This window comes from Lissotriton helveticus (genome assembly GCF_964261635.1).
Source record: "Lissotriton helveticus chromosome 1_1 unlocalized genomic scaffold, aLisHel1.1 SUPER_1_unloc_21, whole genome shotgun sequence".
Taxonomy (NCBI): domain Eukaryota; kingdom Metazoa; phylum Chordata; class Amphibia; order Caudata; family Salamandridae; genus Lissotriton; species Lissotriton helveticus.
In genome coordinates, this window is record NW_027611661.1 from 1,936,692 (window position 1) to 2,225,049 (window position 288,358).

At 45.9% G+C, this 288,358-nt stretch overlaps 1 protein-coding gene across 1 annotated transcript; it reads left to right on the forward strand.

Annotated features, from left to right (window-relative positions):
- Window positions 1-67,432: 67,432 nt before the first annotated feature.
- Window positions 67,433-224,627, forward strand: LOC144805746 (uncharacterized). The gene is made up of 4 exons (XM_078672230.1): window positions 67,433-68,363; window positions 127,542-127,552; window positions 209,752-210,884; window positions 223,265-224,627. The coding sequence occupies exons 1-4, from the start codon at window positions 67,433-67,435 to the stop codon at window positions 224,625-224,627; spliced, it is 3,438 nt and encodes a 1,145-aa protein (XP_078528356.1).
- The last annotated feature ends 63,731 nt before the right edge of the window (window positions 224,628-288,358 follow it).

Genomic DNA, 288,358 nt, shown 5'->3' on the forward strand with positions numbered 1-288,358 from the left:
TTCATTGAGTCAGGATCCACTAGGAGGACCTCTTATTGAAAATGAAGCTGCCACTGCTATGAATAAGGTGGAAAGAGCCATGGCACATGCTCAAGAGGATGCGGTTAACTTAGAAGAGTTGGAAAGGCAACTCAACGTTGAGCAGAGGAAAATATATGACGAAGTTACCATGCAAATTGATCATGGATTAAGTCATGATAAGAAAGAGTGCTCATGTACGTCGTTGAAGCCTGTCCGACTGTACGTGAGTGGAGAAGCGGGAACTGGAAAAAGTTTCCTCATTAAAGCAATTTCATGCTATTTGCAGGAAAGGACAGAGTCATCACTGTCTTGTGTTGTCACTGCTCCAACTGGACTGGCAGCACATAATATTAAAGGGATTACTTTACATCGTTTACTGATGCTGCCAGTGGAGCATGACAACAAATTAGAATATCACAAGCTATCTGGAGATGCTTGTTTTGAAGTTTCAAGAATCTTGAGGAAAATGAAACTTCTTATCATTGACGAAGTAAGCATGGTTTCCAATGTCATGCTTGCCTTTGTGCATTTGAGGATGCAAGAAGTTCTCAAAACAGAGTATGATGTGTTATTCGGTGGCAAACACATCATTGTTTTTGGAGATCTTCTGCAGCTGACACCAGTGAAAGGGCAACCTGTGTTCAAAATGCTCACGCATGAAGATACCAGGAAGTGCCTAGGCAGCATTGGCAACGTCAATATATGGTTAAACTTCAATTATGCTGAACTGCATGAAAATATGCGTCAGGCAAAGGATGAAGTTTACAAGACTATTCTACAAGATGTTAGAATTGGAAAAGTGACCGAGCATGGGAAAGAAGCTTTACATGCACGATTACTGTCAAATTTATATCCAGAACAAGATGTTGTGCCTGAGAATATTTTTCAGAAAATTACTGATAAGAAATCTGGAATATGTTTGATGCCAACTCTTGCAGAATGTGCAAAATTTAACAACAAAATGTTGCATTTAGAAAAGCAAGAGATTGTGAAAGTGGAAGCTATTGATAGAGTAGAGCATATGGGATCAACAATTATTTTGTCTGAGAATCTGAAAACAAAATTGGATTCATTAGAGAAGAGTATATCTAAAACTGCAGGTTTTGAAAAGACTCTGAATGTGTGCTTGAACTGCCGTATAATTTTAAGAAGGAATTTACATGTTGAAAGAGGTCTGGTAAATGGATCAATGGGTAATGTTGTTGATTTTGTGAAATACAGAAATAGAGATGGAATTGAATTTTTAAAAATTAAATTTGATGGCATTGAGGAAGTACAGCTAATTGCTCGTTGTTCTGCTAGATTTTTGCTTGTAAAAGACTTATATGTTCGCCGTAAGCAGTTCCCTGTTTGCTTGGCATATGCGGTGACAATTCATAAATCGCAAGGTTTAAGTGTAGACACTGCATTGGTGAATATTGGCAGTTCTGTGTTCAAGGAGGGTATGGCATATGTGGCATTGTCACGAGTTAGAACTTTATCGGGATTGTACTTGATTGACTGTGATGTCAGAAACATTTGTGCAGATCTAGATTGTGTTAAGGAATACAATAGGTTAAGAAGAGAGTATGCGCCACATTTGCCTCAGTTTCCTTTGTTTGAGAAACGTCTGGTAGGCCGGAAACGAAGAAATGAGAACAATACTGGGCAGGTTGTAGCAAAAAGAAAAAAAGTGAATGAACCTAAAATTACAAGCAGAAACAAAGAGGATTCTGTTGAAGATGTTGTTGGTTTTCAGTTTGAAAACAGTTCTGGTGTCAACTGCTATGCTAATGTAGTAATGAATGTTTTGTTTTCTCTAAAAAATGTAAAAGAAGAGATTGTGGTCAATTCTGATCAAAGATTTTGCAGTTTGTTAAATTCTGTGTTAGAGAAATGTACCACTGATAGAAGAAACATAGAAAGTGTGTCTGAAATTAGAAATCTGTTAGATAGATGTTCAGGCCAAACACAATTCTCTCAAAATATTCAGCAAGATTGTCAGGAGTTTTTAATGTATATGCTTCATGTATTACATGCTGAAGGTGTAGATGTAGATCAGCTGTTTGGGCTTTCTTATCAATGGCAGCATGACTGCGAGAACTGTATGGTATCAAGTACTACTAGTGTAGACTCAGAAAGATTTGTATATTTAACTTTGCCAGACAGTAAATCAGTCTCCTTTAATAAGCTAGTAAAAGCTGCTAATCACAACATGGAGTGTAGCCAATGTAAATCTGAAATGATGTCCACATTATTTATACGAACATATGGCCAGTACATCATTTTAATGTTCCAACGATGTAGGCCTGATGGAACAAAATTGACAACTTTAATAAAAAATTTTGTAGCTTCGCAGTTGTCAATATCAGGAAGGACTTTTGTAACTACAGCAATTATATATCATGACGGCCCTTCAATATCATCAGGACATTACACAGCTTATTTAAAGTCTAGAAATGGCTGGTCATTCTGTAATGATTCTGTTGTAATTTTCAAAAAAAAATTGCCGTATGACCTTAAAAACTCTTACCTGGTGTTTTTAAAACCAAAATTTTAGGAAAATAATCTCGGGATATGATCTGTGGAATTTCAAGAAGTTCTAATGGCTCCTACACAATTTGGCCTTGAGGATAAGTGTAGTTCAGAGACATAACTTCTAATCATAGGATTGGACATCATGGACATGTATGTGCAGTTTAAATGAGTTCAGAAAAACTGTTTCTTTTCATAAGCTAATTAAAGCAGCCAATCAAAACATGGAGTAGAGGGAATGTAAGTCTGCAATGCTGTCTACTGTTTTACATTACTTTGTGATTAAAAGTGATGTAGAGAATTAAATAATTGTAGTACTCATAGAGGTAGTGTAAGTCTGCTTCATATTAAGCAGTATCAGTGTCATACGAAATGTAGAACATGACTGAGCAAGAAGGGGAAGATATTACTATTCCAGGATTGTGAAAATGATCTTCAACATTTTAATTCTGAAAGTTGCGGGAATGCCAAATGATGGGATTGGTTAACAAGAAATCCAAGAGTTATACATGGCTCTGACAAAATTTGGCCTTGTGGAATCTTGTGGTAGAGAGCAAGAAGTCATTTATTGTATGTAACATGTTTTTAAAAACGATGGAGATTTTCTTTCAGAAACTGGTGGGCTGAAAGTAATAACAGCACAAAAGAGTATAAGCTATTCATAGGACATCCTTGGACGTCATGGAAAGTAAGTTAACTTTAAGGAGTTCTGATTTTTGATTTCTGATCTTGTATGGGTTTTTTAAACACAATCATTTTGATTGTGTTTTTTTTTCCCCGCTGTTACATGATGAATACCTTCAAGTCACTGTTTTTAGTGAATTTTGATACATTCTGAGAACAGCAAAAATAAACCATTTAACATGTATAATTAATTCTGTAATGTTTCCATTTATGATGTATATGTAGAACTGTGTAGAAGGCATGGAGAAGGTGAGGCTTCTGTAAGTGTCAAAGTTGTTGCATGCAGTGCTGCACTTCTGCGTATTCTTTGATATGCTAGACTACATCTGCACAATGAGATACCTAAGCAAAGGAAACAGAAGTGATGTGATTGTGAAATGAGCAAAATAAATTGCATGTATTTCAATTACATCACCTGTGTTTCCTATCATTACGAATCACATTGTGCAGATCAAGTTTAGGTCTGTCCAGGGAAACATAGGAGGTTTGGACTTTGTTGAAGATTGCAGTGGACATGACTCACTTCATTGGTAGACCTTCACATGTATTATGTCTTCTATTCTCTTCAACAACTTGAAATTTCATCTGCAACCCTGAGTAGGCCTCACCTGAAACAAAACTCTGGATAGTAGACATCTTATTGGCATCCTGAAGCAATTATTTTAAATTTTAGTGTCTTGCGACACTTTTCTGAGACAACAGCAATGCAAAAGATGCACCATGTTTTAAGATAGGCCTCACTTCATCTGCATCAAGATAGTGTTACTTTAAAATGTATATCTTTAGGACTGTGTAGCTTCTGTAAGTGTCAAAGTTATTGAAAAACTGTTTGTCCTTCAATCTTTGCCCTTGTCTTTTGTAATTTTTCAATACATGTTTTTATATTTTTCAAATGTTTGTTCTCTCTTTCACAGATTGAAAGTATAAAAATAAAAAGTGAGGAATTTAACGACAATTATAAGGTAAGTATTTTGTACTCTTTTCGTTACATTTCTATCACATTGAACTACTATTAGTTCCACTGCTTCATTTCTTTAATCCTCAGTTTCCTGCCTTTGCTACTTCCCTCATTCCTTTCTCTATTACCTACTTACTCAACTCCTTCCACTTTTTTTCTCAGTCCCTCTCTTTTCATAGTTCCTCACTCTTGTTCACTCACTCCGTCTCTATTACTCTTAGTGTCTTTGACTGATCACTGTATCACTATTTGTTCATAATGCTTTCTCTGTGTAGTTGAAGCACACTAAGGGGCATATTATGAATGCAGCCAATAAAATTATTGCTCTTTTTATTGGCAGAAAACTGGTGCAAAAGCGGCTTTAGCGGCAGTTTTCTGCCGCAAAAGCAGCTTTAGCGACACATTTCTGCCTATAAAAGCTGCAAAACTTTTATTGCCTATGTTGATAATATGCCCCTATGTTATTTACATTAGGGCTATATTGTCCAGTATAACAATCAAAATTGCTCTCCAAAGACACCAGGCAAAGCAGACGCTCCCTCAAACAGATCACCAAGCGCAATTTACCCTACTTACAATCTAGCCTGTTCTCTGTCGAGACTTTAGCAATCTTTAGAGCACAAGATAAGATTTTTTTACATGGAAGAGCCATACGTATTGCAATTCTACTTAAGAAACAAGCATTGGCATAGACAATAGGTCTCGCCTTTGGGACCTTATACGTGTTTAGCCATGCAACAGTTGATGTTGCTGCACCAAGGATATTATGCTGCATAACTAAAGACTTAGAAGGTCCAAAAGTCGATACCTATTGGCTATGCCAATGCTTGTTTTTCTTTCACTTCGTTATCTATTTTGTTTTTCACAATTATACCATCTTCTGTCTGTTCTTTGGTAAATAGATCTATTAAATAGTATCTCTTCTTTACTACCTATAGCTGTCTTTCTTGAAACATCACTCTCTGTTTACTTTCCTTATACTTACTCTTTTTTTTTAAAAAGTTTTTTTTTTGGTTAGCTCCCGGTACGCGTACCGGGAAGCTAAACCGGAAGCGAACCAAAAGAAATAGAGCTTGCCAGAGTGCTAAACATTCTAGCAATTTTTTTGGAAAGGGAAGGTAGTTCTGAAAAAAACTTTTTTTTTTATATTTTTGTTGTTTTATATTTTTTTTGTATTTTTTGAACATTTTTTGTTTTTTTTGTATTTTTTGAACGATTTTATATTTTTTTTGGGTTTTTTTGGGGGGGGGAACAACAAAAAACAGGCGTTGAAAAGGGCTCAACAGGAGCAAAAAAAAAATTACTGGGGGCGGTTAGGGCAATTATGATTGTCATAAGCCAGGTTGATGGCATTAATACTCATGTTACCACATGATATCAACGCACCACAGTGCATACAAGTATGTTTCATGTGCCCAAAATTCTCTTGGATGTTTGGCACAGTTTCCCGTGCCTCTGCTGGTGTCAATGATATTGACGATGTTGACCTGGCCACAGGAGTTGCTGTTGGGTTTTGTTCCATATCCCGTATTTCCGCCCGGCTGTAATTAAGTGGATGCTTCCTGGTCATGTGCCGATGCATGGTATAGTTCCCATAGCTATACTTTTTATCAGTCCCTCTTGATAATTTCTCTTTGCAGATGAGGCAGGTCACATACCTCGCATTCACTTTCTTTTGCCCTGGAGGGATTGAATAAAACTGCCAGATGAAACTGGCTTTCCTATGGGAAACCCGGGGCACCTCTTCCAAGAACTGTGGTTCTTCTCCCTCCTCTTCCTCCATTTCTTCCTCTTCCTCCTCAGTGTTGGTCATCACCTGGGGAGGTGGTCCTCTCTTCCCATGAGGAGGTGGAGGTGGTGGTGGGGGTCCACCAGCTGAAGCAACTACTGAAGCCATTTCTGATATACTAATGAAGGTCTTCCTCTCACAATGATGAAAGTCAGAGTGAGGAAAGAAGGAGGGGTTTTCATCATTTGGGAAAAACAATACTTCTCAACCAATGAAAAGTGTTATTTTTAGGTCACCTGACCTAGCCTTCCATAATTATGAAACTAAAAGTGAAATGAACCAATGAAAAGCTTTATTAACAAGTCACATGACTCTAACTTTCATGTTACGCGCTGCGGAACGCTCCCCGGTTAGCTTCCGGTTCGCTGCGCTTCGCGCCTCGGTCCGCGCCCGGGGACACTTCCGGGTGCGCTAACGCAGTACGTCACAAGACGCATTTCGCGGCAACGCGATACGTCGCGCTTTCGCGCCGCGGATCGCTTCCGGGGAGTTGCGTTTCGCGCCTCGGTCCGCGCCCCGGGGCACTTCCGGGTGCGCTAACGCAGTTCGTCATAAGACGCATTACGCGGCAACGCGATACCGTAACTATGTTGATTTGTTACCGGTTCGCGGACCGGATCGCGGAATCGAATTGAGCTAACGGGAAGCTTCCCGGTTCGCGGACCGGGAGCGAAACAAAAAAAATATTTTAAAAAAATTATTAATAAACATATAAAATATATTTTTGGATTTAAAGAAGAATACATTTTACAGCTGTAGATATTAGCTTTTAAAAAACCAATGAAATTCACTGAAAAAACCATAGGTTATAGACCATATATAGTTAGGAATTAGCATTTACAAAACCTTGAAAATTCACTGAAAAAACCATAGGTTATAGACCATATATAGTTAGGAATTAGCATTTAAAAAACCTTATTTTACTCACACAAAACCATTGAAATTCCATATATAGTTAGTTGCACTAACTATATATCGCGCACCCGCAATCCACTGCTGATCATGTCACATATTACATCATTCATGACATGGTCAGTGACATCACTGATGACATCACTGATGACATCTCAAATGACATCACTGATGACATCACTGATGACATCTCAAATGACATCACTGATTACATCACTGATGACAACATCCAGTGACTGTATGTTTCTGTAAAGTTAAAATATGTCTTACATATTGAAGAATGAGTGGATGTAGAAGTGTCTGAACAAAGGATTTAGTAGGTGCGTGACTGACTGTATGAGTGAGTGATTAAATGTGTCTCACTGAGTGCATGGGTTAGTGACTAAACTGTCTTAATTTGTGCATCATTATGTCTGTTGTTCTGTAAACTGCTGCATGTGTTGATCAGTAGCTATATGATTAACTATATGGGTTATTGATTGGTTGCCCAAGTATTTGTATGGGAGACTGAGAGTGTGTATGGGTGGCTGGGAGGTGTATGACTCTCTGCATAGATGTATGGGTTCAAAAGTGCATGTGGAAACAGCTGTATGGGCGGTTGACTGTGTGCATGACTGTATTGGTGAGTGAATAGATATCTCAGTGCTACATGTCAAAGTAAGTACATATGTAAAATACAGTACATGTGAGAGTTGACATATATAAATAACTGTGCATAAGAGCCAGTGAATGTGTGAGTGGCTGTATGGATCATTGTGAACTTGTATCCAGGATTGTATAAGTGAGTAAATATGTTTTAGTATATGTTTGAATAAGTAAGGTGTGTTTAACTGTATAGTTAAGGAAATGGAGGTGTGATTGATTGTTTGCATGACTGACTGGGTGTGTGAGTAACTCCATGGATGAGTGGCAGTGTGTGAGTGTCTGTATACACTGAGTGTATCTAAGGTTATATTAGAGTCTGAAGAGGTTCATCGTATTATCACATGAATGATGTCATCAGTGATGTAATCAGTAATGTCAAATGAGATGTCATCAGTGATGTAATCAGTGATGTCATTTGAGATGTCATCAGTGATGTCATCAGTGATGTCATTTGAGATGTCATCAGTGATGTCATCAGTGATGTCACTGACCATGTCATGAATGATGTAATATGTGACATGATCAGCAGTGGATTGCGGGTGCGCGATATATAGTTAGTGCAACTAACTATATATGGAATTTCAATGGTTTTGTGTGAGTAAAATAAGGTTTTTTAAATGCTAATTCCTAACTATATATGGTCTATAACCTATGGTTTTTTCAGTGAATTTTCAAGGTTTTGTAAATGCTAATTCCTAACTATATATGGTCTATAACCTATGGTTTTTTCAGTGAATATATATATATATATATATATATATATATATATATATATATATATATATATATAGGGCAATTTCCTGTCCTTCCAAGTAGTATCAAAGTCCATTTAATAGCTAAGGCTTCTTTTTCCACTGTAGCATTGTTCTTTTCTTGGGGAAATAGCATGCAGCCATATATAGGATGGGGTTTTCCTCTCCTCTTTCATCTTTTTGGGACAGTGTTGTACCTAAGCTGACTCCCAAAGCTTCTGTTTTGGGAATAAAAGGTTTTGTAAAATCGTGACTGCGAAGGATGGGTTCTGAGATGAGAATGTTTTGTAAGGTATAGAAATTCAATAGCACCGCTTAGGAGGGATGACGTAACCTTAATTCTGCTTCTTTATTCTTTTTTAGACGATCTGTTAGGGCAGAGCTTTCCAAAGTGTGTGTCGCCCCCATGTGTGGGTGTGTCGCGCGACGATGACGTGTCGTCACTCACATATTAGGGCAAATGCTTGCATTCAGTGACACAGTACAGTACAGCGACGTACGCAGAGGAAGGAGAAGCTGAGCGTGCGGCCTTGTTCCCTTTCCGACGCAGAGACCACGGAGCCGCCTCTGCTCTCCAGGCGCTCGGTAAGCCAATTCTTCGAAATTTGAAAACTCTGTGTAGGCCGCACGAGGAGTGCATTTACAAGTGGGTCGCATTTCAACAACCCTGTAATTACCGGTTGGTTTAAAGACCAAACTACCCCTCCCCAAGCCCCAACCCCCTCCAGTGTAGCTTTCAGCAGGTCAAAGCTGCTTGGCTCCTGGGTATCAGATTTGAACGGGTGTGATAAATACCATCTATCCATCAGGTAGGGTTGCTTCCCGACAAGTATTTTACCATTCTGGCTAGTATAGAAAAAGAAACTCGAGATAACCATCAAAATCAGGTCCCTTGTCTGCCTGAAAAAGTCCGAAAGGAAGTGGTAGGCTGCAGGGAAATAGGGCATGCAATCATGGCAAGGTCGGTGAGTGTAAATAAAAACGTGTGATCCTGGGCTTATTTTTCCCTCTGCTGCATGTGCCAAAGAAGAGCAGAAGCACTGTTTCCTACATCTGTGCCTTGCAAGGAGCAGGAGCAGGGGGGATTGCGCTATGTCTGTGCAGAAGTGGTTTGTTTGGGGTACATGCTATGCTTTCGTGTGTGAGTGTGCGGTTCTTTGAGCAGTGTGTATGTCTGAGTGCAGGGGTACTGGGTTCAGGGGCAGCAGGTCCCTTGTCTGCTTGAAAAAGTCCGAAAGGAAGAGGTAGGACGGTGAGTGAAAATAAAAACGTGACCACTGCATACATGATTTGAAACACTTGGAGGTATGGGGTCCCCTCACAAGCCTAAGAGACCTTCTATATTTTATAAAACATAGTTCCTCACTAGGGGGTGTGGCATACAAGGGACTATGGGACCTGTTCCCACCATCATTATAATATGATTTCCCCTTTTGTGTTTTATGGAATTGTAACAATGCTGCTTGTATTATTTTTAATCATATCCCTGCTTATGCTCGCAAAAATACTGCATCTTAGAGCACGTTGTTAAAATAAACATTTTAAACTTTACTGTGTCTTTTTTTTACCCATGTTGTGGACTGGTATGAGAATAACAACAAAAGAGTGTTCTTGATTCCCACCATTCCTGAGAGTAACCTAAGTCGCATGTTCTGGGTTGTCTAATCTTTCGTTACTTTGCTGTAGGACGAAGAGCTAAACACTGATGCTAGTCGGTTAGGGGTTCTAGGTACTGAGGTGAGTTTTTTGGTACACCACAATTCACTGAGGTCCTGGGTCTCTGTGCACAGTTCTGTGTTTGAGCAGAATCCCTGCAACAGGAGTGAGAAGGATAGTGGAGGGATAGAAGGGGAAGAAAGGTTTGCATTCATTTAGCGCCTGTTACCCCTGATGGGTGTTGAAGCGCTTTTCTGGCGACTAGCACGCTATTCTGGAACCCATAAAGGATTAGTGTTGAAAATTAGTATAGTGAAATATGAAGTAATTTGAGTGGTGCATACATTATTCAGTTATTTGGATAGAGGAGGGTAGGTGGGGGGATAGAAGAGGGAAAGAGGTTTGAATTTATATAGCGTTTGCTACCCCTAATGGGGTTTTAAAGCGCTTTTTTGGCGAGTAGCACACTACTCTGGAACCCATAACGATTAGCATTGAATTAGTATGGTGAAACATGAAATTAATTTGAGTGGTGGATATGTCAGTCATTTATTTGGATAGAGAAGGGTAGGCAGTGGGATAGAAGAGGGAAAGAGGTTTGTATTTATATAGCGCTTCCTACCCCTAATGGGGTTTTAAAGCGCTTTTTTGGCGAGTAGCACACTACTCTAGAACCCATAAAGATTAGCATTGAATTAGTATGGTGAAACATGAAATTAATTTGAGTGGTGGATATGTCAGTCATTTATTTGGATAGAGAAGGGTAGGTAGCGGGATAGAAGAGGGAAAGAGGTTTGTATTTATATAGCGCTTGCTACCCCTAATGGGGTTTTAAAGCGCTTTTTTGGCGAGTAGCACACTACTCTAGAACCCATAAGGATTAGCATTGAATTAGTATGGTGAAACATGAAATTAATTTGAGTGGTGGATATGTCAGTCATTTATTTGGATAGAGAAGGGTAGGCAGCGGGATAGAAGAGGGAAAGAGTTTTGTATTTATATAGCGCTTGCTACCCCTGATGGGGTTTTGAAGTGCTTTTTTGGTGAGTAGGATGCTACTCCGGAACCCATAAGGATTAGTGTTGAATTAGTATGGTGAAACAGGAAATTAATTTGAGTGGTGGCTATGTTAGTCAGTTATTTGGATTGAGAAGGGTTGGGGAGGAGTAGAAAAGGAAAAAAAGGTTTGCATTTATATAGCGTGTCTAACCCTGATGGGGTGTTGAAACGCTTCATTGGTAAGTAGCACGCTACTCAGGAACCCATAAAGGATTAGTGGTGAATTAGTATAGTGGAATATGGAATTTGAGAAGTGAACATGTTAGTCTGTTATTTTGGTTGAAAAGGATAGTGGTGGGATAGTCAAGGATTTCTTTTTTAGATCATAGCAGTAGGAGGGGGATTTTGGATGAGTAAAAGGGTTTTGGAGGGGAAGAGTCAGAGGGAAGAGTTTAGAAAGGTTTGCTTTGGGGATCGGTATAGTAAAAGATGTCAGATGATGCAGGGAGGGGTAGAGTAGGAGAGAGTCTAGAAAGGGTTATATTGGGGATCATAGTAGTGGTATGGGGTTTGGTATAAACGAGAGAGTGAATGTAGAGGATATATTGATAGCCGTATAGGGTGAGAGATAGGGTAGCACATTGGAAATAGTAGTCGAGATGAGACAGATAGTTGGGCTAGAAGATATATTAAGAGAGGTATAGGCTGAGAAATAGGGTAGTGCATTGGAAATACTAAATTAGAAGAAAGTGATAAAAGTATAGCTCCATAAGTACATTGACAGTATATAGATGCATAATGGAGGTAAGTATATACAGATTAAAGATATTGATAGAGGTACATGATGAGAAATAGCGTAATACACTGGATATGCTTTTTCAGGAGAAAAGTAAATAACACACAGATCCAAGAACATGGAAGGTACATAGATGCACAATGGAAGCAAGTACATGTAGACCAAAGATCATTTTTACATTTCTTTATTAACAACATAATTATTGTACATGTTCATACAAAGCAATACACAAAGATAGGTACATATCTATGGTGAAATAAATGCTTATTTACAGTGAGATATGCTGTAAATGCCTGTTTGTGTATGGTGCTTTTGTGGGGAAGAGCCAATTCTTGAGTAGTTTTCTGAAGATACGGTGGTTGTCAGTGGATCTTATGTTGGGGGGTAAAGAGTTCCATAGTTTGGCTGCTTGAACAGAGAAGGTTGTGCCACCAATGTTTTTTTCTGGTATCTTAAGATTTTGAGGCAAGATGCCCCTTTAGAGCAGAGGTTCCTTTGTTGAATGTGTTTGGTGATTTTATTTCTGATGAAGAGCTGTCCCATTCAATGTAGTGCTTTGTGGGTGATACAAAGTAGCTTGAATGTGGATCTTCTGGCAACCGGTTACCAATGCTGGGCTTTCAAGGCAGGTGAGATGTGGTCTCCCGGTTTGATATGCAAGAGTAGTCTGGCAGCCGAGTTCTGAATCCGTTGTAGTCTTTCATGGTCGTTAAATGTGATCCGTGGTAGAGGCTATTGGAGTAATCGAGTTTGGACAGAACAAGGGAGATCGTAGCTTGGACTTTGTGTGGAAATCCCAAATGAGGGAAAATGTGTTGCAGTGTTGTTATAGTGACAAAGCTTGATCTTGCTAGTTTATCCACTTGGGCATTCTTTGATAGCTTGGAGTCCATGGTCATTCCGAGGTTTCTAACTTCCTTCGATACTTTAGGCGGTGATCCCAGTTCATCAGGCCAGGTGGCAAGCGGGTCATAATGTTTCCAATCGCCACATTTGCGTATTTCCATTTTGGAAGCATTCAATTTGAGATGGCTCCAAGTCATCCACTGATCCACAGCTCTGAGACAACTGAAAATTGGGGATTTTCCAATGTCTTTGGGGTGTTCCAGTTGGAGTATTTGTGTGTCGTCGGCATAGTTATAGCACGTGAGGTGAAATTGAATGATCAGTACCGGTAATGACTTCATGTAGATGTTGCAAAGCACAAATGCTGATTGTCCCCAGGTAGGCAAGCGTAGCCTGCCAGTCCTCCTTTACGCGGACGACGCAGTCCTTGGGCAAGGACAACTAGGGGCCTACAACTTCTTCTTAATTCTTTTGCCCTTTTTATGAAGGACTTGAACCTTTCATTAAATCATTGCAATTTGTTCATTTTTGCAGGTGGGACTTCGTAAAGCTAAGCAGTTCACCTTTCGTCAATACCGAAGACCAATGTTTTCTCCTATTTAGGAGTTGTGTAACGATTCCTTGAGTTGGTGCCCTTTGCTGACTTGCAAGAAAGTGGAATTAAGTGAAAGCTTTTGCAGCTGTTCTTAACTTTGCCAGCAGAGTGGAAGGGAAGGCAATAGGGGCTCTTTTGAAGATATATGAAGCCAAATATATCTCAAAGGTTAGTTATGGGAGTGAGATATGCAGTGACTTTGGGGTAGGGGCAGTGCAAAGTGCTGAAAACTCTTTCCTGCGACGTGCCCTTTCTGTCCCACAAAGCAACCCATTTAACCCATTTTATGTCGTGCACGAAGAGTTGGGGATTTCCTTCCTCTCAGATGTACTGGCTTTCCGTCCCCTGTCTTTGTGGCTTAATATTTGGGCTTATTAATCCCTCCCATGCTCATGACAAGCTCAGCTCGTCATGAGCCACGGTTTCAGTGTGTTCATGACGAGCTGAGCTCGTCACGGCCGTTAGAATGCTCACACGCGGGGATTATTCCCCTGCTGTGCTGAGCGTTCTATTGAAACGGGCGTGGCCGTGACAAGCTCAGCTCGTACACAAGAACCGTGGCTTATGACGAGCTGAGCTCGTCATGTGCACTGGGGCACTGTGCGCGACCCTCCACTCCCCCAGCACAGCAGGGGAATATGCCCCGCAGCCAAGGGGTTAAGAAAATACACCTACAAAGATGTCCTACGGGAATGACTTTCACTTGACCATGTCTCAAGCATCCGATGGCACCAGCATATAAGAGTTGGTCTCTCCAGGGTAGGTAGAAACTATTTGCTAAACCTGAGTGCATATGTAAGAGGGACCTTTCTCTGGTCAAAGAGTGTTTTTTAAGAATGAGCTGCTGTGACAGAGAGGGAAATGAGCTGTGTAAGCCTAGTGTGCGTATGTACATCGTGTTAAAACTGTACCATCCAGCGAACCTTATCTTCTAGGGCTTAAAAGCATCCATGATCGTTTTCTATTGACCCGGTTTTGGCTCAGCCTCTTCCATTACCTCATGGCACACCCTCGTAGCTTCCACAGAGGCCTGTGCCTCATGCCCTGTGGCTGCAACGGTGAGTCTCCTCAGGACATGATGTACTTTATAATGTTTTGTAGTTTTTATGCTGTCCCTAGAAAGTTATTTATTATTCCCATTCTCAAAAAAGCGGGTTTTAGGAGGGTGATACCAGCTCTTCTAATGACACTGTTTTGCATACACTTAACTTTGTACGGGTCGCTGTTAGACTCAGGTCAAGCTGCGATTAACTTCTGTACTGTAATTCATGAATTTTTATCTTGTGTTCTGACTAACTTGGACATATTATATTTTTTCAATCCGTAACTTGGAAAATGTTTTATCATTTTATGTACGACTTTTATGGTTTTCTTTTATAAAACCGAATAAAGTTTGTTGATAATAATCACTAGGGGATTCATTTACAGGGTAGCATGGTATCCCTCACAATAACTCAAGGAGTCACAGTCCACACAATGTACATGCGTTGTGCCCCCTACTTTCAACTTTACATATATCCCCAATCACCTGCCCAAACCTCTCCCTCCTGATGCCAATGTGGTACCCTGTCAACCCACAGACCATATTTTTGGCCCTTTTGAGAGTGCCCCTACAATAAAAATGCTGCAGTTGTAAATACAAATCAACTACCATTTGTTGCGTTTGAAACATTTTATTGAATAATAAAACCTAATAAACATGAGCTGATTATTAAAGCAAAACAAAACATCAGTTGCCATACACGTAAGAGACAAAAGTAGTACATAAAAATCAACAAACTGTAACACAGCAAAGTTATGTAGAGCACAATTCCTAATTTCGGGCAATCTTTAAAGCTCAACAATAGAAACGTTCATAAAGAACAGGAAAGGAAACAAAGAAGGTGGGATACAGTGATTTCATTAATGTAATGCTTCCTACATATAGAAAAACAAATACTATTATTTACCTTAAGCAATAAAGTCCGCTCATTAAAATACTAAGAGAAATATATTGAACAATGAACATTTCATGTGCAATTAGAATTCTATTTGAATATTTTAACCTCCTCAGCATTATTTGACTCATGATTACAACCCAAAATGCTTTCTGGAAAGGAACCGCCTCATAGGGTTCAAAATCATAACTTTTGCAACAATAGGATTCAAATGATAAACTTAAATTTCATTTCAATTTATTGATTTAGGCCTTTTTGCAGATCAACAATTTTTTAGATATATACAAAATCCACACGTTTTTGCAAAATTGTCACCTAAACTTTAATTCAATCCACTTTCTGATTCAACACTTCTCATTCCAGCAAGCATCACAGGACAACTTGTTGTTATCTTCCTAATTAGTGATAATGTTTCAGATGATTTTGAGGGAGGAGATTATCCCGGTCTGGCTAAAACTGTTTAATGGGATCTTAGAAGGTACATCTCCCCTGCCTGATTCTTGGAGTGATGCAGTTATTGCACTGATTTTAAAGCCAGGGAAGAACCCAACTCAATGTCAGTCATACCGCCCAGTTTCTTTGCCAAATGTTGACTATAAAGTCTTTGCTGGAATTCTGAATGCCCGGCTTAGCAAAGTTGTTGGGCCAATAATTCACACGGATCAAAAAGGTTTCATGCCAGGCCGGCAGATGTCCAATTTAATACATACCTTAATTGGGTCGATTGACTTGGCTTCGTCGCAGGGTCTCCCGCTATCAATCATTACTGTTGATGCAGCCAATGCCTTTGACCGGGTGAAATGGCACCTTCTGGATAGGGTTCTTAAGGGCTTTGGTTTTGCTGATAGTTTTAGGGAAGTGTTGAAAAAAATATATAAATCCCCTCAGGCCCAGATTCTGGTTAATGGCAATCTCTCCCCGGTAGTTAAGATAGGGCATGGGACTAGGCAGGGCTGCCCGCTTTCCCCCCATCTTTTTTGATTTATATATAGAGCCGCTAGCTCAGAGTATAAGGTTGAAACAGAAGATTGTCCCTTTTTAAATAAACGGGTTTGTACGAAAGTTAGCTCTGTATGCTGATGACCTGATTCTGCTATCATCCAATGTCAGCACTACACTTTCAGAGCTTAAAGCTGAAACCCAAACTTATGGAAGCCTGTCAGGTAATGAGATAAACAATGAGAAAACCGAGGTTATGGCCTGGAACATAACGGATCAGGAGGGGAATTTTGCTAAAGAACTTAGATACTTAGGAGTTATAATATCTTAGGACCCCGCCCTAATCCCCAAGATTAATCTAGATAGAGTTTCAAAAATTTAAGACATTATTATTGTGATTTTTTGGCCAATTATTTGATTTTTGCAAGCACTAACACTTCTCTGTGTAAAGTAAAGACCTTGAGAGTTTTGTAACTCTCAGATACTCAAATTGTGGATTCTGTTGCAATGAAAACTATTTCCAGGCCTGAAATCTCTTTGGAGGTTGCATGTGGGCAGCCTAAGTTATCCTGCAAGAGTTACTTGATGAATCCTATTGCAACTAAAATATGTGCTCTCTTATATAAAGTCAGGTTGTTAGAAGCTTTTTCTGCAACTCAAGATACGACTTACTTTTCACCTCATGTTGATGCATTTCTCATGTTTAGTGAGATCTCCTTTCTGAGTAAAACGTTTCTGGCTTTCTCCACCTGTATAAGGCTTTAGTACAGTGTGAAGTCTCCAATGTGAAATGACATTGTATTCAAGACTAAACCTTATCTGACATTCAGAACACACATAAGGCTTTTTTCTCCCGTGTGAGTTCGCTCATGACAAGTGAGAAGTAATTTGTAACCAAAACTTTGCTTGCATTTTGAGCACTCATAAGGTTTTTCCCCAGAGTGGGACCTCTCATGAAGCATAACACTGTCTTTCAGATTCAAGCTTTTATGGCATAAGGATTTTCTCCAGTGTGGAGTTTCTCATGGTGAGATAGCGTTTTTCTCAGCAGTTTGTCTGGCATAGAACACTCATGAGGTTTTTCATCAGTATGGAGTCGCTTATTGTGAGAAAGCGCCATTTTTCTTGCATTGGTATGCCCCCACTTTTTGCTGAATTGCTGATGTGCTTTGCCTGAGTGTGCCCTGGACTCCTGCCAATCAGGTGTCCCGGGCCTGTGTTCCTTCCCTAAAACTGAAACATTTCTGGCATTCAGAGCACTGATATGGTTTTTCCCCAGTGTGGATTCTTATATGATGAGTGAGACTCTTTTTGTAAATGAAAGATTTCTGGCATTCAGAGCACTGATAAGGTTTTTCCCCAGTGTGGGTTCTTATATGCTGAATGAGACTTGTTTTATGAATGAAACATATCTGGCATTCAGAGCACTAATAAGGTTTTTCCCCAGTGTGGGTTCTTATATGCTGAATGAGACTTGTTTTATGAATGAAACATATCTGGCATTCAGAGCACTGATAAGCTTTTTCCCCAGAGTGGGTTCTTATATGATGATTGAGACTGTTTTTATGACTGAAACATATCTGGCACTCAGAGCACTGATAAGGTTTTTCCCCAGTGTGGGTTCTTATATGATGATTGAGACTGTTTTTAAGACTGAAACATTTGTGGCATTCAGTGCACTGATAAGGTTTTTCCCCAGTGTGGATTATTGCATGTTGAGAAAGACTTTGTTTGTATCTGAAACATTGCTGGCATTCAGAGCACTGATAAGGTTTTTCCCCAGTGTGGATCATTGCATCTTGAGAAAGACTTTGTTTGTCTCTGAAACATTTCTGGCATTCAGAGCACTGATAAGGTTTTTCCCCAGTGTGGGTTATTGCATGTCGAGAAAGACTGTCTTTGTAACAAAACCTTGCCTGGCATTCAGAGCACTGATATGGTTTTTCCCCAGTGTGGATTCTTCTATGCTGAGTGAGATTGTATTTGTAAATGAAAGATTTCTGGCATTCAGAGCACTGATAAGGTTTTTCCCCATTGTGGGTTCTTCTATGCTCAGTGAGATTGTTTTTGCAAATGAAAGATTTCTGGCATTCAGAGCACTGATAAGGTTTTTCCCCAGTGTGGGTTCTTATATGCTGAGTGAGGTTTTTTTTTGTAATGAAACATATCTGGCATTCAGAGCACTTATAAGGTTTTTCCCCAGTGTGGGTTCTTATATGATGATTGAGATGGTTTTTTTGACTGAAACATTTCTGGCATTCAGCGCACTGATAAGGTTTTTCCCCAGAGTGGACTTTCATATGTTCAGTGAAATGAGATTTACGGCTGAAACTTTTTGGGCATTCAGCGCACTTATAAGGTTTTTCCAAAGAGTGGGTTAATGCATGTCGATAAAGACTCGGTTTGATACTAAACCTTTTCTGGCATTCAGAGCACTGATAAGGTTTTTCTCCAGTGTGGATTCTCATATGCTCAGTGAGATAAGATTTACGCCTGAAACTTTTTTTGCATACTTTGCACGGAGAGTGGTTTCCCCCAGTGTGGATTCTCATATGATCAGTGAGATAAGATTTACGCTTGAAACTTTTTTGGCATACATTGCACTGAGAGTGGTTTCCCCCAGTATGCATTCTGTCAAATTCTGTGAGATACGATTTATGGCTGTATCTTTTTTGGCACAAGCAACTTTTTTCCCCAACTTCGGTTATTTTGCCTCGATTGAGGCGGGTTTGAACACTGAATTTGCTCTCAGTCCGTGTTTTTATAAGGTGTATTCCTAGAGTTAATATCTCTACATTTAGTTTTCTCTTGCTTATATACCACGGTAAGAGTGAACCTGATTTTAGAGTCAGGCTTGTTTAGATAATGTTCAGCATTTATCTCTAAAAGAAATTGTGTGTAATCTTTTTAACACTTGAATTGAGCAAACACCTGTTGAAATTGTTCTAGCAGATAATACTCTTTAGGTAATAGCCTCTCTGGCAGCAAATTATTCTGTGACTGAAGTTTTTCTCCAATCTATTTATATAGGTTCTTTGCAATGCAGTAATAAGGTGTTGGTCTGAAATTTAATGACTGAACTGATAAGTACCTTTTTGCACTGATGTAAAGGCAGTAACTGAGAGAGTTAGAATGTGCACAGTACTATTGTGGCTCACCAGTCGCAGAACATCAGTTCCTTTTACCCTTTCTATGTTTGGTGTAAGGTTAAGGTTTGTAGTTCTGAAGACGAGGATTTATTTACATTACCTATAGCGCAACGGTGCTCATGTAATCCATTTTTATATTTAACAGTTTTACATATCACTCATGCACAACAAATAATGTTGAGGCGATTTACATAGAATTACAGAACAGTACACAATAAAAAGGAAACATTCTGAGATGGTCATGAACACAATACAGTGGTGAATTTTTAAGGTTTTCGCAAGAGTGAGCAGAGTGGGTCGAGGTGATATATCTCGAGGCAGATAGTCTCAAACTTGCGTAACTGGTTAAAAACGGTTGTTGAAAAAGGTGATTTTCCAATCTTTAGCTTGTTAACGTGTCAGCTTCGGAGTCTTCTTTCAGCGTCTTTTCTTTGATGGTATGCAGAAGATACCTTTTGTTATAACTTTCTTTTATGCAGTGTGTGCTTCCTCTCTGGAATTACATGATGCTTTAGATGAACGTTATTCTGTCATGCTGAGGCAATTTGTCTTTCTGATAATATTTCAGATGAGGATGCTGAAGTGGTCTGTGTGCACAGATATGGCTTTGCTCTGGGTTAATGAAATACAAAATCAGAGACTTCACTTACAGGTATTGTACTTTCCTCGCTGGATTTCCTTCAGTTTTTCAAAATAATCCTTCTTATGGCACTGACATTCAGTTGCTTAGTGCTAAATCTTGCTTTCTTCGTCCGTAATTTCAATTACCTATAGTATTAAAATTAAATAGTTAATACATGTACATTTCCAAAAATATAATTTACAAGCCAAATCAATGCAGAATTTTGAAAATGTTGAGCTGTTTTTCAGACACAGCAGAGTGTAGAATGGTAGCATGAGAGTACTTGGATGTAGGAGTGTAGAATTTTCAACATTTTATTAAGCTCACAAAGGATACATGTACCCTATGGACTTGTAACATTGAATCCCAAAGGCAGATATTAAAGTCATATGGACTGGCACCAAACAGATATTTAACAAAGAATACTATTAATTAATTTGTAATGTAGATTTCTGGGACAGGAATTACTCGTCCACAGACAACAGGTGTTTTCCCCTGCCCTGAGTGACCACCTACTTGTATCTGTCATCCTGACTTGAGTTTTGGCCTCTGCCGCAAGCAAATCTATTGTGTGCAGCGAGGACTATGCCTAGACCAATCCCTCAACTATGGTCCAGAGTATGAATCAAGGGCAATGAAATTAAGGCATACTTTCATGTGTTCATTTTATTCCACCTGATTATCAGTTGCTAGGTTTTTCTGCACCTGGACTTACTGGGTGCTTTTCTGCACAATTTTTTTCCAGACAGAAAAATTAGATTGCAAAGACGCATAAGACTCTGGGTGCAGCAGAAGCAGCCAAGACTTATGCTGTCGTTTTTACAAACTGGGGGAAACACGCAATTCTTCCCTCTGTTGGTGTTCAAAGTCGTTGTTGGCCTGTGATTCGGCATTGAGTACAGAGCGTACCGAGTAGAGCTGAGGGGCCGAGCAGGAGTTGATGAGCAAGCGGAGCCTGGGACGACTGCCCGGGATTGTTTTGTGACCAGTTCCCGCTCCCGAAAGTTTCTCCCGCTTCACCCACGTCCTGTTATACGGGCGCTTTAAGTTCTACAGATCTGCTGTGGGGGCAGGAACGGCCGCTGCCAGCGCCGCGGTGCTAAGGCGCTGCTAGTGCTGCTCGTGCGGCGGCCGCTGCAGGGGTCAAAGGAACCTTGGCCTGTGGTGCTGCTGGTGCGGCGGCTGCAGCAGGGCACAGAGGAGAACAGAGGAGCACAGAGGGCACAGAGGAGCCTTTGCCTGCCATCTGATTTTACGTATTTACTAAGCATTGAGCAGAGCAGAGCTGAGCCGAGGAGTTGAGGGAAGTGCCTACATTTGCCGTCTGTAGTGGGACTGGCTCTGGATCCTGCTCTTACTCCTAAACGATTGCCAGCATTCTCCCTTGTACTCTTGTCAGCGATGAATAGCAACGAACAAGCAATGAACAGTGAGTGGTGAGTGACAAGTGGCAAGATGGTATGTGGCGGGTAGCTAAGGTTGATCGGTCAGTAAGTCGCTGAGCCATTGAAGTCTGTAATAAGTCTGCAATACAAAATCTGAGAAATTATGCAAAGGGGAAAGTGACAATAGACTTTGACCCTCTTGAAGCACCCCTCGACCCCTGAATTACTCTGGATGCCTAGACTACAGCCCTACCCGGAGCCCGGATATTAATGAACCGGCTAATTAATTAATTAATTAAGTAACCAGCAGTACTGGCGGATTCTGTACCGAGGTGTGCTTTGGGGGTGTTTTCCCTTGGAGTTATTTGGTGGTGTTTTTGTCCTATCAAAGCACCCTTTGGTCTTGTCACTGGCCCCTTTGATTCTCTGAAAGAAGCAAGACTTCTTCACCTTAGAGGGTGTATTATGAGGATAGGAAAGGAGCGGCCACCTTTCCCTCCTATCAAAAGTAAAAGAAAAATACAACAAACACTAATACTAGATACGTTTAAAATAAAACAGGCAGGTGACATATAGTCCTTTAAATCATCTAAGGTTCATACATTTAGTATACTGGAAAATTCGCTGTCAAAGTTTGATTTTATGAAAGATCCAACTGGTGCTATGCTAACATTGCTAACCAACCCAAGTGATTTTCAAATTCCAATTAAGCCACTGAGTAAAACAAATATTATATCCCCTAAGCAAGGAGTAAGTGAACCAGGCCACCCTAAGTCTGAAGCTGAAGTCGAACGAATGTCAAATTCAACTAAGGACCAAGTCAACCACTGGGGTCAAATAAAAGATCTAGAGATGTTAACTATTCCACTTACTGGTCGTTCACAATAAGAGGACGCAAAATGCACGAATCTAACAATGGGAGATACTCAGCACTTACTACAAACTAGGCAGCCAAGGCCAATAGAAGTGCAAGTAAAAATCAGAAAAGCTAACGGGATAGGGGAACCATCTAATTTGGGCCAAATAAATCAACGAGAGCAAGAAGCTCCAAATTAACTAAATGGTGGGGTGAAAATCATAAGGGAAGCCAATACCTCACTGAAATCAGATCTTACTCTGTCTAAAATAAATTCAGCTAAAAAACAGGACCAGCTGAAATGTAATCAAAATGATGCATCTCAAATTAATAAGGACGAATACAACAGCAACCCAGAAACTCTGCAGCGCTGGAGTACTCCGTATCAAAAAGACGTTTTAAATAGTAGTCCACAATTCATTAATTCTTGTGAAGAGGGACATGATTTTCAAGGACCACAAAAAGAGGAGTATAAGGACTTATCATTCATAAATGGGCAACCCCATAGCCCAGGTACTCAGGTACCAGGAAGTGGGAACGCGGGAGCAATGTGGGATTTATTCTTCAAAACCTCGCAATTAACTCTGGAAGCTTTAACATATCAGTCCAACAAAAAGGAGGTCCAAATAGATCTCGAGCGCTATGGCATCCTCTGTTATCAGAATTGAGCAGAAGATAACAACGCAAAATAATCTAATAGTAAGGGTGCAATCTCAGCCAATATCTACGTATGCAGAGTGTAGTTGTGCCCCACTAACTAAAAAACTAGCTACCATTCCGGATATTTTAAAAACAATAATTGACGATGTAAAAGGGAATTTTCCTAATGTGGGAATTCAACCCATCAAGACTGACTGCTCCGCTAAAGATACAATAAAATGTAAAGACAATATTGTTGTTGTTAAAGAAAAAATAGATGATAAAACAAAAGATCAAGAAGTGATAAACCTATGCTCGACACAATCAACAATGACAGACGCAGCTCCGAAAGTTCATCTATCAAAAAGAGAAACGACAAAACAACAGTAGCAAGAAATAAAGTTTTTGAAAGTATAAAAAATACAAATGCATCAGATATAGTGAGATTGAACACTGGAAACAACCATGACCAAATATCATATAGTGAACAACAAAACCCTTTTAGTTATGAAAAATAAATGCCTAAACAATCAAGCTGATAGTATAAAAATGATAGAGAATGGGAAAATTCAGTCCTTAGAAATGCTGCAAGTGGAGGAAATTAATAAACAGGTGGAAAATAAGCCATCACAATTGGAAACAAATAGAGCAAAGAGGGAGAGTATCAGAGGGGATGAAACGAATAGAGATTTGTTGAAAACCTGGATGGATATTAAATTACCACAAGATCTGGGAACCGAAACGAAGCAGTTACATAAACATCGACAATCATTGTCTCAAACTGTTAGTAATCATAATGGAAGGTTAACTGAGCATGCTCAAGGTGAAAATAGCCCGCAACAAATAAAATAAAATAACCCAGATCAAAAAGAAGGAGTGGTGCAGGTAATTTTTACGCCGGAATATAAATCTAGGAGTAATAATGATATCTTGACTCGTGGGAACATATTAAAATAAATTGTGTAGACATGGATGCTGCAATGATTGCAGAACGGGCTGTGTACCAGAACAGAAGATGTCCTAAGAAATGGAAAAGGGTATGGGGGGCATGGAATAAATATAGAGGAGACATTTGTGACCCACCTTCTGATGCAGACGACACTGGCTCTGATACCGAATAGTGCGGCTCCACCCAGGGTGTACTCCGCAGCCCTTGATTTGCCATGTATAATGTTCAGCTCTTGTGTTAATGATGTAATTACGAGGATTTCTGGTCCCAAACTCAAATGCATACTATATTTTATATTTCTGAGAGGCATTGTATCGCACTGGTTTAAAAATGCTAATAAAAATGTTTAAAAAAAAAAATAATACATTGTGTAATGCAGTACCCTCATTAAAGAAAATTAAATGTACCAACATAGAATCAATTGAATTCCTCACAATCAAGAATAATAATCGCGAATCGACATTAGTAATTTAGACATCATCTACAGCCGCCAGCCTTATTATGCAAGAACATAATCTCTCTCAGGACTGGGGAATAAAAATAACAACTCCCCTGCAACCTTCCTATCCCAGCCCTTTTGTTTCATCAAAATTACAAAATCATAACCAAATGAGAACCAATAATAAGAAATACTCCATATTAAAAACCCCATAGGTATGAGAAGTGGAGAAGTGTGGCTCAGGGGTTAGAGGCGGCAGACCCGGAAGCTGAGATCGGTCCTGGACCAGGGTTCAATTCCCCGCCTCGGCGGGTCTTGGGCTCAAAAATTCCACGGACTCGATAATTCTCGCTCCGGTGCCTACTCGACTCATGGGTTCACACTCTGCGACTCTGGGCAATAGCTTGCTTAATCTCCACTACGGCCCCTCGCGGCGGGATGCCTGGTTTTCACCTTGTGGATACCCTGCCGGGGTTATCTCACAGGGGAATACCAGGACGGGTTCCCTAAGCAAGCGCTTAGATACCGTGTCGGTGATTTGTGCTATATAAATACATGTACATTTACATTTACATTTACATGACCAACGGGCATCTTTTAAAATCATTAGAGGTAAAAATAGGAGACCTATTATTTGACACTGTCAAATTAGGTTGGCTATCAGCAGCCCTCCATAATGTCAGGCAGGATTGACATCTACAATCTGAAGTTCCTTTAAGGGGGCCAACAATTATGAATGAAAGGGTCAGATTATGTTTGTGGAATATAAATGGGGTTCCAGCAAAGATTCAGAATAACGAACCAGCTACTCTGTGCTGTTTTCAAATCATTTGTTTACAAGAGACTTGGGCTTTAGTTCCTTTTAGATTGGAAGAGTATAGGGTTATTACTCATTAGCTAAGAGAACAAGTAACTATGGCAGACCTTGTGGGGGTTTGGCTATTTTTATATCAACTGAGCTAAAAATGGAAAGTGAAATGGACGTCCCAAGTCAAAAGGATTATCTAACTGTCAAAATAAGATACAAGAAAAAAATTATAATTAAATCTCTTGTAGTAATCAACGTATATAATTATGAAGAACAATGGCGACCAATTTGATACATTTGATAATTATGATATTGCAGCAACTGGACAATGGTACCCAACCTGAGATTATTATTACCGGTGTTTATAACATGAATATGCTATGGTCTTACGATAGAAATGTTGAAAAACAACGGCAAAATTACTTATGGTCAATTCCAAGTCTTTCATCAACAATGGGCATGAGGGAACATAAGAATGAAAACATCGAAACATCGGCAAGAATTAGAAATAACCATAATTAGAATTAGAAACCATAGGTCTAAGAGTGATAAATGGGCGATTTCCTCAATATTCGCCACCCGCATGGACTTTTCAAGCAGGGGATCATAGGTCTAGAATAGATTATCATCCTGTACATGCATTGGGGTGATTGGAGTGACAGAACTGCACCTATACTATATTAATGATACTCCTAAATGCCCCTAGAGGGGAAGAGGGTATCAGAACCGGACGCACCTGTCTGCAGCACATGGTAGTCTGGCATGCCTGCACTATCTTTTCACCCAGACTGTCTATAATGTTGATTTTAGTGCCACTACACACATAGCAGGGGGAATCTCAGACCATTCGCTGGTGGAGGTGCAACTCGATGGTCCGGTTGTGGACTTCATGCTACCCCCAAGGGTTGATCCATGATATTTATAAGACAAGACGTTCAAAGCTCGTATGAGAGATAGAGCAGAATTCTATTTTAAGGAGAACGGGCGGCCTGTTGAATCAGCTTGCGTGCTATGGGATGAATTCAAGGCAGGGAATGTGCTTCCTGGAGGCACGCTTGGCAAGTGGGGAATCAGTTTCTCTCCCATTACACCATCAACTGAAGCAGCACACATTAAGAGCACTAATGGAAAATAGCGTGCACTCATGCGCTGGCTACCGAGCATTGTCTCTATGATGTCAGTGATAAAGCCAATGAGTTGCTTACATGGCTAGAGAGACAAGACAAAGGACGGAACTGGATCCTTGAGGACACTGACAACAAGGGGATGGAAATACTGGGAGAGGCTTCCTGAAAGACCTGACCCTGCCAATGCTAACGAATGAGGACCGAGACGCACTAGACCAAGACCTGACAGAGCAGGTCATGGTTGAGGGGGTCTCCTTGCAGAGGCTGGAGGTAACATCGAGGAATCCAGACGAGGTCAGCTCATGGTGGACGCTCGCTCTAGACTGATTGGGAGCGATCCTCTAGAAAGGAGCTAATCCTGCCAAGGGCTGAGCCTTGAATGCCGGCCTCCTTGACACGGTCCACCAAGATCCCATTGTCGACCATGTCAACAGCGACGAGACATCCAACAGCACCAGGGCGTGAGGAGTATCCATGTCAGCCTTCTCTCGCAGGGAGTCTAATACCGCCATTATTACGGTCTCCGTTGAGTGGGCAGGCCGAATACCAGCTTGGTGTTGGATTGTTCAATAAAATTAGACAGGCACTACACCACATGAGCCTCCAGTACCTTTGCCAGGTACGAGAGCAAGGAGACTGGGCGGTAATTCAACAGGATCTGGGGTCTGCCCCTGATTTCTTCAGAAGGGGAACCACAATTGTCTCTTTAAAGGCCTTAGGGACACAGCCCTAGAATAGGGACTCATTCAGAAGAGAGCGGGCTGGACCCGGGAGGCCGGTGAAGGCTTCTTTTAGGACGTGTGGTGGGCAGCAGTCCGTAGGGGATCCAGATTTTACTTTAGACAAAAGGTCCTGGAACACTTGTGTACAGTAGTTCTCTTCTGGTGCAGATCAGTAGTGCCCGGCTCTTCTTAGGTCGTCAGGAACTGAAATTCAGGGACTGGGGATGCCACCTTAAAACTAGATTTAAGGCCGTTACAAGGGAGTGACAGTTAGTGTCCAATGGACCCTTTGCCTGGGGTGTCTATGCCCTCTAACATGCTCTCCTTCTGTGAGAGGAGGACACAGTCCTAGCCCTAACTGGTTAAGTCCCATCATCTTTAAGATGGTGGGCACTGAAAAGTGTACTTAACCTAGCCTCCTGCACCCGAGGGGTGGAGTTGGCAGAGGGGGGCACATCTCCTCTCCTATCAAAGGTTACCCACCTGTCCTGCCGCCAAAAAGGGAGTGAGGACAGGATGGAAGCCAGATCCTTCGAACAGGAGAGGCTGGGGTTGCATTACAAAGGAGGCAAAACCTTTGAAGCTCCCCACCACGAAGGCTCTTTCTGTCCAGGGGAAGACGTGAACACCTCCACCTAGGAAAGGAATTGTTCTCAGTCTCAGAGTGCACAGGCACTCTCCCCTGAGGTCAGAACACACTCTGATGGTAGCAGGCTGGCTCAGGCCAGCCAATGACCACACTAAGGATTGGTAGGTTTCACGGTACCCCCCAAGGGGCACTTTGTGTGCAATCTATGTATATAAAAACAAAAGTATGTCTGTCTGTCTGTCTGTTTGTCCTTTATGCATTACTACACCATTCATCCGATCGCCATGATACTTTGGGAAGTTGTTGAGTACACTCCTGTGAAGGTTTCTAGCATAAAACATTTTTAAATATAGGCCCCCCCAGGGCCCTCATAAACTTTTAAATATCGGCCCCCCAGGGCCCTCATAATCTTTCGAATACTGAATTTTTCCATTTACGGAATACCAGGCGAAGCGACAACGTATAAGTCCATCGATCCTGTGATTAATCAAGACGAAGTTGTCAATTACCCAACGGAATTCTTGAATTCTCTGGATTTGCCAGGTATGCCACTGCACATTTTAACATTAGAAATTGGCGTGCCGATCATTCTTCTCCGAAACATCAATCCACCACGACTTTGCATTGGTACAAGACTTTCGGTGAAAAAGATGATGAATAATGTCATCGAAGCTACAATTTTTAATGGGAAATTCAAGGGGGAAGATGTACTGTTGCCATGTATTCCAATGATCCCAACAGATATGCCTTTTGAATTCAAACGTTTACAGTTTCTGGTGCGACTCTCTTTTGCAATGACAATCAACAAAATACAAGGACAATCGCTGCAAGTGTGTGGACTAGATTTGGAGAATCCGTGCTTCTCACATGGACAACTGTATGTGGCCAGCTCACGAGTCGGAAAACCTTGTGATTTATTCGTGTACGCCCCATACGGAAAAATAAAAACTTTTGTGTATCCACAAGCACTCGAATAAATAAATAGAATTAAAGCGACACTTTGAAATGTTTTCCATATTAAAATTAAAAAGTTTTAAAAAAAAGACACAATGTAAATTGAATGTTATCATAACGAGTTTCCTTGAATGTCCTTTCATCTGAGATCGCAGCAACGCGTGACGGGTAAGCTAGTTTTTAATAAAATCAACACTGGAATCAGTGCAGGTTTATTATGTTGAAATGCTTGGTGCAAAACATCACATATTTCAGTGAAGCCATCATGGAGCTGCAAACTCATACTGACAAGTGTCCAGCCTATGTACTTACTATGACTTCCCTGGCCCTTAAGTGGCTTACATCTTTCCAAGAGGATCGCACTCAAGCTGTACGCTTTGCTCAATTCTCTATCTCTAAAGTCAAATTGACTTGTGGGCTGCCGTAGGGTTCCTCCCTGTCACCGCACCTTTTCAATCTGTATCTGTATCCTCTAATTCAATCCTTAGGCTAAAGAAAGGTATGCACTTTCAACATTGACAATGACAATCATCAACTGATCTTGGAAATCGACAAGCCTGCAGCCTCCGTTAGTAACTTTCAAACTACCATGTGACATATTGGTAGCTGGATGAACAGTAACCACCTGCATTTAAACCCAGACAAAACTGGCCCTGGAACGCTAATGTTTGTCCGACTGAGTTGGGAAACCCACCCCTACCATCTAGATCAACTAAAAGCCTTGGCATCACAATTGACTGCGTTCGATCTGTGAAATCCCAGATTGGGACGGTGGTCTCTACCTGCTTTTTTTCCGCTCCGGAAGATCAGGAAGATGAACATAAGTTACTTACCTGTAAACTGTGGTTCTCCAGTATTGGCATCTTTTATAGATTCACATGCTTGAATCATTCCCCGTCGTCGAAGTGGGAGTCCCACGGTACATAGAATAAATAGCAATATAGCAATAGCATAGCGAAAGCATAGCTGAAAGAGCAATAGGAAGTATTGTAACATAGAAGTTAACAGGAAAAAACTTTTCACTTTAATAACTTGTCCAAGTCCTTAGATATGGTCCAAACTCCAGCCAATCAGGCGACAGCACCCTCTGGAACCTTCTCCTCAGAGGCTCAGGCTCTCCGATTTTTTAGCACAAGTGTGGCATAAGAGCCAAGGAGAAATGGGGAGCCTCTGAGCGGAGGAGGGTGGATCGCATGTGAATCTATGAAAGATACCAATACTGGACAGCCACAGTTTTCAGGTAAGTAACTTATGTTCTTCTCCAGTATTGGGGTATCTTTCATAGATTCGCATGCTTGGATCAGAGTAGATAGCAGTAATTCGAGAATTGTCCATTAGTAAACCATAAGTAAATCGTAAACAGAGTACGAGAGAATACATATACGTATATTGCAATATAGCAGTAAACATGGGCACATCTGCAAAAGCAGAAATATATACATACATACAATGTGTGCAGGAGGAGGTAAGAAACAGAGGCTCACCTTACTTAAAAAGATTACGTAGCACCGCTCGCCCCACAGCAGTGTCAGCATTGTTGGCAGCTTCCAGACAGTAGTGCTTGGTCGCAGCTCTGCAAATCTGAGGAAGAGGCACACCACCAAAGAGAGAAGTAGAAGAGGAGACTGCGCTAGTAGAGTGTGCTTTAATCGTTGCAGGAAGTGTCTTGCCTGCTTGCTGATTGCAAAAGGAAATTGCTCTAGATATCCAACGTGCAAGAGTCTGTTTAGCAACTGGGGGTTCTTTACGCATCCTGCCGTAGGCTATGAAGAGCTGATCAGTTTTACGGATACTGGTTGTTCTTTGCAAATAAAATGTCAAACATCTCTTAACATCTAGAGAATGTAAAGTCTTTTCTGCTGGCAACTGTGGATTAGTGGAAAAGTCTTTAAGATGACCGGCTCATTCAGGTGGAAATCAGATGGAACTTTAGGAATTAAGACCGGATTAATGCTGAGCACCACAGCGTCTTTGGTGAATTGAAGAAAAGGTGGTTTGATAGTAAAAGTCTGTATCTCGCTGACTCGAAGTAAGAGCTAAAAGCAGTGATGTCTTCCAGGAGATGAATTTAAGATCAGCACTACGAATGGGCTCAAATTGGGACTTCATGAGTTGTGCCAACACAATGTTCAGATGCCAAGGAGGAGGCGGGTGTCGAATTAGAGGGAACATCTGAAATAAGCCTTTGAAAAATTGTTGAATAATTCTTGAAGAATAAAGAGAATTGGAGCCATCCTGCCGGAATCTGTAGATTGTGGCCAGAAAAACCTTCAGGGTAGAGTGAGAGAGGCTGGATTTTTCTAATTGTACGAAAAAAGGCAGAAGCTGCTCTGGCGTAGAGTGAACAGGGTGAACATTTATTTTATAATTATTTGTAAAGCGCAACTGACCCCCTACGGGTAACCAGGCCCTGTGATACAGGCGACTAGCTTAGGGCCGAGAGACAGTGTCCCCTGCCTGGAAGGAGTTAGCAGGATGCCAAGGAGCATACCCGAGGGTAGAGCCAGGTTTTTAACCTTTTTCTAAACTGCAGGATGTTGTCCATTTATCTTGTATCAAATGGAAGAGTATTCCAAAGGCAGGACGCTGCCGCACCGAAGGCCCTACCTCCTGATTTGACTTTCCTAACTCTAGGCACCCTCACCAGATTAGCCGATGAGGAGCGCAGTGCTCGTGGAGGGACATCCCATGTCAGTTTCTCCTGCAGAGATTTGGGCCCTTGACCATGTAGAGCCTTAAATACTATACATAGTGCCTTGAATCGTATCATCTGCGAGACTGGCAGCCAGTGTAAATCTGAGAGTGCCCGGGAGGTGGAGGAGCGGCGTGGTTGCACTAGTACCAGTTTGGCCACCATGGACTGTACTCTCTGCAATCTCTCAATCAGATATTGTGGGGATTCTAGTAACAGGGCAATACAATAGTCCAGCTGACTGAGGATGGTGCTCCGGACTATCAGCGCTCTGTTCTGTTAAGAGAACATCGGAAGGATTTTCCGAAATGCTCTGATCAGAGTAAAACAACTTCCAGCTGTTTTGTTGACAGTTTTCTAATATCAATTTGTTGTCAACCATGACTCCCAGAATTCGTACCACGCTACTGGGAGCCATTGGAGTAGCAGGGGATGTTTGCCAAAACTCAAGCGGAAGTTTAGGAGAGATTATACCTACTGCACAGTGTAGAATCTCTGTCTTCTAAGAGTTAAACTGAAGAATTTGAATTTGAAGCTTCACACCAAAGATAGAACCATTTCCACTTGAGGTTGTAAGTTTTGATAGTGGAGGGTGCTCTAGCGTTAGTGAGGACCTCCCTGCAGTCCAGAGGAATAATCAAATTAGCAAACTCATAGTGCTCAGGCGCCAGTTGGATTCAGGTGGCAGATCAGGCCGTGGTTTATAGAAAGAAGATTCGAAATTGGACGCAGCCAAATTGGATTGCACTCCGACAGAAGGAGGAGCTCCGTAAACCAGAACTGGCGAGGCCATCTGGAGGCTATGAGAAGAATGCCGCAGGGTTATTTCCGCATTTTCCAAAATACCCTTGGGACTAGAGGAATCGGTGGAAAAGCGTAAGCATATATTTTTGACCAGTTCATCAAAAACGCATTCTCGCACGATTATGAGTGAGGAAGCCAACTTTCATAGAACGGCCTTTGCGGTTCAGGTTGGTTGCGAATAAATCCAGATTGGGGTGTCCACAAAGCTGAAAGATGCGGTCCAGCGTCGGCTGATGAAGTTCCCACTAGTGGTTTGACGAGACCGACCTGCTCAGGGAATCCACTAGAAGGTTGGACACCCCCGGAACATGGACTTCTGTTAAAGTGATCTGATGTTGAATCACCCAATCCCAAATTTGCTGAACTTGTAGGGATAGCAAAGTGAATCTCGTGCCCCCTTGTTTGGTCACATAATGCATGCTTGTTGTGTTGTCCATTCGGATCAACACTGAAGCTCCTTGAATGAGGGTGCAAAAGGACTTCAGAGCCGGGAATATCGCCAGTAATTCCAAAAGGTTTATATGCCAAGTTCATAGGTGGGTGTCCCATTTCCCCTTGACTGTGAGGGCTTGAAGATGCGCTACCCACCATTCGAGGGAGGCATCTGTCGTGAGGATGAAACTTGGAGTGTCCACTACAAATGAACTGCTGAGATGTTTGGTATGCGAGTCCACCATAGCAATGCTCTTTGTATCAGAGACGTGATGTTGATGACATCGTCGCAGGACCCTGAGACTTGTTGCAATTGGTTGTCAAGTTCCTCCAGTCGGGGTCCCATTTTGAGGCGACAGTTGGGAATTAGGGGAATACAGGAAGACAGCATCCCCAGAAGCAATTTGAACTGTCGAACAGAAACATACTTTTATGTGCGCAGGAGTGTTGCCAGTTTGGAAATCCGCTGTTGTCTTTCGTTTGAGACAAAAGCCCTTGTTTGCTGTGTGTCTATGATGGCCCCCAAGAAGGTCCTCACTTGAGAGGGGGTGAACTGAGACTTCGCCAGATTGATGGAAAGACACAGAGACAGGCATGATTGAGTGTGTCTGCTTGCGACTGCGAACGACTGTGCCTTTATAAGGCATTCGTCGAGGTAGCAAAATATTTGGACACCAGCTTGACCAAGATTTGCTGCCACCGGTGCCAAGACCTTAGTGAACATTCGGGTGCAGAGCGAAGGCCAGTTGGAAGGACTTGGAATTGGAAATCTCTGCCAGCCACTCTGAAGCGCAGGATTTTTCTGTGTCTGGGTAGAATAGGGACATGAAAATAGGCATCTTGAAGGTCCAGTGTTGGCTTGTAATCCCCTTGAGACAGTAATTGAAGCACTTCTTGGAGAGACAACATCCGGAAAGTTTGCTTCTTGAGAATCTTTTTGAGGGAACGAAGGTCCAGAATGGGGCGCCACTCCCCCGATTTTTCCTTGATTTGGAAGAATCTTGAATAGAAGCCTGCATCCCTTTGAAGATTCGGTACACTTTGATCGCTCCTTTCCTTAACATGAGATTGATTTAGCATACAAGTTCCTTCAGACGGGCAGGAGGAGGACGTCTGGGGGGAGAATTTGGAGGGAATTTCACAAATTCCAGAGTGTAGTCTGTGGACACTATGTCCAAAACCCATCGATCTGTAGTTATTGCGGACCAATTGGAGAAGAAATGGGAGATCCTCCAAGTTTGGTCGGATTGATGGGAAAAGCGGTTGACAGTTGGCACTGCTTTTTTGTGGAATCTCTACTTCAGCAGGAGGATTTTCCTCTGTACTGCTTGTAAGAGGCAGACTCCGGCTGTCGAAACAACTGCTGTTGCAGGGAGGAGGAATAACGCGGTTGGCCCGGATAGGGATGGTACTTCTGGTATTGGTTGTAACATCCCCGAAAGGAAGAGGAGGAGCCAGGACCCCTCGCACCCCTAAAGGGCTTCATTTTAAACTGTACAGTAGACACCACACACTACACACGGACTGATACATTATAATTTTCTGCGAAGAACCTACTTAACGCCACAAGACCTTTATCGAATGGTCGTGTCTTGCCCAGATATATGGCTGCGCTGCAACACTGTGGGGGCTGATTTCTTACATTAACCATGGCCCTGCGATGCAATACACTCCTTCTGGCAACAAGCTGTCGAAGAAATGGTGCATGCCACACAACTAAGTATTGATCTGACACCCAAATGCTGCTTATTAAGCCTCTTTAGATGCCAGAAGGGCGCAAGATAACCTATAAATTTGGTCAGTCGCCTATGGTACTGGTATGACGTAAAAATGCAATCACATGGCTGTCCCAGCATGCCCCAACGATTGCGCTCTGGCATAGAGATGCGCTCGACTGGGCCCTAGCTGAGGAGACACATATGCGCCTTAGCAGAAAGGATGACATATTTAAGGATACACTAAACACTTGCCGTGCTCATACAGATAACTCCTAGCTCCTGCTTCCCGAGTGACAACAGACACAGACTCTGGCTCTGAAACTGATGAGGCAGAACACTACGACACTGGGGATGAGCAGGGAGGTATCTCCACATGATAATTATAAGGTACGTTCCCAATTAGGGGAATGGGACACATTGATCACCTGGAGAATGGGAAAGCAGATTAGTGCATGTGTAATTATTGACTGCTTCTTGATTAACCTACTTACGTAGAACATATTGGTATGATATGTCTCTGTATACTCTGACTGCCAGGTTGTATGTTGACAAAATTAAAATAAAGTTCTAAAAAAATATATATATAACAAAGCCATTACATTGTGGGTGGTAGAGGGTAGTGAACCGGTAATTCACGCCACACTCCTTCGACATGTGCTTCAAGTAGCCAGACATGAAGTTGGTACCTCTGTATGACACCACCTCCCTAGGGAAGCCCACCTTGGTAAAGATGCTAATGAGGGCCCTAGCCACTGCAGGGGCAGTGGTAGTCCTGAGGGGAATAGCCTCAGAATACCTGGAGGCATGATCTACTACCAGCAGAACTGTTCCCTGATGCTGTAGGGGGTCAAGGGACCAACAATGTCAATCATTGTCAATCATTGCCCTTTCAAAGGGAACACCAACAACTGGAAGCGGGATTAAGGGGGCCTTTGGGTGCCCACCTGTCGTGCCACTGGCTTGACAGATGGGACAAGAGTTACAAATCTCCTTCACCTTCTGGTGCATCCCTGGGCTTTAGTTCTGGTCTGGTCAAGGTGTCCAGCTACGGGGATGTCATAACCAGGTCCTCTAGGAAAGATACAAACAAGTTTTCCCCACTGAAGGGAAGATGGCTTAACAAGAGCTTCTGAGAGTTACTTACCTGATCTTAAAGCAGATGTGGCTGCACAGACGCCAAGCAATACGTCATATACAACTCTGACCCGAAGTTCTATCATGGAAAGCCGAGAAGCACAGTCCGTTTGTTCATAATCTCAAAGAGTCTGGACAGAATAAGTTGTATATGTGGCTGCTTATAATGCACAAATAGAGGCGCAGGAACTCCCCAAAAGCCCGAGGCTCTACCACTCTCCTAGTGGCACTAGGTTTGGGGTCTTTGGCCTCAGTGTAAAGGATTTCCTCCTCCCAATACGTCCTGTGGGCACCACTGCCATCACCTCCTTCCTGTGCTGCAGCTTGCCGTCACAGGTTTTCAAGAGTGGGACAGGTTTTCTGTCCCTGGCACAGATCTTCCCTAGAGGGTCGCCCCAGGGACAAAAGCTCATTCTGGTAAAACTTCAGCTCCAGAGGCTGAGTTGTCTCTGGGTGACCCTTCTTCCTCCTGAGGAGAACGGTCTGGTGTCTGACTAGAAGCTGGTTCTCCAGTTTTCCTGCCTTTTCTCATGGAGGACTGGGGGAGGACTGGAGGACTGGGTCATTATTCCAGACTTTAGCACCTCTTTTACAACCAGGCTCTGCTCTGTGCTATGGTTTTCACACACACACCCAGTGTGAGGTTCCAAGCGTTTCTGCATGGATCCTCAGTTCTGCCTCAGCCAAGGCTAAGGGTTCCAAATCATTGCCAAGAAAACAATCAACTAGTATGGATGAAGAGACTGCTACCTCTTCGTTGCCAGCAACTTCTCCCAAATCAAAAGACACCCTCGCCTGCGGGATGGGTTTTTGTCACATTTTCAGCATTGATGACTGGAAAGGTCCTTCCAGGCAGATACTGTTCCAAGGAAACTATCTGCTCAGTCACCATGGTGATGCTGGCACCAGTGTCTCTCAAGGCCTCCACCCTAACCCCATGTGCATGTTAGTGGGCCAGGCACCTAAGGTGGCTATGGCTAAGGAGATACCTGACTACACGCAGAGGTACACGGAAAGCCTGACCAACGGATCTCTGTGTATTGCATATTGAATGACTGAATATTCAGTAGAGCAGCAGCAGCATTTTTAATTTCTAGTTAGGGGGCACTGTATGGATGACTACTATCTCTGCAGTGGATATTTTAAAAACTTGAATCAAATGTGAGACAGTGTTTTGGGGAATTGAATCACTGTAACTTACTTTTAAAAATCGGCGCTTTCTCTCCCCGGTCCACCGCAGCTTGTGCTGATTGTGTGGAGGGAGGCTACAAGCGCGACACACGGGGAGCGAATTTGACACACTTCCGGGGGCACATCATTGGAGGCCATCTTTGGGCGAGGTGACGGTCTAGTCTTTTGGGCTAGGACCATATTCCTCCCCTCCACCCTATATCAAACACTGAGGACGTGGGCGCCAAAGGGAAGCCCGTCCGCGCCACGACCGAGCCCAGGGCCGGGGACCCTGTCCCTCCAGTTCTAACCACACGGCTCACGAGGGAATTTATAATGTCACTTAATACTGGCCCAAATACAAACACATGCACCCAGACTTTGACCATGGCAAATTGGATGGGACCTGTGAGCTGTAAACACTGTAGGGAAAGGTTCGGGTTTTGCGAAAAAGCAAAAGAAAATAGTTGGTCAAAAGATCTGCGAGGTGGACTCATCAATGTAAGATCAATGAGCAAACATGCGCTGCATATCTATGACCTTATAACTGAAGAGGATTGTTACATCCTGATCATCTCATTCCCTGCTGCTCAGCCTGTGTGTGTGTGATGTCATTGGAATGTTACTGTGTGCATGGTTTGAATGTGAGAGCAGTTTGATTGAGAGGGCTGAGCAGCTGGATGCTGCTCCCGGTGGGGCCTGATTCCTTACTCCTTTTTATCTACCTTTTACTTAATTAAACTAATAAATACCAACCTAAGAATATCAACGTCTACTGGATCTTCTTACCATACAAAATACATTTTATACATTGCAACAATGGCGACGATTACAGAAGAAACTACGCGTGAATACACAGAAAAAGGAAATGAAATAAACTACCTGAACTTCATACCAACCAATTGATTGCCCCACCGGTGTCAACATCATCTGACAGCCAAAAGTAAGTAAAATAAAAGTTGGTATGAACGTGAAACAAACTGAAGTAATCCAAAAGTTTGGATGTTTAAAATTACCACCTGCAATATTGGATTTGATCTTGAACGAACTAATTTACAAATGCTTAGATAAATTCTACTATTTCTAACACTTCAAGGAAAGGACAAGGAGGAGCACACCTCAACCGGAGATAAATGTCAAGTCCCGGTATGAAATGAACTTTAAGAATGGAAAAGTGTGCCTTAAAGTGATGTTAGTTATAGTAACAAGGAACAGTTACCGTTTTAGAACAATTTGGTTGAACTTCATATTCAAAATGGAGATAATTATATTATCATATTCAGAGTGGCATATTGGACAAAACGTTTTAATTTCTAACAGAGACATATGTGAGAAAATGTAACATCAACAAAAGATCGTACAGTTTTAATTTGAATAAATGACAATTGCGGTATTTCAAAATTCAATGAGCGACACTATTGAGGAAAGAAAGATGTATTGTTAACTCATTGCCTGCGGGTGTGATGTGCAAGCAGCGAGCAGTGTTTGAAGAGGAAGGTGTACAGACGCGCTCAACTTAGCGAAGCATTACATGTGGGGCTCTAACACTCACCGTCCGTTTGGGAGTGTGATGTGCAAGCAGCGAACAGCGTTTGGAAAGGAAAGTGTGCCGACACGCTCAACTTAGCGGAGCATTACATGTGGGGCTCTAACACTCACCGTCCGTTTGGGAGTGACAGTTGAACTGTCAATTGAACAGCAGACATCCTCGCCTTTCCCATGCTTCAAGCTTAATGATGACGTCTTCTGAGAGCTCCGAGGAGATGGCGATGTGAAACTCTCCTCGCGCTCTGTTTCTGACGTCAGCAGATGAGTCACCGCTGATGAGTCACCGCATCTATTGAAGCGCATTTCCGCCATGAACCAACGGGCGAAAACGAAACAGACACCATGATCTTTACTAAATTATTTTCTTCATCGTGTCACAGCGACTGGCACGCTATATTGTTTTTAAACCAGCAAGTACCTGAGATGTTTTCAATTATAATTCAAGAAACAAGGTACTGTTTTCTATTCAAGCCTCACAATTCACAACTTCTGATATGACAACGGTGACTACTTTTATTATTTTAGTTTCTTAATTTTATCAGTCGCTACATAATATATGTTTTGATGTACATATTGTGTTCTGAATGATTTATGGAACTGTTATCTGCTGAAATTGATGAATTAATTTATATGTGTTCTGAGTGATTTTCCTGTTACTGTTATTGCAGGGACTGTTATGTCCTGAAATTTATGAATTAATTTATTTACACTTTGCTCTAAAGGTCGATTTTAAAGGTCAAGTTTTGATATGCTGAGTTCTAGCAATGTTTGAATTTATTTATGGAAATGAACCACATTTGTGCTCAATTAATTTGAGGTGTTCATTAAGTGTTGAGATTTATTATGCTGAATTTTGATGAACCACTTATTTAACAGTGCTCTATTTTAGATAGAGGAGTTCACATTTACTGCGAAGAGTCTACATTTATTACTTGAACTTTGAGGAGTTCACATTTTACTGCGAAGAGCCTACAGTCTACATTTATTGCTTGAACTTTGAGGAGTTCAATGTTAGTGTGTAATTTCTTGAACTTTAAGAAGTTCAATACTAGTCTGTAATTTTGAATTTGTAGTTTACATATTCAGCGGAGCCACATACGTGCTCATGGTTTGAGGCGCTCCTGTATTTACTGAAGTTTACATATCCAGTTAGAATTATATGATACATATGTTGCGGAGCCACATACGTGCTCATAGTTTGAGGTGCTCCATTTCTTAGTGATCAAATTATATGAGGCTATAGAATCCTCAGTTATGTTTATTCTCGTTTTTATTATTGAACCACGCAAGTGCTCTTTTCAATAAGAGGTGTTCAATTACAGAGAGTTGTTAGGAAACCATATACCCATGCATTAGGTGTTATGCGTAATTTTCATTATACTTTATATAAAAGTGTTTGAATAGCGTGATAACTCCTACGTCCTAAAAAAGTTATTCTATAGGGACGCCACCTTGTTTAGTTTGTTTCACTTTTATTGCTATTCATGATAGTCTGGCCAACTACCGTGATTAGTGATAATTTGGGTTTTTAATTGAAATGAGGGATGGTTGTATATGAATACTCTCTAGTTTTATGCGAGAAGATATTATTTCTATATTCATCTTTCATGATGATATATTTCTATTTCATGATATTATTTATAGTTAGTCAATTTCAATGTTGATTACTCAATTCATGAAATAATTTCACAGTTATTCAATTCTATGTACTGCTAATTAGTAATCCTGATTTTACCACCATCAGGACATATTGTAATTAATTTCACTATCTCTCTTTGATTCTCATTGTTTTAAAAGAGGGAGATGTGTTACATCCTGATCATCTCATTCCCTGCTGCTCAGCCTGTGTGTGTGTGATGTCATTGGAATGTTACTGTGTGCATGGTTTGAATGTGAGAGCAGTTTGATTGAGAGGGCTGAGCAGCTGGATGCTGCTCCCGGTGGGGCCTGATTCCTTACTCCTTTTTATCTACCTTTTACTTAATTAAACTAATAAATACCAACCTAAGAATATCAACGTCTACTGGATCTTCTTACCATACAAAATCTGCGATCAAGATCTGCGAGGTGGACTCATCAATGTAAGATCAATGAGCAAACATGCGCTGCATATCTATGACCTTATAACTGAAGAGGATCTAGATTGTCTCTTTATAACTGAGACATGGCTGACACCAGAGAGTAATCCGGATGGCGTAAATACTCTTCCCCCTGGCTACCTTATTTTGAGGGAAGATAGACCAAACCAAAGGGGAGGGGGCCTTGCCATCATCTATCGGGATACCCTCCAGTGTCAAACCTTTGACATCTTAGACCTCAAAGGAGCAGTGAGCATGGGTTTCTCAATAAAGGCCCATGACTCATTTACCTTTGCCGGATCATTAATGTATCGACCACCAGGGAAGAATAAGGAGTTTCTGGAGAGTATTGGGGAAGTGCTTAGCAATCTAGTTCTTAGGTATGCGAACTTCACGCTCTTAGGGGACTTGAATGTACACCTGGACTCCCCTACAGACCCAGCGGCAATCTGCCTTAAGGACACAATGAGTGTATTGGGGCTAACTCAACTTACAACAGACACCACACATAAGGCAGGTCATATACTTGACTGCATCTGTTCCAACCTGGGTACTCTTAATGTGAAAAGGCCCCAAACACAAACATGGACAGATCAAAATGTTATCCCTTTTGAACTCCCAGTCAGGGTAGGCCCGGCGGCAAAGAATACAGGAAATGCGAAAGGGCTACCTCAAGGAAGGCCCTGTTGGAAGAACATTATAGGTCATCCAGAGTTCTTGAATGTAGCTCTAGAGAAGAGACCTATCCTGACAAGAGACCTGATTAGAAATAGCCAGCTATTTGGGGAATGGATAAATGTACTCAGTTCAGAGACAGGCCCCACTACCCTTAGGACAGTCCCCAGAAAGCAGGCGCAGAACAAGAGGACATCTGCACCTTGGTTCTCAACGACCCTAAAAGAAGAACAGGGGAAAGTGAGGGCTCTAGAACGGAGATGGCGCCGGAACTATGAGAGTAATGACCTCAACACGTATAAAGAGGCGCGTCGATAGTATCACTCCATGATAAAAATGGTGAAAATCGACTATTACACGAGAGCTATAAATAATAGTAACAACAAACAAAAATACATTTTTAAGACAGTCAGTGCATTTATGAACCCTAAAACCATGCAGAAAGACATTCCCCATTCCCAAAGTCTTTGCAACACGATAGCTGATTACTTCGATGAAAAGATCCAGATCCTCACCAAAGATTTTCCTCCCTTGCCGGTACAATATGAAATAGGCGGCATTAGGACAGATACAGGCCACGCCAGCATGACTATGTTCTCGCCGATTAGCCTAGAGGAAAGTCGGAAAACAATATTGGCTATCAAATCAGGCTGGATCAGAATTTTTTTTAGTAAACAGGCGACAGGTGATCATGTTAGGTCATTTTAGATCGGAGGAAAAGCGGCTTACATCAGGGGTACCGCAGGGCTCTTGTCTGAGTCCTACGCTCTTTAATGTATATATGGCCCCCCTGATTGCACTAATAGCATCCTTCAAGATTAACACCATTTCGTATGCGGATGACAGGCAGCTCATCCTGGTGTTAGATGACACTAGAGAGGCTGAAATGAATTTGAAAAACTGCCTCAAAGCCACCTTTGAATGGATGAGGAATAACCATGTAGGGTGCAATTCAGGCAAAACTGAAATCGTGCCATATGGACAAAACAACCTTTTTAGCCCCACCCAATGGTGGCCAGAAGATGCATCCGTCCCCCCAAATACCATTAAGACAGTCAGAAACCTTGGGATTAAATTCGACGCCACTCTATCTTTTAAACACCAAGCTTTGGCCGTGGCGGAAGCCTGTTTCAGCATCATTAAGGGCCTGAGAAACATTTTCGATCTGTTACCACTCTCAGCTCGGAAAATGGTGGCAGTAGTGCTAACAACATCGCGACTTGATTACTGCAACAGCCTATATACAGGGACAAACAGGATGGTCGGTTATAAATTACAGATGGTCCAGCATGCGGCTGCCAGATTGGTGCTGAGATGGCGTAAGAGAACATCTGCCACAGCAGCAATGGATGTCCTCCATTGGCTACCAATACATAAGAGGGTGCTTTTTAAAGTTCTTTTAATTACGTTCAGGGCCTACCACTCAAGAGGGCCCAGCTACATCCAGTCGATGTTTGAGCGTTATAAACCCTCACAAAATCTGAGATCCTGAAACGCCAATCTCTTTACCATCTCCACTTTTAGGCTAAAAACTAGGGGAGGAAAGGCACTGGCGGTCTTGGGCTCTAAGGCTTGGAATTAATTACCCCTGCCTCTTCGCCAAACAACCTCAGAAGTAGTCTTCAGAAAATCGTTAAAAACCTGGATATATAGCCTACCTGACACGCTATGCAAGAGTTTAATATGAAGCGACAAGATCCACCTGAGATATAGCTGACCTAGAGCCATTTTACCCCTGCCGGGTTTCTCGAAGCGCCAAGATGCACCTTGGAGTGATAGTCGCGCTATATAAAAAAACCCTTACGTTACGTTACGTTACAGCGTAGGGGACGTCCGAGGGCAGGATATTGCTTCAGGATATTAGTTGGCTGGTCGTAGCAAGCTGCGACCGCCAAGCTCGTCAGTTAGGCCACGCCCCCTTTTTAATGAGTTTTAGTAAAATAATTTTACCTTAATTGGGGCAGTGGAGGGTTTTAGAAGTGCATGCGTTTTATGATGGATTTTAGCGTATTTAATGATGTGTACTTTGTGTGTGTGGTTGTGGTTGTGTGTGTGTGTGTGTGGTTGTGTGTATCTGGTTGTGTGCGTGGTTGTGTGTGTGGTTGTGTGTGTGTGGTTGTATATGTGATTGAGTGTTTGTGTGTGTGGTTGTGTGTGTTGTGTTTGTGGTTGAGTGTGTGGTTGTGTGTGTGTGGTTGTGTGTGTGATTGTGTGTGTGCTTGTGGTTGTGTGTGTGTGTGTGTGGTTGTGTGTGTGTGTGTGGTTGTGTTGTGTTTGTGTGTGTGGTTGCGTGTGGTGTGTGTGTGGTTGCGTGTGTGGTTGTGTGTGTGGTTGAGTATGTGGTTGAGTGTGTGGTTGTGCGTGTGGTTGTGTGTGTGTGGTTATGTGTGTGGTTGGTTGTGTGAGATTGGATGTGTGTGTGGTTGTGTGTGTGATTGGTTGTGTGTGTGGTTGGTTGTGTGTGTGGTTGGTTGTGTGTGTGGTTGGTTGTGTGTGTGGTTGTGTGTGTGGTTGTGTGCGTTTGTATGTGTGGTTGTGTGTGTTGTGTTTATGTGTGTGTTTGTGTGTGTGTGTGTGGTTGTGGTGTGGTTGTGGGTGTGTGGGTGTGTGCGCGGTTGTGGTTGTGGTTGTGTGTGTGGTTGTGTGTTTGTATGTGTGGTTGTGTGTGTAGTTGTGTGTGTTGTGTTTATGTGTGTGTTTGTGTCTGTGTGTGATTGTGGTGTGGTTGTGTGTGTGTGGTTGTGTGTGTGTGTTCGGTTGTGGCTGTTGTGTGCATGGTTGTGTGTGTGGTTATGCGTGTGTTTGTGTGTGTGTGTGGTTGTGTGTGTGTGGTTGTGTGTGTGTGGTTGTGTGTGTGGCTGTGTGTTGTTGTGGGTGTGGTTGTGTGTGTGGTTGTGTGTGGTTGTGTGTGTGTGTGGTGGTGTGTGTGTGGTTGTGTGTGTCCGTGTGTGTGGTTGTGTGTATTGTGTGTATGTGTGGTTATGGGTGTGTGGTTGTGTGTGTGAGTTTGTGTGGTTGTGTGTGTGTTGTATGTGTGTGTTGTATGTGTAGTTGTGTGTGTGTGGTTGTGTGTGTGACAGTAATACTTAAAAGCATCTCAAAATAAAGGAACACAAACATCAAGTTTGTGAAAAGAGAAAGCATGTAAGTCAAAGGGCGCAGCAAAGGATTACCACAAAAACATGTTCTTTGATGTTTGATGTTCTGTGAACGAGAACATCAAAGGGGTGCCGTGAAAGTGATTGCGGGCGAAAGTGAGAGTTATCGCGGGCGCTTAATGAGCATAACGAGGTTTGGCATATGGCGCCTCTGTTCCTAAGGACGCGCCCGCGCACTGTAGCTCTAGGCTGGTCATGGTAGCATATTTTGAGCCCTCACTAAAAGTCTCGCCAGACCAGCACATACGCTGGGTCAGGCGAGACCTAAAAACTAAACAAAAAGCAACAAAACTAGAAAATGCATTTCCAAATGCTGCAAAAGAGAAACAGTTAAAAAATGAAAAATATTAAACGTTGTTGGTACCTTAGTATTGTGCTTACTTCTGGGCTTCACTCCATCTGCAGCAATAACGCTCTGAAAGGAGAAATTACTGCCGTGAGTCTCAAGAGTCTTCAGTGTTAATGGTCACAGTCATGAAACGCCAATCTCTTTACCATCTCCACTTTTAGGCTAAAAACTAGGGGAGGAAAGGCACTGGCGGTCTTGGGCTCTAAGGCTTGGAATTAATTACCCCTGCCTCTTCGCCAAACAACCTCAGAAGTAGTCTTCAGAAAATCGTTAAAAACCTGGATATATAGCCTACCTGACACGCTATGCAAGAGTTTAATATGAAGCGACAAGATCCACCTGAGATATAGCTGACCTAGAGCCATTTTACCCCTGCCGGGTTTCTCGAAGCGCCAAGATGCACCTTGGAGTGATAGTCGCGCTATATAAAAAAACCCTTACGTTACGTTACGTTACAGCGTAGGGGACGTCCGAGGGCAGGATATTGCTTCAGGATATTAGTTGGCTGGTCGGAGCTTTAGCAAGCTGCGACCGCCAAGCTCGTCAGTTAGGCCACGCCCCCTTTTTAATGAGTTTTAGTAAAATAATTTTACCTTAATTGGGGCAGTGGAGGGTTTTAGAAGTGCATGCGTTTTATGATGGATTTTAGCGTATTTAATGATGTGTACTTTGTGTGTGTGGTTGTGTGTGTGTGTGTGTGGTTGTGTGTATCTGGTTGTGTGCGTGGTTGTGTGTGTGGTTGTGTGTGTGTGGTTGTATATGTGATTGAGTGTTTGTGTGTGTGGTTGTGTGTGTTGTGTTTGTGGTTGAGTGTGTGGTTGTGTATGTGTGGTTGTGTGTGTTGTGTTTATGTGTGTGTTTGTGTGTGTGTGTGTGGTTGTGGTGTGGTTGTGGGTGTGTGGGTGTGTGCGCGGTTGTGGTTGTGGTTGTGTGTGTGGTTGTGTGTTTGTATGTGTGGTTGTGTGTGTAGTTGTGTGTGTTGTGTTTATGTGTGTGTTTGTGTCTGTGTGTGATTGTGGTGTGGTTGTGTGTGTGTGGTTGTGTGTGTGAGTTCGGTTGTGGCTGTTGTGTGCGTGGTTGTGTGTGTGGTTATGCGTGTGTTTGTGTGTGTGTGTGGTTGTGTGTGTGTGGTTGTGTGTGTGTGGTTGTGTGTGTGGCTGTGTGTGGTTGTGGGTGTGGTTGTGTGTGTGGTTGTGTGTGGTTGTGTGTGTGTGTGGTGGTGTGTGTGTGGTTGTGTGTGTCCGTGTGTGTGGTTGTGTGTATTGTGTGTATGTGTGGTTGTGGGTGTGTGGTTGTGTGTGTGAGTTTGTGTGGTTGTGTGTGTGTTGTATGTGTGTGTTGTATGTGTAGTTGTGTGTGTGTGGTTGTGTGTGTGACAGTAATACTTAAAAGCATCTCAAAATAAAGGAACACAAACATCAAGTTTGTGAAAAGAGAAAGCATGTAAGTCAAAGGGCGCAGCAAAGGATTACCACAAAAACATGTTCTTTGATGTTTGATGTTCTGTGAACGAGAACATCAAAGGGGTGCCGTGAAAGTGATTGCGGGCGAAAGTGAGAGTTATCGCGGGCGCTTAATGAGCATAACGAGGTTTGGCATATGGCGCCTCTGTTCCTAAGGACGCGCCCGCGCACTGTAGCTCTAGGCTGGTCATGGTAGCATTTTTTGAGCCCTCACTAAAAGTCTCGCCAGACCAGCACATACGCTGGGTCAGGCGAGACCTAAAAACTAAACAAAAAGCAACAAAACTAGAAAATGCATTTCCAAATGCTGCAAAAGAGAAACAGTTAAAAAATGAAAAATATTAAACGTTGTTGGTACCTTAGTATTGTGCTTACTTCTGGGCTTCACTCCATCTGCAGCAATAACGCTCTGAAAGGAGAAATTACTGCCGTGAGTCTCAAGAGTCTTCAGTGTTAATGGTCACAGTCATGAAGACTGGTGTCGGAAGATAACTTTCTCTTATTTGTCTTTATAGTTCCACCAGTCACGCCATCGCTTTTAGCAGACACGCTACTGTTAGCATCATCACAACTTCAGACAGACCATCAATTCGGATATCATCACTCAAATTGGGTGAATATTTAACAAGTACGGTCTCGGCTTACCAAATAGAACAAAATAATCGGGTATCATAACCAAACCCATAGCCACAGTTAGCTCTGCCGCCACTTGAGCACACCCAAATACCTCAGCACTTAAGCACCAGTCCCAGGGGAGACCATCTGTGATGTCCTTGTTAACTTGCACCACTCCTGGGTCAGCACAAGCAGCATCATGGGCAGCATCTAATACCACTACCACAAACATTCATGAACATCCAAATCCTCGTCACCCAAACTACCCAAAAATGGCTTTCTAGATAAGCAACCAGCCCTGTAGTTTCTGTCTCTGTGTACTAATTTGATGCCAAAGTTGTAATTTTAAAAACAGACTTAGCAATCTTACAGGGGCCTTACTGACAACATTAAGGGTTCAAACCAAAGGGCTGTGGTCTGTGAACTTTAAAAGATGAATGCCCCCATATCTTTTCTGGACAATAAAAACTGGTGAAACCATTCGAAGGAATTGGTGACATCATAAATCCAGAGCGCAGTAAGCTCACTCCACTCCCTCTGGGTCGTTGGGTGCTGATTTTGGAGCGGGCAGGCCCGTCCGGCATCTCGGACCCTCCGAGTGGAAATCCTTAAGATGGCGGCAGCAGCCGCACGGAGTCCCAATCCTTTGCCAATCCACTGTCCGTGACCGGCCCCGCTTTCCTGTGGTGGGAGCTCCCTGTGTGGCGGGCTCCCCCCCGTCCTGATCGAATCGCCGCTTCCCCTGCGTGACCAACAGGCACCGAGTCTGCTGCCCTATACAGCGGGATGAGGCGGTGGAGGACTGGCGCTGTCGTCCTGGGCTGGCTGGCTCTCCCGAGGTGGAGCCAAGGTGTTTGCGACACCGCGGCTCCGCGAGGTGTTTCAGTGCTCGCTGGCCCACACTCAGGAGTTGCACCGTCGGGTAGAGGACGCTAGAAACAGGTCCCGACACAACAACCTCCGCCTGGTGGGCTTCCCGGAGGGAGTGGGGCAGGGTCGTGAAATGAGGTTTAATTACATGCTTGAGCATAATTCGTGAAGGAATCTAGTTATAACTGTATGCTCCTTTTCAGAATTTGACAATCCTAGTCAGGATAAGGCACAAGCAAACCCCAAATTAAACTTTGGTTTACCCCCTTGTAGCTTGGCACAGAGCAGTCGGGCTTAATTTAGAGGCACTGTGTGAATATTTGTGCAACACTTCAAACAGTAAAACAGCGTAAACAGCACACAAAATCAACACCAGGTTAGAAAAATAGAGCTTAGTTTAATTAACAAATCGAAACCCAAAAGACAAAAATCCAATAAGTAGGACCGGAGATATGAATTTTTAAAGAATAAACTTCTATATAGCACCTAAAAATATAAAGCGCCAACCAAGGCAATCTGGTCATGCTGAACCAGGTCAAAGTCAAAAGTTCAAGCTGATCGTGATGGAAGGTGAATTAGGAAGAGCCCCAGATTATTCCCGCTGAAGGTTTACCGTCTCAAGTTTTGAGCCAAGAGCCCCGTTCGCATTGGAGAGGGTCGCTGGGAGTAAGGAGAGTGTCGATGGCGGTGGTGGACATGGCACGAAGAGCAGGCCGAGTGTTGCAGACGGTCGGGCTGGAGCTTTGTGTTGGTGGTCATCCACATCGATTGATGCTTGCTGTGCAAGGAGATAAGCGACAGGGGCTCGCGCTGAAGTTCCGTGCGAGCAGTGGGATTCAGATGGGAACAGGCTAATTTGCAGTTTTGAAGAGTTCAAAAGCTTGATTTAGGAGCCCATTGAACCACATCAAGGGTCTAGGGCCTGAGAAGAACCATTTGAGAGCAAGGAATGCACTGAAGACTGGTCCAGGAGCTGCTTGGGAGCTTGTTTTGGCCCTCAGGCTCAGATCAGGAGGCCAAAAGACTAGCCATCTGAGTCACTCTGGGGTCCCGGGTTCAAGATAGAGTTGCAGGCCTAGATATTCTTCCCCAGACAAGTGTGCAGCAGCCCAGTACAGTAGGGCGCAGTTCCTCATAGAGCAGCAGTCCAGCAAAGTGGCACTCCTTGTAGCGACACAGTAGTCCTTCTTCCTGGCAGTGTCCACAGATCCAGAAGTGTACTGAAGTGCTGGTGTCCAATGTCTTTCTTTCATGTGCCTTTGAAGTGGGCAGAAACATCTAGAGGCATACCTTTGAAGTGTACAGATGCCCTACCTTCCGTGCCCTTGTTCCGGACTAACTATAGTGGGTGTGCAGTTCTTTGTGTTGAGACACTACAGAGCCTATTCAGGCCCTCCCTCCTATCTTCGAACATGGCGGTTCGCTGCATCTCGTAATCTCCTCTGGAAGAGCACGAGGCCCACCATCTTGCAGAGTTGGCCTCAAGCGTTTTTAACGAATTTCCAGATTTGCGCAATATTTGCAGTACCGCTCAAAGTCTCATCTCCAAGGATACGTTAACTAGAAGCTTAAGACCAGAGTGGAGTGACCGTCCCTGTGCGACTTTACCTCGTTAAAACTGTGTAACTGTACGATCAGCACAGCGCACGGTCATCTAACCAGTGCAACACCTTCTACGCTCATTGTCCTCATATAAGTGACACTTTTGAGGTAGTAAAATCGGGTTCAGTGTTACTGTTATATCTGCAGTCCACTATTTGAAATTGATACACTAACAAATACAGAAAGAGTTGTGGCCCTCCTGATGAAGGCACTCACAGTGTCGAAACGCACGTTGAGAACATTCATCTTCTAGCCACCTCATACTATTTGTCTTTGTAAGACTGTTACAAATTATGTTTATGTATATGTATTAATGTGCTTTTCCAATTTTAGACCAAATTTTGGCTCTGTCATATCACATAACAATTGAATTGTCCTAAATCATGATGCACCCCAATTTTGCTTCGTCTTTTCCGTGTGAATTTTTAAAAAAAATGAATAAAATAAATGTCCTATATGTTTTAATGTAGTTATATTACTTCCACAATGAGTTCCTGTTATCGTGTTGTCTGTGTTGATGAGTTATTGAATTACAGGGGGTTCTTGTTAGTTGCACTACCTCCCTCCTATTCTGCCAGTGATGTCTTGTAAAGTGGCAGGCTTGAGATATGTTTAAAGGGCTCCTTAACTGGGTGGCACAAGAAGTGACAAAGATCACTAGAGAACTCCTTGCTGCGTTTTTGCTCTGACCGCCGCACGCAGTACGACACAGGAGGCGCGAGGAGCACCGCGAGCAGCAGGAGGACGCCGAAAACTGCTCGCAACGGCCCGCGCCAGAGAGTGCCTGACAAATTCCATCACTGCTCCCGCTCCTACCTGCTGTACGGGGTGCGCCCTTCTTTCCCAGGTACTTGTTTGAAGCTGTATAGCGTTGCATCGCATCATCCGCCCGCCCAGCTCCCTTCGGCACATCCCTGCTCACTCCCCCTCCCCAGTCGGAGAAGGGCACAGAGTGCCCCAGCCGTGGGAGACGTGGGCCGGGACTCAGTACTTGGGTCCGGAGGCCGCCGAGTGCAGCGTGGCCCAGTGGGAAGGTGAGAGGATCCACTAGAGCACCTAGAGGCAACCCTCAGAGTAGCAGGTGATTGCGATTGTAATTACTATCGGACAACAGACAGTTTGACAGCTTTGCAGACTGCCACCAGATCATTTGATTAACAGGGCCTCATCAGGGCTTTTATCAGAGCACTCATTAGGGACCCTAAGGCAAAGAGAACAGTGAACAGTGAAGAGAATCAACATACTTCGAGTGCACTGGGCAAACCTTTGGAGATCCTTCTTATCGGCCCAGACTCAGTCCCAGATCCAGGCCCGCAACTTAAGGGATACTCACCCCGCCCAGTCTGGTCTGATCTGGTCTTCAGGACAACAGTTACTGAGGCAGTGGGAGGCTGCGGGGCGGCTGCTCACAGGTTGAACTAAATCAGCCCTCCACCGCAGAGCCCAGTGTAAGGACCAACTATGCGGACCAGAAACTCAAACCTGGTCCAGCACCAGGACAACCACCATCCCCATAAAACTGCAAGGCGGCAAAAGTCCAAGATATTGCATCCCCTAGGTAGAGGATGCTCCAACCCCGGATTATTTCCAAGGAAGGGGCCAGGGACGGACGAATCAATAACAGCAACCACAATACCAACAACAACTGCAACCCCATCGGAAAAGACCACACACGCAGGCCACATTACGACAAATGGCAATGACAACAGCATCAGAAAGACCATGACCAAAACCAATGGTAACAGCGACATAAGAGCGTATCTCTACTATACAACTCTAGAAGACAAATTCGGGGAATTTGACAAAGTACTCCACACACCTCATGCAGAAAATACTGTCAGACCGTTGGGAGGCAGTTGCAAAAACACAGACAAGAGCCCAGGACCTCAACCAGCAGTGCCACTTTCTCCAAAAATAACCATTATTACGGGAAAAGGAGCCCCGGAAACCATAGCGGATTCAAGATCACCTAGTTTTAATAATTTAGCACTTCAAATTTTAGGGACTGCAAAAATAGACCATACAAATGAGGAAGCTAGTTTTCTCATTGCAAACGAACAACAGTTAACCCTGAGACCACTTCCTATTTACCTTTAAATTCCTGCACTTCCCAAATAGACTAAAGCGCTAATAATCAATCACACAGACAACAGCGGAGAACTTTTTAACCAACCAAATTCACCACTCGGTCTCTCAATCCCAGAACCGATCAAGGGCTCTTCTTCAGAACCAAGCAACAACAAAAGCACATATAGAACCTCTTTAAGGATCCAAATGGAGCTTCATGAATCTTCTTCTGCCCCCGACAAGACCACAAGCCATTAAGTCTCTCCCAAACAGAGCCCTAATCCTTCAAACTGACAAAAACATCAAAGACAAACAGATACGTGCCAATACATAGGTGAAGAGACCAAATGTTTCCATACAGACCATGCTAGCACTACCTCCTATTAAAGGACACCACCGATGTGGAAATTGCATATCAAGCTTGGGTACCATCGAAGGAAATAAATTTGAATACAGAGGTAAAAGTATCATCCATGAAGAATTCACAAATTGCAATACTACCAACATAATATATTGTGTAATATGCCCATGCCAGCTTGCAAATGTAGGTAAAACAACTCAGGCAGTAAAAAAGAGGATCACTCAACACAGATCAAGAATTAAATGCAAAGTCCAGAATGCACCCATGGTACGACATTGCGAAGAAATAAAGACATGGGACACAAGACATAAAAGGGAAAGTCCTAAAACATGTAAAAGGATGCTGCACTGATTCCATACTATCGCGCTTCGAAGCAAAAACTATCCTACGTCTGGGCACCACCGACAATGGACTCAATGAGAAGAGCGAAATAATTCATTGCATATAGCCAACTACATAACACACAGCACAATATGCAGTAACATACGAACTGATAGTTTTTCACTAGGTCCTGGTGAATTGCCACTGATCCTCCAGACTATGAGGCATCAAACAAGTCGACCCCTTAAGAGTAGAGCGCAGTTATCACGAACTATTAATTCAGATAGTCGCCACTCTTCCTTTTAACCAGGTGGGGAGCCAACCTGAATAAAAGTCAGTCTTTGGACTACCCAACCTGTTTTAATCACTTTCCATTACACCTCATCTACTCTTTATATGTCCCTTACCTCCACTGCACCACATGGCATAGAACAAAAGATCTCTACCAAAGAGCCCCGCTTTGGGGTCCCGTCAGGTCTTGCAGCGCCGACCCAACGAGGAGCAGGCCCAAATGATGAAGCATGGCACCTAGCTGGCTGGGTGTGTGAGGGCCCTAGTTCCGAAAGGAGGAATTCCCCTCCCGACGATTATTTTAGGACTGCCATTTCTCTTTGTGACAATACACATTGTTGACCTCTCTTTACTTCTCTTGATCCACCTAATCAATCATTCATTCACTTGTAAAGCGCACGAGATACATAGCAGACGGTAAATATCACGCCCATGGAGCGTGGAAGCGGGGCTTACGCGCCGTGCAGCGGGGCCTTGTTTATGGTTCTCACGGGCTGGATGTGGCAGAACGGCCGGAGTGCGCGAGGCCTAAACAAACACAATGAATCAGACACCAGGATCACCTGGGACCACAAACCACCCACGGGGACGGGATTATATGGAACTGTTTGACTATGGCGATGGCAGGGTCTCTCTTTTGTTCTTCATGAATAACAACAACAAAAAATAATTTTAAAACATAAAAGCCAATAAAATTATTTAAACCTCACACATATGGCTGGGCGCTTTGAGGTCTCCTCCCTTCTCCTTGTTCACCGCTCAGTGGGGGCTGCAGGGCCTGGGGAGGGGGAGGGGGCGCACCGGGGGCTGTGAGAAGGGAGCCGGTATGTTATTCCCCCTCCGAGTGACGCGCGCGCTCACGCAGTTGCACGAGCCACCATCGCGCGTGCGAGCAAAACATGGCGTCTAAGACCGCGCGTCACAGCTGCGCATGTGCGGGGGAAGACACTACTCTCTATGGCCGAGTTAGGACTTTGCACGGAGTTCACACTGTGAACTGCGCTGGACAGAGGACGCTCAGCCTCACTGCGCCTGCGCACAGGCGAGATATTTTCCCACATTGAAATACATCTCACCCTGTGCTGTGGCGGGAGGCAGCTGTTGCATCTCATTCATTCTTGTCCCTGCGAGACCCCCGTCCCACCTGTACTGCAGTGAGCTGTGGCCCCTTCCTGCGCTCCGTGCTGCCGGGGCCTTGAAGTGCCCCGACTTCCGGAGTTGGATTGCCTTAACAGCAGTGTCTGTACCCAGCGCATGCGCAGTTGTTCATCCATAAGGCCGTCTTTCACCGCGTCCCGCTGTAGGAGGCAGTGTCTGCCCGGGCGCATGCGCAGTTGTTCATCCATGAGGCCGTCTTTCACCGCGTCCCGCTGTAGGAGGCAGTGTCTGCCCGGGCGCATGCGCAGTTGTTCATCCATAAGGCCGTCTTTCACCGCGTCCCGCTGTAGGAGGCAGTGTCTGTCTCCGGCGCATGCGCAGTTGTCCTTGATCAGGCCTCCTCAGCACCCCAGGTGAGAGATGGGCTCACAGTTTTTTTTTAATTGTTTTTTTGCAGAGCTTTATATTGTATTGTAATTATATTGCAGATGCCACCCGTTCACGGGTTCAATGAGTGGCACAGGGGTCGCTTCTAACTCTCCACTTGTTGTAAACTGTATCCTTTGTGCTGTGTCAGCCTTCCAGAAGCTTCCACTCCCGTGGATGCTTTATCTGTCACCTTTAATATAGCGCTGCATGAAATAATAATGATTCTAATGCGCTAAACAATCTGACATCTCATCAAGCTTTGGATACATTAAATACAATCAATACAATCCCTGCAAACTGCCAAAGCGCAGCTCAAGGGCTGAGTCTGAGGCTCTCTGGAGACACCGCTCGGTGCTGACTGACCAAGGGGAGGGCTGGAGGTTGGACCATTGCATGCGATGACCTCTGCTCAAACCAGACCTGGATGCCTGCAGGGCTAGAGAGCACGGCTAGAGAGCATGGCTAGAGTGCACCGTGCATGGCTAGAGAGCACGGCTAGAGAGCATGGCTAGAGTGCACAGTGCATGGCTACAGTGCACCGTGCATGGCTAGAGTGCACAGTGCACGGCTAGAGTGCACAGTGCATGGCTTGAGTGCACCGTGCATGGCTTGAGTGCAAAGTGCAGCATGGCTAGAGTGCACAGTGCATGGCTTGAGTGCACCGTGCATGGCTTGAGTGCAAAGTGCAGCATGGCTAGAGTGCACAGTGCATGGCTTGAGTGCACAGTGCATGGCTTGAGTGCAAAGTGCAGCATGGCTAGAGTGCACAGTGCATGGCTAGAGTGCACAGTGCACGGCTTGAGTGCAAAATGCATGGCTTGAGTGCACAGTGCACGGCTAGAGTGCACAGTGCATGGCTTGAGTGCACAGTGCACGGCTAGAGTGCACAGTGCATGGCTAGAGTGCACAGTGCATGGCTTGAGTGCACCGTGCATGGCTTGAGTGCAAATTGCTGCATGGCTAGAGTGCACAGTGCACGGCTAGAGTGCATGACTAGAGTGCACAGTGCATGGCTTGAGTGCACAGTGCATGGCTTGAGTGCACCGTGCATGGCTTGAGTGCAAAGTGCAGCATGGCTAGAGTGCACAGTGCACGGCTAGAGAGCATGACTAGAGTGCACCGTGCATGGCTAGAGTGCACAGTGCATGGCTAGAGTGCACCGTGCATGGCTAGAGTGCACAGTGCACGGCTAGAGTGTACAGTGCACGGCTAGAGTGCACAGTGCACGGCTTGAGTGCACAGTGCACGGCTAGAGTGCACAGTGCACGGCTAGAGTGCACAGTGCATGGCTAGAGTGCACAGTGCATGGCTAGAGTGCACAGTGCATGTCTTGAGTGCACCGTGCATGGCTTGAGTGCAAAGTGCAGCATGGCTTGAGTGCAAAGTGCAGCATGGCTAGAGTGCACAGTGCACGGCTAGAGAGCATGGCTAGGGTGCACCGTGCACGGCTAGAGTGAACAGTGCATGGCTAGAGTGCACCGTGCATGGCTAGAGTGCACAATGCACGGCTAGAGTGCACAGTGCATGGCTTGAGTGCACAGTGCATGGCTAGAGTGCACAGTGCATGGCTTGAGTGCAAAGTGCATGGCTAGAGTGCACAGTGCACGGCTAGAGTGCACAGTGCATGGCTTGAGTGCACCGTGCATGGCTTGAGTGCAAAGTGCAGCATGGCTAGAGTGCACAGTGCATGGCTTGAGTGCACCGTGCATGGCTTGAGTGCAAAGTGCAGCATGGCTAGAGTGCACAGTGCATGGCTTGAGTGCACAGTGCATGGCTTGAGTGCAAAGTGCAGCATGGCTAGAGTGCACAGTGCATGGCTAGAGTGCACAGTGCACGGCTTGAGTGCAAAATGCATGGCTTGAGTGCACAGTGCACGGCTAGAGTGCACAGTGCATGGCTTGAGTGCACAGTGCACGGCTAGAGTGCACAGTGCATGGCTAGAGTGCACAGTGCATGGCTTGAGTGCACCGTGCATGGCTTGAGTGCAAATTGCTGCATGGCTAGAGTGCACAGTGCACGGCTAGAGTGCATGACTAGAGTGCACAGTGCATGGCTTGAGTGCACAGTGCATGGCTTGAGTGCACCGTGCATGGCTTGAGTGCAAAGTGCAGCATGGCTAGAGTGCACAGTGCACGGCTAGAGAGCATGACTAGAGTGCACCGTGCATGGCTAGAGTGCACAGTGCATGGCTAGAGTGCACCGTGCATGGCTAGAGTGCACAGTGCACGGCTAGAGTGTACAGTGCACGGCTAGAGTGCACAGTGCACGGCTTGAGTGCACAGTGCACGGCTAGAGTGCACAGTGCACGGCTAGAGTGCACAGTGCATGGCTAGAGTGCACAGTGCATGGCTAGAGTGCACAGTGCATGTCTTGAGTGCACCGTGCATGGCTTGAGTGCAAAGTGCAGCATGGCTTGAGTGCAAAGTGCAGCATGGCTAGAGTGCACAGTGCACGGCTAGAGAGCATGGCTAGGGTGCACCGTGCACGGCTAGAGTGAACAGTGCATGGCTAGAGTGCACCGTGCATGGCTAGAGTGCACAATGCACGGCTAGAGTGCACAGTGCATGGCTTGAGTGCACAGTGCATGGCTAGAGTGCACAGTGCATGGCTTGAGTGCAAAGTGCATGGCTAGAGTGCACAGTGCATGGCTAGAGTGCACCGTGCATGGCTAGAGTGCACCGTGCATGGCTAGAGTGCACCGTGCATGGCTAGAGTGCACATTGCATGGCTAGAGTGCACCGTGCATGGCTAGAGTGCACAGTGCATGGCTAGAGTGCACAGTGCATGGCTAGAGTGCACAGTGCATGGCTTGAGTGCAAAGAGCATGGCTAGAGTGCACAGTGCATAGCTTGAGTGCAAAGTGCATGGCTAGAGTGCACAGTGCATGGCTAGAGTGCACAGTGCATGGCTAGAGTGCACAGCAAACAGTTGTACAATGGCAACGGCAGGAGGTGAAAAACATGGCCAAGCTAAGGGGAAAATGAGCAAGATGGGACATGGCAGGCAGACAAAGAAAGCAAGGAGAAGGTGTACCCGCGCTTCACTTTTGATGTTAAAAAGTAAAGCGCGGGTGCCGCGATTATAGCAAAAGTAAAGAATAAGATGTTTTTTTCTGTTTCTTTACTTTTGCGATAATCGCGGCACGAGCGCATTACTTTTAACATAAAAAGTAAAGCGCGCGTGCCGCGATAGTCTGTCAGATATCAAATTGGACCATTTCGAAGCATTTTAACATATGTTGAATCGACTATTGTTGTGACCATTTTTTGTTAAAAAAATATGTTTTGTATGTTTTACCCCCTTCTCCCCACCTCCCGGTAGACGTTCCCGCCCCCAGACCCTGCAAATCTCAAATTTAGCTAAACAATTATATTTTTCTCACAGTTCTGTGTGGGTACACCATGCTGGCACAAATTTCCTACCACCCGACATTCCTCTCGGTATCCCAATAAAAATTATGCTTCACTTGTTTGGGTGGCCAAGGGTCTGCGACTGGGAAAGGCCAAAAACGTATAGACTGAGGAAATAGCACAGCAAGCTCTAAGCACCCTATTTTTTTTTACATTTTTTTAGGCTATTCTGCATTGGACACCCAAACAAGTGAGGTGTCATTTTTATTTTTTAAGGGGCACGCTGGGTGGTAGGAAATTTGTGCCGGCATGGTGACCTCATAAAAGAAATGTGAAGATAATATAATTTTGATTAGCAAAATTTGAGGTTTGTAGGGGATTCTTGGTAAGAAAACATTGGGAAATCCACACAAGCCACACCTCCCTGGACTCTCCCAGGTGTCTATTTTTTAGAAATGTCTGGGTTTGGTAGGTTTCTCTAGATGGCTGCCAAACCTGTGACCAAAAGCACAGGTGACTCCCTCGCAAAACCATATCTTTTTGTGATCAATAATTTTGAAGTCTCCACAGTACGTTTTGGGCAATTTCCTGTTGCTATGTTTCCCTTCGTGCCGGCTGAACTAGGGTCTAAAATCCACAGGTAGGCACGTTGCGAAAGAAGGGTCCATTTTCCTTGTAAAAAATTATGTGACCACATTTCTTTTATTTTGGACCATTTCCTGTTGCGGGCTCTAAACCTACCCACATAAGTGGGGTACCAATTTTATCGAAACACTTGGTGGAATGCTGGGAGGTTGGAAGTTTGTGACTCCCCACAGATTCCAGAACTTTCCATCACAGAAATGTGAGGGAAATGTTTTTTGTTGTACAAAGTTTGAGGTTTGCAAGGGATTCTGGGTAACAGAACCTGGTGATAGCCTCACAAGTCACCCCATCCTGGATTCCCATGGGTGTCTAGTTTTCAAAAAATATCCATGTTGCATTTTGACCCATTTCCTGTCACAGGCTATAGGCCTACTCACACAAGTGAGGTACCGTTTTTATCGGTAGACTTAGTGGAACCCAGAATAATAGAACAAGTGTTATTAGCAGCTGTTTTTCTAGGCATTTCTGCCTTCGAAAATATAACACAGTGGGTAAAAAAGACATTTTGAAAAATGCCCCCTAATTCATATGTGGCATTGCTACATACAGTTTCAGAGATGTGCAAATAACCACTGCTTCAAAACTCCTTATCTTGTTCCCAATATGAGAAATATCTACGTTTCTTTGATACCTATTTTTCTCTCTTTATATTTTACCAAATGAATTGCTGTCTCCCCGGTACCCAATGAATGACCATTGCAAGGTGCAGCTCATTTATTGGCTCTGGGTATCTCGGGTTCTTGGTGGACCTACAAGCCCGATATATCCCCGCTAACAGAAGGGTCCTGCGAATATAACGGTAAATTGCTTAAAAAAAATCTAAGATAGTTAGAAGAAGTTACAGGTGAAAATGTAGGCACAAATGGCTGTTGTTTTGAACTCATTTTCAATATATTTTATTTCAACTGTTACTTTCTATAGGAAAAGCTTGAAGGATCTACACAATTCACCCCTTGCTAAATTCAGAATTAAGTCTTTTTTCATAAATCTATAGCTTTCCGGGATCCATTATTGGTTTTACACCCATTTCTACCACTAACTGGAAGGAGGTTGAAAGCACAAAAAATAGAAAAAATAGGCTATTTCCCAGTAAAATGCCAAAACAGTGTAGGAAATGTTGGTGTCCTGACGAAAGTCTGCCAGTTCCTGAAAGCTGGGAAGATGGTGATTTTATCACCACAGACCCTTCATTGAAACCATTTGCAGGGAAAAAACTGACGCTGTCTAATGCCGCACTTTTTTCCCATTAAAAAAAAAATTGCTGAATTTTCCCTAATTTCTTCGACCTCTCTAGGAGAATCTAACAAACCTTGTGTACCTTTAGAATCCTCAGGATGTTGGAAGAAAAGGGCTCTAATTAGGGGTGGAGCCTTATGTGGACAAAAAGGTACGGCTGCCTAAGCGCAAACTATCCCAAATAACCAAAAAAGGGAGTGGCACAGGGCGGCGATAAAACAGTCAATTATAAGGAAGTAGGTGTAAGGGGGAGGTTGCAGGGAGCTCATAAGGGTAGAGCAACATGATGTCTAATCCATGCCATCTGCCAGCGCGGCTCCTGGCCACACCATACAAGGGGAACAGAGATCACAGGAACAGGGGGATATACATCAGACTTGGGTACAATTGTATATAAATGCTGCATTCATGAGGTCGCAGATGTAGTTTCTTAATGTGGGTCGAATATCATTCTTGGCTTCTATGTTAAAGATATACATATCCCAGTTCCCCCCTGTGAGAGGCTGGCTTGGTATATGGTGAACACTTTTTTAAGTGCAGCACCAATCTAGACCACCCTGTGGTTTGGATTGTGAAAATTTGGCCCGGTATATGCTGTCCACTAGTTATAGTGGGCACCATGCACCAGTCCAAACGACCCTTATTGATGATTAGGATAAAGACAATCTTTCTTGAAAGCTATCCTAGTGGTAGCTGTGGAGAGCAGCCTTCAGGCTAAGTCTCAAAGGAATGTAAAGCAGCTTGGTTTACCAGATTATAACCTCCTGAATGACCAAATGAAAGGAGAACCTCACAAGGTATATAAAATATAGGTATTTATTTCTAAACACTCTCTACTAACCTCTTCATGAGATTAGAGAACAAGGCACACAATATTAAAGCAATAGAACTACAGGAAATAGCACAATACACAGTGGGCCCCAGGGGGAGACCAAACCATATATTAAGAAAGTGGTATAACAACCACGATTTGACTAGACACAGTGCCTGGAGCACGTAGAATCGCTGGGACCCCAAGGAACCACCCAAGGTATTGACAGAGGGGACCCACAAGGGACGCTTGCAGTGTGAGAACACAGCCACGAGCTCTGTACAATCCTATGGGAAAGTCGCGGGTGGAATTTTAAGGAATAAGGATACTCAGGAGAGGACTTTGAGCAAACCCTTTAAAACGTAGAAGTTTCTAAGGCCAGCACCCATGTGAGCACCGGAGTACTTGTGTTACCTAATCCAGGGAAGCCGGTGCATTGGTGTCAAATGGTGTCAGGAATCTTCGTTGTTTTCAATGGCTTGATGCTGCCTTGAAGGGGAAAAGTGTCCCGTGTGATCCAAGCCTGGATCGGAGCTGTGAAGAACCTGAAAGCAGAGGAGACAGAGTCTGGGTCACTTGCCAGTGACCAGGGGCTCCGTAGACAAATACCCACCGATGTCGGGTGTTTCAGGTGTGAAGAGGTGAAGCTTGACTCTTCTGCCACGGAGACCAGGAGACGTCGACAATGACCAAAGTGCGCAGGCGAGCTGTTCCATGAATGATGTTGAGTGCTGGGGGTCAGTGTCTGGATTGGAGACCAACAAGCCTGGGTAACTGCAACCCACGACATTAGAGAAAAGATGCTTCGGCGAGGACCAGCAAGGTCCTGGCGACTCCCTAAGCTATGGAGAGTCAGGGCACTTTTGGAGCAACCAGGAAAGCCCACAGAAAGTCAAAGTTACCTTCACAGGGACGCTCAGGTAGAACGGACCAGGGATCGTGAAGGGACCACAAGAGGAATCACCAAATACCAGTCCATGGAACACTTGTGGAGTGTAGGCCAGTAATCTTCGGTGGAAACACTGCTCGGGGCATGGACTACAAGTAGCCCAAAAACACAGCCTCAAGGATCACCAAAAAGCATATGCTGCTGCAAATGTGCATGGTGTCTAGGGATTCGGGTTGCACGGTCCCCACGAGGGCTGCGGGTCTCAGGTTTGCTGAGAGCACTGGTCGGCCTCGGGGAAGCTTAGGAACCCACCTCCTGTGTTGCAAAATCTTCGGAGTCCTTCAGGAGGTGCGTAGGTGCTAACTGGTCAGATGCGTGGAGGTGCCTGCCTTGCAGGGGTGTAACTCCTTTACACCAAGGGAGATTCTTCAGTTGTCCAGCAAAGCGTAGATAGTCAAAGGATACTTGGTTTCTGTAGCAGAGTTTAGTCCAGGTAATATCTAAAGTCCTGTAGCCAGGGGTTCCTACTTGATACTCAAGGAAGGGATGGGACAAACTCTGGGGACTCACCTATGGGAGGGTTAGGACAGAGGGGTGGCTACACCCATGTCCTTTGTCCAGTTTCGTGTCAGATCACTTTTCGTGGCTGATAGCTTCTGCAACCGGTTTGAGCTGGACTATGCACAGGGACACCAAATGTGCCCCCAGTGCAGACATCAAGGCACTCTCATAGCGCACCCACCCAGCCCCAACACACTAAAGCTTGTCTTGGAGGTGGTCACACCTCCCTGTGACAGGATACTTATTGTCCAGCCTCCCCTGCCGGAGTTTCGTCCAGCAGCAGGAGGGCAGACACGTGTCTGTGGCTGGCAGCATCCATCTAGTGATGCCAGGGTCGAGAAAGTTGGTATCGGTGCTGTCCTCTTTCTCCCTCTAGGAGGGTGGAACCATACCTCCCACACCAGTTACTGGTGTGGAGGTATGTTTCCATGCAGGCGTTTTAAAGTTAGCATTTACTGCGAGGTTATAATGCACTGAAGAGTAAATGGTTAGCTGTTTCTCAAACAACCGCGGAATAGAGGTTCGGAAGGCTGCCGAGGGGCTCTGCTCATGCAGGAGCACCCTCTCACATAAAACCCAGCACCCTGCCTTTAGGATTGATAAGTCCTGCCATAGGGGTGACTGCTAGGTTTAAATGTGCAGTAATATGGATAGATGTAGGGAACCTATATGTAAGTAAGGGGTGCGTACACCACCTTCACAGGCTGCTGTAGCAGACCTGTTGTGTCATTTTGAATGGTCTCCCAGGGGTGGCATTCTACATACTGCAGCCCCTGAGAGGCATCTGGGGTACCTATGCGCCTGGTATATAGCATACCATATACTAGGGACTTAAAAGGGTACCCCAGAATTCAATCTGAGTGTACCTAAAGTACCTGAAGAACCAATTTGAAATGAAATGAAATGAAAAGAGAGTCTTATATAGCGCAACTGTCACTCCTAACAGAGTCTCCTGGCGCTGTAAATGACAAGGATCAATTGTGTAGAATAAGAGCTAGATTAGGTCTAGAAAGCAGGCATCATATATTCCAAAGATCCATGTCTTTAATGCCTTTCTAAACTGCCCCTCCTGTTCAATTACTCTAAGTTCCTTTGGCATACAGTTCCAAGCCTTTGCTCCCAGTACGGTGGCTGATTTTCCACCTCTAGTTACTAATTTGAAGCCTGGCACTTTGAGCAAGCTTGCAGCCCTAGGTCATAGCGTTCTTGCAGTGGTACATGCTTGAATCTTGCTGAAAATATATCGGGCCCAAATGACGGTGTGCTCTAAAAGTCGTCAGTAGTAGTTTGAACAAAATTCTTTTATGAACTGGGAGCCAGTGGAGGGTGTTCAGGGCAGCCGAGGCCGATGCTCTACGCAGAAGCCCTTGGACCAGTCTAGCTGCTGCGTGCTGGTCTACCTGTAGTCTCCTCAGGATGGTTTTATTGATTCCTGCGAGGAGGTTATTACAGTAGTCCAGCCGCGATAGTATGAGAGCCACAGCCACTGTTTTCTTAGCGGCCAGCGTTGAGGAAGCAGATAGACTGGGGTCCTGATTAGCAGGATCCCACTCAAACTAAATCGAAAACCAGCAAAACACCAGGCAAAAAGTGGCGGTAACCATGCAGTCAGATTCCACCTTCCTATATGGACAACCTTAGAAATCTCTCTAAGTGGTAGCCGTGGAAAGGAGCCTTCAGGCTTAGTCTAGCGGGAGTGTAAAGCAGCTTGTTTCACCAGTATCTAATCTGGTACTGTAGATTAAGTGAAAAAGAACCACACAGTGTAGTTATAACAAAGATAGTTATTTATTACAGACACTCACTAACTCAATGCAATACAGCTGACGAAATGCACAAAGACTCGGTTCGGGCAGTGTCGATGAGAGATCCTCAGACTAGGTCTGAAAACAGTGCAGGCCTTGAAGACGTTGTAGAACTGTCTTGTATGTTATTGAACCTGTTGGAGTCTGTAGGAGCGTCAGCTGTGTTGCGGTGCCTGCAGACACAGGGGAGTGATTCCTTCACTCCAAGGGAGATTCCTGTATGGAGCACAGACACTGATGGTGCAGCAACTCGCAGAACGAAGAGGTCCTGAGCATACAAAGTCTTCTCTGTTCCTGAAACGAAGTTTGAGGCGGTCAGTCTGACTCGGTCACGATGTCCAGATGGTTTGAACAGGACTCAAATCCCATGACGAATCTAGGGACCCACCCACAAGTAAGTCCTTAAGTACCTGAAGGTGATCGTTGGGATCATTTAGGGGTCCTTCTCGGAGGAGGGGCTGGACATTGAGGAGGATACTCCCATGTCGTTTGTCCAGGTTCGCGCCAGCGCTGGAACTAACAGCTCCCTGAGCTAGTTTGAACTGGAGTATGCAAGGAGGGCACCAAATGTGCCCTTCCAGCAGACTATGTGGCGCTGGCAGTAGCCCCCACCCCTGCCTAATACATTACCTCTTGTCTGGGAGATAGTCCCTGTGACAGAAAACCGATTGTCCTACCTTCCCCTGCTCGGGCTTGGCCCAGCAGCAGGAGGGCAGAATATTGTCTGTGGTAGGCAGCAGGCCTAGGTTGCTGTCAGGCTCTGTTAGATCGGTCCCGAGAGCATGGAATACATCCCGTAGGAGCCCTACCATGGGTGGAATCATACCTACAACACCAGATTCTGTGTTGGGGTATGATGCCAGCATGTCTGATACCAAACACACACATGTTCTTTCCAGCCAGGTTAGGGATGGTCTCGCTATATCAGAATGGCTGATTTATGTACAATACCTGGAGAATGGACTCCGGGGTTTGTAGGGGTAGGCTGCTCATGCAGGGCCACCCTCACACTCGGAACCAAGCACCCAGCCTTTGGGACTGAAAGGCCTGCTAAAGGGGTGACTAATAGGTTTCAAGTGCAAGGATGTTAGATATTATGTTAGATATAAGGAGACATATCTTTCGTGAGAGGTGATTGCACCAACTCACACAGGCGGCAATGGCAGACCTGTGGTCAGATTTTGGAGGGTCCCTTATGAATGGCATAACACATGGTGCAGCCCATGGGGGTCCCCTGGAGTTCCTTGACCCTAGGTACCTAGTACCATATACTAGGGACTTACAAGGGTACACCAGCAGCCAATTAGGAATGTACCAAGGTACTCACCATAGCCAATTTAGGAAGAAGCACAGTGACTGGGGTCCTGATTAGCAGGATCTGATGCAGACGAGTCAGACAAACAGTATGACACCAGCAAAGAGTGGGGGAAACCATGAAAGTAGATCCTACCTTCCCACCCTCCCACCCATTCTCCTCACTTCTCTAGTGAGTAGCATGTATAGTGTGTTGTCCTCTGCTCGTGCACAGTGCTGGGGAGTATGCAGCCACCTCTTAGTGTCCGGCACAGAGGCCACTTTCCAAGACATTTCTATTTGGCGCTTGAAAAGTATGCATCCAAGATCTATGAACCAGTGTAAGTGTTTGCCCCCCTTTGCTTTAGGGTGAAGGCCTAGCAGGCAGGATTCAGGGATAGTTGACAGTGTATGATATGCCAGTTCCGCTATGGTGGCTGTAACCTCAAGCCATGACACCTGTTGTGGTGGGCACTCCCACACCATATGTTAGAAACCAGTGTCAGCCACTTTACAGCACAGGCACTCTTGTGTTGAATCAAGAAACACGCACATGATACGGTGGGGTGAGAGTTAACTGTAATGTGTAGTTAAATTATGTGAATTGGAATCAAGGATTCCAAGACACTTCGCTAACATGTTTTAGCGCCCGTATGCATGACTTGAGCGGTTGCGGGAGCACAGTGTTACCTCTAGCCAATGCCGTCCCAGTGTGCAGCTGGTGAAATGTTAATGGTCGGCGTTTAATACAACTTCCTGTTGCCCTGTTCTTCAAACAATCATTAAAGATTGGCTTAAGTGAGGTGCTCATTGCCGTGTTATTGGAAGCCATTGTCCTACTACCCAGTTATTTATCTCAGAATACTACTGAGCTATAAATGTTTTACTTCTGAATGATCTGGGCCTGCCCCCTCTCTATATTTCATAGAGGAAATGCACCTTTTTCAAAGGAAGAACACTTTGGTGACAACAAACTTTGCTGCTGCGAACGCATTTGAGATAGTAAAGAACCTTGGTTGCATGCTGCACGCTTTGGATCATTTGGCGGGGCATTTCCCACTGTGAAATACTTTTATTTTACATTGTTGAGCTGTGCCTATGGCATTTTGTGTGTATTTGAAAAGCAGTGCTAAGCTTGTGGCCCTTTGTGAAAGCTGTGTAGGGACTGTGTCATTGCCGGGCATGTGTGAGAGTCGCAGAAGGCACTTTATCTTTATCTTATGTGCAGTGTGTGCTGATCTGGTGCATTCTACATCTTGTGGGAAGAATGAGCGCACATCAGGATTGATCCACTAAAGGTGGCCACGGTGGTTTGTACAGGTGATGTTGAAAAGCATGATTAGGAGGAGAGACCCATGAAAAGTCATGGGAATTACCTGGTTGGAAAATGTTGTTTGCAGGTATTGTGCTGGAAATGGAATGTTGAAAGCAGGTCTATGCATGTGAGGTGCAGGTGAATACATTTGAGAACAGGCCCTACCTTGTGTGGAGGGCAGCAGAGGTGTAGGAGATATGGACAGAGCAGTTTGACATAAGAGATGTTTTTAAGAGAGTGTTTCGGGTGCTGAGCATGGTCAAGGGGTGAAAGGGTGCTAACAGGTTTGGCTTTGGCGCGCCATCTGTGCTCTTGCTACGCTGATGCACCAACAGTTGTCAACTAATGTGCCACCAGGCTAGCGTGCTATCTCAAGCTCTATAGTTAGAGGTGGGACAACTAAACCACAGAGCAGCCCAGCTCAATCTCCTCGTCCAGCTGGGAAACTCCCACCCCAGTGGATAACACTGACAAACTTAAAAATATATGTGAGAGAAGTAAAACCACAAAGTAAATACAATCATTAAACTGCTCCTCTACTGCATATTGTGGGTGTAGTGGATGAAGCTAGGCACCTCTGCGAGCAGCAATATTTGATTCGTGGCACAACACTCTGATGTCCACCCTTCTGTCTCAAGTCTTCCTGATCCATCTCCCATCTCTTACTCAAAGAGCTGTTCTTGTTTTACAAAACCTTGACCATATGCATCTACCTAAAGCTGTAACTAGTGTATGAGTGCTATGCGAGCGCCCTTTTTTTACTAACTTACTTATGAACACCTTTTCTGAAATAAGTAAGATGTGACATATTCAAAGCAACTTTTATGTAAATTTCTGTGTATGGTTAAATATGCCTTCATAAGTTTCAAAAATGGTAATCAAGAGATATTTAAACAATCAATTAAAAATTGTGTATGCACATTCCGTTATGTTTCCCTTTAAGTAATTTTAAATCTTTTTACATCCGACAGAAAACAATCTTTGATTGTGCGAAATGTTCCAAAATAAGGAAGATAACACTGTAAATCTGCAAAGACGAAGTCCGAAATATTGAGTTCCAGTATTCAGGAAAACATAAGTACCATCAGAGCCAGCCGGACCGAACATAAACTGAGACATCCTGAAAGAAGGGACAAGGGACACGAGAAATTTAGTGATTCCACGAGTCTCAGCTGTGCACCTCCATGCTTCAAAACGAAGAAATAACCTCCATAAAATGAAGACAACACTGATAAACCTCCTCTTGTGTAAACATGTCCAATAACAGCTTTGATCACGAGGTCGGTATGAGGTGGTTACAGCAGTGCTCTGCTTCCTTAAATAATACCAGGTCACCATTCTGTGCTAGAGGTGTATTACAAACTGTTTCATACCAATCCACAGCAACCATTGAAAAGCGCAACGGAGTGGAGTCAGACAACTGAAGGTTAAAAGAAATAAGGGTTCTGCTGTCTAAAATACAGAGCACTGTCCCAGTGTGCACCGACCAGAAGGACGTTGGATCTTTACCCGCAAGCATGCAGAACCATTATCCAGTCTAAAGACACAATCGCCCACGAAGAAGCCTTACACACGTCATGAGATTGGAAAGTAGTTGGTGACCATTGCACTTTATTCTTAATCGGAAACAAACTGGCAAAATACGACTCATACAGGGAATGCAAGAATAACACAAGTGCTTTATCAGTCATGTTGGCCCTCCAGGAAGTACATTCAATGGAGGTAAACAAGTGTATACCAGACCCAGAGACACTAACCAAGAGAGAAGTCTCAGACACATGCAGTGAAAGCTTTAGTTTGTCATCAATATTAAAACCCCATCAGCAAGCACACACAGGGAAAAAACTATTCAAATGCACTGAATGTGTAAAGAGCTTCATTCAGTTATCAGGCCTACAAAGACATCAACGAACACACACAGGGGAAAAACCATATCATTGCACTGAATGTGTGAAGAGCTTTATATATTTATCACTTCTAAAACGGCATCAGAGAACACACACAGGGGAAAAACCATATAATTGCCCTGAATGTATGAAGAGCTTTAGCCAGCTGTCAGGTCTCCAGACACATCAGCAAACACACACAGGGGAAAAACCATATAATTGCACTGAATGTGTGAAGAGGTTTAATCAATTATCACACCTAAAACAGCATCAGAGAATACACACTGGGGAAAAACCATTCCAGTGCAGTGAATGTTTGAAGCGCTTTAGTCGATTATCAGACCTAAAATGCCACCTGAGAACACACACAGGAGAAAAACCATATAAATGCACTGAATTTGTGAAGAGCTTTATATATTTATCACTACTAAAACGGCATCAGAGAACACACACAGGGGAATACCCATATAATTGCACTGAATGTATGAAGAGCTTTAGCCAGCTGTCAGGTCTCCAGACACATCAGCAAACACACACAGGGGAAAAACCATATAATTGCACTGAATGTGTGAAGAGGTTTAATCAATTATCACACCTAAAACTGCATCAGCGAACACACACTGGGGAAAAACCATTCCAGTGCAGTGAATGTGAAAGTAGTTTTAGTGCATCTTCAACATTAAGGAAACATCTGCGAACACACACAGGGGAAAAACCATTCAATTGCAATGAATGTGGGAAGAGCTTTATATATTTATCAAGACTAAAGCGGCACCAGAGAACACACACAGGGGAAAAAACATTCAATTGCAGTGAATGTGGAAGAAGTTTTAGTCGATCTTCAACATTAAGGATTCATCAGCAAACACACACAGGGGAAAAACCATTCAAGTGCAGTGAATGTGAGAAGAGGTTTATTCGATTGTCAGGCCTAAAACAGCATCAGAGAACACATACTGGGGAAAAACCATTCAAGTGCAATGAATGTGGGAAGAGCTTTATATATTTATCAAGACTAAAGCGGCATCAGAGAACACACACAGGGGGAAAACCATTCCGGTGCAGTGAATGTGAAAGTAGTTTTAGTGAATCTTCAACATTAAGGATTCATCAGCGAACACACACAGGGGAGAAAACATTCAAGTGCAGTGAATGTTTGAAGCGCTTTATTCGATTATCAAACCTAAAATGCCATCTGAGAACACACACAGGAGAAAAACCATATAATTGTACTCAATGTGTGAAGAGGTTTAATCAAATATCAAGCCTAAAGCGGCATCAGGGAACACACACTGGAGAAAAACCATTCCAGTGCAGTGAATGTGTGAAGAGCTTTTGTCAATCATCACACCTAAAACAGCATCAGCGAATACACACAGGGGAAAAACCATTCCAGTGCAGTGAATGTGGAAGAAGTTTTAGTGATTCATCAGCATTAAGGAAACATCTGCAAACAAACACGGGAAAAAACATTCAACTGCAGTGAATGTGAGAAGAGGTTTATTCGATTGTCAGACCTAAAACAGCATCAGAGAACACACACTGGGGAAAACCCACTCAAGTGCAATGGATGTGGGAAGAGCTTTATATATTTATCAAGACTAAAGCGGCACCAGAGAACTCACACAGGGGAAAAATCAATCAAGTTCAGTGAATCTGGAAGTAGTTTTAGTGAATCTTCAACATTAAGGATTCATCAGCGAACACACACTGGAGAAAACATTCAAGTGCAGTGAATGTATGAAGAGCTTTAGTCGATTATCACAACTAAAACAGCATCAGAGAACACACACTAGGGAAAAATCATATCATTGCCATGAATGTAAAAGTAGTTTTAGTGAATCATCAATATTAAGAAAATATCAGCAAATACACACTGTAAAAACCATTTAAGTGCAAGGTGTGTGACAATGGATATATATATATCCGGTCCAAAACGGCATTAGAAAACACGCACAGGAATCATTCAAATGCAGTGAATGTTGAAGTAGGTTTTATGAATATTCAATATTAAGTATTGATCAGCGAACATACACAGGAAAAGCCATGTCATTGCAGGAAATGTGTGAAAATCTTTTGTCAACTTTCAAAGCTACAAAGACGTCAGCCTCTCTTCAGAAGAGTGCAGGATCAATAATGAAGGTCACAGAGCTGAAACTGTGTGACAGCCAGGCCGAGCACACTTCAGCAGAGTGCAGGATCAATAATGAAGGTCACAGAGCTACAACTGTGTGACAGCCAGGCTGAGTACTTCACTCCAGAAGAGCGCAGGATCAACACTGAAGGTCGCAGAGCTGCAGCTGAGTGATGGCCAGGCCGAGTACACTTCAGAAGAGTGCAGGATCAATAATGAAGGTTGCAGAGCTACAGCTGTGTGATAGCCAGGCCGAGCACACTTCAGAAGAGTGCAGGATCAACACTGAAGGTCACACAGCTGCAGCTGTTTGATAGCCAGGCCGAGTACACTTCAGAAGAGAGCAGGATCAATAATAAAAAGTCACAGTGCTGCAGCTGTGTGATAGCCAGGCCCAGCACACTTCAGAAGAGAGCAGAATTAACACTAAAGGCCACAGAGCTGCAGCTGTGTGACGGCCAGGCCGAGCATACTTCAGAAGAGTGCAGGATCAAAACTGAAGGTCACAGAGCTGCAGCTGTGTGATAGCCAGGCCGAGCACACTTCAGAAGAGTGCAGGATCAATAATGAAGGTTGCGGAGCTGCAGCTGTGTGATATCCAGGCCGAGCACACTTCAGAAGAGTGCAGGATCAATAATGAAGGTCGCAGAGCTGCAGCTGTGTGATATCCAGGCCGAGCACACTTCAGAAGATTGTAGGATCAATAATGATGGTCGCAGAGCTGCATCTGTGTGATAGCCAGGCTGAGCACACACTATCTGTTCACCAGATACGGATTATTAATGAAAGTCTCCAACCTGCATGCTGTGTGATAGACAGGGTGAGCACGCGGTTTCTTTTCAGGCGAGTGAGGAATCATTTATAAAAGTCACTGAGCTGCATGTTGTGTGATAGTTAAGCAAAATCACCATTTTACATTCTTGGACGATTATTTTTTGATGGCTAATGGAGCCGAATGTTGACATGATTGTTCCACAAAAGAAATGAAAAAAAGATTGATTGCACAAAAATAATATAAAGGTAGAACCAATCACGATGCTATAAAATGTACACAATAATGACTAAGTTTTACATATTAAAAAGAAAGGCACGTTTTTAAGATATGTAATAGATTAAAAAAATGATTTGGATATTGGTATTTTACTGCTGATTTTAAAGAAATGATATTGCGCCCCTAAACTCAAGATAATTTGGGCTGTCAGCATGGAGTCTGGCAGAGGTGTCATTAGAAGGGGGTCCTGTATCGACAGTGTGACTACTGTCAGCATGGAGTCTGGCAGAGGTGGCATTAGAAGGGGGTTCTGTCTCGACAGTGTGACTACTGTCAGCAGGTAGTCTGGCAGAGGTGGCATTAGAAGGGGGTCCTGTCTCGACAGTGTGACTGCTGTCAGCAGGTGGTCTGGCAGAGGTGGCGTTAAAAGGGGGTCCTGTCTCGACAGTGTGACTACTGTGAGCAGGGAGTGTGGCACAGGTGGCATTAGAGGGGGGTCCTGTCTCAATTGTGTGACTGCTGTCAGCAGGTGTCTGGCAGAGGTGGCATTAGAAGGGGGTCCTGTCTCGACAGTGTGACTGCTGTCAGCAGGTGGTTTGGCAGAGGTGGCGTTAGAAGGGGGTCCTGTCTCGACAGTGTGACTACTGTCAGCAGGGAGTGTGGCACAGGTGGCATTAGAAGGGGGTCCTGTCTCAATTGTGTGACTGCTGTCAGCAGGTGTCTGGCAGAGGTGGCGTTAGAAGGGGGTCCTGTCTCGACAGTGTGACTGCTGTCAGCAGGGAGTCTGGCAGAGGTGGCATTAGAGGGGGGTCCTGTCTCGACAGTGTGACTGCTGTCAGCCGAGTCTGGCAGAGGTCGCATTAGAGGGGGGTCCTGTCTCGACAGTGTGACTGTTGTCAGCAGGTAGTCTGGCAGAGGTGGCATTAGAATGGGTTCACGTCTCGACAGTGTGACTGCTGTCAGCAGGTGGTCTGGCAGAGGTGGCATTAGAAGGGGGTCCTGTCTCGACAGTGTGACTGCTGTCAGCAGGGAGTCTGGCACAGGTGGCATTAGAGGGGGGTCTTGTCTCGACAGTGTGACTGCTGTCAGCAGGGAGTCTGGCAGAGGTGGCATTAGAAGGGGGTCCTCTCTCGACAGTGTGACTGCCCTCAGCAGGGAGTCTGGCAGAGGTGGCATTAGAAGGGGGTCCTGTCTCGACAGTGTGACTGCTGTCAACAGGTGTCTGGCACAGGTGGCATTAGAAGGGGGTCCTATCTCGACAGTGTGACTACTGTCAGCAGGGAGTGTGGCACAGGTGGCATTAGAAGGGGGTCCTGTCTCGACAGTGTGACTGCTGTCAGCAGGTGGTCTGGCAGAGGTGGCATTAGAAGGGGGTCCTGTCTCGACAGTGTGACTGCCCTCAGCAGGTAGTCTGGCACAGGTGGCATTAGAGGGGGTCCTGTCTCGACAACGTGACTGCTGTCAGCAGGGAGTCTGGCAGAGGTGGCATTAGAAGGTGGTCCTGTCTTGACACCGTGACTTTTGTCAGCAGGGAGTCTGGTAGAGGTGGCATTAGAAGGGGGTCCTGTCTCGACAGTGTGACTGCTGTCAGCAGGGAGTCTGGCAGAGGTGGCATTAGAAGGTGGTCCTGTCTCGACACCGTGACTTTTGTCAGCAGGGAGTCTGGTAGAGCTGACATTAGAAGGGGGTCCTGTCTCGACAGCGTGACTGCTGCCAGCAGGGAGTCTGGTAGAGGTGGCATTAGAAGGGGGTCCTGTCTCGAAAGTGTGACTGCCCTCAGTAGGGAGTGTGGCAGAGGTGGCATTAAAAGGGGGTCCTGTCTCAACAGTGCGACTGCTGTCAGCAGGTGTCTGGCACAGGTGGCATTAGAAGGGGTCCTGCCTCGACAGTGTGACTGCTGTCAGCAGGTGGTCTGGCAGAGGTGGCATTGGAAGGGGGTCCTGTCTCGAAAGTGTGACTGCCCTCAGCAGGGAGTCTGGCAGAGGTGGCATTAGAAGGAGGTCCTATCTCGACAGTGTGACTGCTGTCAGCAGGGAGTCTGGCAGAGGTGGCATTAGAGGGGGGTCCTATCTCGACAGTGTGACAGCTGTAAGCAGGGAGTCTGGCAGAGGTGGCATTAGAAGGAGGTCCTATCTCGACAGTGTGACTGCTGTCAGCAGGGAGTCTGGCAGAGGTGGCATTAGAGGGGGGTCCTATCTCGACAGTGTGGCCGCTGTAAGCAGGGAGTCTGGCAGAGGTGGCATTAGAAGGAGGTCCTATCTCAACAGTGTGACTGCAGTCAGCTTGGAGTCTGGCAGAGGTGGCATTAGAAGGGGGTCCTGTCTCAACAGTGTGACTGCTGTCAGCAGGGAGTCTGGCAGAGGTGGCATTAGAGGGGGTCCTGTCTCGACAGTGTGACTACTGTCAGCAGGGAGTGTGGCACAGGTGGCATTAGAGGGGGTCCTGTCTCGACAGTGTGACTGCTGTCAGCAGGGAGTCTGGCAGAGGTGGCATTAGAAGGGGGTCCTGTCTCGACAGCGTGACTGCTGTCAGCAGGGAGTCTGGCACAGGTGGCATTAGAAGGGGGTCCTGTCTCAACAGTGTGACTGCTCTCCGAATGGCTCTGCTTTCGGCGTTCACATGACTGACAAGGTTTCTTTGAGTTGGGCCTAGTTCTTCTGTGTTGATAGAGAGAGAAGTGCTACTTGTGATACAAAGACCTGGGCTGCACTTCTTTTAATTCAGTCATTTCTTTCCAACCAATGTATAATTTCTATGGAAAGTTAAAAATGTGTCTGTGGCTTGGCACTCCCCTTGTTAATAATCCATAAAAATGCCTTAAAATGTTCAGTACTTGTATGTATTCTGCTACAAGTGGGATGTAAACATAGATTTGTCATATTCCAAAGAGACTTTTTTTTTAAGGTTCTTATTTAGGGCAACTTTATATACTGGGTGTTAGATTGTGTTACATCTAGACCAACAGTATCTGTGATGGACGTGGAATAAGGGAGCCGAGTACAAAGAGAAAGCTGTGAGCACCTTAGAAGGGTCAGCAATTTTAAAGCTAAGCTTATTTAAGTGTTGGCTTTTTGTCGAAATCTTTATACCACACTCATATCCAGAATGTCGGTCTTCCTATGTCCAGGACTAACCGAGTGTTTTAAGCTTTTTCTTAGTATGGAAGGAAGGCTGTTCCTTAAAGCCCCTGTAAGAACATATAGTGCTAAAGTTCGAGCAAAAGGAATCTATGGAGCCCTCCACTGGTGTTACTGAGCAGCACCTGCTTGAGCTGTTGTCGTATGTAACTTGTAAAAGAGAATTCTGTGGGTTCCTCTGGGGAATAATCATGCCATAGTCCTATGAAAGCTTAACTTTAAATGTATAATTGACTAGAATGGAACTGAAAGCCCTCCTGGACTGAGCCACGATAGGGATAAGTAAGTAGTCTGTACTGATGATTGTCTTTGTTACCTGATGAGCTCGAGTGTGGATGATCGGCACAAGGATCGCTGTCATCACACAGTTTATCCAGATCAAATCTGTGTATGGAATTGTGTTAAAATGTCCTCATTCTGTGCACATATTCACATCAGTACTTCTAAAGCCAGTACACCATATCTAATTGATATGAAAATGATTGTATTTGGTTCTTTTGATTGTGTAAACATTTTTCTGCCTCTGGTTCTCTTTAAAACAGGTGCTAGCCTATATGCCTATAAAGCTGGTTTGAGATACAGCCTAGCACACTAGTACTATGTCCGGTAGACTAGGACGAGGTCACTGTCAGAATTTGGAAATGAAACCTTTAGTTACCGTTAAATGCTAGAAAGAGCATAGCACATCTAAAGCGCCAGAGTTCCATCCACCATGGCACTTTTGGTATGGAAAGCTTTGTGAACCAATGATATTCAAGTAAAGAAAGATTACTCCCTATCGACTTGGCTACCTGTCCTGTATGACATGGTGGGTGTTCACCGAGAACTGGCTTCTCAATCTAGGTGGAGAGCACTGGGGATGCACAAACTGATTTAAAAGGTAGTTTGGTTGATGAACAAGACAGCTGTCCCTAGCTTTTACTGCAGTATACAGAGTAAATAGGTCATACATTTCTGAAACACCTTGTTGCTGAGTCCGAGGGAATGGATAATATGATAACTAAGTGGCAATTTGCCAACAGTTATGTATTCAGATACATTTTCACTGGATTAAAGCCCTTAAAATGAAAATTAATTTTTTAAGAAAGCTAGTGTGAGACTCTAACTTTCCTCCTAACCTCAGATGATCTGGACGTTCTGTAGTAATTGGCCAACAGTATGACACGAACAAACTATAGAGTTTTAGGTCAAAAAGTGACTTCATTAGCCTAAAAATTCCTATCACCCATAAGTTGGAGGATGCTGCTCGTAGCATATTTCTACAGGTTTGATTTAACTAGAGGCGTGATTAACCATAGAATCTTTTTAGTCAGTTTGTGTATCTTCGAATGTTTAATCAAACGTGTAATCTGTTTTTGAAGTTGGATGTATCTTATCCTTTTGATCCACCAGTTTCTTGTTTCCTACCAGTGTTTATGAATTGATTATTTGATGTTAAAATGCATTTCAGTTGTTTACTTGTTCTTCTGTGCTATTGCTGTATCAATTTCGTGAAATATTAATTAATTCCTAAATAAACCTTGATTGATTCATTCACTCACATTCTGTCAGCTCGTATGTGATTTTTTTTTTGAGGAACTGAGAATGCTTGAAATGTATGTCTCGGACAGGGGGCCTCAGACTGGGGGAGGGCCCTCCTAGAGGGGCCTGAGATGATTCCAGGTGGGGCGCTAGGCTCTGATCAAAAAAAGCATTATGCTGATAACGGTGCTTTGTTTTAGGCTGAAATTAATGAGCGGCAGTAAGCTACTCTCCAATGGGCCATCACAAACATGTTTTGTCCATTATATCCTAGCTACGAGTATATGTCAAAAGGGACGGAACTCCAAATGTTCTTCAAAACCCCCACCCCCACTTCAAATAAACACACTGTGGGTACTTGTACCTGTTATTGTTGTAATCGAATCTAGGGCCCTAGTGTAATTGTCCCGATTCATGCCCTTATATAGGTATATTTTATCAGACCCTTATATAGGCAAAGAAATCATTACCATATTTAGGCCTGAACCATACAGCCCAAATATGGCACGGCTACTTCCACTAAGTTCCGAGAATCAACAACGATTTCTTGGAAAAACCAGCCTTCAGCAGCTAGGGACTTCCCCCTGCTTGAATATTAAGTTATCCAAGAAATCCTGGAGATTTCGAGGAATTGGGTCTTCGAATGACGTTATTAAGTCCAATGTTACGTCAAACTCAGCACCTTCAAGGTATAAATATGCCTACATTTGCCCAGACAAACACACGGTGGTTTTGGAGCAGATTGACTAACTACTTGCCCGACGCCCTGCAGCCGCAAGTGCCGAAGGAAGCCGACCCTCCAGCAGACGCACTGAGAGACGCTGTCTTTTCTCTGGCCGAGAAATCATGCTCCAGTGTTTCCGGACTACCCTTGCGGGTATCTGGGAAATCGAGTCCTGGGAGAGAGATACAAGACCTCCTTCATTCCAAATCAAGGTACGGAGCTGATTAGACCCTAAGAGAATTCTTGCTTAGATTCTTGGCAAATAAATACTAAACTTAAACTACTCCTCACTTACTTCTTCCCTAGTGCTAGGCTTAGGTCAGGTACACCTGGGTAGGTGTATTTTAGAAACACCAGTTGAGTACTTTTAGCCATTCTTTTATCACTGTATATATTTTATATATTTTAGTCAATTTATGGCATAGAAACCATACCATGCTTTTACAGTACTACTTTATAATACTGTTCGTGTTATATGCCCTGTACTTTATAACCAGTATTGCTATTGGAGCAGTTCATTTCTTATGCTTGAGAAAGAAGACTGTTCAATAAATACTCTTTATTGAAAACGCCCGTCTCTCTATTTTCTCAGCACCTCTGGTGAAACGAAGCATGCACGATTGACTGAGTGAAATAGTTATCTATTGTTTCAGCGACTCTAGAGATTGATTTCTTATTTCATGGGAAACAAAGTTGTCATGTTTATGCGGTTGTCAGAAACTAATCCCCTCTTGTGAATTCGAGAAAGTTTCTAGTGACCTCTGAGCTAGCTGGCACTCACAATTAAGTTTAATATATTCAGTAGAGACCTAGTAGACCTCAGTCCTAACGTCTAACCTACAGTATATATTATTCCAATACGCAGAGCCTATTGGGAATATAGGAACTACACTACATTATTAGAACATTGGAATGTTGGAAGCTCCATTGAAGCAGCTCTGGGCTTGTAATGGCTGGTATAAGTCCGTAGCTCCAACATTCCAATGTTTGTCTTTATGTTTTTATCTTTTTAATTTAGAACATTCTACCCTCAGTGGGTGGAATGTTCCAATAGCCTTATAGCCCTTCTGCCTTGGGATATACCGCTTGTTAAAGGCCCTGAAACCGTTATAGTCCCGAGACGTAGGCCCTCGGCAGCAGGCCATAAGGCTATATTAAAGCCTGCCTGACAAGAATAGTATGTTTGGCAATCATGTATTTGATTGCATTCTTAAAACAGTACTTAACTGCAATGTTTAAATAAGTCTAGACATATTTAAACATTGTCAATTGAATAGAATAATCGTGAAAAATTCTGAGGGGTGCCCGACGATCGCTGTGGGGTTGGGGGCGTGGCATTAAAAGGTTTTAAGACCACCGGTCTAGGGTGTTCCTCCTCAGAGAGGTATGAGGGACCTGATGTAACACTGTTGGTTAGTGAAATCTTAAAGGGAAGGGCACAGAGACTCAAAGCCAATGGATTTCTTTTTTTTTTTAACAATTTTTATTTGCATTTAAGTTTTATATAACATCATTACCCCCCACCCCCCACCCCTGCAGAACAGGAAGCACAATCTAACTTATTGTTGATTTTAACAAATATGGATAAAAGTATATACATTTGTTCAGTGAACATAAAGCTAGCAAACTAAGAACAAAGCATAAGCAAATAGAGAGAGAGACATTAGATATAAGACCTACGCGATTCGAGCATTTCACTCCTCATGCATCCAATCTAACAAAGGTGCCCATATCATCATGCCATTATTCCGCTTACTCCTCCCTTTGTTTCTATAAATCGCTACTTCTAAATTGCAAGTTGCAAACAGCCTGGTTCTCTATTCTACAAACGATGGTGCTAGTGGATCTATCCAGGCTGACGCAATGCACAGTCTGAAAACAGCCATGTAAATGTAAATGTAAATGTACAGCAATTTATATAGCGCAAATCACCAAGCGGTTTCTAAGCGCTTGCTTAGGGAACCCGTCCTGGTATTCCCCTGTGAGATAACCCCGGCAGGGTATCCGCAAGGTGAAAGCCAGGTATCCCGCCGCGAGGGGCCATTGTGGAGATTAAGCAAGCTATTTCCCAGAGTCGCAGAGTGTGAACCCGTGAATCGAGTAGGTACCGGAGTGAGAATTGTCGAGTCCATGGACATTTTAGGACTCAAGACCCCGCCGAGCCGGGAATTGAACCCTGGTCCCGGGCTGACCTCTGCTTCCAGGTCTGCCTCCTCTAACCAGTGAGCCACACTTCTCCATAGCTATGAAGATAAGCCCGTGCATTGAATGGGGTCGGGGTATGATGGATATACCTAATAGAATTTCTTCCGTTGAAATGTTAATACGGCAATGTGCGAGGATGGAAAGAAAATCGGAGCTTGTCGATATGATATTCCCTAATAAAGGACAAGTAGCAAACATGTGAGTTGAATCTGCTGATGGAAGGGAGCACCTCGGACAGTGTGTCCTAGATCCGTTCCCCCATTTTGCTAATTTTTCTGGGGTATAATAAAGTGAAAAAAATGTTTTATAAAATTGTGCTTGCAGTTTCATGGACATTAGGGTTGATATTGACATCTCTAAGGCTTCCAGAGAGGTTCGAGGAGAGATGCCAAGTCTACTCTGCCATGCCACCATATGTTTTTCCAAATCGTCTGGCATTAGTAAATTAAGCCCTTCATAAATCTCGCCAATTTTAGGGGTTTTTATAGAAAGTAATTTGTCCATAGTTTGCCACGGTTGGAATTTAATGCGACCTCCCCCTTTCTTTAAAATAAAATCCCGCACTTGGAGATATTTAAAGAAATCTCTATTAGATAGTTTGAATTTGGTTTTTAGTTCCTCAAACGACTTTATACCATTCCCGGAGCAAAAGCACCCGAGTTGTTTTATCCCCAGTACGGCCCATCTATTCAAAACTAAATCTTGAAATATTTCCGGGAGATCCAGATTCTGTGTTATAGGTGTATAAAAAGAATACCGGCCTAACCCAACTAATGTTTTGACATTCCCCCATACTTTAATGGTGCAAGAGATAGTCTTGAATTTCACCTTTTTAAAGTAATCATCGTTTAAGTGCCGCCATAAACAACCTGCACAGCCGTCTCCCAGAATAAGTTCTTGTGGGGTGGAAATATTATGGACATCAATGTCTCCTTTTAGAAGATATGCGCTGTATCTCAGAACTGTTGCCCAATAATACAGTTTAAAGTTTGGTAATGTCAATCCCCCCCGGTCTCTAGTTAAAGTAAGCCATCTGAGTGCTCTTCGTGGATTGTGATATCCCCATATAAATCGTGAAAACAAATTATCTATATTTTTAAAAACTGTTTCTGAGAATTCAAGGTTAATTGAGCGAAAATAATAGAGGAACTTTGGGAAGAATAGCATTTTGACGACATAACTCTCCCCCCAATAGTAAGCTGTAGATTATGAATGCGCAGTAGTTCTTTCTTGGTGCGACTTATGAGAGGGTTAAGAATATCGTCAACTATGTTTGTAATATTAGTATCAATACTCACGCCTAGGTAGATTGCTTTATTAATTATTCTTGTATCTTGCATCATAATTTTGTTATTAAGCCAATGGATTTCAATGTCAAACCTGTTCATCACCACTTAATCATCCTCACAATTGCAATAAGTGACTGGATCAGGCCCCCTCCAACCACGTCCAGATGGGCTGCCAGCTGGATATATTCAGCACTGGTTTGTAAATCAAGGTTTGAGATGTAAAACATGAAAGTAATAGATACATGTACGCTTTACAAAGGAACGGTGATGGTGATGCCAAGCCCTGATCAATACTGTTACTACTGCTAGCAAGAGTGTGTACATTTATCTGCTAACAGCGCCGCTCCATGGCCAAGGTCAGCCATACCTCATCATACCTGCAAACCCACCCTATTCTAGACCCTCTCCAGCAGCACCTGTAGGCGGCTGGTGAGTGAACACTAAACTCTCTCTCATAAACCCACCCTATTCTAGACTCTCTCCAGCAGGCCCTGTAGGAGACTGGTAAGTGAACAACAGACAGTCCCTCTGTCAGTTCCAACTTATTACAACCCTCTTCAGCAGCACCTGTAGCAGACATGGGGTGAACACTTCAGGAAAATGCAACAAAACTGGTCCTAGAGATCCACGAGGACTAATTTGATTCCCGTGTGGGGGCAGAAACTTCACTGGTTCCTGTCCAGAAATGCTGAGTGCTCACAAGGGACAGACAGACCTTCTTCTGGAAGATCATGGGCGTTGAATGCTTATGACCGATGGCCCTCTCAAATTAATTTACTGACAGTACATATGCCACTAGTACAGCGGCTGGTGTCAAACTCTTGAAGGGGGAAGAGTCATTTTCCCTAAACCGCTGCAGTTTGAGCTGACCCTAGAAAACCACTCAAACTTCACGCAACTTGGTTTCCACTGGTACTTTTGGTCAGGCACCGCCAGAACCTCCTTTAGGCTTACTTCAGGAAGTAGTGGGTTTGAAACTCTGACTTGGATTACAGTCCCGCTTTGTGTAAGTATTTATTTATTTTGTTTTTATTTTGAAGGTTTTATATAGCACGAACCAGACTCTTGCGAGTATCAGAGCGCTTTACAGGTCATCAATAGAAGGCAAGATATAGTATACAAAGACACAACCAATAAAAGATACAGTCATATATACAGGCAGAAATACAGTAAATAGTCATAGAGTTCACATGAATTTAGCCATGAGGATAGCTTTCACTTCTCTTTGGAAGGAGGCAGTGGAAGGGTTCATTCTTGTTTCACTGGGCAAAGCGTTCCATATCCTCGGAGCCATACCAGAAAAGGACCGGTAATACGTTTTTTTCTTGGGAAATCGCTGAGGTTGTAGGAGAAGAGTCTTGGCACTCCTGGAGGCTCGGCTGCCCGCAGAGAGCACCAGTTTCTGAGCTATGTATTTCATTTGCAGATGCTATTTTATAGGCAAACAAACTACAGTTAGTGATTCTCACACTTGTAGCTTAAACAGGATATAAAACAAACACTGGTTACAAATTGTTATTGCCACCAAAGTGTTTCGTTTTTAAGCCTTCCTTAAGGTGTTCTCACTAGTGGTATACCAAGAAGTATCGGTTGTGATCGGTTATAGTCTCTTTACTCTTGTAATTCTGTCGTCTGACAAAGTCGTGCAGTTCAGGTAAGGCATTAAATGTGCAAGGGAGTGTATAATTTTTTTTTTTTTTTTGGTGTAAAACGTTTATTGAGTACTGTCAGGGTTACACAGCGTCATGCCTACAACCCGGAGGCCGGCCGCCATTAGTGGAGACCATCAGGATGAAAAGTGAAATTCAACAGTCGGCATATGTAGTATTGCATAATGAGCGCATCAATTCAGTGACAAGTACAAACGTAACTTAGACATATCAATTCGTCTTACATTTTCTGTAAATATTGTAAGTAACTTTAACATGTGCGATAACTCAGTCACGAAGATGGAGAGGCATGTGCCCCGGTGTGATGGCATGTCTACATTCAAAGGTGGTACGAGACCTTACAGCATCTTAACATGTCCCCACATCCTCCAAGTGAAAGGGGGGTAGCAAATCATATTCCCAGTATACCAACCTCAATCCTCGGCATCTACTGGAGAATCTGTGATTAAATAGCAGTGCAGCGGGGCCCAAATATCAGCGGGTCTGGAAGCGGGAGGTAGCAGTTCAGTGTAAGTGTGCAATTGTTCTTGGCAGTATACCATGTCTCGCATCCACTCCTTAAATTTAGGTGCCCTCCCCCTTCCCCACTTGCAGGCTTGTGAGAAGTTGGCCTGATAGGGGATGTTTCCAATTCTGGAACCACCTACTACCTGACCAAACAATCCCTTATGGTGTCTGGTTGTAAGTCAACCTTATTAGACAAGCTATCCTAGGGGTAGCATGGACTAAGCAGCCTAAAGGCTTAACTTAAGAGGTCGTGTTAAGCGAGCTGTTTTACCACATACAATCCTGTAATACCAAATGAAAGGACACCACACAAGTATATATTATAAAAATATATGTATTTATTACTAAAAACAATCCCCAGTATTCTTTATGAATAAAGGGGCACAAGCGTTAAATCAAAAGCACTGTTTAAACATACAAAGTTGCACAATTATGGATGAGGGCAGGGGGCCACTCAAACCATATACTAAACAAGTGGTATAAGAGAGGCCACTCGAGCAGTGGTTAGGCCTAGGGCCTAGGGAATTGCTGGGAGCAGTCAGGACAAGCAATGCTGAAGTCGGGAATGGCCCTCGGGATTCGGGAGATGTGCGGAAAGCGCACACACGCACCAATGTTAACCAATGGTGCGTAAAAGTTGTAAAGTTAAAGTTTAAGGACACTTCCGCTGAACCTAGAGGAACAAAACTTAACACACAGACCCTAGAGATGTGCACCAGTGTGGGAACACCGGCGGAGCAAAGTTACCTCACCCACAGGAAGTGGGTGCACAGGGTCGAAGATGCGTCGGGTTTTGACACGCAGGCTCTTGGTGCTTGAAGCTGAAAGGGCTGCAGGCGGGTTAAAGATGAAGTGTCCGGTGGAGTCCAAGGGTGGACTCAAGTCGAAGGGTACCTGAAAGCAGAGGGGACAGAGTCTGGGTCACTCAGCAGTGACCAGGGTGGAACCAGGACGGAACCAGGCAATGTCGGGCGCAATCAGGTGGTCGTCGAGGAGCTTCTCTCCGCTGTCACGTGGGCTCTGGGGCATCTGCGACGTCCAGGAGCAGGTCACGATCTGTCCCACGCAGGCTCTCACCGTCGGCGCAGTCGGCTTCAAGTTTGGAGCAAACAACACTTGGCAAGAGCAATCCACGCGGGATCGGAAGATTGCTTCTCACTCGGACCAGGAAGGTCAGAGTCGGGGCTCCTTTTCAGGGGAGCTGGTGTGGATCTGGAGCAACCAGATTCACGAGTTTTCTTTGTAGTTTCGTCGGCACAGGGACCACTAGCCAGCTGGCAAGTGACCGGGCCAACGCGTTGAGCCAAATGGAGCAGAAGGGCCCCACGCAGCACTCGTCGAGTGTGGAGGGCTGAACTTCGGCTCAGGAGTAGCTCAGGGTGGGGGCTTCTCAAACCCCGGTGCACAGCTTCGAGGGTCACTCGTGGGCTGCACGGTCAGCGTCTCGTGGTCAATTCAAGATGGCGTGCCCCACGCTTCCGGTCGCCTCCACGGGTCTCAGCTCTGCAGGGACTGTGGATCGGGCTGTTGGAAGGCAGGCAAGCTTGATCTCGTCGATCTCAGTCGCTCGAGTTCCGGCAGGAACTGCAACTAAGTAGACGTCGAGGGCTGGATGGTGCCTGCTGCTGCAGGGTGGTCACTCCTTGACCACAAGGGAGATTCTTCGGGCTTCCACGTTGAGATGGAGGTCCAAGGGTCCAGAGTTTCGTTTCTAATGTTTCTTCCAGGAAATCTGATGTGCATTGGCACTGCTCCCACTCTTATTCGAATCTGGGGGGCGTGATTACCTGCTAGGTCCCCCCCTATGGGTGGGACCCAGGAAGTGGGTGGATACACCCCCTTCCTTTGATCCAGGCCGCCCTGGCACGAGGGCTGGAGTGCCCCAGAACCGGTTTGGCCGGATTATGCAAGGGGCAGCCTTGTGCGCCCCAAGCAGTGTCTGGTTTCTTTCAAACCTCCCTGCTACAATCCACTATCTCCTGTCTGGAGGGCAGTGACACCCTCCTGTGACAGGAAACCCTTTGTCCAGGACCCATTTGGTCGAGTTTCGGTCAACTGCAGGGGTCCAGACATTTGTCTGTGGCAGAGGCATCCATTTTGTGGATCTTAAGGTCTTTGGAGAAATTAACCGCATTTGAGTAAAGCAACATGTCCTACCCCTCTAGAGGGGTGGAATGCTATCCCCGTCGCCAGAACTGGCGAGGGGATAGTATTCCAAATCGTATGACACCTTACACGACATGTTTTGATAAGCCAAACCAAAGTTGCTATATAACCGCGAGGATTATAAGGCACTTAAGAGTATATGGTATGGCATTATCCTGAAACAGCTTAGGGGGTTGTTCCCGACAGCTGCAGACAGGCTCAGCTCATGCTAGAGCTCCATCTCACATTGAACCACGCACTCTGCCTCCAGGATTGATGAGGCCTTCCATAGGAGTGGCTCACAGGTTTATATGTGTCCAGATATAGGTTTAGATATAGGTATACTATATCCAAGTAAGGGGTGATTACACCACCTTACCCCAGCTGAGTGATCAGCCAGTTGTGTCAATTTAAGAACCAGCCAGGGGTGGCAAAAGTTATGCTGCAGCCCCTGGTAGGCCTTGGTGGCCCCTATGCCCTGGGCACCTATAGTGCTTTATACAGGGGCTGACAAGGAGTCCATTTCCAATTGTGGTATGTACCTAGGGTACATGGAATCCATTTTACAGAGAGAGCAGATGGCCTGGGGCCCTGATTAGCAGGGAACCAGGTCAACTAAGTCAAAAAACCAGCTAAACACAGGCAAAAAATCCGGGGTAACCATAGTCAGGTAGCCACCTTCCTACAAGGCTACTCTGCGCTTAGCTAATAACATGGCCATCGCCACATACTTGCGGTGGGCAGCTTGGAGAGGTTCAACGTAGCCTAATAGTGCCAATAATGGAGTGGGCGCTACCGGCTCATTAATCATTTTGGAAAGTGCCTGGAAGATCTGTTCCCAATAGTGGTATACCTGAGTGCATTCCCATGCAAGGTGCAGGAAGTCAGCCCCCAGGGCCCCGCATCTGTCACACGCGTCACTAGGCCTTAGCTGGAATCTGTGTAGTCGCGCAGGTGTATAGTATAATCTGTGAATGAATTTATAGTGAATGATTCTATATCTGCTGCTGGATGAAATGCGTTCTGTTTGCTGTAGGCAAAATGTCCATTGTTTATAAGTAAGGGCTACGGCTAATTCCTGGTTCCATTTCTCCCTAGCAGGCACCTCAGTGTATTCCATATTAACACGCACCGACCTATATAACGTGGACACCAGTTTGCTGGGGCTATCAAGTTGAAGCATATGCTGCAGAGGGAGAAGCACAGGAGGTTCGCGCGGGAAATCAGGTGTAACCGCCTGCAGACCGTGCCTAAGCCTGATATAGTAAAATATCTCCAGTGGCGTCGGCTGTATCCCGGCATATAGTTGGTCTTTAGTTTGAAAAGTGCCATCTTTATACAAATCTCCCCACGTTTGAACATGAAGTTTTGTCAATAATCTACGAAAGCCAGCCTCCTGTAGGAGCGGCAGCTGCGGGTGGTATATCAAAGGGAGTAGTGGGGCATACATCAGTTGTAGGTCCAGTTTTGAAGTAATATGATTCCATGCCGTCACTGTGCTGAGGACCGTGTTTGGGGTTTTATCTCTACCTTCAACTGGGGAGTAGAGTGCTCCTTCGATCGGTGTCGGGTGTGCTAGCCAATGTTCGGCCACCAATTGGGGCATGTATCGAGGCTGTCGTATCCAAAAATAGGCGAAGTGGGCTTGGGCAGTCTGGTAATAGAGTTCAAAATCCGGGATCCCAAAACCCCCCTGCGAGTACGGCCTAACCAGTATCTCCCATTTAAGTCTGGCCGTCTTCCCTCCCCAGACCAATCTGACTAATTCTGAGCGCAGCTGTTTAAAAAAATATGTCCCGGGATCAAATGGTATGTTCATAAATAAGTACAGGAGCTGGGGGAGTATCACCATCTTAACCAGTGAAGCTCTCCCCGCCATGGACAAGGGGAGGGTTATCCATCTGGAAACATTGTCACTGATTTTGTTCATCACCGTCCCATAATTGGCACGCATAAGGGCCTCCCTATCCTTTTCTATATGAATACCCAGGTATTTGAAATCTCCCTCGCACCAGGCAAGGGGATATTCCAGCTGAAACTCACGTGTCGAGGCAGTAAGTGGAAAGATGCAGGACTTGCTCCAGTTAATTTGCACACCTGAGAGAACTCCAAAATGGACGATCTCCCTAAGTATGGGGTGCAGATTCTCGCCGGGGTGGCGTACATAGAGTGTAATATCGTCTGCGTACATTGAGATGAGGATTTGCCTTTGATAGCACCTCAGCGCACTATCCCGATGATGTTGACGTAATTTAGCTGCAAGGGGTTCAGTGGCTATGGCGAACAGGAGCGGGGACAAGGGGCATCCCTGCCTAGTCCCCCGTGAGACAGGGAATTCCGAGGACAACTGCCCGTTAATGAGTACTCTAGCCACAGGACGCGTATACAGCAGCTTGATCCAGGATATAAAAATAGCAGGGAAGCCCATCCGCTCAAGCACCTGGAATACATAATCCCACTCAAGCGAGTCAAACGCTTTAGTGGCGTCTAAAAAAATGGCCGCCATTGGCAAGTTCTCATGGATAGAATCATTTACTGAGAAAAAGGTGCGAAGATTGTGCGAGGTCGCCCTGCCGGGGACAAACCCAGCCTGATCAGGAAGTATAAGGTTTGGCAGTAGGAGACTAATGCGCGTCGCAATTAGTTTGGCGAGTATCTTCACGTCACAAGTAAGTAAGGAGAGGGGCCTATAGGAATCGCAGCGTGAAGCAGGCTTCCCAGGCTTCAGCAGGGATGTGATAAGGGCAGTTCTCATGGAAGCGGGGAGGTACCCAACCTCTAGTGCATCGTCGTACACCTCCCGCTGGACCGGTGCCATGAAGTCGATGTATGTCTTGTAAAACTCTATGGGGATGCCGTCATGCCCAGTGGCTTTGCCCGATTTCATGTGCATGATAGCTTCCCTGACTTCATCAAGTTCAAACGGGGCACTTAAAAAGGCCCTTTGTGAGTCGTTCAGCCATCCCAAGGAGACATCCGCCAGGTAGTCCTCAAGGGTCAGTTCCCCCGTTGTGGTGGAGGTGTAAAGCGCACTATAATGACTTACAAATTCATTCAGTATTTGTGTGGTATCCCTAAGGAACACCCCCCCAGCAGTTTCTAATTCCAGTATGACGGTGGGCGAACGCATAAGCCGAACCGTAGTAGCCAGAGCTTTCCCAGGCCTCTCGCCCTCTCCATATCGTCGCGCCACCCAGTATTTGTTCCTGAATTTCACCTCGCGGCCAGCCTCATCGGTGTAGTCCGAAAGCTTTTCCCGTATCACAGCGAGCGCTTCGCCCCCAGGGGTTGCTCTAAGTTCCCTTTCAGCTCGCCCTAAGTCAGCTTCCAGGGATCTCAATCTATCCAGTATGCTCTTTAGGACCCCCGAGCCCTTTGAGATGCAAATGCCTCTAAGCGTGACTTTAAATGCATCCCAGATAGTTGCAACATCCCTAACTGAGTCCTTATTACGTTGAAAGAAGTCTAAACATTCCTCGCGAAGCTCCTCCTGGAATACCATATCTAGGGGCATCGAGGGCTGCATGCGCCATGCCATGACAGGGGGCCCCATTTCGGCACCTTTCAATGTGATCCGAACCGGAGAGTGGTCTGAATACGTTCTGGGGAGGTGTGTTGCGTGTACCAGTGCTGTGTAGAGATGGGACGTTAGGAATATGTAGTCAAGTCTAGCCCACGATTTCGCCTGTGCGGTAAAGTGAGTACCTTCCTCCAGCGCCCCACAATGTGAACGCCATGCATCTATAAGATGGTTGTCATCAATAGTCGCACGAATGACCTCCCTCCCTTTAGTGTAGTGATGCGGGGCGGGATGTGATCTGTCCAAAGTGGGGTTCAAGGCTACGTTAAAATCACCCCCCCATATAATATGTTGGGACCCTGTCTCAACTATCGCTTCCCATAAGGCAGTGAAGTACTGCGGATCATCTACGTTAGGTCCATAACAACAGGCCAGCGTCACTGATATACGCCCCAACCTGCCCCACATTAAGCAGTATCTCCCCTGTGGGTCTGTCCTTGAGCCTGCCAGAAAGAAGGGTGTATTCCGTTTGACAAGTATAGCCGTACCACGTGCATATGATGAATATGAAGAGAAGGCAGTGCATGAGGCCCACCTGCTGCCATAGGTGTGTGGTCCATTAGGTGCAAAGTGCGTTTCCTGTAAAAAAGCAATGTGTATTTTATGGCGATCTAGATATCCCAGTATCTGTCTCCTCTTTCTGTGATCCCCCAGCCCCCTCACATTCCAAGTGAGTACATTCAGGTGTGTGTCCCCCATGGGTGTAAATGGATACATACAGTAGGAATCAAGGCATCCAACAAGGCGTAGACACAATCAGGAAGACTTACAACCCTCAGATCGCCCCTCAAGACAGTGTTACCCGGGGGGAATGGAAATCGTCACCCAGGAGCTCCTCCCTTAGCTGCAGTACTGCGTCTCAGCCCCTCATTTTGCACACATAACAAAGTAGACCCATCCTTCTCCCGGCCACCAGCTAGCCATCTCCAAACGTGACTTCGAAGCCATTTTACGAGAACTAGTGCACATGTTCTAAACCAAAACCAAACAGGTGTCGCTAAGTAAACCCCTACCCACCTCCCACCCATATGTAGAAGCAGTTTTCCGTCACTGGACCTCCATGTTACGGACCAACAACAAAAGCAAACACATCTCCCTACACAATACCTCCCCCTCCCCCCCCCAACACCCTCCAACAATAGTACCAGGCATGCAGATTGAACAGCAGCATTCAGCAATCCACCGAAGAGTCTCCACCCACCCAGCGCTGCTAAAGTAAGCCACCCTGTATCATCAGCAGTCATACCATGCAAGGTCCCCCCCCTCCACCCTCCACCCACTGAAGCGTCCCCAACTCGCCAGCATCCCTTGCCCACCCCCCACCCACATAGTAACCAGAACAGGTAAACAATATAAGAGCAAAAGTCAAGGTCCTTGGGGCACACCCAATAGGGGCCATCAGAGGCGCATGGACACCCACCCCTGTTCCTCCCGCTCCGTGCATGTCCACCCTCATCGTCCTTCTCCGGGAGGGAGAGGGAGTTTGGGGGGTGGGAGCCTGGCATACATTACCACCGGCTGTCCGGCACCCGTCCACGGTACCTCAGAAGTAATTCGAACCATCGCACACCGTGATGCCCTTTGCTTCACAACAAGCCAGCAATGGCAATGCAGAAGACCGGTGTCTCAGATCAGTACAGGGCCCTCGCCCATTCATTCAGGACCGGAGTCCTGGTGTCCGTCAGCATCCGCAGGGCGCCTACCACGTTTAGGCAAAGTTTTAATATAGTCTTCAACTTGCTGAGGGTTAAGAAAAAAATGCTGTGTGCCTTGATGGGTTATTCGCAGTTGGCCGGGTATAAAAGGGCATAGTCAATGTTCAGATCCCGAAGTTTTCTCTTAACCGGAAGGAACTTCCGCCGTTGTTCCTGGACCACCGGGGTAAAATCAGGATATATAGAGAAGGGCACTCCATCATAAGTGAGGTTCTGGTTCGTCCTGGCTGCTCGTAGTGCCGCATCTCGATCTCGATAGTTGAGTAGGCGTGCAATAATGGGCCGTGGCGGTGCGCCAGGCTTGGGCTGGGGACCTAGCGAACGGTGGGCGCGTTCCACAATAAACTGGTTCGAGAGAGCCTCCGCCCCCACTGCTGCTGTTAGTAGCTTCTCAATGTAGAGCTCCATTTTCCCCGTGTTGGTCGATTCCGGAATGCCCGTGACGCGTACGTTGTTCCGTCTACTTCTCGCTTCCAATTCTTCATTCTTGGCGGCAATTAACCTTAATAGATTATCCATTCTGGAGAGTCGAGAAGTATGTGCCGCCGCGGTGTCATCATGTTCAGATATCCGGCGCTCTGCCTCCACTATGCGCTCTTCATGGACATCTATTTTCTGGACTATGCTATCCATTCTGGCGGACAGCCTGTCCACCTTGTCCACAACAGTAGCAAAGCCCTGGCGGATCTCCTGCATCATCAAGGTAATGTCAGGGGCTGTGTGGGCCTGGGTAGAAACCTCCGCTGCTGGGCTCCGAGGTTGTCCGGTGTCACCTACGTGTTTGGTCACTTTCTTTTGCGTCGCAGGTTCAAACTGCAGCTTAGGCTGTCTAGTATCCGGCTTCCCCATGGCCGCCAGGCAATGGGGGGGAGCTGCAGCGCCACTCACACTCTGGCTAGCGGTATGGGAGGCAAAGAGGCACGCACACAGTGACCTTGGCGACGTCACACAGGTTCAACACCCTTCTCCTATCACTTAGAGCCAGGGATATATGCAGCCGGGGAGTTCCTCGGGGGCCCAAGGGTAGCGAAGCGTGCAGCAGGCCAATATTGTCCAACGGGCCTCAGGCACGGGAGGCCAGCGCGTCCCCCTCAGTCTCTCAAACCGGGCAACAGGCAGCGCCCCGGGGGGGGGGAGGAGTCCACACAGGATCTCCGGCGCCGTGGGCGCGTCTGACCGATGTCACTTCCCACACCAGATGATAGCGGTCCGCAGCGGCCCTCAGTCCCCTTCCTCAAATAGCCTCACCGAGTCCCACAATTATGAATGGTCCGTTGTGCCAGTCGCACCTATATGCCACATCCCATTTCAGGCTACACTGGTCCCATTGCAGTGAGGAGTAATGTCCAAGAGGCCTGCCTCCACCTGTTCGCGCCCAGTTATAGGCAGGGTAAGGCAGCCAGCAGTGCCCCACGACGTGGCCCTCCAATAATCACCGCAATCTTTGCAAGCATAGTCAGCTTTGCAGCCTTACATGTCCCCAGGATACTCTGCCCTTGAAGGGAAGCGTGGGTCACTCCTCCAGGATCGGTCTCCCGCCTTGGTGACTGGCAAAAAACAGAGGCCCCGAGGGTCCAACTCCTAGAGCAGTCCGCCTGTCCTCCCCCCCAGGAGGCGTAGATAGTGGTTCCTCCCCCCGCCAGGGCGGCGGGTGCTGGTAGTGCGGGCAACGATAGAGGGGGGGGTGGGGGAGTGCGCCGTACCTTTCCGCGGTCCGCTGCTTTCCGGGCGGCCGCCGCCGCTCCGCAACACCTCGGGCGCCTTCCTGGCCTTCTCCCTCGTGGCGCGCCTCGGCCTCGCGTGGATAGCCGTCCGGCCGGGCTCAGCAGCAGGCTCCAGCAGTAGGACACGGCCAAACTTCAAACAGCTCCAGGTCCGCCGTATTTCAGCGCAGCGGCACCAAACTTTCACAGAGTCTTTCTCCCACCTTTGTATGCATTCGAGCCAAGTTTGGGACGGGTGTCAGCAGGTTAACAGGATAATTGCAGGATAGCTGTAGCCAGGCAGCTGGAGCCTTACAGAAGTGCGGCCATTCAGCTAGTGCGCCACCTAGAGCCCCTTCCCAGGGAGTGTATACTTCTGTCTATAAAACCAAATAATGTGGAAGCGTGGAATGTCGATATTTATTTTATTTTTGCACTTCAATCATTAGACATGGGAGTGTATTGATGGGGATCCCACGTCAAATAGCTTATTGCTATGTCTCAAATCCCTTACAATGGCTATAGTTCTGTCCAAACTGTTTTTAGTCTCTACGGCCAATTCTAAATCCGCTCTTCTGTCTTTGCATATTTGTGTAGAAAAAGATTTGTGATGAGATGTTTTTAATATATGAATATTGTATTGTATGTATTTATGTTTTTCCATTATATTTGATTTCATTCACGAGAAACAAAAAAAAGATAATGAAATAAAAAGATATAATCTTGTAAATTAGAAGTATGTCATTGTACAGAAATCTATGATATGACTGCTGCACAACCTAATATCTAGCACTATGCCCAGTTCAAGCGTTTTCCCAAGCGAGTAGGATTAGTAGACAGGCCGAGGTCGAGGATTAGAGCGTCGTCTAACATATGGGTCATGGCCGATTCGGTGCTGTAATCTGCTCTGAAGCCTGATTGAAATTGGTTCAACAAGTTGAATCGATCAATGTGATTGTTCAGATGTATATTAATGCATTTTTCCAGGAGTTTGGCTAACATAGAGATCGGGCAATATTTATTTGGGTCTGAGGTGTCCGCTGTAGTTTTCTTAAGGATAGGCGAGGCCTGCCCAGTTTTCAGGATGTCTGGAATGGATCCTTGAAGGAGGGATGTGTTAATGATCTTGGTCCAGAGGGGTAGTACGAGAGGAATGAAGTTTTTTAGGTAGTTCGCTGGGAGCGGGTCAGTGAAGTGATTGGAGGGAGGGTTTCAGCGCTTTTAGCGTCTTTAATATGGTGTCTTCACAGTAAGTATTGAAGTGGGACCAAGTTGCATTGTTTTTTAGTTTAAATAATGTGAGGTTATTCGCAGGAGCACCAGCCAGGGGCAGTGATGGGCTCTTTTTCAAGTCTGAGGTGGATATTAGGTCCTTGAGTAGATCTGATTTAATGGATTCTGTCTCAGAGGCGAACAAGGAGGCAAATTCATCACAGTTGGGTAGAGAGAGTGGGCTGGCGTTGAGGACATTAGGTAGGCTCTTCGTTTGGGATTTGATAAGATCGAATAGCTTTTTGGGGTGGTTCTTGGCTGGGTCTAGTTGACACCTGAAGAAATCGGTTTTGGATTTTCTGATCTTTCTAAAATAAGCGTTTCTGGAAGTTCTTAGAAGTTTGAGGAGGTCGGCTGAGGGTGTAGCTCTCCAGCGTCGTTCAATTACTCTAAGCGAGCGTCTGTCAACGTTCAGTCTCCCATCATACCATGGTTTTGAGTCTTTTGCGGATGTTCTTTTCAGTTGCAATGGGGCCATTTTGTCTATTAGGTTGTTCATGGAGTGAATAGCCCTAAAGTTGTAGGGTGCTTCATAGGGTTAGCATTAGAGTTGGAATAGGAATATCCCCTGCATTTATTTCGGCGTTTCATTAAGCTCGCACTCGACCCAGAGGTATCGGGGATCAGAGTGCTTTATATGAGCACCAATTGCATTACAGATCAACACATTCATTTTTGTTAGGCACAGGGATATTGAATGATTTTGCCCAGAATCACAGGATGTCTCATGTGATGGATCGTAGTACTGTGCCTGAATGTAGCTAAACCTGAAGCCTTAAATGTACGAGATCAGCTTTGCTCAGTTTGACTTCTAATTATTATAGCAGCGCTCCAGCATTTGACAGCTCAGAAAGCTATAAAAATGTGTGACTTTGCATTTCAGTACAGTGATGCGGACCACCACATTGAAATGTGTTAGTCTGACCCCTGATGCGTGGTGCTTGTCAGACCTGTTCCCCTCAACACAGGAATCCTTGCACTATGGGACAAGGCTGCCTGCATTGATGCTACGCAGCTAAATGTAACATCAACGATTTGGCTGCCTATAAGTGCCACTGTGAGGCATAACAGTGTTGGTTGACTGACCACCCGCTTCACCTGACTCAGACGTATAACGCACTGCTGACACCTGCTCTTCTTAAGGAGCTGCTTGGAACAAAGTATGATCTGAACTCCGATTACACAGTGGAAGACCAGAGGGATACGCTCTGTTGACGATATAGTAGGGGACGGTGAGTTGGCCCCCTTTGCTACTCTCATGTGTGATTGTGGACTGCCACAATCGCATCACTGACAATACCGACAGCTCCTGCATAGCCTGCGGCACATGCTGGGTGCTCCCCCTTATGATCTTGAGACTAAACCAAAGTTGCATTATATCCTGATGTGGAAAGGATATAAGGACACCATGGTGGGATTGTATGTTACAGCTGTGGACAGCCTTTTTTCGAGCACCACCACCCACAATTGATGCTGTTTGTTGGAGCAGAGTCTGTGCCTCCTTCTGTCTGAGCAGGACTGGCACGACATTTGGAAAGACCATGGCAGTTTCCTCGAGGAGGTCAGGCTGAAATTCAGTTATGTCAAGTCCCTACACCACTGGCACTAGACGCCGGAGTAGATCTATAAAGCACTTAGGGCCGACGATTCCAATCCTGGAGGTGCTGAAGGTGTGGTGCACGGCTAATGACATTTTGCATTTCCTCCGGACTGTACATTACTTTGTGCTACTGGGGCACCATTTCGGATAGCTTAATCACCAACCTAGGGGTGGCACCGCAATTCATGGCCCGTCTGACCTTGCCTCTCAAAATGTAAATATTCCTGTATTTACCCCACCATTGGAAGAGTTAGCTGTCTATGGCCTTCGTAGTGAGAGTTGTCTTTTTGGGGGGCGACCATGGGGCCCGGCACCCTGACATTTTATTTTCCCGTTCCCATGTGCATTCCCTTGTGTTCCCCCTCGTCCTCCTTCCCTGATCATCTGCGGGATTTTCTGAGCCACATCACCTCTATCTAGAGGGGTTATTTCATTTATTGTGTTTCCTGTTATCAATGTTGTATCACAAGTTCTAGTTTACACAGTATCCTGGACTCTGCTGAATCAATACACTTTCATACCTGTTATATGTTCATTGTATATGAAAAATCAATAAAGAATTGAGGTATATAAAATATACACAGGGAGTGGTGTCACTTAACATTCAACTTTGACAATACCAAAGGAAGAGACATTACTGAATTTATAGACATGATCGGAACACATGCAAAGTGATAAGATTGACAACCAAGTATCACTAAAATAGACATTCAATGTAACATTCAACGGAACTGTGTGCAGTACTCATGGTGAAATATGAGAAAAGTTTTGCCAACAAAATTTGGGACAGAGGGTCTGCTCTGTGCTGCGTAGGTACGTGTGAAGTTCTAGTTAATCTCCATAGTTTTGAAGAATGGGCCAGGTTTGAGTGAGACTTCAGACCGACCTCCAAATGTGTTAATGTCACTCATGATGTGTGATTCTTGAGGGCTCTGATGTATGCACGTCCAAACTAATGCCGCTGTCGAGGCACTTTAGGCTGCTTGCATGACAACGCTACAAAGAGTTGTCGCACTCACTAATCAATGGTGTATTGACGACAAGTGCAGTATGATAAAGGAGCCTTTGTGAAGGAGTAGAATATTTTAGAGTAGTGAAATGCCCCTCCCCTGTTTTTCAGACCAGTAACACCCACTCATTTTTATGATACAATGCAAAGTGTGTGAGAAATTTCTGGTTCATATTTGATATCTCTATCTTAGGAATTAATTGTTTCAAAGATAAATTGCTTTATTGTTTGTCAGTGAATCTTTGTTGAGAGAGGGAGGTGGTTACTGTAAACAAAACAACAAAGCCTGGAAGAGGCCGCTATCTTGATAATTTAGGAGACAGTTGTGCTCTTAAATCAGAAACTCAAAACCTAATTAGAACCTACAATTCAGTCTTGTGCGAGGATATAAAACCGTATGAAATATGAGGTATAAGCCACAGACACAGGAAAATTAGAAATGAGCTGTTCCTTTCACTCCTGCCAAGTGCCATGCATCAGGCGCTAGACTAGCACATTTCAGTGTGGTGGTCCGCATCACCGCACTGAAATGTGAAGTCACGCATAAAGCGCCTGTGCCAGTCAAGCGCCGTGGACCGAGTGGAGGCTGGTCTTATTATAATACTGGTGTTAGTGGGCCAGGCAGGGAGCCCGCGCTATTCAGAAGACTGCTTGGGAGCTGGGCTCTGAGCTGCCTGCTTGCTACAATGTACAGACTGGTTTGAATCACTGTGCAGTAACGCGGCTTACTTTCACATGTCATGGGCTGCCTCCCGTGACACGTGGTCTCTGCTGCTGGTGCGGTAATGAAACTCGGCGGCTCGCTGCATTGCGGTTGACCAACTCTCAGTCGTCTCACCACATCCCCAGGCGGCGGCGGAGTCACTTAGAACATTTGGACTGACTGCAGTTGATGGAGTGGTTAGTTCGAGGTCCCAGATCACTGGGACCCATGACTGTGAAGTTGAGTCCACTGCCCGAGAGAGGGAAGCCAGGCGGCAGGCATCACGTGAAATGCAGCTGCTCTTGAGCTGGCCACCACTGAATTAATTTCAAGTAACTGTTTGCTGAACCCTGCTAGGAGTCAGTGAGGGCCATAAAATAACAATTGCTGCCAGTAACCAATTGGCAAGTCTGTGCTTGACTTGCCTCCTGACCACCATGTGCCACATACACACACGAGTCACACCCACACTTGCAGTCAAACACAAACTTGCACATAGCGGCCAGTCAGTGACTCGCACACACAACATGCACGGTGTAGGAAGGTGTATACCTGACTATGGATACCCCAGATTTTTTGCCTTGTGTTTAGCTGGTTTTCGACTTAGTTGGCCTGGGATCCTGCTAATCAGGGCCTCAGGCTATCTGCTCTCTCTGTAAAATGGACTCCATGTACTTTAGGTACATACCTAATTGGATGTACGGTCACTCTTATGAGTCCCTGTACAGTGTACCATAGGTACCCAGGGCATAGGTGCACCCAAGGCCGACCAGGGGCTGCAGCATATCTTTTGCCACCCCTGGCTGGCCATCCAAACTGACACAACTGGCTGATCACTCAGCTGGGGCAAGGTTGTGTAATCACCCCTTGCTTAGATATAGTATTCCTATGTCTAACCTTATATCTATATATCAACAAAAAGAGAGGTAGGGAGAGGTAGGCAACACTCTTATTCCCCGGTTACGTATACTTAAACAAAGAAAGAGTGTCCTATGGTTATACACAACCACACGAAGGAGCAAAGGAAAAAATACAACCGGCCTCACTGAGCTCAGTTAGGAAAGACCTCACTCACCACCTGGTGATGACATGCTTCATCATTGGGCCCCACTAAAGAGGCCGAGTGCCTCTTTAGTGTGCTTCGACGCCAGAACTAATGCGGAGCAGGATTTGTGAGTTCAGGCGTGTAGTGAAAATTAAATTAAATGGTGGTGAATGGGTTAAAAATGTCTTAGTGTATCCAAAAAAGATTTATTATTTGATCACTTGGGACATATATTTAAAATTAAGTGTAGGAAAGATAGTCCACAATTAATTGTGTGGTTATTTCCGAGAGTTAATTGTCAGTCAACATGTTTCTGCCTTTGAAACGGTGTGAGTTTACCAGGCATTCGTCAGGACTATATAAGTGTACTAAACCCAGCCAGGCTAACCTAAGCCTACATGGGGCTGAGAATGGGCTAGCCCCATACAGACCTATCAGTAGACTTAACCAGGGGTATGAGAGAAGGTCCCACTCACTCAGGTGAGTCCCTCCACTCTAATGCCTCTAGGGGATCCAATATCCCTGCTCAGAGAAGGATGACCTCTCCTGAAAGGAGAAAACATCAGGCTAGGATGAGGGAAGCTAATCTAAGGATTGAGAGGCAAGAACTAGAAGTTGCCCTTGCCAAAGAGAAGCTTGCCCTAGCTAGAGAGCAGAAATTGGGTGGGCCACAACCCACTGGTAGCAGCAATATCCCTAAGGATAAAGACAGGTCCTATGACAATAGACACCTGAGTAAGATTGTGCCCCCCTACAAAGATGGGGATGACATCCACAAATGAATAACTGCTTTGTAGAGAGCTTGCAAAGTACAGCAGGTACCCCAAAGTGCGTGGGCAGCAATCTTGTGGCTCCCCTTTTCAGAAAAAGGTAGAGATAAGCTCCTCACAGTTAGTTATGAGGATGCTAACAATTACACTGTCCTGAAGAGTGCTCTGATTGATGGGTTTGACTTAACCACTGAACAGTACAGGTTGATGTTCAGGGACACCCAGAAGACACAGACTCAGGACTGGACTGATTTTGTAGATTGTGCTACTAAGGCTCTGGAGGGCTGGTTATTGGGCAGCAAAGTACATAACTTTACAGGATTGTATAATTTGATTATGAGGAAGCAGATCCTTAGTAATTGTCAAAACCAGCTCTTACACCAGCACCTGGCGGACTCAGATCCAACCTCTCCACAAGAATTGGGTAAGAGGGCAGACAAATGGGTCAGAACCAGGATTAGGCCTAAAAATCAGGGTGGTGACCAGAAGAAAGATTCTACCAAGCCTCAAGAGAAAGGTGGGGATACATCAAAAGACAAGTCCTCCACAGGGCCACACAACTCCAATGGTGGGGGTGGGTCCCAAAACACTTCCTCTAACCAAAAGAAACCTTATTGCCATGTCTGTAAACAGCCTGGCCACTGGACAACTGACAGCAGTTGCCCAAGGGCCAACAACAAGGAAAACATTCCCCCAAGTAATACTCCCAGACCTCCTGTTACTGTTAGTAGTAATTCCCCAGGTGGTGGGAGTGCCCCCAAGAATTTGGCTTGGTTTACTTTGGGAACTCATGTGGACTCTGGCCTAACCAGGTCCCCTACAACAGCTACGCTTGTCTGTGAAGATGGCATGGGGTTTGCCAACTTCACTGCTTGTCCCAACACTTTGGGCAAGTACAGACAGGAGCCCCACATCAATGGCCAGAACGTTGAAGCCTACAGAGACACAGGGGCTAGCATCACTATGGTGACTGACAGTCTAGTCCCCTCAGGACAACTTTTACCTGGGTTCACCTATCAGGTGACCAACATTGATGGAGTGCAGAAAGATCATCCCATGGCAGTAGTAAATCTCAGCTGGGGAGGTGTCACTGGCCCAAAGAGAGTGGCAGTGTCTACAAACTTGCCTGTAGATTGTCTACTGGGAAATGATCTAGAGATCTCAGCCTGGGCTGGGGTGGAACACGAAACCCTTTCCAAAATGGTAGGCCTTCCAGAAAAGGTTAGTGGGGCTGTGATGGTTACAACCCAAGCTCAGGCAGACTTCCCTGAAAAGGTTGGCAGGGCTGTGATGGTCACAGCCCACACTCAAAAAGAGTTCCTTCCTGAAAAGGTTGGTAGGGCTGTGATGGTCACAGCCCAAACTCAAACAGATTTTAGTGTTGTGGAGCCAGAAACTATGGATCACGCCACTCAGACAGAGAGCATTGGGAATAAAGAAAAATCTCCCTCCCACCAGACATTAGGTGAGAGTCAGCCTCCTCAGGGAACTGACCGTACCCCTTGGGAAGAAACTGCCCCAGAGGTCGCCAGGCCTGGCCTGACAGAGCCTCTGATGTCAGTGAACCCTTCCAAGGTGGGACCCAGTCTGGAGCAGGTAACCTGCCCCTCTCTACCCTGCCTCAGTCAGCCCAGGGCTGTAGAGGTCAGGGCGGCCAGTGGACCCCAAAGGGCCCCCTGTTCACAAGAACACCCCCTTCAGCAGATTAGGAGCACCAAACCTAGCAGCCCTAGCAAGGTGAAAATTACAGAAACTCCTGAGGGATCCCCCTTACTCCTAGTTAGGAACCTCTCCCAGATGGACAATGTTGGGCACAGCCAAAAATGGGACCTAAAGGCCCCAAACCTGACCTGTCCCTCCAGTAAGCCAACAAAAGGGAACCAGCCTCCAGCTGTAGGCAGCCAGAGGTTGACCCTGAGAGCACAGTGCAACTCAGTCATGGAAAGAAAGGTACACATGGTGGATAGTGATTGGAGGAAGCTGAGCTCTACATTAGTGGGGCCTCACTTTAGTACTCCATCCCAACACCAGCCTTTTACTTTGCCAAAACACACCACAGGTACAGATTCCCTATGGTGGAGACCCTCTGATACCCCTAGGGTGAGGGATTGCTTAGTGGACCATGAGACGGGGGTAACCATGCTAGTGCAGGTACTTCCTTATATGGCCACTTAGGCAATATAGGCTTACCTGGTCAAGGATAGCCTTATCTCCTTTCGTTTGGGGGGGGGGGGGGTTGTGTAGGAAGGTAGATACCTGACTATGGTTACCCCAGATTTTTTGCCTTGTGTTTAGCTGGTTTTCGACTTTGTTGGCCTGGGATCATGCTAATCAGGGCCCCAGTCTATCTGCCCTCTATAAAATGGACTCCATGTACCCTAGGTACATAACTAATTGGATATTGAGTCACCTTATCAGCCCCTGTATAGTGTACTATAGGTACCCAGGGCATAGGTGCATCCAAGGCCTGCCAAGGGCATGCAGCATATCTTTTGCCACCCCTGGCTGGCCATCCAAACTGACACAACTGGCTGATCACTCAGCTGGGGCATGGTCGTGTAATCACCCCTTGCTTAGATATAGTATACCTATGTCTAACCTTATATCTGGACACATATACACCTATAAGTCACTCCTATGGCAGGCCTTAACAATCCTGAAAGCAGAGTGCTTGGTTTTATGTGAGATGGTGTTCTAGCATGAGCTGAGCCTGTCTGCAGCTTTCGGAACCATGTCCTTATAGCTGTTCTAGGATATTGCCATACAATATACTCTTAAGCACATTATGTACCTCGCGGTCAGATGCTAACTTTGGTTTGGCTTTATCAAAACATGTCTTGTAAGGTGTCATACGCTTTGGAATATTACCCCCTCGCCAATTCTGGCGACGGGGGTAGCATTCCACCCTTCTGGAGGGAGAAGACATGTTACTTCCATTAATCCCAGTTAAAGTTAAGCAGAGCCTCAGCGTCACAAAATGGATGCTGCTGCCACAGACACAATTCTGACCTCCTGCTGCTGGGAGTCCTTCCAGCGAGGGAGGCTTGGACAATAGGTTTCCTGTCACAGGGTGGTGGTGGCACCACCCCAGACAGGCTATAGTGTATTAGGGCAGGGAGGGCTGAATGAAAGGAGACACTGCCTGGGTCACACAAGGTGTCCCATGCATAGGCCAGTTCAAACCGGTGCTGGGGCACTCCAGCCCCAGCTCTGGTGTGAAACTGGACAAAGGGAAAGGGGTGTAACCACCCCCTTCCTGGGTCCCACCCATAGGAGGGACCTAGCCGGTAATCCAGCCCCTAGATTTGGTATATAGGTCGGAGCTGAGTCCCAAGACTTTAGATAATCCCGACTGAAACTCTGATACGAAACTCTGGACCCTTTGACATCCTACTCGACGTAGAAGACTGAATAATCTCCCTTGTGGTCAAGGAGTGACCACCCTGTGCAAGCAGGCACCATCAAGCGCTCAACAGTTTGCTTTGTCGTTGCTCCCGCCGGAGCTTGAACACAAAGCCTGACAAGAACCAGACTTCCTGACATCCAAAGCTGAGACCCGTGGAGGTGACGAGAGACGTGGGACCGGCCATCTTAGAAAGCCAGCGAATCGCTTTCCGTGCAGCTTCCTAGGAACCCTCGAAGTTGTGCATTGGTGCCCTCTTGAGTTTAGCCTAAGACTGCTTTTGTCCATGCTACCCCTAGGAGAGCTGTTCTATAAGGTTGACTTTACAACCATCACCATAAGTGTTGTTTGGACTGGTGCAAGGTGCTCACTAGAATAGTGAACATCATATACCAGGCCAACTTCTCACATCAGTGACCATCGCCCCCAAATAATTGGCTTATCCCTCAATGTTGCTCATGATTCAGCAATAGCTCACACTACAACTCGCATACGCACAGAGAACCTTAAAAGATTGAAATGGACGGATCATCTACTAATAATGGACAAATGTAGATCTCTCTTAGGAGAATGGAGCACAGGTGAGATTGATCCAATTAAAATATGGGAGCTCCTCGTCCAACAATTGTTGAGTCAATTTCCGCTTTCAGTACGCAAATCTCCATACCCAGTACAATCCCCCATTACAGCAGAGACAAAAAAAATAAACACCAAACACAATGCTGCATTACGTTCCTCCAAGAAACACCCGGGTGATGTTCATGCATTCGCTGTCAACAAGCAAGCACAGAAAGCATTGAGAATATCAGTTATCAGGGACAAACACACAGCTGCCGACCAGTTCTGGTTGAAACTAGTCCACGCCAGCAAAAACTCCAATCCCAAACCCTTTTGGACACTGGTGAATAGGAGGACACTGGGCGCAGCCAGCCAATGCAGCGCCATAAGTGAACCTGAATGGGCCCTTTTTCTACCAGAGCCCTTTTAAGATCAAAATAAAGAAAGGGATCAATTGAACATCACCTCACCACGGAAAACAACGAGAAATGGCACATTAACCATAAATGACCCAATGTCTTTACCTGACTTATTAATAAGGAGGAAACGACATTCCAGCAAGACCCTTTACTTTCAAACTTCTGGTTTTCTTATGAAGGCATGAGACAAAATATTACTCGCCGTATTACCAATGCCCGTTCGGATGGGGCTCCGGGCCCTAATGGGCTCTCGCAGGCGCTGTTTAAAGCTGATCCCTTTGCTTTGGTCTGAACATCTGGCTCCACTATTTTTGCATTGCCTACACACCTACGATATACCAGATACATGAAACATGAAAAGGAGCAATAATTCACCCAATTTTTAAAGGAGGCAGAAGAGCCAATCCCAAAAACTACAGGATGATAGCACTCCTAGACGTAGACTCCAAGTATTTCGCCAGCCTCTTGTTGGAAGATCTGTCGTCCTAGGGCTAAAAACTCAATGGCTTCCATTTAATCAGACCGGCTTCGTGACCAAATCGGGCACTACTAGCAACCTACTGGCCCTATCCATACTTATGGAGAAAGCAGCATCCTTAAAAATGCCATTGCACTGCTGCTTTGTTGACTTTAAAGCGGCCTTCGACCGGGTGCCTAGGGATCTTTTATGGCACAAATTACAAAAATGGGGAATCCCGAGTGTCCTGTAAAGTTAATAATCCAACTTCATTCAAACACCTGGATTTGCATCAAATTGTGTGACGGGTCACACGTCTCAAGAAAAATACTGACTCTCTGTGGAGTCAAACATGGGTGTGTGTTGGCCCCTCTTTTGTTTAATCTTTTTATCTCTGACTTATCCCATCTATTGGACAAGGTCAACTCTCATCCCCCCTCACTTGGTGGATCCCGAATTAGCAACTTGCTTTATGCCGACGATCTTGTCTTATTCAGCCACACGAGGGTCGGTTTACAAAGACTTCTTGACCAGCTGCTTTCTTTTACATCAAGTAATGCTCTGAATAAAATCTCTCAAAAACGAAAGCTATCACCTTCGGGAATCGGAAGCAGCAAACCGGTGGGTGGTTCTTTGACAGAAAAAACAAATTGAAACTGTGACATCATATAAATACCTGGGTATTCACATGGATTCCAAGGGCTCTTTTGTAAAACAGAAAGAAGCAGTCAAAGCTAAAGCATTGTCCCTTGAAGCAGCAATGATGAAAGTTTCGGCACAGTTACTTGGCCCAAGCTTATCCCCCCTCATGACAGTTATGATGGCAAAGGTTACAAACTGTTTAACCTACGGCCAAAAAATAATGTTGAGGAGCGACTCTTCAATGCTGAATAAAATAACAACCAGAATCTACAAACGAGTCTGACACCTTCTGAAATCGGCTTCTCCGGTTCAGATCAGGCTTGAGCTCGGCCTTCTGAACCATGAGGGCGTCGGTGCAGGTGCATTCATCAAGTTGTGTCACAGACTGTGTAATTCAAGGGAAGGAAGCCTGGAGACCAAGTTGTGTCAAGAAATATCAGCAGGTCACCTCAGTCAAAAACATCAATGTTTCCTTGACCACTCTTTGAAACTGCTCAATGCCAAGGATTATTGGGGGACCAATCCACCCCAGCAGGCACTTAAATTGTCCATTTAAAGAAGTGTTCGCCTCTGGTCTTTCCATCAGGACAGGGCACAATTGTCTAAATGAAAACATGCTTGGTCGATAATCACTGAGCTCAAACCTAGATCAGAGGCCCCATATCTTTCAAGCACTTATGCAGCTGTTTGGAAGAAAAGATTTATGGCCCTGAGGATGGGCAAATGGCCATTTTTAAAACACGTACCTGCATGGCGTCGTTCAAATGAGGACACTAATTGTAGGGGCTGTGGTCATTACACGGAATCAATTGAGCATGTGGTGTGTGTTTGCCCAGCATTTCTCAAGGATAGAAGGCGGTTGTTGCGAGGTGAATGGATCAAGCACGGCATTATATCAGCAATGAACCCCAACAACACAATGCTCAATGTTAAGTTCGCAAAATTTGTTTTCTAAATTGCAAAGAAAATTTACTCCGTAGGTTTGCAGGAACCATCGCCCCAATCTTCAGTTTCATGACTGGTCTGGAACCCCCCGTCCCCAATTTAATTCCAAGACTCTTACTTGTGGAGAACTTGTATGTTTTACTGAAAGTCGGGGCGGGTTTTACACTCACCAACAATGTCATTATGTTTTTAAACATATTTTAGCTGCTTCTTGTGGGAAAATATTAAAAACAATAATTATTTATACATACTATTGCATTTTATTAAAAAACTTAAATTTTTTGTTGCATTAAGATGAAAAATATTTTTGTTTGTTTTTAAATTGTCATGATTTTAAGTAATCGAACAATAAACAATAATCAACATAAGCAAACTCCAGTCTGCGTCCCGCCCAAAGCCATTGAACGCGAAGGGAGTGGGAGGGTGTAAAGAGCATTACAGGAGATGCCGGAAAGTTGCCTGGAAGCTGCGGCTGCCCTTGATGCTCCTACACCACCCTGTTGCCCCTATGCTTTCCGCATGCCAGTCAGCCCAAATCCCACCAGCCATGTGCTCCACCATTTCTTCATCAGGCTTGCACAGATCACATTGCCATGGGAAGACACTGAAGACCGGGGGTGAATGCTGGAGGGGGCGGAGGTGGTTTTGTCTTAGGTGGAGCAGACAGTCACCGTTGGGATAGGTAGAGGGCCCAGGTGGGGAGGGCGGGGAGGACACACGGAGGTGGGGATGCAGGCAGTCCAGTGAGACGAGGATGAACAGTAACAGCGCATGAAAGTAGGTGGGCTCCGGGTACTCTGGGCCGGAGGGTGTTATACGTCTGAGCCAAGCGACACGGCACGGTTACAGCCGAGGTTTAGCCCAGGTACCAGGCTGTAGGCCACGCAGCAACGCGCATTGAGGACGGTCATTTGGCAACCGAAGTGAAAGAAAATGAGAAGGACCACATCCATGAGTAGTGGAGGCAATGCGTGCCACAAGCATGGGGCTTGGTTGGGCGACAGGGAGGGTCGGAGTAGCCGCATAGAGGTGGGGTACGGAAGGGGAGGCACGTGTTCACGTAAAACGCAGCAATATCCTAGAAGGAGGATCTCGGCATACATCAACATCCTGTGATCCTGGGCCGATTAATAAAGATCATCGGAATACCAGACAAAGGATATTGTCCTGGTGGGCGTAATGGGTGCTCCGGTAAAAGGGCATCAATAACGGATTCAGATTATGGAGGCGGTAAAGGTGCGCCAGGGCGGGGGGGGGGGGCTCAATTAGGCAGCCTGAGAAAGAGGCCACAAGGGATCTAAGTACAAAGTTAATGGGTGTGTAATGTGGGAGCCCTGTGAGTAAAGGGGCAGGATGTGGTTGCACTGTGTTTGTGCGACTGTTGGAGGCGACCCATGTGCGGGGGGGCTTGCAGCCGGGGGTGTGCCGCCCATGAGGGATGGTCGGGATTTAGTAGTACACTGGCTCTGATAAGGCACAGTGCTAAGGGAGTTAGGTGGGAGGGAGTCAAAGCATGCCAGGGGGATGGAGGGGGGGCACCAACCTGGGCACCAGGGAAGACACAGCAAGGGGGGTTTAGTTACAGGAAAAGGGGGCCGCCCAAGTAAAGGAATGTGTGAGATAGAGGGGACAGGGCGGGCAGACTATGGCTTATGCTGGGGTTGGGCTGGCGAAGTGGGTCGGTACGGGACGGGCGGGGGCTGCTTCACCGGGCAGGACAGGGAGCGCCCGATACGCCTGTTGGGTGGGGGAGGTTGCGGGCCGACGGGATGAGTGTTATGGTCAGGGGCAGCAGGTCCGTCACAGAGTTCAACTGGGGAATAGTTATCGACCGACTTCTGCCTCTCGAGTTGTTAATAAGCAATGCAAAAAGATCATTTTTAGGAGGAAAGGCTTTTGAAAATTGTTCGGGTTTCCCATCATCACATCAAAATAACATACTAAAGGCGCCGAGGGATGGGGGGTGGGGGTTGTGATGGGGGCTCATCCCATGCCCTCCCCGCCATACTGCTTTAAAGGGCTCCATACACCTCTATAGTGTGCCATACTGTAGTTCTGAAAAATTCTGGACTTGTGAAGTAATTCTGGACTCGAGAATTAAACTTCATCATAGCATGACGATTTTTATATCAAAAGACCGAAAATGGCTAGTACACTATGTACAAGCATTTTCGTCATATTCGAGTGACGATTTCACCTCGAAATCGTCATTTTCGTCTTGAACCCTTGGCTTCCATTTTGTGCACAGCAGCCATTTTAAGGGTTGCCCTCACATAGGCTTATAATACAGCTAAATTCGATTCCAAAGGACACGTACAACTTAATTGACTTTTCTCTGACCTGGACAAGCTGAAACCATTCCCCCAGGCTGAACCTGTTTGGTCAGTTCCTCTCCCAGTGGCCGAATGAGATAGCATCAAGGCACAACAGGCCATAAACCCATTTCATCTCACACATCCTGCCAAATCTTGCTCACACCTGTCCCTGCTCTTTTCTCTCTCACTTGCTTTATGATGGGGAGGTGCCCGTTTTTATTGGGGTCCCACCGATCTCTGATGAGAATGTTGGGCCTTGCCGGGTAATTTGTTGTGGGCTGGACAAACAGAAATGTGGGCTGTCATCATGACTCTGCTTTTCCTTTGTAGTGAAAATAATCGAATGGTATACTATAAATCCAAGAATGTTTGCCTGAAGCACAATATTTCGTATAAAAAGAGAAGCCTGACTTTGTAAGTTTGAGCAGTCTCCTGAGAACATACATCCTGTGCTGTTGTACTTCTAGGATGCTTGTTACCTTGGTTGCAGCCAATAAAATCGATCCTTGACTTCACCTAGAAGACTCTTAGTTTCTGTGGTCTGAGTCAGGAAAGTACTCGAGGTCTTTGGGTGTACCCTGACACCGCTGGGTTACCGGGTCGGTACCGGTTCTGAAAAACCCAGTAACTCAGTTGGCGCCCAACGTGAGGCGATACCAGCGGTACCGGTCCAGCCAGAGGTTCGTGAGGAGCTTCGTGTGAACATTCTGGAGGAAGGCCAACCACTTCATCGACCCCTGCATGTCGACGTGGTCCGAAAGTCTTTGCTGCGAGGTTCCCCGCTTCCCGACGGCTACAAAGGACTGCTGCCCTGGCTATCGCCCTGATTTGGACCCTTGAAGTTTGGTAGAGCGAAACGATAAGACGACTCTTCTGGTGACGTCATCGATATCTCAGTTAAGTATAAGTGGAATGTCTCCCAGTCCTTAGTTGGTCTTAGTTTGGGTATCCTTTGGGATCACTTTTGTTTGGAACTTGCAAGTTTCAAAACGAAAGGACTCGTGTATTCACGAGAAATATCGTAATCGATAATCCTTTGAAGTTTGGAGCTAGACTAGAGAGCGAAGATGCCTGGTCTTAGCAGACTTGGAAATTTGTTTTGTCTTGGTTGTAGTAAAAGGGATTCCCGATTGGAGGACTCGTGTACGGTTCCTCTGATTGGAACTCCAACGTATGAATTATATGTGAAACATGGAGTAGGCCCAATCACATATAACGAAGTGTGGATCAAATACACCAGGAAAGATGGTGTTTTAAAATGGCCCCAATATGGTAGCTTTGACACGGAAATCTTAGACAATCTCGAAGTTAAACTTTTCAAGAAGAAAGCCCGGCCGGCGATGTTTGACTCTTTCCGCCTATGGCGTAAGGAAGCCAAACAGAAGGAAATTAAATTAGCGAAGAAAAATAAGAGAGAAAGGGGTATTTCGATAATGCAAGCTGCTATGCAGTTTAAAGACAATGAAGAAGAACAGATGAGTGAGCAGTTGCACAGGCAACGTAAAATGGTAATAGATAAATGCTATCCAGTTTTGCCGCCTCTTCAGCAAGATGTAGCAAAAGAGCTTGAAAAAGATCTGTTAATGTCGCATTTGTTAAGTTCGCCACCCCCCTATGCGCAAAATGCTACGGCACCTCCGCAACCTTTAGTTGCGCAACCTGTGATTGCATTGCCTCCTGCTCCTCCACAGCACCCACCAGCTGTTCTTCAGCTGGCTCCTGCTCCTTTGGTGCAGCCTCCTCAAGGCCCACCGATCACATCTGCTTCACCTGTGCTTTCTACGACTTTGCCTAGTGCACCTTCTATTTCTCCTGATGCTCCCTCTGCTATTGCCTCTGCTCCTGCCTTATCTCACCCTGTTTTTCCGCCCGTTCTTCCGTCAGTTTCTCCTTCCGTTCGACAGAGAATGGCCAACACTGTTACTAATCTTTTCTCACTTTATTTCGGGTCGCCTAATACGACCCCTAACACGGAACGAAGACAGTTGCGGAGTCAACTGCCTGACTATCGAGAGAGAGATTTACTGAATCGTTTAGCGCATAAATGGGTTATCGACGCTGTAAGGTATGATGTAGAGTCTGTCATGGAAGTCTTCCGTCAATGGGAAGCACCAAAGCAGAGATATGTTTTTGAACAAATGTGTGTTTTTCTCTGTGAAGATTTGGAAGACAATGATCTGGAATACAACCCGCCCGAGTTGTGTCGTGTGCGGTTCGAGTTCGCAGAGGGCATGATCGTAGGTCCCGATGTCGAGAGAGCGGTTGAGACATTGTTGTCGTATCGGAGTAAGGGGGGCACTTCTCGATCACTATTTGAGCGTGACGCATCCGGTAGGAAAAAGGCGCGACAGTACCCCATGAGAGAAGTCCCTCCAGTATGGAAGGAGGAAGTAGCAGCTGGTCCTGGTAATGTTCCACCACTTGTGCCAGCACATTTTCAGCGTGTGTGGGTACATGTTCCTTGTAAGCGAGCTGAAGTTTTGGCCCTTAAACAGACATTGCCTGATCCCCGTAAAAATCCCGCAGGGTATTACAAAGAGTTGTCACAGACTGCTGGGTCATGTATCATGAATTTAGCAGACATAGACATGTTGTTTGGGAACGTTGTTCCACAGCCTCTATGGGGAAAGATTCGTCATGCAGATCATGATCAGGAGTTAGGTGACTCATAGGCTAATATTACTGCTGCAGATGGCCGACAAGTTGGTGGTGCTAAGCCTGAGCCTTTAGTAGCTGAACTTCCTGGTAAAATAATTGATTACATGAAAACGATAATGCCTGCGATGCGTGTAAACTGGGATAAGTTGTCTGCATGTAAGCAGAAGAAAGATGAAACGGTGTCTGATTTCTTCACCAGGTTTGAAGAAACGTTTGTCGACCACAGTGGTCAAGATATGAGCACAGAAGGTGGTCAGCGTTTGTTCGTTGATAAATTCGTGCACAATCTGCTTCCAGAGTTGTGTAAAAAGTTAAAAGACTCAGAGAGTTCATGGGCAGTTTCCTCTTCAGCACAGATATTGGCTACTGCACAATATTACGAAAATCGAGACAAGGACGAGAAAGATAGAGCAGAAAAGAAAACTAAGGAGCTGAAAACGAAGGTTTTGTTACAGCAAGCATATCCGCCACGTGGTGGTGGTGGCCAGAATAATGGTGGTCAGAATAATTATCAGAGTAATTATCAGCAGCCTCAACAGTATCAGAGGAACTCGCTAAGAGTTGAGTATACTCAGCCACGCGTTCCTGTAGGCCCCAACCAGTGGTCGTATTGCAAGGAAGAGGGTCATTTTAAATATAGCTGCCCTATTCTGTTACAGCGCGCGAATGGTGTTTCAAACACAAGAGGTAGAGGTGTTCAGCAAGCGCCTAGAGGTAGAGGACGTGGAAACGTCCCCCAGAACGCATGTCCCCTTCCACCTCAAAATTCTATGAATAGGTTCGATCAGCAGAATAACGCATCTGGTAGGACAGCTCAGTACTATGCTGATGATTACTATACAGAAGATGAGCATTGGGAAGGTAATGATTGCTAGGACAGCCATAGACAAAGAGAGGGAGTTGTTTCAGTTCCAGTAGATCAGAGTGGACCATACGTTGAGGTGATTACATCAGGTGTGTCAGAGCCTTTTCTGTTGGATACTGGTGCTACAAAGAGTTCTATTATGCACTCTAAACTCCCTGGCGCACCTTTGTCTGGCGAAATGAATGTATCAGTGGGATTTTCTGGCGCCCCGGTTAGAAATCCGATTTCTGACCCTTTGTCTCTTTCTGTTGGTCCTTGTGAATTCGAAGCACCCCTTATTCTGACAACAGGTTGTGGTGAAAACTTGTTGGGATTTGTTGGACTTTGGCCCTTAGGGCAGGTTCACCCCTAGACTTTTTGCTTGAAATGGTGACCTGGAGATGGTGATTTTTGGATTGTGCGCACTTTCACTGTGTCCCAGTGGAAAGTGCGTGCGCACTCTGAGTGCATGTGCTGAGCTAGGCCTGCCCGCCCATAGGAATGCATGGGGAATGTATGTGTCCCTGGTAGTTCCTGATGCGTGGGGTGTACAGGCTTGAGTCTGGTATGTGTGAACTCGTGTGAGTGAATGCTGCGCAACGGTGTATGCAGCATGTATGTGTCTAGTAGCGAAGCGCCATTTCTAGACATGGCTGTACGTGTGCTGTGAGGGTGCTGGCGTGTGATTGGCTGGAGCTGGCTGGCATGCCAGGCTCCAGGAAGTCTGGATGGGTCTGCCCGGTGGTGAGTGGGAGATTAGCATGAGTGATGTGTGGGAGGAGTGTACCTGTGTCCTGGATGGGCTGGGTTTTCCCCACACAATGCTGGCTCCGCCCCCCTGTGGTGTGTCTAATGACCCAAGCCCTGCCAGTGAATAGAGAGGGTGGTTGAGGTAAACAGAGTACTCAAGAACCAGCTGCGACTGGTTCCGCCCCCACTCTACACCCTTGAACAAAGGAATGCACTGTATAAAAATGGGGCTGTGTCCCCACTGAAGTTGTTCTCTTCCAGGATCCTGAGGGGGCTGTTGCTGCTGCTGCTGGGCCAGAGGACCGCCACTTGGGCTGTCTCCCTGCCTGGAGACCCAGTGTGCTGGCTCTGGGCCCAGCCTTGCCCCCTGCCCCTTGAAAGGACTTTTGCTGGACTTTGGGCTGTCCTCTAGCGCTGGGAGCGCTGGAATTGCCTCTTAGCGCTTGGAAGCGCTTGCAGATCCCTCCTAGCGCCTGGGAGCGCTTTATTTCGTCCTAGCGCTGGGAGCGCTGTAGTTTGTGCCCCCCTAGCGCTTGAGAGCGCTTGATTTTGTCCAGCAGCGCCTGGGAGCGCTTCTGTAAGGCAGGTGCCCACCCTGCACTTCGCGGCTCGAGCGGCTGCCCACGCCGCATATTTGTTTGATTTATTGGATTCACGAGGGAGCCCACTCCTCGGATCCTGGGAAGCCGCCTGCCTGCCTAAAAAGCGAGCCGCCGCGCTGCCCGCGGCGACCCGGAAGCACTGGGCCGGCTGACCAATCGCAGCGCGGCCCGAGACAGGCAACCCGGAAGTCCCACCCCCCGCAGCAGAGAAGCTGCCGGCCGGGTTCCCGAGGCTCCCCGAGTGGAGAGGAGAGCCCCGGGACAAGAGGAGAGCACCACGACTCAAGACGAGTCCCGCCGGTGGAGAGAGGAGCCGGTGAGAGGAACCGCCGCCCCAGAAGCTGACCGGGGAGCGGAGAGAGCGTCTAAGAAGCAGCCGGTGAGTGCTGGTGCTTGGGAAAGGAGAGGGGGGCGTCGGGACACATTGCCGGTGTCCGCCCCGCCCCCTCTCATTAGCGCGACCTCGCTCTTTGTTCTCTGAGCCCAGAGGAGGCTCACGGGGGCCTCTGTCTTGCTTCAAGAGCCCAGAAAGGCTCATAACGGCGGCATTTGTTTGTTGGAGCCTGCGAGGCTCAGGGGCATTTTTCTTGGAGCCACGAGGTGCCCCGGGGGCACCAGTTGTTTTGCAGAGCCCAGAGAGGCTCGTGAGCCCCCCCCCCCCTTTGTGTTTTGAGCCCAGAGAGGCTCAAGAAGGGCATTTAGTGTTCGATGAGCCTAAGAGAGGCTTGAGGCACTACCAGTGTTCCGGGTCCCCCGTGAGGGACCCCCACAGCCCAGTGAGGCTGCATCTGTGATTCCTTTTGAGCCCAGAGAGGTTCTAGGGGAAATTCTATTTGCCAGAGCCTACGAGGCTCAAGTGGGTGGCCACATCCTCCTCAATTGCACCAGTTGCCCAGCACTTTGTGGGCAACTGCTACGTTTAGGACCCTGACTTTGGACACAGGGCGTCCTAGCCCCAGAGAGGCCAGTTGGCCTAGGGACAGTCACAGGTGGTGACTTACGTGAGTTTGGCGCAGTTGGTATTTGTTCTGCACCTCTGAATGTATTGATTATGCGTCATGTGCCTTACACCTCTGAATGTATTGTGATGCATCATGTGTTTTCCCCCTTACACCTCTGAATGAATGTTATGCATTGCATCATGTGTTTTCCTCTTACACCCCTACAGGTATTGTAATACATAGGTGGTTGTTTTCTCCCTAGTACAGGTGGTGCTAGTGAGGTCCTGGTTACCAGTGATTACTGGTTGTGTGCTATTTTGTGCTATATTCTATGTACTAAGTGCTATTTCTGAAAGTGCTACTTCTGATTCCTGACAGTGGTCCAGGTGGCCCTGTCTTGTAAATATCCCCTTGTAAATTCTGCCCGTGCCTCTGGCACATTGTAAAGTGTGTGTTTTATCTAATGTGTTTTGGTGTAATACAAAGGCTATTTTTTATATAACCTTGTGTGGAGTTTCCTTTGTGGTGGGCCTTTGGTTGTTGTTGCTGGGGTGCGTGCGCAAATACTTAGCCTACATCGCCTCCAAGTTTAGCCTTGCTGCTCGCGCCACGTTACCTAGAGGGTGAGTAGGGGTTATCTTGGCGTGTAACTCCCTTGCCCTGACTTGGGTGTGGTGGTCTCTGACTGACTTTGGCGAAAGCCTTGGCCAGCCGGAGATCCCATTTCCAACAGGATTGGATCTGTTAAAAAGATTGCATGCGACTTTGTACTGTTCTCCTTCAGGAGTACAACTTACTTTAGGTAAGAAAGTGGTTTCTCCAATGTATTTGTCAAGGGATAAACTTCCAACAGAATTGTCGTTTCTTCCTGATATTCTTTGGGCTACTGGTCCTAATGATGTGGGTTTTTTAGAAATACCACCATATGTTGTAACATTGAAAGCCAATGTTAAAATGCCACGAATTCCCCAATATAAAATCTCTAGTGAAGGTGAAAAAGCTTTGCTAGCGATCGTTTACGCTCTAATTGAAAAAGATGTAATTGAAGAGACAAGAGGCAACGTTTGCAATAGCCCTGTACTGCCTGTTTTAAAACGAACTGATCCTTCCCAGCCACCTGTTTACAGATTTGTGATTGATCTTAGAGAGGTCAATAAAATAGTCGTACCACAATTTCCAGTTGTTCCTGACATTACTGCCCTATTAACTATGATTCCAGCTTCTGCCACCTGGTTTTCGGTGATTGACCTGAAGAATGCTTTCTTCAACATCCCGATTGCTGAGGAGAGCAGGGATATTTTTGGCTTCAGTTTAGGAGGACGAAGCTTCCGCTTTAAACGAGCTCCACAGGGCGACTGTGAAAGTCCATCAATATATAGTCAAGCTTTAAAAACACAGCTTGATATGATTGTTTTACCTGAAGGTGCTACTCTTGTACAGTATGTTGATGATTTGCTTATTGCTGCAGATACTGAGGAAATATGTAAGAAAGCCACATTGTCATTGTTGCGTCATCTGTGTGATTTGCATCACAAGGTGTCACTTTCCAAATTGCAATATTGTCGACAAGAAGTGACCTACTTAGGTCATCTCTTATCGAAGGAGGGAAGGAAACTGACCCCAGAAAGAATTCAGGCAATAGCGAAATTGAGTGTGCCAAGAACACAGAGAGAAGTGCGTGCTTTCTTGGGTATTACATCATATTGCAGACAGTGGATACCAAATTTTTCGTTATTAGCCAAACCTTTGGTGGCATTAACGTGTAAAGATACACCCAATCCTGTTCCTTGGTCTGAAGAGTGTCAGAAAAGTTTTTTTGAATTGCGCACAGCATTATGTTTGGCTCCTGTGTTGGGTACCCCCAACTACAGTAAGCCCTTTACATTGTATGTCCATGAGAAACAAGGCTGTGCATTGTCAGTGCTGACACAGTTGTTTGGAGACAAACAGCGTCCATGTGCATATTTTTCATCGACTCTGGATCTGGTAGCTAAAGCATTGCCAAGTTGTTTAAGAGCAACAGCGGCAGCAGCTGTTTCTATTCGACAGTCTGCGGGTCTAGTGATGAATAATATGTTAGTCGTGATGGTTCCACATGCAGTGGACACGTTGTTAAACAGAACCAAGACACAGCACTTAACTAGTTCTCTATTGTCATGTTATGAATTAACCTTGTTAGCAAGTCATGCGCACATAAAAAGATGTAGCACGTTAAACCCAGCTACGTTGTTGCCAATTGCGGAGGAATTGAATTCTTCAGAACAGCATGATTGTTTTCTTAGAACAGAAGAAGAAACGAAAGGGAGAATAGATCTCCAGGACACTCCTCTTGCTGAATGTGATGGTACATTGTGGGTGGACGGTTCATGCTTCAAGCTCCCGAATGGTGATACGACTGCAGCATATGCTGTCACGACTTTGCATACAATTGTTGAAGCTGCACGTATTCCACATAATTCAGCTCAAGCAGCAGAATTGATTGCACTTACGAGAGCATGTGTGTTGTCAAAAGGAATGAAAGTGACTGCCTATAGCGACAGTCAGTATGCATTTGGTGTGGCTCATAGTTTTGGACGATTGTGGAAAGAACGTGGGTTCCTGACTTCGCATGGAGCTAAGATTCAGCATGGTCAGTTGGTGAATGAGCTTCTTGAATCACTAACCTTGCCTCTGCAAGTGGCGATTGTGAAATGTAGTGCTCACAAGAAGGTGACTGATGATGTTGGTCGTGGAAATGCATTTGCTGACGAAATCGCGAAAGAAACTGCAAGGAATGTGATGAGCCGAATGTATGTTGCAGGCCCTGCAAGATTTGTTGGTGATGTTGGAATATGTGAAGACACGATAGAGAGTGTGAAGTCTATTCAAGCTGAGGCTACAGAGAAAGAGTTGAGCATGTGGAGAGAAAGTACGGGTAGAATGGATGCAAATGGTTGTTGGGTTTAAATTGTCAGAGCATCAGAGATGGTTCTTACCCGATGCATATGTGCTTGCAGTGGTTACAATGGCTCATGGAATGGCTCACATCAGTGTGAAAGGGATTTGTAAGTCGTTGGCTCCAGTATGGCAAAATTCAGGAATTCCCAAGTGTGCAGAGAATGTGGTCAAGAATTGCATGGTGTGTCTGAAACACAATCCTGGTAGGGGAACCCCAACTCCAGCTGGTCATTTTGCACCTCCTATGTATCCGTCTGAGGTTTTGCAGCTAGATTTCATCCACATGGAGAGGTGCAACAATTTAAAATACGTACTCGTTGTTGTTTGTGCCTTCTCAAGATGGGTAGAAGCATACCCCCTAAAAGACAATACTGCCTTATCCACAGCTAAAGCCCTTGTGAAAGAGTTCTTCCCCAGATTCGGAATGCCTAGAATGGTCTGGAGTGACAATGGAAGTGAATTTGTGGGTCGAGTGATGAAAAAAGTATGTGAAGGGCTAGGCATTCAGCAAAAGTTCCACGCTGCAAATCACCCCCAATCAGCTGGATTAGTAGAATGTTACAATGGCACGCTTAAGTTAAAATTGGCCAAAATTCAAGCGAGCACAGGTCTTAAATGGCCTGACGCTCTCCCTCTAGCACTCCTATCCACCAGAATGACTGTGGATTCGCGAGTTGTGGAAAAGTGAATTTTGCCTCGCCATGTGTGCCTACGTGTTCCCCATCATATGTTATATGTGCATGATCGATATGCATATATCCCCTTATGATCGATTAAAGACGCAATTATAGTTGTGTCCAACTCTAGTATGCCAGTTTCCAGTTCTCGTGAAAGCAACGAGTATTAGGCCTATGTTGCCACGTTTTACAGTGTGCACGTTAATTCATCGCATTGTCCCCGTTCCTAGGCCTCAAAAGGGCCCGGACACCAGATTCAAGCTCCAGTCTCCTGAACCCACTCCGAGGAGCGATACAGCCCCCACCTGCATCCCTGACCCTTCACTTTTTTCCTGCCAAGCAGCGCGGTGCCCGGCCTGGCTCTGCCTGCCTGTCTGCCAAGAATATGTTATGCTTCTAGTTATCAGTCCAGCCTCTCGTCTTCGCATTCCTAAGCTACTGAACCGCATAAACAGTTTCAGCTATAGTCTAGTCTTTCTGTCTCCATGAAAGAGAGTTACTGTATTAATATTCATAGAATATTCATAGCACACGCAATACATGTAGAATAGATACATGCACCAGCCTTAGTGTCAAGTAGCCTTTGCCCCGATAACTTTTAGATTCTATCAACATGTACTCCAAACACCAGATACCAGATACGCTATAGGTACATGTCGTCCTGACACCGCAGACTTTAGTCTCCTCTTCTAGTGCAGAAGTCATAGCCCCAGTTCTCCCCGGTAACACGTCATTGCCCGTTTGCGCGCACCACTAGGTTAAAGGTCCCAGCTGCTCAGGTAGCCCCCTCCATGTTTCCGCCCATTCATGACACTTCTATGACGTTTCTCATCACATGTCTCAGTGCACGCCCTGTGCACGCCTTCTTCTTCCACCCATGTGTTCTTATCTTACGTTTGTCACAAGTTACGCCTACTGTATGTAATGTAATGTAATGTTTTACTATATATATACTGCACTGTCGATGAAATGGGGCAGCTGCCTTCCTTCCTTCCTACTTTATTTCAGGCTGTCCCGTTCCAGTCCCTTCCTTTTTGCCTGAATAAAGCCTGTTCAACTCGGACACATCGGATCCTGCCTCTTATTTATTGAGCTATCTGTTATTGTTAATATATTCAAAAATAGTACCGGTAATTAATTATTTATTTACCACATAATGGCGCCCGAATAGGGACGAGCCCCTTCCTCACGCGCTGGCGATGCTACGCAGGCCCCCTGACCCTCTGCAGCTGTGACGGAACTCTACTGCGCACCGGCAGATATTTCTGCTTCAAGTCTCCGTCAGGCCCACGGAGGAGACGGAGACTGCGGTCCGACATCCAGACGAAGCGGTGTGGAATGCGGTTCGTCCCGACCAGAGCCCAAGCCGAGAGAGCAAGGTCCGAAGTATCCGGAGGCCCACCTGTATCAGAAGTCCGAAGTTCGTAGTCCGACGTCGTAGCAGTCCAGTCCAGTCCGAGGCCTTCCAGTGTCTGCTTCCCGGTGAGTACCGTCGCGGGGGAAGTATCTAGACAGGATCATTAGTTTGTTCCTGGTCCGTTGGGTTTGGGTACACAGATCCAGTCCGAAGTATTCACCTAGGTGGATACGGTCCGACGTGTCTCTTTATGGGACCGGTATGTTCTGTACTGTTTTAGCAGTGCATCCAGTAATTCTAGTAAGTTTCGTTCTCGAGAAATTCATGTGTTCTGTTTTCAGTGTATCAGGTATTATTCTGTTCGAACTGTTATTTATGTATTTTTATGTCGTGGTATGAGAGATTTGTATGCTATTTTATTACTGTGATTATTGTGTATTGTGTTCCAAGTGTATTACCGAAATGCCTCTGTTCTCGAAATTACGTCAGTTAAAGACCAGAAAAGGGTTACTCGAAGAAGCAGTTCCTGTCCCTCCTAGGGACAGTCCAGGACATTTTATGTATCACAAGCATGGCTTAGATGCCATAATATATCTAGACTTATGGGCGGACTATACTAAGGAACTAGGAGAGAAATATAGATGGCCCGTATCAGGTACATGGGATGCCGAGTGCATCATGCGAGTAGAAGAAGCATTATGGAAAAAGAAAGCCAGACAGTCCCAGAAAGATGCCATCGAGTTATGGCGCAAAGAATCTCATAAAAGAACCGAAAAGGAATTCAGAAAAACAGAATTAAGTAGGGAATCCTCAGAAAGAGCCCAAGAAAGGGAATTAATCGAAGAAGGTGAACGAGTTAGAGCAGAACAGTCAGATAGACAGAGAAATGCCCTTATTAAAGGCATGTATCCTCTTCTTGCCGAGGGCTTGCCGAAAGCAACCCCGGAAGCACCCTGTAATTTACCGCCGCCAATGGTCCCGACTAAGCTACGTCATAAACCGACCGCAGCTGATATTTTTCTTTCGTCCTATTTGGACGACACAGTCCCAGCCTATGCAAATCCTGTTCCGCCTGCTCCCGTTAATAATGTAATTCCTGTCCCGCCAACTACTGTTCCCGGGGGCCAAGTTCATGTTCCAGCACCCCCGGACCAGCCCACAGTACATGTACCCGTTATGCCAGTCACTCTACCAGCCCGTACAGTATTCACCGACGATTCTAGTTTGGGTGCCGCGGGGGGAGGTTCTCCTCGTACCCCGCCTCAACCAAGACGTCTGACGCTACATGAACTAGCGTTACAGCGTACGCTAATAGTGTCTACATATGTAGATATCATGCGAGGTCTTACTGAATGTCGTTATGATCCAGTTCCAGGCGAGGATCACATGGTCATATATTCATTACGTTTAAGACGGGTTGCCGGCTATTTGGACACCCTGCCCGACATGGGAGAGCATCTAGACAGAATATATCGTTTTATCCGTACAGGAGAGAATCCAGGAAGTATTCACGAAGCCATGGTTCAAAGAAAAGTCGAGACTCAGCTCATGATTTTAAAGTTTTTGATTAACTGTTTAATAAGAGAGCAAGATTGTCCAGAAAAAGATCAAGAAGAACTGAAAGTCCTGACTAGGTGGAGTGACAATATAGCCGATGGAAAACACAAGACACAAGGTTGTATAGAGAGTATGTACAAGAAAATTCGTAGGGAAATCATAACTATACACGAGAAACGAGAAGCCAAACAAGCAACCGAGAAAGAATATGACTCTTCTACTGAGGAGGTAGACAGCGAGAATCCCGACAGAATAGCGTATGTAGGTAGAACTAGACTTTCCGACCGACATTCACGTCTAGATTACAAGAAAACTTTTCCTCCTCCAGTACCAGAACAGTGTTCTCTTGAACAAGTATTCCAAGCTACCGATCACATTCTGAAATCACGAATAGGTTATAGCGAGCTTAGTACAATGCATGAACAAGAACTAGCCCGATCAGCAGTCCGATGGACTAGTGATTCTACCACTTTTCCAGATGAAATAGTGGCTCAAACTTTTCTGAAACTGCCCCCAGCCGAGCAACGTCTGGTGGGTATGTATATGATCCAGCACCTCATTACGCTGTATGAGGAACAACATTCTGATCCAGGTCCGCTACATGATATATTGAACGAGTTACTCCAATATAGATGGAAAGGTCTAGGTACCGATTTAATTAGTGTCATTCTAGAACAGCGCCACAAATACCGAACGTTTCTGAATCCACATTTTGTTCACGTCTCACCCCCAGAAAGTAAATCATTCTACATAGACAGACAGAATCCGTTACGAGAAGTACATCCAGTCAAGAAGGAGGGGGGTGGTCTAGAACAAGTATTTGTTTACACCCCTATCACGAAAATAGAACTCTTAGAAATGAAAAAGTTAATTCCCTGTCATGATAAAGACCCAGCAGGGTTTCACCGTGAATTAAAGGACATGCTCCGTATGGGAGAATACACGTATCCTGATATCATTAAAATGTTAAAAGTCCTGTTGCCTGTGGGCATATATGAAAAACTCAAAGAAAAAGAATGGGAGGTGGGAGAGAAAAAGATAGATTGGACAGCTTTAGAAACTGAAGATAATACACGAGTATCAGGTACCGGTCTTGGGGATAAAGCTAAAGCTTTGCCCGAATTGTTAATACAAGTTTTACCAAGATTACTAGCCACGAAAAAGGAAGATTGGGATGCCATCTCAGCCTGTAAACAGAAACAAGACGAAGACACTAGTGATTTTTATTCTAGATTTGAGAAATGTTTTATTATTAATAGTGGTCTGAAAACAAGTAGTGAATCGTACCCTCATCTGTTTGTTACCAAACTAGTCGAGAATTCAAGTCCACAAGTTAAAAATCGAGTACTGAAAGTCGAAAGTACCTGGCAAGCTAATACTCCGTCACAGATGCTCCAGATGCTCCAGTATCACCAGAACAGAATCAGGGAAGAGCAGGAACACGAAAGGAGACGTATGAAAGACACAAAAATGAAAGTACTAGTTGCACAGTCTGTTCCACAAGACAGTCAGAAGAGGGGTCCGAATCAAGCCAGTCATCCTGCAGCTCCAGTTAAAGGGACATGCAATTACTGTAAACAGCCAGGTCATTTTATAAACGAATGTGCAGCTCTGAAACATAACATAGCTACTGGTAAGACTAAAGAAAGACCACGTCCTCCTAGACAAGAACAAGTTTCACAGACTTCCCAGCCACCACAGAATACACAACAGACAGTTACAGCACCGCAGCCTATAGCTGCAACACAGCATGTTACACAGCAGATGTACCAGTATGCACAGCCAGAGTATCCAGATTATCAGCCATATTCATGAAACAGCCTAGAGAGGGAGGTAGGCTTGCCTCTCATCGAGATTCCTGTAGATCAAGAGGGTCCCTATGTACACAGTCAAATATTAGGGAAAGACAGAAAGTTTCTGATTGATACAGGGGCAAGTAGGACTACCATCAGTCATGACGAGGTTCCAGGGGCTCCGCTCTCAGGCTCTAGAAATGTTTCCCTTGGATTTTCAGGAAAGCCTATTGTTAATGAAATATCGAAACCAGTTACTCTAGAAGTTGGTCCATTGTCCCGAACTACAGACTTGTTACTCACGAAATCCTGCCCAGAGAATCTGTTAGGCATTAAAATACTGAAAGAATTAGGAGCAGTAATATGCTGCTCCCCAGAGGGGGTACGTTTGTTTCTCCGTGATTTCAAAGGTCATTATGTATTACGTGATTTTGATCCAAGATTATTGAATGTACCACAGCATTTATGGGCGCAAGGTCCAACTGATGTAGGTTGTATGCATATCACACCCCATCGTGTCACTCTGAAGAAAAGTGTTGTATTACCACGAATCAGACAGTACAAATTGCCACCTGAGGCTGTAGCAGCCTTATCCAAAATTATTGACGAACTTATTGTTCAAGGAGTGGTTGTAGAAACTGACTCCAATGTATGTAATTCTCCTATCATTCCAGTCCTGAAACGTACTGATCCAAATGCACCTCCAGTTTATCGATTAGTGATTGACCTTCGAGAACTTAATAAATGTATCATACCCCAGTACCCAGTAGTCCCTGATATTTCCTCACTCTTGACAGCCATTGATTCTGAAGCCACATTCTTTACAGTTATCGATCTCAAGAACGCATTCTTCAGTGTCCCCATTCATCCAGACAGCCAGTTCCTTTTCGGATTCTGTTTAAATGGAAGAAGCTATAAATTAACACGAGCTCCTCAAGGTTTCACAGAAAGTCCTAGCATTTACAGTCAAGCACTTAAAAGACAACTAGACAATATTCACATGCCAACTGACACTGCCCTGCTCCAGTATGTCGATGATCTACTGATCACAGCCCGTTCTGAACGTGACTGCGAACGTGCGTCACTTACAGTTCTGTATTTCCTGGCCGAGATGGGGCACAAGGTGTCCCCTTCCAAATTGCAATTCTGTGTCCAGCAAGTGGTCTACTTAGGACACTTACTGTCCAAGAGGGGTAGGCAGTTGACACCTGACCGTATCCGGTTAATAGCACGTCTTCCACAGCCCAAGACACAGAAGGAGGTACGAGCTTTTATCGGCCTCACTTCTTACTGCAGACAATGGATTCCTCAGTACGCATTTCTAGCCAAGCCACTGATACAGTTAACGACACAGGAGGCAGCCGTATCGACTGTCCTCCCTTGGACCCAGGAACATACACTTGTTTTCAATGAATTAAAGAAAGCTTTATGTAATGCACCTGTTCTAGCAACACCGAACTACAGTAAGCCTTTCACACTTTTCGTTACTGAACGTGATGGTACTGCATTATCTGTTCTCACACAGGATCAAGCAGGACAATACAAGCCCTGTGCTTATTTTTCTAGCACATTAGATCCGGTGGCCCAGGCTCTGCCTGCGTGCCTCAAGTCAGTTGCAGCCACAGCTCTAGCTATCAGACAAAGTGATTCCATAGTGTTAGGACACTCCCTGACAGTACAAGTTCCACACTCCGTGGAAGTTCTTTTAAACCGAACTCAGACCCAGCACTTGACAATTGCACGTTTAACAGGTTATGAACTGACACTGTTCCAGCCACACATAGAAATCAGACGCTGCAACATTTTAAATCCAGCTACACTGTTACCATCAGTTACTTCAAATCCTGCCACACATGACTGTGTGGAAGTTGTTAACACCATGACAAAGCCAAGACAAGACTTGACAGACATTGCACTACCCGATCCCGACCTGACACTTTATGTGGATGGTTCATGTATGAGAACAAGTACAAGAGAACTAGTAGCCGCGTATGCAGTGACTACTGAAACCAAAGTTATAGAAACACATCGTATAGACACCCTGTCTGCTCAAGCAGCAGAGCTTGTCGCTCTGACCCAAGCCTGTATACGTGCCAAGAACCTGAAAGTTAACATATATACAGATTCACGTTATGCATTCGGAGTCGTACACGACTTTGGAGTGCTCTGGCAAGAAAGAGGTTTTATGACTTCTCATGGAACCAAGATTCAGCATGGCCCCCTCATTCAAGCTCTGTTAGATGCAATACATTTACCGACAGCTATCGCTATCATGAAGTGCAAGGCACATACGAAAGCCACTGATATCATTTCCCAGGGTAACGATCTAGCAGATCGAACAGCCAAGCTCACAGCTCAGACTCCAGACATTCCAGTTAACACGACACCGACACTCACTCCAGATCAGACTACTTGTATGACAGTTAAGGACCCAACACAAGATGTCATAGATATACAGTTACATGCTACTCCCGATGAAATCAAGAAATGGTCTGAACAAAGAGGGGTCCAGACAGATCAAGGATGGTTGACAAAGGGAAAAGCCACATGGTTTCTCCCCGACTCTATGGTTCAAGTCATTATTAACACCGCACATAGTCCAGCACACTTAGGAGAAAAAGCCATGTTAGACAGCATCCAGAACATCTGGTTCAACAAGCATTTACGAGCAGCAGCCAAACAGAAAGTGCGTACCTGCATGATCTGTTGTCAGTTCAACCCAGGTAAAGGTGTCCCGGTGGAACAAGGTGGATTCCATCCTCCCGACCACCCTTTTGAAGTCCTCCAGATGGATTATATTCAGATGGAGCGATGTCGAGGTTTCAAGTATGTCCTCGTAGTTGTATGCGCTTTGTCCAGGTGGACAGAAGCCTATCCAGTTCCAGATTACACAGCTGCGACCACTGCCAGGCAGTTGGTTCGTGAGTTCTTTCCCCGCTATGGATTACCTAGGGTCGTGTATTCAGATAACGGCCAGCCATTCTCATCCGAGCTCATGAAACAAGTTTCCCTTCTGTTAGGGTACCAGTGGAAGTTCCATTGTGTACGCCATCCTGAAGCAGCCGGTCTCGTAGAGAGACATAACCAGACCCTGAAAATCCGAATTGCAAAAGTGTGTGCAGAGAAAGGTGTAGATTGGATAGTAGCACTGCCAGTCGCCCTTTTCTATATGAGAATGGTCGCTCACTCCCGTTCAGGTCTATCTCCCTATGAGATAGTGTTTGGTCGTCCCCCCAATATGTGGGGTACACCTAGACCCCGTACCATAACTGATGTTGACAGTAATATGCTGACAGATTACCTTGCCTCCTTGATGTCTGCACTACAATCTTGTCGTTCACAGGTTGCCGCTGCATTCCCAGACAACACCGAAGTGAAGCCGCATGAAGTCGTCCCGGGTGATTTTGTGCTTATAAGGAATTTTGATCGTTCAAGTCCGCTGGAGCCCCGCTGGAAGGAGCCCCGCCTCGTCCTCCTCACCACCCGGACAGCAGTTAAAATTGAAAACCGAAAAGGGTGGCTACACGCGAGCCACGTAAAGAAGTTTCATGGACTTAAAGCAAAAACTTTTCTCAAGGACTGCCCCGTTCTCAAGGACTGCCCAGAAACTGAATTTAAACTTCCCCTGTTAGAGAAAACTCCGCAGCAGGAGTATAAATCCAAGTTGAGGTCTAGTAAGTCAGCCAGTTTAATTGTCTAAGTCCCTCTCGGGTGAAACGGTTAGACAGGTTCCTGACATGTATAAGACAGACCCACACAGTGAGAGAGTTAGTCAAAACTCTAAGAGAATACACTATCGAAAGAATCTTTGCAGTAGATGCATAGTCACTCTGTTCTTTTTATTTTTCCTGAGCCTTATGGTTACATGCATAAGTTATGCTTTACATTTATGTTTTCCTATTTCACATGTACATATGTTTTCTAATGTTACAGTAGAGCACACATTTAGTGACCTGCCTCCTCACGAGTTATCCTATTGTCTTGCTATGCGTAATAATACTTTTATCCGAATGCTGCACTATTCACACCAGACCAGCAATGCCACTAATTGTTGGGTGTGTGGTCGACTCCCCCCTTTCCAGACACCGAAGGGAGTTCTGCCACTCTTTCCTTATCCGTTTTCACATAATGGTTCGTGTGGAGCATGGTCCACGTTAACGTCATCCTCAACTGATATGTCCCTTCTGAATAGAACATGTTTCCCAGACAAGCAAGGTCTTTCCCATAGAACAGGGTTAGATCTAGAAAATGAAGTATATGATCTAGGTAATTATTCCTCGAATTTCATGGTTTTGAATGTTCAGTCCGATACTACTCCAGATTTGCCTGCTATTTCAGTACTACCAGTTAAAGGCGAATTATGTGTCAGAAAGAATGGTTCCGCACATGTAGGACATAGTGATTGTACTACTATGGTCGAGTATAGTGACAGTGGGAAATGTATTTTCAAAGCCTCACGTCATTCTTATTTTGTTTGTGGTCAGACCGCATATGTTCGTCTGCCCCTCGATTGGGATGGAACATGTTATATTGCCTTCCTACTGCCACCAGTTTTTCTAGCCCCATCCGATTATCACAGAAACACACATCTAGTACACTTTAGACATAGAAGGGAGACTGAGTCCCCAATTGTCGATCAAACCGAAACTGCTCTAGAACAATATCAAGACTTCAATAAAGGTTTCTTTTTCTTTATAGGTCCTGTCCAGAATAGTAAATTAATACGTAGGTTAACCAGAACCCTTGAAGCAGTAGTGAATGAGACTACTTCCGCTCTAGGTAACTTAACTGTAGAACAATCTGCTATTAGATTTGTCGTGCTCCAAAATCGTCTCGTTCTTGACGTCATACTGGCCGATAGAGGAGGAGCTTGTAGAGTCATCGGATCTAGTTGCTGCATTTTCATTCCTAATAACGCGCCGTCTGTTTATTCAGCTATAACCAGACTTCATAAAATTGCCCATCAGTTACACCAGAATCCAGGCACCTGGACATGGTCCGGTTGGCTCTGGAGTATCATATCTGCCTGGGGATGGAAAGTATTGTCATTTCTAGGTATAGCAGTAATAATTATATTCAGTTGCTGCCTCTGTTTACAATGTGGCCCTGCGATTTGCGGCATGTGTGCTACCTCTTGTATTCCTAGTCCTAAATCCTGTTCCAAGACAATTCGAGACGAGCAAATGATGCTATATGAACAGATAGATGGTATCATGAATATTGATGTTTCCTGATGGAAACGTAGGGCACATGGAGGGAATGTGGAAAAGTGAATTTTGCCTTGCCATGTGTGCCTACGTGTTCCCCATCCTATGTTATTTGTGCATGATCGATATGCATATATCCCCTTATGATCGATTAAAGACGCAATTATAGTTTTGTCCAACTCTAGTATGCCAGTTTCCAGTTCTCGTGAAAGCAACGAGTATTAGGCCTATGTTGCCACGTTTTACAGTGTGCACGTTAATTCATCGCATTGTCCCCGTTCCTAGGCCTCAAAAGGGCCCGGACACCAGATTCAAGCTCCAGTCTCCTGAACCCACTCCGAGGAGCGATACAGCCCCCACCTGCATCCCTGACCCTTCACTTTTTTCCTGCCAAGCAGCGCGGTGCCCGGCCTGGCTCTGCCTGCCTGTCTGCCAAGAATATGTTATGCTTCTAGTTATCAGTCCAGCCTCTCGTCTTCGCATTCCTAAGCTACTGAACCGCATAAACAGTTTCAGCTATAGTCTAGTCTTTCTGTCTCCATGAAAGAGAGTTACTGTATTAATATTCATAGAATATTCATAGCACACGCAATACATGTAGAATAGATACATGCACCAGCCTTAGTGTCAAGTAGCCTTTGCCCCGATAACTTTTAGATTCTATCAACATGTACTCCAAACACCAGATACCAGATACGCTATAGGTACATGTCGTCCTGACACCGCAGACTTTAGTCTCCTCTTCTAGTGCAGAAGTCATAGCCCCAGTTCTCCCCGGTAACACGTCATTGCCCGTTTGCGCGCACCACTAGGTTATAGGTCCCAGCTGCTCAGGTAGCCCCCTCCATGTTTCCGCCCATTCATGACACTTCTATGACGTTTCTCATCACATGTCTCAGTGCACGCCCTGTGCACGCCTTCTTCTTCCACCCATGTGTTCTTATCTTACGTTTGTCACAAGTTACGCCTACTGTATGTAATGTAATGTAATGTTTTACTATATATATACTGCACTGTCGATGAAATGGGGCAGCTGCCTTCCTTCCTTCCTACTTTATTTCAGGCTGTCCCGTTCCAGTCCCTTCCTTTTTGCCTGAATAAAGCCTGTTCAACTCGGACACATCGGATCCTGCCTCTTATTTATTGAGCTATCTGTTATTGTTAATATATTCAAAAATAGTACCGGTAATTAATTATTTATTTACCACAGAGTGAAACTTAGTCCCTACGAAATAGTCTTTGGCCGCCCGGCCAACATATGGGGAGTGCCAAGGCCCACAAAGTTCAGCGACATAGAACACCCTGTTTTGCTTGATTATTTGTACGAATTGACGGCTAAATTGCGTGTTTTACACCAACAGGTGCATGATACACTGCCTCAAGTCTCTGAAGCTCCAGGACATCAGATTGACCCTGGATCCTGGGTGCTGGTCAAGAACTTTCAGCGAACAAAGAACGACCAGCCCAGGTGGACCGGCCCACACCTTGTCCTTCTTTCCACAAGATCAGCTGTTCGAGTGGAGGGGAAGAAAAACTGGATCCACGGGATCCACTGCAAGCGGATCCCTCTGCCTCTGCCGTACGACCAGTGGGTCCAGAAAGGTGTCGCTGACTCAGAGGCTGAAACCGTGCCTCGTTTCCTGCCTTTCAGTGATGCACGTGTAAAAGGAACATTGACTGAACAAGAGAGTGATGAAATTTTGCAACCAGCAGTATCACCATCAAAACGATTGAACACTACAGAGCCTGAACTCCTGTTTCAGGATCAGACAGTACTTGGAAAAAGGCGCTATAATTTGAGGCCAAGACCTATGGACAAATAAAAAAAATCTTTTCCCTCCAAGTACTATTTTTGAAAGTGCAGCTCTCCCATCTGAGAAACTTGCTTATTTTTGTTTTTCGAACCGCCATCCGGGTTCCGCTGCTAGGGCCGCGATTGCCCAAAGTCTTTGGGGTGCAGCTGACGACGTTAGGTCGACAGTTCTGGTTGGTCCAAGGGAGTTGCCCTAGACTGACAGAAGCATTCCTTAGCAGAAACAACCTCCCATCGCGGGCAGCACTTTAGAGAGGATGGAGTTTTTCGAGATGGAGAGACCTGCCAAAACCATGAACTTTAAAACCAAGATATGTAAAATAATGACAAAGAAAAGCTTTTTGATATTGTGCATTTTCATGTTATTCAGTGTGATGATATTTTTAATAAGTTATGTTTTATTCTCTTTTCGAGTAACATTTGGACCCACTACGTCGCCTATACCTCCTTCCACTGTTTCCTCACATTCTTTTCAATCCCTTCCTGAACACGAATCAGCTAGGAGATTAGAGTTTATTAATAACTCCTTTGTTCAGCTTTTGCACCAACACCAACTAGTAATGAGCACAACTAACTGTTGGGTGTGTGGTCTTATGCCTCACACAACGGATAAAGGTATCCCTTATCTGGTCCTGCCTTTCAGCCACAATGGTTCTGTGTGGGCATACAGAACAATGTTCATATATGCTCATGAGACCTACCCCCTACGTTCTGTAAAGGACAATCCTAAGAATAGTGCTCTAGTTAAGGGTATAGTCGACATGATTAAGGAAGACATTTCATATGAGACTATCCCAAGAGATGAGACACTAGTATACATAGGATGGAAAGTAACCGGATATGGAGCTACTCTGAGTGAAAAACAGCAAGCTAAGAGATCTTCCCCGATTTGGAATGTACCCCATCAGGGTCATCTGTGTCTGCAAGGTAATGGCACGAATCCCAGAGCTCAGTTAGGGAAGAGTATCTGCACTAAAATGTATGTTTTTGCAGCCCAGACTTCCCCTTTGTTTTTAGCAGCTAAGGGTACCTATTTCATCTGCCATGATAGAGCCTATACATGGTTGCCCCCTGACTTTTCGGGCTCATGTTTTGTTTCGTTCCTGTTGCCTCCCACCTACACAGCAGCGGCAGATTACCACAAGACAAGGATAGTTAGAGCTGTCTTGAGTAAAGAAGACACTGCAGGACAAGAATTTGGGGACTTCGTAAAGGGTTTTCTGCCGTTCTGGGGACCCATGGTTAACAGCAGGAACATAAGGCAATTGACAAGGGTGGTTGAGTCCACCGTAATTGAAACTGCTGGTGCCCTTAGTAACTTGACTGCTGAGCTCCAGTCGGATCGTCTTATGACCCTTCAGAACAGGGTCGCTTTAGATGTCATACTTGCAGACCGAGGTGGGATATGTAAATTGATCCAATCGAGTTGCTGTGTTTTCATTCCAGATAACGCTCCAACAGTGTACCAGGCCATCTCCAAACTGCATAAGATTTCCGAATCTATTCATGTGGATTAAGGAGATTGGTCATTAATGGGGTGGTTCTGGGAACCGATATCCGGCTGGGGATGGAAAATTCTGATGGTCATTGGGATGGTCTTAGCCATTCTTTTCCTGTTCTGTCTGTGTGTGCAGTGTGCTCCTGCAATATGTGGCCTCTGTGCTACATCATGTGTAAGAAAGCCTGTATCAAGAGACAAACTAAGTAATAGAATGATGTTACAGCAACATCTCAATGACTTTAGGAATATAGACCTGGACTCAGATTAGCATGAGATTAGGTTAAATTGCCTATGTAAGGGCAAAAGGAGGGTTTGTAGTTCTGAAAAATTCTGGACTTGTGAAGTAATTCTGGACTCGAGAATTAAACTTCATCATAGCATGACGATTTTTATATCAAAAGACCGAAAATGGCTAGTACACTATGTAGAAGCATTTTCGTCATATTCGAGTGACGATTTCCCCTCGAAATCGTCATTTTCGTCTTGAACCCTTGGCTTCCATTTTGTGCACGGCAGCCATTTTAAGGGTTGCCCTCACATAGGCTTATAATACAGCTAAATTCGATTCCAAAGGACACGTACACCTTAATTGACTTTTCTCTGACCTGGACAAGCTGAAACCATTGCCCCAGGCCGAACCTGTTTGGTCAGTTCCTCTCCCAGTGGCCGAATGAGATAGCATCAAGGCACAACAGGCCATAAACCCATTTCATCGCACACATCCTGCCGAATCTTGCTCACACCTGTCCCTGCTCTTTTCTCTCTCACTTGCTTTATGATGGGGAGGTGCCGTTTTTATTGGGGTCCCACCGATATCTGATGAGAATGTTGGGCCTTGCCGGGTAATTTGTTGTGGGCTGGACAAACAGAAATGTGGGCTGTCATCATGACTCTGCTTTTCCTTTGTAGTGAAAATATTCGAATGGTATACTATAAATGCAAGAATGTTTGCCTGAAGCACAATATTTCGTATAAAAAGAGAAGCCTGACTTTGTAAGTTTGAGCAGTCTCCTGAGAACATACATCCTGTGCTGTTGTACTTCTAGGACGCTTGTTACCTTGTTTGCAGCCAATAAAATCGATCCTTGACTTCACCTAGAAGACTCTGAGTTTCTGTGGTCTGAGTCAGGAAAGTACTCGAGGTCTTTGGGTGTATCCTGACACCGCTGGGTTACCGGTTCGGTACCGGTTCTGAAAAACCCAGTACCTCAGTACGAATCTGCTGCATTTGATGCATATTTTAGCATAATTAGCCAAAAAGGAAGAGCCTCGGCTAGTGAACTCGTCCTCGTGCTGGCCATCCCGGCTGGCTGGCTAGTGGTGTTTTAATGAGGCCTTTTGTGCGGAGAGCGCCAGCAAAGACAACAAGAAGGAAAAGCAGGTCCACAACTGCAGATCTACAATAAAACACAAACTTGAAATCTCCGATACCATCACCGTTCAAAATATTGACATGCTCTTCCTCACAGAGACCTGGATCAACGATACTTCTCACTCTATGTTTGATCTCCTATTACCCACAGGCTATTCTATATTTAGGAATGACAGAATTGACAAAGTTGGGGGAGGTGTTGCAGTCATCTTTAGAAACTCCCTTCAACTTAAGGCTTTTCCTATCAGCTCCTTCCGCACTTTTGAATGACTATCTCTTGAGCTTCAACTACTCACCCATCAGATTCCATGCCATTTACCACCCGCCTTGTAGCGGCCCCTCGTTTATGGAGGAACTCCATGACTTCAATAGCGACCAATACTGACAAAATTACAATCAGATCTTCGTGGGTGACTTCAATCTCCACTGGGGCGTACCGCAAGACTCTTCTGCGAATTTTCAGGCCACCTTCCTCTCTGCAAACGATCTTATCCAACACTGCACAGAATCAACACACTGCAAGGGCTCAATCCTGTACCTTGTTATTTCTAAAGCAGGCATGCTTTCTATCGCTACCCCTATTCATGTAGACTGGTCTGACCACCTCTCCTCATCCCATTCTCTCTTCACCTATCACACTCTATAACTCTTGGCCAACCTAAGAGGGCTACATCCTGGTTCCGTGACACTAAAAATATTGACGTTGATTTCCTCTGTGAATCAGCTTTGCTATCACTTCCAAAGCTAGACCCGAACCTAGATGTTGACAAACTCACCTACCAATGCCTCACAGTCCTTTCAGTCGAAATCAATAACATCGCTCCTCTCCAAAGCAAAAAGAAAAGGCCCACTCCCTAAGCACCTTGGTTCAACAAATCCCTCTATGAAGAAAGGAAGCACCTAAGATTCCTGGAGAAACAATGGAGGCAAGCGCCCTCCAAGGATAATTTGGCCACACTTCTTTTAGCAAGATCCAAGTACCACAAGCGCATCTTCCTTGGGAAAGTGTTGTCCTTCAGAACCCTCCTTGACTCAGCCAAAAATAGACCCAAAAAACTATTCAATCTCATCAAGAATCTTAACTGCTCTCCCCCAACCTCCAAGTTGGAGGATTCTACAAAGAAAGCAGCGGAATTCGCTATATTCTTTGACGAAAAAGTGAAATCACTTGTGGATCAGGTCATTCATCCAACAACTCCAGAGGAGCGCAAATTCTTAACCAAGTGGCAGAACTTTGACCCCATCTCTGAAGATGCCCTCCTCAATTGCATCCTCGAAACAAAGCCCTCCAACCATTCTCTTGACCCCATCCCTAGTGCCATGGCTATTGACTTCTATATCCCATCTCTTTCCTATTGCATCACTCTGGTCAACCTCTCCCTCTGTCAAGGCTCCCTTCCTGTCTCCTTCAAAACTGGGCAGGTCACGCCTCTGCTTAAAAAACCCACTACTGATGCGAATGACCTTAAAAACTTCCGCCCCATCACTAACCTACCCTTTCTTGCGAAGATCATAGAAAGATGTGTAGTGAAACAACTCTCTCGTCGTATCAAGGACAATGATCTTCTTGACAATCTTCAGTCCGGCTTCATCCAAAACTGCAGCACTGAAACAGCCCTGCTGCAAGTGATTGATGACGCGCTGCGGATACTCGATTCGGGGGGGTCTTGTCTTCTAACTCTCCTTGACCTTTCTGCAGCCTATGACACTGTCAATCACATCACTCTCCTCAACACTCTTCAACAGAGAATGGGCATGGAGGGCACTGTGCTTAAATGGCTTGCTTCCTTGCTCTCTCATAGATTCCAAATTATCAAAATAGCGGACAGTCTTTCATCTCCTTTGGCGGTAGGTCAAGGTGTTCCTCAAGGCTCTATACTTGCACCCACATTGTTCAATCTCTATTTAGAACCACTGGGAAATCTCCTAAGTAAATCCGGGATCCACTATCATCTCTATGCAGACGACACTCAAATTTACCTCAAAGTTGCCTCCACTCACGATCTCTCCGTCCTAAGCTCTACTCTAGACTCTATTCAAAAATGGATGTTAACTCATCAACTGATTCTGAATCCCTCCAAAACTGAATTCCTCCTCCTCTCCTCCTCACTTTCTCCTCCCCCGGTTCAACCATGGATGGATCAGATGAATCTACTTAACAACAAACCCATTATTGTCAACAGCGCAAAATCCCTGGGTGTCATACTCGACAAAAAACTCAATTTAATCTCCCACATCAACTCCATTGCTAAGTCTGCTCGATACCAACTGCACCTTCTTTGGGGAATTCGTCGCTTCTTCCCGGAGCAAGACCTTAAAACCCTGGTCTAATCGCTGGTCCTCTCCAGACTGGACTACTGCAATTCTCTTCTTACTGTGTTGTAATTTAACAACGATTAGGTTAAGTATTAGCAGAAGACATCCCGTATTTAGAGACTAACTTGTCCGTTGTGTGGAATCCATTTTGTATTTCTGGCAGCCATTTTGTTTGCCTTGTGCTCACCATGTGCTCTGTCCTACCTTCCTGTTAGCTGCTCTTGAAATCTGCCTAGAGACGAGATATATTTAGCCTCTTCTGCTTTACACATGCTCAGTTGGTCTTACAGCTGTCACCAACTTGTAACTGTCAGGATGTGTCCACCAAAATTAGCTAAATGTCAGCCTCTCCCACTTGTTGCCAGCACACTGTCTGTATGACCTTATATGTATTTGAAACCAGCATTCTGTGCTTGTACCGCCTTCATTTCAGCCCCTGTGTGGGTATAAAAGGACCAAGCTCCTTGCAGTCAGTGTGCTTCTTCATGCATTACCGAAGGGTGTTGTGTGAATCTAGTTCCACCTCATGAGGTTTAATAAACTCGGTCTTTTCTATTCCAGTTTCTGTGCCAACTTCTTCCCATTGGTCTGAGGACTCTGCAGAGAAGGGCAAATCCCTTGCACTGGTAGGCCTTGCTGAGGCGCACCACCACAACTGGCCTCCCCAAATCCCACCTGTCCCCCCTTAAATCTATTCTCCATTCAGCAGCTTGTTTCATTTATGGGGCTAAAAGAAGCGACCACATCACACCGATGTTATCCACCTTCCGCTGGCTTCCCATCGAGGCAAGATCTATCTACAAGACTGCCTGTATCACCCGCAAAGCCTTGCACTCCTCTCCTCGCTACCTTGCGAATAAATGTAAACTCTCTGGAGGCTCTAGACCAGAGCTTTCCAAACTCTGTGTCGTGACACAGTACTGTGTCGCCTGCAAATGTCGCTGGATGACGCCAGTACTGTGCAGTTTGTAGGCGCAGAAAGGAGAGGGAGACTTTTAGGCTAGCGTGTGCGTGTGCGACACAAGCGCAGTTCGGTCTGCAGAGGCATTCCTGGCAGGAGTGTTAGCCCGGGGACGAGGAGGAAACGGCGGGCCCGGAGAACAAACAGGTGGCCGCCATGCTCCGCTGTCTGTAAGTCCCCGCACCATGTGCATCGAGCCTCCGGCTGGCCTAGACTGACCTCCTGCACACTAACTTCTGACGCAGTGTGTAGTACTTCAGCTGCAGGTTGGCGGCCACAGGGACAAAATCCATGCCAACTTCATGTCGTAGGGGCCCATGCAGTGAAACAGCAAGAAAGATGAGGGCACGACTCAGAAAGAATACAAGTAAGGCGCACCGGGGCTGGGTGTGCAGGCAGCGAGAGACCCTCTGCTCCCCTGCAGCATGTCCGAGCCTCGTTGACACGTCCGGCTCTGCCTGCACGCCTCTGCATGTCTGTCATTACTGCTGCAAGACTGCCCCTCGTCAGAATCTACCTCTCTTGCCTGCTCTCTGGCCCACCCCTGTCTATAAATGTTACGCCTGGACTCCATCCTAAACGGTCGCTCCCCCACGCTCCCTTGCTCATTTGATTTGCAGCACCTACACCGCAGCTGAAGCCCCTTGCACCCGCGACCTACAGACTGCGCCTGGTATTGTAGCGCCAAACAGATAAACCGCGCTTTGAAGATATTGCTCGTGCAGCGTTTTGGATACTTTTGTATCATTCATTTATATCGCGCTTTGTGCTTGTAGCGCTGTGAATACAACAGCGGGTATTGTAGCTGCTTTGGATACTTTTGTATCATTCATTTATATCGCGCTTTGTGCTTGTAGCGCTGTGAATACAACAGCGGGTATTGTAGCTGCTTTGGATACTTTTGTATCATTCATTTATATCACGCTTTGTGCTTGTAGCGCTTTGAATACAACAGCGGGTATTGTAGCTCGTTTTCATTAAGTGTGCTTAGTAGCTGATCATCGTGTAGCGCTTTGAAAACTTAGGGGTGCTCATTTGCTTAGCGCTCTGTTTGGTCCGCTCTAACATCATTTCTGTGTTATGCTTTGAAGGCTGACTGCTTGGTGAATAGCGCTTTTAGTGGAGAATTAGTCTGCTGTACCTAGGAGCCTTAGTCTGCTTGCTGGCGTGCATTGTGCTGTGCCCTCGCTGTTTTCACTTTCATTTCGGCCCTCCATTTTGTTGTTGTGATATCCCCTGACCCGCCTCCACGATCCCGCCTCCCAGCTGACCCTCCCACACACGTAGAATACACCGTCCTCAGACCGATCCTAGCTGTGACCGCCTGGACTCCATCCTAAACGGTCGCTCCCCCACGCTCCCTTGCTCATTTGATTTGCAGCACCTACACCGCAGCTGAAGCCCCTTGCACCCGCGACCTACAGACTGCGCCTGGTATTGTAGCGCCAAACAGATAAACCGCGCTTTGAAGATATTGCTCGTGCAGCGTTTTGGATACTTTTGTATCATTCATTTATATCGCGCTTTGTGCTTGTAGCGCTGTGAATACAACAGCGGGTATTGTAGCTGCTTTGGATACTTTTGTATCATTCATTTATATCGCGCTTTGTGCTTGTAGCGCTGTGAATACAACAGCGGGTATTGTAGCTGCTTTGGATACTTTTGTATCATTCATTTATATCGCGCTTTGTGCTTGTAGCGCTTTGAATACAACAGCGGGTATTGTAGCTCGTTTTCATTAAGTGTGCTTAGTAGCTGATCATCGTGTAGCGCTTTGAAAACTTAGGGGTGCTCATTTGCTTAGCGCTCTGTTTGGTCCGCTCTAACATCATTTCTGTGTTACGCTTTGAAGGCTGACTGCTTGGTGAATAGCGCTTTTAGTGGAGAATTAGTCTGCTGTACCTAGGAGCCTTAGTCTGCTTGCTGGCGTGCATTGTGCTGTGCCCTCGCTGTTTTCACTTTCATTTCTGCCCTCCATTTTGTTGTTGTGATATCCCCTGACCTGCCTCCACGATCCCGCCTCCCAGCTGACCCTCCCACGCTCCGCCCCCCCCACTATCCATTTATGGACAGATGTACCCACGCGCAGCGTCCACGCGCTACGGCCGCGCCGAAGGTGCGCCAAAGGTAAGCCCGTCTACGCCCGTCCGCGCCTGGACCGCGCCCAGCGCCAGAGCCCCTGGTCCTCGTAAAGTCCACCCCCCCCCGCATTACTTACGATGCCACCACCCTCCTAGCCCTCAACCCCGGCCGCTCCCTCAACTGCGTCCAAGCTGCTCCTGGACATATCCATGGCCCCTTTTCCTGCTACTCCTGCAAGTTCGACGTCACCAAGAACAACTCCTCATCCACTAACACCAAACTGAGATCTGACACCAACCACCTACAATGCATCCTGCTCAACACCCGCTCGGTCCACAGACACGCCATTGACCTCTGGAATCTACTCGACACCATCTCTCCGGACGTCGCCTTCCTAACAGAAACATGGATGAATGCCTCTTCAGCCCCAGACATCACCATTGCCATCCCGGAAGGCTATAAGATCATTCGCAAGGACCGTACCGGCCACACAGGAGGAGGCATCGCTATCGTCCATAAGAAATCCATCCGCATCTCAACCAGCTCAGACGTCAATCTCGCCAACTCTGAACACCTTCACTTCCAGATCCACATCGACCCCAAGACCACACTCAGAGGCACCCTCCTTTACAGGCCACCAGGACCCCGCGCACCATTTAGTGAAGACATCACGGACTTCATCACTCCACACGCGCTCCCCTCCGAGGACTACATCCTTTTGGGAGACCTCAACTTTCACCTTGAAAAGAACAACGACCGCAACACCACCACCCTTTTGGACAACCTCGCAAACCTCGGACTTAAACAACTTGTTAACACCCCCACCCACATCGCAGGTCACACACTCGACCCCATCTTCACCTCCAGCAAGCATGTTTCCTTCAGCCACACCACAGCTCTCCTTTGGACTGACCACAGCTGCGTTCACTTCACCTACAACAAGCCCACATCCAACAACCACCCCCAACCCACTCTGCAAAGAAACTGGAACAAAATCACCATCGACCAGATCTCCTCATCGCTTCTTCAAAAGCCCCCCGCCCACTCCTCAAACCCAGACCAAGCAGCCACCAACCTCACCCAATGGTTATCCAACAGCGCCGACATCCTAGCACCACTGAAAAAACGACAAATCAAACTAGGCAGCAAGAAGGCCTCCTGGTTCAACGATGACCTTAAGAAATCCAAGAAACTCTGTCGCTCCCTCGAGAAGGCCTGGAAAAAAGACCCAACCACCAGCACCAAGGACGCCTTCAAAAACGCCACCCGCATACACCACCAACTAATCCGAAATGCCAAGAAAGCAGCCTTCAAGGACCGTCTAGATAACAACGCCCACAACAGCAAGGAATTATTCAACATCGTCAAGGAATTTACCAACCCCTCAGCCAACTCCAACGACATCACCCCCTCTCAAGCCCTCTGCGACTCCCTAGCCTCATTCTTCCACAACAAAATTGCTGACATCCACAACAGCTTCGACAACCAACCCGGAGACCAACCCACCCAATCCCCTGCAGGACCCCCACCTCCCCTGAACATCCTCAATGACTGGAAGCCAATCTCCACTGAGGACACCATCCGTCTGATGAACTCTATCCACTCAGGATCCCCCACTGACCCTTGCCCTCACCACATCTTTAACAAAGCAGACTCCATTATTGCACCGCACCTCCGAGACGTCATCAACTGCTCCCTCAACTCTGCAACCTTCCCGGAAAGCTGGAAACATGCCGAACTCAGCGCCCTCCTGAAGAAACCCACAGCTGACCCCACCGAACTCAAAAACTATCGCCCTATCTCACTCCTTCCATTCCCGGCCAAAGTCATCGAGAAAGCTGTCAACAACCAGCTCGCCGCATTCCTCGAAACCAACAAATCCCTCGACTCCTCACAGTCCGGCTTCCGAGCCAAGCACAGCACCGAAACCGCCCTCATCGCAGCAACAGACGACATTCGAACTCTACTGGACAATGGAGACACAGTCGCCCTCATCCTCCTCGACCTCTCCGCAGCCTTCGACACAGTCTGCCATAACACCCTTCTATAGCGCCTCAAAAACATCGGAATCCAAGGAAAAGCACTGGAATGGATCACCTCGTTCCTCTCCGGAAGAACCCAGAGAGTCCGCCTTCCACCATTCAAGTCAGAGGCTACTGAAGTCATCTGCGGCGTACCTCAAGGGTCCTCACTCAGTCCCACCCTCTTCAACGTTTACATGAGCCCCCTCGCGGCCATCGCACGCCAACATAACCTCAACATCATCTCCTACGCCGACGACACTCAACTGATCCTATCACTCACCAGAGACCCTAACACGGCCAAAACCAACCTACACGAAGGAATGAAAGAAGTAGCCGAATGGATGAAGCACAGCCGTCTGAAACTGAACTCAGACAAAACAGAAGTCCTCATCTTAGGTACCTCCCCCTCCGCCTGGGACGATTCTTGGTGGCCAGAGGCCCTTGGAAAAGCACCCATCCCGACGGACCACGCACGGAACCTGGGCGTCATCCTGGATTCCTCACTCTCGATGAACAGACAAGTCAACGCCGTTTCTTCATCTTGCTTCAACATTCTTCGCATGCTCAAAAAAACATTTCGCTGGATCCCTACCGAAACTAGAAAAACAGTCACCCACGCTCTGGTCACGAGCCGACTGGACTACGGAAACACCCTCTACGCCGGCACCACCGCAAAACTCCAGAAAAAACTACAACGCATCCAGAACGCCTCAGCCAGGCTCATATTAGACATCCCGCGTAAAGAACACATCTCTGATCACCTGAAAAACCTCCACTGGCTCCCCGTCAATAAGAGGATCACTTTCCGGCTCCTAACCCACGCACACAAAGCACTCTACGAAATCGGACCCGAATGCCTCAACACACGACTATCCTTCTACACCCCCTCCCGCCAACTACGATCCTCCAACCAAGCCCTCGCCACTGTACCTCGCATCAACAAAACCACCATGGGAGGTAGATCCTTCTCCTACCTGGCGGCTAAAACTTGGAACTCACTTCCCACTCACCTTCGCCTTACTCAGAACCACCCAGCATTCAGAAAACAACTCAAAACGTGGATATTCGACAAGTAACTCCCCACCCTTCTTCAAGCGCCTTGAGACCCTCTGGGTATGTAGCGCGCTATACAAATCTTTTGACTTGACTTGACTATGCTAGTATTCTTTTTCTTATCCTCAACCTTTGAACTTACACTGTGGGGGAAGGGCCATACCCGACTAGGGCTTGCATTTGCATACTTTAATTTTACAATTTCTAATTACAGAGGCAGTTCCCTGAACCCCGTGATCCCACCTCCACGTGGTTAAATTATCATACGCTAGCAGAAAAGGAAAAAAGATGTTGACATAGTTGGGGGGCAGGGGAGGTGCAATGGCCAGAGGACGAAAGGTGGGGGTGTTCAATATCCTCTATATGCCCCTAGGAAACGGGGTTACGCATGCTATTTTATTGTTATAGAGCATATAAGTCAGAATACTATATGGAACTGCATGAGCCAGTATACAAAAGTGGTAGTGGCCCCAAAGATCAATGTAGGGAAGCCTGGAGCTGCACGAAGTTCTATGAATGGGCCTATGAACATGAGGTGGCAGAGGCAACCCGCCTCATGGCGAGGGAAGGGAAGTCATGGACTGAGGGGTGGGTGCCATGGGACTAAAGTGCACTCTGGCAGGCGGGGTTAAGGGCTGTACATGTCAGCACGAGGATATAGACCCTGAGGGGGGTAAGAATAACAATTTTACAGGGGCTAAAGTCTGCTTGCATATTAGAGAGTACACTGTTGTGTAGGAGCGAAGGGGGTTAAAAAAATAGGACTATGGCGGTACAGACGTGTACAGAAGAACATAGTTTAGTAAGGGCAAAAAGCCCGGTTGGGTAATTACACGTATGCGAGAAGAACGAATGGCTAGATGAGGCAAAGTGTAAGGGTGCGGGCTGCCTCCATTAGAAGAAGTAGGCCTCAGCAGGAGGTCAGTAGGCCAGCTGGTGCCGGTCAGGACAGCGCCCCCATCCCATCCCTCTTCCTTCGGGGTCGTGACAGGGGGTGTGGTGCCGGTCTGACGTCAGGCTTAGCGGGGAGGGGAGCCGGAAATAACAAGACCCGGATCTCTGACCCCCCCACCCCTCCTGTCACTGTCCAGTCCCTGTCTGCCTCTCCTGTCAGTCACATTCCTGACCCCCTCATGTCAGTCAGCCTCCTCCTGTCAGTCCCTCCTTTTAAGACCCCTCACCCCGTCCTGTCATTCCTTCCTGTTACATCCCTGATTCCTTCCCTTCTGTCAGTGCTCCCGCCTAGCAACCTCCTCCTGTCATTCCCTCCAGTCTGCCGGATCCCTAACCCCCTGGCAGTCGGTCAGTACTCCTGCCTGACAGACTGCCCCCCTCCTAGCCTGATGGGATCTGATTCCCTTTCATCAGGGTCATGACGGGCAAACCTCCTTCCGTCCCCTGCTCTATTTCTCAAACAATAATGGTGATAGTGGACTATACAGAAATTAAATGGTATCTGCCCTACCTGCACCTGTGAAAGCAATGCTTGCTTATATATTTGCTGTTCTGATTAGGGCTGAACAAAAGTGAAACACGCCCATGCAATTGAATGAAATGTCTACTACTTCGTGCACATAACGAGCTTTGTTTGCGTCTCCAAGAGAGTTTCCAGCAACTGCTTCAGGATTCCCAAAAAGAAGGAACAGTGTTTCCACGAGATTTCAGAGATCAGGGAATGGCGTTATACAGGTCAGGAGCGGTCAGCCTGCTTTGCTGTTAAGGAAACACTGCACAGATCTACGTATCTTGAGGTACTCCTACTCAGCAAGACAGCAGCGGACTTGTGCAGGGTTGAAAGGGCTGGCGGCGCGCGCACCCGCACTTTTTGTACCAGAAATTTGGTTCCAATTTTGTTTGCTCACAATTGTCCCTTTTGCCTCCTTTAACTTATCGTTTGCTTTTGTAAGTTGTTCACTTGTTATGTTCTCCTCATGTAGCATTACTGTTCCTATTGTGAGGCCTCGGACGCCTTCGGGTAAAGTCCGCGCGAGAGGAAAACGCATCAAATAAATAAATAAATACATCTGCTGTGAATGGGGAGGGTGGGGGCCGTCTCTCTCTGGGGGGGTGTGGGCGGAGGGGCGGGGTCTGTCTGGGGGTGCATGGGTGGGGGTGTATAGCATACGCAATCCCCGCTCTGTGATTGGCCATTTCAGGGTCCACACCTGTCCGGCCCCTCAAGGGCTGACAGCAGAGCCCCCCACTCCACTCCACTCCGACCTCCGGGGTGTCCGGGCGCTCTGCACTCTAGCGCCTTCAAGCTGCTGCCACCGACCCGAACATAGTGAAGGGCCCAGAGAGAGGGGGCACTGACCGTCCGGCACTGGTGAGTGAGCACCCCCCTCCACTCCAGCCCCCCCACCCCCTCATCCACTCTGCCTCCCCCCCACCCCCTCCACTCCGACCTCACCGCCGTGTGTCTAAGCGCTCTGCTCTCTAGCGCCTTGAAAGAGCTTCTATTCGCTGACCTGTATCTAGTGAGGGGCGCAGAGAGAGGACCCCCGGGAGAGGGGGCTCTGACCGTCCGAAGAGGGCACAGAGCACGGGTGAGTGAGCACCCCCCCACCTCCTTCACTCTGGCTCCCCGCCGTGGTGTCCAGGCGCTACGCACTCTAGCGCCTTGAAGCTGCCGTTGACCTGCACCTAGCAGGGGCTAAGAGGCCCCCTCCTGGGAGAGGGGGCACGGACAGAGGAGGTCTCAGGGCTCGGGTGAGTGAGCACCCCCCCTTGTGCAGCGCTCTCTGCAGAGCCTGAGCCTCGAGGTGCTAGCTCCTCTCTAGGGCGCCCACGTGTCTCGCTGATGCACTCAGACGGCGGGGGGAGGGGCTGGACGCATAGCACCAAGACAGACAGCAGCAGCCGCAGCGCCTGCTGATGATGGAGGGGGAGGGGGGATGAGCCCCGCCCCCCAGCACCAGACGGGAATTTCAGTTAAATCTCAATCTGCCTCTTTATGGATCCGCTCTTTGTAGCGCAAAGAAGCGATGGATGCATGAGGCGCCTCATGGACTGCAAAGAACAAGAGCAGCTTCGACCCCCCCAGCCCCCTAACCCCCCTCTCTCTGTCTCTCCCTTTCTTCTCCCTCTCGCCCTCTCTCTCTCCATCTCTCGCTCTCTCTCTCTCTCATCTCTCTCTCTCTCTCTCTCGCTCTCTCTCTCTGCCTCTCTCTGTCTCGCTCTCTCTCTCTCTCTCTTTCTCTATCTCTCTCAGGGTTTCTTTCTCCCTCCTACCCCTTTTTCTTCTTCTTCTCTCTCTCTAGCTCTGTCTCTCTCCCTCTCTCTCTCTCGTAGGTTTTCAGTCTCCCTCCATCCCCTGTCTATTCTCTCGCCCTACCCCTCTCTGTCTCTCTCTCTCCCTCCTTATGTCTTTGTCTCTCTGTATCTGGCTCTCCCTCTCTCTATCTCTATCTCAGGGTTTCTGTCTCCCTCCTGCCCCCCTCTCTCTCTCTCTCTTGCTCTCTCTCCCCCTCCCTCCCCCTCTATCTCTCTCTCCCTCTCTCGCCCCCTCGCTCTACCCCTCTCTCTATCCATCTCTCTCCCTCTCTCGCTCTCTCTATTTCTCTCCCCATCGCTCTCTCTCCCTCTCTCGCCCCCTCTCTCTATCCTTCTCTCACTTCTTGCTCCCTCCCTCCCTCACTCAGGTTCTCTATCTACATCCTGCCCTCTCTCTCTCTCCCTCCCTCTTTCTCCCATCTCTCTCTCCCCATCTCCCCATCTCTCCCTCTCTCTATCCCTCTCACCCTCTCTCTCTCTGTCTCTCAGGTTCTCTATCTACATCCTGCCCTCTGTTGGACTTGGGCCTTCTGGCAGGTTCACCCCTGAACTTTTTGCCTAGTGTTAATAAATAAGTATAGTGATTTCTGGTCTTGGCGCACTTTGACACTGTGGCGCAGTGTAAAGTGCGTGCGCTCCCTGAGTGCGTGCGTGAGATAGGCCTGCCCTCCCATAGGAATGCATGGGGAATGTATGTGTCCCTGGTAGTTCCTGATGCGTGGGGTGTACAGGCTTGAGTCTGGTATGTGTGAACTCGTGAGAGTGAATGCTGCGCAATGGTATGTGCGGCTTGTATGTGTCTAGTGGGGAAGTGCTACTTCTAGACATGGCTGTGTATGTGCTGTGAAGGTGCTGGCGTGTGATTGGCTGGAGCTGGCTGGGATGCCAGGCTCCATGAGTCATGATGAGTCTGCCCGGTGGTGAGTGTGGAGATTAGCATGCTGATGGCTGGGGAGGAGTGTACCTGTGTCCTGAATAAGGCTGGGTTTTCCCCTGACAATGCTGACTCCGCCCCCCTGTGGTGTGACTGATGACCCTAGCCCTGCCAGTGAATGAAAAGGGTGAATGAGCACATCAACAGTGCTCACCAACCAGCTACGACTGGTTTCTCCCCTCACCCTGTGCCAGAACAAAGGAATGTGGTGTATAAAAATGGGGCTGTGTCCCCACAGAAGTTGTTCTCTTCGGAGGAGTTTGGTCCGAAGCCTTGCAGCCCCCCTTGAGTCCCGGTCCCGAGATGGGGGACCGGGTGAAGATGAGAGAGAGCGCGGGCGGGGCTCCCATGAGGTGAGGGAGAGCCCCGGCAGACTGCTGCCAGAAGACTACGTCCCCCGCCGCCTCCGGAGAGCAGCCGGTGAGTAGGGCTGCCCCGGGGGGGGGGGGGGGTGAGAGTGCGCGAGGGCTCCCACGGCCCACAGTAGTTGTTCTTCAAGCCTAGAGGGCTCAGTGGGGGCATAACGTTTTCTTCGGGGTCCGTGCGCTCCGCAATATGAGAGGTGCCTTCAGGGCGGCCCCGGATGGTAGAGGGCCGCCCCAACGTTTCCCCAGGGCACAGTATCTATTTGAAGGGCCCGAGGAGCCTGTGCTGAGCCCCGTGGCTCCAACGTGTTGGGAAATTGTATTTACTGCAGAGCCTGAGGGCTCCCACGCTGGGCAGTAGTGTGTCTTGAGCTTAGATGGCTCCAACCAGGGGCATAGTTGTTTTCAGAGCCAGAGGGCTCCCAAAAATGCACCGGTGTGTGCAGAGCCTAGAGGGCTCCAACGATGGGCAAGTGATGTTCTAGAACCCAGAGGGCTCCCACAGTTGATGCAGTTTTGTTCCTGAGGGGCCAGTGAGGGCCCCTGTCGCAGATTTGCTTTCCAGCTGCCCAGCAAGTAGTGGGCAGCTGCACCGTGTAGGTCTTGCTTTTCTACGGACATGTACTGTGAACTTAGGAGTGAGACGCACTCCTTCCTCCCTGGCCTTTTCCCAGCTGCGCAGCACTTAGTGCCAGCTGCAGCGTTTAGGCCCCCTGTTCTGTCCCTCAGCTGCCTAGCACTTTGTGGGCAGCTGCCACGTTTAGGTCTTGGCGCAGTGGCGCAATCTGGACCCTGGACCTTTGATGTAAGTTCTGTGTTAACGTGATTTATGCGAAGTGTTCTTTGCTGCACCTCTGAATGTGTTGTTGATGCATCATGTGCCTTGTTCCTTACACCTCTGAATGTATGTTGATGCATCATGTGTTTTGTCCCCAGGTCTAGGCCCCTACTTGTATTGTGATACTTAGGTGGTTTTTCTCCTAGTGCAGGTGGTGCTAGTGAGGTCCTGGTTACCAGTGATTACTGGTTGTGTACTACAGTGATTTTTATATTCTATGTGCTATGTTCTAAAAGTGTTACTTCTAAAAGTGCTGATTCCTGACAGTGGTCCAGGTGGCCCTGTCTTGTACATATCCCCTGTAAATTCTGCCCGTGCCTGTTGGCACATTGTAAAGTGTGTGTTTTCATCTAATGTGTTTTGGTGTAATACAAAGGCTATTTTTTTATATAACCTTGTGTGGAGTTTCCTTTGTGGTGGGCCTTTGGGTGTTGTTGCTGGGGTGCGTGCGCAAATACTTAACTCACATCGCCTCCAAGTTTAGCCTTGCTGCTCGCGCCACGTTACCTAGAGGGTGAGCAGGGGTTATCTTGGCGTGTAACTCCCTTGCCCTGACTTAGGAGTGGTGGTCTCTGACTGACTTTGGCGAAAGCCCTGGCCAGCCAGGGATCCCATTTCTAACACCCTCTCTCTCACTTCTCTCTTTATCTCTCAGGGCCCTTTCTTTTACTTGCTCACTGAATTATTGTTCCTGCAGCCGGCTCCCTCTCGTGTTCTGGTTGTGTGTAAAGCAAATCTGTGCCTCTTGGGTGCACCGCAGCGCTATAGTGCAGGACTGTCCAGACAGGGAGAGGCCTTCATTCGGCTGGTGAATGCTCCGATGAGTCGGTGGGAGTTTGCACTAATGTTACTGTGTGAGGTGAATGTGTCACAGGTACAGAGGGTCACACCTGGTATCTGCACTGACTCGCCTCACCATCTCCTGTGTGAGGTGAATGTGCCACGGTACAGAGGGTCACACCTGGTGTCTGCACTAACTCGCCTCGCCATCTCCTGTGTGAGGTGAATGTGCCACGGTACAGAGGGTCACACCTGGTGTCTGAACTAACTCGCCTCACCATCTCCTGTGTGAGGTGAGTGTGTCACAGGTACAGAGGGTCACACCTGGTATCTGGACTGACTCGCCTCACCATCTCCTGTGTGAGGTGAATGTGTCACAGTACAGAGGGTCACACCTGGTATCTGCACTGACTCGCCTCACTATCTCCTGTGTGAGGTGAGTGTGTCACAGGTACAGAGGGTCACACCTGGTATCTGCACTGACTCGCCTCACCATCTCCTGTGTGAGGTAAATGTGTCACAGGTACAGAGGGTCACACCAGGTGTCTGCACTGACTCGCTTCACCATCTCCAGTGTGAGGTGAATGTGCCACGGTACAGAGGGTCACACCTGGTGTCTGCACTAACTCGCCTCACCATCTCCTGTGTGAGGTGAATGTGCCACAGTACAGAGGGTCACAACAGGTGTCTGCACTGACTCCCCTCACCATCTCCTGTGTGAGGTGAATGTGCCACAGTACAGAGGGTCACACCAGGTGTCTGCACTGACTCGCTTCACCATCTCCAGTGTGAGGTGAATGTGCCACGGTACAGAGGGTCACAACTGGTGTCTGCACTAACTCGCCTCACCATCTCCTGTGTGAGGTGAGTGTGTCACAGGTACAGAGGGTCACACCTGGTATCTGCACTGACTCCCCTCACCATCTCCTGTGTGAGGTGAATGTGTCACAGTACAGAGGGTCACACCTGGTATCTGCACTGACTCGCCTCACCATCTCCTGTGTGAGGTGAGTGTGTCACAAGTACAGAGGGTCACACCTGGTATCTGCACTGACTCGCCTCACCATCTCCTGTGTGAGGTGAATGTGTCACAGGTACAGAGGGTCACACCAGGTGTCTGCACTGACTCGCTTCACCATGTCCAGTGTGAGGTGAATGTGCCACGGTACAGAGGGTCACACCTGGTGTCTGCACTAACTCGCCTCACCATCTCCTGTGTGAGGTGAATGTGTCACTTACAGAGGGTCACACCAGGTGTCTGCACTGACTCGCTTCACCATCTCCAGTGTGAGGTGAATGTGCCACGGTACAGAGGGTCACACCTGGTGTCTGCACTAACTCGCCTCACCATCTCCTGTGTGAGGTGAATGTGCCACAGTACAGAGGGTCAAACCAGGTGTCTGCACTGACTCCCCTCACCATCTCCTGTGTGAGGTGAATGTGCCACAGTACAGAGGGTCACACCTGGTGCCTGCACTGACTCGCTTCACCATCTCCAGTGTGAGGTGAATGTGCAACGGTACAGAGGGTCACACCTGGTGTCTGCACTAACTCGCCTCACCATCTCCTGTGTGAGGTGAGTGTGTCACAGGTACAGAGGGTCACACCTGGTATCTGCACTGACTCGCCTCACCATCTCCTGTGTGAGGTGAATGTGTCACAGTACAGAGGGTCACACCTGGTATCTGCACTGACTCGCCTCGCCATCTCCTGTGTGAGGTGAGTGTGTCACAGGTACAGAGGGTCACACCTGGTATCTGCACTGACTCGCCTCACCATCTCCTGTGTGAGGTGAATGTGTCACAGGTACAGAGGGTTACACCAGGTGTCTGCACTGACTCGCTTCACCATGTCCAGTGTGAGGTGAATGTGCCACGGTACAGAGGGTCACACCTGGTGTCTGCACTAACTCGCCTCACCATCTCCTGTGTGAGGTGAATGTGTCATGTACAGAGGGTCACACCAGGTGTCTGCACTGGCTCGCCTCACCATCTCCTGTGTGAGGTGAATGTGCCACGGTACAGAGGGTCACACCCGGTGTCTGCACTATCTCGCCTCACCATCTCCTGTGTGAGGTGAATGTGCCACGGTGCAGAGGGTCACACCTGGTGTCTGCACTAACTCGCCTCACCATCTCCTGTGTGAGGTGAATGTGCCACGGTACAGAGGGTCACACCTGGTGTCTGCACTAACTCTCCTCACCATCTCCTGGGTGAGGTGAATGTGCCATGGTACAGAGGGTCACACTGGGTGTCTGCACTGACTCCCCTCACCATCTCCTGGGTGAGGTGAATGTGTCACGGTACAGAGGGTCACACCTGGTGTCTGCACTAACTCTCCTCACCATCTCCTGTGTGAGGTGAATGTATCACGTACAGAGGGTCACACCTGGTGTCTGCACTAACTCTCCTCACCATCTCCTGGGTGAGGTGAATGTGTCACGGTACAGAGGGTCACACCTGGTGTCTGCACTAACTCTCCTCACCATCTCCTGTGTGAGGTGAATGTGCCACAGTACAGAGGGTCAAACCAGGTGTCTGCACTGACTCCCCTCACCATCTCCTGTGTGAGGTGAATGTGCCACAGTACAGAGGGTCACACCTGGTGCCTGCACTGACTCGCTTCACCATCTCCAGTGTGAGGTGAATGTGCAACGGTACAGAGGGTCACACCTGGTGTCTGCACTAACTCGCCTCACCATCTCCTGTGTGAGGTGAGTGTGTCACAGGTACAGAGGGTCACACCTGGTATCTGCACTGACTCACCTCACCATCTCCTGTGTGAGGTGAATGTGTCACAGTACAGAGGGTCACACCTGGTATCTGCACTGACTCGCCTCGCCATCTCCTGTGTGAGGTGAGTGTGTCACAGGTACAGAGGGTCACACCTGGTATCTGCACTGACTCGCCTCACCATCTCCTGTGTGAGGTGAATGTGTCACAGGTACAGAGGGTTACACCAGGTGTCTGCACTGACTCGCTTCACCATGTCCAGTGTGAGGTGAATGTGCCACGGTACAGAGGGTCACACCTGGTGTCTGCACTAACTCGCCTCACCATCTCCTGTGTGAGGTGAATGTGTCATGTACAGAGGGTCACACCAGGTGTCTGCACTGGCTCGCCTCACCATCTCCTGTGTGAGGTGAATGTGCCACGGTACAGAGGGTCACACCCGGTGTCTGCACTATCTCGCCTCACCATCTCCTGTGTGAGGTGAATGTGCCACGGTGCAGAGGGTCACACCTGGTGTCTGCACTAACTCGCCTCACCATCTCCTGTGTGAGGTGAATGTGCCACGGTACAGAGGGTCACACCTGGTGTCTGCACTAACTCTCCTCACCATCTCCTGGGTGAGGTGAATGTGCCATGGTACAGAGGGTCACACTGGGTGTCTGCACTGACTCCCCTCACCATCTCCTGGGTGAGGTGAATGTGTCACGGTACAGAGGGTCACACCTGGTGTCTGCACTAACTCTCCTCACCATCTCCTGTGTGAGGTGAATGTATCACGTACAGAGGGTCACACCTGGTGTCTGCACTAACTCTCCTCACCATCTCCTGGGTGAGGTGAATGTGTCACGGTACAGAGGGTCACACCTGGTGTCTGCACTAACTCTCCTCACCATCTCCTGTGTGAGGTGAATGTATCACGTACAGAGGGTCACACCTGGTGTCTGCATTAACTCGCCTTACCATCTCCTGTGTGAGGTGAATGTGCCACGGTACAGAAGGTCACACCTGGTGTCTGCACTAACTCGCCTCGCCATCTCCTGTGTGAGGTGAATGTGCCACGGTACAGAGGGTCACACCAGGTGTCTGCACTGACTCCCCTCACCATCTCCTGTGTGAGGTGAATGTGCCACGGTACAGAGGGTCACACCAGGTGACTGCACTGACTCGCCTCACCATCTCCTGTGTGAGGTGAATGTGCCACAGTACAGAGGGTCACACCAGGTGTCTGCACTGACTCGCTTCACCATCTCCAGTGTGAGGTGAATGTGCCACGGTACAGAGGGTCACACCTGGTGTCTGCACTAACTCGCCTCACCATCTCCTATGTGAGGTGAATGTGCCACGGTACAGAGGGTCACACCTGGTGTCTGCACTAACTCGCTTTGCCATCTCCTGTGTGAGGTGAATGTGTCACGGTACAGAGGGTCACACCAGGTGTCTGCACTGGCTCGCCTTGCCATCTCCTGTTTGAGGTGAATGTGTCACGGTACAGAGGGTCACACCAGGTATCTGCACTGACACGCCTCACCATTTCCTGTGTGAGGTGATTGTGCCACAGTACAGAGGGTCACACCAGGTGTCTGCACTGACTCGCCTCACCATCTCCTGTGTGAGGTGAATGTGCCACGGTACAGAGGGTCACACCTGGTGTCTGCACTGACTCACATCACCATCTCCTGTGTGAGGTGAATGTGTCACGGTACAGAGGGTCACACCAGGTGTCTGCACTGGCTCGCCTCGCCATCTCTTGTTTGAGGTGAATGTGTCACAGTACACAGTACTGACTCGCTTCACCATCTCCTGTTTGAGGTGAATGTGCCACAGTACAGAGGGTCACACCAGGTGCCTGCACTGACTCGCCTCACCATCTCCTGTTTGAGGTGAATGTGCCACAGTACAGAGGGTCACACCAGGTGTCTGCACTGACCTGCCTCACCATCTCCTGTGTGAGGTGAATGTGCCACAGTACAAAGGGTCACACCAGGTGTCTGCACTGACTCCCCTCACCATCTCCTGTTTGAGGTGAATGTGCCACAGTACAGATGGTCACGCCAGGTTTCTGCACTGACTCGCCTCACCATCTCCTGTGTGAGGTGAATGTGCCACAGTACAGAGGGTCACACCAGGTGTCTGCACTGACTTGCCTCGCCATCTCCTGTGTGAGGTGAATGTGTCACGGTACAGAGGGTCACACCGGGTGTCTGCACTGACTCTCCTCACCATATCCTGTGTGAGGTGAATGTACCACTCTAAAGAGGGTCACACCAGGTGTCTGCACTGACTCGCCTCTCCATCTCCTGTGTGAGGTGAATGTGTCACGGTACAGAGGGTCACATCGGGTGTCTGCACTGACTCTCCTCACCATATCCTGTGTGAGGTGAATGTACCACGCTACAGAGGGTCACACCAGGTGTCTGCACTGACTCGCCTCACATCTCCTGAGTGAGGTGAATGTGTCACGGTACAGAGGGTCAAACCAGGTGTCTGTTTTGACTCACATCACCATCTCCTGTGTGAGGTGAATTTTTCACGGTACAGCGGGTCACACCAGGTGTCTGCACTGACTTGCCTCACATCTCCTGTGTGAGATGAATGTGTCACGGCACAGAGGGTCACACCAGGTGTCTGCACTGACTCGCCTCACCATCTCCTGTGTGAGGTGAATTTACCACGCTACAGAGGGTCACACCAGGTGTCTACACTGACTCGCCTCACATCTCCTGAGTGAGGTGAATGTGTCACGGTACAGAGGGTCACACCAGTGTCTGCTTTGACTCACATCACCATCTCCTGTGTGAAGTGAATGTGCCATGGTACAGAGGGTCACACCTGGTGTCTGCACTAACTCGCCTCACCATCTCCTGTGTGAGGTGAATGTGCCACGGTACAGAGGGTCACACCAGGTGTCTGCACTGACTCTGCTCACCATCTCCTGTGTGAGGTGAATGTGCCACGGTACAGAGGGTCACACCAGGTGTCTGCACTAACTTGCCTTGCCATCTCCTGTGTGAGGTGAATGTGGCGCAGTACAGAGGGTCAAACCTGGTGTCTGCACTAACTCTCCTCACCATCTCCTGTGTGAGGTGAATGTGTCACGGTACAGAGGGTCACACCAGGTGTCTGCACTGGCTCGCCTCGCCATCTCCTGTTTGAGGTGAATGTGTCACGGTACAGAGGGTCACACCAGGTGTCTGCACTGGCTCGCCTCGCCATCTCCTGTTTGAGGTGAATGTGTCACGGTACAGAGGGTCACACCAGGTGTCTGCACTGACTCGCTTCGCCATCTCCCCGTGTGAGGTGAATGTATCACGGCACAGAGGGTCCCACCTGGTGTCTGCACTGACTTGCCTCACCATCTCCTGTGTGAGGTGAATGTGCCATGGTACAGAGGGTCACACCAGGTGTCTGCACTAACTCTCCTCAACATCTCCTGTGTGAGGCGAATGTGTCACGGTACAGAGGGTCACACCAGGTGTCTACACTGACTCGCCTCACCATCGCCTGTGTGAGGTGAATGTGCCACGGTACAGAGGGTCACACCAGGTATCTGCACTGACTCGCTTCACCATCTCTAGTGTGAGGTGAATGTGTCACGGTACAGAGGGTCACAACAGGTGTCTGCACTGACTCTCCTCGTCATCTCCTGTGTGAGGTGAATGTGTCACGGTACAGAGGATCACACCAGGAGTCTGCATTGGCTCGCCTCACCATCTCCTGTGTGAGGTGAATGTGTCACGGTACAGAGGGTCACACAGGGTGTCTGCACTGACTCGAATCACCGTCTCCTGTGTGAGGTGAATGTGGCGCAGTACAGAGGATCACACCAGGTGTCTGCACTGACTCGCCTCACCATCTCCTGTGTGAGGTGAATGTGCCACAGTACAGAGGGTCACACCTGGTGTCTGCACTGACTCACATCACCATCTCCTGTGTGAGGTGAATGTGTCACGGTACAGAGGGTCACACCAAGTGTCTGCACTGACTCGCCTCGCCATCTCCTGTGTGAGTTGAATGTGTCACGGTACAGAGGGTCACACCAGGTGTCTGCTCTGACTCACATCACCATCTCCTGTGTGAGGTGAATGTGTCCCGGTACAGAGGGTCACACCAGGTGTCTGCACTGACTCGCCTCGCTATCTCCTGTGTGAGGTGAATGTGTCACGGTACAGAGGATCACACCAGGTGTCTGCACTGACTCCCCTCACCATCTCGAGTGTGAGGTGAATGTGCCACGGTACAGAGGGTCACACCAGGTGTCTGCACTGACTCGCCTCACCATCTCCTGTGTGAGGTGAATGTGCCACGGTACAGAGGGTCACACCTGGTGTCTGAACTGACACACATCACCATCTCCTGTGTGAGGTGAATGTGTCACGGTACAGAGGGTCACACCAGGTGTCTGCACTGGCTCGCCTCGCCATCTCTTGTTTGAGGTGAATGTGTCACAGTACAGAGGGTCACACCAGGTATCTGCACCGACTCGCCTCACCATCTCCTGTGTGAGGTGAATGTGCCACAGTACAGAGGGTCACACCAGGTGTCTGCACTGACTCCCCTCACCATCTCCTGTTTGAGGTGAATGTGCCACAGTATAGAGGGTCACACCAGGTGTCTGCACTGACTCGCCTCACCATCTCCTGTGTGAGGTGAATGTGCCACGGTACAGAGGGTCACACCTGGTGTCAGCACTGACTCACATCACCATCTCCTGTGTGAGGTGAATGTACCACAGTACAGAGGGTCACACCAGGTGTCTGCACTGACTCCCCTCACCATCTCCTGTTTGAGGTGAATGTGCCACAGTACAGAGGGTCACACTAGGTGTCTGCACTGACTCGCCTCACCATCTCCTGTGTGAGGTGAATGTGCCACAGTACAGAGGGTCATACCGGGTGTCTGCACTGACTCTCCTCACCCTATCCTGTGTGAGGTGAATGTACCACTCTACAGAGGGTCACACCAGGTGTCAGCACTGACTCGCCTCTCCATATCCTGTGTGAGGTGAATGTGTCACGGTACAGAGGGTCACATCGGGTGTCTGCACTGACTCTCCTCACCATATCCTGTGTGAGGTGAATGTACCACGCTACAGAGGGTCACACCAGGTGTCTGCACTGACTCGCCTCACATCTCCTGAGTGAGGTGAACGTGTCACGGTACAGAGGGTCACACCAGGTGTCTGCATTGACTCACATCACCATCTCCTGTGTGAGGTGAATGTGTCACGGTACAGAGGGTCACACAAGGTGTCTGCACTGACTCGCCTCACATCTCCTGTGTGAGATGAATGTGTCACGGCACAGAGGGTCACACCAGGTGTCTGCACTGACTCGCCTCACCATCTCCTGTGTGAGGTGAATGTACCACGCTACAGAGGGTCACACCAGGTGTCTGCACTGACCCGCCTCACATCTCCTGAGTGAGGTGAATGTGTCACGGTACAGAGGGTCACACCAGGTGTCTGCTTTGACTCACATCACCATCTCCTGTGTGAAGTGAATGTGCCATGGTACAGAGGGTCACACCTGGTGTCTGCACTGACTCACATCCCCATCTCCTGTGTGAGGTGAATGTGCCACGGTACAGAGGGTCACACCTGGTGTCAGCACTGACTCACATCACCATCTCCTGTGTGAGGTGAATATACCACAGTACAGAGGGTCACACCAGGTGTCTGCACTGACTCCCCTCACCATCTCCTGTTTGAGGTGAATGTGCCACAGTACAGAGGGTCACACTAGGTGTCTGCTCAGACTCGCCTCACCATCTCCTGTGTGAGGTGAATGTGCCACAGTACAGAGGGTCACACCAGGTGTCTGCACTGACTCGCCTCTCCATCTCCTGTGTGAGGAGAATGTGTCACGGTACAGAGGGTCACACCAGGTGTCTGCACTGACTCGCCTCTCCATCTCCTGTGTGAGGAGAATGTGTCACGGTACAGAGGGTCATACCGGGTGTCTGCACTGACTCTCCTCACCATATCCTGTGTGAGGTGAATGTACCACTCTACAGAGGGTCACACCAGGTGTCTGCACTGACTCGCCTCTCCATCTCCTGTGTGAGGTGAAAGTGTCACGGTACAGAGGGTCACATCGGGTGTCTGCACTGACTCTCCTCACCATATCCTGTGTGAGGTGAATGTACCACGCTACAGAGGGTCACACCAGGTGTCTGCACTGACTCGCCTCACATCTCCTGAGTGAGGTGAACGTGTCACGGTACAGAGGGTCACACCAGGTGTCTGCATTGACTCACATCACCATCTCCTGTGTGAGGTGAATGTGTCACAGTACAGAGGGTCACACAAGGTGTCTGCACTGACTCGCCTCACATCTCCTGTGTGAGATGAATGTGTCACGGCACAGAGGGTCACACCAGATGTCTGCACTGACTCGCCTCACCATCTCCTGTGTGAGGTGAATGTGTCACGGTACAGAGGGTCACACCAGGTGTCTGCTTTTACTCACATCACCATCTCCTGTGTGAAGTGAATGTGCCATGGTACAGAGGGTCACACCTGGTGTCTGCACTAACTCGCCACGTCATCTCCTTTGTGAGGTGAATGCGTCATGGAACAGAGGGTCACACCTGGTGTCTGCACTGACTCGCCTCGCCATCTCCTGTGTGAGGTGATTGTGTCACGGTACAGAGGGTCACACCTGGTGTCTGCACTAACTCACCTCACCATCTCCTGTGTGAGGTGAATGTGCCACGGTAGAGAGGGTCACACCAGATGTCTGCACTGTCTCGCCTCATCATCTCCTGTGTGAGGTGAATGTGCCACGGTACAGAGGGTCACAGCAGGTGTCTGCACTGACTCTGCTCACTTCTCCTGTGTGAGGTGAATATGACACGGTACAGAGGGTCACATCAGGTGTCTTCACTAACTTGCCTTGCCATCTCCTGTGTGAGGTGAATGTGCCACAGTACAGAGGGTCACACCAGGTGTCTGCACTGACTCCCCTCACCATCTCCTGTTTGAGGTGAATGTGCCATAGTATAGAGGGTCACACCAGGTGTCTGCACTGACTCGCCTCACCATCTCCTGTGTGAGGTGAATGTGCCACGGTACAGAGGGTCACACCTGGTGTCTGCACTGACTCACATCACCATCTCCTGTGTGAGGTGAAGGTGCCACGGTACAGAGGGTCACACCTGGTGTCTGCACTGACTCACATCACCATCTCCTGTGTGAGGTGAATGTGTCACGGTACAGAGGGTCACACCAGGTGTCTGCACTGACTCGCTTCACCATCTCCTGTTTGAGGTGAATGTGCCACAGTACAGAGGGTCACACCAGGTGTCTGCACTGACTCGCCTCACCATCTCCTGTTTGAGGTGAATGTGCCACAGTACAGAGGGTCACACCAGGTGTCTGCACTGACTCGCCTCACCATCTCCTGTGTGGGGTGAATGTGCCACAGTACAAAGGGTCACACCAGGTGTCTGCACTGACTCCCCTCACCATCTCCTGTTTGAGGTGAATGTGCCACAGTACAGAGGGTCACACCAGGTGTCTGCACTGACTCGCCCCACCATCTCCTGTGTGAGGTGAATGTGCCACAGTACAGAGGGTCACACCAGGTGTCTGCACTGACTCGCCTCTCCATCTCCTGTGTGAGGTGAATGTGTCACGGTACAGAGGGTCACACCGGGTGTCTGCACTGACTCTCCTCACCATATCCTGTGTGAGGTGAATGTACCACTCTAGAGAGGGTCACACCAGGTGTCTGCACTGACTCGCCTCACATCTCCTGAGTGAGGTGAATGTGTCACGGTACAGAGGGTCACACCAGGTGTCTGTTTTGACTCACATCACCATCTCCTGTGTGAGGTGAATGTTTCACGGTACAGAGGGTCACACCAGGTGTCTGCACTGACTTGCCTCACATCTCCTGTGTGAGATGAATGTGTCACGGCACAGAGGGTCACACCAGGTGTCTGCACTGACTCGCCTCACCATCTCCTTTGTGAGGTGAATGTACCACGCTACAGAGGGTCACACCAGGTGTCTGCACTGACTCGCCACACATCTCCTGAGTGAGGTGAATGTGTCACGGTACAGAGGGTCGCACCAGGTGTCTGCTTTGACTCACATCACCATCTCCTGTGTGAAGTGAATGTGCCATGGTACAGAGGGTCACACCTGGTGTCTGCACTAACTCGCCTCACCATCTCCTGTGTGAGGTGAATGTGCCACAGTACATAGGGTCACACCAGGTGTCTGCACTGACTCGCCTTATCATCTCCTGTGTGAGGTGAATGTGCCACGGTACAGAGGGTCACACCAGGTGTCTGCACTGACTCTGCTCACCATCTCCTGTGTGAGGTGAATGTGCCACGGTACAGAGGGTCACACCAGGTGTCTGCACTAACTTGCCTCGCCATCTCCTGTGTGAGGTGAATGTGGTGCAGTACAGAGGGTCAAACCTGGTGTCTGCACTAACTCTCCTCGCCATCTCCTGTGTGAGGTGAATGTGCCACAGTACAGAGGGTCACACCTGGTGTCTGCACTGACTCACATCACCATCTCCTGTGTGAGGTGAATGTGTCACGGTACAGAGGGTCACACCAAGTGTCTGCACTGACTCGCCTCGCCATCTCCTGTGTGAGTTGAATGTGTCACGGTACAGAGGGTCACACCAGGTGTCTGCTCTGACTCACATCACCATCTCCTGTGTGAGGTGAATGTGTCCCGGTACAGAGGGTCACACCAGGTGTCTGCACTGACTCGCCTCGCTATCTCCTGTGTGAGGTGAATGTGTCACGGTACAGAGGATCACACCAGGTGTCTGCACTGACTCCCCTCACCATCTCGAGTGTGAGGTGAATGTGCCACGGTACAGAGGGTCACACCAGGTGTCTGCACTGACTCGCCTCACCATCTCCTGTGTGAGGTGAATGTGCCACGGTACAGAGGGTCACACCTGGTGTCTGAACTGACACACATCACCATCTCCTGTGTGAGGTGAATGTGTCACGGTACAGAGGGTCACACCAGGTGTCTGCACTGGCTCGCCTCGCCATCTCTTGTTTGAGGTGAATGTGTCACAGTACAGAGGGTCACACCAGGTATCTGCACCGACTCGCCTCACCATCTCCTGTGTGAGGTGAATGTGCCACAGTACAGAGGGTCACACCAGGTGTCTGCACTGACTCCCCTCACCATCTCCTGTTTGAGGTGAATGTGCCACAGTATAGAGGGTCACACCAGGTGTCTGCACTGACTCGCCTCACCATCTCCTGTGTGAGGTGAATGTGCCACGGTACAGAGGGTCACACCTGGTGTCAGCACTGACTCACATCACCATCTCCTGTGTGAGGTGAATGTACCACAGTACAGAGGGTCACACCAGGTGTCTGCACTGACTCCCCTCACCATCTCCTGTTTGAGGTGAATGTGCCACAGTACAGAGGGTCACACTAGGTGTCTGCACTGACTCGCCTCACCATCTCCTGTGTGAGGTGAATGTGCCACAGTACAGAGGGTCATACCGGGTGTCTGCACTGACTCTCCTCACCCTATCCTGTGTGAGGTGAATGTACCACTCTACAGAGGGTCACACCAGGTGTCAGCACTGACTCGCCTCTCCATATCCTGTGTGAGGTGAATGTGTCACGGTACAGAGGGTCACATCGGGTGTCTGCACTGACTCTCCTCACCATATCCTGTGTGAGGTGAATGTACCACGCTACAGAGGGTCACACCAGGTGTCTGCACTGACTCGCCTCACATCTCCTGAGTGAGGTGAACGTGTCACGGTACAGAGGGTCACACCAGGTGTCTGCATTGACTCACATCACCATCTCCTGTGTGAGGTGAATGTGTCACGGTACAGAGGGTCACACAAGGTGTCTGCACTGACTCGCCTCACATCTCCTGTGTGAGATGAATGTGTCACGGCACAGAGGGTCACACCAGGTGTCTGCACTGACTCGCCTCACCATCTCCTGTGTGAGGTGAATGTACCACGCTACAGAGGGTCACACCAGGTGTCTGCACTGACCCGCCTCACATCTCCTGAGTGAGGTGAATGTGTCACGGTACAGAGGGTCACACCAGGTGTCTGCTTTGACTCACATCACCATCTCCTGTGTGAAGTGAATGTGCCATGGTACAGAGGGTCACACCTGGTGTCTGCACTGACTCACATCCCCATCTCCTGTGTGAGGTGAATGTGCCACGGTACAGAGGGTCACACCTGGTGTCAGCACTGACTCACATCACCATCTCCTGTGTGAGGTGAATATACCACAGTACAGAGGGTCACACCAGGTGTCTGCACTGACTCCCCTCACCATCTCCTGTTTGAGGTGAATGTGCCACAGTACAGAGGGTCACACTAGGTGTCTGCTCAGACTCGCCTCACCATCTCCTGTGTGAGGTGAATGTGCCACAGTACAGAGGGTCACACCAGGTGTCTGCACTGACTCGCCTCTCCATCTCCTGTGTGAGGAGAATGTGTCACGGTACAGAGGGTCACACCAGGTGTCTGCACTGACTCGCCTCTCCATCTCCTGTGTGAGGAGAATGTGTCACGGTACAGAGGGTCATACCGGGTGTCTGCACTGACTCTCCTCACCATATCCTGTGTGAGGTGAATGTACCACTCTACAGAGGGTCACACCAGGTGTCTGCACTGACTCGCCTCTCCATCTCCTGTGTGAGGTGAAAGTGTCACGGTACAGAGGGTCACATCGGGTGTCTGCACTGACTCTCCTCACCATATCCTGTGTGAGGTGAATGTACCACGCTACAGAGGGTCACACCAGGTGTCTGCACTGACTCGCCTCACATCTCCTGAGTGAGGTGAACGTGTCACGGTACAGAGGGTCACACCAGGTGTCTGCATTGACTCACATCACCATCTCCTGTGTGAGGTGAATGTGTCACAGTACAGAGGGTCACACAAGGTGTCTGCACTGACTCGCCTCACATCTCCTGTGTGAGATGAATGTGTCACGGCACAGAGGGTCACACCAGATGTCTGCACTGACTCGCCTCACCATCTCCTGTGTGAGGTGAATGTGTCACGGTACAGAGGGTCACACCAGGTGTCTGCTTTTACTCACATCACCATCTCCTGTGTGAAGTGAATGTGCCATGGTACAGAGGGTCACACCTGGTGTCTGCACTAACTCGCCACGTCATCTCCTTTGTGAGGTGAATGCGTCATGGAACAGAGGGTCACACCTGGTGTCTGCACTGACTCGCCTCGCCATCTCCTGTGTGAGGTGATTGTGTCACGGTACAGAGGGTCACACCTGGTGTCTGCACTAACTCACCTCACCATCTCCTGTGTGAGGTGAATGTGCCACGGTAGAGAGGGTCACACCAGATGTCTGCACTGTCTCGCCTCATCATCTCCTGTGTGAGGTGAATGTGCCACGGTACAGAGGGTCACAGCAGGTGTCTGCACTGACTCTGCTCACTTCTCCTGTGTGAGGTGAATATGACACGGTACAGAGGGTCACATCAGGTGTCTTCACTAACTTGCCTTGCCATCTCCTGTGTGAGGTGAATGTGCCACAGTACAGAGGGTCACACCAGGTGTCTGCACTGACTCCCCTCACCATCTCCTGTTTGAGGTGAATGTGCCATAGTATAGAGGGTCACACCAGGTGTCTGCACTGACTCGCCTCACCATCTCCTGTGTGAGGTGAATGTGCCACGGTACAGAGGGTCACACCTGGTGTCTGCACTGACTCACATCACCATCTCCTGTGTGAGGTGAAGGTGCCACGGTACAGAGGGTCACACCTGGTGTCTGCACTGACTCACATCACCATCTCCTGTGTGAGGTGAATGTGTCACGGTACAGAGGGTCACACCAGGTGTCTGCACTGACTCGCTTCACCATCTCCTGTTTGAGGTGAATGTGCCACAGTACAGAGGGTCACACCAGGTGTCTGCACTGACTCGCCTCACCATCTCCTGTTTGAGGTGAATGTGCCACAGTACAGAGGGTCACACCAGGTGTCTGCACTGACTCGCCTCACCATCTCCTGTGTGGGGTGAATGTGCCACAGTACAAAGGGTCACACCAGGTGTCTGCACTGACTCCCCTCACCATCTCCTGTTTGAGGTGAATGTGCCACAGTACAGAGGGTCACACCAGGTGTCTGCACTGACTCGCCCCACCATCTCCTGTGTGAGGTGAATGTGCCACAGTACAGAGGGTCACACCAGGTGTCTGCACTGACTCGCCTCTCCATCTCCTGTGTGAGGTGAATGTGTCACGGTACAGAGGGTCACACCGGGTGTCTGCACTGACTCTCCTCACCATATCCTGTGTGAGGTGAATGTACCACTCTAGAGAGGGTCACACCAGGTGTCTGCACTGACTCGCCTCACATCTCCTGAGTGAGGTGAATGTGTCACGGTACAGAGGGTCACACCAGGTGTCTGTTTTGACTCACATCACCATCTCCTGTGTGAGGTGAATGTTTCACGGTACAGAGGGTCACACCAGGTGTCTGCACTGACTTGCCTCACATCTCCTGTGTGAGATGAATGTGTCACGGCACAGAGGGTCACACCAGGTGTCTGCACTGACTCGCCTCACCATCTCCTTTGTGAGGTGAATGTACCACGCTACAGAGGGTCACACCAGGTGTCTGCACTGACTCGCCACACATCTCCTGAGTGAGGTGAATGTGTCACGGTACAGAGGGTCGCACCAGGTGTCTGCTTTGACTCACATCACCATCTCCTGTGTGAAGTGAATGTGCCATGGTACAGAGGGTCACACCTGGTGTCTGCACTAACTCGCCTCACCATCTCCTGTGTGAGGTGAATGTGCCACAGTACATAGGGTCACACCAGGTGTCTGCACTGACTCGCCTTATCATCTCCTGTGTGAGGTGAATGTGCCACGGTACAGAGGGTCACACCAGGTGTCTGCACTGACTCTGCTCACCATCTCCTGTGTGAGGTGAATGTGCCACGGTACAGAGGGTCACACCAGGTGTCTGCACTAACTTGCCTCGCCATCTCCTGTGTGAGGTGAATGTGGTGCAGTACAGAGGGTCAAACCTGGTGTCTGCACTAACTCTCCTCGCCATCTCCTGTGTGAGGTGAATGTGGCACAGTACAAAGGGTCACACCTGGTGTCTGCACTAACTCTCCTCGCCATCTCCTGTGTGAGGTGAATGTGTCACGGTACAGAGGGTCACACCAGGTGTCTGCACTGGCTCGCCTCGCCATCTCCTGTTTGAGGTGAATGTGTCACGGTACAGAGGGTCACACCAGGTATCTGCACTGACTCGCCTCGCCATCTCCCCGTGTGAGGTGAATGTATCACGGCACTGAGGGTCCCACCTGGTGTCTGCACTGACTTGCCTCACCATCTCCTGTGTGAGGTGAATGTGCCCTGGTACAGAGGGTCACACCAGGTGTCTGCACTAACTCTCCTCACCATCTCCTGTGTGAGGCGAATGTGTCACGGTACACAGGGTCACACCAGGTGTCTACACTGACTCGCCTCACCATCTCCTGTGTGAGGTGAATGTGCCGAGGTACAGAGGGTCACACCAGGTATCTGCACTGACTCGCTTCATCATCTCTAGTGTGAGGTGAATGTGTCACGGTACAGAGGGTCACAACAGGTGTCTGCACTGACTATCCTCGTCATCTCCTGTGTGAGGTAAATGTGTCACGGTACAGAGGATCACACCAGGTGTCTGCATTGGCTCGCCTCACCATCTCCTGTGTGAGGTGAATGTGTCACGGTACAGAGGGTCACACCGGGTGTCTGCACTGACTCGAATCACCGTCTCCTGTGTGAGGTGAATGTGGCGCAGTACAGAGGATCACACCAGGTGTTTGCACTGACTCGCCTCACCATCTCCTGTGTGAGGTGAATGTGCCACGGTACAGAGGGTCACACCTGGTGTCTGCACTGACTCACATCACCATCTCCTGTGTGAGGTGAATGTGTCACGGTACAGAGGGTCACACCAGGTGTCTGCACTGACTCGCCTCGCCATCTCCTGTGTGAGTTGAATGTGTCACGGTACAGAGGGTCACACCAGGTGTCTGCTCTGACTCACATCACCATCTCCTGTGTGAGGTGAATGTGTCCCGGTACAGAGGGTCACACCAGGTGTCTGCACTGACTCGCCTCGCCATCTCCTGTGTTAGGTGAATGTGTCACGGTACAGAGGATCACATCAGGTGTCTACACTGACTCGCCTCATCATCTCCTGTGTGAGGTGAATGTGCCACGTGACTTTAGTGAGGGTCAAACCGGGTGTCAGCGCTGATTCACTTCACCAACTTCCTGTGCGAGATGAATGAATCACTTTACACAGACACCGGGTGGCTCCTAACTTTACTACTCCTAAACTAAGAAAACTCCTAACTTTAATACTTTCGGTATTCACAGAAGGCGTTTAAGAGTCCTAGAGTCAGGACTCCTAACTTCTGTGAATACCGAAATGGTGGTAAGTTTAGGATTGTGTTTGAAGTTAGTTCTGTGAATCGGGCCCTTCATGTGTTTCTTAAGGTGGGTGGTTGTGTCAGTGTGAATAAAGGGAGGTCTGTAAGAGCAGGAGAATACAAGTTCACTGAACCGATGAAAGTTGTCAGAGTTGGTCATAATGTGGTAGAATTGACAGATGAGAATATGTGCAGCATGAGCAAAGTGCCCATACTGAAAAAGATATCTATGGCCTAAGAAGCATAGAACAGACAATCATGCATCCACTATGGTGGGATTCACGAAGGTGAGTATGGGTCAAGGGAATAGAAGATTGATGACACCTTTGAAATGCTCTCCCCTTTGGAGTAAGGATTATGAGATGTCCCAAATCGCCACCGATTTTAATTCCCACCCATGGTTATAGGTAACAAGTGTAGATAGGTTTTGAGGTTTATAATGTGTTATGGTAAGTTGTTTGGAAACCGTACATATGTTACTTCAACTCAAATTTGCAGAAGGGAATGTGTAATATCCTCGTGGTTTTATATGGATCTTGACATGGTGTTATATTCCATAACCTGTTAAGTTGTACACTGTCACTTTAAGTGAATGGTCTTGCTCAGCTGTCTTGATCAGCTGTCTCCTTACTTATGATGTCATCTGCTTCATGTACATGGTGGAATGTTTTGATTCAACACTTGGGAAACTGTACACTCTGGAGATGCTGGCAGATGATAAGCTGTGTAGATTTTGTCTAATAAACCTCCTCAACCTATCCACCTGACTCCTGGATTACTACATATTTTTGGCGACGCGGTTCTACACAGCTGAACCCACGCATCCACCTTCAATTCTTCAAAAAAATGTTATCCTCTTCAAACCATCTGCCATCTACCATCTTCAACTCTTCAAAGGAACTTTATTCAACTCAACCCTTCAAAGGAACATTTATTCAATTTTATTTCAACTCAACTCAAATCAATCTCTAATTTCTACTTCAACTTTCAATATGAATTTCCACTCATCTCCAGATAAGTGACTCTTTTCATTTTATTGGTCTCAGTCTCTATTCAACCTCTAAGTTGTGCCTCTTGAGCTCTGCAACCTATATATAAACAATGCTGGAGTGAGACTGCTGGAGCGAGTACATTGGCGCATGTGTTTTTGCTCAAAGCATCTCTTGTCAAAGCATCTCTTGTGCGTGTTTGTTTATCAAGGAGCGAGCGAGTGACCTTTCCTATATTGGAGTCCCGACGTGCTCGTTTTCCAACATTTGTGTGAAACAGCACTGAGTTTTGAACATTTCCAGCGTCTATGTGAGCCAGCGCTGAGTGGCTCGAGCGGTGTTCTCACTGGTGTTTTATTAATTTTAGAAACATTTGTCAGGGACGAGAGCGCGCTGTGAAGCTCGAGCCGCATTTCCGTTCTGTTGACGTTAGAGCGGCATTAATGCAGTTTGTATCCATGCGCACACGCTGTCAGGCGCCAGCAGCCTTTCAGTTTTGTTGACATTTAAAATACTCAGCTCTGCATGAGCGCACGCACGAGGTTGCTATCTCGAGAGCCATCACGTGAGAAAAGGAACGCGAGTCATTCCAAGACCACACGAAGGAATTCTACTTCGTCACCTAACAATGTTCGTCTGCTGTCTTCTTTTCTTGTTTTAAACAATCAATTTTTTTTCTTGTTTTGACAATCACTGGCTGGATAACAATCCCACATTCTAGCATTCTTTTTGTGTGTTCCATTCCCACGACATCTGTTCAGGAAGACACTGTGACATCCTTTTTTTTCTTATCAACAAGAAGATAAATCTTTAACAAAAGAAACAATTCAAGGGTACATTTCTACAATGGATTATTGTTTTCCTACTCCACAAAAAGTACTTTATTGATTCAAGACTGCATTTGAAAAGCCCCATTTTCCACAAAGGATTATATTTTTCATGCCATTTTCCTCAAAAGTACTTTACATTTCTTGTTTTTTTTATTTGCTTTTCCTTCAAAATGTCTACGTTACAATCTATTAATGCTCCTCCTGCTTTCCTTGACACTCCAGGAGAACCTCCTGTGAAATGGGATATCTGGTTTGACGCATTTGAAACCTATTTAGGTGCTATTGGTGCTTCAAGGTATCGTCCTGAAAGAAAAAAATGTCTTTTATTGCATTCTCTTGGTTTTGAAGGTAGATCTATTTTCAAACACTTACCTGATCCTCCTTTAGATTATGAGGTGATAGATGAGTATCAAACTACTATTACTAAACTTAAACTAAGGTTTGATAAGAAGCCTAATTTAATTGTACATAGACATAAATTTTTTATGAGGAAGCAATCTGAATGTGAAGATGTTGATTCATATTTTTCCACTCTTAGGAAACTAGCCTTTGTCTGTCTTTTTGAAAACTTTACTGAGCAGTTGATTCGTGATCAATTCGTTGGTCATTGTAAAGACAAGCAGACTAGACAAAAGTTACTCACAATGGATAATCCTACTCTTGATGAGACTATCAAAATTGCAAAAAGTATCGAAACTTCTCATATTTCTCTTAAGGAATTAGAGGACAAACCAGTAGATAGTATCAATTTTGTTGGTAATTCTAAAAAGGGTAAAAGTAGATTTGTTAAAGCTGCTAACAATTTCTCTCCAAAACTTAAGAATAATCTTTCTTCAAGATTTAAGGATACTGTATCTGTACCAAGCAATGTATGTTTGCGTTGTGGTAGTGCTGTTCACAACAAAGGTTCGAAATGTCCTGCTATAAATTCTACGTGCAATTATTGCAAAAAAATAGGACATTATGCTACTACTGTTTGTTTAAAGAAAAAATTTCAAAAGAAAACTATAGCTTGTGTTTTAGAATCAGATGATGACTCGGACTCTGAAACTATTTCTATTGTTACTGATTCTGATAACACATCAATACCCCTCACTGATGATCCTTCTACCTGTGTAGATCCCATTGTGGAAATACTCATTGGTGATAAGAAACTCAATCTTTTAGCAGATTCGGGTGCAAGGATTACTATAATTACCAATGAATTATTTAGTGAAACATGGGGTGATAGTGCACTTTTCCCTCCTGACAGGAAACTTATTTCCTATCAAAAACGTAAAATTCCTCTTTTAGGATTTTTCGAAGATTATCTAGAGTTTAAGGGTAGGAGAATCAGGGGCAAAGTTTATGTAGCTGTAGACGGACTCAACATTCTAGGATGGTTTCATCGGGGTCTTTTTGGGATGCAGCTTAGACCAGGGATGAAAGAACAAGTTTTACTTGTTTCTTGTGAAGAAGAAAACACAAGGTGGGTTAATGAATTTCCTTCTGTGTTTAGTGATCAACTTGGGAAAATCGTAGGTTTCAAACACAAAATAATTGTTAAGGATGGTGCTACTCCCATCAAGCACAAACTTAGGAGTGTTCCTTTTAGCATTAGGGAAGATCTTAATAAGGAAATCACTATGCTCTGCGAAAAAGGAATCATAGAACCCACAGAGTCTTCACTATGGTTATCCCCTTTGGTCGTCGCACGGAAGAGAGATGGAAAACTCAGAGTTTGTGTGGACCTTAGGTCCTTAAACAAGGAAATCTGGGTTGACTCCCATCCTCTACCCAAAATTACAGATCTTTTTACCAGTATCAAGGGTGCTAAGATTTTTTCAAAGTTAGATCTGGCTAGTGCCTACCATCAAATAGAACTTCACCCTGAATCTCGTTCTCTAACAGCTTTTGTGTCACCACTTGGTACGTTCCGCTACAAAAGAATGCCTTTTGGACTGGCCTCAGCAGCCTCTGTTTTTCAGAGGGTGATGCAGAATTTGTTGAGAGATGTTGAGGGTGTCCTTGTTTTTCAAGATGACGTTCTAATTTATGCCGTGGATGATGAAACCCATGATAACATTGTTAGAAAGGTCTTGGGAATTTTTAAGGAAAGTGGTGTTGTTTTGAAAGCAGAGAAATGTAAATTTAGTTCCAGTGAGATTGAATATCTTGGTCATTTACTTTCTTTTGAAGGGATTAAACCTAGACAAGGGTTAATTGAGGCTATTATGAGAGCACCAGTACCTAAGGATAGATCTGGTGTTAAGTCTCTACTTGGATTGTTAGAATATTATTCGAGATTCGTGCCTGGGTATGCGTCAATTGTTAGACCCATTAGTAACTTGCTTAAATTTTCCACAAAGTTCGCATGGACACGTGAATGTGATTGTGCTTTTATGAAAGTTAAGGACATTTTGAAGAAGGGTGATGCTCTTACTCCATTTCACCCAGATTTGCCATGTTACATTACTGTAGATGCGAGCACGGTGGGTTTAGGAGCGATTCTTACTCAACGTTCTGGTGAAAGAGAATTTACAGTTGCTTTTGCTTCCAGGGTTCTTAGGAGTGCTGAAGTTCAATACTCGGTCATAGAGAAAGAATTACTAGCGTGTGTGTGGGCTATTGACAAATATCGACCTTATGTTTGGGGTAGGCATTTCAATTTGATTACTGATCACAAGCCATTATTGTCTATTTTGTCTGCTGGTCCCAGTAAATGTTGTACACCCAGGATCACGAGAATGGTTACCAAATTACTTCAATATCAGTTTGATGTCACGCACATTTCAGGTGGCAAAAACACACGTGCAGATTTTTTGTCACGTTTTCCTCAGAATGATGGTGTGAGCGAAGGTACAGGTTTTATTGATCTGAATGATGAAGATGAGGAAGATTGTTTTGTGGCTTCAATAGATGTTCCTGTCCTAGCTGTAGGGTCTGAGGAAGATTGGAGAGAGTTTTTGTCAAAGGACAAGGTGTTGCAAGAAGTGTTCGATTTTGTCAAGAATGGGTGGCCCAAGGAGAAGTCTTTGTCTTCTGTGTTGCAACCGTATTGGAAGATTGAATCTGAGATTTCAATTGAAGACGGGTTGTTAGTGAGATGTGACAAACTTACTCCACCTCATAGTCTCAGACTTGTTATCATGAAGGAGGCTCATGAGGGACACTTGGGCATCTCTTTAACTATACGTCGAGTGCGACAAGATTTTTGGTGGCCAAGCATGGACAATGAGATTCGTACTTTTGTTGAAAACTGTCCAGTGTGTTCTGTGTCTGAAAAATCACTTAAAGTTGTTGTTCCTCCTTTGTCCCCTATTGAGTGTCCCACCAGTCCCTGGACTAAAGTAGGTATTGACATCATGGGTCCTTATGAAGTTTTACCTCTAGGGATGAGGTTCATTGTTGTCTTGATGGATTACACATCGAAATGGCCTGAGGTCAAAGTTGTTAAGGAGGTCAGTGCTTCTACTGTGGTTAAATTTCTCAAGGAAGTTTTTTTGAGAGAAGGGTTTCCTGAATTTATAGTTTCAGACAATGGGACTCAGTTTGTTAGTTTTGAGTTCAAATCCTTCCTTAAGTCCTGTGGAATCAAACACCTTAGGAGTTCACTTTATTACCCACAAACAAATGGTCTAGTTGAGAGGATGAATCGTGTTGTGGGTGAGTGCATCAAGTGGGCAGTTGAGGGGAGACATGATGTTGTTGCATCTCTTGAAAGTATGCTTTGGTCTTATAGAACGACACCGCACTCTTCCACAAAAGTTTCCCCTTTTGAAGTATTAAGAGGGAGGAAAGCCAACACCAGTTTTAGACCCAGTTGGATGTCTAAATGGTCTTGTCCCTTAGTTGATATTGAGTCTGTTTTAGAAACGGTCAAATCTAATTCCACATTGACACAAAATAAAGAGAAAATTTGGTTTGATCAGAAGAAAAATGCCAAGATGGTTACGTTGTGTGTGGGGGATTTTGTTAGGGTAAAGAATTCTACTCACACAAAGAAAGGAAGGAGTAAATACAGTGAACCTATCAAGATAGTGAGAATTGGTGGAAATGCTGTTCAAGTTGAAGGAGGGTACTGGTGGAACATCTCGAAAATTGTAAAGGTTAAAGCTAATCTTGGAGTCTCTAATCTTGGAGTCTCTAAAAAATGTGATATGCATGTCAACAATATGGATTCCTCTCGTAGGAAAAGTACTAGATCTATTATTTTGCCTCATAGGTTTCGCGATTAGCATTATTTTCCTCATTGACTGTTGTTGTATTGTTATTTTCTTGTTTTTTCTTTTCTTACTTTAGATGAATTCTTTACTTGTTAAATGATAAGTGCTTAATACTTGTTTATCTTTTCTTTTACTTTACCTTGTTCCTTTCGCTGGAAGGAAAGGAGGTATGTTATATTCCATAACCTGTTAAGTTGTACACTGTCACTTTAAGTGAATGGTCTTGCTCAGCTGTCTTGCTCAGCTGTCTCCTTGCTTATGATGTCATCTGCTTCATGTACATGGTGGAATGTTTTGATTCAACACTTGGGAAACTGTACACTATGGAGATGCTGGCAGATGATAAGCTGTGTAGGTTTTGTCTAATAAACCTCTTCAACCTATCCACCTGACTCTTGGATTACTACACATGGGTTCCAGATTTCAGAAGGTGAAGGAAGACAGGCCAAGTTTACAGATGAAGCAGTTACTTTCAGGTTGTCTCTTCCGTAAAGAAGATGTACTTTTTGTAATAAATGAAGTTCTTAAATCATGGTGTAAAGAATATGATGTATTTAAGGTTACAGCACCTATCTTATGCAAATGAGTCCCAACCCAGCCGCTCGTGAGAACAGTCCGTCCTGATTGAGAGCCCCAACTCCCCCAAAACCGGCCGGGGTTGCTTGTGCTCCTGTTCAGAGAGGACCTGGCCTGGCAGTTTGGGCTGTTCTGTTCATGTTGCAGCAGGAGCACACTGATTTGCAGAGGGCGTGGTCTAATCTGAAGTGGCATGCTGGCCAAAAAAAAGATGGCCTGGAATGTGACCTGCCGCTCATTGAGATGAATTCAAATATTCCACCCCTCACTTTGTTTACTTCAGTGAAACGCAGTAAGTGAGTGAAAACCTGGGCTCGGTATTGCAATAAAGACTGTAGAGCCTTGACGTGACCCAGATCTCTGAGAACACTGCAGATGTTGACAGTGTTGATGGAGTCCAGACGGAAGGAGTGAAACATAAAGACTGCAGTGCCTTGACGTGACCCAGATCTCGTAGAACACTACAGATGTTCACAGTGTGGATGGAGTTCAGATGGAAGGACTGAAACATAAAGACTGTAGAGCCTTGACGTGCCCAGATCTCTTAGAACACTACAGATGTTCCCAGTGTGGATGGAGTTCAGATGGAAAGAGTGAAACATAAAGACTGTAGAGCCTTGACGTGCCCCAGATCTCTGAGAACACTACAGATGTTCACAGTGTGGATGAAGCCAAGACGGAAGGAGTGAAACCTAAAGACTGTCAGTGCACAGCATCCGACAGGGAACGTCAGCCTGGCACCATCAAAGGGACATGATCTATTGAAAAATAATGCAAGTATTGTGTCAATTGTTTAACCCCTTATGAGTACCCCTGAGAGTGGTGATAGAGATGTCCTGGGAGTAACTGTCTGGGGTATAGAGGCCGTCTGTTCTCAGATCTCTTCTCTTACAGGGTTCCCAGAGAATGATTTGTAGATTCATAGAGCGCTTCTTGTCACCTGTGAGAGTATCCAGGCGCTTTGATCCTTTGCCCTCTGGTGGCTGATGCTGGTCCCGGCAGCTTCTTTCAATCAATAAAGGGGTAGATTAGTAGATTCAAAAAACGCTTCTTGTCACCCATGGGGGTATCCAGGTGCTTTGTTCCCTTGTCCTCTTGTGGTTGTTGCTGGCCCCGGCAGCTTCATAAATCAATCTGTAGACTTGTAGATTCATAGAGCACTTCTTATCACCTGTGATGGTATCCAGGCACTTCCTTCCCTTGTCCTCTGGTGGCTGATGCTGGTCCCGGCAGTTTCTTTCAATGAATCGGTAGATTTGTAGATTCATAGAGCGCTTCTTGTCACCCGTGAGGGTATCCAGGCGCTTCGTTCCCTTGTCCTCTTATGGATGATGCTGGTCCCGGCAGCTTCTTTCAATCAATCACTAGATTTATAGATTCATAGAGCGCTTCTTGTCACCCCTGATTGTATCCAGGCGCTTCGTTCCCTTGTCCTCTGGTGGCTGATGCTGGTCCCGGCAGCTTCTTTCAATCAATCGGTAGATTTGTAGATTTATAGAGCGCTTCTTGTCACCCGTGAGGGTATCCAGGCACTTTGTTCCCTTGTCCTCTGGTGGCTGATGCTGGTCCCGGCAGCTTCTATCAATCAATCGGTAGATTTGTAAATTTATAGATCGCTTCTTGTCACCCGTGAGGGTATCCAGGCGCTTCGTTCCCTTGTCCTCTGGTGGCTGATGCTGGTCCCGGCAGCTTCTTTCAATCAATCGGTAGATTTGTAGATTTATAGAGCGCTTCTTGTCACCCGTGAGGGTATCCAGGCGCTTTGTTCCCTTGTCCTCTGGTGGCTGATGCTGGTCCCGGCAGCTTCTATCAATCAATCGGTAGATTTGTAAATTTATAGATCGCTTCTTGTCACCCGTGAGGGTATCCAGGCGCTTCGTTCCCTTGTCCTCTGGTGGCTGATGCTGGTCTGGGCAGCTTCTTGCAACCAATCAGTAGATTTGTAGATTTATAAAGCGCTTCCTGACCCCTTATAGGGTCTTCAGGCGCTTCCTTCCCTTGTCCTCTGGTGACTGTTGCTGGTCCCGGCAGCTTCTTTCAATCGGTAGATTTGTAGATTCATAGAGCGCTTCTTATCACCTGTGAGGGTATCTAGGCACTTCGTTCCCTTGTACTCCAATAGCGGATACTGGTACCGGCAGCATCTTTCAATCAATCGGTAGACTTGTAGATTCATAGAGCACTTCTTATCACCTGTGATGGTATCCAGGCGCTTCGTTCCCTTGTCCTCTGGTGGCTGATGCCGGTCCCGGCAGCTTATATCAATCAATCGGTAGATTTGTAGATTCATAGAGCGCTTCTTGTCACCCGTGAGGGTATCCAGGCGCTTCGTTCCCTTGTCCTCTGGTGGCTGATGCTGGTCTGGGCAGCTTCTTGCAACCAATCAGTAGATTTGTAGATTTATAAAGCGCTTCCTGACCCCTTATAGGGTCTTCAGGCGCTTCCTTCCCTTGTCCTCTGGTGACTGATGCTGGTCCCGGCAGCTTCTTTGAATCAATCGGTAGATTTGTAGATTCATAGAGCGCTTCTTATCACCTGTGAGGGTATCTAGGCACTTCGTTCCCTTGTACTCCAATAGCGGATACTGGTACCGGCAGCATCTTTCAATCAATCGGTAGATTTGTAGATTCATAGAGCGCTTCTTGTCACCTGTGAGGGTATCCAGGCACTTCGTTCCCTTGCCCTCTGGTGAACTGGTTGTGAGAAGTTGGCCTGGCATATGCTGTCCACTATTCTAGTTGGCACCTTGCACCAGTCCAAACAACCCTTATTCATGGTAGGATAAAGACGACCTTATAGAAAGCTATCCTAGTGGTAGCTGTGGAGAGCAGCCTTCAGTCTAAGTCTTGATGGAATGTAAAGCAGCTTGTTTTACCAGTCTATAATCTTGTGAATGACCAAATGAAAGGAGAACCACACCAAGTATATATATAAAATATATGTATTTATTCAAAACACATCCCTCTAGTCTCTTTATGAGGCTAGAGGTAAAGTACATTCAGTAAACTTAATTAGTACACAGTACATTAGAACAGTATACGTTTTGCCCTAGGGGCCTCACAAACCATATACTAAGAAAGTGAATTAAGAACCACTACTGACATACATACAAGGCCTAGGACGTCCTCGGAGAACACCCTGCAGGGCCGCTACGGTGGAGATCCACGCCTCCATGTAGCACCTGAGCATCCCATTCCCTCGCCCCTCCTCCCTACGAGGATGATGGCGGCTGCAGGTCGGCGTTTGTGCTGCTTCCGTTTTTTCGCTATTGTTTGCTGAGCAGAATTGGCCTTTGGATCCAGGCATTATAATGGGCAGCTAAACCGGGCGGAGCATCTGCAGCAGGAGAAGCATTACCGTATTTTATAACACCGCTACATGGGAAAATATAGACCCACCTTTGCCATCAGGTGCGGCCGATGTGTGGGGGGGACTACTTGTCCCAGCGTTCTAAGCGGCAGGAGGCTATTGGAAAGCTCCGTCTTTCGGAGGGCTATGTGAGAGTCGCGGCCGCGGCCGCTCGAGGGGGAAGACTGTATAACAAACCCTGCTGTGTTCTACGGTGAGTACCGTTGGTGTACCCAAGGAGAGATACTGATGAAATACCACTAATGACAACAATTGAAGACTGATAGCCTGATGAAGTTAAATCAGGACATGGCTCTTCTTTTTTGTAAATAAGCTTATTTGAACTTCACTTGAAAGCTGCTGCTGCTATCCCTTACCTCTTCCGTAGAGCCGGCTTCCCCTCCGCTGCCGCCGCAAGCCTCTTGTCAACTGGCGCGGCCTTTGTGTGGGGGTAACGGGTCTCTACGCGCTCAGCATCAACGGGACGCCTGGTGTATTCGGATGCTTTGTGAAAGTTGGGGGAGTATACAAGCATTCAAGTATTCAAGCATCAGTCACAGCATTCGTGATTTTTTCTTTGGTTTCGCTGACTTGTCGATTCAAACCTGCTGACAGCGATTTGAGGCTTTCTTTATTTTTTATTTTGTTAGTCTAAAGACATTGCTAGAGAGTATTATTAGAGAACTTAATACATTATGGGCAAACTCTTAAATGCACGTACTAAAGCAAGAGCTTGTCGTCAACAAGCTAGAGAAGCAGCTGAAGCCGAAGTAGCTAAACAGACAGATCAAGAGGCGGATAAGGACGAAGGCTCCGCTCATTCCTCTGAGAGCTCAGGCAAGTTGGACGAACCTCTTAAATCTATACCCTTACCGGCTCTTACCAGCTCAGGCGACACAGCTTCGGAGGAGCCTACAGAGGTAATGGACAATCATACTGCTTTTGAGGTAGCTCAGACTGGGCTATCCATCCAAAACGGCCTGAAAGAAGATAGAAAAGTTCAAACGCCTGTGGTACTTAAAATCCCAAAGCAATTCCCTCTGTTTGAAAAAAAGCTTAGCATGGTGGCACCGAGCAGCCCGCTTCAACCCATAGTTTTTACGGGCTCAAGCCATATATAAGAAGTGCCTGTAACATCTGCAGCTATCACTCCTTCTGGAAAAGGGGGTTTAACATCCAAGTCAGCTGATACAATATCATTTAACTTCTTACCTTCTGTTGAAAAAAGCTTACCATCTGAAGGTAAAGGAGAGAATGCTGTGGTAAATTCCGCAGTACCGCAACTTGACCTCAAATCTGCGGGTGCTGTGGATCCATTTAGCCCAATCTTAGAGCTGGACACTGAGACTTCGGGGGAGCCTCAGATGACAGTCAAAGACATGTTGAACCTGATTTTAGACGAGGTGAGGGAATTGAAACGGTCTAAAAAAACTGAGCTGACTGTGATACATCAAAGACTGGACAAAATCGAGGACTTGGTGTCCACTTTTCCCGCTCGCTTACAAGAGGCTGAGGGCAGAATTTCTGGTCTGGAGGATCAAATGATGGAGGTTAAGAGGGATGTTAAAATCGTCTTCCAAACCTCTATGGCTTTAGAAACCAAACTGGATGACTTAGAAAATTATAACCGAAGATCCAATCTAAGAATAGTAGGGGTTACGGAAGGAATAGAGGGGTCGAATATGATTCAGTGGGTTACCTCTTTTCTTCAGCATGAAGTAATTCCTGAATTTAAGGGAGACTTAACGATCACCCGGGCTCATCGGGTTCCAGCCCAGCGTTTTCCTAATTCTATGCTCCCCCGCACTATTTTGATGAACTTTGTGGATGTCTGAGTGAAAGAGACGATTTTATCTAGAGCCATTAAACAGAGACAGTTTCCCGCTAATGCCACTACAATGTGTCAAATTTTTTCGGACATGTCCGCTGCTGCGGCGCGGAGAAGGAAGGAATTCGTAAAAATCCTTCAGCTGTTCAGAGCCAAGGGCGCCCAAGCGATGATTGCTCAGCAGTCACAATTAAAAGTTCTAGTCAACGGCAAATTTTACACGTTGACAGATATTGATGAAGCACAGGAGTTGCTCAATAAGATGTCGTGTGACTAGAAGGACTTGATTTGACTTTACTTTACTTAATTCAAAAATGCTGGGCTCATTTCTGAATAGGCCTTTTTTTCCTTTTTCTTTATTCTTGGGGGGGTCGGGGATGGGGGAAGGGTGCTCGGGGGGTTAAGGGGTGTAATAACAAGACACCTCAATGTTAGGGGTTAAGGCTCTGTGGCCGGCGTGGGGTAGTAAAATAGGAGTAGGAGATGGGCCACGGGTGAGGGTAAGATGGGGTTGGGGAACACGGGTGGAGGGGATAAAAAAAGTTCTGAAGTTTTTGGTGCTCTTCGTTGTATTTTTTTTTTTCGTGCTATGGTTTTTGTTGGCCAGATATATGCAACATAAGGAAAGGAGGTAGAATAGAAAATGTGTATTATCTCTGAATGTCTACTAGTAGGGGTCTTAAAGTAATTTCCTTTAATGTCAACGGAGTAAACAATAAGAAAAAAATGCGAGCTATAGAGACATGGATGAAAACTGAAAACCCGGCTGTAATAATGCTACAGGAGACTCACATTCCAGTTGCCAAAACAGACGATTTCTCCATGTTTAAAACATGGGCCTCATATCTGGGTTTTTCTTCATTCACAACATCTCAACAGGGAGTTGCTCTTTTTCTAAATAAAAATATGGGCGTTGACATTTTACAGACAGAAGACTGTGGCTCAGGTCATTGGTGCTGGGCCACTTGTAAGGTGAAAAATAGACAAAGGCTGATTACTTTTGTTAGTTTTTATGCCCCAGTGGATGATAATTCCCAGATCTATGATGATCTGTTTCAGTCTCTGCTAATGGTGGGAGTAGATATTGTCATTGGAGGTGATTTTAATATTCTTATGAGTACTAAATTAGATTCCACTACTCTTTCAAAAAAACAGCTTAAACCTAAATCATTTAAATCTATGTGCAATAAAATGGCAATACTTGACCTGTGTGACCCCTGGCGAACACGAAATCCACAAAAAAAAAGACTTTACTTGTTGGTCTGGGAGGTTTAAGTCTTCCTCCCACATCGACTTTTTTCGTGTTTCCAGGTAACTTAATTTTTTATATCAGAAGTTTTTTTATAATGGCTTTTCTGACCATACGATGCTAGTTATCGAGTTCGATCTGGGGGAAAATATCAGAGTCCATAAACGATGGGTATTTAATAAGTCACATTTACATGATGAAACCTGGGTTGCCTTATTAAAATCAGAGATTATAGACTTCATTGCTCGCAACACTGGCACAGCTCCTCTTCATATTATCTGGGATTCCATGAAAGCCTTCATTCGGGGTATAGTTATAGGAAAAGATGCAGCAGACTGGTCCTCTGTTAGAGAGAAAAGAAATTCATTACAACAAAAAATTCAGGTTTTAAATGCGCAACGACAATGTGACCCCTCAAGTACTGTCCAAAATCAATTAAACGAAGCCAAGAGGGAACTTAGTGACAATTTCTTCGCCCAAAGCGAAGAATTTTTTTATAGACAAACACAAAAAATCTATGAAGAAAGTAACTTTACAGGCAAATTTTTAGCCTGGCAGGCTAAAGAGCAAGCCGCGGCAAATTTGATACGTTCGTTAAAATGCCCAATAACACATAGAGAGACATCAGAGTCGGCAGAAATTGGTACAATAATGTTCTCTCATTACCAAACAATCTATAACAAGCATCATATTATTGATCATCAAAAGTTATTCGATTTTTTAGGTAGACACGCATTGCCCACTCTTACACAAGTAGACCAAGTGATAATGGCGAGCCCATTTTCTAAGGAAGAATTGGAATTGGTGGTACTGGGCCTTCCAAATGGCAAGGCTTGTGGCCCGGATGGGCTCCCAGCTGAGTGTTTTAAGGTCTTTCTTAGCTCTTTTTCTGATTTTTTTTTGTTATTATTAAATTCTTTATTGGACGGTGGCAAAATCCCAGACTCTTTTCAGGAAGGCACAGTAGTGAGTTTTTTGAAGAGAGGGAAAGAATCTACGGACCCCAATTCATACAGACCCATTACATTATTAAATTCCGATTACAAAATTACCACAAAATTATTATCAACACGGTTTAACACTATTACCGCAGATTTGATTCACCCTGATCAAAACAGATTCATTGCAGGCCGACAATTAATTACAAACACACATTATTTGACTGAGGCCTTGGATTTTTTTGAGTCACAGGGAGTTCCGGCTTTAATTTTATTATTTGATGCGGAAAAAGCTTTTGATTTGGTGGTCTGGGCAACACTTTTTATTATTTTGCAGCATTTTGGGATCCCACAACAAATTGTTAATTTAATTCAGAATCTTTATACCGGTGCTAAAGCCAACATAGTAATCAATGCAGCCAGGGTGGGGTCAGTCTTAGTCAAGCGGGGTAAAAGGCAAGGTTGTCCCCTGTCACCCACTCTTTTCGCTTTTTTCATCGAGCCATTAGCAGCCGCAATTCGGGAGTGTCGCTCCCCCTATTCCCTCCATGGCCAAAATTAAATTATATGCCGACGATATTATGCTACTAATTAAACCCGACATGCAATCACAAACGCGGGCCCTACAGATTTTTGAAGAATTTGAGGCCTTAGGGGGTTATCGGATTGACAAAAAAAAGACGGAAATTCTGATTTGTGGGGGGGTAGACCCCAATCTGCATCCTGATATAGCTGGCTACATTCATCAAAGACCTAAAAGATATTTGTTTAGTTTTTTCCGCGTCAGTTCAAGATTTATATATACTTAATTTTGTTCCTCTTCTTCAGAAGGTGCGCTTAATGTTTGCACGGTGGAACCCGCTGCCATTATCAATTCTTGGTCGGGTAGCACTGATAAAAATGTTCGTACTTCCCCTTTTTAATTTTTAATTTTCTACCATTTCTTGTTTTCTGCCTGGTGCTTTTTTCTCGAAATTGGAATTCATGTTTTCAGGCTTTGTGTGGGCGAAAAAGACGCCTCGAATCGCAATAGCGACACTTTATGAGGACACAGAACACGGAGGTCTTTCCCTACCTAATCTTAAAGATTATTACAATGCTTATTTTGCACAGTATTTGGCCAGATTTCAAAACGAAAATTACTGTCAGGCTTTATTTATAAATTTTTTCTATGATTTAATTTGCCTTGAGATCCAAATCCCCTCTCCTCTTCAGGTCCCCAAATCACCCAAATTTGTTTGTTACAAGACTTTGAATTGGTTCTTTAAAAGACGCGACACTATGCTCAAAAGATATTCTCTCCCCTTTTTTAATTTAAAACCCCCCCTGATGAGTGTTTTTGCATTTATAGGGATTAAAATCGGTTCAGAAATATTCGCAAATTGGGAACCTGCTGGGTTCACCATACTGTCAGATTTTGTTAGGAATGGATTCTGGATATCCTTAGCAGAAATGGTATGTTTAATTCAGGGGAATTTTTTGCTGACATGTTCCTACAATCTGATTTATAAAAGTCTGGTACAAATGGACCCATTACACATTAGCAATCCTACACAGTTGACTAAGGATCTCTTTCTGGATATACGAATAAAGAAACCGGGGATTGGAAACGTTGTTTAGCACAGAGTAAGGAAGGAGATTTGAGCTCTAAAGCAATTAAAAAATGGCAGAAACAGGAGAACCATGGGTTCTCCTTTAATACCTGGAAGACCATTAATAAATTTAACTTTAGTTTATTAAGGGGAGCCAATTGTCGCAGAATGCTTTTCTTTGGCAAATGGCTTTTATATCGTACTCCGGCGGCCATTGCCAAAATGTATACAAATGTGTCCTCCAATTGCTTCAGATGTCTACATTATGATCCAGCCAACTGATCTCATACAATGGTTCATTGCCATAAAATTAAGTTATTTGGGGATAAAATGTTCGCTTTTCTTCGATCATATTATAAAATTAAGATTTTTTGGAACGTTAAACTAATGTTGTATGGCTTTGATCCGGATCTTAATTCTTTAGATCTTCCTGTAGAATTGATATACAATATAATGGCAGTGGCTAGGTCATTATTACTGCAGAATTGGTGCTCAATTCAGGTTCCCCTTGTTTCAGGAATGGTTGCAAAAAATGAAGAAAGTTAAAAAAAGCGAACAAGTATATGCTCAGAGAATTGGGGGGATGAAAAAGTTTGAAAAAATTTGGGGATCATATTTTGACTAATCTGTGTACAAAGAAAGGGAGAAGAAGGAGGGGAAAAAATGAAAACATTTTTTTTTTTATAAGAATGTGAAGGCCTGTCTGTATTTTTTTTTCTTCCAGAAATATGTCCTTTATGCTTTGATTAAGTTGTTACCAAGAAGTGCCTGTAACCTATGGGGAAAGTCGCAGTTTGAAAATTACAAAGGAAGAACACTTAGAAGAGGACTTGGAGCAAACCCCTTTAGAACTAGGCAGGGACGCCGGGTGCATAGGTGTCTTTTGGTGTCGGGTTTCATCGTCGTTTTCAATTGCGAGCTGCTGAAAAGTGCTGCAGGCAACCAAGTCGAAAGTGTCCGGATGGATCTAAGCCTGGATCGGTGTCGAGAAGAACCTGAAAGCAGAGGGGACAGAGTCTGGGTCACTAGCCAGTGAGCAGGAAGGCAAAGAGAAGATGCCAAACGATGTTGGGTGCTTGCAGGTGCAGAAGTTGAAGCTTGACTCTTCAGCCACGAGGTCCAGGAGGCGTCGACGACAACCAGGAGCTGGATTCGAGCTGCCCACGAAGGATGCTGCGGTGTCGGATTCCGGATGGGACCCATCAAGCCTTGGCAACAGCAACCCATGCAAAAAGCAAAGATTGGCTTCGGTGCAAACCAGCAAGGTCTGAGGGACTCACCTTTTTGGAGGGGAGTCCGGGCACTCCTGGAGCAACCAGGAAAGACCGAGAAACAGAAGAGTTACCTTCGGGGGGACCCACCAGTCGATGGACCAGGGATCGCGAAGGAGCCTTGAGCAGAATTGCTAGAAGCAGGGCCACGGAACACTCATGGAGTGTAGGCCCACAATCTTCAGTGCAAATGGTGCTCAGGGCTTGGACTACAAGCAGCCGAATGTACAACTTCGGGAAAGCTCTGGAAGTAGGTGCACTAGCAAATATGCACGGTGTCCAGGGGTTCCGGTCCCACGTCTCTCGTGATGGCTGCGGGTCTCAGCTTTGCTGTGATCTCGTGTTGACCTCAGAGATGTCTGGAAGTTCGTTTCCTGTGTCGCAGATTCTTCGGGATCCTGCGGGAGCCTCAAAAATGCAGACCGGCAAGATGCTTGTTTGGTGCCTGTTTGAACAGGGGAGTCACTCCTTGACCCCAAGGGAGATTCTTCCGTCTTCTAGTCGAAATAGAATGATGAAGTTCCAGCATATATGTTGCAGAGGTTCGTCAAGGGTAATCTAAAGTCCTAGGGACTGGGTTCCTATACTTATACTAAGTTTAGGGGTTGGACTAACTCTAAGGTCCCACCTATGGGAGGACCTAGGGAAGGGGTGGTTATACCCCTTCCCATGTGTCCGTTTCCCACCAGAGCAGGGGCTGAGCGCCCCTGCAACCGGTTTGAACTGGGGTATGCACAGAGACACCTTGTGTGACCCAGGCACTGTCTGAAAAGCATTCACTGAATGCACCCTCCCTGCCCCAATACACTAAAGCCTTCCTGGGGAGGTGGTTACACCTCCCTGGGCAGGAAACCTATTGTCCAGGCCTCCGCTGCCGTAGTTCCGTCCAGCAGCAGGAGGTCAGACCCGTGTCTGTGGCAGCAGCATCCATTCTGTGATGCTGGGGCTCTTTTAAACTATTACCGGTCAGACCAGTGTGCACATGTCTTCTCCCTGTAGAAGGGTGGAATTCTACCCCCATCGCCAAGACTGGGGGGGGGAGGTAGGATTCCAAAGTGTTTGACACCAAACACGACATGTTTTGATGCAGCCATTCCAAAGTTAGCATTTACTGCGAGGTTATAGTGCACTTAAGAGTACATGGTATGGCTGTATCACAGAACAGCTATAAAGAAGGGATTCCGTAAGCTGCAGATGGGCTCAGCTATTGCTTGAGCACCCACTCACACAAAACCAAGCACTCTGCCTTCAGAATTGTCAAGGCCTGCCATAGGAGTGACTTATAGGTTTATATGTGTCTCTATATATAGGTATACTATATCTTAGTAAGGGGTGCTTACACTACCTTACCCAGGCTGCAGTAGCAGACCTGTGGTGCCATTTTGGAAGTCTTCTTAAGGGTGGCATAATACATGCTTCAGCACCTGGTAGGCCTCTGGGGTACCTATGCCCTTGGTTCCTAAGGTATCAAATACCAGAGTCGTGGAAACAATAGATAACTATTTCACTCAGTCAATCGTGTATGCTTCGTTTCTACAGAGTTGCATAGAAATAGAGAGACGGGCCTTTCAATAAAAAGGGTTTATTGAACAGTCTATTTCTCATGCAAGAGATATGAACTGCTACAATTGTTAGACAGAATGCGAAGTTTAATGTGTACAGTGTAAACAGTAATATAAAATAATACTGTAATAGCATTGTCTGTTGCTATGCCATATATAAAAATACATACATAAATAACACAGGCTAAAATACTCAACTGATGCTTTTAAAATATGCCTACGCAAATGTACCTAACCTAGGTCTAGTACCAGGGAAGAAGTAGGTGCTGTTTAGCTTAAGTTAAGTTTTGCCAAGAATCTACCAAAGGTTTCTCTAGGTTCTAATCAGCTCCATACCTTAGTATGAGAGAGGTTGTATTTCTTTCTCGGGACTCGATTTCCCAAAACCCCGCAAGGGGAGTCAGAAACACTGGAGCTGGATTCTCGGCAGGAGGATGACAACCTCTGGTCAGTGCGTCAGCTGGAGAGTTGGCTTCCTTCGGCACTTGCTGTAGCGAGCTGCGTCATGCAAGTAGGTAGTCGAACTGCACCAAACCACACCGTGCTTTGCCATAGCAAGTATAGGTATATTTATACCTTGAAGGTGTTTAGGAATGCCAGTATTGACGTAAAAGTCAGGCATATGAACGTCATGAATGAACCCCTAAGGAATAGATGTTCATGCATAATAAATGAGTTCTTGGAGAAATCAATAACCAGGCAACGGGAAAGTCAGTAACGGCTTAAGAGTCTGGTTTTCCAAGAAATCGTTGTGACGTAGATCAACGGATGATAGTAGCCATGCCTGTATTTGTGTAGCATGGACTATACCTAAATAAGGACTGGATTCCTATGCCTATATAAGGGCAATGCGAATTGTACCTATATAAGGGCATGAATTGGGAAATTCATTCGGAATCTAAAATCGAACACAACACCCACTTCACTTTCTTATGTACGACGTTACTAAAGTCTAAACATGTTTAACATATCTAAACATCTAAAACATATCTACACATGAAGTGTGAAAACCCACCCAAAATACATAGAATTGCATTAGAAATGGTTGTACACATAAAAGATGCATTGGTGATGTACGCATTTAAGCAATGTTTAATTCTAAGCATATACTTTGACATTGAATGCTAATTGAATGAATCATGAAAATATAAATTTATGAAATGCCTCGTAAATACAGAAGAAAAAGGCCGATACCAGTCAAGTTTCTTCTTCAATAGAGCTCTCTCTATGGTTCTTGGAGTGGCGCTGGTGACTTGGCTTGCCATATCGTAGCAGAAGGAGCAAAAATAATATCCCTGCAACGAGTCCCAAAAGGAGGGGTAGTCCACCAAACATAGAGTGCACGAAGTTTGGAAATATTCTGAGGACTGCTTGAAAAGGTGCTAACAGCCCAGAACATACGTTCCTAAATAGATGTACAATACCGCTCGTATCAGACATGTTTAAGATACGACTTAACGTTTCCGAGAAATGTATTGGGCACTTTGTAGTTAAGAGGGCATGTATCTTGGCAGAAGTCCTTGCAACGGATGTATGACGTTAAAACGCATACTTTTACAACGCATACCGTTACAACGGGACTTTTACAACGCAAATACTATTACAACGCATGTATTTACAACGCATTTTTTTACAACGCAGGTACCTTTACAACGCATACCATTACAACGTAAGTATTGGTAAGTATATATATTTTTTTTAATTGTATATTATTTAAAATTATTTTTATTTAATGTAATTGTATTTAATTTAATTTAATTTAATTTTATTTTATTTAATTAATTTAATTTATATTTATTTTTATTTTATTTTTTTCTTGTACCCCTTTATCTAAAATTCCCAAAACTGACCCTGAACCCTAAAAATACCCCTTTACCCAAAAACCCAAAACTGACCCTGAACCCTAAAAATACCCTTTTACCCAAAAACCCAAAACTGACCCTGAACCCCAAAAATACCCCTTTACCCAAAAACTGAAAACTCACCCTAAACCCTAAAAATACCCCTTTACCCAAAAACTGAAAACTGACCCTGAACCCTAAAAATACCCCTTTACCCAAAAACTGAAAACTGACCCTGAACCCTAAAAATACCCCTTTACCCAAAAACTGAAAACTGACCCTAAACCCTAAAAATACCCCTTTACCCAAAAACTGAAAACTGACCCTGAACCCTAAAAATACCCCTTTACCCAAAAACTGAAAACTGACCCTAAACCCTAAAAATACCCCTTTACCCAAAAACTGAAAACTGACCCTGAACCCTAAAAATACCCCTTTACCCAAAAACCCAAAACTGACCCTGAACCCTAAAAATACCCCTTTACCCAAAAACCCAAAACTGACCCTGAACCCTAAAAATACCCTTTTACCCAAAAACCCAAAACTGACCCTGAACCCTAAAAATACCCCTTTACCCAAAAACCCAAAACTGACCCTGAACCCTAAAAATACCCTTTTACCCAAAAACCCAAAACTGACCCTGAACCCTAAAAATACCCCTTTAAAAAAAAACTAACATATAACATTTTAAATATAATTATATACTTACCAATACTTACGTTGTAATGGTATGCGTTGTAAAAGTACCTGCGTTGTAAAAACATGCGTTGTAAATAAATGCGTTGTAATAGTATTTGCGTTGTAAAAGTTCCGTTGTAATGGTAGTGCGTTGTAAAAAATGCGTTGTAATGGGTGTATACCCCTTGCAACTTGCAGATCATAAGTTTCTCTGGCCGAGGTCAGTGGCACAGTTTTTTGCAAAAGAATGGCTTTCATTCTGCTTAAAGTATCAATTTGTATAGAAGAGATGTTCAGTGAAGGCCATAAAGGCGACTCCCCATACAGCAAGGGACCCTGGCTAACACAGTTACTAGATATGGTATACCTGGCAACATACCACACCAGCTCTGATCTTTCAATGTGAGGTAACTCCCATTTGAAAGTTGTCCAAATATTGGATCAATCACTGCAGCCGGTGAACCTGACAGGTGGCAGGATAAATTGTTAGAGGAACCATGGCAAGTTTATACCCTGACAAAGGAGAGAACCGCTTAGCGCGTTTTCACAGTTTTTACAACTAAGAAACACTTCATGCCCCCCACTCCAACATCTGTGTGTGTACAGTAATTCCCAGGATGTCATGATGTATTCTTTACCCAACCTTTCATATGTGCCTGCTGGTATGTGTTTTAGGCAATACTGAAAATTGAAAATTGTGATAGGCAGAGTGATTGTTCCGTGTATTACCCATTCAATAGCTGGTTTCTCTGCTACCGTAAATGGCAATCTTTCCAGTTTTTCAATGCTCAGCACCGTATAGTCTGATCCCTTCTGTGCCAGTTTGATCTGTTTATCAGTGAGATTGAATTCTGAATAGAGTGACGTAGTATTGATTAAACACCAAGGCACACAACCTGAACGTAGGTTTTGCAGCGTCCAGCCTAACAGCATGAACAAACATAGTTGTGACTGACCATGTTGCAACATAACCATGTCCTGTTTCATGTTGTCTATGGCAGAAGACACTATACTGTCCAATGAATATATCCTGGACGACAGAGTCATTAACCCATTGTCAACTACAGAGAGAGTTTTCTCTAAATTAATGCGATCAATTTCTCGTATTCGTTCTGCATTCTCTGCTTGCGTAATCTTCCATGCTTCATTATAAGCAGCATAGATACCGGCATATATAAAACGTTTATAACGCGGATTTCTTGGTCCTAGCAAGAATTCCCTAAGGTATGCGCCATCTTTAAGTAAAGATAAGTGTTGCTTTACATCCTTAAGTGTAGATCTCTGCAGCCAATCAAGGCAGAGCTTCCCTATACTGTATGTTGTTACTATTCCAGGATACTGTCTTTGAACATATTTTGGGTCTGGCCTATTGAATGTGAAAACCTGTGTTTTGTTCAGGAATCTATCTTGACAGTTATTTGTGTCTGTGGGCCAGATCAACCATTTTTTCCAATCAGGATCTGTTCTGTTGTGAAGCAAAATAGTATCCACGTCGACCTCCCCCTCTGAAGTGTTATCACTCTCAGGTGTAGGTGTAGGTATGGACTGATTGTTCATGTCTTTGATCTTGGCTAACCCAACCCAAGGCAAGACGTCTGTTGGACAGTGTCATTCAAAAACATAATTTGCTCAGGGATGATACAGGCTCTTAACATAGCTTCCATAGGCCCCAGACAGTGTTTGTCTCAATGTTGTCTTTCCAAAAGTCAAAACCCTGTTTAGACAGTTGGGCATAAAAGGTTGCAGAGTAAATCTGTTTTGTATTGGTCAACATACTTGTCATTCCTGTTTTTGTTTAAATTTTTAAAGTAAAATGATTTAGCATTGGATACATTGAACCCTGAAAAGTACGGAAATTTCATAGCAAATGTTTTTGAGCTACCCTTTGGTGGCGTAGGACAATGTTCCCATTGGTTATACATTAATATATTTCTAGGATTTGCAGATTTGTGCAAGAAATGATGACTATAATAGTTATAACAATGCATTTGTTCATAGTCTGATGAACCTTCTAAATATTCATGATTTGTGAAATCTGCTGACATTTCTAGATCAGACATCATGTTAGTAACAGTCTCGAAGTCCCAATCATCAGAAAATGTACTAGATGAAACAAAGTCACTCAATGAAATCTTGAACTGGTGTGGAATCCTCAACAGCTCCGATGGGACAAAAATGTCATATTCTGTTTTGTCCCAAGCTATACCATCAGGTACAGGAACGGCTGTGATGTTCACTGATGACAAGGTCTCTTTGATCACGATGGGATGATTTGTGTGGCTTGAGGAGTAAATTGATGTTCTTACTTGCTGTGTCCATTTTGACATATCCTCCATTTATTAGCATACCCAGAGTTATTACCAGAGTCAACCAAAGTAGACGAAAAAATATCCCCAACACAATCCATGGTGAAACCAGATAAGTCTTTTCCAGGTGATGGAAAAGTTCAGGTGCTTGTTCTTTGAAAGTTCTTTTTGTTGGTGTCATTTCAGGTTCACTGGGATCCTCAAAGTTATCTAAGTTAATGAAATAGCCAGAGGCAGTCCTATCAATTGTTGGTATTGCATCAGGATTTATTGAAATTGCTGGAACCACTTGATCACTTGTTACTTCGTTGTAGACAGGTGTTTCTTGACAAACTGTTATTTGGGTTTCAAGAGGCACAAGTTCCATAGCTTTTTTTTTTTTTTATATTTCTTTTAATTAAATATAAACAAAAGAGAATACAAACATAAACATTGCATCGGGAATACTTCGTCGTTGATACAACAGTGCTAGGAGCAGAAGAAGTCTCGCCAACAGGATAAAAACAAAAACTGTAGAGACTTGGGATCAAGGGGAATCCAGAGTGTCAAAATCAGTTCGCCTGGCTGGGGGAACGCAAATGTCTCCCCGGTAAACATTCCACAGCCCCCATACCTTCGCCCATTTCTCCGGGCAGCCCCTAGCAACATATACAGCACGCTCTCTAAACATACACCAATCAAGGTCTTGGGCCCACTTGGCGCGCTGTGGAGGGAGAGTGGCACCCCACAATTGTGCTATATTGCGCTTGGCAGTCATACAAGCCAGTGTAACCCATTGCTTTAGATATTGATTAAGATCCGTGGGTTCCCAAACATTTAAGAGACACCTACGCGCCTCCAATCGCACTTCACAACCCAGGACATCTCGCAGAATATCATGTATGTCGCGCCAATAGGCCTGCACTCTATCACAGTGCCTCAGTATGTGAAAAAACGTTGCGAGCTCTCCACATCCTCTCTTGCATTCACCAGTCGTACTCCATCCCATCCTCACCAACCCCGGACCACAAACATAGGACCTATGTAGAATCTTCAATTGTACCAAACGCAACCTCATCTGTACAGCCACTACCTTGGGGGAGGATACCGCATCCACCCAGTCCTCATCATCCAATTCTATTCCATCGGCAACCCAAGCCTCTCTAGGAGACCTCAGCGGGTCACCCATGTGATTGATTAGCTTGCGGTAAATTAAGGAGATGGTTTTTTTCGGGCAGATGCCCATCCAACACACGATCCTCAAGGGGGGAGGCTTCGGGGAGGGAATCTCCCGGTGAAACATGGGACAAAAGGGCATGTCTGACCTGTAGGTAGCGAAAATGTTCATTGGCATGAAGGTGGTGACTCTGCTGGAGGGCCTCGAAGGTCAATATCCCCTCGCTCCCCCAGACATCTTTTATCCGGCTAAGTCCAATCAACTCCCACTTATCGAAGCCCTTGGATGTACACAAATTGCCCAGTTTGGCAGAGCTAAAAAGAGGGGTCGCGAGGGTCAATCTACCTTCCCATCCCATATTTCTATTAGCCGCATGCCAAACCTTTATTGCATGCGAGGTGGGACCCGTGAGAGAAAAGCGTGCATGCGAGGTGGGACCCGTGAGAGAAAAGCGTCCCGGCCGGTTATACAGGGCCCGAAGGAAATCCCCCCCGGGGGACTGACTATGATCCACGGCATACCCAGGGTCCCCCCGCAGGCCATAAACTATCTGATTGATAGCCGCTAACTGGGAGGCCCAATAGTATTTCCGCAAATCGGGAAGCCCAATACCGCCATCATACCAGGCCAGGGTAAGTTTAGTGTAAGCAATACGGGACCTGCCACCCCAAAGGAGGAGTCTCTGGAGCGCCTCAACCTCCTTGAAGTATTTGACAGGCACTGGGTCCATAGCGTTCTGGAGAACGTACAAGAATCGCGGAAGGGCTAACATTTTAAAGAGAACCGCTCTACCCAGAAGCGACAAAGGCAACGCCCTCCAACGTTCAACATCAGCGCGCAATCTAACCAATGGTGGCAATAAATTCTCAGTATACCTAGTCCTAGAGTCCAAAGCAATATAGCAATATAGATACCCAAATAAACAAAACCTTTGGTAGCTACTTGAAGAGGGCAGTTCTGCGGGACCACTGGCGGATCTCCGGACAATACCAACAATACGGACTTAGACCAATTGATCGCAAAGCCTGAGAAGTCGCCAAACACTCTGAGAATGTCAAGAAAGACATCCAAAGAGCATCTGAGTGTGGAGAGATAGAGAAGCACATCATCAGCATAGAGAGAGATCTTATCCTCCCAATCAGGAGACCACCTCAATCTACGTATCATCCTTTCCCATCTAATCCAGGCCGCCAGGGGTTCCAGTGCCAAAGCAAATTCGAAATCGCCAGACTGACAATTATTAACAATCACACGGGCCAAGGGGGCAATATAAAGCAAACGAACCCATCCAATAAACTCGGGCCCAAAGCCCAGTTTCTCCAAGACAGCAAAGAGATACAACCATTCAATCCGGTCAAATGCCATGGTAGCGTCAAGAGACACCAACACAGCGGGTTGTGACAAATCACGGGCTCTACCCAAAACGCCATGCAAACGTCGAAGATTAAGTGCGGTGTTACGGCGTGGCATGAAGCCAGACTGATCTGGGTGCACCAAGGTGGATATCACCTTGACTAACCTGATCGCCAACAACTTGGCCAATATCTTGGGCTCAGCGTTGAGCAGGGAGATGGGTCTATATGAAGAGGGGGAGGCGCGGGGCTTACCGGACTTATGTATAACGACAGCATTAGCAATACGCTGATCATAGGGGAGGATGCCAACCTTTTTACTTTGAACGAACATGGCTCTCAAATGCGGCGCAATTTTTTGAGCATTCAGTTTATAGAGCTCAATGGGAATACCATTGGGGCCCGTAGCCTCCCCGGAATTAATGCTCCTAATGGCTCTCCCTATTTCGTCATCGGTAATAGCAGAATCCATATACTTCCGGTCATCATCAGACAAATGGGGCATAATAATATCCCTAATCATCTCTGTGTGTTCAGGGCCGTCATGTGTGTCCGAAGAAGAATAGATACTTTTATAGTATGAACCAAAGGAATCCGCGCTCAACTGAGGGTCCGTCAAAGTCTCCGAACCATCACTATCAAGCTCAGGGACCAAACGTGAGGCACGATCTCCCCGCTCCAGCCACGCTATAAGTTTACCGGCCTTATCCCCATGTTCATAGATCCTACTCTGGACCTCATTATGTTGCGTTACAGTCGACTCCCTAGACAACCCACGATACTCATCTTGCTTGAGGCGCAGTTGATGCCGATTCGCATCAGTAGCATCCCCAGCGGCTCGTTTTTCCAACCGGACAATCTCAGCCTCAGCCGCAGTGATTTCCGCCAACCGCCTCTTCTTCTTACCCGCAATGAGAGACAACGCTTCTCCACGCATGACCACCTGATAGGCCTCCCATAAGGTCTGAGCCGAGCCTACCGTTCCCTGATTGTACCGGAAGTAGCGCTCGGAAGCCCCACATAGTTCCTTCTTAATAACCGGGTCCCGAAGATGCCAAGCATTGATGGATGCAATTCTACCTACTGTAGGTTGTCCCAGCTCCACACGGACCCAAACTGGAGAATGATCGGATATACCCCTACCCAGGTGACGAGCTTCCCGTACAGTATCAACCATCGCAGCGGGCAACAAGATGTAATCGAGCCATGACATAGAGCCATGTGCCGCTGAGAGATGTGTATAATAAGTGCCGGATTTAAAAGACGCCAAACATCAACTAGACCCAAAGAATCCAAGAAGTCAGAAAGCCACTGACGGGCCGGGGGGAGCGATCTCGGAGGAACACGGTCCAGGCTACCATCCAAAACAGTATTAAAGTCACCCCCCAAGATCAGGAGACCAAGCGGGAACGAGAGGAAAACCTTAGGAAGATCCTTAAAAGTGTCAGATTGGAGGGCCGGGGGAACATAGACAGAAAGGAAAGTGACAACTTTACCCCCGATTCTCCCGGACACTCCCACATATCTGCCCCGTTGGTCTGACAACACAGCCTGCACTTCAAACGGAAGGGCCCTCCTCACCAAAATCCCAACACCCCGAGAACCCGTCATGAACCCAGCATGTGCGATCAATTCATAGCCCCCTCTATGAAGGGCCATACAGCGATTGCCCATGAGATGGGTCTCCTGCAGAAGTACCACATCTGGCAAGTGACGCCTAATAAACTGGCTGACCATGCCCCTTTTAATTTTGTCTCCCAAACCATTCACGTTCCAACTCAGCACTCGAATCTCCGATCCCTGATTGAGGCTAGACATTCACCCCACTCCTCTACGCACGCTCACATCCACAACACCCAATGCAATGTGAAACTAAACCAAAAACAGGAAACAGAAAACAACCCCCCTCCCAAGCTCCAAAGACCGCCCCCCTCCCTGCACCCCTGCATCAGGACTATGCCCCAACCCCAACTCGCAGTGTGCCTGTCCCCCGCCCAACAATGGCTACTAAAAGTAGGAAGAGGAGGCGCCTGCCGCGCAGCCCCTAACTCATCCCCCCGAAAACGTCCCAAGGAACAAACTTTTCAGTCCAAATCAATACAGTTACACGTTAATGAAAGGCCATACCCACCCCCCCCCCCATGAGACTAACATCAAATAAACACTCGGGGCAGGAAAGTCTCATACTGGGTCGTGCTGACCCTCCTCAGTGGCCTGCTGCTGTTCTGCAGTGTTATCCGGTCTCACAGCGTCCAACCAGTCCGATGCCATCTCCGCATTATCAAAAAACCAAGTCCGCTCATTCGCTTCAGCTCGTAGCTTAGCCGGGTACAACATAGAGTATTTAATTCCTTTATCTCGCAACCTCCGTTTAACATGGAGGAAACTCTGACGCATCCTTTGTACTGTTTGCGTGAAGTCCGGGAAGAAGGACACGGTGACGTTCTCATACCGTAGCGGGCCGTCCGTCCGCGAGCCCTGCAGGATGGCGTCCCGGTTCCGAAAGTTCAGAACTCTCGCAATCATGGGCCTAGGTGGGGCACCCACTTTCGGCGGTCCGCCCGGCACTCTATGCGCCCTCTCCACAGTGAAGAACTTGCTGAGTCCCTTAGGCGTCAGATGGTTAAGGATCAGGTCCTCGACAAAGAGATCAGGCGTGCGCGATTCTGCATTTTCGGGAACACCCAAAATGCGACCGTTGTTGCGACGATTACGACCCTCATAATAATCAAGCAGCCTTTTAGTCTCCTCTCGTGCAGCTTGCAAAGCCCGGACCTCTCTTTGGAGCTCAGCGGTGTCATTGACCAGACTCGACGTTTTGATGTCGAGGGACTTCACTTTCTCACTGGTTTTGGCGTGATCTGTGCGCAGAAGGTTAAAGTCAATCTTAACCGAATCCAATTTAGAGTCGAGCGCATCCATCCTAGCCACCATAGACGTCTCAATTCTGGCAACGACTTCCATTATGTCCTGTAAGGAAGGCTCGGAGCCGATAGTCGGGGAAGTGGTCCCGGGCACAGGAGGTGGTCTCTGGTCGCTAGGAGATCCCTTCGGGAGAGTATACCTGTCCAATTTATTGGATTGGACCGATCTCTGGACCCTGCCACCCCTGGTGGAAGGTTTCTCGGAGTCCACTCTCGCTGCCATGATGGGTGAACAACCAGGATTCGGGCGACCTAGGCAATCGCTACACAAGGAAACACCTCCGACAACACTTCACACATCCCCAACGCTCCAAGATCAGGACCATGGGCAGCCGAGTCAATCAGGGAAAGCCACAATAGGAGCGCCCCACGACTAAAGGCGAGCCCAAGGGGTGGTTCCAGAAGGGGGCACCACTTCCGGTAGACTCTGCCGCTGTTGTCGCATTAGGTCCCGGCCACATCCAATACCAGTGTCCGCTGCCTAGATGACAGGAAGGCCAAAAATTTCGGACGACGATTTAAGGGGGTAGAAATGCACCCTTCGAGCCGCAATTGGACAAGGGAGCAGCAATACTATTCCACCACAGAAAACTGTCCTCGGGTCTCAGGATAAGTGACAGGATAGACGAACGGAGGAACGGGTCTCACGGAGCTACGCGATCACGCGGCCATCTTGGTCCCGTGCTAGGCTCCTCCCCAAGTTCCATAGCTTTATTGCATAGTCCTTCTTTTTGCACTGCAGATTCCTCAAAGGTGATGAGTCTCTCAGTTTGAACCTCTTGGATAGTAGCTAGAGGAGTGCACCATGGTCAGAGTCCACTTGGCCTACTGCTTAGTATCAGCCACATAGTGTGGTTTAATCAGGTCGATGGACACAAACCTGTTTTCCTTTTTACCAGCAAGGCGTGGCAGTAAAACTGTTCTTGATCCGCGGATTGCTAGGACAGGTACTGGTTGTCTGTAAGAAGGCCCAAATGCCTTCTTGTCCACGATCTTTTCTCTGACTACATCACCAAGCTTTGGGATCCAGACGGACCTTCCTGGGACGGTTGGTTTTCCCCAGTGGTGGTTGGCTTGAGGAACATGTTACTTTGTTTCGTTCTTATTTCATTTAAGTCCTGTAAAACAGCCAAACGATCTTTGATATCAAATTTCTTTTGGTCCACCACTGATGTCTGACAATCAAGGTCCGAGACCAAAATTCCTGTCCCAAAAAGGACCTCATATGGAGAGATACCCCCTAGAGAACTTCTTGGCAAGTTGTTAAGACTATGTTGGACACTTATTAGATGTTTGACCCACCCGTCACCGGAACCTAATACCCTAGCTGTTATAGATTGCTTTATGTCCCAGTTTTTTCTCTCCACAACCAAATTTCCCTCAGGATGGAATGGACTAGAATACCGCAATGCAACGCCCAAATTGGCCATGGCCTCCTTATGAGCTTGAGAGCTAAACGCAGGACCCTGGTCAGAATGTAGCGTGCTGATTGCGTATGTGCCGATAAAGACAAATCTTTTATAACAGTTTGAGCGTCAGACGAGCGCTGTGGCCACATCCAAATGAACCTTGAACACAAATCCACTGCTACCATGATATATTTATAGTTACCATCCCTTTGTAAGGGACCGCAGTGGTCCAGGTAAATACACGCTAACGGTTTATCTGAAATTAACAGTGACGTCTGCACAGGACGTTTCACAGTTGAGACTTTCATCTTTTGGCATATTTCACTTTTCAAAACATGGTTTCTGGTTTGTTTCCTCATGCGTGGCCACCAATAACTCTGTTTTAATAATGATATCATGGCGGAAACACCTGCAAGTGCAGAGGCGAACCCTTCATGTGCTGCTAGGATTAGTCCTAATCTATCCCCAATCCAGGGTTCGAGCAAACTGAACATTGTTTGCATCAGTTATATATGAGTATTTGAGTGGAAATCCTTTAGGTAACGTACTACAGCTGCCTTTGCTTGTAGCATTGACAGCCAGCATTATTTCACTGTCTATTTTCATTTTTGAACGAGTGATTGCATCTATGGAAGCTGTTGGTTCAGCTGCCTTCGCAGGTTCGTCAGCCATTGAATTCCCTTCAACGTTAACGCCATCACGTTGATGACTCAGCGTATGTATCATGTGAGTGTTTTGTAGTAGTTCTTGTAACTGAACTACTTGTTCCCAAAGAGTTTTATGCTTGATTGTGCCACCTTTTGCATCTTTGATACCGTTTTGAAGCCAGTTTTGCAAGTATTCATTGTAAGATTGAACACAATAAAATGAATCGCACACTATGAGTGTGGGGAATTTGCAATCCGTATTCTCAAGTGCCATCTTGAATGCTTGTAGTTCAGCACACTGAGCTGTACAATCTCCTAAGGATTGAGTTTTCGTGACCATTGGTCTAAATTTGCCATCGCGCCAACGACTTTTAACGATCGCGCACACTATAGGCTTATTTACCCCCCGTAGCGGGTTGAGCTGATCCGTCAGTAAAAATTATACATTCATACTGGTCAAGAGGCAGAATTTCAGTAGGCAGAGGACATTCTTGTTCGTATTGTAGAAATGTTTGTGTTTTCAAATAATAATTAAAAACGTATTCAACGTCAGTTGCAGTAAGAGAATTAACCCATTGTATCCATCTCGGATGTAAAGCTTTAGCATTAGGAATGCTCACTTTTGTCACTGCCTTTAAGGCAGGTACAGGAGTTATGACCATAATGTGTTTACCCTGTGCTAGGGCTCTTTCTTTTGCTACAGCAGTTTGAACAGCTGTCAGAATTTCTTCTGTTGATGTAAATTTCATTTCTGCTTGTGTATACATATGTGATTTGTAAGCTATTGGTACTTTTTTACCTTCATTAAAAGTTAAGTACGTAAATCCGCATTGTCCTGGAATGATCCGGATCACAAAGTTGCGTCGTTTACGCGTGTTTGCAAATGTTTTGTTGCTAACATGTCTGTTTGGAGTGAACGCAAAATTTCTGTGTGTTTTTGTGTCCAATTTACTGTTTTAAAATCAGGTTTTATTGTAGAGAGGTTTAACCCTTTCTGCATAATTTAGAATGTAAGTTCTTCCAAAATGCAGGAAACCCAGAATTGACTGTAAATTTTTCAGTGGTTTTGGAGGTTAGAGCAGCGCACGCTTTTCTAAAAAGTTGGCTGCCAGACTTTTGCCTTCACTTGATAGCTCATATCCTAGAAATAGGACGCTGAGATGGGCAATTCTCGATTTTTAAAAATTGAATTTGTACCCTTCAGAGGTGAATCCAAGTATAATGGTGTTCACCTTGTTCAAGTGCCTATCCAAGTCATCGTCTGTCAGATAGATGTCATCCACATATGACAATGCTTCATCATCATAAGTGTGTATTAACTCTGTTACTCTTGCTGAGAATAACCCAGGACTATTCTTGAATCACTGAAGGAGACAACAGAAGTGACACTGTGTCACCATTATTGAGAAAGCGGTCAAATACCTACTTTCTGGTGCAATGTTTTGACAAAAGGAACCGTTAGAAATATCTAATGTGGTTTCGTACTTTTTACGCACAATGTTATTCATTAATTCTGTACTATGTGTATTTTGCACTGCAAATGTTTTGCAACAAGAATTTTGATGTCTGTAATTCAATACTAGACGATATATATTGTCTGGTTTGGAGACAGGAAACAAAGGATTGTTCATTGATTGAGGTGCATGTTTCAATCACTCCTTGGTATTCAAGTAGATCTAAGTTCTTCCTGACCTGTTTTTTAGCTTCTTGCTTAACTGGGTACTGCCTTTATGTAGTAGGTTGATTTTTTGAGCTGGATTTTATGGTGAGGTGAGTCCTCATCCCATCCTACATGATTTTTGTATAATGCTGGGGCTTGGGCAACTGCCCATTTCCTGACATAAGTATATTTTAAATAAATTGGAAAATGGTTGGAGAATGCTGGCATAATGATGTCCTCACCATGTGGGCACTCCCTGACAAATTCTGGTGGCCAGTCTTGTTCAGCTAGAAGAATGTCATAACCCTTAGAAAGTTGCTCCGAAAAGGGTGTTTTCACTTTTCGTGGTATGCCTCCGTCCATCCGGAGTGTTATTTCATATAACTTATGTGGAGAACTAACCCTGGTGTCTGCAGTTTCCACTTGAATGTATTCATTCAAGTTCACTGTCTCCAGAAGATCCTTCAGGTTCTGGCGAGCTATTGTGACTTCTGTAGCGCTGTCCTACATTGTCTGGGCCCATTCTCCGTTCTGAGTTGTGTCCTCAAGATCCTCTGCATGTCTGATTTTTAGACCTGCTACCTTCTTTTTGGTGTATTGAGTTTTCTTGTTTTTCTGAACGTGTAGATTGTCTTTGGACTTCACGCGTTCTTATTTGTTTCTGACCGTCCTCTTCTTTCGGATTTCCATGACGAAGTCTGAAAGGTACGAGAGGAACGTGTATTAGCATCTTGATATCTATCAGGTTTTCTCAAATTATCCCTATTCCTGAGGTTATACCTCTTTTCAGAGGCCTCCTTTTGAGGAGACCTACCCCGGGAATGAGAACGCTTCTCTTTAGAAATTTGTTTGTTATTTTCCTACTTCTTTTTAGAAGAGGTAGGAGTGTTTTTAGAAAAGAACTTTTCAGGACTTTCAGACAGTTGTGGTTTAACTGGTTTACCACTCAAACTGTTTCTGCCTAATTCTTCATAGGATTTTTCAATTATTCTGGCTAGTTTTTGTAGTTGCTCAGTTACATCAAATTCCCTTAACTTCTGTCGGATCGCCACTGATGCTGCTTCTCCTTTAATATTAATATTATTGCTGAGACCTGTTTGAAATCTTTTAGTAGTTTCATACCCAAATTTAATGTAGGCTCTGCCCGTATTCATTTTGAATTTGGTTCAGGACGTCAGGTATTACCGCCATAGATAGAACACCATGTGTTTTAGTGTAAATTGCAGCAAAGACTGTACCCCAAGTGGTGCAGTCCTCCAGATGTGATGTGATCCCCATTGGTAAACAGATTGTTAAAAAACTGTGTTTATCATGAGGGCTAGTATTAGGAAATACTGCTTCGATTTGAGTAATTTTTTGAGCTATGCAGAATGGAATTTGTTCACGTTTTTCAGGTAATTTACCCATGACTGAGTGTAAAGCCTGTGGTGTAATTTTTAGTGTATTACCCTGGTGAGAGGTATGTTGTGGAATAACCCTGTGCATAGTGAATCATTGGACAGGTTGGACTGTGAGAGTCCGCATGACATATTGAACCAATTGTTTATAGATTTTGATTAACTCTTTTATTTGAGTCAGAAATTCATCAGTTGACATTTCTTCAATGTCAGGATGAGGTGTGTAGCCAGCTAAAACCGGCCATGGAGCTCCTTGTCTACCTAGTGGACCGAGCCTGGTAATGTGATTACAATGTTGTAGGGTGCCTTTAAACCAGAGTTCATGCTCCTGGTATGTGAGAGGAATTTCAATATCCTCGAAAGGAATATATTCCTATGGTGGTTCATCTTCTTTGTAAAAGTGAAACACGTGTTACTGGATTAGCTTCTGGAAAGATTATCCATGAATAGAATACCTGTCTGGTGATATTCATGTGCCTCTATCACAAAAACTGCTCTACCACCTCTAGATGATAGGCCATGTTTTATAAGTTTTATAGTGATGGCTTTCCTTAATTTTGGAGGAATGATTATAACATTCTCATCGATTTCTTGGAAACTTGTTAGGTTGAAAGCTGGTACGGCGTTTTCGCCTACAGCTCCAGTCGAATTGTTGTCCTCATTTTCAGTCATTGTGAAATGAAAATTGCAGAGCAAGTTTCAAGGAAACAAAGATAAGGTGCACAATATTTTGAAACACTGTATCCTTCAACGTTGAACAAACCAAAAAGCTAATACATAGGATTTTTGTCCTACTCAGCTATGGCGGATATTATCCCTTTACCCTTTCCAGATGTCTATTGGAGTATTACGGGAAAAGGGGTTTCTGAGAAAAGCACAACTAAGTTACTTCAGTATCTAGCATTAAATTAAAGCCTTACCAAACCTTTGGCCAACATGTAGTGTAGTTCCTATATTCCCAATAGGCTCTGCGCATTGGAATATTATACACTATAGATTTGACATAGGACTGAGGTCAGTATGTCTCTATCGAGTATACTAAACTTAATTGTGTGTGCCAGCTAACTCAGAGGTCACTAGAAACTTTCTCGAGTAAACAAGAAGGGATTAGTCTCTGACAACCGCATAAACATGACAACTTTGTTTCCCCTAGAACCGGAACAATATCTTCAGAGTCGTGGAAACAATAGATAACTATTTCACTCAGTCAATCGTGAATGCTTTGTTCCTACAGAATTGCATAGAAATAGAGAGACGGGCGTTTCAATAAAAAGGGCTTATTGAACAGTCTTCTTTCTCATGCAAGAGATATGAACTGCTACAATCATTAGACAAAATGCCAAGTGTAATGTGTACAGCGTAAACAGTAATATAAAATAATACTGTAATAGCATTGTCTGTTGCTATGCCATATATGACAAGCATTTGCAATGCAATAGGTCTCGCATTTGCGAGAGTAGGAGCTATTGGCATTGTAAATGACAATGCCTTTTATTTATGCGTTTGAAAACCTGCAAGCTGTGCGTAAACAAGCACTTTGTACTTATAGCCCTTGCTTATGAGAAGCAAAGTGGTCAGTCTTTTACTGACAGCCTTGCTTCTCGTAAGTAAGGACTATACATACAAAGTGCGTGTTTATGCACCTCTTGCAGGTTTTCAAAACAAATGAATAAAAGGCATTGCCATTTACAATGCCAATAGCTCCAACTCTCACAAATGCGAGACCTATTGCATTGTAAATGCTTGTTTAAATAGTCTTTGCTGAAAAATGCTTGGTTTTTACACCTTTTTGGAACACTAAGCCCTTACCTCCCCCTCTTCTTGGCTTTGGCGACACATGCTACACCTCACAAGGCTCCCCCTCCCCCAAAGACTTTACATTTAAAGGCCTGATGCCATTATTGTTGGTTAGGTTATGCCTTGCTTGTATAGAACTGCATAGCATATGCCACTTAAACGCCCTCGATCTTTGAAGCAGGCTGTCTCTGGCCAGTCTTTTCTACGCCTTTACGCTTCTACCTGATAATCTAATGCTTTGACGTAAGCCCCGGGGTCATTTTTACATGCCTACATGTGCGATTGTGCACCAAGATGTACCTCACATTGTGGCGACTTAACACCTTTTGCCCATGCTTTACCATCTGATAACCATTCAGCAGCAAGTGGCATTACTAGGCAATGGGATTTCATTTCAGTGCTACGAAGTGGTCCCTATCACAAGCCAGCGCTATTCAAACCCTTGAAATGAGTATGTAACCCAAGGCAACAATAACATTTGAGATCAGTGCAATGATGCATTCTACATTCAGAGCCAGTGTTAACACACCACATTATGCTGAAAGGACACAATGTCTCGAGGCTTGGGCGTTGATTCCTACAATCGGTGTATTTTGGGAGTTGTTTGCTTTAATTGAACCAGCTGTACTAATGCAACTGATTATTTGTAAAACAAAAGCCAGGAATTGAAACATGGAGGCAATCAGGCGAAGCAGATCCAAGCCAGCACTAAAGACGTGCGTGGAGGCATCCGAAAAAGATACATATGTAAGCGATTGGCGTTGCAGATGCTAATTGTTTTTTTTTTTCATTTTAAAGTATGCCAGCAGTAGGCAAAGAAAGTTCTTTCATGAAGGAAAGGGTGCAGGACCAGGGACACCTAGGGACATCCTGTGCTACTGCACCCTTTTCTTCATGAAAATAATTTCTTTGAGGGAAAAACAGAGAGGCTTGTGGCAGACTCAGAAAATGTTTGTAAATGAAATCGCCGCTGCCCCAATTTCTAGTGTGAGCCTATGTAGAAGAAATCAAAATGAGCAGCGGGTGGTCGTTGCTGCAGGAAGCAAAGACTAAACCTTCAATTTGCCCGATATAAGTTAAAAGGTAGGACACAGTAAAAGGAAACAGGCAGCCATGGAGGTCAGAATAAAAAAAAAAGAGCTTAAAAGGAAGGCTGAATGTGAGGTTTCCCCTGATACAACAAAGCTGCAAAGACAAGCGGCCGCGCTGAACGGGGGAGGGGGGTCGCGCCCACAAACCAAATGGCACACTGCAGCTGCAAAGACAAGCGAGGGGAGGAGGGCCCAACCAAATGGCACTCTGCACGCAATTAAGTGCGAGTAGAGCGGAGCGAAACTGTAGTTAGGCGCTGCTACCTTGGGACTACACAGAAGTAACCTTAGGGCCAACAGCCAACAGAAATCAGTAAAATAAAAGCAATGATAGAATTTAACCAATGGCGATGGGCAGGAGAAATTACAAAGAGATGAAGCCAATATAGAGATTACTTAAGTCTCGCTGAGACAGCGCATGCTGCGCTGCCAAACACGAGACCTAAAAATACATACATAAATAACACAGGCTAAACTACTCAACTGGTGCTTCTAAAATACGCCTACCCCAATGTACCTAACCTAGGTCTAGTACCAGGGAAGAAGTAGGTGCTATTTAGCTTAAGTTTAGCTTTGCCAATAATCTGCCAAAGGTTTCTCTAGGTTCTAATCCGCTCCATACCTTAGAATGAGAGAGGTTGGTATCTCTTTCTCACGACTCGATTTCCCAACACCCCGCAAGGGGGTCAGAAACACTGGAGCTGGATTCTCTGCAGGAGGATGACAGCCTGTAGTCAGTGTGTCAGCTGGAGAGTTGGCTTCCTTCGGCACTTGCTATAGCGAGCTGCGTCGTGCAAGTAGGTAGTTGAACTGCACCAAGCCACACTGTGCTTTAAAATAGCAAGTAAAGGTATATTTATACCTTGAAGGTGTTTAGGAATGCCAGTATTGACGCAAAAGTCGGGCATATGAACGTCATGAATGAACCCCTAAGGAATAACCCTGTGCGTAGTTTGCGTAGCAGCACCACCCGTAGCTTCACGTAGTATAGTTTGAACTACACGTAGTACTGCATAGCATAGCTGATGGCACTGTGTACATGTCTGCACTGTGAAAGAATTGCAAATGGCATTCTGCACAGTGCCAGTTATGAGAAAATAAGTATCTCTATCTTAATATGGTAAAGTGCATATAGTACTTTCACGAAAGTGAAATTGAAAAATTAGCAAGCAGGGAGAGAAACAAGCAGATGCCTTGAAAACAAAAAGCAAATCTTATTGAACGATTCAGTGGTGGTCCTATCCTCTTAGGAATACCCCAAGCACAGTTATTGGCAAAAAAATATCCCAACCAAAGGCCCAGCAAAACATTATGGGATGAGATTAGCAGTGGGCAGTGAATATTATATAGTATCCAATATCAAAATAATTCTACAAAGAGCTGCAGTTCAACAGTGGTTACTAGATGTCCCTCACGAGTCAAATGCAAATGCTTGATGAAAGGGTTTCAATGGTTTTGCATTTGACTTGTGAGGGACATCTAGTAACGACTAGTGGAACTGCAGCTTGATGTAAGAATAATTTCAATGCTTTGCATTGGACTTGTGAGGGACATCTAGTAACGACTAGGTGAACTGCAGCTCTTCGTAAAATTATTTTGATATTGGATACTATAATATTCACTGCCCACTACTAATCTCATCCTATAATGCCTTGCATGGCCTTTGGTTGGGAATGTTTTTTTGCCAATAACTGTGCGTGGGGTGGCCCTAAGAGGATGGGACCACCACCAAAGTTCAACAAGATGTGCTTTTTGTTTGTGCTCTTCGTGTTCAAGGCATCTGCTTGGTGCTCCCCCTAGGTTAGGAGGGACCCCAAAATCATCACCTCTCTCATTGCCTCATGTTTTCATTGAAATAGTTCACTTTTGTGAATTGGTTATTTTCTTTTAAGCATGTAAAATTGCTTTATCAAAGCATCTGAGGATGTTGTTGTTTCAGCTGCAACGCTACTTGATTAAGCACAGTTATTGTACTGTGCTACGGCAATTTGCAGAGTGTGAATTAGTACAAACTACGTATGCTCCATTAGCGTAGCATAGTACTATGCCAAGGGTTACTAAGGAATAGATGTTCATGCATAATAAAGGAGTTCTTGGAGAAATCAATATCCAGACAAGGGGAAGTCCCTAACGGCTTAAGAGTCTGGTTTTCCAAGAAATCGTTGTGACATAGATGAACTGATGGAAGTAGCCATGCCTGTGTTTGGGTAGCATGGACTATGCCTAAATGAGGACTGGATTTCTGTGCCTATATAATGAATGCATGAATGAAGGGGGACTTAGTACCGCGCAACTTAGCTCAAAGGCATCAAGGCGCCAGAAAAAACATCAATCAAGGGCAATGCAAATTGTACCTCTATAAGGGCATGAATCTGGTAATTCATTTTAAATCTAAAATCGTACAAAACAGCGGTAAAGGTAGACAGTGGGCGGTAAAGGTAGACAGTGGCAGTGTCTCCCGACCCCGCTTGGCGCCAGGTATACATTTGCAGAGCAGAAGAATCTGCTGGCTTTGTTGATCTCTCCTGAATAGCTCTATGTCTTTGTTACGCTAATTTTAAAAATTGACTACGAATTTTTAAACTTCACTTATGTGTCACCTATGTGTTAGAATTGACTAATAATTTTAATACACGTATTCGCTGTGCACTTACGATTATTTTCGGAGTTGCCAGGGTCATTAAGGCTCGTTTAGGAAGTCTCTGCTCAGTGTTGCAGCCTGCCCGCCCCGGTCCGACTCGGTATCCAATACCGTTGTGCGGAGGGCGGGACAGGCAAGAGCCAGAGAGACACGCCCAGGCACTTCCTGAGAGGTTGAGTCGAGCGGTTAGCGCTCTAGCCTTCTAGCACACAGGGCTATTTAGGCTGCGAGGAGGCAAGGCTGATTGCGGTAAAGGTAGACAGTGGCAGTGTCTCCCGACCCCGCTTGGCGCCAGGTATACATTTGCAGAGCAGAAGACTCTGCTGGCTTTGTTGATCTCTCCTGAATAGCTCTATGTCTTTGTTACGCTAATTGTAAAAATTGACTACGAATTTTTAAACTTCACTTATGTGTCACCTATGTGTTAGAATTGACTAATAATTATAATACACGTATTCACTGTGCACTTACGATTATTTTCGGAGTTGCCAGGGTCATTAAGGCTCGTTTAGGAAGTCTCTGCTCAGTGTTGCAGCCTGCCCGCCCCGGTCCGACTCGGTATCCAATACCGTTGAGCGGAGGGCGGGACAGGCAAGAGCCAGAGAGACACGCCCAGGCACTTCCTGAGAGGTTGAGTCGAGCGGTTAGCGCTCTAGCCTTCTAGCACACAGGGCTATTTAGGCTGCGAGTAGGCAAGGCTGATTGCGGTAAAGGTAGACAGTGGCAGTGTCTCCCAACCCCGCTTGGCGCCAGGTATACATTTGCAGAGCAGAAGCCTCTGCTGGCTTTGTTGATCTCTCCTGAATAGCTCCATGTCTTTGTTACGCTAATTTTAAAAATTGACTACGAATTTTTAAACTTCACTTATGTGTCACCTATGTGTTAGAATTTACTAATAATGTTAATACACGTATTCACTGTGCACTTACGATTATTTTTGGAGTTGCCAGGGTCATTAAGGCTCGTTTAGGAAGTCTCTGCTCAGTGTTGCAGCCTGCCCGCCCCGGTCCGACTCGGTTTCCAATACTGTTGAGCGGAGGGCGGGACAGGCAAGAGCCAGAGAGACACGCCCAGGCACTTCCTGAGAGGTTGAGTCGAGCGGTTAGCGCTCTAGCCTTCTAGCACACAGGGCTATTTAGCCACTCGTCGGCTCTAGCGCGCAGCGGTTGCGCGCAGGGGGGCGCCTAAGCCAGCGCCTAAGACGAGCCAAACACCAGCCCGTCTGCGCCCGTCCGCGACAGGACGGGACCAGGGGCCATGGGGGAATCCATGCACAATGTGCACACTCCTCTCTCCTCCAGGATAACTTACTCTGCACAGGCACTTCGGATCTTACATGTAAGCCCAACAGAAGTTTGTGGTAAATACAAAAACAATTCATTGGAGGGCCCTTTCTCATGTATTCATTGCAGAGCTCAGTTTACCACTCGTTGCCAGGTAGCCTGCGTTGAGAGAAATGCTACAGCCTCTATTCCCTTCCCCAAAGTTAGGGAAAATAGTACCTATACCCCTACTCTTATTGGAAGGAAAAACATCCTTTGCAACATAAGGTCACTACCCAAACACACATCTGAAGTTTGGGACCTTATTTCCTCTAACGAGCCAGATCTGTGTTTTATCACCGACACCTGGCTCAAACCCCACTCGACCCCCGCTATCGCTTTAGCAATTCCAATTGGCTATAAAATAATTCGACTAGACCGCCCCACGAAAATAGGAGGAGGGATTGCGATCATTCATAAACAGGAAATTACCTGTACCACAGTAGCAGAAATAAGCGCTCCTGACATCGAATTACTCATTTTTAAAATTGCCCTCTCCCCTAAACAAACCAGAATGGGTGCTCTAGTGTACCGCCCTCCAGGACCCAGCACGAACTTCTCAAATATCTTACTTGAGAATCTTGCACCTTATGTCTATAATGACAGAGACTTTTTACTAGTTAGAGATTTCAACATACACAGTGAACAGAAAGACTGTAAAGAAGCACAATCTATTTTAAACGATCTTTCTCTATTAGGGCTAACACAACAAAATATAGGCCCAACACACCAGGCTGGGCACACCCTAGATTTAATATTGGCTAATTTCCCTACAGTCACCTGTACTCCTCCCATTCAAGTCAGCTGGACTGACCATTTTATCATTGAGTTTCACACCCCGTATCCCAAACCTACTCCCTATGGGCCGATTTCTCTTCCTAGCAAACAACGTCAATGGCATAAAGTCAATGAAACTATATTTTTAGATAAATTCATCGAACCCTCTTTTTCCACGTCGGAAAATATTGAAAATGCTCTTAATAAATTTGAAAGAGCCTCAAAGACTGTCATAGACATTATAGCCCCCCTAAAAAAATTTAGACCTCGGCCAGCTAATAAACAAGAAATATGGTTTTCTGACAACCTTAGGACATTAAAACAAACAGCTAGGAAGTTAGAGAAAAAATGGAGAACATCCCACCTAGCAATCGACAGAGGTCTTTATTGGGATTCATTAACCATCTATCACAAAGCTATCCGTACTGCACGGAAAACCCACATAACATCTCTTATTACAGCCGCAAACAATTCCCCCAGGGTTCTATACCAAGTAATACAATCTTTTGTTAAACCGACAGCTAGTGAAAGTCCTGACACTTCATCGCAAAAGCTTTGTGATGAGATATCTCAGTTCTTCTCAAATAAAATAGACTCTATCTACGAGAAAATAATTCACTCTAACAAAACCATGACCAGCGATGCAGGTCTGGCCTTTCACGAAACACAACGTAATCAAAATTCTCACACATTAGAGATCTTTCCCCCTATCAACTCAGAGGAGCTGTCAAAACTTACCAATCAGATTAAAAGTGGCAGCCCTGACGATATAATTCCAGCCAGACTCATGCCTATTTTACAGGAAGCACTAGGTCCTACAATTGAAAAACTTGTCAATCTGTCACTCAGTACAGGCTCTGTCCCGAAACAATGGAAACAGGTGCTAGTGAGGCCTATTAGGAAAAACACTGCTACTCCGTGGACCGAATTAGCAAACCTCAGGCCCATCTCCCTGCTTCCATTTTTGGGCAAGCTTACAGAGAAACATGTAAATCAACACTTATCCAACTATGTTGAAACCAGCGGCGGCCTAGACTATTCTCAATCTGGTTTTAGGCCGAAACACAGTACAGAGTCCACCCTCCTGTCTGTTACTGATGATTTACACATGTTCCAGGACAAAGGCCACTCGGTGATCCTAGTGCTACTAGATCTGTCGGCAGCGTTCGACACCGTGTCACATAACATTCTGGTTGACCGGTTGTCGAACATAGGAGTTAAGAACAAAGCCCTTGACTGGCTAAGGAGTTTCCTAACCGATCGCACCCAGACTGTCACCATGGGTGCATATTGATCAGCGGAGGTAGAGATTTCTAAAGGGGTGCCACAGGGCTCTTATCTGAGCCCAACACTCTTTAACATCTATGTGGCACCCCTGGCAAGAGTGATGCGCAAATTTGGTTTCATCCCCGTGTCATACGCGGATGACACGCAGCTCCTCTTCCCCTTTAAAACTCTCACCGCTGAATTATGGAACTCCTTCTCTGCAGGCATGAAGGCCGTTGCACAGTGGATGTCTACCAACTATCTACAGTGCAACGTCAGTAAGACTGAAGTTATGTTATTCGGAGAGGCCAAACTTTTGTGGACCCCGGCTTGGTGGCCTTCTGATCTTGGTATGGTCCCAGAACCCAAACAGGTCGTGAAGAACCTGGGGATCCGCCTCGATCAGGATCTGTCACTTAAACAACACGGCAACTTCGTTGCAGGCTCATGCTTTCATATCATTAGCATGTTGCGAAAAAATGTTGTCTTACTGCCAGACTCTTATAGGAAGACTCTAGTGCAAGCCCTTGTTTTGAGCCGTATTGATTACTGCAATGGCCTGCTTCTCTCTGTCAATGAGGGAGTGCTGGCTAGACTCCAGGTAGTCCAGAATACGGCGGCTCGCCTGGTTATGAATGCCCCTCCAAGAACAGCATCCAACCCTCTCTTAAACCAACTTCACTGGCTCTCCATACGACAAAGGGCAAAATTCAAAATATGCTGTATCATTCATAAGAGCATAAATGGACAAGGCCCTACCTATCTGAAACAGAAATTCACTCCCTACATCCCTTCCAGATTGCTTAGATCTAGTACAAGCCATCTACTGGTAGTGCCTCGTGCCAACAAAGCTAGGCACGGAGGTAAGGCGCTATCTGTAGTAGGACCCACATTGTGGAACCGACTTCCTTTGACTCTTAGACAGTGTACTGTACATCTCAAATTCAGAAAACTCCTCAAAACCTCACTGTTTAAAAATGGGATCTAACTCTAGCTCCACTCACTCTCCTGTGTCTGTAAACCGGCCCAAAAGCGCAGAGATACTCCAGATGGAGTCGATTCCAGCGCTATACAAACTCGCAAATAAATAAAAATAAACAGTAGATTTGTAGATTCATAGAGCGCTTCTTGTCACCCGTGAGGGTATCCAGGCACTTTGTTCCCTACTCCTCTGGTGGATGATGCTTGTCAAAGCAGCTTCAATCAATCAATCAGTAGATTTGTAGATTCATAGAGCGCTTCTTGTCACCCGTGAGGGTATCCAGGCGCTTCGTTCCCTTGCCCTGTGGTAGCTGATGGTGGTACCGGCGGCTTCTTTGAATCAATCAATAGGTAGATTTGTAGATTTATAGAGCGCTTCTTGTGACCCGTGAGGGTATCCAGGCGCTTTGTTCCCTTGTCCTCTAGTGGCTGTTGCTGGTCCCGGCAGCTTCTTTCAATCAATCAGTAGATTTGTAGATTGATAGAACACTTCATGTCACCAATCAGGGTATCTAGTCGCTTCGTTCCCTCATCATCTGGTGGCTGATGCCAGTCACGGCAGCTTCTATCAATCAATCAGCTGATTTGTAGATTTTTAGAGCTCCTCTTGTCACCCATGAGGGTATCCTGGCGCTTTGTTCACTTGTCCTCTGGTGGCTGATGCTGGTCCCGGCAGCTTCTTTCAATCAATCGGTAGATTTGTAGATTTATAGAGTGCTTCTTGTCACCCTTTAGGGTATCCAGGCGCTTCGTTCCCTTGTCATCTGGTGGCTGATGCCAGTCACGGCAGCTTCTTTCAATCAATCGGTTGATTTGTAGATTTTTAGAGCTCCTCTTGTCACCCGTGAGGGTATCCAGGCACTTTGTTCCCTTGTCCTCTGGTGGCTGATGCTGGTCCCGGCAGCTTCAATAAATCAATCTGTAGATTTGTAGAATTAAAGAGCGCTTCTTGTCACCCGTGAGGGTATTGAAAAATGAAGAACAGAACGACCAACCAAGGTCCAGCTCAAACAAGACACATGTACCATCAATAATCATAAGTTTGGTGCAAAACACTTCCCACACCTGTTTTCCCAAAGTGCAAATCGGATCAAATTGTTCATCGGAAGGTGGAAGGTGCACTCGTTGAAATCAAACACAAGTTCATTTAGTCTAATAAAATTTCTTTCTTTATTCTAGTAAAGTAGAACGGCACACAGCCAAAGCGTTTTGTTCCAAAAAGGAACTTCGTCAGGGCTGGCAATTATGTTTGAAAATCAATATGTAGACAAAAAAAAAACTTGTGAATTCCCGGTGGTAATAAACACCAGAAATGGCAAGACAGGCGGTAGCTAGCAACTATCACTCTTCGAGGGGATCAGCGATTCCCGGCATGATAACTGGAGAATCGCTGCAGTCCACGCAGAGAACCGAGAACTTCTCACATCCCCGGAGAAGCGTGCTGCATCTGGAAGATCATCACTTCTTTATTTCTTTGCACCTGAACTCTGCCGAATTTCCGGCGCTGCAACATTGCTTGTCGTGGAAGCGCAACTCTACCTAAGGTACATTGACGCAAAGTGTCGCATCATAAGAACTGAACTGAACTAAGCTAAATCTACCATCTTAAAGTAACAGTTTTGTGTATTTTTGTTGTTTATGGTCTTGTGGTAGATCTATATAAAGTATACTTATTTTTGATATAAAAACCTTGTGTGGTGTCCATCTGTAGTCTTGTCACTGAGTTACTGTATGTGGTCACAAATGCTTTACACACTGCCACTGAGATAGGCCTGTCTGCTTGTGCCAAGCTACCAAGGGGGTGAGCAGGGGTTATTTAGGAGTGTAATCCCCTTATCCTCCTGACGAGAGGTAAGGGTCCCTATGTGTCACAAGTACCTACCTGTGCCAACTATGTTATGTTATGTTAAAACAACTTATATAGCGATCAGCTGCCCCAGCAAAGGGGCGTCCCGGCGCTTCTAGCAGCTAACAAACAACTGACTACGATGGAACTCAGCAAAACAATGTCCAGGAAAACGTATTTTACTTTTCGTAGACAATCAGGAGATTTGGTCCAGGGCCTGGTGGCCAGATACGCTTTGATCTTGCCCTCGCCCTGGCCTCAGTACCAAAGATCTAGGCATCATGGTTGATACCTCCCTCTCCTTGGGCCCCCAAATAAATAGAACAGTCTCCACCTACTTCTGAATGATAAGAACCCTCAGAAAGATATGTCAATTTCTCTCCCCCTCAGCGTGGAAACAGGCAGTGGTGGCTCTTGTGTTGTCCAGATTGGATTACTGCAACACCCTTTATGTAGGGATCAATAAGGGTCTCCTACACCGACTCCAACTTGTGCAGAATGCTGCTGCCAGGCTGGTGATGGGCCTTCCTAAATTCCTCTCTGTTGCAGCTACCATCAAGAGCCTTCCTTGGCTTCCTCTGGGTCGGAGAATTGAGTTTAAAGCCCTGTGTTTGGTGCACAAGGCCTTTTATAATATGGGATCAGAAGGCATTAAAAAACTGTTTCGGAGATATGTCCCTGGTAAGCAGTTAAGATCTTCCAGCAAGAATTTGGTTACTGTGCCTAGATTCAGAAAATCTAGATGGGGGGGAGGTCCTTTTCGCTGGCTGCGGTCAACTTGTTGAACTCCCTTCCTCTTTCAATTTCGATTCTGGAAACTCATTCCTCATTCCGTAAGGCCTTGAAGACCTGGCTCTTTACCAATACGAATCTGTAACCCCTGATCATGATCCCTATCTGCAGCGCCTTGATACCCCTGGGCTAAGTTTACACTTTATAATTCCTATATTCATTCATTCATTCATTACATAATACTATCCTCCCTCTGTCCGTTCTTTCAGCATCTTTTATCTCTGGATCTGACTTCCATCTCTTTGCGTCCTCACATCCTGCCCTTTTCTGTCTTGTCTACTACAATCAAAAGACAGTACATGTGCGTGGACACACATGCACACAGGGCTTGCTTTAGGGTGGTGCGACCAGTGGAGCTGCACCTGGAGCTGACCTTGGGGGCACTGTGTTTAGAAGTAACTTATGTGTTTACAAGCATCTGCCGCAGAGTTTCCCATGCCGTACCCCTGTGGTAAAAGTGGAAGATAGCCTTTTTTCTCTTTTCTCTGTTTTGTGTTTTTCTTTTCTTGACCCTTTTTGGTTTCCTTTACTGTTGTGCTGTTAAATAAAATGTCCCTTCCTAGATCACTGGAAAAAGGATTAGATTAACAGTCTAGGTGGGCAGGGGAGTAAATAACATCTAATAATTCATTGAAAGAATTACAAATATCTCACTATGACGCCAGCCGTTGCCAGAGAAGTTGCAAATTGATAGTGTGGTCTGCTTCTGAGAATCTGTGTTTCTTTCTTAAATATTCACTTCTTTTGCTCTCACATCCTTGATTTCCAGTGATTCCAAGGTCTCTGTTTCACCACTATCAGAAATGCAACTCAAACCGATTTCCAAACTTGTTTTTGTTAATACTTTCTTTGTGCAAAGTATAAGGTCACAAATATTTTTTCTTTGTGTTCATTTACAATTTTTGACTCCATTTCTACAGGTGACAGAAGCATGAACAGAAAAAAGAAGGTGTACATTTAGTGAAACACAATAAAAAGGATTATTTCAAGGAAAGTTAAAACATTCTCGAGCACTAGAGAAGAAACACATTCTATGTGCCAGGAATGGTGAGGATGTTGGAGCGGAAGAAACTGGTGAATGTGAAAGTTGTCAAATCCCTAAAGTAAAAGGACCATAAATGTTTACCAAGTGTCAGTAACTGAGATTAAGGAGAACATTGGCCACAACTGATACCCACACAGTGCACTTGAGAAAACTCAGAGGTTGTAAATTCTGTTTGATGGTTTATGAGAAATGCTTTGGAGACCGAAACCCTCCCCAACAGATCAGTATCCGTAGACATGTTGTGATGCGACAGAACCGTCAAAAAGACTAATATCCTTGGTTTACAAGTGCAAGCTTTTGTCTCCGTCTCCTGGAGACAAGAGGAAAGAAAAGATTGTTTAAAAGAAAGTCATTGTAAATGCTCTTTCTCAGATGTCGTTACAGCAAAGAGGCTGGATTATCATTTCCAATATAGGAAGATTTTCCCCCACCAACTTTGTCTCTTGGATTGATCCGAGTGGGTTCAAAGTGTCCTGTAACTCCAAAGTCGATCATGTACCTGTCTTAGCAACTGATCAAAAAAGCATATTCTGGCACAGAAAGTAGAAAAGGGGCCAGTGTTACACTATTGACAATTTATAAACCACCCTGGCATGCCCTAATCATCTGTCATTACTTGTATGAACAAACATAACTAACAGGCAAACACTAAAGCCCAAAGACCCAATCAGTGCTTTTAGAACTCCTAAATCAAATGTGATAAACTAGAAACACTAAATGAGACTAATTAAACTTGAGAGAATTCACCCGGGCATAACTTGGAGAAAATGAATCCACGAGGGGCCTCTTAATCAATACAAGGGGCTCCTCAGTGAAAGTTAATAAGACAAGTTAGGAAATGATCTCCAGGTAAAAACTATCATTAGTTAAATACATATGTTAAGAAGAGCATCTGAAATGTATTTTAGAAGTTAATGCTGAGTTGTAACATAAACACGTACACAATCAGAAATCAGATTCATTCTTAAAATGACTTGTATTCAGGAACAAACCCAACTTGGAGAAAAAAACAACTCGAATAAGAGCAATGCCTGTGAGGACTGCTGTAGTAATCAATCCCACCTCACTAAATATGAGAAAACTAGCACTGGACGAAAACCCTATCAGTGCTCTGAATGCCAGAAAGGCTTCAGTCACAAATCCAACCTTACGGTACATGGAAGAACCCACACTGGACAAAAACCTTATCAGTGCTCTGAATGCTTGAAAAGCTTCAGTCAGAAAGACACCCTTACTAAACATGAAATGACCCACACTGGGCATAAACCCTATCAGTGTTCTGAATGCCAAAAAGGTTTCTATCAAAAAGCAGGTTTAAATCTACATCAGAGAATCCATACTGGGCTCAAACGGTATCAGTGCTCTGAATGCTGCAAAAGCTTCAGTCAGAAATCCAGCCTTACTGTACATGAAAGAACCCACACTGGACAAAAACCATATCAGTGTTCCATGTGCCAAAAAAGCTTCAGTTTTAGTGGCAGTCTGATTCAACATCAGGTAACTCACACTGGACAAAAACCTTATCAGTGCTCTGAATGCTGTAAAAGCTTTAGTAACAAATACAATCTCACTTTACATGAAAGAACCCACACTGGACAAAAACCTTATCAATGCTCTGAATGCTGTAAAAGCTTCAGTCAGAAATCCAGCCTTACTGTACATAAAATGACCCACACTGGGTATAAACTGTATCAGTGCTCTGAATGCTGTAAAAGCCTCAGTAGTAAATCAGCTCTCTCTCAACATGAGAGAGCTCATACTGGACAAAAAACTTATCAGTGCTCTGAATGCTGGAAAAGCTTCAGTCAGAAAGACACCCTTACTAAACATGAAATGACCCACACTGGGCATAAACCCTATCAGTGTTCTGAATGCCAAAAAGGTTTCTATCAAAAATCAGGTTTAAATCTACATCAGAGAATCCATACTGGGCTTAAACCATATCAGTGTTCTGAATGCCAGAAAAGCTTCAGTCAGAAATCCAACCTAACTGTGCATGAAAGGACCCACACTGGGCATAAACCGTATCAGTGCTCTGAATGCACAAACACTTTCTATAAGAGATTGAGTTTAATTGAACATGAGAGAACCCACACTGGGCTCAAACCCTATCAGTGCTCTGAATGCCACAAAAGCTTCAGTCAGAAATCCAACCTAACTGTGCATGAAAGGACCCACACTGGGCATAAACCGTATCAGTGCTCTGAATGCGGGAAAGGATTCAGTTGGAAATCCAACCTTACTGTGCATGAAAGAACCCACACTGGGTATAAACCGTATCAGTGCTCTGAATGCCAAAAATGCTTCAGTCATAAAACAACTCTCACTAATCATGAGAGAACTCACACTGGGGAAAAACCCTTATTAGCTCTCTGAATGCTGGAAAACTTTCAGCCGGAAATCTGGTCTCACTCAACCTGTGAGAACTTACCTGGAAAAAAACCTTGTCATTGTTCTAAATGCCAGGGAAGTGTCTGCTGGAGATTCAGTTTCATTCAACAAGAGAGAACCCACAACGTGAAAGAAAATGATCTGTGCTCTCACTGTGACAAAAACTTCAGTTGTAAATGTAACCTTTCTACATAAGAGAGACAATGTGGGAGAATACAAGGTGCTCACTGTAACCCCTGAGAAGGAGCTTTCAGCATCGCAAAACCTTTACATGAAGCAGCCACAAATCCATCAATCCATTGATTGTCCAACAAACTCTACTGAGAAAAGCACACAGCGAGGGATGGAAATGCATGAATTAACCTCATTCCTTTGTTACTTGTTGTGGCCTCATTCCATTCAGCGTGTTTTGCTCCCTGCGTGTTAATAAGCGGTGGCTCTGACCCACAAAGTCCATTGGATCCTGAACTTTGAGGCCACGCCCCTAGGATCTGGAATCCAAGTAACCTCAAACTGTTTCCAGCTTTAATGAGCCTCCCCAGGGGGCTGCAGCAGGAGTCGCTTTGTCATAGGTCTTAATGGGACCAACATCTGTTCATGTCTGTGCCACGTCGGCTGATCATTGAGAAAAACCAAAGGTGATGGATGGACTGGTAGTTAATCTCTGCAACATCCCACCACATCATTCTCTAGTCTTTGTGTAACTACAGACATGGTCAGCCATATGCAAACCATTCTTGGCTCCATCCTAAATAGTCCTAATGACTTCTGTTCCAAAAGGACACCACCTCGTATTACAAAGATCCACACAAGAGGCCTCTTTCCATCTTTTTTTGTTTCAAATGGAACCTGCTATGCTCTTAACCATGCCTCAGGCCTGCCACGTTCCATGCTTTGGCTCTTATCAACATTGAACCATCTCCATAACTTGGAAGCTCCGAAGACTTCGCAGCTGTTGTAACTGCTTTAAGTTTCCCACATTTTGATGGCCGTGGATTCAGGTTCAACTTGATAACCCAACTCTACTCTGTGGAAATTTTGCACTTCAAGCCACTTCTGTGCAGCTCGTCACCTTCTAAAACTGATTCAGCCACAAACCTTGTTTCAAATTCCAGTGTTCATCATCATCAGAGACTAAACTTATCTTTGTCCTCTCGAGCATAGCTACCAAAGTCAGCTACAATTTTGTAGGTGACTTCCTGATTGATTCAGTGGATCTGCTTTTTTTTTACTCATTTACCTTTTTGTTTGGTTTTGACAGTTGTTTTTGCTAATTAATAATCCTTAAATCACAGCCGACCTTTGCTTCTGAATAATTATTAAATATTCTTTTTAATCTAAACTTGGTTTGAATCTTAAAGTTCTGTGTCTATTTTTAATAAACTGTATTGAAATTTGTGATTTCCACTGTTTTGCTTTACCTTCGAGTGTGCCTTAGGCCATACTCCTCAAGCCACGTTACCAAAAGCGAGCTAAGAACACTTTAGTAGAAGACACATTTACCTTTGCTGACCAAAGTTTGGGAAAAGTAAAGCAGGCTGACTCCAGGAAACACACTACCTAGCTGGAAAGGTTACTCTCTTAGGTGGCATCTGCACCAACTGTAGATGCAAAAATCAAGGATTATGAGGGAAGCTGTTGGGATCTGTGCCCCCAGAATTTGAGACTGCCTCTCAAACAGTTGAAAGAGTTAAAGATGCACCCGTCAGAGATTCATGTCTCAGCAACTAAGACTGCCCGCTCCTGTCATACAACACTCACACTGAATCACACTCCCTGTGCAATGTACAAACTTTTACATAAACAAGTTGTGTTGTGCTTTGTGAACAGGCTTTCACCCCCCTTTGTATGCAAATGAGTTTCTGTGATCTGACACCCCAGGCTCCCATCTCTTCTAGTGCAGATGATAATGTGATAACTAACGAGTTAACAAACAAGGGCTGTATTGAGAAATAATCGTCTTCCAAGTCACACAGTAGTTTGTAGTTTGTAGTTCTTTATTAGTCGTTTAAATGTACATCCCCCATCCCGTTCCAAGTTAGAGTATAGTTTGCGAAGCGCGGCTCTCTTGTGGCCCGCTCCCCAGATTAGGTCCATAAGAACAGAAACAAAGTCCAATTTCCTGAAGAAGTGCAGAGGCAGGTAAACTAGAGGGATCGAGAAGCAGTATAAATGTATTAACAGCATTTTTGCAACTTCCACTCTACCCATGGGTCGATAGTTGCAGGGAGCCTCAAAACAACAGTGAGCTGCAAACCTTGGATATCACCTAAGTTGCCCTGTACACGTTCATTGTCGTGTGGGAAGTTCGTCGCTTAATACCTGAAGATGTTAGGGTGCCACCCTAGTGCTAATTGGGGCAGCACTTCCTGTTTTAAGTTGTTAGTTTGCGCATGGGATATAAGCTGGTTTGGTCAAATTTAGCCTTAGTCTATAAGTCCTACCAAAATCGTCTAGAACATCCATCACCTGTGGTAGATACGAATGCACGTTCCTGAGGTACACAAATGCATCATCAGCATACAGTGATATGTCCTCTCAATTTGGCTCACTCGGTATACCGACTGCTGGGTCCTGTGAACGAAACAGGGCAGCAAACAGATCCATGGCTAGGGCAAAAGTAATCGACAGCGGGAATCTTTGCTGCATGCTTCAAAAGAAACTGAGATCTCTGCCTGTCCGGATGCGGGCCAGCGTGTTGGTGTAGAGGAGATTTATCCAGTGTAATATTTCTGGGCCTAGTTCCATGCACATCAGCACTTTCGTTAAGTAAAACTACTCGAGGGTGTTGAAGGCCTTCTCTATATCTAGTGAGAGTGCTGTGTATGGAGACAATTCATGAAGATTCTTTTCCATCAGCCGGAGAGGCGCCATAGGTTAAGACATATTTTTCTCCCAGGTACGAAATCATTCTGGTCTTGGTGCCATTGTAGAGAGGCAGGGGAGCAACCTGTTTGCAAAGACCTTACTGCAAATCTTGTGGTCGGTGTACCGTGGCCAGTAGGACCGTAGCTCCAGGGGGTCCCTGTTGGGCTTAGGCAGTACCAATATCATAGCCTCCCATAGGGATCCCAGCAATGTGCCCTCTTGCCAGGCCTGTTGGTACATTTGGAGTAGCTTTGGAGAGAGGGTTGCTCTGTAGGTAAAGTAAAAGTCCACCAGGGACCCGTCCATCCCAGGAGTTTTGTTGCATGCGATCTAGTCAATCATGAAGCCAATTTCCTCAGTGGTTAGGGTTTTGTCTGGTGTATGTCCCTTAAGGGGGTTAAGTCTGGGGATTGTCAGTCTATTCTAATACTCATCTGATTGGGGCGCTTGCACTCCCAACACAGCATGGTATACAGACATCTGGTACTACAGGAAAGCCTGGTTTATATCTGCTTGTACATTCAATATCACTCCCACCGGGGATCTGCTGGCCTTTCTGGGGGTCTTTGAGGTCAACGACCTTAGTAGCCATTCTAGTATCTGATAGTGTAGTGTTCCTAGTCGGACCACCGCCTCTCTTTACTCCTTTCGGAGAGGGTTGATTGTGTTCTAGTTTCATGCAGCTACCCCAGATATATTTCCGTTGTTCATATTGTTTGTTGAAGAGAGAGGTTCTGGTCTTGCAAGGCATGTTTTACACAATGCGACATCTTGATGCACTGGCCTTATGTGAGACCCTTAAAGGTATCTCACTCTATCACTGTCGTAGAGGCAGTTCTTTCCTTCGCCTCAAAGATGGCGATATGTGTACCTTCCGTATCACAGAAGACTCTGTCCTGTAGGGCCGGGGCATACAGCCTCATAGTAGGTAGTGGTGCATGTTGTCTGCCCCATTGAATCATCATTTTGAGGTGGTTGTGGTCCGAAAGTGTGTGGCCTAGACATCCAGGTCACAAGACCAAGGAAGCCACAGAGGGATTGCATAGGAGCAAGCCGATTCTGGTGTGCAATTAGTGTACTGATGAGAACAACTAGTATTCTCGTGTACGAGGATTCATCTGTCACCAGATGTTGCATATCTGGGTAAGCATAAGCCAGTCCACAAACCATGGGTCATTCTGATTGCATTCTCAATTTGTGGTGGGGGAAGGATCTATCTAGGGAGGTGTCATGGGCAGAATTAAAGTGCCCACCCCATATACTCCGCGTTGCCAGGGCTTGTATCAAGGGCTTGGATGAAGCACACCTGTCTCAAACTCAACACAGACAAGATGGAAGTCCTCATTTTTGGGAACAACACCTCACCATGGAATGACTAATGGTGTCCCATGGAGCACGGCATACCCCCCGCATCAACATACCATGCCCGCAACCTCTGCATCATTCTGGATTGCAAGCTATCCATGAAGAAACAAGTCAATGCAGTCTCATCCACCTGCTCCCACACCCTTTGAAGGCTCCACAAGATCTTCAGGTGGCTCCCGGCAAACACCAGAAGGACCATCATGCAAGCTCTCATCACTAGCAGACTGGACACTGGAAACAATCTGCGTAAGAGTCACTACACGCCTCCCGACGAGACTCCAGACGATACAGATCTCAGTGGCAAGACTCATACTCAACCTCACAAAAGGACCCACGTCACACCCCATCTCAAGAAACTACACTGGCTCCTGATTCAGAAGAGATGGCAGTTCAAGATGATGAGTCATGCCTACATGGCCTTGCACAACGAAGGACCAGCATACATCCGCAAACGTCTGACCTTCCACCAACTGACCAGACACCTTCTATCAGCTTCCCTCTCCCTTGCAGACACCCCACAGATCTGCTGAGCCAACAGCAGAGGACGCCATTGGAACCGCTGCAGCACAGCGCTTACCCAGCACAAGATCCTCGCATCTACCATGGATGGCAACCTTGATGACAACACCGACACTGGCTTTGTAGGGCGTTAGTTCTATCGAAGTTCAAGCCATCATGTAACCCCGTTTCTCAGCCTCCCTTCTGCACATCAAGAGCACCTTTGCTTTCCTTCACTATGTTCAGTCTAAGGCTGTCAACGCAGGGTCCTAGTGGTGTTTCTGGGGTCATATCACCTTGTCCTCTGTCATCAGGGCAAGAGCAGGGCCCGTTCACAGTTCTACTGGAATGTTCTCCAAGGCGAGGGCCAGCTCTCAGTGTAGCAAGGCTCCCCCCTGAAGTGTGGGTGATGGTGTGGGGCTGCTGCAAGATTCCAGTTCCACCATGACCCTGGCTTGTTTGCCTGCTGCTTGCCCATTTGTAGGCTTGCTATAGCACTTGGCGCCCTGCAGTTTCCCCGGTCCACCGTGAGTCATTACCGGACTGTTTGACGTGGAGGGAGACTCCAAGGGACAGCCTACTCTTTCTGGGTGCTTCACTTCCTGCTAGGGTCATTCACAGCCGCCATCTTGGCTAGGTCAGCGGTCTAGTGTCTCCGCTACTAACCAGGCAGGGCACCATAAAGCCAGCAAATGCCGCAAACGCGGAGCGGACGTGCCGTGGGCGCGCCGAAGGCGCACCAAAGGCAAGCACATCTGCGCCCATCTGCGCCTTGACCGGGCCCAGGGCCTGTCCCCCTGGCTATTTAAAAACAACTCCAAGTATAAAAGCACTATCTTACACTAGTCTTCAGCTTATGGATCTAAACAACACTAATTACAATCATTATTGCTCCCCTTTCAGCGAGGATGCACTATTTAATAAGCCACTCTCCATATGCCCAAATTGTATGTTTAATATAGCGCCAACTAGGTCAGCCCTCCTTCCTAGCGCACATATCCCCTCCCTAAACCGAACTTGATGTATTTTGCACTTATAAATGCTCACTCCCTCCCCAAGCATAATCTTGATATACATGAACTTCTGACCAATCAGAATTTGGATTTATTATTCTTGACTGAGACGTGGGGTGACTCCTCCTCTGGTCCTGACTTCTGCGCAGCCACCCCTGAAGGTTACTGCGTATTTAGACAGGACAGAACTTTAAACAAGCATTTGCAATGCAATCAGTCTCACATTTGATGAGTAGAACTATTGGTATTGTAAATGACAATATCTTTTACCCATATGTTTTGGTTTGGAGTGGAGTGAAAAATTAGAAAAAAAGACAACAAGAAACACTTAAAATGCTTCCTTAACAGGACCTCAGACCCACTTTTAGCATGCACACATCTGGGAGAAATTACGTGCACAGAAAAAGCAACGCATAAGGTACACAGCAACAGACACGTTCGTTCCTAAGCACCTCACCATTTCCCTCTCACCGCTACTAAAAAGATATTGTAATTGGATTTATATAGCGCTTACTACCCCTTACGAGGTGTTGAAGCAAAATACGGCGCGTAGTATGTGACTCCGGAACCCAATAAGGGTCTCCTACACCGACTCCAACTTGTGCAGAATGCTGCTGCCAGGCTGGTGATGGGCCTTCCTAAATTCCACTCTGTTGCGGCTACCATCAAGAGCCTTCCTTGGCTTCCTTTGGGTCGGAGAATTGAGTTTAAAGCCCTGTGTTTGGTGCACAAGGTCTTTTACAATATGTGATCAGAAGGCATTAAAAAACTGTTTCGGAGATATGTCCCTGGTAAGCAGTTAAGATCTTCCAGCAATAATTTGGTGACTGTGCCTAGATTCAGGAAATCTAGATGGGGGGGAGGGCCTTTTCGCTGGCTGTGGACAATTTTTTGAACTCCCTTCCTCTTTCAATTTCGATTCTGGAAACTCATTCCTCATTCCGTAAGGCCTTGAAGACCTGGCGCTTTAATAATAATAATAATAATAATAATCTTTATTCGGTTTTTACAATTCGAAAAGCCATAAAAGATAACAAATTAATTTAAAAAACATTAAATTTAAAAGGTGAATTATACATTTGATTTCTTAGCTCGGACACATTATTTGTAAGGCAGTTTAGAAAAAATAGCAGAAGATGGAAAGTTGCAGTTTTACAGATTGTTTCTGTGTCTCATGATGCATTTTAAAAAATTTAATACATGATATACCGTACATTCTGAGTCCAAAAATTGAAGTGATAACATCGCTGGGCGGCATTGTCTATGGCCCCATTTTTTTAATAGGGGAAAAAGCCAAGTTTTTCGGTGCGATTGATAGAACTTACAAAAAAGTACTGTATGAATGGTGGACTGTTGGGAATGTTCGTCACAAGGACACAGTGCCATATCGGTACTCCAATTGTTCTTTTCGGGGAAGGTCACCAGTCTGAAAAATGAATTCAACCTGAACCTTGTTAGGAGCATCTTCTCGTAGGTGGAAATCCCTATGGTAAGATATAGCTGAATTTTCATGGTCTGCTGAATAATAATTGCATGCATGACAGATTTTTTTGTAGTCAGCGTTGCTAGTCTCAGGGAATCCAAGTGACTCAATGCTACCTGTTTTAGATCTTTTTTAGAGATTTCTTTCATTAGTTCTGGATTATAATAGTATTTTTCAAATCCCAGATCTTGTAGAAAATTTCTGATGTAAGAAATCCAAGGAATTTTTTTAGCATGGTCCAACTCCATGATGTCTTGTATAATGTTTTTTGTCAGGTTATTTTCAACAGATAACCAAACTCTTCTCCAAAGCATTAGAGGTTGGATTTTTATCAGGTCTTCGATAAATGGGATTCCCAATTCTATATGCGAGGCATAGATGGAAGTGCCTCGTGGTGTTGACAGAAGGAATCTCGTGAAGATGTTTTCCTCTTTTTGGATTGGGACAGTATTTGTATGACCCCAGATCCCGGCACCATATAATGCTGTGGATTGGCACTTCGCCGCATATATTTGCAACAGTTCCACTGGGGTTTTTTTCCCTAGTTTGTTGGAAAATTTCATTAGGGCCATGTTCGCTCTTTTAAAAAGGTGCCTCCTAGCTTCTACCGCCGGCTTCCAATTTTGGGCATCATCAATCATGATACCCAAGTAGGGGTATTGCGAGGTTCTCTCAATTTTTTGGTCTTTTAAAAAGATGGATTTTGCGGGTTTTTTTGAGCCACCGACTACCATAGAGAAGGTTTTTTTAACATTAATATGCAGATCCAGAGCTGCCATGAAGTCTGCATATTTAGTTAAAGATTTCTGTAGTTCAATTGGAGTTCGGGCTAAAATGACAGCGTCGTCCGCATAGAGCAGGGCGGGGATTAGGCGATCTTTTACTTTTGGGAGGTCTCTTCCCCCCTTCAACATACACTCTTCCAAACCGTTGGTGTATAAAGAAAAAAGAAAGGGGGCAAGGACGCAGCCTTGCCTCACTCCCCGCTCTACCCTGAATGGTGCTGTCAGTTCTCCTCCTGTCCCGAACCTCACTCTCGCTGTGGCCCCGCTGTAGAGTTCTCTTAAGAAGTCAAGGAGAGGAGGGTCTACTCCCATCTTGCTTAGTAATGACCAGAGCTTGGTATGTGAGACACAGTCAAATGCGGAGGAGAGATCCACGTATGTCATAAATATAGAACCTGATTTTGCCAATGTGTACTTAGAAATGAGCAAAGAGAGGTTTAAAGCTTGCTCGATGGTTCCAAAGCCCTCCCTGAAGCCGAACTCTAGGTCTGAGAGGATGTTTTCGTCAGCCACCCACTGTTGCAGCTTGCCAAGAAGGACTCTGCCAACTACTTTGCCCAGAGAGTCAAGAAGGGAGATTGGGCGGTAGCACTTGACATCTTGCCTATCCCCCTTCTTGAAAATAGGGACCATTATTGACGAAGACCATGAGTCCAGCAGTCCAAGTTCCATGGTTGCGAAACAGACCCTCGTGATTATTGGAATCCACAAGTCGGGAAGAAATTTAAATAGGTCGACGGGGACCCCGTCAGGGCCAGGGGCTTTTCCGGGTCTACTTAAGGATAACGCTTCTTCGAAATCTTGTAAGTCAACTTCCAGATGAATAGGGAAGGTGACTGGGTTGCAGCTAGACTGATGCAAACCTCTGTTAGATGTAGTTTGGAAGATTTTCGAAAAATGGCTCGTCCATGTAGCCTCGTCTATGGCCACATCTATTTTTGGTCCAGTTGAGTTAGATAGAAAAGGCGATTTGACTATTTTCCAGAAAGCCTGGGAGTTCTTCGAGAGTGCACTCTCGTGTAAGGCCTTCCACAAGGATGTTTTTAGGTCCTTTTTCCTCGTCTTTCTAATGGTAGAGTATTCTCTTCTGAGATTTTGGATCTTTGTTGCATCTCTGTTGGGTTCCCTAAGAGCTTTCCTCAGATTTGACTGCGCTTTCGTGCAGTCTCGACTAAACCAGCCTGTGGTCTTTCTATTGTTTTGTTTGAGAGTTCTGGTTAATAGGCTTTTGACAAGTTCTATAATGGCGTTGAAGTTTTCCAGTATTTGCTTAGCCTCTGCTTGAGGATCAAGACAGATCAAAATGTTTTTGTAAGCAAGAGTAACTAGTTTCTTCGTTAGAATATTGGGATCCACTTTCTCCCATTTGATTGTAAAGCCGTTAGTCTTGTTCAGCACGAGCCTATTCTGAGATAGGGTGTTGGCTATGGTTACCATCGGAGAGATCGAGAGATGTATTTGGAAGTTTAGACTTAGCGCTGAGTGATCGCTGAGGCAATTTTCTAAGATTTTAAATGGTCCCAGTTGCGATTTTAGAACTTCTGTAGCTAATATATAATCCACTGTTGTTTCGTAGCCCCTTCCTCTATAGGTAGGCTCTAGCTTGTCAGTTGATTGTAGTGTGGGATTCAGAATTTGCAGGTCCAGGTCTGCGATTACTTTGTTCATGGCGGATCCTGCTTCTGAATGGATAAAGTGCATTAAAGGACTGTCAGACTCGTCTACTATTCCACAGGTATCGATAATGGGGCAGGGGTGCAAATTGAAGTCACCGCCCCAGATTATGTGAGCGGTATCCCCTTTCTGTTTATAGTGAATGTGTTCCGTTATTTTGTATTGAATTTGGTCGAGAACATTCACAAAATTTTCTAGATCCAGGTTGTTGTATATATTTACTGCTGTAACACGGATTTTTTTCCCTACGGAGAAAGTAAGAATTTGAAAATTCGGAAGGAGGTCTGTCTTGATGATCTTTAAATCTACAATAGTGTTTGCCATGTAAATTACCAGACCCCCCTTCGGTCTGCCTGAAGTGCTAGGAAGGGCAGGAGAAGTGAAGGTTCTGTATCCCAGTAGGTGGAGCGCTGCCGTTGACCATGTTTCCTGGAGAAAAATGAATTGAAAGCCCTTCAGAAAAACCGCTGCCGAACCGTCTTCGATCTTATTACGGAGACCGGCAACGTTCCAGAAAACCATGGGAAACTGAGTGGGTCCGCGATCATATACATCCTTATGCTTGTGCGGTATGGATGGGATGGGCATTGACTTTACAAATACGAATCTGTAAACCCTGTATCTATGGACACCCCTGATCATGATCCCGATCCGCAGCGCTTTGATGCCCCTGGGCTAAGTTCGATCCTTCTGTCTGTTCTATCGGCATCTTTCATCTCTGGATCTGACTTTCATCTCTTTACGTCCTCCCATCCTGCCCTTTTCTGTCTTGTCTACTACAAGCAAAAGACACAGTACATGTGTGTGGACACACATGCACACAGGGCTTGCTTTAGAGTGGTGCGACCGGTGGAGCCACACCTGGTGCTGACCTTGGGGCACTGTGTTTAGAAGTAACTTATATGTTTACAAGCATCTGCCGCAGAGTTTCCTGTGTTGGACCCCTGTGGTGAAAGTGGAAGATAGCCTTTTTTCTCTTTCCTTTGTTTTGTGTTTTTCTTTTCTTGACCCTTTTTGGTTTCCTTTACTGTTGTGCCGTTAAATAAAATGTCCCTACCTAGATCACTGGAAAAAGGATTAGATTAACAGTCTAGGTGGGCAGGGGACTAAATAACATCTAATAATTCATAGAAAGAATTACAAATATCTCACTATGACGCCAGCCGTTGCCACAGAACTTGCAAATTGATAGTGGTGGCTGCTTCTGAGAATCTGTGTTTCTTTCTTAAATATTCACTTCTTTTGCTCTCACATCCTTGATTTCCAGTGATTCCAATGTCTCTGTTTCACCACTATCAGAAATGCAACTCAAACTGATTTCCAAACTTGTTTTTGTTAATACTTTCTTTGTGCAAAGTATAAGGTTACAAATATTTCTTCTTTGTGTTCATTTACAATTTTTGACTCCATTTCTACAGGTGACAGAAGCATGAACAGAAAAAATAAGGTGTAAATTTAGTGAAACACAATGAAAAGGATTATTTCAAGGAAAGTTAAAACATTCTCGAGCTCTTGAGAAGAAACACATTCTATGTGCCAGGAATGTTGAGGATGTTGGAGCGGAAGAAGCTGGTGAATGTGAAAGTTGTCAAATCCCTAAAGTAAAAGGACCATAAATGTTTACCAAGTGTCAGTAACTGAGATTAAGGAGTACAATTTCCACAACTGATCCCCACGCAGTGCACTTGAGAAAACTCAGAGGATGTAAATTCTGTTTGATGGTTTATGAGAAATGCTTTGGAGACCGAAACCCTCCCCAACAGATCAGTTTCCGTAGACGTGTTGTGATGTGACAGAACCGCCAAAAAGACTAATATCCTCGGTTTACAAGTGCAAGCTTTTGTCCCGTCTCCTGGAGATAAGAGGAAAGAAAAGATTGTTTAAAAGAAAGTCATTGTAAATACGCTTTCTCAGATGTCATTACAGCAAAGAGGCTGGATTATCATTTCCAATATAGGAAGATTTTCCTCCACAAACTCTGTCTCTTGGGTTGATCCGAGTGGTTTCAAAGTGTCCTGTACCTCCAAAGTGGATCATGTACCTGTCTTAGCCACTGAGCAAAAAAGTATGTACTGGCACAGAAAGTAGAAAAGGGGCCAGTGTTACGCTATTGATAATTCATAAACCACCCTGGCATGCCCTAATCATCTGTCATTACTTGTATGAACAAACATACCTTACAGGCAAACACTAAAGCCCAAATACCTTATCAGTGCTTTTAAAACTTCTAAATCAAATGTGATGAAGTAGGATCACTAAATGAGACTAATTAAACAAGAGAAACTTCACCCGGGCATAACTTGGAGAAAATGAATCCATGAGAGGCCTCGTAATCAATACAAGGGGCTCCTCAGTGAAAGTTAATAAGACAAGTTAGATCGGTGCCTTTAAAGGTAGGAAAATGATCTCCAGGTAAAAACTATCATTAGTTAAACACATATGTTAAGAAGAGCATCTGAAATGTATTTTAGAAGTTAATGCTGCGTTGTAACATAAACAAGTACACACTCAGAAATCAGATTCAGTCTTAAGATGGCATGTATCCAGGAACAAACCCAACTTGGAGAAACAAACAACTCGAATAAGAGCAATGACTGTGAGAATAGCTTTAGTCATCAATCCCACCTCACTAAACATGAGAAAACTAGCACTGGACGAAAACCCTATCAGTGTCCAGAATGCAGGAAAGGCTTCAATCACAAATCCAGCCTTACTGTACATGAAAGAACCCACACTGGGCTTAAACCGTATCAGTGCTCTGAATGCTGTAAAAGCTTCAGTAGCAAATCCTATCTCACTTTACATGAAAGAACCCACACTGGACAAAAACCTTATCAGTGCTCTGAATGTTGTAAAAGCTTCAGTCAGAAATCCAGCCTTACTAAACATGAAAGAACCCACACTGGACAAAAACCATATCAGTGCTCCATGTGCCAAAGAAGCTTCAGTTTTAGTAGCAGTCTGATTCAACATCAGGTAACTCACACTGGACAAAAACCTTATCAGTGCTCTGAATGCTTTAAAAGCTTTAGTAACAAATCCAGTCTCACTTTACATGAAAGAACCCACACTGGACAAAAACCTTATCAATGCTCTGAATGCTGTAAAAGCTTCAGTCAGAAATCCAGCCTTACTGTACATAAAATGACTCACACTGGGTATAAACTGTATCAGTGCTCTGAATGCTGTAAAAACTTCAGTAGTAAATCAGCTCTCTCTCAACACGAGAGAGCTCATACTGGACAAAAAAAGTATCAGTGCTCTGAATGCTGGAAAAGCTTCAGTCAGAAAGACACCCTTACTAAACATGAAAGGACGCACACTGGACATAAACCGTATCAGTGCTCTGAATGCCAAAAAGGTTTCTATCAAAAATCCGGTTTAAATCTACATCAGAGAATCCATACTGGGCTTAAACCGTATCAGTGCTCTGAATGCCAGAAAAGCTTCAGACTGAAAAAGACTCTCACTCACCATGAGAGAACTCACACGGGGCACAAACCTTATCAGTGCTCTGAATGCTCGAAAAGCTTCAGTCAGAAATCCAACCTTACTGTCCATCAAAGGACCCACACTGGGCATAAACCGTATCAGTGCTCTGAATGCACAAAAACATTCTATAAGAGATTGAGTTTAATTGAACATGAGAGAACCCACACTGGGCTCAAACCCTATCAGTGCTCTGAATGCCACAAAAGCTTCAGATTGAAAATAAATCTCACTAGACAAGAAAGAACCCACACTGGACAAAAACCGTATCAGTGCTCTGAATGCCGGAAAGGATTCAGTTGGAAATCCAACCTTACTGTGCATGAAAGAACCCACACTGGGTATAAACCGTATCAGTGTTCTGAATGCCAGAAAAGCTTCAGTTATAAAATAACACTCACTAGACATGAGAGAACTCACGCTAGGGATAAACCTTATAAGCTCTCTGAATGCTGGAAAAGTTTCAGCCGGAAATCTGGTCTCACTCAACCTGTGACAACTTACCTGGAAGAAACCTTGTCATTTTTCTAAATGCCAGAGAAGCGACAACGTGAAAGAAAATGATCTGTGCTCTCAATGTGACAAAAACTTCAGTTGTAAATGTAACATTTCTACGTAAGAGAGGCAATGTGGGGAGAATAAAAGGTGCTCACAGTCAACCCCGAGGAGGAGCTTTCAGCATCGCTAAACATTTACATGACGCAGCCCCAAAGACATCACTCCATTGATTGTCCAACAAACTGTACTGAGAAAAGCACACAGCGAGGGATGGAAATGCTTGAATTAACCTCATTCCTTTGTTACTATTTGTGGCCTCATTCCATTCAGCGTGTTTTGCTCCCTGAGTGTTAATAAGCTATGGCTCCAACACACAAAGTCCATTAAATCCTGAACTTTGAGGCCACGCTGTTATATTCAGGAATGCATGTAACCTCAAATTGTTTCCAGCCTTAGTGAGCCTCACCAGGGGGCTGCAGCAGGCGTTTGTTTATTGTTTAGTTTCCGTCTTTTCATTTTTGTATATTATATATTTTCATATATGGTGTTTTTGCGTGAGGTGATTATTATTGTCCTCATTTCAAGTATGTTATGCTTTGTATGTTTCTCCCATGGGCCGCTGTTTCTGTATAGTTCATGCAATTTTTAACATGTTTTTAAGTGTTTATCTTTATTTAGCCTTTTGATATCAATAAAATGTGAAATTACATTATGTGGAAATGTTTTATTATCTGCAGGACAATTGATTATTGTGTGGAGTAGTTACCCATAATATTTATTAATTGGAGGAAGTTTTTGTTCTTTAACATTTAGGCTGCAGCAGGAGTCCCTGTGCCGTAGGTCTCTATGGGACCAACATCTGTTCATGTCTGTACCACGTAGGGCTGATCATTGAGAAAAACTAAAGGTGATGGATGTACTGGTAGTTAATCTCGGCAACATCCCGCCACATCATTCTCCAGTCTTTGAATAACTACAGCCAAGGTCAGCCATATGGAAACCATTCTTGGCCCCATCCTAAATAGTCCTAATTACTTCTGTTCCAAGAGGACACAGCCTCATATTACAAAGATCCACATGAGTGGCCTCTTTCCATCTTCTTTTTGTTTCAAATGGATCCTGCTATCCCCTTAACCATGCCTCAGGCCTGCCACGTTCCATGCTTTGGCTCTTTTCTCATCTTCAACCATGAACCATCTCCATAACTTGGAAGCTACGAAGACTTCGCAGCTGTTGTAACTGCTCGAAATTTCAAACATTTTGATGGCCGTGGATTCAGGTTCACTTTGATGACCCAACTCTACTCTGTGGGAATTTTGCACTTCAAGCCACTTCTGTGCAGCTCGTCACCTTCTGAGACTGATTCAGCCAAAAACCTCACATCAAATTCCAGTGCTAATCCTCACTAGAAACTAAACTTATCTTTGGCCTCTCGAGCATAGCTACCGAAGTCAGCTACAATTTTGTAGGTGACTTCCTGATTGATTCAGTGGAACTGCTTGTTTTTTATTCATTTACCTTTTTGTTTGGTTTTGACAGTTGTTTTTGCTAATTAATAATCCTTAAATCACAGCCCACCTTTAGATTTTGCTTCTGAATAATTATTGAATATTCTATTTGATCTAAACTTGGTTTGAATCTTTAAGTTCCTTGTCTATTTTCAATAAACTGTATTGAAATGTGTGACTTCCACTGTTTTGCTTTACCTTCGAGCGCCCCTTAGGCCATACTGCTCAAGCCACGTTACCAAAAGCGAGCTAAGAACACTTTAGTAGAAGACCTATTTACCTTTGCTGACCAAAGTTTGGATAAAGCAAAGCAGGCTGACTCCAAAAAGCACACTAAGGTTACTCTTTTAGGTGGCATCTGCACCACCTGTAGATGCAAAAAGCAAGGATTATGAGGGAAGCTGTTGGTATCTGTGCCCCCAGAATTTGAGACTGCCACCCTCTCTCAAACAGTTGAAAGAGCTAAAGATCCACCCGTCAGAGATTCATGTCTCAGCAACTAAGACTGCTTGCTCCTGCCATACAACACTCACACTGTTACCTGAATCACACTCCCTGTGCAATGTACAAACTTTTACATAAACAAGTTGTGTTGTGCGTTGTGAACAGGCTTTCACCCCCCCTTTTTATGTAAAAGAGTTTCTGTGATCAGACGCCCCCCGACTCCCATTTCTTCTAGTGCGGATGATAATGTGAGAACTGTAACGAGATCACAAACAAGGGCTATATTGAGAAATAATCGTCTTCCAAGTCACACAGTAGTTTGTAGTTCTTTATTAGTCTTTTATATGTACATCCCCATCCCGTTCCAAGGTAGGGTAAAGTTTGCGAAGCACGACTCTCTTGTGGCCCGCTCCCCTGATTAAGTCCATAAGAACAGAAACAGAGTCCAATTTCCTGAAGAAGCGGCGGGTGGGTAAACTGGGGGGGTCGAGAAGCAGTATAAATGTATTAACAGCATTTTTGCAACTGCCACTCTATCCATGGGTCGATAGTGGCAGCGAGCCCCAAAACGACAAGGAGCTGCAAACATTGGACATCACCTAAGTTGCCCTGTATTGTCTGTGTGGTACATTCACCCCTAAATACCTATATCACCTGCGGTAGATACGCATGCACTTACCTGAGTTACACAAATGCGTAATCAGCATACGGTGTTATGACCTCTCAATTTGGCTCACTCGTTATACCGACTGCTGGGTCCTGCAAACAAAACAGTCCATGGCTAGAGTGAAAGTAATCGACAGCGGGCATGTTTGCCACATCCTTCTAAAGAAACTGAGATCTCTACCTGTCCAGATGCGGGACAGCGGGTTGGTGTAGAGGAGATTATTCCAGTGCAGTATTTCTGCTCCTTGTTTCATGCACATCACCATTTTCGTTAAGTAAAACTACCCAAGGGTGTCGAAGGTCTTCTCTATATCTAGGCCTTCTCTTTATCTAGTGAGAGTGCTGTGTATGGAGGCAATTCATGAAGATTCTCCTCCATCAGCCGCAGAGGCGTCATAGGTTTAGACACATTTTTTTCCCAGGTACGAAACCATTCTGATCTTGGTGCCAATGTAGAGAGGCAGGGGAGCAACCTGTTTGCAAGGACCTTCCTGCGAATCTTGTTGTCGGTGTACCATGGCCAGTAGGAGCATAGCTCCAGGGGGTCCCTGTTGGTCTTAGGCAGGACAAATCTCATAGCCTCCCATAGGGATCCCGGCAATGTGCCCTCTTCCGGGCCTGTTGGTACATTTGGAGTAGCTTTGGAGAGAGGGTTGCTCTGTAGGTGAAGTAAAAGTCCACCGGGAACCCGTCCATCCCAGGAGTTTTGTTGCACGTGATATAGTCAATCATGAAGCCAATTTCCTCAGTGGTCAGGGTTTCGTCTGGTGTATGTCCCTGAAGGGGGTTTAGTCTGGGGGTCGACAGTCTATTCAAATACTCATCTAATTGGGGAGCTTGCACTCCCAACACAGCCTGGTACACAGACGTCTGGTACTACAGGAAAGCCTGGTTTATATCTGCTTGCACAATCAATATCTCTCCCACCGGGGATCTGCTGGCCTTTCTGGGTGTCTTTGGGGTCAACGGCCTTAGGAGCCATGCTAGTATCTGATCGTGTAGTGTTCCTAGTCTGACCACCACCTCTCTTGACTCCTTTCAGAGAGGGTTGATTGTGTTCTAGTTTCATGCAGGTACCCCAGATATATTTCCGTTGTTTGTATCGGTCGTTCAAGGGAGAGGTTCTGGGCTTGCAAGGCATGTTTTACACCGTGCTACATCTTGATACACAGGCCTTGTGTGACACCCTTAAAGGTGTGCCACTCTATCACAGTCGTAGAGACCGTCCCTTCATTCTCCTCAAAGATGTCGATATGTGTACCTTGAGTATCACAGAAGACTCTGTCCTCTAGGGCCGGGGCATACAGCCTCCTAGTAGGTACTGGTGCATGTCGTCTGCCCCACTGAATATTCAGTTTGAGGTGGTTGTGGTACAAAAGTGTGTGGCCTAGACATTCAGGTCACAAGACCAAGGAAGCCACAGAGGGATTGTATAGGAGCAAGCCGATTCTGGTGTGCAGTTAGTGTGCTGGTGAGAACGAGTATTCTCGTGTACGAGGATTTATCTGTCACCAGATGTTTCACATCTGGGTAAGCATAAGCCAGTCCACAATGAATGGGTCATTCTGATTGCATTCCCAGCTTGTGGTGGGGGGAGGGTCAATATAGCGAGGTGTCATGGGCAGAATTAAAGTCCCCACCTCATATACTCGGCATTGCCAGGGCTTGTATCAAGGACTTGGATGAAGTACACCTGTCTCAAACTCAACACAGACAAGATGGAAGTCCTCATTTTTGGGAACAACACCTCACTATGGAATGACACATGGTGTCCCATGGAGCACGGCATACCCCCCGCATCAACATACCATGCCCGCAACCTCTGCATCATTCTGGATTGCAAGCTATCCATGAAGAAACAAGTCAATGCAGTCTCATCCACCTGCTGCCACACCCTTTGCAGGCTCCACAAGAGCTTCAGGTCGCTCCCAGCAAACACCAGAAGGACCATCATGCAAGCCCTCATCACCAGCAGACTGGACACTGGAAAGACAATCTGTGTAAGAATCACTGCACGCCTCCAGACGAGACTACAGACAATACAGAACTCAGGGGCAAGACTCATACTCACCCTCACAAAAGGACCCACGTCACACCCCATCTCAAGAAACTATACTGACTCCCGATTCAGAAGAGATGCCAGTTCAAGATGATGAGTCATGCCTACATGGCCTTGCACAACGAAGGACCAGCATACACAACAAATGCCTGACCTTCCACTATCAATCAATCAATCAATCAATCAATCAAAATTACTTTATTCGGTATACAGCAATACCATAAAAGTACAATACAATTAGAATTAAAAAAAACAAGAAATAAAACCTTCTACCGGGTACCTAGACAGTTGGTACAAAATATTAGCAAATAACAGAGCAAATCATCGTGGGTAATAAGGTTGAAAATGTGCTGAAAGTTAGAAAGTCTAACACTCCTGAGCAGATTACACTCAAAAAGGGCAAGTTACGAAACAAGGGTAATATAAAACCAACATGGTAAAAAAGGAAAAAACCCCAAGCATAAAATTCATCTGTGTAAAAAACAAGGAGAAGGGCATCATAAGTGTTGGTACCAAAGAGAAAAAAGGATAATTTAACGACCAGTGTCATAATCCCCTGTCCTTAGTATTTCTCAGTCTTGCGGCCATCCTTAGGAAATTAACAGTGCAAAAAAGTGTGAAGGCCTCCTCAGACAATTTCAAGAACAATAGCGCAACCTTTGCGTGTTTGAACCTAGCATTCTTTAAAATGCTCTTTAAAAACAACTTCCTGGGGTGACCGTAATAGGGGCACAACAAAACAAAATGGAGCATGTCCTGCGGAGACTTATAGTCGCAGCCGCAGGGGCCCCTTAACTCTATGGATGATAGAAACCCCGAAGGACACCCTAGTGTGTTATGGAGTAGGTTCAACCTAAATCTAGTCATCAGGAATCTGTCCTGAGCATTATAAAAATAAGACAGGTATGGTTCCAAACCTGGGCTGGATTTAGCCAAGAGTTGGGCTCTCACGGATGGTTTTTACCATCTCTGTGTCTTCCCTGATGGAGGCCTTGTTCTTTAAGAAAGCGGACTGAACAATCGCCTTGTCCCGGGCTAACAAAGATCTCGGGGTGTTAAAATAATCAGCAAAACCCAGGCCCAACAGGGTCTCCCTTACATATTTAGGCCAAGGGATATTGTACCCGTGCTCCCTGGTAATGCAATCAGTTATTATCTGTTTGCTTCGAGCCGCTTCAAGGTTAGTCCATATTTTAAGCCAGCAAGTGAGAGGTTTCAATTGAATCCCATCTCTGATGTAAGTGAGACCTAACTCTTCGTGGATTGAATAGGAGGGGGTGCTCTGTGGGACTCTAAGTAACCGTCAAAGGAATTTATTTTCTTCTATTTGGATCCTTAATGGGTCAATGAAACCCCAAACCTCACTGTCATATAGTGTTTTGGCATTACAGATGGCCCTATACAAATTCAAGATTTGCTCAGGAGCCCAGCGACCCAACCTGTGTGCAAAATTCATGATTGCCCCGGAAGAGCTGATAAGAAATCTGCATTTCTCATCTGACAGAGTATTAAACCTGATGCGGCTATCAAATAAAATTCCCAGATAAGAAAATGCCTGCACTTTTTCTAGACAGTGGGTGCCGATCCTTAAGGTGAATTTCCTGCCTGGCCTTTTTCCCATCTCCATGATGTATGATTTGGAGAGATTAGCGGACAGGTCCAGGTTCTCCATGAAGATGACAAAGCCATCAATGAGGTGCTGAAGGCCCCGCGCAGTACGTGACAGAAGTACTAGTCGTCCGCGTAAAGCAGAACCGGGATCCCTCTTCTACCTATCCTCGGACAGTCCACCCCTAATGCTCCCAGTGCCTTATCTAAACCATTAATATATAAAGTAAATAAGAAAGGCGCCCTGTCTCACTCCCCTAGAGCAAGGGAAAGAATCAGAAATGTCTCCCTCGTCATTGTATCTGCCCTGGGCTGAAGTGTACTGGTGCAAAGTGCTTAAAATATTAACCAGTCCTGAATCCACGCCCAAGGCCCCCAATAGCTCCCACAGTTTCTTATGGTTAACCCGGTCGAATGCTGCTGTGAGGTCCATGAAAGCCAAGTACACCGTCTCATCGCTGGCGACAGTGTACTTGGCGACACGGAGATAAAGGTTGAGACATTGGTCAGAGGTTGAGCGACCCGGCCTGAAGCCATACTGTATATCCGAAATGATGTCATGTTCGTCTGCCCAATCCATAAGCCGATTAAGAATAGCTCTCCCATGACTTTCACTGTGACATCAATGAGGGAAATATGCCTGTAACATTGTGGGTTATCTTTGTTACCCTTTTTGAAGATTGGGACAATTGTCGCAGTGGACCAGGATGACGGCATACCTGCCTCCACTGCCGTATTGATCACTCTTAATAAAATAGAAGCCCACAAGTCTACCTGGGTTAATAGGAGATCTGGACCTGGGGCCTTATTCCGGGTTAAGCCCTCAATTCCCGCTTTTATCTCACCCAAAGAAAATGGGGTTTCAACACCCCTTTGATTTCCTATCCCTGCTGATGGTACTAAATTGCTCATACTATCATGATTATAGAGGCCTTGAAAGTGCTCCACCCAAGCCTCTGGCAGGACGTGGCAGACAGGCTTTGATTTATTCTTATCCTGAAAACAGGGTTTATTTAGAATTTTCCAGAAGGCAGTCATATCCCTTGATTAGGCCGCTTCCCTCAGATTCTCCCAAGCCTGCTATTGCAATGAGGTTTTGCATTGTTTTAGTGCATGTTTATACGTCCCCCGGCAAGTGAACACCGTTGTTTTATCTTTGGGAACAATCTTTAAAGCTGCCTTCAGTTCCCTCAAGGCACTAGAGCATTGCTGATCAAACCACCTGTGAGTATCCTCATCATCTTTTGGAGTTCTACGTCTAAGCAGGCTGTCCATACAATGTGCTACTCCCTCAAATGCATTGATTAGGTCCACCTCCTCTACTGTTGGGTCTCGACACTTCCAGACCTGCTGGGTTTTCTCCGTCAGTAGTGCCCTGTAGAATTTATCACAATTGATGTTTGACCATCTCAGTCTACTTCCCTGGTCCATGGCTGTAAAGGAGCCTCTGGTCTGCTTACGATGGGAATGTTTTACTGAGTCAGGGTCCCTTAGGATCAACACCAGGGGGTTATGGCCACTGAAGGTGCTAAACTCCACATTCAAACTTAAAATCCGACATATTAAGGAGCTTGGAACAAAAATAAAATCAATAACAGAGCCCCTTCCCTTCCCTTTAAAGGTTGGGAGGATACATCCCTGCTGCTCCTATCAAAACCATCATGTGAGTAAGGGCATGTGTGCCCAACAGCTTGCTTAACTCAAATCCCTCCCTGCTGTGTTCCATGTGCAGTCCCTGTTCCCTTGGGCAAGCGGACCATTCTCCCTTACTGCTAATTAAGTGGGGGCACAATTGACAACTAAAATCTCCCAACACCACCAGTTGGGCGCTAGCAACCCCATGCGATTCTAATCCTATCAACCTGTGTTCCAGCTCTACCAAGCTGGCTAATGTCTGTCCGCCCTTGATGGCATTACAAAAATTAATACAAATTAATTTTAATCCCTTGTTCGTAAACCGTATTCCTTGTGTGCATACTGAATCCCAAACTAAGTCCTCCCATTTCCCATTTAACCTCAAATCCCCATAAGTAATTAGGCCTCCCTTGGCTCGCCCTGAAGAGGATCTACATGCTGGAACAGAATACATTTTGTAGCCTTCCAGTGCTAGTGCGCTACAAACTGCCTCCCACGTTTCTTGCAGACAAATAATGTTAAATCTCCTGATATATCCTAGCCAGTCCTGATTTTTTAGTTTACTGGACAGGCCTGCTATGTTCCAGGAGATTATATTAATATTTTCCTGCCCTCCTACTACTGGGGGTTAGACCTTTGGTCAATGTGCCCAGTTAAAGATGCAACTAATCTACGTGGATTTGTCTCTATATCCAGAGTGCTATGGGCTCCATGAATAAGGGGCGTTTTTGACATCACCGTCATCTCCTAGACTAATGCTCCATTATCCCTGCTGTGGTGCACATCCTCCTGTGCCACCCCTTGTCCTAGGATTGGCCCCCCAACTAGTCAATCTAATTCACTTAGGGCGGAAACACTTTGGAGTGGCGCGTATCGATTAAATAACGGTGCTGGACGATCCTTCCAGGTTGACCTCGCAGGCTTTCGCCTCAGATCTTCCCTGTTCATAGGGTGCATCAGGTCTCTGTAAAAGAAACTAAGTGGGAGCAGTCTGATGCTAGTACCGCACTCCTTCTGGTATGTCCCCTTCTTTTGGTAATACAAAAGCTCTCTGGCCATTTCCGGATACCTAAAGTTTAAAATTACACAGTCTCCCGGGTAACCCTTCCTGCTATTTCCGATCCATGACACTCTTCTGGCAATTAGAATATGCCTGTGATTTCTAATGTTAAAGCCTAAATTATTGGCCAATCAATGAACTGCTTTGTTGATCAAGGAGCTTGTGGTTTCTTCCCTCGCGTCTCTACATGCTGGGATCCCTGTCAGAACTATTGTGTAGGGGCTTGCAGCTGGTGGGAGGTCTAGTACGGGTAAATCCCGGGTGTCCACTGCCTGGTCCTCTAATGACGACCCTGGTTCTTCGGGCTTAGCAGGTCTACCCCCGGGAGATCTAGTTATAGCACCACTGTTAGATCTGTGCTCTAACCTCTCCTACCTTGTCTTCCCATTGTCTTCCCTAGAACTAGATGGGCCTAGTACCTTGCTCCTATTGGTTCCCTCTGTTGGATTCTTCTTTACCACCTCTTGCCTAGACATGTGCAGGACTTTTTCATTGTTTGCCCCTCCCATGCGATCTATCGACTGTGCTACCTTGGGGTGTATACTAGTCTCAGCGTAGGCCGTGGCCCCTTCTCCATTGAGGCCACAGTACTACCTTGTGTGAGTAGCCACGAAAGTTGTCCTTCTATCACGTTCAGTCTCTCATACAGGGGCCCCAGATGAGAGGTTAATAGGGTCTCCAACTTTGACATTAGTTCTCTATCCCTTCCCTGCAGCGTCGCTGTCTCTCTGCAGTTCTGACACAGGGTGGGGGTTGTAGATAGCCGTTCTTCAGTAACCCCCTTCACTTTCACTCCTCCTCAATGTCTTGGTTTTTTCGAAATATGTTGTCCCCCTCTCCTTGAGCTGTTAGCTAGTGCCTTGGCCTCAGCTAAGGCGGTGGTCGTAAATGATGTACCCTTGGCCTGCAGGGCCTTTTTGGATCGGGTGACCACCTCGCCACTGGACCTTGGGGTGAGTATTTTGTCTGCCACGTCTATAGATATGACATCCTCCTCTTCCCCTAACCCTACTAAGTCAGGTGTCATGGAAATGCGGCCTGTTATACCCTCCCCCTCTTGTGTGGTGTTATGCGTCAGATTACGGTCATCGTCCATTGACTCAATGGCTTGTAGAGATAGGTCCACCCTGGTGATAAGGTAGTATGAATTGTAGCCTTAGTGATGGCACTGGCTACCGTGTTGTGTTGACCAGGGGGAATCCCAGTAGTGGGGATGGACACCTAGCTATAGAACCCATGGACGATCTCTAGTGTTCTATTAGCTTATCCAGGGAGAGCCTCTTTTCAGTCAACTGAATTTCATGGATTAACAGGGACTCAGCCCTTAATTGAAAAGCGTCCAAAGTCCTCTTTGCCCCCCCCCCCCCCCGCAGCTGAGCTTGCCTCTTTGCGTTTACTCATATCACAGGTAATGGCAACAATCCCCAGAATATGACGAGAATGATCCCCTATAGGAGGACAATATTCAGTACCTTATGATAGAAAACACTCTGGCGTTTCTCAGTCCTACAAAACCTCTTTATAGCCGCCTCCTCGGGCTTGGCGGTACAAATCTGGGCCTGTGGATATTACACCCGACTCCAACCCCCAACCTTGATTGGAGTTCCTCTTAGTCCTGAGGATTCTGTAAGTACATAGATGACAATTAAGGGGGGTGGCCCAGCCCGGCCTCTTTCGGCCCTTGATGGGCGCGGGCGGGTTCCGCCCTTGGCCCGGGCTTAGCCCGGCCAGCGCCCGGGCACCCCCACAGGCGCCATGCACTGCATGGGGCCTCGGTCGATTAAATGCGCCTCCTGGCGCTGAGCGATGACGCGGTCAGCTAGCGCCACCACAGGCCTCTGGGGAATGCAGTTCCTTACTGCGAGAGGCTGGCGAGTCCGTGATTAGATGCGGCGGCGGCCACAGGATAGCAGCGTTTCCCCCTTCACGGGCACAAGGAGCCGGTAAAAGAAACAGGTAGCAGACTGCATCTTGGTAAGTGTAGTGCGCATTCCTACCAAGGCACACTCATGTGTCTCCAGCCTGACTGTAAGGTTGATCTGGTCAGCCTGAGGCAGCCCCACCTCCATTGCCAGAGCGTCCAGTTTAGGTCGGAGTGTGGCCTTCACATCTTTGATTGCTCGCAAATGTTTGTCAAAGTGCTCTCCCTGGGCTTGTGAACTCTGTGGGCAGTGGTCTGTAGTGCCTCTTGATGGATGAGAGGATACTGAGGTTCCTTCCTCCCACTGTCCCTGTCTCCCTTGTGCTGCCGTTTCTTGACGGTCTTTGTGCCGGAGTGAGTCGAGAGGGGTCTGCATCTGAAGTGCTGCGATTTCTTAGTGTGCAACCCTCTAATCAATAGGACACGTCCACCCCAGCAATCACTGCTGCCAGGTAGGTGTAAGGAATCACCCCTCTGATGCCCGCTCTTCCTCCTTTATTACTCACCAGTAAAATGAAGTAGTCAATGTTGATGTGCCCAGCTACGGCACTGTCTAAGTGCAGGGGTGGTGATTGGTTCCCTGCCTTCTAGTAAGGGGAGAAGGTCAGCACATGTGGGACCCTTTACGTGGGTCTGAATGCTCCATATCCTCCTCGGTCCGGCCGGCTCAGGGCATCCGACTCACTTAAGGTGTTCTCAGTGCATCCCAAGGTGTTAGTCTATACTGAGAAAGAGAGCAACAATTTGTATTCACCGGCTATGCGGGAGCATAATACCCAGTCTTCTGTGCCTGTCCCAATGATCAGGGTCCTCTGTTTAGCATAGTAGCCCTGTAGGGCCAAGGAAGGTTGGTGCACCTTGTTGTGGTGGCGGGGGACGACCTGCTCGGCATGTATCACAGGCCTGGATCCTGCGATCAAGCAGAGTGCCTCTTGTCCATGCCTGTCTCTTAGTGGGCATCTCCTGCTGGGGGTGCCTGACCAGCGTTATCTAGACCAGCTGCCCTCCAGGCCCGTCTCTGCGATTTCTCCCCCTCTACCACTGCCGACTGGCCCCGGCCTCAGGTGGCCAGAGCAATCCATGGGAGACCACGGCTACAGATGCACGCAGGCTGCGGCTCTCTGGGTGGGTCATGGCACACTGGAGAGTCTTTCAATAGTGGGGACACTCTGATTGCACGCAGCATCAGTGTGGTCCCTGATGCGAGACGGTACCTCTTATGTGTGTAGGGAGCTGTCAGGATGATGTCAGATGGGCTCGCCTCAAGAAGCTTCTTCAATCCACGCCCTGCTCAGTCGCCATCTAAGCCAGATCGGAGCTCCGTCTTAGGGTCATGGAACGTAGAGGTGACATGAAATATACTGCCCACTGCGCAGTGCTGTGCAGGAAGTGTTTTCTGGTCGTTATCATTCCCACTAGGTGATTCAGGGACAAAGCGAAACTCCAAACCCTCTTTCATAAGTGAATAACACACTCAAAAGTGCATTAAGAAACATGGGGTATGATTTAAAATATGTACTTATAAAGCCCAAGTGTAGTGCATAAAATATGAACGGTAACCACACAGAATGCGAAAATAAATGCAGTAGCGCATGACATGGTCAGGGAAAATAACATGAACATTTCTAATATGGTAGGAAAGTTCTTTCATCCAACCACCCTAGATCTATTTCCAAGATCTATGCTAAAAAGTAGCACAAGCAGTACATAGAAACCCTGTGAACCGAGTTTTTTAAGATGGATCGCTCAGCATACCTTCCCTGGCTGTTCTCTATCACAAAGTTGCCACGGTATGATATCAATCAATCAATCAATCAATCAATTAATCAATTAATCAATTAATCAATCAATCAGTAATCTTATAAAGCGCAACTACTCACCCGTGAGGGTCTCAAGGCGCTGAGTGTGGAGGTGGGGGGTGGTTCAGTGGAAGAGCCAGTTCTTGAGGTCATTCCTGAATTGCGGCAGAGATAGTGATTGCCTGAGGTGCAGAGGCAAAGAGCTCCAGATCTTTGCAGCGAGGTAGGAGAAGCATCTTCCTCCAGCCATGGTCTTGTGGATTCATGGGATGGTAGCCAGGTCCAGTTGGGCAGAGCGGAGATGTCCAGTGGGAGTGTAGAAGGAGCAGCCGTGGTTGAGGTATGCAGGTCTGGTGTTGTGGAGTGCTTTGTAGGCATGCATGAGAAGCTTAAAGGTCATTCTTTTATAGACGGTTAGCCAGTGAAGGTCTCTCTGGTGGCCGGTGATGAGGTTGCGGCTTGGGATGCTCAGGATGAGTCTGGCGGAGGCATTCTGGGAGGTCTGCAGTTTTGTTGGGAGTTTCTGGGTGGTGCTGGCGTAGAATGTATTGGTGTAATCGAGTCTGCTGCTGACGAGCGCATGGGTGACCATTTTCCTGGACTCAGTGGGGATCCACTTGAAGATTTTACGAAGGAGGCAGAGCGTGTGGAAGCAGGAGGACGAAACAGCGTTAATTTGGTGGTTCATTGAAAGCGAGGAGTCCAGGATGATGCTGGGGTTTTGTGAGTGGTTCGTGGGTGTGGGGGGTTTCCGAGAGCTGCGGGCCACCAAGATCCATCCCAGGTGGAGGGAGAGGAGCCCAGGATTAGGACTTCCGTTTTGTCTGAGTTAAGCTTGAGGCAGCTGTCCTTCATACAGGTGGCAACTGCCTTCACCCCATTTTGGAAGATGCTCTTGGCGGCTGTGGGTTCATCTGTGAGGGAGAGAATTGGCTGGATGTTGTCGGCGTTTGAGTCAATGGTGAGTTTGTGGCTTCTGACGATGGCTGCAAGCAGAGCCCTGTAGATGTTGAAGAGGGTGGGGCTCAGGGAGGATCCCCAAGGCACTCCGCAGCTGATCTCTATTGGTTCTGAGTTGAACGGTGGAAGTCTGACTCTGCGTTCAGCCGGCAAGGAAGAAGCAGATCCATTTGAGGGCTTTGTTGCGGATGCTGGCGACGTGGATTCTTGTGCAGAGGTTGTGGTGGGAGACGGAGTCGAAGAGGTTTAGGAGGATGAGGGCAGCAGTTTTGCCTCTGTCGAAGAGGGTGTGAATGTCATCTGAGCAGTGAGGAGAGTGGTCTTGGTGCAGTGGTTGCTTCTGAAGCCCGATTGGGTGAGTTCCAGGATTTTGTTCATTTTGATAAACTCTCAGAGTTGGGCGTTGATGGCTTTCTCAATGACTTTGGCTGGGAAGGGGAGCAGAGAGTTGGATATGTAATTCTTGAAGTCCGTCGGGTCAGGTCGGCAGAGGTTTTCTTCAGCAGGGGGTTGAGCAGGAGGGTTGATCTTTGCATGTTTCCAGTCTTCGGGGAAGGTGGCGGACTCGATGGAGTAGTTGATGGTGTGGCAGAGCTTGTATGCCTATGGAGGTGCAGGCACTGTTGAAGATGTGGTGAGGGCAGCGATCCGAGGGGGCTCTGGAGTGGATGCTCTTCCTGATCCTGAGGGTGTCTTCAGAGGTGATGGTAGTCTGGGTGGTCAAAGTCTGCTGGGGGCTGGAGCCATTAGGTGTGGTGGTTGCTGGTGAGTCTTGGACTTGGTAGGATTTTGCATACGAGGATTGCGCCTTATTGCACCTTTGTTTATATGCCTGCATATATGCACTATTTTAGCACCATGGTAGAGCTGTACCTACTATTTACTATTTTGGTGCTTGTAATCACTTCCATCTCCTTCTGTCTACTGATTATCGCAGCACATGAATTCTTCACAAGAATAACACTGGTTCAATAAATAAATATATTGAAAGCGTCCCACTGTGTATTCTGTATATTTCTCTGAGCACAAGTAAGCACGAATGACTGAGTGAAAGGTTCTGGTCTGTTTCCACAATCCCTGAGGGGTCAGGGTTGTCATTTTCAGTGGTTGCCAGAAACAATTCACTCCCTGGTAAGGTTTGGGGGGCTTAGGGTGGCACTGTGAGCTAGCTGGTCTCTAGGCCAACATATCCTGCGGGGGTGTCCGGAATCAGCCTAGGCACCTCGCCCAAAATTCATGTTGTCCAAACAAACACGCAGGTACTGCAGATTAGTGGGACCTACACAAAGTACGTGGTGGGAAGGAAAATCCGCCTCAGCTGAGTAGGTATAGCTGCTTTTTCAGCTGTAGGTTATTCAAGCTTGTAGAATAAAATTTTCCCATATTGTGCAAACACTATCTCCATAAATTAATCTCCATAAATTCTACTCTCTTCACACAATGTCTGTAAATAGAGGAGGCGGTGGAAAGGATGTGGTTGCCTTAAATGTTACAGAAAATTAGACATGCAATTACTCTGAAAATTATTACATTACGGCTTCCCGGCAATGGGTGGTGATGTTACCTTCGTGGTCGAGGCACATGAAGCATTCAGAACAGAGGTATACTAGTCTTGGGTTAAATTCCCGCTTGGGAATACTCGATCTAAATTGATTCACATTTACATTGAAAGTGAGACACCAAGGACTATTTCCCATTTGTGGACATAAACATTAAGTTAACTTACCAAGAACATATAAATTGGTTTAAAGGCGCCCTCCTCCATACCGTAGAAAGTGTAGGACTCGGTCCGGTCAGTAAAGAAAGAGTGACTTGGCTGGTCCTTGCTGCTTATACACCACATTCTAATCTTGTTAATTTAAATACAGCAGAAATAACAACACTATATGAAGATTTAGTAAAGATTTACAGAAATCTTACACAGTACATCATGAGAACACTGACAGTTAACGCTGCGCAGATGGGTCACGCTGTACAACCTCAATTGGCTGCTACGGGTTTCAACCCTCAAATGCTGAATGCAAACCCCATTCTGGATAGCACAGAAAAGAAGCCAGCTTGAAGTGTTTTGTCCCCATATTGGACCACAGGATAAACACAGAACATTAACAATTTGCTTGTCAATGAGGATGGCCCCCTCTAGTGAAGATTGTGCCACTTGGGACAGTTTTCACTGCAGTCTACACCAGAACTCATTGTACCCCTTCAGTAGCAGTTGTACCTGATATACTAAAACAGGTGCAGAATGAGTATGGGCAGGGCCTGCCCTGGACTAGGGGTGAAACTGATGGGCAATTTTGCTGCGGTATCGACCATTATGTTAAGTAACATAAAAGGGGAAGCAGCAGCATTGGCAATACACCAATGCCTGAGGGCATTCACTCCTGCAAAGCAGGAGTGGGAATTACCTAGACTTATTGAGGAAACCTATGCTACGCTAGACAGAGATAATTTGGGATCCAGATCTGGGAAAACACAAGTTAAGAGTAATTCTGAAAAGGATAACTCTAAGCAAGCACCCAATTCTTCCAGGAAGAAATGGGACAATAAACAAAAAATAAACAAAATAGCACATAATCGCAGGGTGGGTACCCTCAGCAGGAATCCACTGACAAAAAATACAATCTGAGAAACCGTGATAACTTAAAAAAACCTGACAGGCATCAGGATACTGATACACATTCCTCTTGTTCCTTTCAGGATTCATCCAATAAAGGTTCGGAGAGAGGTGAACTGTCAGAGCGCAGATCAGAAGAGCATGTGAAGCCATAAAGGGAAATGCATCACATTTCAGATTAAATCCTGAAAGAGGACAAACAAAAGACTAAAAAACCTCAATTCAAAAAGAAGAAGGTAGCAGGAATTAAAATAAGACATACCTAGACTACTGAGGACTATGCTTCTGAATGGGGAGTGGGAAGTGACGTTGCAGGGCAGCACGGAAGAAGTCGCAATAGCTCGCCGGAACCTGATGGATTTTCTGGTGATAGTAACACTGAATAAGCATATCACGGTGGAAACGCCTGATACAAGGGTAAGTGTCCCACACCATTTATACAAAATAATGCTCCAAATAGAGGGGACAATAACCAGGAAGATCAAGGCTCTCTTTTAGGAGAACCTGATACATGGTTATGACTTTCTTTTGCCTGAAAAGAATTGGCCTCCCGAGTTCGTAATGGAATGCCCACTGGGAGGAAAGGTTATTTTACAAGCCTTCTCCGACCTCGTTCAAAAATCAGTTAAACAATCAAACGCGCAGGAGTGGGTTTTAGCGCTGGCTCCTACATTTTACCACTATCATGTTGGGTGGGAAGATGAGTCTCCTTATCACGAAATACCATTAAAACCAGTTCCTCAGCCGCAGAAACAATACTCAATACAACATGAAGCAAAAATGCAAGTTGGGGAAATCCTGGAACAACTTGAGTATCAGGGTGGATAGAAAATTGCACTTCACCCATGAATAATCCCTTGTTTCCTGTATTGAAACCAGACAATTCATATTGTCTCGTCTTAGACTACAGACATTTGAACACTTCCACACGCATATTTGCATTACAAAATGCACATAGTGCCATGCTAAGAATAACACTGCAGAATAAATATAAAACAACCCTAGATATATCAAATAGATTTTTCTGCCAGAATATAGCGCTTGAAGAAGATATTTTACTGCATTTTCAGTGCTAGGTTCACAGCATCAATTTTTTCATTTACCTAAATGGTATAGGAACAGCCCTGGGCTGTTTTCAACCAGGGTAATTGAGTTACTTTAAACTTTAGATGAGGAAGCATTGTCCTTTGTAGATGATATTTATCTGACAGGTTATGAGCTAATCGAACATTTGGCTAGAGTGAACCACATAACCCTTGGGTTCGCCAAGCTGGGTTAGAAATTTAATTTAAAAAAAAAATCGAAAATTGCCCACTTCATTATCCTGTTTCTGGGCAATGAGTTGTCATGTGAAGCCAAAAGCCTGGCAGCACATTTTTCTGAAAAATGTGCACTGCTCCAAGGTCCATCGGTTCAGGATGGGGAATCGAGAAACAGGTGGGAGATTCAGAGATACAGGAGGAGAAAGACAAGGAGAGGAACAAGAGGGAAAGGAAGAAGAAAAAACAAGACCAGGGATGAGGACTCGTTCTTGGAAGAACTGAATGACTTGATTAATGAGATAGAAATTATCAATCTTTCATCATTTGAACTGTCGGATAGTATGATTTCACTATAAAAAAAGGTCTTGGATTCTGTCCGTCTTCGAGTATTGATTGGTATACAACTAAGATTGATGTTTATAAATTTTCCAGGTTACTTAAACTTTAAAAAACAGAAGAAAAGATTACTTGGACTGCTTCTGCACTTATACATAATTGCTGTGTTACTTGAACAATTGTAATGTTTAATTTATACTTTTGTAGAGCTCAGGCAGAATTTCTTTGTGAATATTGATGTGCCCAGAATTTATTTTGGGTTTTGTGGGATAGAGTGGTAACCTATTCCTCTCCCTTAGGAGCAGTCAGTAATTATATTTCATATTACTTTGCCTTCACATCTAAGTTGTGTGCCTGAACCTATACCTGGTTACCTGTTTTTCATGTGACTTTACTGTTTATGGTCCTCTGGATTGCTTTGGTGACTGTCTTTTTCCTGCTCCTGGGCGGACACTATCTTCCAGAAAGCTCTGCAGTAATACTTGTGAACTTGGTTCTGAAACCACATACATCATCGCACCGTGAACTAAAAGACCTGTCCCTGGTGATGATTACATCAGTTCCAGTTCCGGAAGGAATAGTTTGTGACAGGGTATCATATGTTGTATACGGTACGAATGACCTATTGAAAATTCCATATTTGTTTAAAATTTCCTTAAATGATATAATAATTTCTAGTACTTTATCTGATGATTGGGACATTGAAACTATGCATAATTTGTTTGCAGATCTCGAGTAACCTTGGGTGTAGTGTGCATAGTGGTGCTAAGCGGAGTGCCACAGAGTTTGCAACAAGTTCCATGGAACTCCGAGTTGCTCTGTTACGCCGCCCGCCTCCACCTTCCTATTAAGATATACCTTAACACTAATTTTAAACAATTAAAAATCACTTACTTCTTAACTGTGGCATCCCCGGGCTGCCCTCCTCCTCTTCGCACCATTATAATACTGCTTAATAAAACTGCCCATGCTCGCACGCCCACGCATGCGCATTATTCCCAAGAAACAGAGGCGGACGGCGAGCCAACTCCGCTCTGCTGCAGAGTGTGCAGAGTTTTACCTACTCAACATTCTCTGTGGAACGCGGACGAGGCAAAACTCAACACACTCCACGAGCAGAGTGGAGTTCTCTGCCCACGGTTATTCTAGAGCAATCAGCTGCATTTTCTAATGATGAATTGTATAATGGTACATCAAATTATGGAGTCATGTTGTATTAAAAACATTATTGCCACCATTTCTTACACAAAGCTAGTGTCCCATGCGCTGTTTATAATTACACTCAATGGGGACATTACCCAACACCTCCACAGGGTAGTTCAAAAACATGTGAACAAACCTTTGCTTATTTTTCTTGTTTTAAAAAAAAACATATTTTATTGAGTTTGTGAAAGTCAACACAGGGTTTCCATATGATGAAAGACATATAAATCATATATAAAAGGAAAATTACAGTTCACTTCTTATGTATCTATTTATTTATTTTATTTTATTTTAGAGTTTTATATAGCGCTAGCCAGACCCGAAGGTATCGGAGCGCTTTACATCAAGATCACTCCTAAGATACATAAACATAATCGTATGTACAATGACTCAAGACGCATCACATAATATCATCGTAGAGAGCACAGTGTCACTCGTAGGGTATGTTAACACAATAGTATGTACAAAGACTTGTCGTCAACAAGAGCACAATGACTCGTGGCGAGATTAGACCAGGGAGGGGGGATATAGGAGAGCCATGAGGAGAGTGAGGTAGAGGTCTTAATGTCAAAGTGTCTGTGTGCTGCTGTGGGCAGGCTTCGGTGGTTAGGTTGTATCTATCCATTTGGGAGAGATCGGTTGAGGCGGAAGTATTTGAGCTGCCTTTTGAATTGCAAGAAGTAGGGGTTAGTCCTGATATGGACTGGTATGATGTTCCAGATTTTGGGTAACTTTCCTGAAAAGGATCGAGATGCGTTTTTTTGTTTGCAAGTCCTCGGAGGGATAAGGAGTAGGGAGTTGGTTCTTCTCAGGCTTCTTGTCTAAGCGGCTTTCTGGAGTTTGGCGGCCAGGAAGGCTGGTTTCCCTGTGTGCAGCGCTTTGTGCGTGAGGCAGGCAGTTCTGAAATAGGTCCACATTTCGATGGGGATGCATTTTAGCTCTATGAATGCAGGGGAGACGTGTTCGTATTTCTTTACTCCTGTGACCATTCTGGCTGCTGCGTTCAGAGTTCATCTTATGGGAGCTGGGTGAGATTTGGCTGATCCTGTGAGGGTTGCAATCCCGTAATCTAGTCTGGACAGCTCAAGTGCTCGAGTAGCTTGTTTGAGGTCATTCAAAGGGATGAAGGGTTTTATTTTGTTGGGTAGTTTAAGGTTGAGGAAGGCGTTCTTTGCAGTGTTCCTGATGTGTTTGCTCATGTCTAATTAAGGTTTCAGGGTGATTCCCAGGGATGTAGCAGAGTCGGCTAAGGTGGGTTTTTAGTTGAGCGCCTCACTCGCTTTTAGCCATTCTGTGATTTGGGGGTTCTTCTCATCGTTGGAGATTAGTAGGATTTCTGTCTTGTCTTGATTGAGTTTTAGGTGGTTGCGTGATAGCCAGTGTTGGACTTCTCTTAGAGTGCCGTTCAGTCTCTGAATGTCTTTGTGGAGGAGGTTTCCAGATAGATCTGGGTATCCTCTGCTTAGAGGTGGAAGGGAATGTTGAATTATTTGAGCATTGTGGTAAGGGGTTCCATATTGATGTTGAAAAGTTGCGGGGAGAGTATTGATACCTGAGGGACACCCCTGTTAACGGGGAGTAGGTCAGATAAGAAGTTTTTGATTATGATACTTTGTGTGCGGTTCAGTAGAAAAGAGGTGAACCACTGTAATATATACCATCTCTTCTGCTCCAGCCCTTTCTTGAAGTGCCTTAATGAGTAGTTTTCATCTGCCCAGAGTACAAACATCCACGCCACAAGTGGTTGAAGCCTATATGTATGCAGATGGGCATTACTACCGGGTCAGAGGCTCTAAGGATTCTTCAAACTGAGTGCTCCGAAAGTATTGTAATTGCCGCTGCAAAATTCTTGCACTGGATGTGGGCTATACGGAGGAGTAAATTACACCAGAACCAATAGGGTTTTTTTTAAATCAAATTGTATGTAATATTATTACTGTGATGCTAATTGATTACTGACCTCGTATCTTTTAAAAAAAATCTAATTTATCGACTAGGATATTCAACTTGCTTACTTTTAAAATTATATTACTATATGGAATAACCTGTTGACCTGTCCCTTCAGTAGGATTACTGTGTCACTGCTATGGTTTTTTATTTCTTCTTTTTATTTGTGTATTTTTTATAAAATGTACAGTCTTTTATGATATATGTGTCGAAATGAAGACTTATTTGAATTGAATTGAATTGAGTAGTTTGTGGTCAAGCTTGTTGAAGGCGGCCGATAGGTCCAGGACAATGAGTGGCAGCATTGGCCAGTATCAAGAGATTTGTGCATATCATCTATTACATTTAGTATCGCTTTCTCTGTACTGCATCATTTTCTAAAGCCCGTTTGGTGTGGGTCTAGGAGGTTGGTGCTGTCTAGGTGTCGAGTAAGTTGGATGAGAACACACCTTTCCATGATTTTCGCTTCGGAGAGGGAGGTTTGAGACGGGTCTGAAGTTATTCAGTGTCAGCGCCCATTTTTTAAGTAGAGGTGTGACGTGGCCGCTTTTGAGACAGTCCGGCATGACTCCAGTACTCAAGGAGCTGTTTATGATCTTGGTCCAGTGCGGGGCTAGGGAGAGTTTGAGCTTTTTGGCCAATTGGGCAGGTATGGGATCCAGGGAGTGTGCTGAGGGTTTGGTGGTGGAAATCCTTTTGATGACCTCTGCTTCGGAGGGGGATTGAAAGAATTCCATAAGTTAGAGGGCGCTTGAGTGTGGTATCATCTTCTGTCCCTGGGGGCGCTTTGCTGTATGGGGGACTGTTTTACACATCCAAGGAGAATTCTATCTTGGTGATTTTGTCATTGAAGGACTTGGCAAAGTTGTCACACTGGTCTTTGGAGGCCACAACTTGAGTCGAAGGGGGTTTGGAAGTTTGTTGTCTGATGAGATGGAAGAGTTCTCTAGGTCTGTTTTTAGCGTTGCCATCGGCATTAAATAAGAAGGAAGCTTTTTCATTCTTTATGTGATTTTTGTATTTCCTTCGTACTGATGTGAGTCTAGCTCGTAGGATTGAGGACGTATTTTTTTCTGCCGCTTTTAGTTCTCTTCTTTGGGAGTTTATGTCTGTGTTGAACCATGATCTAGATGGTATGTTCCTGACTCTTTTCAGTTTCAGGGGGGCTATTTGGTCCATAATGGAAGTCATAGTAGTGTTGTGGTGGGAGGTGAGTTCTGTTGTTGAGAGCTCACCAGGGTGGTTGGAGAGGAGGGAGCTTACCCTTGCCTCCAGGTCTGCAAGGGGAATCTTAATTAGATTTCTCACCCAGCTGGCGGGGTCCTGTATGCGGGGCTGGGATTGGATCCTTTGGTTCACATGGAACAGAATGATATGGTGGTCAGACCAGTCAACAGGCAAGGTGCAGTCGATGGAGGTTATGGCTGCTTGAGTGATAATGGCATCTAGGATTGAGCCACTGTTGTCAGTTTTCTCTGTGCAGTGTTGGGTGAGGTTATTGTTGCTTAGGAGGTCTTTTGAGGTTTTGATTAATGTGTTATTTGCCTCATTTCAGTGAAGATTGAAATCGCCTAGAATAATGTTGTTGGAGTCACGGAGTAAGCATTGAGTTATCAGGACAGAGAGGTGTTCACCGAAAGAAGAGGTGTTTCCTGGCGGGAGGTATAAGAGGTGTCAGAGTAGGGACCTGTTGACGCTCATCTTAATGGTGGCAGTAAGACATTCGTAAGAGACGTATTTGAGGGCGTCAGTTTCCATCACATGAATGTTGTTCTTATTTATGATTGCTATACCCCCTCCTCACTGCTTTTTCTGTCTTTGTGTATGATTGCAAAGCCCGGGGCACAAGCATGTCCATACTTGGGGGAAAGAACTCCTTTAGCCAGGTTTCGGTGATGAACGTGATGTCTATGTCTTGGGTAAGGATGGTCTCTGCCAGTTTTGTTGTATATTTGGTGGCCGACCTGCAGTTAATGAGCATGCAGTTTGTGTTTGATCCTTCATTATTGCGATTCTTCATTAGCGGGGCCCTGGGGATATTAGTGAGGAAGGCTGGGGGTCTTGCAGATCTGGTGGTGGGGGTGGTCTCTTCTAAAACTGGTGATAGCCTGGATCTTGGAGCTAGGGGTGATAGAAGTGGATGTGTCATACGAGGCGGCAAGATCCATCGCTTCACTTGTGGACGTTGCGGCATTGGTTCTTTTGGGTCTCTGTTTTTGGTTCGGGAGGGGGTTGTAGACCAGCTAAGCTGCTGGGTCTTATGGGGCCTTGAGTGCTTAGAGTTGGTGAATCAGGGTGTCGGGTGTGAGTGTTGGATGGGCTTTCAGGGTGTGGTGAGGCTTCAGTAGGATATCTGAGAGGCCCAGTTTTATTGTTTCTATCTGGCTTTCCAGCAGGGTGAGTCGCTGGGTCATCTGTTTGGTGGCGGGGGAGGGAGGTCCTGGGAGGACTTTGCAGTTCTTGTTCTTTTGGGTCTCTGTGTTTGGTTCCATATGGGGGTTGTGGTTGAGCAAAGCCATTGATTCTTGGGAGGCCTTGTGTGATTGGTGTCGGTGACTGTGGTTGTCATGTATGGGTGTGGGCTAGGTTCTTGGAGTTGGCTTTTGGTGTTGGAGTTACGTACGTTATCCCTAAGGGTAGTCCTGGATCTGTGGTGTGGAGGATCTCAGCGTGGTTCAAGCTGCCATATCTTGTGTGTCGGTGGAGGGAGAGATTTAGCAGTCAATTCCTGCGGGCTGGGTTCGCTGGTTGTTTCTTGGGAGGGGTGGTTTAGGGATGGAGAGGTTGGATGTTGTTTGGTAAGGGGTTGGAGAGCCTCTTCTGTGACTGGGTTCTGATTCAAATTAGAGGGGGGGAATGAGTTGGACGCTATCGTAGAATGGTAGACGGATGGTAGGATATTGTCTGGAGTGGAGAGGTTGACTATCTTGGTAAAGGTCTTGTGATTGCCTTGTTGTTAGATTTGGGGGTCTCTAGTTGACACAGGTAGGTACTTGTGACAAATAGTATTGGTATAAACCACCCATCTTTATTGGAATGCTATGACTTCATTCATTAATTGGCAATCCTCTGTGCTTTGCTTCTCCAAGGGAATGTTTCTATATATGGCCCACTGTTTCCATTTTTTGGCGTGCTTCCGTGGGCATCCACGGGCTATGAATACAGGTTGTTCTAACTCCATCGCATAATCCATGCCTCCCTTCTATGTCGATACACGAGGAGGGGTTATTAGCCTTCCAATGTTTGGCAATATCCCAATTTGCAAAGGGCAGGCCCAAAAATAATAAATGTCTTTTGTAATGATTACCCCCAATTTGTTATGTTATAGTATGTTAAATGGATATTTGAAAAGTATGAAGCTACTCAATTGAGTGTCCGGGTGCCGAGGCGTGATAACGGCATTAACTTTGCGCTATTGCCACCAGGGTGAGTATTATAGCTGGAATACCCAAGTTTTCAGGGTTTTCCTGAATGCAAGAAGTTCCTGCATCAGTCTTCATTCCACCAGCAGATTATTCCACAATTGCATCGTTGTACCTGGAAGGGACGTCCCCCTATCTGCGCTCGGTGGTATTTAGGAGTACGTGCCAACTGAAGTGTTGAGGACCTTAATGTAAGATGAGGGCAATACATTTGGACTCTCTTCATGATGTACCCGGCACCTATGCTGTGGAGAGCCTTAAAAGCCAGAACCATGGCCTTAAATGGAGCCAATGCAGGGATTTCAACTTTGTGGACATACGTGCTCTGGGGCCAAGCATGAGTATTGCTCTGGCTGCTGCATTCTGGGCCACCTGCAGCCTTGCCTATAAATACTCCGGCAACCCTAGGTACAGTCATTCACGAAGTCCAACCTGGAGACTGTCAGTGCTTGGAGCACCGTTTTCCTGTTGGTGACAGGCAGAAGAGGCAGAAACTGATTTAGCATCATCAGCATGCCAGAGCAGGATCCAATCACTGCCTGGATCTGTGCCTGCATGGAGGGATTCTCGTCCAACTTCACCCCTACATTTTTAGGTCGAGCTGACGTTAGCATTCATGCGAAGCATGAATGCTGTCAGCTCGACAACTAATGTGATCCGTTTTTAGGAGAGTGGACACCAAAGTGTTACGAGCGTGTTCAGTGCCGGATTTCACCTCGGGAGCGCGCAGCATTGTCTGCAGTGGCAGTGTCAGTTTCGCTTTTGTATTACTTTCGTTTTTTCCGAGGCTGGCTGAGGGTAGCTTGAAATGAACAGGCTTGCTTTGAACATCATGAGTAATTATTTCTAGCCGTCTTGTAATGAACATGCACGCTGGTATTCTTTTTAAAACACTTCTTTGTAAAGGCACATTTTTAATTATCGGAAGCATCACAGTGAATAAATGGGTCAAGCTGCTGGTTTATTTATTTATTATTTTGGCGTCATATTTACTTTTACATTTAAATGAGTGGCCCCCACCCCTCTGCATGCACGCACGCACACACAGGCGCACACACACACACACACATACACACTGCCGCCCTGCACCCCCTGCATACACACAGACACGCAAGCACGGAGCCCCACTCACCCGGACTTCTACTCGTCCCGCTCCGGGCTGCTCCCTCCGGCGTCAACGGGCACAGGGACACTGGCACTCCGCTCCTTGGCTTCCCGGGCGGACGCCGGCTGCATGCAGGGCTCTCCTCTCTCTGCTCCGGAGCCTTGCGCCAGCCATTGCAGCCTGCCTCCTGGGAAGCTCCGGTCGCGGTCGACTTCCTGCTTCTGGTCAGGCCCCGCCTCTGTCTCGAGGAGGGCTGCCTGACTTCCGCCCAGCCCGGCCTGCTTTCGCTGGAACAGCCGCTGGACGATCAGAGCCATCAGACGAGCACAAGAGGTTTACGGTAAATGTCTTTTTAATTTTTTTTTTTATAAACACTATTACTAGCCTATGCACTGATTCTCTTATCCCATACCCGCATATGCTATCTCTCATCACGCATCTCACTATATGAGTGACATTTTGATAACGTATGAAACTTTTTGAGAGGCACTTCACTGCGAGTAGAAGGCGGCAGTTATGTCGTTGTAATAAAATGAATATAAGAAATAGATTCCTTTGTGCGTTACAGTAGGCACTTAGCTTTGTTCCCATTCAAGCATGGGTTTCCCCGGTCCAACATACAAGTGGCGATGACTAAAAATACAGGACTGCCTGAACAAATAAACTTTCAAACAACACAATGATTTTGGACTTTAAGCAAAAAAAACCTGATAGATTAGTTTTGTATAGCCCACTGTTAAACAGCGCCTTCACTGAGTGAATTTAATTGTCCTGGTGGCAGACACTCACGAAAGCTACACAAATGAAGCCTTTTTTCCTACATATTGCCCCTTTGTTTCTCTCTTCTCTGCTTTATATCAACCGCCTCAATACAATTTCTTTTCCCCTCTGCCTTTCTCTTCAACTCTTCTCTCATCTCCCTGCTCTCGCTCTCCCTCCCTACTTACACCCTCCCCTCTATCCACACCCTGTGATGTCGGCTTACAGGCCCTCTTGCCGCACATGGAATCTACCCGTCTCTCACTGAGAGTGACTATTTTAAGTGAAAGTCGATGACATTATGTAAGCCACTGGTTTTTAAATGCCGCAAACTTTTATCCCCCTCCTGTGATGTGAACCTTCTTTCGGGACGTGGTCGCCTATCGCCACCTGCAGGCCAAAACTGCAGGCCTCACACCCTCACTCACCCTCACTCACCCTCACACCTCCTCACCCTCACACCTCCTCACCCTCACACCTCCTCACCCTCACACCTCCTCACCCTCACACCGCCTCACCCTACCCTCACTCATCCTCACTCATCCTCACTCACACACCCTCACACACCCTCACACACCTTCAGACACCTTCAGACCGTCACACCCCCTCACCCCCCTCACCCTTATCCTCACACACCCTCACTCACCCTCACCCCCTCACTCGCCTTCGCCCCTCACCCACCCTCACTCACACCCTCACCCACCTTCATACCCTCACACACCCTCATCCTCACTCACCCTCACACCTCCTTACCATCACACACCCTCACATCCTCACCCACCAACACACCCTCACCAACACACCCTTACCCTCACTCACACCCTAACACCCCCTCACCCCCTCATCCCCTCATCCCCTCATCCTCATTCACCCTCACACCTCCTCACCATCACACCCCCTCACCCACCCTCACACACCCTCATTCACCCTCACACACCCTCACTCACTTTGACACCCCCACCCTCACACCCTCACCCCCTCATCCTCACTCACCCTCACACCTCCTCACCATCGCATACCCTCACATCCTCGCACCCTCACCAACCCTCACACACCATCACTCACCTTCACACCCCCTCACCCCCTCATCCTCACACACCCCTCACCCTCACAACCCTCACACCCGCACTCACCCTCACCCCTCACTCACCTTCACACCCTCACACCCCCTCACCCTCACACACCCTCACCCCCTCACCCCCTCATCCTCATACACCATCCCTCACCCTCACACCCTCACTCACCCTTACACCCTCACACACCCTCACTCACCCTCACCCCCCCCTCACTCTCCCTCACACCCTCAGCCTCACCCCCCCATCACTCACCCTCACACCCCATCACCCTCACACCCCCACTCACCTTCACACCCCCTCACCTTCACCCCTCACCCCCTCATCCTCCTACACCCGCACTCACCCTCACACACCCGCACTCACCCTCACACACCCGCACTCCCCCTCCCACCCTCACTCACCCTCCCACCCTCACTCACCCTCACACCCTCTCACCTTCACCCCTCACACACCCTCACTCACCCTCACTCACCCTCACCCTCACACCCTCCGCCTCACACACCATCACTCACCCTCGTCACCCTCACACCCTCATTCACCCACCCTCACTCACATCACACCTCCTCACCTTCACACACCCTCACATCCTCACGCCCTCACTCACACCCTCACCCACCCTCTCACCCCTCACCCCCTCATCCTCACCCACCCTCACACCCCTCACCCACCCTCACACCCTCACTCACCTTCACACCCTCACACACACTCACCCTCACACCTCCTCACCATCACACCTTCACATCCTCACCCACCCTCGCACCCTCACCCACCCTCGCACCCTCACCCACCCTCACTCACCTTCACCCCCTCATCCTCACTCACCCTCAAACCCTCATCCTCACTCACCCTCACACCTCACTCACCCTCACACCTCCTCACCCCTCCTCACCCTCACACCTCCTCACCCTCACACCTCCTCACCCTCACACCTCCTCACCCTCACACCTCCTCACCCTCACACCTCCTCACCCTCACACCTCCTCACCATCACACCTCCTCACCATCACACCTCCTCACCATCACACCTCCTCACCATCACACCTCCTCACCATCACACCTCCTCACCATCACACACCCTCACATCCTCACACCCTCACTCACACCATCACACCCCCACACACACTCACCTTCACACCCCCTCACACCCTCATCCTCACTCACCCTCACACCTCACCATCACACACCCTCACAGCCTCATCCTCACCCACCCTCACACCTCACCATCACACACCCTCACTCACACCCTCACACACATACAACCACGCACACACACACAACCACGCACACAACCACGCACACAACCACGCACACAACCACGCACACAACCACGCCCAACCACACACCCAACCACACACATACAACCACACACATACAACCACACACATACAACCACACACATACAACCGCACACACACAACCGCACACATACAACCGCACACACACAACCGCACACATCTATCTATCGCCCTGACCCTATCTATCGCCCTGACCCTATCTATCGCCCTGACCCTATCTATCGCCCTGACCCTATCTATCGCCCTGACCCTATCTATCGCCCTCACTCAATCTATGGCACCACTACAGCATCACTCAGGGGCACCACAGCATCACTCAGGGGCACCACAGCATCACTCAGGGGCACCATAACATCACTAAACGCCACACCATCACTCAGCGCCACCACAGTATCAATCTGTGCAACCATTCAACAACAACTGGTTCAAATATGTTCTCTCAATGTTTCAAGCTTTATTACAAATGTCACAAAAAGTTGGTAATATTTCACTTCTGTTCTTGGATTTTCATCACAATAAAATACACTGAACATATTCTTCACAAAAGTTATTTACAAAAGTTTAAGATATTGCCATTATAAGTTACAATAACTTTTATTTAAGTATTAATTATTGAAAAAAATTAAAAGCCATTGTTATTTGTAATATCAATACATCTAAGTCACGTAAATACAAAACATGTTGCATTACAAATGCCTATAGGTGTCACAATTACAAAAGATAAAAGTATTGGCATTGAAAATGACAAAGCTATTAATTTCGCTATTTTGAAAACAAACACATAAATAAAAAATGTGTCATTTACAAGACCAATAGCTCAAACTTTCCTAATGCGAGACCTATTGCATTGCAAATGCTTGTTCACTGTTTTTACGGAAGTTGTAGGGGGGGACTTATCGGCAGGCCACCAGTTGTGCTAGACGTTACTGGGGGGTGGCCAAAGAAGATGATCTCTGACTTTTCAGGATTGCATTTAAGCTGATTAAACTGGAGCCAGGAGAACACTTCTGATAGACAGGCGTTAATCACATCTCCTTTGAAATCCTCATCTTTATCGCAGGTGAAGAGCAGCTGCGTATCATCCGCATACAATACTATTTTTGCTCCATGGCACTCGGCCAAAGTCGCTAAGGGTGCCATATATATATCAAAAAGGGTGGGGCTCAAAATAGAGCCCTGAGATACACCCGCCTCTAGAGGAGGGATAAGGGCAGCAATAGGCGGAGACCAAATTGTTTGCTGGCGGTCCTTTAAAAATGAGACAAACCATTTGAGTACTGTACCCCCAAACCCGCACTTCCGAAGTATCAGAAGGTGTTGGTCATGGGGTACGGTATCAAAGGCTGCCGATAGGTCCAATAAGATCAGTACGGCCTTGCCACCCTTATCCAAAACATCCTTTATGGCTTCCGACACTTCCAGCAGTGCCGTCTCAGTGCTGATATGTGCCCTGAATCCAAACTGACTCTAGTGGAGTATTAAATTAGTTTAACCAAATGCGGTGGTGACGTGATTCACAACTTTTTCCAGGGCCTTAGAAAAGGAAGGAAGCAGAGATATTGGCCTGTAATTAGTGGTTAACTCTGGGTCCAATGTTTTTTTTTTTTTAAGGGCAGAATTTTTTTCCCTTTTCCACTGGTCAGGAACCCGGCCCATCTGCAGAGAGAGGTTAAGGATCTGCTTAACCGACAGATTAATAATCTCCCCTATTGATGCCAGAATGGTGGCAGGGCATGGTTTGGAGGGACAGCCGGATTTGAGACCTTTCATGATTTCTTATGATTTTTCCAAGGAGACAAATGAAAACTGTTCCAGAGAAGGTTCTCTAACTTGGGTTAAGGAGGAGTCAGACTTACAACTGTCACTGTGCGCCAGTGATGTTGTCGGGAATGTCTCCTGAATATTTTTGATATTGTCATGAAAATAGGAGGCCATACGAACAGTCCATTCCTCAGTAGGAATGAATTCAAAAGACACACAATTGATGGACGGAATGCCGAACAAATCAAAACATTTGCCCCCAGTCTAGAAATCTGGGTTAAATCCATCATTCTTTTGCTCACCATGCCACCCCAGTTTAGAACTGACCATATGCAAATCAGTCTTGACCCTGTGCTTTATGGGAACAGTCCAGCCCGATCTCCCAAGCCAGCCTCTCGCTGGAACGGAAACAAGCATCCTAGGACCGGTTTCGGGGTTTCACCCCTCTTCAGCCAGGATAGCTTGTTTCCAGTGGCACAGTGAGCCCAGGACACATGTCTGGGCATACCTGGCGCACATAGGGTGAGAAAGCAAAAGACACACAATTGATGGAGCCAAGCTATCCTGGCTGATGAGGGTTGAAAGCTTGAAACCGGTCCTAGGATGCTTGTTTCCAGTCCAGGGAGGACCTGGCCTTGCAGTTCGGGCTGGACTGTTCCCATTGGGCACAGTCAATACTGATTTGCATATGGCTGGGTCCAAACTGGAATGGCATGGTGAGCAAAAAAACTATGGATTTGGGCCCAGATCTCTGTACTGGGGTGAATGTATGACATTGTTCTGCATTCTGTCCATCAACTGTTGTTTTGGCATTTATCTAGGCCATAGGCAGTGGGTTGCAGGAATGGGACACAAGAATTTATGCCAGGTCGACTCTTTACTTTTCTCTGCACCAACACATGCGACTCTAGCCATGCTACACCCCCATAAAAATTGATTCAATGCTACATTCATTTGCCAAACCCATGTCATAGGAATCGGATAAGGATGAGATTGTAATGGATATAGTAATTTCGGCAAAGAGACCATCTTGAAGATGGCCGACCTTCCATGGAGTGCGAGGGGGAGTGAGGCCCATGTTTTCATCTCAGCTTTGGCTTTGGTTGTAGTTACCCCAGATTTTCCCTCCAGGAAAGTATTTGACTATCTGATACAAAGATGCCCAAGTAGGTAAAGCCTTGTGTTGCAAGCTTCAAACCATCTGCCCATCGCTTGCTCCCCAGCGACCCTCTCAGTGGCCATATTTGAGACTTAATAGAGTTCATTTGTAGGCCCGACGTTTCTCCAAAGATGCGCATGACCTGGAGTATTCAGGCCCTGTCCGGTGGGGATCGGTCAAGAAGAATAGGATGTTGTCTGCATATAAAGCTAAATGATCCAATACGCCCAGAGTCCACTCGAACCCACAATAGAGTGAATCATGTTGTAGAGAGGCTGCTAACGGCTCGATGGCAAGGGCAAATAATAGAGGTGACAGGGGGCACCCATGACGGGTGCCACGGTTTATAGGAAAATTGAGTTATGTAGTTCCGGCCAACCGCACAGATACCGTAAGGTCTGTATATAAAAATCTAATCAATGCAAAGAGGTGGGGAACCATGTTTAAATGCCTCAATAAGATGAACATATAAGTCCAACTCACCAAATCAAATGCCTTGTCCATGTATACCAAGAGCAGGGCAGCTGGTCTGTTTAGACGATCAATAGCAGCAATGGCACTATGGAGTCTACAGATTTTGTGTCGGGTCGATCTTTGAGGCATGAATCCGGCCTGGTCGGGATGGATCTATTCCGTGAGGTGCGGGATCAGTATGTTTGCCAGTACTTTGGCTAAAAGCTTTGCTTCAATATTTAGCAGAGATATTGGCCTATTGGATGAACAGATATCTGTTTTTCTTGTTTTGACACAACAGACCCAGCCTCTTATTAATATAGGGATGCACCCACACCAGCAAAGAAAAATATGCTAACAAACACCAAGCTGATATACTCTGCCTCCGTTTTTTCCCACCTGTCTGTTCAGGGTTTCGACTTTTGGAAAGAAACCATAGACACAAAATCTGTTTGAGGGACAAAAGATTGGCAGATTCAGGGGACTGAGGCCTTATTCAGAGCATGCCTCATACCAAATCAAATGATTTTCCTGAATAAAACAGTGCAACAAACTTACTGTCTTGGGCTAGCCAAGATCAAGGATTCGAACAAACCTCGTATTCCTGTATTTTTACATTTTTAGATGGCAGCACTTAACACACAACAGTGAGGATACACGAGACACCATGATACGTAATGGTTCTTTTAATTCATCAGATCCCAATTGGAAGGGGTGATTGGTGTGGCCTCTGGACCCAGACAGGTGTCAATCTAGAATCCTGGGTAACATTTAAAGGTTTAGGATCAATAGGCTCGACCAGCGATATGTACAAACCAAACACCCTGGCGTGGTGACATCATTTAGTGTTGGGAAGTTATGCCTTGATTGGCTAAAAACCTCAACACTCTCTCACGTGAAGCAACACTTGTCCCTTCTTTCTGGTGACAATGATCTCAGGGATTCTTTATTTGGGCCCCAGAACCCACATCGAAGCGCTTCTTGTAACATCACAGAAGATAGAAATTAGAAGAAGCTAAGCATTTCAGGAACAGTGAAAACAACTGGGAATACTTGTAACATCTTATCACAATTTTTGGCCCAAACTCCCTCACTGTGCTATCTCTAGGCGCTATGCTGGTTCTAGTAGAATCATTAAATAATCTACCTATTTCTCAAAGTTTTGTGGCGATGCCCGTACCTGCGACCAGTGGTGGCTGGTGCATAGGGGCAAAAGGGGCGTTGCCCCATTAGACTCGGATGAAGTGTGGCTCAATGGTTAGAGCGGCAGACCCTGATGCAGAAGTCTGGCCCGGAACCAGGGTTCAATTGCCGCCTCGGTGGGTCTTGGGCTCAATTTCCTCGGACCTGATAATTCTCGCCTCGGTGCCTATTCTAATCATGGGTCCCACTCTGCAACTCTGGGCAATAGCTTGTTTAATCTCCACAACGGCACCAACAACACAAGGATGCCTGGCCTCCACCTTGGGGGTGCCCAGGAGTGGGCACTTCATAGGGAAAGGCCAGGAAGGGTTCCTCAGCGGTATTTGTACAAGCGCCGAGAGGCCTCCGGGTAGTCGTGCGCTATACAAGTACCTCTACATTTACATTTATGAGGATCGGGAATGGAGACAAGAGAAAGACACCTCCACTAGCAATGCAGCAGCCTCAAATGAAGTGTCCACTGCCCCGTGTGGAACACAAATCAAATTCTGTTTTGTGTGACTGTTTTCCTAGGAAGGGACGAGGTCACAGCCAGGTCAGAGACACCCCCTGCGCATGTGCTGGCCGGGGCGAGGACTATTGACCGCCCTCGAAGCACATGTAAGAGGAGTGATGTCATTCTGAAGGGAGTGGCCAGAGAAAGCGGAAAATGTCTGTTTTCAAATGGGGTGACTGTGCTGCGCCCCAGGCGACTTTAGCAGCGCGCCACAGTAATGAATGGCCACGGGCCGGGCCGGCCCCCCTCAAGAGAGAGCAGTGGGTTGCAACAACTGGAGCAGAGCTCTCCCTTGCCTTTGCATCACGCTATTCCCAGACCTCCTGATTGGACAATGGGAGGGAGCTGAGGGAGTGGGCTGCGGAAGAGCCCGCCGGCCGCCGCGCAGCTCTGAAACAGTACTGATCCCCATTGCAGTGCCCGAACAATCCTGGGTCTGAAGAACTAGAGGAACTCATGTCCTTCATGAACGCTGTGGTCCAGTGTCTGAGGCTGAGGAATACCGACCTGCTGGCCGAGTACCTGGGGCTGGGGTAGACTACCAATCCCAGCTGGACCCTGCCGGGGACAACCAGGGAACAACCCCGCCAGGAAAAGGCAGGTGATCCAGCAGCTGGCCTCTGTCTGGGCCCTGTGGACTCTGGACTTTCAGTCAGTGGAGTTCAAGGCTGCATTCGAGGGCCATCAGCTGTTTGCAGAGCCTGCCCTGCGCACTCTGCCTCATGCATTAGGAGCCTGTGGCACTTGTTTTTACTGCATTAATTCTGCGGGTTTAACATGTGATCGCGCCTGTCTGTGGACAGAGATGCAGGCGAAGCGTCGGAAATGGAATGCACTGGGAGTCCATAAACCGAAGGTCAAGCCTGAGCCCATCTACTTTGTGTTTGTTTTACTCCTTCCTTCAATACATTTTCAGGGGGAGAAGAACCCTCCCGAGCCCCACCCCCTCCCACCAACAGGCACTCATCCCGGACCTCTATGCCCCACCATCTTCAAATGTCACCAGCTGCCCCTGCAAGGGACAACAAAGTTTGTTTGTCTGGAAAAGCTTGCCAGCTGTTTCAAGGGCAAAGACATTGTGTTTATTTTGTGATGCCAACGGAAAGGGTTCTTTGTACGAGGGGGTACTTGCGCTCAGCTGTGTACCTGTCAGATTTATTCAAGAATTGCCTAATACTGTGGTGCTACAAGGAGAGGGGTGACCCTAACAACCCCCCAGGAGCTGTTTGTACAAGACAACAACTGTAACTGTATCAACACAAATATGTGCACACACATATAATTATACATATAATATGTCCAAATTTGGTGAGTCCTCAAAGGAGAAAAAGAAAAGTTGACGCCTTGATGATCTTGTTGCGTTAATGCTCGTATTGAACAGCGCCAGCCTACACGTGTTTCGTCTGAGTAAGCATAAACTCAGACTCTTCAGGGCTGGAGATACAACAAACAATAATCTCCCTTGTGGACAAGCTCCCTTGTGGAGCGAAACGCGTCATCCTTATTTGAATAAACCGTCTTCCTTGCTATCCATTCTTGGATTCCTGGTATTTTTGAGGCTGTATTTCACTGCTGGACGTGAGGCTTCTGAGGTCTGGACCTACACGGTTCCGCCATTATTGGACGGGACTAGGATTGCTTCTTTATAAAACAAAATATATATACCACTGACTATTCTAGCCAGAATGTCAGTTACACATAACATCCTTAGGGATGTACTTAGACAAATCACATATTTTATAATTGTGCGTTTAATATATGTATGTGAATTCAAAACGGAAATTTCCTCAAAGGCTTGAGGATGTGAAATGTGCATGCAAGAAAAAGAGGCATGCGATTTATATAAGGTATTGTCTCAAGAACAGAAAACAAAAAGCATATCTAATACCGGATGTTCATATTATCTCAATAATATGTTAATATATCATACTAGAAATTTAATTTAGATTTAAATAATAGAAACAATCTTCACAAAGTCCGGTAGTCCTGTGGTATGGACGCATACAATTCACATAGAGTTTCCATCTAAGCGAGATGTCGTGCCTCCAATGTGAAAGTCAAAAAACAGAAAGAATAAAAGGAAAGAATAAAGGGAAAGATCCTAGACCTGATCAATTATAAAGGTCTTCACCCCATTGGAATTCCCTGTGACAGTGTAGCGTGAAGCACAAGTATAGTGCTCATAAGCGTATCAGCATGCTAATACATACCCTGCTTAATATGGAAGCAAGAGGATCAATCCCTAATGGAAACAACAAATTCGAGACATCCTGTTTTAGTATCAAATCAGGATGGTAACAGTAATTACTCAATGAATGATAATGTGCTGGAGTCAAGAGGTGGGAATTTGTCCAGCAGACAGGGAACGGGAGGATCAGGATCTGTTGTGGACATAACTTCAGTGTCATCGTTACCCATGCCAAATGAGGAATAAATTACCTGAATCTTTTGGGAAAAGAAAGTAGCTAAATTATTGCAACGGGATTGTGCGCCGTCAGATGACAGACGCTCTGCTCTTGAGAGGGAGAGATTAAGGATTTTGCTATTTTAAATATTTCTTTGGGGGCGTTCGCAGCCAGATTGATTTTGGATTCGTAGAACTGGACCTGTGCAGATTTTATTTCATTTTTGTAGAGCTTTATTGCGGCTCTATACTGTGTTTTCTTCAGTTGTGAGGGGTCTTGTCTCCAAGCTCTCTCAAATTTGCGGCAAGATTGTTTCATCATTCTAAGGGCGGGAGAGTACCAAGGAGCAACTTTGGATCTTTTTATTGAGTTCAGGGAGCCCCTCGGCAGAACTTGATCCAAGGTGCTGGAGATCCAATTGTCAAAATTGATATTGGCCATATTAGGGTTGGTCGTCTTCTGGGGTGGATGTTTGGTGAGAGCCAGTTCCCATTCGGGAAGCGGGAGCGAGGCCCATTTTCTCCCCCAGTGTTTGTTGTGATTATGAAAAGTGGGGGGTGAGCATGTGGACCATGTGAAGGGAATTAAAAAATGATCAGTCCAGGGCAGTGGAATGGGTACCTCGACAATTAAACTATCTAGATTACTATAAATGTGATCTAGAAGGTGTCCCTTGGTGTGCGTCAAATGGAAGCCTTTTTGATGCAGGTCGATGGCCTGCAGATTTGATCACAGACTATTTGCTGCTGAGTCAAGCGGGTTATCTAAATGTAGATTTAGGTCACCCACCAGAGTAAAGTTTGCCAAGGTGAGCACTAGATTGGCGGCTGTATCTGTCATATTGGTGACTAAGTCAGAGAGAGTACCCGGTGGACGATAAGCTAAAATGCCAGAAAAGGTGGTGGTAGGGGAGAGTTCCAGAGAGAAGTGTAGGCTCTCACAGACTAAGGTGGAGAGTGAGGTGACACGACATCTGTAGTTCTCTCTATAAATGATAGCTAATCCACCGCCTCTACCTATCTTGCGGTCTAGTCGCTTAAGGATGTAACCTTGGGGAGTGGCCCACACTGAGGTTGGGTCGCTTTCTGACTGGAGCCAAGTCTCTGTCAGGAAGAGGGCTTCGGGATTGAGCTCTTCTGCCAGCATAGCCAGTTCGGTATGATGCTTCTGTAGAGTCCGGCAATTAAGAAGAAACATCCTCCACTTATGTAAGGAGAGAGGTTTTATGGTGTTTGGGGACATACTCCAATCACATTTTACAGTGAGCCTTCGTATTGATAGGAAGGACCGAGTGAAGACATAAAGGATTAGTGATGGGTCGTAAAGCAAGCAGGGAGGCAGAGCTGTATGAAAATCGATTTCCTACCATAATGCCGGCCAGGGTCGGGGGCTGGGAGCGTCTGGACGCGGACTGGCGCAGACTGGCTTCTCTTGGGCGCCTCTTTGGCGCGTCTATGGCGCTCCCGCTGCGCGTTACTGCTGCGCGACTAAACAGGTAATTAAGTAGATTGAGGAGGAGGTGAGACTAGAGCATCACCCCAGGAAGATGGCCGCCCGCCATGGAGCAACCAGGAAGTGAGGGCGCTTTACCTCCCTCCACAACAAACAGCAACTATTGCTGCGGTGGACCGGGGAGACAGCACACTGAGTAATAAAGGTAACCAACAATTTTTAAAAGTAGCAAACAAGTTTAAAACCCTTGCAGCAGCAAAGTTCGTGCATACACGCTAGCGCAACGATGTTATTAATCAATCTGTCGTGCGCGTCGGTGCTGACCTCTTTTGTAGTCAGGGGAGGAGGTGAGACTAGAGCGTCACCCCAGGAAGATGGCCGCCCGCCGTGGAGCAACCAGGAAGTGAGGGCGCTTTACCTCCCTCCACAACAAACAGCAACTATTGCTGCGGTGGACCGGGGAGACAGCACACTGAGTAATAAAGGTAACCAACAATTTTTAAAAGTAGCAAACAAGTTTAAAACCCTTGCAGCAGCAAAGTTCGTGCATACACGCTAGCGCAACGATGTTATTAATCAATCTCATCTAGTGCCATTCATTACCGTTTATCAGCCAAGTTTGGTCGCGCCCGCCATTTTGTGAGGGCCGCGTTGTGTCCAGGACTTCCGGATCTGAGACTGATATGCGGTGAGAAGTGCATAGCTGTGTACTCACTCAGGGGCCTCGGAAGCCCAGTTGTGCGCTGCGTTCTCTGTCCGTTCTGTGGTGCAAGAGAAAGGCAGCAGCCCTGGTTTCAGTCTCCTCGGGAGCCGCTGAATCTCCGCCCTCTCCTTAATGTCGGCCGCGATTGGAGTTCGGAACTTTTACATTTTCTGCTGCTTAGGGACTTCGTAGTCATCTAGGAATCAGCCACACACATGGCCCTCGTTTCCGATCCTCAGTTCCGTCGCCAAATTCGAGTTTAGGATGGTGCAAGGGTTTCCAAATTCGTATGTAGCTTGTCGCCATGGGAGGAGAGAAGCTCTACGCCACCATTTCTCCCGGCGTCCAAACCACGCCCCCGTTCTGGGGAATTATTAACAGCCCATTTCTATCTGGAAATAATGCTAATTTACTGGAAGCCCATATCACTGAGGACAATTGAGTACATCATTTCGAGGGTATCTTCCAGTCGGATACCCCGCCAACTGAGGGGCAGGAAAGGGTGGAAGGCAAGTCGGAACTTATTTTCACCACGCAAGAGGTGAGAGCCGGTATTCTGGGTCTGTCTAAAAACAAGACCCCCGTCAGATGGGATCCCGCCATATCTCTACATTGCCCACGTAGAAACCTGGGTGCCTGTCCTCACAGCTGTTATCAATGCTGCAATCCAGCTTGGCCGACCAGATTCTTGGGCTTTATCGATTACAGTCCCGGTATTTAAAAAGGGAGATCGCTACAGTACCTATTGTTATAGGCTCATTTCTCTTCTGGACTCAGTGGTGGGCTGCATGGGATTTGACACACTTGTATCATGGGTTGATGAAAACAACTTTTTATCCGATATCTAATAAGGCTTTCGCCCAGGTCGTTCCACTGTGGAACAGTGTTTTAAACCTGTACATAGTTCTGAACAAATACACTGTGGCTCGTTCCAGCCCCATATACCTAGCCTTCATGGACCTGTCCTCAGCATTCCACTGGGTCAATAGGTCCAAGCTGTGGCAGTTGATGTCCTCCATTGGCATTGACAGTAACATCATTTTATTTCTGATGGATCTTCACAGGGATTCAACCGCGGTTGTCTGCTATTCAAAGGATCTGAAAGTGTCCAGTCAGCTTGACATCAAGAGAGGGGTGTGTCAGGGGTGCATTTTAGCACCCTTTCTTTTTAACCTATATATTAATTCCTTAGAGAAGACCTTTTTGGCCACAAATGCTGATTGTCCCCAGGTAGGCAAGCGTAGCCTGCCAGTCCTCCTATACGCAGACGACGCAGTCCTTGGGCGAGGACAGCTAGGTGCCTACAACTTCTTCTGAATAATTTTGCCCTTTTTATGAAGGACTTAGACCTTTAGTTTCATCATGTCAAGCTGTTCATTATGTAGGTGGGACCTTGTAAAGCTAAGCAGTTCACTTTTAAATTCGGACTTTCGTCAATACCGAAGACCAATGTTTTCTCCTATTTGGGAGTTGTGTTTGACGATTCCTTGAGTTGGTGCCCTTTGCTTACTTGGAAGAAAGGGGATGTAGTGAAAGGTTTTGCAGCTGTTTTTAACTTTGCCAGCAGAGCGGGAGGGAAGCCAATAGGGGCTCTTTTGAAGACATATGAAGACAAATATATCTCAAAGGTTAGTTATGGGAGTGAGATATGGGGCCACATTGGTGAAGGGGCAGTGCAAAGTGCTGAAAACTCTTTCCTGCGATGAGCCCTTTCTGTCCCACAAAGCACCCCGTTTTATGTTGTGCAGGAAGAGTTGGGATGCCTTTCCTCTCAGATGTACTGAATTTCTGTCCCCTGGCTTTGTGGCTTAATATTTGGGCTAATTAAGCAAATATACTTAGCAAAGACGTCCTACGGGACTGCCTTTCACTTGACCATGTCTCAAGCATCCGATGGCTCCAGTATATACCAGGGTAGGTAGGAACTATTTGCTAACCCTGAGCGCATATGTATGAGAGACCTTTCTCTGGTCAAAGAGTGTTTTTTAAGAATGAGCTGCTGTGATAAGAGAGGGAAATGAGCTGTGTAAGCCTAGTGTGCTTAAGTACATTGTGTTAAAAACTGTACCAACCACCGAACCTTATCTTCTAGGGCTTAAAAGCATCCATGATCGCTTTCTATTGACCCGGTTTCAGCTAAGCCTCTTCCATTACCTCTTGGCACACTCTCGTGGCTCCCAGAGAGGCCTGTGCCTCATGCCCTGTGGCTGCAACAGTGAGTCTCCTCAGGACATGATTCACTTTTTTATTGTTTTGTAGTTTTTATGCTGTCCCTAGAAAGTTATTTATTATTCCCATTCTCAAAAAAGCGGATTTTAGGTGGGTGAGACCAGCTCTTATCTTTTAACAACTCCTCTCTAATGACACTGTTTTGCAAACGCTTAACTTTTTACAGGTCGCTGTTAGACTCAGGTCAAGCTGCGATTAACTTCTGTACTGTAATTCATGAATTTTTATCTTGTGTTCTGATTAACTTGTACATATCATATTTGTCAATCTGTAACTTGGAAGATGTTTTATCATTTTATGTATGACTTTTATGGTTTTCTTTTTTAAAACCGAATAAAGTTTGTTGATAATAATCACTAGGGGATTCATTTACAGGGTAGCATGGTATCCCTCACAATAACTCCATGAGTCACAGTCCACACAATGTACATGCGTTGTTCCCCCTACTTCCAACCTTACATATACCCCAATCACCGGCCCAAACCTCTCCTTGCTGATGCCAATGTGGTCCTCCGTCAACCCACAGACCATATTTTTGGCCGCTTTGAAACTGCCCCTACAATAAAAATGCTGCAGTTGGAAATACATATCAACTACCATTTGTTGTGTTTGAAACATTTTATTGTGGGACACCCCCGCGCCGCACGGCCACCAGCTGCTGCGGTGCCCCCTCGCTCTGCCTAGCTGCCTGCCTCGCCGACGGCCTCGCGGCCGCTCTGCTTCTCCCCGTGTGCTAGTTCGTCAGTTTCCTTTTGTTTTGACCGTCACTTGTGCTTGTCTGGAATTGTCAGGATTTCTGTTTTGCTGTTTTTTCCGCCATTTGTGCTTGCTTTTTGTCTAGGTTTCTGTGTCTCTCCGCCTCCTGTGATCGTTTCTGACCCTCGTTCCCTGCCTCCTTTCCCGCCTTCCTCGCCGCGCTCCCTCCCCGCTTCCCGCCACCGCCATCAGCCCCGCCCCTTTCTCTTCTGTACCCTCCCCGCTCCCGCCTCCCAGCTGCTCCGCCCACCCGCGCACTTGGCCTTAAATGGCGACCGTGCGACGCAGGTGAGTGTGACCCACTTGTGGGACACCCCCGCGCCGCACGGCCACCAGCTGCTGCGGTGCCCCCTCGCTCTGCCTAGCTGCCTGCCTCGCCGACGGCCTCGCGGCCGCTCTGCTTCTCCCCGTGTGCTAGTTCGTCAGTTTCCTTTTGTTTTGACCGTCACTTGTGCTTGTCTGGAATTGTCAGGATTTCTGTTTTGCTGTTTTTTCCGCCATTTGTGCTTGCTTTTTGTCTAGGTTTCTGTATCTCTCCGCCTCCTGTGATCGTTTCTGACCCTCGTTCCCTGCCTCCTTTCCCGCCTTCCTCGCCGCGCTCCCTCCCCGCTTCCCGCCACCGCCATCAGCCCCGCCCCTTTCTCTTCTGTACCCTCCCCGCTCCCGCCTCCCAGCTGCTCCGCCCACCCGCGCACTTCGCCTTAAATGGCGACCGTGCGAACGCGCAGCGTTGACGCGCAGCGGGTGCGCCGATTGTGCGCCGAAGGCGCGCCAAAGGTAAGCCCGTCTGCGCCCGTCCGCGACCGGATCGCGACCAGCGCCAGGACCCCTGGCCCACGAAGACCCCGACCGTCCCGCCGGACGTACTCCGCCGCCACCCTCACCGCTCTCAACACCGGCCGACTCCCAGAATGCAACCAAGCCACCCCACGACGCACCCACGGACCTTTCAGCTGCCACGCCTGCAAGTTCGCCTGCATCCGGACCTGCCTCACACCAGCACCCGCCAAGTCGAACACCAGCAGCACCCACCTCAAGTGCATCTTGCTCAACACCCGCTCCGTCCACAGACACGCCGTAGAACTCTGGAACCTCCTAGACGCCACAGCCCCTGACGTTGCCTTCCTCACGGAGACCTGGATGAACGCCTCTTCAGCTCCCGACATCGCCATCGCCATCCCAGAGGGCTACAAGATCGTCCGCAGGGACCGCAACGCCAACCAGATGGGAGGAGGCATCGCCATCATCCACAGGAACACCATCCGTCTCACGACCAGCACCGACAACACCCTGACCAGCGCCGAACACCTGCATTTCCAGATCCACACCAACCCGAACACCACCCTCAGAGGCACCCTGATCTACCGACCCCCTGGACCACGCACACATTTCAGCGAGGACATCGCCGACTTCGTCAGCCCGCATGCCCTCCCCTCCGCTGACTACATCCTCCTGGGAGACCTCAACTTCCATCTGGAAAACAACAACGACCGCAACTCCAGCACCCTGCTCGACAACCTCGCCAACCTGGGACTCAAGCAACTGGTGTCCACCCCCACCCACCGCGCCGGACACACACTCGACGCAGTCTTCTCCTCCAGCAAAGACGTCAGCTTCAGCCACGCCACCGAGCTTCAATGGACGGACCACAGCTGCGTCCACTTCACCTTCAAGAGAACGACGACCCACCACCACCAGCAACAGACCGCCCGCAGAAGCTGGAACAAGATCACAGCAGACCAGCTCGCCACGTCCCTGAGCCAGCACCCTCCTGCCAGCTCAGCAGACCCCAGCCAGGCCGCCGACAACCTCACGAAGTGGATCAGCATCTGCGCGGACGAGCTCGCCCCTCTGAGGACCCCGCCTAGCAGACCCGGCAGCAAGAAGGCCCCATGGTTCACCGACGAACTCAAGAGCTCCAAGAAGAACTGCCGAGCCCTCGAGAAAGTCTGGAAAAGGGAACCGACACCGGACAACAGGACCTCCTTCAAACTCGCCACCCGGAAACACCACCAGCTGATCCGCGCCGCCAAGAAAACAGCATTCAAGGACCGGCTGGACAACAACGCACACAACTGCAAGGAACTCTTCAACATCGTGAAAGAGCTTTCCAACCCCAGCGCAGGAAACAACGACATCACCCCATCGCAAGACCTCTGCAACTCCCTCGCTTCATACTTCCACAACAAGATCGCGGACATGCACAACAGCTTCAACAACCAACCAACGCACACCATGACCGAACAACCACCCCCCACCACCACCCTCCACGCCTGGACCCCGATCAGCACCGAAGACACCATCCGCACGATGAACTCCATCCACTCCGGATCACCAACCGACCCCTGCCCTCACCACGTCTTCAACAAGGCCGACGCTGTCATCGCACCCCACCTGCGAGACATCATCAACACATCCTTCGACACCGCCACCTTCCCTGAGAGCTGGAAGCACGCCGAACTCAGCGCTCTACTCAAGAAACCAACAGCGGACCCCACCGACCTCAAGAATTACCGCCCCATCTCGCTCCTCCCGTTTCCAGCCAAAGTCATTGAGAAGACCGTCAACAAGCAGATGGCCGCCTTCCTCGAGACGAACGGATCCCTCGACCCCTCACAGTCCGGCTTCCGAGCCAATCACAGCACCGAGACCGCCCTCATCGCCGCCACCGATGACATCCGAACCCTGATGGACAAGGGAGAAACAGCGGCCCTCATCCTCCTAGACCTCTCCGCGGCCTTCGACACGGTCTGCCACCGCACCCTAGCGCAGCGCCTCGACAACGCCGGAATCCAGGGGAAGGCACTGGAATGGATCATCTCCTTCCTCGACGGAAGAACACAGAGAGTCCGCCTACCACCGTACAAGTCAGAGGCCACCGAAGTCATCTGCGGCGTCCCCCAAGGATCCTCTCTGAGCCCCACCCTCTTCAACGTCTACATGAGCCCCCTCGCGGCCATCGTACGCAAACACAACCTCAGCATAATCTCCTACGCCGACGACACCCAGCTGATCCTCTCCCTGACCAACAACCCCGCCGCCGCCAGAGCCAACCTGCACGAAGGGATGAAAGAGGTAGCCGAGTGGATGACGACCAGCCACCTGAAACTGAACTTGGACAAGACGGAGGTCCTCATCCTGGGCTCCTCGCCCTCCGCCTGGGACGACTCCTGGTGGCCCCCCGCCCTGGGCACCGCACCCAAACCGACGGACCACGCACGCAACCTGGTCTTCATCCTGGACTCCTCCCTCTCCATGACCAGGCAAGTCAACAACGTCTCCTCGGCGTGCTTCAACATCCTACGCATGCTACGGAAGATCTTCTGGTGGATCCCCACCGAGACCAGGAAGACCGTCACCCAGGCCCTCGTCACCAGCCGGCTGGACTACGGCAACGCCCTCTACGCCGGGACCACCGCCAAGCTCCAGAAGAGACTCCAGCGGATCCAGAACGCCTCAGCCAGACTCATCCTCGACCTCCCACGAACCAGCCACATCTCCGGACATCTGAGAGACCTTCACTGGCTCCCCGTCAACAAAAGGATCACGTTCCGCCTCCTCACCCACGCACACAAAGCCCTACACGACCAAGGCCCGAGCTACCTCAACAGCCGAGTCAACTTCTACGCTCCCAAACGCCACCTCCGATCAGCCAACCACGCCCTCGCCGCCATCCCCCGCATCCGAAGAGCGACATCAGGAGGAAGGTCCTTCTCCTACCTGGCCGCCAAGACCTGGAACTCCCTCCCGACCGACCTGCGCCTGACCCAAGACCACCTCTCCTTCAGGAAGAAGCTGAAGACCTGGCTGTTCGAGCAGTAGCGGCAACCCCCCCCCCAGCGCCTTGAGACCCTTCGGGTAGGTAGCGCGCTTTATAAGTGTCACTGATTGATTGATTGATTGAATAATAAAACCTAATAAACATAAGCTGATTATTAAAGCAAAACAAAACATCAGTTGTCATACACATAAGAGACAAAAGTAGTACATAAAAATCAACATACTGTAACACAGCAAAGTTATGTAGAGCACAATTCCTAATTTCGGGCAATCTTTAAAGTTCAACAATAGAAACGTTCATAAAGAACAGGAAAGGAAAGAAAGAAGGTGAGATACAGTGGTTTCATTAATGTAATGCTTCCTACATATAGAAAAACAAATACTAATTATTTTCCTTAAGCAATAAAGCCCGCACACTAAAATACTACGAGAAATATATTGAACAATGAACATTTCATGTGTAATTAGAATTCAATTTGAATATTTTAACCTCCTCTGCATTATTTGACTCATGATTACAACCTGAATGCTTTCTGGAAAGGAACCACTCATGGGGTTCAAAATCACATATTTTCCAACAACAGGATTCAAATGATAAACTTGAATTTAATTAAATTTATTGATTTAGGCCTTTTTGGAGATCAACAATTTTAAATATATACAAAATCCATACACTTTTGTAAAATGTTCACCTAAACTTGAATCCAATCCACTTTCTGATTAAACACTTCTCATTCCAGCGAGCATCACAGGACCACTTGTTGTTATCTTCCTAATTAGTGATAATGTTTCGGATGATTTTGAGGGAGGAGATTATCCCCGTCTGGCTAAAACTGTTTAATGGGATCTTAGAAGGTACATCTCCCCTGCCTGACTCTTGGAGTGATGCAGTTATTGCACTGATTTTAAAGCCAGGGAAAAACCCAACTCAATGTCAGTCATACCGCCCAATTTCTTTGCTAAATGTTGACTATAAAGTCTTTGCTGGAATTCTGAATGCACGGCTTAGCAAAATTGTTGGGCCAATAATTCACACGGATCGAAAGGGTTTCTTGCCAGGCCGGCAGATGTCCGATTTAATACATACCTTAATTGGGTCGATTGACTTGGCTTCGTCGCAGGGTCTCCCTCTACCAATCATTACTGTTGATGTAGCCAAGGCCTTTGACCGGGTGAACTGGCACCTTCTGGATAGGGTTCTTAAGATCTTTGGTTTAGCCGATAGTTTTAGGGAAGTGTTCAAAGAAATATATAAATCCGCTCGGGCACAGATTCTGGTTAATGGCAATCCCTCCCCGGTAGTTAAGATAGGGTGTGGAACTAGGCAGGGCTGCCTGCTTTCCCCCATCTTATTTGATTTATATATAGAGCCGCTAGCTCAGAGTATAAGGTTGAATCAGAAGATTATCAATTTTTAAATAAATGGGTTTGTACGAAAGTTAGCACTGTATGCTGACGACCTGATCCTTCTATCATCCAATGTCAGCACTACACTTTCAGAGCTTGAAGCCGAAACCCAAACTTTTGGAAGCCTGTCAGGTTATGAGATAAACAATGAGAAAAACGAGGTTATGGCCTGGCACATAACCAATCAGGAGGGGAATTTTGCTAAAGAACATAGATACTTAGGAGTTATAATATCTCAGGACCCCGCCCTAATCCCCAAGATTAATCTAGATAGAGTTTCAAAAGAGGTCAATGTCCTCCTTAAAAGATGGCAGAGCATCCCACTTTCATTGTATGGGCGAGTTAATCTCATCAAGATGTGTGTTCTCCCAAAATACGCTTACCTTTTTAACAACATTCATTTAGAATTTGGAAAATCTGATAGTCTTAAAATCCAGGGCAAGATATCTTCCTTTATTGGGGCAAGTAAAGCGATCCAGTTATCCTGGAAGAAATTAAGGCGCAAACTCCAGCGAGGGGGGTGGCCCTACCAGACTTCCAGCTGTACTGTTGGGCTTATCAACTAAAGAACTGTAGAATGCTATTGCCCTGCCCGGACAGTTCGCTGATAGGCTGCAATTTTAAAGCCATGTTAGTAGGGGAAGAGGAGCTAGGTTTCATGAACAAGTTCGATTCTCGTAAATTCTTAAAAAAATATATGTTTAAAGACCCTGCGTTCGCCGGCTAGGTTGTGGTCGGACTACCGAAATTGTTTAGGACTATCCTATTATAGTGATTGGGCGCCAGTTTGGGATTCTCCTGGTACACCGGAGTGTCTTTTGGACTCTCTTGTTTACCCACTAAAAGAGGCAGGAGTTGTATATTGGGGAGACATTGTACTGGGTGACAAATGCCATTCCTGGGAATACTGGAACCATATTACTAACTGTACTTTGTCCAGGTTCAAGTTTTATCAGCTCTCTTCCTGCTGTAAGAAGCAAAGCTGGCCACTTATAGAGGATAGCAGTATGGAAAGCAAACTACAGGATCTAGCTCCTAGGAAAAAAGAAGTGGCGCAATGGTATAACCATCTTTTGGCAGCTACAGAGAGAAAGATGGATCAACCATATTGAATCTGGGAGAACTACTTGCAGAGCGAGGAGTTGGAAACTTTATGGCAAGTATCTCTAGATACTCTTTACCCCCTGATTAAATCTGCTGCACTGAGAAAAAACACTTTTATACACTCCTTAGAATCTATTGGTCTCCCCTTAAGTTATCCAAGATAAAGGGAGGTGGAGAAGCCAGCTGTATGAGATGCGGCCTTCAGAATGTAGATGATGTCCATGTATTCGTGTCCTGTTTCAAGATACAAGAATGTTGGACATATGTGGGTAAGACTATCTCTAGAGCCCTGGGTCGCATCGTGTAGGTAAGCCCAACTCTTATACTATTTGGTTTTACTCCTGCACTGGGGAGAGCTTCAGACCCGATAGGGCCCCAACTAAAACTGGTGTTTTAATTAATTTTGCTGGCTAGGAGGGAGATTTGTAAAGCATGGCGCCAGGCAACATCTCCTACTTGGAATGCTTGGTGGAGTTCTGTTAGAACCAATAGGATCAAGGCCGCATTAATCTCCTCTATCCACAATGGATCTGATCTCTTCAGTTACTACCGATGAGGTTGACTCTGTACAGTAGTAGGGTCTAAACCCATGTTGAGCAGGATCCAGACAGTCGGTATTTTCAAAGAAGGTGGTGATCTCCTAATTCATGGCCTTTTCTAAAATGTTAGCAGGAAGAGGAAGAACCAATTTGGATCTGTAGTTCTTTACATCTGAGGGATCGAGGGAAGGAGTCTTTATAAGTGGCAAAATCAATGCCTTTTTCCAAGCATCCGGAAAAAAGGCAGACTTGAGCACCATTTTAATAACAAAGTGAGATGAGCAGAAATGGTAGATGAAACTGGATGGAGGGCAAGAATCTGCAGGGCTCCAAATTTCTTAGTGTTGATAAGATTAGAGACTTTCTCTTCAGTAAGTGGGGTGAATGTACTCATTACCAGGAAATGGTAAGTTAGTTTATTCACGGTACATTACTCCACTGTATCTGTTCCTAAAGATTATCTGGTGTTATATTAAAATTCAGGAAGATTTGATTTACTTTGGAAAAAAGATTTTTGTTAGTTCACCACAGCTTTTTGGCTGGGAGTTGCTACATTTTTATAACCAAAGGATGAAAGTGATTTAACTGTGTTTAACAACCAGCTGTAACTCTTCCTCCAACATTGCTGTTGGTGCCTACATTTTCTTTTAAATTTCTTGAGATCATAGGAGTACCATGGCGCGGAAGGCGCAGCCAGATGGTTAGTCTTCAATCTAAAAGGCCCTACTTGACAAACTGTCTGGTAGCAATGGGCGAGATGAATAGCCTTAAGTAGCTCAAGATTTTCACTGATCAGAAGTAGCACTCACTACAGAAAAGGTTGAAGACACATGTTGTAAACACTTAATGTCCCCAAAATCAAATAATTTGAAAAATGCTAAAATAAAACAGAAATGTGCTACAAAACAAAGAGTTTCCGTTGGGCTAGGACTGTGAAAGGGGGCCTGTTTTCACACTTACAACGATTGTCAAGGATAGATAGGATAGGCATGATGCAAATTGTGACAGGGAGATGGGCACACGTTACTTCCACCCTTTTCAAGTGGGAGTTAAAAAATATGGATCCAGCCCACAAGGTTCTGAGTTTCCCAGAAGTGTACTGAACCCTAGACCGACCGGAGCCTTGAAGCAGCAAGAGTATATTGTAGTTACCAGACAGCCCAAGAGCTCTAGAACCAGCAAAATCTACCCTTCAAGACTCCATACAAGAACAAAAAGAAGTTAGAATACCCTAGCCCTTTTCCATGTCACCCTACCCCACAGCACTGACACCAACCCCACCACCACAAACTTGAAAGCCATAGCCTCTTTCCCAAAAACACTGCCATCATCCGTTCCCACAAAACACTGGCCCTTTCTGCTTGCCCTAAAACTACTCCCCCACACTGCAACCTACCCTCAAAACACTACACGGCTACACTGTCTGCTTCTGCCATAACACTGCCCTCTATCCTGCCAACCCCACCCAAACTGACCCCTACCCTACAATTGTCGCTATTGCCAAACACTAGCCTCTACACTCACAATTGTATCCTGAAAACACTGAACCCCCACCACCAAAACACTAGTGAGGGAAATATGGATGAGGAGGGGTGAGTGGGAGCCACCAAATATTGGCCCACTGGGCCCGATGTTCCACTACATTTAAATCTTGCCTTGTCCCCGGTCCCACCACATCCCCCATGGGAGGTGGAACCCTTCAGTAATATACTGCCCCCTCTCAGGGGCCACCACACTGGGTTGCCCATGCCCCTTTCCATTTCCTTGCCTAGGGCACCCACAGCCCTGGGTGAGGATAAGGAAGAACGGGCACGCTGTAGGAGTGGAGGAGACAGATGCACACTGCTCCAGCATGCCAGTATAACATACCTGATTTTCTTTTTGGTTCCCCGTTTCTCCGACGTACAGTCTGTTCTCTCCTCTGGCTGCAGAAGTGTCCAGGCTGCAGCCAGGAAGGTCCTCCGGTCCATCAGAGTAACCGTTCTTTGTACCACCAACTGCGGATGGTGATACACCATTAAGGCATAAATCAAAATTCTGTCCCATGAACTCCCAAATACCAATAGAGATCATAACATTTGAGCAGGCTCTGATGAAGGAACTGGACACATTGGGCGAACACACAGAAAAACCCTTTCAAAATTTGACTAAGGCAGAACGAAAGGCCTTGCACGAACTGAAGCACGACGAAGAGATCGTCATCAAACCAGCAGACAAAGGGTATCACAAACAGTGTCAGGATCTCCTAGCAGACCAAACATTCTATCAGGTCATAACAACTTACTCTTTAACATGGACTGGCAATTCAAAACCCCTCGCCACTTCGTCCTGGAGTGCTGCAGACTTGCACTGACCGAGAACTATTTCGAATACGAAACTACTCTGTACAGACAATGCCATGGGACCTCGATGGGCAGTACATTTGCACCGAGCGTGGCAGGGCTGTATGTAAGCAACTTTGAGCAAAAGGTCATTAATAACATAGACAACCCGTACCAACACCAAATCCATTTCTGGAAGCGTTATATCGACGACATTCTCCTCATTTGGGAGGGTGACATGGATAGCCTTCAAAACTTTCACACATGGTTGAACGCACAGGACGAATGGTTAAAGTTCACATACATCGCCGACAAAAAAAGCCTAGATTTCCTAGACATAACAATCTATGTCGAAGACGACCATATACAAACCAGAAATTTCTTCAAACCCACCGCAAAGAACAGCCTCCTGTCCTTCAACAGCTACCACCCACGTCCCCTAAGGGAGAATCTGCCCTATAGCCAGTTTCTCCGACTACGGAGGAACTGTAGCAAGACCGATGAGTACAAGACCCAAGCCAACGACCTCTGTAAGAAATTAGAGGCACGACAATATCCGCAAAAAGTGATTAAGAAATGCAAAAAGGGGGCCAGAAATCAGAATCGCGAGGCACTTTTAGAAACCACCAGTAGGACAACTGAAGAAGACCTGCTCACGTGCGTAACAACATACAGCCCAGCCTCAAACAAATTAAAGAAAATCATAAACAAACATTGGCGCATCCTGACGTCTGCCAATATCTCGTGGCCCAAACCACGATTTGCCAACAAACGAACTAGCAATCTGAAAGACCTCCTGGTCCACACCAGACCCAGACTGACCACAATACAGGATCAGAGTACCCTTTGGAATCTCCCACCCGTTACGGGACATTTCCCATGCGGATCTTGCTCGGTCTGTTCCCTAACAAGATCCACGAAAGAGATACAACTCCTCCCGCACCTAAAATGGACAATAAGGAACCACACTAATTGCAATACCAGCCATGCAATCTACATGATCACATGTCCCTGTAATCTGAATTACATAGGCATGACCTGCAGGAAAGCGAAACAGAGGATATGTGAACACCGCAGCAACGTCAAATGTCGGAAGACAACAACCAAGATGGCCACGCATTTTCTAGAAAAAGGCCACACAGTGAATGACCTACAGTGGATCATCCTTGAGACTTTGAAAACTAAAGATCACAATGCGGAAAGAATAATGTTCGAAAAGGAACAGAGATGGGTACACAGACTGGGAACTGATGTGCGAGGTCTGAACGATAATATTCCGTGAGCCAGCCTGAACAGATAAATTCAGCGTCGGAAATGAACTCACATAGAAAATTGGCATTGAAACTGTCAGAGAATACCTTTTCCCTAACTGACCAGTCAAAAGCCCCGAGTAACAGAGTCTGTTTTCCCTCTCTACACCTACATAGTGGTATAAATAACCCCGGAAGCGATCCAACGCTACCGGGTACAGGACGGCAGAGTCAGCGCAAGTAGTGCGGGAAGCGTGGAGCTACAGGTAACATCGAGAGTGGAGGTCCAATGGTACCGACAGATAAGTACACCCCCGCCTACTAACTTGTTATCCCTCGCTATTACTACTTTTAGAAGGAACCCAATCCCCCAGACTCCCTGTCACCCGAGGAAGCGCAGAATGGAGTGCGCGAAGGTACGTGAAAGTACGAATGAGATAGTTGTGAAATTCACAATAATCACCCATGTATACTATTATAAACACCTCGTAGATACATGATCGGCACTTAACCCTTAAGTTTTAAAATCTTAACCGTGTGTTAGCCCTATTGCTAATCTAGCGTTCAACCAGCCCTACCACAAATGAGATTGACAAAAATAGTTTGGTTGCCAGAGTTACGAGTATGTGAAAACTGCCAGCAGTATATGGTGAGCATACAAGTATTTTAATTACACTAACCAATTGTATAATAGTCCCACCACCCTCACCGAGGTCACCCTTATTGTTTGTATTCACAGGCACAACATAGACCTTCTCCCAGCAGAGGACTAATATGTCACTGTGCTACAAATCTCTCACCTGGTCCTGAAGAAAGCCACCGACCCCCCAGGCAACTAGGGCTGAAACTAGTCGACCTTTTTATCTAACGAAAATAGATAGCGTGAGAATCCTAACAATTCTCCCCACGCATATCATCCAAATATTTTCTACTCCTAACTCGAATCCGGAATAATAAATACCTACCCCGGCTGTCCGAGTTATTTTAAATATCACTCATATCACCTATCACTGGACACTACTGCTTTTAACCTAGGGTTACAACCTCCTGGTGGAGGATGCATACCAACTAACCCTGTGATTATGCAGACACGAGAGTGCAATAGCGGAGAACCAAGATATACAGCTACCAACAAAGATACCCACTCACGTGTATGAGGGTTTTTTACCAAGGGACATCCCAGCGACCTGAAAACCCAGGTTAGCAGGACAAGTGATCCAACCCCCCCCACAATTGATTTACAAGAAAACCTAGCTCAGTAGCCTCATTTCCTTTTTTTAAAAAGATGACTATAGTGGCAAAGGACCATGATTCGGGGGGATAACCTAAAAAGACATTATGAAAGACTTTGATTAACTCATTTTTTAGCAATCCACGAAATGTGCGATAAAATTCAAGGGGTATATTATCAGGCCCCATTGCCTTTCCGAGAGCTAAGCCCAAAATAGCTGATTCAATTTCCTCCCATGAGATAGGGGTGACCAATAGAATCTTATGTGCCTCAGGAAGTCCAGCACTATCAAGGTTTTCAAAATACAATAAAGCATTCCTTCCTACGTCTATGCCATCACAAGACTCGTCGTACAAAAGTTGATAAAAATCACGAAATGCTCTCAGTACCTCTGTTTTTGATCTCTGCAGAATACCATTTAAATCGTTAATTTTTAATATATCATTAGATGCAGCCTTCTGTCTTAGTCTTTGAGCTAGTACTCTTCCTGTTTGCTCATTGAATTCGTTACACTCCGTCTTGAATTGTCTATGCTTCACCGCGACCTGATCGGCAATGTGAGAATACACTAAGTTTCGTTTAATAGTTAAGTCACGTTGAGCTTCTTCAATGCCGCAACCTAGTTTTATTCTTTCGGCTAGCATCAATTCAGCTTTCATTACCTTATTCGACTCCTCCCTAAACTTAAGCCGTCTGGGTCTACGTTGAAAATTCGAGAAACTTAAAGTCTCCCCCCTGACTACTGACTTAAACGTATCCCACACTATTTGAACTGAGGCAGTATCATTATTCTGAGTAAAAAATTATTTTATAATTGCGGTCATATGCTGCAAATAATCATCTTCAAATAATACGTTTCTTTGAAAAGACCAATTCACGTTGCCCCTAGCATTAGGAAGCAGTTGTATTTCTAGTATTAATGGGTTGTGGTCTGAGATTAATTTCGGGAAGATTTCAATTCTAGCTTTATCTAAAAATGATTGAGAAGTAAAAAAATAGTCCAAACAGACAAATTTTTGATGAGGGATAGAGAAAAAGCTATACCCAGGTTCATTAGAGCGATTAGCATTCCATACATCAATAAGCCCGTTGCCTAAGACTAATACTCGAAGAGCTTTAAAAGTCCGGCGCTTTCTGCCCGCATATTTCCTGGTTAGCCTAATATCAAATCCTGCATCGCTGTGTACATTGAAGTCCCCGCATAGAATTATGGGTAGAATCCATGAGGCAAGCTCTAAGTTAATAGAATTCATTAATTCGGCTTCATCTGTATTCGGGCCATACAATGAACAGATAGTGAACCTGTTTTCATCTATCTTTAATTCTGCCAACGCCCATCTCCCCCATTTATCTGCCAAAGTTCTAACACCTATACCTAAACCACGTTTCATAAGGATAGCAACCCCTTTCTTTAGTCAAGTCTGCTTTGAACAAACTATTAGATCTAAACCAATATTTTTTAACCAGTCTCGCTTGGCCCAAGGAATATGCGTTTCCTGTAAACACAGAATATCTATTTGTAGTAGCTGCACCATTTTACATAAAAAAACTTTTCTTAAAGTCATTAAGACCATTGATATTCAATGAGCAGACCTTCAGCTTCCTATCCATTCCTATTCATCAAAAATAAAACAAACATACCTTTCTTTTGTAATATAAATCTACAAAATCTTGCCCTTAAGAACAACATAATACAAATCTGCCCTTGCAGCCACACAATAAAAACTGCTGCTGACTTACACCCCCCCACCACTAACCCCACACCTCTACCACCCCCCACCCTCCTCCTTACCCAGAGCCCCACCCAACCCACCATCTGAGGCATAAGGACTGTCAGTCCCTGAGAACACAGAGCCCCCCCCACCCCTATCCTCGGCCAGAAGAAAGAATAACATCATTCAAATACAATTTACATTTTAACTAGGCTTTGATATTCACCCCCCCTTTTTTTTTCCCCACAGACCAAAAATGAAATACAATGATACAATATTATTCAAAATTGTTTGGCCCTTAACAGTGACTTTTAACTGAGCTGGATTTTGCAGGTACACCACTGCCCCCTTTTCCTGAAATCCAGCAATTAGTTGACGTAGATGCCAACGTTTGGAGACAGTGGCTTGACAAAAGTCCGGCCGGACAAAAAAATTACACCCTTTAGCAGCTCCCTTCTTATCAGGTCTAGCTAGACCAAAAATATCTTCTCTAGCTAAAAAGTTATTAAATCTAACCAGTATGGCTCTTGGACGATCAGGCTCAGTTTGTCTGGCCTTATTCACTGTAAAGGGGAAACGATGTGCCCGTTCAATAACAAGTGGCCAGTCCCAAAGTGTCAACCCCGGAAATGCTTCGGTAAATAGCTCACATACAAATTTACGCATATCAGGCCCCCCCAGAGTCTCAGGAACCCCCAAAATGCACAAATTGTTTCTATGCGACTGTTTTTCCAATTCGGTGAATTTGAAAACCAATGTTATCTCGTTGTGCCTTAACAGAGCTAAGTTCAATTTTTTGCGCCGCTACTTCATGCTCCAACACAGAGATTCTAGTCTCAGCCTCAGAAACCCTAGAAGAAATATCCGTGCAGATGTTCGTAACGCGTCTTACCGCGTTCTGCATTTTGCGGCACGTAGCTTGTGTACGGGCAATATCAGTCTTCGTTTCCGATCTATGCATCATCAAGGTTTGATATATCATTGCTAATGTCACTTGCTGATCGGGTGGCTGTTCATAGCGTGCCTGCCCTTCTTCCAAACAACGAGACTGAGACGCAATTTCAGATGATACCTCACCGGTATCAAGAGATTTATTTCGGATACTCTGCGTCTTTCTAACCTTGTGTTTCTTGACAGTGACAGCATATCCTGGCGATATTTCACTGGCTCTCAAATCATTTTCATCAAAGCTACTACCGCCAGTGTGGTAAATTAATTCAATATTACCTCATCTCAGAATTTCTATACTTAATAATCATAATTTCAGTCAAAGCAAAGAGAGGAGTCCGTGGTGCTCGAGTACAAAAAAGGGTCCAGTAACTCGAGTTAAATGTAAATGTAAATGTAAATGTAAATGTAAATGTAATGTAAATGTAAATGTAAATGTAAATGAGGTTAATGGGTTTTTAAGGGGAGAGCTCCAGCACCAAGCGGGTACAGGAGTGGTCTGCAGCTTTATTCACACATCAGAATATTTATACAGTTTTCAGTCAATAGGAAAAATAAGAAAGGAGAAGTGACAAGAAAAAGGGAAGTGACAAGCAGTAATTTCCAACAGATGTGTCAAGGTAGAGGCGTGTCTTGTGTCTCGTGAGAGGGCATGTGATGTGTGGAAATGTGTTCTCTTTCAGTTGAAGGCCCTTCCTCATTCGAGGGTTTATCTCTGGCTTAGAGTCAAGAACAGGAACCATCTTGTGTAAAAAAGGAACTATCTTGCTGGTTCTGGGAATTAGCTGAACCATAAGAGTCAAAAAGAGGAACTATCTTGTGTAAAACAGAGACCATCTGCTCTCTGGCTTGCAGTCAAGAACAGGAACTATTTCTTAAAACAGGAACTATCTGCTGCTGGTTCCCAGAATTGGCAGAACCACAGAAATGTGTGGTCAATGAACGGGGGTGCCAGAGGCAGGGTGTCTTGCTTGTGGGTCTGAAGACAAAATGGATGTCACACACAAAATGGGTGCTTGTCTGAATGAGAAAAATGGCTGTCAGGCAGAAACAGGGAAATGATGGGGCACAATTGTCAATTTTATTTCCACATTCCCTCCTTGCCCCAGAGTGTACCTACATTATATCTCAATTTGCATTAGATCATCTATACATTCTTGTAGCATAATTCTTTCCCCTTCTCTCTGCTGGACAAGTGGTTTAGGAATGCAGTTTGCAGCTTATAGACCATTCAATTAACCTAGGATCAACCCCCTGGTACCTAAGCACGGAACAGGCAGGCTTAACTTAAGGTAATATGTAAAATATTTATGCAAAAACCAAAAAGGTAAAAGTCAAAATGCAAAACAATAAAAAACCCAAACCAAAATAGAAAAATAAAGTAAAATGTATTGATCAAAATGACACTAAAATGACAAAATCCAATAAGGGAATGAGATATGAACTGTAACGCAGGTTCGTGCGCAAAGTGCTTAGAGTACTGAGAACAAGCAGCAGATGCCCAGCAGGGCAATAGCAGACGGTCAAAGGCAGCAAGGCCTGGACGAGACTGAAAGGGAGTGACACCTCTGGCCCATACTATCATGCAAGAGCGTAGTGGAGCTCAGCGGGAGGACAACCCGGTGACAGCCACCCACTGGGCTGGGACCCCCACGACAAGGCAGGCTGGTCTGGTGATGTGGTAAGAGATATAGCAGCCATGTAATCAGCGAGAAGCAATAAGGATCATAATCTAAAAGATGCTGACCAAGCTCCCGATGACCGGCAGTGGAGAAGGGAGGCTCTCCAATAGACACAAATCAGCCAAGATGCGGACACCTCTGAAGCCCCAATTACCCACGCCTTTTTAGAGTCGCTATTCGGTTCATTACGAGGCAACTTTCAGACGCTGAAAAGGGAAATAGTGGGAGAGATGAAGAAGATAACCGATCGAGGCAACACGTCCCCCAACGGCACCAACGTCCCCTTTATGATAAGGCGGGACGTCGATGTCATTGGGGAACGTGTGGCATCCATTGAGGATCAGGAGCAAGCCCTGTAGTGTAGTTCCTATTATCCCAATAGGCTCTGCGCATTGGAATAATACCTTCAATAGTATAGGCCTAGACCAGACGTTAACTAGGTCTACTACTGTCGATATTAGACTTAAAGTTTTGGGTTTGCCAGCTAGCTCAGAGTTCACTAGAAACTTTCTCGAATGTTCAGGAAGGAATTAACTTCCCTGATTAGACAAGAAGGGATTTAGTTTCTGACAACCATAGAACATGACAACTTTCCTCTCCCCTAATCAAGAGTGTATCTCGAGAGTCGTGTGAACAAAAGGCAATTTATTTTACTCAGTCAGTACGTGCATTCTTAGTCTCACCAGTTTGTAGAGAAAAGGAAGAGACGGGCGTGTTCAATAAAAGATGTTATTTATTGATCAGTCTCTTTTCTCGTACAAGAGAAATGGATCGATATTATTGCAATACTTATAGTTAAGTAAAGTGCATACATTAAAAGCAGAAGTATAAAATAATACTGTAAAAACATTGATATGGTTTCTAAGCCATATGAAGGTTTAAAATGAATAAAATATATTACATACACATATACATTTGACTAAACGTACTCAACTGGTGTTTCTAGATACGCCTACCCCGTGTACCTGACCTAAGTCTAATACGTGGGCGGGAATAGAAAGTTACAGTTTAAGTTAAGTTTGTTTTTGCCAAGTGACTGACTAAAGAATTCTCTGCGAGGGGTTATTCAGTTCTGTACCTGGAAGTTAGGATGAATGAGTGATGGTATCTCTCGTCTCTGGTCTCGATATTCCAGGCTGCCTGCGAGGGCTACCCGGAAACGCCGGAGCTGGATTTCTCGGCAGGAGAAATAGGCAGCTGCTCGATCTCAGCGCGTCAAGAAGGCGGGGCTGCGCCAGCGGGGTCTGATCTGCTCTGGGCTTCGGCAAGTCTGGCTGCTCCGTCCTCGTCACCACCGCGTGTGTTTGCATAGGGCAATATCGGTAATATTTATACCTTTAAGGTGCCGAGATTGACGTAAGGATGGACATAGATACGTCAATAAAGATGTCATACGACCAGGTCGTTAGCACATTCTTTTGCTGAAGTTCTCGGTGAAATCAAAACAATGGCCGCAGGGTTTTTCCCAGGTCTGTCATAGGTTTGATTTGTTTTGAGAACTCCGTATGCCTTATCAGGGGCTGGAGGAATATCGCTTGTCTAATTAGATGGCAAGCGTTATGACCTAATCAGATAACACGTTCCTGTGCCGTAGTGTGGCTTTATCAGATAATGGTTCCTGCATCATGGGGGTTTTCTGCCTCATGGGCTGGCTGCTAGTTAACTTGTTAGTTTGCTAACCAGAATAGGGTCAGGAATAGGGGGATCGATACAGAACCTATAGGAATACATCACACCCACTCCATGCTAACTATGGACATATTTACTAATCTATGCATAGTACAACATACTGTAGAGTATTGTGTATACCTTACCACCCCAAAATACATAAATGCATTTTGAAATTATCAAATATACGGAAAAATGCAGTCATATGTATAGTATGCACTCAAGCTGTAGAACAATGCTAAAGTAATCACGCATTTGTATACATTATTGCTATTTAGTATATGAAAATTTACACATGAAATGGCTCTTAATACAGAAAAAAGGTTCGAGACCATTTCATCACAGAATAATAATAACTATGAACATGCCAGCGGGCAGCTAATGTCTATAAGCTATCTAAATTTAGAAATCTTAGTTCTCTAAGAATAGTTCTTACTTTAAGCAGAAGATAGTGTCCCGGAAAATATGCAAAAATATTTTGGGGCTGCTGAAAGAATTGCTGTCCGTGAACTGGAGGGAAATTTGTTCATGGTATTTTGCTTTTCTAGTTGAAGGTCAAATTCAGGGAACGCCGTGTACGAGCTTGTTCAAAAGTCTCTATTTCTGCTCTGGTGAGAACATCATATCATTTAGGCTTTCGAAAAAGTTGTCAACAGCTTCCTGGGAGAGTTCCACTAACTCGGAAATAGGTGTAACCATGCATTCGTGCGCATGATTGTCTCCATTGACATTCTGATTTGGATTGCTGACAGAAGGTCGTACCTGATCGATGCTGCTTTCATCTTGTACTTCACTACCCCTTAATCGTAGTGGTGAAGCTTCCACGAATGCCGTCATCAGGATTGGTAGCCTTTGAGGGCAGCACAAAGCGTGAGCCTTTGTTGGACTCAACAATGTTTCTGCATCCATTGGCGCATCAGATTGTAGCGTCAGACAGGTGTCTAACACGCATTCTTCTCCGCATAGCAGGCACCTTAATACAGGTAAAACACATCGTTGCCACATTGGTCGAAATGATAGAAACCAAGTCATGTTCAGGTCTCTAAGCCGGGATAGTCCCAGGATTTTTGATATCCGGTCCCGGTATCCAATGGCTAGGATTGTTTCTTCCCTTGTCGCAGGTGTTCTGTCTGTGACATGGTTTGCCATAACTAAATATAAGGACTAGGAATAGGATTCCTGCAATCAGTCCTAAAATGAGGGGAAGTCCGCCAAAAATCGAATGGACGAAATCTGGAAAAATACCCAGTATGGCTTTGAATGGTGTTAATGCCATCGAAAATACTGTCTTAAATACCTTTGAGACTCCACTGGTGTCAGAAATATTTAAGATTTCATTCAGGATTTCTGCGAAATGTATGGGGGAATTAGTTGATAACAATGAATGTATCTCTGCAGTCGTCCTTGCGACTAGGAGATCATACGTTTCTTTTGATGACGTGAGCCTTGTCGGCGTCTGAAGAAGCACGGTTTTCATTCTGCTTAAAGTATCTATTCGAATAGAAGTAATTTTCAATTTGGGCCATGCCCTTGCCTCCCTGTCTGGAAAGGAGCTGGGGAACAATGAGTGTCCACAGCACTTGACCTTCGCAGTCGTAGTTACGAGATAAGGAGTCCCGGGCATAAGACTACAACATCTGCGATCTACAATTAGAATGTAACTCCCATTATAGAGTCTTTGAAAGAATGGTTCTATCTCTGTTGCAGGTGCGCCTTGCTGGTGACATGAAAGGTTATTTGAGTTCCCTTCACAGGCTCCATGCAAACTAATTCCGTTACACAGAAGTGTACCGCTTAGTGACATTGCACAATTATTGCCACTAAGAAACACTTTCTGTCCTTTATTACTGACACATGCATGTGAATAGGGCAAGTTCCATGTTGTTTTTATGTACCCTTTTCCCAATTTTTCATACATGCCAGCCTGTATATATTTTTGGCAGTATTGAAACCTGAAGGTTGATATTGGAATATTTATTATCCCATGTATTATCCATTCACTGACAGGTCGTTCTGACATTGTCACTGGTAATCTCTCAAGTTTCTCAATGCTCAGGATTGTATAATCAGCACCCTTCTGGGCCATACTGATTTGTCTATCAGTAAGGTTAAAGATATAGAATAGTGACGTTGTGTTGATTGAACGCCAAGGCACATAGCCTGAACGCAGATTTTGTAACGTCCAGCCAAGCTGCACAATAGAACGCAATTGTGACTGACCGTGTTGTAACAACAGTAAGTCTTGCGATAATATGTCGATTGCTGAAGACACAATGCTGTCCAAAGAAAAAATTCTGGAGGACAGAGTCATTAACCCATTGTCCACTACAGAAAGTGATTTTTCCAAATTAATACGGTCAATTTCCCGTATTCTCTCTGCTGTTTCAATTTGAGTAACCTTCCAGGCCTCATTGTATGCTGCATATACAGAGGCTGCTATGAAACGCTTTTGACGCTGTTTGCGAGGTCCCATAGTGAAATCACGCAAGTCAGCACCATCAGTAAGTAAAGTTAGGTGTTGCTTAATTTCTGCCAGTGTGGAAGTTTGTAGCCATTGAAGGCATAATTTGCCCACACTGTAGGTGGTTATTATCCCTGGGTGTTGTCTTTGAGGATATCTAGGGTCTGGCCTGGTCATTTTGAACCCCTGTGTTTTGTTCAGGAATCTGTCTTGACAGTTATTAGTATCTGTGGGCCAGATCAACCACTGTTTCCAATCTGGATGTGTTCTATTTTGGTTTAATACATAATTTACGTCTATCTCTTCATCTGTAGAGCTATTGCTGTTCATTGTTGGTTTTGGAATAGACGGTTTATTTAAGTCTTTGATTTTGGCTAAGCCAAGACAGGTGGTTTGTTGAACAGTGTCATTTAAAAATATAATTTGTTCTGGGATCATGCAGGCTCTAAACAAAGATTCTATACCCTGTACTTGCCATTCTTTTGTGCCCCAAACACTTTTCAATTCAACATTTTTGTCCCAATAATCAAAACCAAAAGTATTCATTTGTTCAAAGAATGAGTCTGAATATATCAATTTTGTGTTGGTTATCATGGTCTTTGTCCCTGTCTTATTTAACAATTTGAAATAAAATGTTTCAGCATTACTTATGTTAAAACCTGAAAAGTATGAATATTTGTCGTAAACGGTTCTAGAGCTTCCTTTTGGAGGGGTTGCACAATGTTCCCATTGATTATAATTTAAAACATTTCTAGGTTGTGCAGATCTATGTAAAAAATGGTTACCATAGTGGTTGTAGCAATACATACTATCATAATTTGTAGAACCCTGCAAATAATCATGTTTGGTAAATTTAGCAGACATTACTAAGTCAGACATCATATTATTAATGCTTTCGAAGTCCCAATCATCAGCAAATGAGCTTGGTTTTACAAAGTCACTCAATGAGATCTTAATTTGGTGTGGATATTTCAGGATTTCAACCGGACCATAGATTTCGTAGTCTGTGTTGTCCCATGCTACCCCACCCGGTATAGGATTGGCTGTGAAGTTGACTGAAGAAAGTTCTCTTTTCTCGACGTGTGAAGATGTGTGTGGTTTGAGGATCAAGTTGATTTTCTGACTTGCTGTGTCCATTTTAGCATATTTTCCCTCAATGAAGCGTCCCAATGTTAGTATCATGATGAGCCAAAGTATGAGGATAAATGCACCAAAACCCACCCAAAATTCGATCCATGGAGAAATTAGATATGTTTCTTTCAGTTGTTTCAAAAGTTCTTTAGCTTTATCTTTAAAGGTTTTTGATGATGGCTGTGTCTTTGATTCAGTGAAGCCTTCAGAGGAATCATCGAAGTTTATGAAGTAGTCGGATGCAGTTCTGTCAATAGTTCCAATTGCTTCAGGATTAATGTTTCTTGCATTGTCGTTTGTTACTTCATTATAGATTGGTGTGTCTCTGCTAAATGTTTTTATTTGGGTTTTCAGAGGTCTAAGTTCCATTGCATTGTTGCATAGTCCTTGTTGTTCTTCTGTAGGCGTTTCGAATGTGATTAGCCTCTTTGTTAGAACCTCTGTACTGGTAGCAAACCTTGGTGTTCTGCTACTTATTGGGAGTCCACTTGGCCTACTATTTGTTATCAGCCACATGATTGTGGTTTTACCAGGTCGATGGATACAACTCGGTTCTCCTTTTTACCAGCAAGTGGCGGTAGTACAACTGATCTTGTCCCGTTGACAGACAAGACAGGAACTGCTTTTCTGTACGAAGGCCCAAATTCCTTCTTTACCGCGATCTTTTCTCTGACTAGATCCCCGACTTTTGGAATCCAGACAGGTCTTGCTGGGACAGGTGGTGGTTCTTCAGTGGTTGTTGGCTGTTGTTTCAACTTTATGTTGCTCAGGTCTTTTGTTGTTTCATTTAAGTCCTGCAAAATAGCCAAACGGTCTTTGATATCAAAGCTTTTTTCCTTCACCACTGAAGTTGGACTGTCAAGGTCAGAGATTAACATCCTAGTTCCAAATAATAATTCGTACGGACTGAATCCCTTCAGAGAATTTCTTGGCAAGTTATTTAGACTACGTTGGACACTTATTAGATGTTTGATCCACCCAGCTCCCGAACCTAATACCTTTGCCGTTATAGATTGCTTTATGTCACGGTTTTTTCTTTCAACAATTCCGTTCCCCTCAGGGTGAAATGGACAAGAGTACTGCAATGTCACGCCCATGCTGACCATGGCCTCCTTATAAGCTCTAGAGCTAAAAGCAGGACCGTGGTCTGAATGCAGCATGCCAATTGCGTATGTGCCGATAAAGACTCGCAAATCTTTTATAACAGTTCTGGCGTCAGCCGTTCGCTGGG

What these genes read in the sequence shown, in the direction of transcription:
- LOC144805746 (XM_078672230.1), top strand. Translation starts at nt 67,433, where the DNA reads ATGAAGAGCTTTAGCCAGCTGTCAGGTCTCCAGACACATCAGCAAACA. An exon ending in GAGAGAACTCACACTGGGGA is followed by an intron (nt 210,885 to 223,264) that starts AAAACCCTTATT and finishes TAGCACTGGACG; the next exon opens with AAAACCCTATCAGTGTCCAG.